We start from the raw sequence: 288358 nt of genomic DNA, 5'->3' as shown, positions 1-288358 counted from the left end.
GCAGGCATCTTACTTTCTGCACAACTTGGGCACTTGCGCCACAAGGAACCCAGGTAGTGCTCCTTCCACCTGGGAAATAAAAACTGCATGATCTGGCCTGGCTCCTCAATCTGTTATCCTGGCTTGACCCCAACATTTTTCATGTAAAAATTCCATCCTGCTCTTCTCACTGGGGAACAGCTACAATTCAGTGATAGGGCAAATTGCATGCAGAAGGTTCCAGGTTAAATTCCTAGTGTCACCAGGTATGGCTGAAAAAGACAGATTCTTAAAACTTTGAAGATCCACCATACCAGTTACTGTAGGTGCTACTGAGCTAGGTGGCCCAATGGCCTTGCTCACAGCCCAATCCTAGGCATGTCTACACCAAAGTAAGACCCATTATAGTAAATAGGGCTTACTCCCAGGTAAGTGTACATAGGATTGCAGCCTTAGTGTAAGGCAGCTCCATACCTTTTATATAACATTATGATAATGTTATGCGAAGCCTCACCCCTGGAGGCTTTTGGGTGAAAACACATGACTTCCGGTTTCCCATATGGGAAAACCATATCTGAAGGGCGATGACAGTTAATTCTGAAGATGTATGTGGGTGTTCTGGGTACCTATTGGCTGATATCTGTGACCTCACTGGAGATCACAATTGCTCTCACCTCCAAATTTGTTAAGGTTAATTTTAAATATGTTAATCATGAATACATAATCACAAACTCATATGCAACCCTTCCTTACAAAGAAAGGGTTTGCTTATGTAAATCCTTTCTTTATAAAGAAAAGAAGAAACAATAGAGCAAGACCACTCACTCCCACACAGCAATACTTCACTATTTTTAGTTAGTCTGTGCTGAGTAAGAATCACCTCAGGCAACCAGCCAGAGAAATTTTTGTAAACTGGAGCTGGATTTCCCCCCCCCCCCCCAAGCCATCAAAGTATTGCAAGTGGCTGACATAGATAAACACAGGGGCATTACTTTACTAAAAAAGAAACTTATGGGCTAGTAATAGTTATATGTCTATTTGGAAAGCTATATTTACAGCTGGGATGCCAGGACAGGAGTCTGAAACTGAAGAGATATGTGCGTATAAGAAGACCACATGCAGAGAGAGAGAGAGAGAGAGAGAGAGAGAGAGAGAGATCTCAGTGAAAACCTGCTGCTAAGTCCTTGAGGCTTTCTTGCACCTCAGTGGACAGGCAGAAAATTTTCCAATATAATATCCTAAAAATATCCCAGAAGTTCACAGCCTTCCTGCTTGTGAAAAGGTGCATTCAGCAAGCACAGTCTTCATACCATCTAAAGTTACAAGGCTGCGCTGAGTGAGGAAGGGAAAAGTCCCTATCCAAACACTCCCAGGCTCTGATCTGGGAATTCGAGCTAGAAAAGATTTCTTTACATCATTCAGGAGGGTGTCTCTAAGAGACACATTACCTGAATGAGAAACCGGGCCTTCCAGGCACATCTGTCGAAATGAATTAGCAGGGCAGACACAAGAGTGTGGGGAACACTTTACACAGTTCAAGCCAATCTGCAAAGGTTGCACTGTAGGGAAATGGGGCTTGTCATGCAGAATTCAGTCTAGGGCAAGCTGCTGAAGTGTCCAGACAGTTAAGACCAGGCAGGCACAACTGGCATCAGAAGTCAAACATTCAAGCTGCACCAGGAAGGGTCAGAAGCCAGACTCAAAAAAACAGGCCAGGGCTGATAATGAGGAGGGGCTGGCCTTGTGAAGACCAGGGCAGAGGCAGAAGGGTCTCCTTTTCAGGAGGCACCCCCGTGTGGAAAAATCATCTTCCAAGAAGCCTAGTTTGGGTTATGGCTGATGCCTGGCCATATTTCTTTGACAAATTTTGATTCAGTTAAGTGGCTGATCTACAGCTAAGTCTTTGTGACAATGTGGTAGTGTCTACTTTGCATTAGGCACTAGACTTGGTTTCAGGTTCCATTGACCAAGACTGGCTCAAGGGCTCCTGGCACCCTTCGAGGTCAAATTTCCCCTTTCCAGGCAGCACAACCTGGTCTCTGTTGCTGCTCCTTCTCCCACTCCCTGGATTCAAAAATGGAAACAGGGAATGTGGAGGAGAGAAGATGAGAGCCGTGGGCAGCAGCATCTTTCTCTTCTGCTCCATTCTCCTCTTCCTTTTTGAATCCAGGAAGTGGTGGATATGGATGGATGGAGACAAGGCACCCCTCCCAGTCTGTCACCTGAGGCAACCACCTCAGTCAGCCTCATGGATGGGACAGCCCTGCCTTGCAGGCTGCAAATATGCATTAGGCACAGGACACATTCAAGTAACTTAAAAAAAAAAATTGTCTACTGCTAGAGGGCCTGACTTGGAAAGAGGTTTCTGTCTAGCAGAAGCAGTTTGTTCAGCTGTTGGGATGCAGGGCAGATGCTCCTTTGGCAACTTGCCCTCACTACCTGCTCAATTTCTCTATTTATAAATAAACCAATATCACTCTGTTATATCTGTTCTGGCCTTGAGGCAGCTACTGAAGACCACACTGTTTCACTGTGCTGTGGGGAGCTCTTTCTTGTTTTAACAGTGTTTTGTTTCTACTCCTTTTAGATGTTATTGTCACCTTATGGCAATGATTCTAATTACGGTGTTAGCCCCTTCAAGGCCTGATAACAAAAAGAGACATACAAATCTGTATTAAATAATTATTACAAGATATAACATGGAACTTCAATTCTTGCACACTTTTCACACACACACACACACACACACACACACACACACACACACACACACACACACACACACACACAACACTGTAAAAATGGCCCTGGTTAAGGGGTCACTCAGAAAAGTGGGAAGTTCAAAGCAGTGTTTAGCATGTACCTAAAGGTTCTTCCTGACTGTGTCCATGTGAAAGGGTACAGAGGAAAGCAGGTACATGTAGTAGAGTAGCTACAGAGGGTACAAAACACTAAGTTTTGCACAGGGCTTCACCACGCTGTGCAAGCGGTGCCTTCCCTTCCCCTTTGGACATTCCAAGCACTAGAGCTCAGTCTCCGTTTTGCTCTAGCACCTAGAATGGCTCCAAAGGGTAGGGGGAGGCACTGCTTGCACGGCACGGTGAGGCCCTGTGCAAAACTTAGTGTTTTGCACCCCCTCTAGCTATGCTCCTGGGCACATGGATTGCTGCTCCCCTGAGTTCTTGAAAGGAGGTCTGAAGCCCAAAGGGGTCACTGGTATGTTTGCAGCACAGAATCCCAAAGAAAGGCTTTCGCTCATATGGGCAACAAGTCTCCTTGGTTGGGAACCAGAGGATGAGGCAGGGCCCTTGACTGCAATCCTATGCTCACTTTCATGGAAGTAAGCCCCACTAACTACAATGGAACCTACTTCTGAGCAAACATGCATAAGATTGGGCTGCTTGGCCGCAATCAGCCCTGCCTGTCCTGATGCCCAGTTTAGTTGCCAGAGAAGCCAGCAGCAGCAGCAGCAGCAGCCCCGCACCCCCCCCTTCAGAGCAGAGGCTGGACTTCCCCTTCTGAGGGAGTCCTTTCCATCCTCGGCTGCTACACAGATCGGTCCTGGGATGGAGCCTGCGCTGAGTGGCTGACACAGACCTGGGCATCAATCAGAAGTAATTGGAACAGAAGAGGCTCCGCAATCAACCAATTAGGGGCTGGAGCCAGAGAAACAGCGCGCATCACTTGCAGGGATGCCGAGAACTGGGCGCAAGGACACTGCTTTGAAGGGGGGGAAGCAGCAGCAGCTGTAGCTGGTGCACTCTCCGTCTGCTTCTGGGGCTCCAGAAGGCGGTGGAAAGAGCCTGCCTGCCTCCCTCCCTCCCACCAGCAAGCCTGTGTTTTGAATGGATGTCTGCAGCCAAGGCCTTTTGTTCTCTCTCCACCCTGGAGGGCTTTGGGCTACCTCAGCCCCCTGTGCAAATTGGCTGGTACCCAAGCCAGGCCTGCAAGCCAAACCGCAGCCCATCCGGCAAGGTGGGCTCCCCTCCTCCCAAGGCGCCTCCCGCACAACCTTGTGGCTGTGACTTCAAGGGGATTTGCGCAGGAGGCCTTTAAATATTTCATCTGAATCATTAGACCAGGAAAGCAGAATTAAAGTTGATCTTCTACAAAGGGGCAGGAAAGCTTTGCCCACTGTGCATAAACTGTACGCATTTCTGATAAGGCGCGCGCACCCACCGGGAGGAAAGGGGGGGCAGCCTCTGCATTTTAATTTGGGCAGCGCTTTGGTGCACGCCAGTAGGCAGCATTTTATCAGCTTCCTCTGGTGAGCTGTAAAGTCTCGCCTTCTCACCACTGCTCTCTCCCTCAGGGCCTGACCACATGGCTTTTGTGCCTGGTGTCAAATGCAGAGGGTCTGCAGGCCCAGGCCTGCCGCTGGCCATGTCGTTTTGGTGCCCGAGGCAAAGATCTCAGTGACATGCCTGTGGGTACACAGTGTGAAGGCATGCACATCGCTCTCTGCCTCTCAGTCAGCCATCAAAAGGATGCTTCCCCGGTGCTGTTTGTTTTAATGAGACACAGCTTCAGGTTTGCTTCCTGCATTTAGAGCCCATCTGCGCTCAGGTTAGGTGGTCCTCCCATTTTATGCTGAAAACACCCCAGTGAAGTTGGCTGAGAGAAGGCAATTGACCTGAACTGACCCAGTGAGCTCGTGATTGGGCAAGGATTTGAAACCAAATATCTCCAGTCAAAAATGTCCAGGCTGGCTGGAGGCAAAACTTGGTGCCTTTACATAAGAGGAGCCCTGCTCGATCATGCCAAAAGCTCATCTAGTCCTGCTTCCTGTATCTCACAGTGGCCCACCAGATGCTTCAGGGAGCACACAAATCAACAAGGTACCTGAATCCTGTTGCCACTACCTTGCATCTGGCATTCTGTGGTTTGTTCAGTTGTTAAGGCATGTCCAACTCTTCATGACCCCATGGACCATAGCACACCAGGCCCCCCACCCCCGTCTACTACTAACTTCCGGAGTTTGCCCAAATTCATGTTCATTGCCTCAGTGACACTATCTAACCATCTCATCCTCTAAGGCAATGATTTTCAACCTTTTTCATCTCGCGGCACACTGGCAAGGCACTACAATGGTCAAGCCACACCATCAGCTTTTTGACAATTGACAAGACACACTGTGCTGTCAATGGGGGCTCACATCCCCTAATGGTCCTATTGATAAATGACCCTCTCCCAAATTCCCGTGGCACAGCTGGGGACCATTCGCGGTACACCAGTGTGCCACGGCACAGTGGTTGAAAATGGCTGCTCTAAGGTCCCTTCCTTCTTTTGCCTTCAATTTTTCCCAGCATCAGGGTCTTTTCTAATGAGTCCTCTCTTCTCATGAGATCATCAAAGTATTTAAGCTTCAAGTTTGGCATCTGCCAATGAACAGTCAGGGTTGATTTTCTGTAGGATCGACTGATATGATCTCCTTGCAGTTCAGGGGACTCTCAAAAGTCTTCTCCAACACCATAATTCGAAAGCATCTAATCTTCGGCGCTCAGCCCTCCTTATGGTCCAGCTCTCACAGCCATACATTACTACTGGGAAAACCATAGCTTTGACTATATGGACCTTTGTTGACAGGTGATGTCTCGGCTTTTCATTCAGTTGTCTAGGCTTACCATAGCTTCCCTTCCAAGAAGCAAGCGTCTTTTAATTTCATGGTTGCAATCTCCATCTGCAGTGATCTCAGAGCCCAAGAATATAAACTCTGTCATGGCTTAAAAAGCATGTCAGGTGCTTTTTAACCTCTTCATAAATGACCTGGAGACAGGGTTGAGCAGTGAAGTGGCTAAGTTTGCAGATGACACCAAACTTTTCCGAGTGGTAAAGACCAGAAGTGATTATGAGGAGCTCCAGAAGGATCTCTCCAGACTGGCAGAATGGGCAGCAAAATGGCAGATGCGCTTCAATGTCAGTAAGTGTAAAGTCATGCACATTGGGGCAAAAAATCAAAACTTTAGATATAGGTTGATGGGTTCTGAGCTGTCTGTGACAGATCAGGAAAGAGATCTTGGGGTGGTGGTGGACAGGTCGATGAAAGTGTCGACCCAATGTGCGGCGGCAGTGAAGAAGGCCAAATTCTATGCTTGGGATCATTAGGAAGGGTATTGAGAACAAAACGGCTAGTATTATAATGCCATTGTACAAATCGATGGTAAGGCCACACCTGGAGTATTGTGTCCAGTTCTGGTCGCCGCATCTCAAAAAAGACATAGTGGAAATGGAAAAGGTGCAAAAGAGAGCGACTAAGATGATTACGGGGCTGGGGCACCTTCCTTATGAGGAAAGGCTACGGCGTTTGGGCCTCGTCAGCCTTGAAAAGAGACGCTTGAGGGGGGACATGATTGAGACATACAAAATTATGCAGGGAATGGACAGAGTGGATAGGGAGATGCTCTTTACACTCTCACATAATACCAGAACCAGGGGACATCCACTAAAATTGAGTGTTGGGCGGGTTAGGACAGACAAAAGAAAATATTTTTTTACTCAGCGTGTGGTCGGTCTGTGGAACTCCTTGCCACAGGATGTGGTGCTGGCGTCTAGCCTAGACGCCTTTAAAAGGGGATTGGACAAGTTTCTGGAGGAAAAATCCATTATGGGGTACAAGCCATGATGTGTATGCGCAACCTCCTGATTTTAGAAATGGGTTATGTCAGAATGCCAGATGCAGGGGAGGGCACCAGGATGAGGTCTCTTGTTATCTGGTGTGCTCCCTGGGGCATTTGGTGGGCCGCTGTGAGATACAGGAAGCTGGACTAGATGGGCCTATGGCCTGATCCAGTGGGGCTGTTCTTATGTTCTTATGTTCCATTTCTTCCCCTTCTATTTGCCATGAGGTGATGGGATCAGATGCCATGATCTTTGCTTTTTCAATGTTAAGTTTCAAGTCACATTTTGCACTTTCCTCTTTCACCTTCATCAAGAGGTTCTTTCCTCCTTGCTTGCTGCCATTACAGTGGTATCATCTGCATATCTGAGGTTATTGATATTTCTCCTGGCGAACTGAACTCTGGCTTGTGATTCATCCAGCCCAGCCTTTTGCATGATGTACTCTGCATATATGTTAAATAAGCAGGTTAACAATATATATCATAAGCAGGGTGACAATCTAAGGTGACAAATCTACTTCTAAAAACCAGCAGGTTGCACCTAACCATCATGGCTTGTAACCCGTGATGGACTTTTCCTCCAGAAATCTGTCCAATCCCCTTTTAAGGCATCTACAGCTAATGCAATCACCATGCCCTGTGGCAAGGAGTTCCACAGACTAATTACATGCTAGATAAAGAAATACTTTCTTTTGTCTGTTCTAATTCTCCCAGCACTCAATTTTGATGTCCCCTGGTTCTGGTGTTGTACAAGAGGAAGAAGAACATCTCTCTATCCTCTCTATCCATCCCCTGCATAATTTTGTGCATCTCAATCATGCTCCCCTCAGGTGCCTTTTTTCCAGACAAGAGCCCTAAATGCTATATCCTTTCCTCATAAGGAAGGTACCTCAGCCCAGTAATCATTTTGGTCGCTCTCTTCAGCACCTTTCTGCATGCCTTTCTATAATCTGCTGCCTAAAGCAGTGCCTGGGGATCATGGCTAGCTTCACATTTTTGTGGGGCCTTTGCAGGATGCCTGCAGTAAAGGCCCCACAGGCAAAAGACCTGTCTTGCCCCCAGCCAGAGTAGACCACTTGCTTGCAGTGGCCTTCTTTAATCCACCTGCCCTGCTGGTCTTCTAAACAGAAGGGAAAAAAGTGTAAGTCCAGTTGGTTGGTAGATTCACCAACCATCCTTGAGCGAGACCAGGCATGAGAAACATGTATGAAAATACACCCATTTTAGCTCTTTTTTCCCTTGCCACAGCTTCATACACCAAACTGAAAGAGCAAGAAAATCCTGAGCGAACACGCCCCTAGGTGTAGCCACTGGACAGCTCTCATCACATAGACTTGAAGCATCTGATACTGGATATTTTTGGCTGCTCATAATCTTTATAAAAAAGGATTAACATTCAAATAAATAAGTAATGCTCTGGCTGCTTGGGATGCACTCCCAAGTACATACATTTAGGAAGGAGGGGCAAGAAGAAACAGCTCTGCATCTCTCTCTCTCTCTCTCTCTCTCTCTCTCTCTCTCTCTCTCTCTCTCTCTCTCTCTCTCTATGCTTTGGGAATTACATTCCTTGGAAACAAACTTCCTGGGTTCTGTTTTCGTTTGCCAAAGTGCAGTCGGATGAAGGTACCTTTCTGATTGTTCCCTACATATATCAAATAAGAAGGATGAGGTCTTGTGAGTTCAGGTTCAAAGACTCCTCCCTGACTTGGACACTGTCCCACTCTGGAAACATGCCAAAATCCAAGCCTGTGCATTTTCTGAAAGTGATGTCATTATGTTTTTTTTCCAGATTTAAAGGGCCTTTAAAAAAAAAAGAAGAAGAAGACTTAAGCTGGTTGAGAACCCTGTACTTGCATTCTTGTACATTGTTTTATATTTTAAAAATAATAATTTAATAATTATTGCCTACAGGCAATGGTGGGCTAAAAATATAATAAATACATTATGTATCCTATAAGATAGGATATACTGATTTGATTTTTCTCTGTAAACCGCTTTGTGAACTTTTAGTTGAAAAGCGGTATATAAATACTGTTGTTAATAATAATAATAATAATAATAATAATATACAACTTCCAAGCCCAAAATATAAGCAATGCCCTTCTCTTTCTCAGTTCTGTCTACATGGAACAAAGAAGGACAACACTTTCCTCACACGTATGTTTGCTTGTTTTGAAAGCTAATTAGCTGGAGCAACCAAAAGCCTGGCCACTTACAATGGAGCTATGAAAGTAAAGCACCCAAGACAATTCGCAGTATGATAGCTATCCAAAGCCTGGAGGGGGCAGACACGGATTCCCCTACAGATGCTCCTGGGGGCAGTAGCTGCCCAACTGGAGTTATAGAAGACTTCCGTAGCCTCCAGCTGGCTTTCATGAATAAAGGAATGTATTTCTGAAACTCACAGTGGGAGTATTTATTGTTTTGTTTTTATTTTAAAATATCCATCCCATTTTGTAGCCCAAACATAGGCTCCTCAGGCAACTTGCATAACATTAGACTAGACTTTTGGGGCATTTTAAACAAACTACAAGCAAGCAGAGGAACACAAGAATCTGTGGCTGCCATGAACTGTGTTACACTGCCAAGACCTTTCTGACTAAAGCAAAAGTCTGAGCTAACCTTCAGAAGACTGCAGGAGAGTTAGCCTAGTGGACCTCCATAAGCAGGGATGGTTACAAAAGGGATACACTAAGGAGGAGGCCCTTTTTGCTATAGCCATCAACCTAACATCAAGCAGTTTGAGAGCTCAAAGTCAGGTTTCCCTGTTGTGGGAGGAGACAGTCTTTCAGGTTCCTTGAAAATTCAGGTCAGAACCAGGACTTGAAATTGTACCCCGAAACTAAATTGAAGTCTGCGACATTCCTTGATTAGCTTGCAATAGTCCAACCTAAACTAAACGTAGACTTGGACTAAACATGCCTTAAATCAAGGTGTGGATTATGTATTATTAGCTGGTCACTCATCATGAGGGCCAGTTAGGAATTTTTTTCTGTCATTCGAATTGGCTGTGGATGGCAAGGGAAGGAAGGTGCATTCAATAGGTTTCATGTGTTAAAAATTGGTCACTTGTGTTTAATAAAGTGGCCCAAGTTAAACCCAAGTGCAGTCTGGTGTCTTTGTTGGGGGGTGCCAGGGTAAATAGAACACCAGATACAGGGGAGTGGCAGCAAGATGCAGGTATCTTGTGGTCTTGCGTGCTCCCTGAGGCAGCTGGTGGGCCTCTGTGAAATACAGGAAGCTGGACTAGATGAGCCCTGGGCCTGATCCAACAAAGCTCTTCTTACGTTCTCATGTAATTGAGAGATTTTTGTTTGCCTGAATGGTACACTCTAGTATTCAAGGGAAGCACATGCCCCCACGTTGCTTGACTCCCCCTCAAATGCCACCTCTGTGCATGTGCACAGCCCCCATGGATTAAGTGGAAAACCTCCCCCTTTACTTTCAATGAGGCATACCACTTCCTGGCTCTGCACCACTTCTCTTTGAAAAGAATAGGAGCTGTTTGCTCATTGCAAACAGAAGCAGCAGGGAGCAGGGAGGTGCTTAGTTTGTAAGTAAAGGGCAGTGCTGGAAGTAAAGAGCAGTGCTGGAAGGAGAAGGCTGCTGCAATCCTCTTCCACCTTAATCCCAGCAAGTTGAATTGGAGCACCCAGTGGAGTGGTTCCTAGGAAAGGGTGGCAGAGAGATTAGGCTGGGAGCTCATCCCATTTGCCACCACTGCACGTAGCCACTTCAGGTTACTTCATGGCAAGGCTGACCCTTGCCAGTCTTCCTCAGAGATGCAGCAGTTGAAGCAGGAGGGGCAATGGCTAGAGCAATGATGGGAAAAAGTCTCCCAAGAAGCTCAACTGCACATGAGCTAGAGTTCATTTTAGCGCTTACTCTGTGGTAGCAAAAAAAATCATACTTTCACCCAGTGTTGCAGTTGCTCAGTGTTGTCCAATGGATCTACTTCAAGTGAGTTTCAATTGAGCCTATGAAAGGTATAATAGACCCCTTGATAGCTAAACACTTTGCATATAACATAACTGGTATCCAACATGATGCAGGCTCTGTTTGTTCAGTAATTACTATGTAGAGGCTTCTTGAACTCCAAGCTTTCCTTGGAGCTCTTGGAGTTATGTAAATTATCACCCAGTGTCTAATATATTATTCTTTGGCAAGGAGCACAAGCTCGTGGTGGCATCCCAGTTCCAGTTTTTCCTGGATGAGACTGATTAGTTAGCTCTTTCCCAGTCTGGCTTTGGACTGGTTTGAGGATGGAAATGGCCTAGGAAACAATGGTGCTAGGAGATGGACAGGAGAGGTGTGACTCCGTTGATTCTCTTGGATCTCAGTGGCTGTTCCTGGAGAAGTTGAACTTGGATCATAATGACTGATGGCCTGATTTCCTCTCAATTAGATTACTGTAATGCAAGGTATGTGAGTCTGCCCTTGAAGACAACTCAGAAGCTTCAGTTGCTGCAAAATGCGGCTGCCCAACTGTTAGCTCACCTGGCTGCATAGGTTGCAGTGGCTTCCTCTATGCTCCTTGGTTCAATTAAAGGTGCTAGTTCTTACCTGTGCAGTGCAATCCTATCTTGCACTAGAACAGGCAGGCAAGGAGGCTTACACTGTATCCAGCACAAGATAGGGCGCCAAAGTGGCTTAGCTAGAGGTAAGGAGAAACTCTTCCCCTTACCCCTAGGTAAGCCACTGCAGCCCCTATGGGTCTCCTCAGACTCGTGTCACCTCAGGAGGCGGTGCAGGTCTGAGGAGAGTGGAGCGGCTTGCAGTCACTCCATGCTGCTCAGGAACGGGGGTTGGAATCCAGCATAACAGCTGGATCCCAGTCCTACTTCCCACTCCTCGCCTGCCCGCCCCTGAGGCTGCCCTCCACTCACCCTCCCCCTGCCCCAGAACACCTCCTTCCTGCCTCCTCCCTACCTTCTCCCCACCCTCCCCAGACCCCTGCGTTGGCCAAGCTCAGCCAACGCAACTTACCTGGGGGAAGCTGTCACGGAGACTGGATACAGCCTCCGTGCTCCAGCGCACCTCCATGCATCGGTGCGGCTTCCTCCTGAGGAGGCACAAACGTGCTTTATGGACTTGCACCAGGCTAACATGAAGTTAGGATTGTGCCTTAAAGTCCTAAATGACCTGGGAACTTGAAGGACCACCTTCTCCCAAACATGCCCCCCTTTACAATGAACTAATAATTTGAGACTCTACTTCAGGTGCTGGGTTGTTAAAAACTTGATGAGTATTCACAAGAAGCAGAGGTTTCTCAGTAGTAGCACTAGGACTTTGGAATGTTGCCTTTCTACAGACACAACAGGCACCTGCATTACACACCTGTAGGCATCTGCCCAAGGTGTGGCTCTGAGAAGGCTTCTAGCACTGGCTAATACTGTCATACTGGGACTGTATTTATGGTACTCTGCCCCATTTATTTTTTTTTTTTTTTGCTTATTGTTGTTTAGGAATTTGTGAATTATAATAGTTATACATATATTGATATAACAATAATGATAATTGTTACAATTGTTAATTCAATTATAATTATAATTGGTTGTGTGACTAATTGGTATTTTTTGTTGTACACTGCCCTGAGTTCTATAGTGAAAAAAATCAAGAACTAGAAAGGAATGCCAGTTGAGAAAATTTGCACTGTTACTCTGGACCTACTAAGCTCAAAGGATGAAAAGTGTACTGTCTTTTTACACTTTTATAATACTATCCCAGACTGTATCTGGGATACAGAACTTTTTCAGTAGCTGCCAACACTAACACTGTTCCTGATTTCTTCCAGAAACAGTTTTTTGATAGATAACATTTGAGCGAGGAGCATCATTTTTTTCCAATGGTGTAGAAATATATTTTCTTGTGTATTTGGAATATGTGTTTTAAACCATGTTTCTTGACAGCTGCCACTTCCAATGATTATCATTTAAAGCTGCATATGCTAAGGACGGTTCAATGAACTCATTCTAACTAAAACCAAGGAAAACGTTTGACACAGTTTACTATGAAGGCTAATTTGTCATGTATGTTTTATATATCATTGCCACAGTCATATTTGTCAGGCTTGTCAAATCTGAATAAGGGTACAAAAAAAATGTAACCAATATTGACCCAAGGAGCTTTGGCTGCTTTTGTCTTGGGTCCTTCCATATAATGTATTCAGATGTAGCTATATTTGTGGGCTACTTTCATATACAGATGCGTGAACTTCCTGTTCCAGGAAGAAATCAGCCTGCCTCAATATATTGAGTCATTCAGGGACACACCTGAAGGAAGCACAAAACCTTCAAGGATTAGCAATGAGTGGCGCAGCACTTCTTCATGTCCCTACACAAAGACAAAGACTTCTGCCTGGAATGTGTTACGTTAGCAAAAGATGGGTCTAGAGCAGTATCTCGGTTCCTAATGAAATTCATGTGAGCCAAATGTGTAGGCAAGCCCACTGAAGCGCTTGTGAGAATCTACAAATGAATCCTTCTTTTTAAAAAAAATGGAGTTCAATGTCTAGTCCTTGCGCTTGCAGTGACAAATCTGAATGTGATAGCAAACATTTCCACTCCAGAACTTTATATATAATACAGCTAAAAAAGGCAAGAGAGAGGATCTTTTGGGAAGCTTCTTTTAATAGCAGTGTAACTCCTCTTTCTTTTGCCACTGTTAAATATTGTGTTAACTCCCTCATAATCTTTCAGCAGAAGTCTTGCATCATTCTATTTGTGATCTTCTGCTTTTTTCCCCTCAAAAGCCTTTCTTCCTTTTTGAACTCCACTGCCTGCTGGATCTATCATGCTCATCACTTTGTTCACCTTTATTCTCTCTTTTTGTTCTCATCACTAGCACTCTTTCTTCCTGCATCCTTCTTTTATCTGCCTTCATTGTCTTCAGTCCCTTGCTCCTTGTTATGGGTCTTCTTTCTTTCCATTATCCCTCCTTATTCTCTTCATTGTTTTCTTTCCTTTCTTGTTGATTCTAGAATCACATCTTCTGTATCTTGATTATGCCCTTTTTCAAAGTGTTCCCTTCCTCAGCAAGCCTGGCCTTGAGCAATGGAGAGAGAGAATATTCCCCCCCCCTCACATATACGCATACCACCCCTCTGCAGCCCTCTCCTCATACTGAAGCAAGTTCCTGAGCTTATCACCATTGCTACTAGTCTTGGCCTGAAGTTAAGAGACTGAAGGAAGGCAGTGTGCCTCAGATGCCTTCTTCCCTCCTCCGCCTCCTGGGCAATATTTCATGCCACACCAGTGCATGCCAATGCTACAGCATAAAAAAAGAATGGCACAGGCCCAGTTTCATTTGTTTTTTAATGCTTTTCTGGAAAAAAATAAACATCCAAAATAGTTAATAAAAATATATCAGACATGCAGTAAATGACAGCCAAATGTAATTGAAATAACCATAAAAATATAAGCAGAGAGAAAAGAAGACCAATTGAAACAAAACGGGGGGCATAGTATCAGAAACTAAACTTAGAACAACTTATGACCCCCCCCAGCCCGTATCTGCAGTGGAGTATCTAGGGTGTGCCAAGTGGGGACATCTGCCCTGGGTGCCACTTGAAGGAGGGTACAGGGCACAGACTTACCTATATTCTACCAATGGTGCATTTTTGCACCAGTTTTGGGGAACATCCCAGAAGAGGTAAACAAACACTATTTTTCATTTCTTTTTCAGGGGGGCTTAGCATCCACTGATTTTTGCATAAATTCTCTTGGTGGAACAGGGCTGGCTTCTTCCCCATCTCCCCTTCTCTGTGTAGCCTGCTGAAACACTTGGTGGGATGAACAGGGCTGGCTTCCCACCCCATGATCTTCCCTTCTCTGTTTGGACAGGGGTGCAATTTCAGTGCTTGCAATGTGTGCCATTTTTCCTAGATATCCTGCCTATTTGAAACAAGAGCTTTAACATAGTGCTGGAAGACCACACTTCCAGGAGCAAGGGGCCCAAACAGACATCCCTTGAGAGTTTAACAGTGACTGAAAATATGGTGTCCTACATACTCACCAGCCTAAAATTCAAAGGCAGAATAGGAGGGACATGGAGCAGAGCCTCAACCAAGACAGCAGGTATGCTCAAATGAGAGAAAGTTACTCTGCTCCCAGGCCTTCTAGGGCTTTGAAGATCAACACTATCTACTTGAACTGGGCTCAGAAGCAACTAAGGTTGACATAATATTGGTGTTGCATGCTCCCTGTGGAGGCTGCTTGCTGGAATTCTCACTACTGCACTTTGTACTACCCACTAAACATTCCACAGACATGTTACAAAATGCTGCATTCACCACTGCCTCTTGGGATGATGGGAAGGAGAGCATCAAATTAGTTCATTCTAGCCTGATCAGTGGGCTTCAGCAATCCTCAGGAAAAGTAATCTAAATAGACTCACATAAAGGCCTACAGTGAAGGCCAATGAAACCCTTTCTCAGGTCTCAGCTACACAGGAGTCTTCCTTTCAAGAGCTTTTGTTTTTAATGAGAACCAGCTGCAGGAGCTGAAATCAGAAGATAAAGTTGCAAACCCAGGACACTTTGGGAATCTCCCAGAATTAGCATAACTGTCTTGGGACCAATAACAGCAATCTGAGAGACTTTCAAGCCCCCCTCCCTACCCACTTGTGTTGCAACTGAGGAGTGCTTGGTTGTGCTCTCCAAGGAGTGCTGATGTACCACTGCTTGTGCATTCACACCTCTTCCTCAGTATCTGGAATGCGGAGCAGGCAAGCAGCAGTAGGCTAGGGAGACATAGCAACAAATGAGAATGAGGTATTCAGAGGCTGGATCACTGGCAGTGGGAGTGGTTTAAAGGGGCTCACGGGCACTGACAAAGATGAGAGATGAAGGATTTCAGTTCTTGGTAAGCTAAGTCAACTGAAAAATGCATGAGCTGCTGCTGCCCCAGATGAACTCAAAAATGCATTGAAGTTGCACTCCCACCCCCAGCCCTTGGGCTTCATCAGGATGCCTCTAAAATCCTCTTTTTCAGTTTAGCACAGATTTTAAATAATGGAACTATCCCACATGAACTAAAAATCAACCTGCATAAAGTAGCCACCTCCACCCTGGCCTTTAAAATAAATAATAATAATAATGGAGGTATATAAGTAAAAAATTTTGCTGTGTAGAAAGGTTGAGTGGGTATTTTAAAGAGAGGTGTCCACTCTGCAAGCAGCCCAGCTCTAAGGGGGGAAAAATTGACCATGGAGTCCTAAGCATGTTTACTCAGAGTCAGGCTACATTCAATGGTATGTTCTCTGTTGTTACTGAAGGATTGCAGCCTTATAGTACAATCCTATGCATAGCTACTTAAAAGTAAGCCCTGTTGAGTTTAATTTAATTTACTTTTCAGGTAATTTGACTTACCTTCCCCTGGGGGCTGGGGATAAGAATAGGCCCTCAGTTTGGCTGTACTTGTCGTAAGAGGCGACTAAACAGCCACCGCGTAGGTGGGACTCCTTAGCCTGGGAAGGCAGCTCATCTGAGAGAAGGAAAACTCTGATCACAAACCTCCACTGCCTTGTTGCTACATCCAGTTATGGAAAAGGCTTCAGGAGTCAACCTCGAGGCAAAATCCGGAGTCGGAGTCCCTGAGGCAGTTCATGGCTGAACACAGTCATATTCTGGCAACTCCTGCGATGCCACTGAAACCAACTGTATTGGCTTCTGCCTTTCCATTGGACCATTTCAGTGACCTGGAGAGGGGGGATTTGCTGCATGGGTTATACAGCCTATCCTCCATATCTACTTTACCCAGGCTTCGCGCACTGGAGAGGACACTCTGTTCCAGAACCACCATTCAGAGTGCGATACCATAGTCTTCTGAGACTGAAGGATGCCAACACACTTTCAGGTAAAAGTATAAGATGTGTATAATTAATTTAGAGAGAGAATCTCGAGGAATGGTTTCAGTGAGACTAGTCTATACTAGGACTAGTAAAGATGCTCCTTATCTATGTCCCTTTCTGCTGTTATAGCAAAATATTATACAGAGAGAGAGAGCTTTCCCAACCACAGGGAGAACAGTATGGAGACCATGAATCTTTTTCTCCTGTGTGGAGAAAAGTACCTGGGTGTGTTTTGGCGTTGACACATGGCAGGCAGGAAAGGGTTAAGCATTCCCTTCCTTGGTCACTCTTGCTCTCTGTTTTAGACTCTCATGGCTGCTTTTCATTAAACAAAACTAAGTACCTCTCCCACAGTGGCGGACCTCCCCAGCCCTACGTTCCAGGGCACAGGTGCACACTCCCCCCCCCCCCACTAACCTGGAGCTCACAGAGCCTTGCGCAACTCAAGGAAACCTCCTGAGCAGTGTTTCTCAAATTGTGGGTCAGGACACACTAGGTGGGTACAAGCCAATTTCAGGTGGGTCCCCATTCATTTCAATATTTATTTTTAATAGACTTGATGCTACCATGGTATGTGACTACATTTGTGAAAATGTTACAAACCTGTACTTTTAACAAACTACTATGAATATTCTTTTAACAATGATAGTAAATGGAACTTCTGGGAAAGTGTGGGTAGGAATGCAGCCTAGGATTGTTAAAAATTTTCCTGCTTGATGATGTCACTTCCAGTCATGACATCACTTCTAGTGGGTCCTGACAGATTCTCATTCTTAAAAGTGTGTCCCAGTGCTAAATGTGTGAGAACCACCGCTCCAGAGGGTTCCTCGGTGCTTTAAACTGTGCTTCAAGAGAACTGGAAACACAGTTTCCGACTCCGCCAGGAGCCTCAGAGAGGCTTCCGCAGGATCCTAAAGAAGTACAAGGCTCCGCACCCGGGGCATTTGCCCCATCGACTAAATGGGAGGTCTGCCACTGCTCTCCCACTGTCACGAGAGACCAGTGCCTGCCCATACAGGCCTCCACATCGGTATTGCCTATCACTAGGCCATCGCGGATGCTTTCTGGCACTTTTATGACTGCAGTTGCCAAGGCAGACCACAGGAGACTAGCACTGCAGCCCTCGAGAATTGGCCGTAATTTACTGAAAAATAGAAGGGACTAGGGAGATAATAATCAGGCAGCAGTATACATAAGAACATAAGAACAGCCCCACTGGATCAGGCCATAGGCCCATCTAGTCCAGCTTCCTGTATCTCACAGCGGCCCACCAAATGCCCCAGGGAGCACACCAGATAACAAGAGACCTCATCCTGGTGCCCTCCCCTGCATCTGGCATTCTGACATAACCCATTTCTAAAATCAGGAGGTTGCACATACACATCATGGCTTGTACCCCATAATGGATTTTTCCTCCAGAAACTTATCCAATCCCCTTTTAAAGGCGTCTAGGCTAGACGCCAGCACCACATCCTGTGGCAAGGAGTTCCACAGACCGACCACACGCTGAGTAAAGAAATATTTTCTTTTGTCTGTCCTAACCCGCCCAACACTCAATTTTAGTGGATGTCCCCTGGTTCTGGTATTATGTGAGAGTGTAAAGAGCATCTCTCTATCCACTCTGTCCATCCCCTGCATAATTTTGTATGTCTCAATCATGTCCCCCCTCAAGCGTCTCTTTTCTAGGCTGAAGAGGCCCAAACGCCATAGCCTTTCCTCATAAGGAAGGTGCCCCAGCCCCGTAATCATCTTAGTCGCTCTCTTTTGCACCTTTTCCATTTCCACTATGTCTTTTTTGAGATGCGGCGACCAGAACTGGACACAATACTCCAGGTGTGGCCTTACCATCGATTTGTACAACGGCATTATAATATTAGCTGTTTTGTTCTCAATACCCTTCCTAATGATCCCAAGCATAGAATTGGCCTTCTTCACTGCCGCCGCACATTGGGTCGACACTTTCATCGACCTGTCCACCACCACCCCAAGATCTGATCTGTCACAGACAGCTCAGAACCCATCAGTCTATATCTAAAGTTTTGATTTTTTGCCCCAATGTGCATGACTTTACACTTACTGACATTGAAGTGCATCTGCCATTTTGCTGCCCATTCTGCCAGTCTGGAGAGATCCTTCTGGAGCTCCTCACAATCACTTCTGGTCTTCACCACTCGGAAAAGTTTGGTGTCGTCTGCAAACTTTGCAACCTCACTGCTCAACCCTGTCTCCAGGTCATTTATGAAGAGGTTGAAAAGCACCGGTCCCAGGACAGATCCTTGGGGCACACCGCTTTTCACCTCTCTCCATTGTGAAAATTGCCCATTGACACCCACTCTCTGCTTCCTGGCCTTCAACCAGTTCTCAATCCAGGAGAGGACCTGTCCTCTAATTCCCTGACTGTGGAGTTTTTTCAGTAGCCTTTGGTGAGGCTTACATGAAGAGGGGAAGGAACACACACTGTGGGGGGGACCATAACGCAAGGAAGAACCTCACCATGTGTATGCAGAATGCAAAGAATGGAAGAGCATTCAAGTGAATTAAAGAATGAGACAAAAGACAAAAAGGAAAGTGAAATGACTACTGCGTACATAACTGATCACAAAGGGCTATAGAATTCAAGAAAATCTAGATGAAGGATTGACAGAAGAAGTTAAATATTAACAGATAAGGAAAAGCAAGGAAAGTCATATTGAGCCAAACAGAAAGTTTCAGCAAAGACTATTTATGCTTTCAAAATATAAATGCATTTGTGAGAAAAGATGGTTTATAAAGCACTATCAACACAGTGGCACATTACAGAGTAACATAAGCAACCCATGCACACACCCAAGCTTCCGCCCAAAAGAACTTACAGTCTACATTCTGCCAGTCAGGATGACAAGAATAGGAAGAGGTGGAAGGGTAGTGAACAAAGGAAGGAGACCCTTAACAAGGGAGAAATGGATACTGGCTGATGTCTTGATATAGTAAAGAAGCCCAGTGTTTACTTGCAAGTGTGCTATGTTCAACATACTGCTTGGACGCACTCGCTATGGTCTAACAATATCATGGACTTAAAGGTACTACGTTCCGTTGAGTAAATTAGGATTACAGCCCAAGTCTTACTGAACACAATGGGGTTACTTCTGGAAAAAGTTAAAAGCACTGTTTTTAAACACTAGCATAGTCTTATTCCTCCAAGATCACTTTCCAGCAGCACTAAGCAGGTTGCTGAGCAGGACTCGGGGTCATGAGTTCAAAACAAGATGAGTTTTTCTTTATGTGTGGCAGGCCACTTGATCTGAGCCACAGACATGACATTCAGCTGCAGTAATGCTGATGGTGGGAGAGGGCAGTCTGTCTTATGCATTACCATTCCCAGTAAATTATCCCAGGAGCAAGACTGCTCAGGCTGCAGGCAAGAGCTGTGTCTCAGCTAACTGTGGCTGATGTAGAACCGTGACAGATGACCGGTGGGACAAATCATCAGTGTGGGGAAAGCAATAAAGAATTTGCTTTCTTTGGAAAATTGGAATGGGGAACCGTATGTTGGTTTTACAGTTCCACAAGTTTCCTTGGATCCAGAGGATATGAGAATATTCTCTTTTCCTATCCTTTTCAAGCAAGGAGAAGGCCTGTGTAGTCTCTTGTTGCCATGCCTTTTTTTTATTAGCATCATACATTATCTCTGCCTTTCTCTTCCTTTAACAATAAATTGCTTTTCTCCAATCCATTCTGCAACAAGGCTAAAGAGGGAGAGAGAGAGACTGCGCATCGCAAGGGCTAGTCTGATGGAAATGACTCCCATTCACATTGATGACACTATCGTGTTATTTTTTTATACCTCCTCTGACCTTAAGAGATCAGAAGGGCCTGACCACGCTGCTCAGGCAGGGAAAAAGCAGTGGTCCTGCTGGACTTGCAGACTGGGAGCGAGAGACAGCCACAGACACTGGGAAAGGAGCTGTCAGCCTTCATTATTAATATCCCACTGTTAATATTTAATGTCATAAAACTGCAGCTCCCTCTGCAGCAGAATCATCAGACACGCAGGGGTCATACCAACCAGAATTCTTTCAACAGAAAATTCAGCATGCCAGGACTGCTAAAGATGTTCTAGATGGAGATGATATGGTGGGAAGCTTAATAAAAACCACCTTTTTTAATAAAAAAAAGAAAAAAGAAAAAAATAGTTTCTTTTCAAATTGTTACTTTTTCTGCAAATGAACCCAGCACTTTGAACTTGCCATTTCCCCTGTGAATCATTATTATCTATCATTTCAAGCACACTTCTAAATATACAAAGTGCTTTACAATTCTTATCTCATTATTTCACAGCAACCCTCTGAGGTAGATGAGAACTGTAACCCTACACACTTTTACCAGGGGCTGAAATTGCATGTGCATTTTTATGCATGGCTGGTGATGGCCTAAAGATCCCTTTCTAGATCACTTTCCTACCCAACTACCATTTCCTTCACTGCCCTTCTCAATGGTAAAGGCATCCAAGAAAAGCACTCATTTTGGTGACTGAGAGCCCAACCCTGTGCATGTCTACTCCAGAAGCAAATCCCATGATAGTCTCATTAATGGGGCTTACTCCCAGGTAAGCAATGGATCGAATTGCAACTTGAAGCACTTGTTCATTCTGACATTGACTGGGTGAATTCAATATGTTTGTTTAGTCACAAATGCCTCTGCTTTTGTTTCCATGCTTGCTTTTATATGAGGGGTAAGATGTCTTGCCTTGTAGTGGAACAGAACAGTAAGCTTTTTCTTCACTCTTCTTTAAACTGTTTTGAAAGTGTAAAAAGTGCATAGGAGCCCTCCTGGAGGCCATGGTGTCAGTCCATCCCCCCCCCCCCATGAAATTGACGAGGTGAAGGAGAGCCTTGTCAATTCCACCTATGCCCATTTCATAGAATTAGACACAGGAATTCAGAAATGCAACTGCAGGCAAGAGATCCAAACACACTTTATGCAGTGTGTTCAAATCAGTGGGACTTTCTTCTGTGAAAGCCATTAGGCAGTTTTTTTTTTCCTGAGAGTGTTTTTCCCAAGGACACATGTAAACCATGTTTATTTGAATGCAGGCACCCCACATCTGTGCTGTTTCCTCCACCTATATTATACCAGAGACTACATGTTGTATGGAATGAGGACACTGCTGATACAGCGAAGCAGCCACTGCTGCAACTGCCTAGCAAATCAGAATCCCAGGATGTGTACAGTGTGGGTGGGAATGTTTTCGACAGAGCCAAGCTCAATAAAGATGGAAAGATAACAATGGCCTGGAGTGTTATGATGCAGCAAGAATGGTGGGAATGGGTTGTGGGTTCCCCCCTCCACCTTATTAATGTATTCCATTTTGGCATCAGGCAGAATGCTGTGAGGCTGCTCTGTGCTTATGCTTTACTATACAACGGATCCTTTTGTTTTGCAAGCAGGGAGGGGGAGTGAAATGCATTTGTTTCTACCTGGGTGGGTGCTGTCAGAGTGCACATTTGAAGAGCTTCTGCTGTTTCCGCTTCACAGAAAGGTCACACACAAGTGCTGTTAGCACAGGGCAGGTCGCTTTCCTCTAACCAGGAGGCTGAGCAAGCTCATCACCTTACTTGGCTCCATGCCCAGGATCCTGAGTCCACTTCACAGCATCGGGTCTTTCCTATTTGCAGCCTGCTTTGCTTTGCCAGTGTGCTGCTAAGCTGCCTCGCAGCATTCATTCTTCAAAAGCCTGCTCTCCTCTGGGCACAGATACAGCTTCAGAGCTCACATGGTAACAGTGTGCATGTTAAAAAGCAAGCCAGGTGAATGATATTTTAATATCAATTGAATATTAAAATATGTTCATAGTATAGTGGCATGCCATTATGGTGATAAACTTGCTATCTTACATTACAGCAGCTACTACCTTAGGCTTGTTTGGACACCCCCACATATATCAACATTGTTGTTCATGCCTTGCTTGTAAGTAGCCCAGAGGAGCTGAATGGGCCCCAGTTGGAAACTGAATACTAGATTAGATGGACATTTGAATTAATGCACCAAGATAGTTCATTTATTCTTTTGTGTGACCACTTTGAAATTTTCAAAGTGCTTTGCAATCCCTATTGTTTTCACATCTTTGTTTATTCATTGTTCCCATTTTTCAGATTGAGGAACTGAGGTTAAGAGACTTGTCTAAGGCTACCTAACAAGTCAGTGGTCAAAATGAGTCTTCTGCCTTCAATAGGAGCTGGACTGTGAGGATTTGATTTCAAACAAAAAGTCATAAATTCAACATGATGTTTACCATACATTATGCCTGTCCTATCACTATGAGCATGATAAAATGTGTCTGTTGGCCAACTAAAAAGGTTTTATTTTCACTTTTTTGTTGTTTTGTCTGTTAAAATGTGGAAAATCTTAGTATCCTTTTGTGTGATCTTTAAGACAAACAAATTCTTCCTACCAAACTACCACCTAACCCTGATGTAGAAAATGTGTTAATTTAAATGATTACAGCTTAAGGTAAATAACAAGTTCTGAGCAGGGCTGCAAACTAGGCCAACAGGAGTTCTTCACCAGTTAATTATAGTAAATATTTACATAATGGCAGGGCCCCTCAAATTTAGAAGGAAGAGTTAATGCAAGGATGTGCCCTTTAACTATCCCATTTTATTGCCTGAACCACTAGGGAGCCTGACATACTAAGATTTGCAAATGAAGTGTTTGATATTGGCTGAGACATTAAATTACTTATCCAGTGCTATAAAATGCATAGGTATAGTATATCATCCTTGCACAGAAATTTCATTTTCGCACTTCACAGTTAACTCTTCCTCAGCATTTCACACTGTAAGTCAAGGGGCTCTCCCACACTTGGAAAATTAACTACTAAAATTTGCCTTTCCGCATTAGTCTGCTTTGTTACTTGGGGAGGGAGGGGGAGTGCCCTCTCAGTCCTTCTAGCTTTGTGATGTTTCCTGGAAAGTTCTCTATCATCCTTCAGGGGATACCAAAGTAAGTAAAGTGATACCTTGCATTGGATTGAATGTAAGGGAATGGAAGCTTTCAAGTTTGGGTCAGGTTTTGTGTGACTCAACAGTTTTCAAAGTCTTGAACATTTGCAAGCTAGGGGATCATTTTTATGTTATGCCAGTGTTGTGGCTGCTGCTGATAGCCAACCAGGTGGAGCTCCTAAGCACTGAGTAGCTCCACATGTGGTTTGGGCCATTTTAAACACACTGACCAAATGCTTCTTGGAGGGGTGATTTTCCTGGCATAGCTTAAAAAAAGCCATGAGGAGATGCTTCACACATCTTTAGGAGACCATGTGGTTAGTATTCTTTGGTAACCAAATCTGAATAATCTAAGAATGGGTGTAAACAGATGTCACCTTTGGTGTATTACGTAGGTCTCTGGGGCTACCTCAACCATTATGCTTTAGTTTGTAAGAATTGACCGTTTTCTACAAAAATAAGAGGCCTTACATGGGCAGATACGGATCAAAATTCCATTGAGCTTTCTACCCTCCTTTCCAAGAGCCATCAGTTGTGTCAGAATTTCCCTAAGTTATTGCTATGATGAAAATTATAAGATGGGAACAGGATGGGAATAATCTCAGGGGCCCAGTGAAAATATTTTCTCAGCTCTCTCCAGGGCTTGGATCTTCAGCATTTGAAATATTTCCACGCCCTACATAGGAAATGTATACCCATAACTTCTCACACATCAGAAACCGTTCTGCCAGACCACTTCTGTGTTCTCAGCTTACTGACTAGATTTGCTTCAGAAATAGATACAGGGTATCTTCATTTGTTCCTTATTCATAAATCCCCATTATTGTCATCACTCTATACTACTGTAATGTAGGAAACAGCCAGAGAAAGTGTGTGTAGTTTATATAAGTTGTTGCTTTATACTGAGTTAGACCAATTGTCTTTTGACTATGACTGACAAAAGCTCTGCAGGGTCTCAGGCATTGGGTTTTTTCAGTTCTGCTCTCTGAAATTCTTTAACTGGAGATGGCAGAGATCAAACTTGGGCAGTACTAGCCTAACCATGTGGTCTGAGGACTACCACTGGTTTGTGGTACGGGTAGGGGTGGCAAGTTCTGAATCCATTGTATCCAAAACATGCTGAATTTGGTCCTGAACATCACCAGTTCCACTCCTTGGTGGAAGCAGGAAAAGGCGTCTCTGCATTGTGGTTATATATTTCATACAAATTTCCAGCATCAGTTACTCTAGGTGAGGCACCCCAGGATTATTCCAGGGTGGGCCTCGTAGGCCTCATACAGGCTTGGATATATGCCTTCCTGCTGTCCTAGAGCCCAGGCCTCTGTGTATCTACTCAGAAGTAAGTCCCATTATAGTCAATGGGGTTTACTCCCAGGTAAGTTTGGGTAGGACTGCAGCCCTAGAAAGAAGAAGCCGAGTAAGTGCATGGAGCTGAGGAAAAGAGAGCTAACTAGTCATGGTCATCCACTCAGTCTTTTCCGCTTGGCAAGGGAAAACCAAAGGACAGCCCTCAGCCCAGTGCAAAGTCTGCCTTCTGCCTGTCCTTAGAAGTACCCAGGCATTGTTTTGGTATTGTGTGACACAACTAGAATAAAATGCAAGTGCCTTCTTTCCAGGGGCACCTCATACAATGTGTGCAGGAAACTAATGCTCTGGTTTTGTTCTTGTCCATACTTGTATATTGTGCATACTTGTGGGGACTGGCACAAACCAAAAAAAGCTGGCAGAGGTCAGGAGCACTGAAGTGGAAATTGTGCAGTGCTTGACAAGCAACACCCTGAGTGCTGAAAAGGCTGGGATATATCAGCACACAGGACGACATCAATTTAACCAAAGACTGAAAGACAGCTTTAAAAAACCACCACCACCACCACCAAAAATGGTGTCCCTCCCATTACAGCTGCCTTGACAGGTATGCCTAGGGTAATAATTCCATGCTTTTCTTGTAATAACTCTCTGGATTTAATTAAAATTTTCATTGGTATCTTCTCCACTGGGGGAAATATTTTTTAAGATGCTACTGGTTGTATTTCTTCTCCTATATGAATCTTGCTCATCCAGATGCAGTGCCCATGCTGAGAGCTTGGCACCCTGATCCTGAGCACAGCCTGCAGAAGGAAGTGCTGTTGCAATGACTTATTCCTGTGTCGCTGGGTTTAGATTGGGGTGGTGTATGGCTCTTCTTTCCTCCAATTCTGCATGATTTGTTTCTTTTTCCTTTTTTGGGGTAGTAAACTGTGCTTGGCACCTGAGACTGGATCCTTATATTATAGTACCAAGCTAGCCACCTATTATTTCTCAACATAAATTTGTTTTATAGAGGAATAAAGTCTGCCATTCTGAAAGGGGAGAGCCCTTTCACGCACCTGCTTCTCATCTAAAAGAGCCATGATTTGGCATCTCGGGTTAGAGTAGGAAATTATGACACCAGAATTGACTTTAGGTGTTTCTGATGCTTCCTTGGATGATTGCTTCTATAACTTATGGCGACAGTAGAGCTTTTGTATACAAGTGAGCCCATAAATTAATATCCAGATATGAGAATGATGTGCTGTAAGCCAGGCTGGTTTGAAGAATAACTCTTTTTGGCACAATGATCCCATGCACTTGCCAGGCCCTGCTTGCGCTGTACACCAAAAGCAAGCGGAAAGGAGCATTTCAGTCTTGAACTGCCTTGAGCTGTTTAGGTTGTATGTAGACATTGCATTACTGTATGGAAGGGACTGAACTGGTTAAAATAATGGCAGTTGTCCTGATGGGAAGGGGTTGATTCACAATCATGGTCTTCCTACCCTGTAAGGTAGCACTGGCTAAATCCTAGTCAAGATTTAATTGGGAGCATGACCATCCTACTCCCTGCACTTGAAGAACTTTAGCATTTCTGGACCACAGCTTAGATTGAACATAGTCACAGTACTGGCTTCTCATGAAAAGGAAATAGTGCAATGTCCATGTTCTCAGTTTCAGGGAAATTTAGCACCTTGGAAAACTTCCAAGCATCATAGCTTGAGGAGCTGGATGGCCCGTAACCTTACTGGTGATTAATGTGTTCTATGAAATACTTCTTTGATGTGCTAAATGTATTGTGATTCAGCTGCTTCATACAAGTGACAACCTAAATATATTTGCAAGTAGCTTTCTGACGTCTACAGCTGAAAATCAGCTTCTTTTCTATTCTATTTGATGAAGAGATTTGTGTAAATCAAAAGCTTGCATGTTCTGTTCCAAGCAGCAATTTATCCAATAAAAACATGTCACCTTAACTGTAATTTATGCCTTAAGTTGTCTAAAGTGAAGAGCAATTCCAGTTTCCACTATGGCTGGCAACTGCACACACAGGCCAATGGAGAGACCACCTTCTGCTGCTGCTGCTGGTGAGTTGGAAGAGGGGATAGGTGGTGGGTGAGATGAGGAGGGGAAGGAACTAGGTCATTTCTGGATTGGAAGGGTGAGAGGAACCAGGGGTAGAGTGGAGGGATATCTCTGGTGCCATTTATTCCCTCTTTGGAAAACCTCCCCACCACTTTTCCCTCTTCAGATATATGCCATTGAGGAAACCCAGAAGTGGCACCAGGACTTGCACAGAGGCAAATAAAATGTGCTCCCTGGGGCATTTGGTGGGCCACTGTGAGATACAGGAAGCTGGACTAGATGGGCCTATGGCCTGATGAAGCGGGGCTGTTCTTATGTTTTTAAAAATTATTTTTACATACCTCCCATTTGCCTTCGGTCAGCCCTGCCACCAGAGAATGCAGTACACACTTTTCTGTCATGACTGCATCAGTGCTGGTGGTGGGAGATAGGATATGGGTCAGTAGTTCCCAAACTGTGCTACAGCACCTGAAAATACCACGGAGAATTCACAGGGGCACTGCAGGATGTCCCCGGTGGCCTCTTCTTCCCAGCTCTCCCAGTCGCCACCATCTTGGATCGCGCAAGATTTCATGCAATTCATTTGGGAGAGCCAGGAAGACGAGGCCACTGCAAAAGAAAGGCACAGTGACCACTGAGAACCACTGGATTAGACTCTTAGTGTGATTTCCCTCACAACATTAAAGGTGCTTTTTGCGCATCTTGTAATTTGAATGTTATAAAGCCTATATTGACTAAAATATACACTTGATGTTAAAATGGCTCCTCTGTGCCTTTTATCTTATGCTAACATTGGTGCTCAAAAAAGACTCAGATGTACAATAGTTTTGAGTGTCTGAAACTGTGTTTTACTGAATCAGACTCCTGGTTCATCTCACTCAGTATTATCTACTCTGAGTGGCAGAGGTTCTCAGGGTTCCAAGCAGGGGTCTTTCCCAAAAATTGAACCAGGGGCCCTCCTCAAGCATAGCAGAAGCTGCATCACACTATGATCCTTCCCCTTTTTGATGATGTATGAAAAGACCCTTATTGATTGTTATTATGGTCACCACCCATTTACTACTCTTAAGTCCCTATTGAGTTTCTTTGCATTTTCGTGATAGAAAAGAATTTGCAGATTGTTTGATAGATGTCTGTCAACAGCAGCTATGGGGTTTGGGTGTTCCTGTTGCCAAACTCAAGCACAAAATGAGTTTTGGGTCTTCTCTAAGAATGTAATTAAATTTATTAACCTTACCACCTCAATTCTTGCAGGTTTTCTCTGTTAATTGTAGCAGAGAAGAACGTTATCAATGCCTTCATATAATCGCATCTTTCCCTCTTAAAGAGTCTTATGAAACAACGGTGAAAAGATTACAGATAGAGAGAAGGAGAATTTCTAAACCTTAAATGAAAACCCTCTGCTATTTTTATGTGACTGTTAAAATACAAAAGACAATTGTAAGCATATGGTGTTTATTATTATTATTATTTTAATTAATTAATTAATTAATTAATTAATTAATTAGTTGTACTTTATTTTTATTCACAGGGCTGGCATTACCAAGAATTAACATGAAGCAGATGCTTCAGGCAGCAGTTTCAGGAAGGGAGCCATTTTCCCCCCTTCAGTTCCTGTGTGTCATAAAAATTGAGCTCCCATCCAGAGGAGGAAGGAGTAATTTTTTCTGCTTCAGGTGCAAAAATGTCTAAAACTACCTCTATTCATTCATAGTGTCAAGATTGATGAGCAGCTGACAGCATGTTTAAAATAGTTAAATGTAAAATGAAACACAAAATATTGAGCTACAGCAAACCAATATGTCCACCAAACCAAGTGTGGTTCTCACTGACATGAGAGACCTGCATCTACCACTTCAGAGTACAGTCCATTTAAAAAAAAAAAACACCTACACATTAAAAATATTTTAACTATCATGAGAAGGGTAGACTAGAACTCCTTTCTGTGGCATCTCTACCAAAAGAGATACCATCTGTGACATCTCTTTTACTAAATAGACGGGCAGTTAAGAATTCACTCATGTGTATCTCCTGGTGGTTCAATCATGGGGGAACAGGGGTCCACTTCCTTTTTATAATGATCCCCTTAGCTCCTGTTTTACAAGAGTATAAGGGGACCATGGTTTCCCTCAAACTGAACTGGAGGGAATCAGATAGAAGGGCTTGTGATTTCATTAAGGGACTTGCTTTACCCTCATAAATTCAAGCACTGGAGTCTCCAGCTGCAACCTGAGGGCCAAACTACATTTTATTTACAGTTGTGTGTTCCTTCCAGTGTAGGGCTGTTTTGTTTTGATTTGGTTGCTGCTAAGAAAGTAGCAACGTTGAAACTGCAACTGGTCCTCTTGTCTGTCACAAGATTTGGCCTATGTCACTTATTATCCTCCTTCCAAAATTACTGTTTAACCAATGATTTAATAATTAATTCTGAGAAAACCAAAATTTTGGTTTTTGCTAAATCTTGGGCCCCGCTCCCCTGGAAGATAGGTAATCTCTCCTTTCAACAAGTTCAAACTTTCAAATATCTGGGGATTACCTTTCACTTTCACCATAGCTGGCTCCCTCACAGAAAATCTGCTATTTCTTCATCCTTACTTCACCTAAATGTGATTGCCTGTTTTCATTACTCTAGTGGCAATCAGTATGTCCCTGCTGCCCTCCATATATTTAAAACTAAAATTTTCTCCCAACTGCTGTATGGTGCCCCCATTTGGATAGAGGCTGCGAACCAAGAGCTGGATCAAGTGGCAGCCTCTTTCCTCAGACGAATTCTGGGGGTCCCCAATTTAATTAGACTATCTACTATTATGCTCGAACTAGGGATCCACCTCCCTTCTACCACTGCGTGGTCCCTCACTTTCAGGTTCTGGCTCCGCTTACACTTAAGTATTCATTCTGAGTCCCTCTTAAAAGATCTATTAAAGAACTCTTACCTTTCCAAGTGGTTCAGATTTATTGATTCTAAGCTTCTTTCATTAGACCTCTCTCCTGAATCCCTTGCAGATATTGACCTCCACAGGGCCCACTCAATTATCAAATCTAAACTTTGGGAATCCGAATTCAACCAGCTCTCCTCAAATCTCAACCCCACCTGCTCTCCTCAGTTTTTTGGCCTTCTCCCTTCACTTGGTCACCCTTGTAATTATTTCAGTGAGCTAATTAACCCTACCAAGAGGAGAGCATTCATGCTCGCGAGATTCAACATCTTCCCCTCAGCTGTTCATTTTGGCAGATTTTCCAATATCCCGCGCGATCGCAGATTATGTCCTTTTTGTTCCCTAGAACCAGACACAGTGGATCACTTACTACTCTGATGCCCGGCTCACCAATCTCTTCGAGTCTTACATTTGAAACCCTTGCTGTCTTCTCTCTCGGGTATTTCTATTGATCCTTTACTTGTCCTCCTGAGTGACAATTCTGTGACCATTACCAAAGCAGTAGCAGAATTTCCTTCTGCAGTTGCCAAGCTAAAACCCCCACCCTGATCCTACTCCCTCCCTTGTTTCCCCCCCTTCTTCCCTTACCAGTTCCCTGTTGCGATTCTCTCTCTCGGCAACATAGCCACTGTGCTGGCTACTGTTATTGCTATTTACTGTTTTAATGCCAATAAAGGTTATGTAAATGGAATGGACTGCAACTGGAAATGGAAGGATAAAGAGCTGCTTAACTCTCATTGGCTGTGAAAAAAGGTTGAGAATGGCTGCACTAAGTCACAAATGCCACCATCGTTAACAAAAAATGTGACTTCTGGAAGATTAGCACGGTCCATTTGGAGGTTCTAATATAGAGCAAACATGGCACATGATGCAAACATTTATTGTTTGTATTCCACTATGGCAGCCATTTTCAACCACTGTGCCATGGCACACTGGTGTACCGCAAATGGTCCCCAGGTGTGCCATGGGAATTTGGGAGAGGGTCATTTATCAATAGGACCATTGGGGGATGTAAGCCCGCATTGATAGTTCAGTGTGCCTTGTCAATTGTCAAAAAGCTGATGGTGTGCCTTGACCATTTTAGTGCCTGGCCAGTGTGTCGCAAGATGAAAAGGGTTGAAAATCACTGCATTATGGTTTCTAGACCTTCCATGTTTGCAGGTTTCCATAGTGCCCTGGAAAAGCCAAAACAAGACTTCAGACACGCAGCCCAGACTCCTGCAGTACATGTGTGCACTGGTGTGATTTATTGTGGAGCCAAATTGATAGTGTCCATGATGCACTCCCCAGCTCCTCTGAAGTAACTCTGAAACTTTTAGAAGATTTTCTGTTTAGTACCTGAGTGCCTACATATGCATTCCTGTAGTTACCTCTGTCTTATAGAAATCTGACACTGTTGTCTCTAACAACCCAAGCTATGGCAGCAGAAGCCATGGCCATTATTCTTACACACACAACCCTTGGTAAGGTCAGAGGGCTATGATCCATGCACCTGATCAGATTGAGAGTTCAACATCCTGAATAGCCTGATTTCCCACAATGGATGGGGGGGGTGTGTGGAAATACGCCCTTATACTGTGGGGAACAGGGGAGAGGCCTCTGCTGTTTTAGTTATTATTTTTAAACAGTGTATTTGCTTGAGCCCCAGAGATAAACCACATAGCTAGTGTTCCACTGGCCTGTTAAGATCTTCAAGAAGCCCTTGCTCTGCATACCACTACCTTTGGAGGCTTGTTTGAGCAACATGCGGAATTGGGTCTTCTTAGGATTCACACCTAGGCTTGGGCTTTCAGGCACATGTTAAAACATCAGCCTATGGCCGAACTTTCAGGGATGTGGTTAGTTGACGGTAATTCTGTAAAATTTGAAACTGATGTGTTTGAGGACCCAATCCTAAAGAGTGTGCATGCTCTAGTGCCAGTGGAGCACTGGCAGAGCACTGGAGCTTCATCACTTGAGCTGCATCACAGGTCAAGCAGATCACAGGGAGGGGGGAGGGGAAGGAGGCATTCCAGGGTGGGGGGAGAAAGAGGAAGGGCAGGGAAAGGGTGGGGAGGAGGCATGCTGGGAGAGGGAGCAGGTCCAGAGGGCGGTGGGACTGGTGGAGGTCTGCTCCACTGTTTCTTGAGCCTCCGTGTCAGGCCGTCCACCCGACATGGAGGCTCTAAATTCTTCACCAACCCTCAGGACAGTATAGAATCAAGTAGGCCCATTGCAGAGCTACTCCCTTTACCCTGTGGAAGGGGACAAAAGTCTCTTTCTCTCGAGGAGGCAGCAGCGGTAGCCCAGCTACCTGGGGTGTGCTGGATACAGAGGCAGTCTATTTTTGGCACCAATGCAGCCCCGGGCACCTGGCTGCTCAGGATTGCATTTTCTGACTGCTTTTAGGTTTAGGTTCTAGGCTTACTGGGGTTTTACTGAATTTCATTTCATGTACACGTGATTTTTAACTCTGCTGTAAGTCATCTTGATGCCTTAGTAAGAAGGTGGCATAGAAATGTAATAAAATGAAATAATGCCTGCAACTAGTTTTGCTAAGTTGAAAAGAATGTTTACAAAATGGCAGAGTCAAAATGGTAGGAGGTAGCCCCACTGAGATTCACAGGGTTGGGGGGGGGGGTTATTACTGTTAATATTCCACAAACAGATGAAGGCTACGTGAGCATTCCTGCTAGAAGTGAGACAGTGGGAAGTTGACAACCACTCAGGTAAAAAATATACATTGAAAACATCAAAACCCCTTTATAATCTTCTTTCAAAATGGAATGTGTGTGGGTGGTGGTGGAGTATGTCACTCATCACAAGTAGCATCATGGAGCTTGTGACACTCATGCAGTTGGTTGACACACAGCACTCCAACCAGAAATGGGATTGGCAGCTAGGAGTAGGGGAAGCATCACATTTCCGCAGGAACAACAAAATGCAGTCTGGATGCTGAGAAAATGCTATCATGGTAAGGTAGGAAACCTACTGGTGTAAAAACTGCACAATGACTTGTGCCAAGAAGATACAATAGTGCGTTGACCAGTCACCAGTCAGATCAGAGTCATCTCGGAGCATTTTTCCTATATAAGCAGGGAAAACCAGCCAGTAACCTTCCTTTCCTTGGGATCATGAAAGCCTATTCTTCTTTACTCAGGCAATAAAACGAAGCCCAGGTACTTCCCATGCTTCATATCTTCACCTTCCCTGTGATTTCCTCCTTGACTGCTGGTCCTACTCTCAGATTATCTCAGCTGCCAAGGCCAGCGTATATTATATTGAATAGCATTTTCCCAATTACTGAAGTGATTTCATGATGTCACCAAATTACACAGTGAATCATTTAAAATTCCTTATGACAGACAGACGACCTTTATTAGGCATAAAAAATTCCTTATGTATTTTAATTATTTAGAGTTTTAGTCCATCAGATTCGAAGAGCTCAGAGCAGGTAGTGATACTTAAAAAGAGAGTTTGAAATATACAGGTATAAACAAGACAAACAAAACCACACACCCCAATCTTCATTGCCTGCTTGCCCCCAGAGAGCCCAAATAAAATCTTGCAGTGCTTCCCATACGGTGTGCAAAGAACAGCAGTAAGAAATCATTACTTTTGCTCTGCATTGGTGGCTGTGGGTTCTCTTCATGGGGTACAGAGGAGGCAGTGGAGAATGGCCACTACACAAACAGCTGTCCCAAAGGATATAACTCCTCATAACCCTCCCTGCAAAGTGCTCAGGGAGGCAGATTCTCCTCTTCCCCATTTTATTCAAACAACCCTGTGAAATAGTTTAGCCTGAAAGATAGAAATTGATGCAAGGTCACTATTGTGTTATGTGGCTGAACACAAATTTGAACCCAGGTCTCCCTCATCCTCATCCAGCACTCTTACCACTACATCAAATGGAACCTTTAATTTGCTCTAGCTTTGCTTAAGGATAGAAAACACTGGTAGCAGACTGAAAAGTGAGTTTGGCATATGCATGTGCTTTGTAAGTGTACGTGGGATCATAGCATTGGAAGGATGCACTGCATTGTTCGGATTGCCAACACTGAGACTAGATATTCAATACCTACAGCATCCCTGAACTCTACCCTATTCCTATTTCACCTTGGTGAGCAGATATGCTTTTGAATATTGATACACAAGAACTGAGACTCTTAGTAACTCTCTGAGAAAGAAAATAGATGGTGATTCCTAAAGGCAGTGTGCAAAAAGTGTTCAGCCATAGAAAAAACAAAAGGCAAAATCATGTTTTGTACAAAACTGCATTTTCCTAAGGGCATACTTTGTGGGGGGGGGGGGGAAATCCTACATAGGACCATTTGCTCTTTCAACTCTGGGTGAAATAATCTCACCTGGCATTTCCTCACTGAGCTGCAGAGAAAGCTGCTAGTGGCACGTGCTGTCAGCTGTCAGCCTCAAGAATCCTGGTGCCCTTTCTAATGGGCATAACGGAATCCTTTTAAGATGAGTGAAAGGGATGGAGTGTGATCAAGTAATTCCTCTTTGAACACAAGATGGCAGCCTTAAATACATGCAGCCCCACACAGCTTTTAATCTTACACATCATTAAATTCCTAATTTACACATTATGTTTTCGTGGGCCTGCCCATAACTCATTAGTGTTGAACTCACGAATTGTAAAGATCAGCACACATGACAGGTGCTGGTTTCTCTACCTGTTTTTACCTTTGATGCTGAGTCACTTTGTGAAAGGAGTGCTGTTTTTAATTTAGGTAGAGGTCGCTTTTCATATTCCACACACACACAAAAAAATCAGGTTTTATTCTCTTGTACTTTGCACAGCACTTGCATAAATGTAAACATTTCTGGTTGCTGTAAATCACCCATGAATTTTTCTGACAACACTGGAAGAGGGAGCATAGTCTCTAGCAAACTTCTTACTGTGTCCAGAATTTCTGGAGGAGGAGCATTCTTGTGGACCATTTCAAACGTGGAATGAAGTTTCAGTTCCTAAATGGACAACTCATGCATCATGTAAGTGTTGAATCTCTACTTTCGACCTCCCTTGAGGACCTGAAACATTTGAGTCCTTCATTTTATTGTACTAGTTGAAACTATAAACACTTCTGTATTCCAAGATATCTCTCACTCTCATCACATTTGTATCCCAACTTTGCTCCAAGGAGCTCAGGGTGGAATACAGGGAGTTATTCTGCATTAGCGATACAACAACCATGGGAGGCAGATTAAACGACGAGACTGTGAATTGCCCAAGGCCATCCCAAGACCAGACAGTGTGCAGCAACTGAAAGGGTGGCTCTGCAGCACAAATTGTGCCACAGGCACATCGCATCACATATTGCTGCTGAACATTTGAGAATTTATTCTGACCGTTGTTAGTAATCATTCAATGCATTTATTTTTTGAGAGCCTAGACAGGCAGTATATAAAGCTCACCGATACTGGTACCATACCAAAGTCACATGGCAGAGAATATACACTGTGAACCCAGAGGTATTAACAGGAAGTTGTGCATATTCTGTGTAACTTATATTAATACTCACCTACAAGTCATTGAACTTAATGGAAGTTTCCCTTGATTTAAGGAATTATTTGGGGCAGCAAGGAAAAGTCTGAAGCTGGGCAGATTGTCCTTGAGCAGGCTAATCAAGAAGTACTGAGGTACATGTCAAGAGGAGGTCTGGCTCAGTTGGTAGAGCTGCCGCCTTGTTTGCCTGAAGATCTGAGGCTGCCAGTTCAAAACAACCGGAAGTACCCGAGAACTGACGACACACTGATATACTGATGAGCTGACCCTCGGTGGCAGAGAGGAGTTGCCGTCAAGTGGAGCGTAGGAGGCGAAGGGCCAGAGAGAGACCAGAAAGGGAAGGAATCCAGCTGGAACGGGGAGTTTGATGAAAGACTAGAACTATTCAATTGTAAAAATCCCTACGGGGGTTTAGAACAGCCTGGATTGGATTAAAGTCTGAAGAGAAATCTGATGAAATCTGACGAACAAAGAAAGGCAGTATATACCTGTATAAATAAATATAAATAAGAGGGAAAGCAGCAGTGTAAGGAAAAAAAAGTAACAGAAGCAGCCAAAACCAAAAGAGAGAGTATGGTTCCACAGGGGAGAAGGACAAACCTCCTCTCACTGGCCTTGCACATTCTTTGTCCTGCCTAGCCGGTGGACACCCCTGGCAGAGACCAAATCCCAACCATGCCATTTGTCTTGGCTACTGGCGATATTTAGGATTCATGCAGAATATATTAAACAGTTTCTGAACAAGTGGCTTAGCCCCTTTGTTGGCAAATGACCCGGAACATTCTGCCTTGCTTCCTCCAGGCACCGCATGGATTCAGGCAGAAGTTACTAAGTGGTCTATCAGCAAAGGAGCCGAGCGGATTCCTCCAAACTACTTGGTACGATATGCCTTATGAAAGGGAGGACAATGACAAATGGATGAGTGTGAGGCAACAGCAGAAATAGCCCCATATATTGTGGCACCTGAACTGAGGTGCCAAATCCCAGCACCTCACTCCTTTGATCCCTAGTCCCTTACAGCCAGCAGGTAGCCAAACAGCCACTCCCCCTCCCTCACTGTATTTCAAAAAGAGACAGAAAAGGGCAAGGAAGAGGTAGTGGAGGAGCATGCTGGGCTAGAGAACCTCCTCTTCTCAGCAGCACTGGCTGAGCAACAGCAAGCAGTGGTGAGCTGCCCTGACATTTACTACTCTACACATCCCACTACAGGTAACTACATGGATAGGACAGCTCTGGGCATCTCAGCTCCTGTCCAGGTTATAACTGAGATCTAGGGAAATGTTTGCCCTTTTCCAGATACAACTAAGCAGGTGAAATAGAATCTACTTTAGTGCCATTCCAAACATTGTCACTTGAATGTAAAATGTATTGAATCCAATGTAACCTACTTCTGAGTAAATTTGTTTCGGGCATTAATATCAAATAGAAATACTTCCATTTGGAAGATTTGGTAGGTGAAACAGAGCTAGGCCCCTCGGGATCTACTTTACCCTCCCCACCTCCCACAAATATTTTTTTCTGCTGCTGTCACTGGGGAAGTTCTCCTGTTATGAGTCTGTCCCAAGCACCAAGCACCAGAAGTAGCAAGGACTATGAGCAGTAGAAGATGGCAGTTCTATACAATAACAGTAGAATTTATCAGAATAAGAGTAGGCAGTGGGCCTTTAGAGAAGGAACAGGGAGGAACAGGAAGCCTTTACCAAGTCAGTTTTCCAGCAAACAAGGTAATGCTTGACTGCCCTGATACAGGAGATTCCATGTCCACATTTTTCTGGTAATGGTTGCTGGGAAGCGTTGAGTTTAAACCATCCACAAGGCAGGAAAAAAATGCCCTTATGCACACCAAGAGCGTGTTCGTAAGTGTCCCTGCTCAAATATCGGATGTCCCAGCCCAATCATCAAGTGATTGGTTGCATATGCAAATGGCTCATCATCACAGATATAACACAACAGCCATAACTTACATCTCACACCCAATGCTTTTCAGTGGAGCAGCTTCATGCATCAAGTGTTCACAAATCAAGTGCAGAGGAATTGCACAAGGGGCCTGTTGGAATACAGATTTACATTCCCATTTAACCCTGATGTGCTGCTTCTACAGTCTTGGATTGACGCATTAACCCCCATTGCCAAAAATGGAGCATCTGGCTCTAAATTTAGGGGTGTGTCTTCTCCCCATCTAAAAAGAAAAGAGGAAGGAGGGGACTAGAAGCAAGGAATTACTTGTTAAAGATGTCATTCTTTATCAGGGAGACACATTACATTTTGAAAGCAGCTTCTGTGTCACCTATGAAAGCTATCTCAGTTCCTTGAAAATGAAAAGCATTCTCATCTTTCAGGTTAAAATAATATCCCCTGCTTTAAGCAAAGTCAGACAAGAGAATCACAAGGTACTTGGGTTGCTGTCATTTAGACAAGACCCACCTCCCTAGGCATTTCTGACCCAGAACAGTAACACCACCAGAAATCAGACAGGCACGATGAGCTGAACTTAACAGCATCTCAGTGACAGGAAAAGGGAAGGCTGCTTGGAGCTGTCAGCAGAAGGGCATCATGGGTAGGGAACGGTGAGCTTGGAGAGAAAGGAGTACTGAAGGCAGAGGACAGTGTCAAGAACAGAAAGAAGCAATTGGCAGGAAGTGAAAAATGTGTCATGCTGTGACAGCAGAGATACCTGGCAGCCAGTTACCGGGATCAAAACCCTAATGCTGCCCAACATCCTGGGGCATCGAGGCCCACTTCTCAGCAGAAACCAGTGTCTAGGAACAGGAGAAACTGCTTATGCAATTGGATTTGGAGGAGTCACCTTTCTAATTAACAAGCCATTTGACTCAAGACTGGAAATGATAGTTGAAAGGTTGGCCTCAGCACAGAGGTGCTTGGGTGGATATTCCATGAAGAAGGGGCTTCCATGTTCAAAATGTTATATGGCCTTTGAGGAATGTCATTTGCCTGGAGACTGACCGGGTGATCAGAATGGCATCTAACCTTTGAGATTTTGAGGAATTAGTTGCTTAGCTAGGCTGCTATGTTGCAAAACGGAAGCATTGGGAAGCGGTGATATTTTCTTCCTGTGTGGTGAAACAGCTCAACCTACTCTGACAGGACTCTCCTCTTAGAAATAGATATGCATAAATTGTTTCTAATGAGACCATCTGCCTTTTATAGCCCCCTTGGAACTAAGCGGTACCCAAAGACCACTCTGTCTTGTACAGATCGATGGTCCAAATGCCTGCTCTTGCCTGTAAAAAAAATGTCAATTGGATTTGCAGAGAAGGAACGTGTTTTGATTACTGTCATTCAGGATGACTGGACGGCCGGGCAAGGAACAATGCAGGGGAGAATAGCTAAAAATCACTGGCCCGCCACAGCTCTTAAAGAACAGCATCTGGTTAGTCTTCTTCAGAATTAGATGGCATCATTCATTTAGAGCAGGTGGAAGAGAGCTTGGTAAATCCTCCTGTTATTGTTCAATGTTTCACCCATAAAACTGAAGACCTTGATTTCAAAAGATGTCCTTGGTTTCTTATGAAGCCGCTCAGATTTGTAACATGGTTGCCTGTGGTTTTCCTGATACACCATTATGTACCATACGACATGGCGGGTTAAGGGAGAGAAGTCCCATTCCATTGTTTTAGGGCCCCTGTCACCTTTGACATAGTTTCCAAACAGGTTCAAGCCCCACCACCAACTCTAATTTTTTGACATTGGAAATATAAATACATATCTCTTTAGTTAGTTCTGCCCATGAGGGCAGAACTGAGAGTTGCCTGTAACACTACCACAGGGCTTGGGGTGGTAGTCAGGGAAGGAAGAAGCAAGGGAGGAATACAGTGTACAATTCCATCCACCTGGAAAGCCTTTTCACAGGCTGCAGGGTAGGTGAGGACCACAGCTCTGTGCTGTACTCCTTCCCTCTCTCACAGTCCACTGTGCTGGTTGAAAGCCTCCCCAGAGGAACTGAACTGCACACACACTCCCCACCGCACTCATGCTACACTGGCAAAGGCAGATCTTACACAAGCACTAAAAATGTATAAATGATTAATGATAAAATAAAAGCACCCTGCGCCATATTGAAGATTTTAGGAGTTTTTAGCTAATGAGATAAATCTTATAGAGCACATGGATTGTACACACCAGTATCTCCCAATATGGGATGGTTTATCACAACCTACAGCATGTTAGCACAACAAGGTGAGCCCAAATGTTGCGCCTCAAAGATCAGGTGCGGTGATAATGCTGCTTCATATTTCATTCATTCCTATACAGTTTTCAAGGACACTTTTTTCCCCAACAAAGAATATATATAACACAGAACGTAAACAGATGCTTTGAAGAAATATTAATACCAGAACACTTTGCATGTGGCAGGCATTCTTTTTTAACAATTGTGAATTTTTTTTGGGGGGGGGGGTGGAGGGGGGAATGGAAATTATGAAAAATCTAAGTATTCTAATTATTCAATTAAGCTTAGCACCAAATAATGGAATGCAAAATGAACAGAGATAATTGGCATCTCTTAGTGGCAATATTAATGTTGTATGTTGATTCTCCACCGCATCACACATGAAGATACTTATCTAAGAATGAGTTATTTGGAAGAACATATCTTCTACATTTGAAACTACAGAATAATATTTGGCTTTTGCCCTGAGATCCCCTGAAGGGGGTGTAGGGTAGTGAATATTGCGAATACAGAGACCTGTGTTCAAATCCTTTCTTGCTCTGAGGCTTAATAATAATACTTTGCATTTGTATGCTTTCTGAGTGTGCAAAGTGCCTCAGGTGTATTATCTTGATGCTGACTCTAAACAAGCCTGTAGCTAAATAAACATTATCTGCATATTGCACCTGAGACTGAAAGGCAGTGGTTTGCCTAAGGCAGTCTATTGAGTTCACGGCAAAGAAAAGATTCAAACTGGGGAAGTGCTTGTGTGTAGCTCACAGCCCAATCCTAACCTGTGCTGGTGCAGCGGGGCTGCATGGCCTATGGCTATGCCATATCCAGCTCAGGCTAGGAGAAGTCTGGAGGTGACTTCAGAAGTCTGGAGGTGACTACACAGGGGACTTCCCCTTATCCCGTGTAATGCTCCAGTGTACCCAATGAGGCTACAATGAGGCTCAATCGCTGATGCAAATCTGAGAAACTCTGCCAGGCCTGGGAAGGGGGTTGGGATACAGCAGAGGCCTCCTCCACGGATCCTGCCCCTCCTGGGCCTGTACAGCCCCCATTCCATCGTCTCCACCACACCCCGTCCCTGCCTCCATTCCCCCTCCTTGCGCCACTCAGCAGAGTACACTGGCGGCCTTTGGATATGGTGCCAGCAGGCCTGCGCAGGTCTTCCTGCCAGCACCCCTTGCTCTAGAGTTGTCATGCTTTATGGCATGTTTGCAGTATTCTAGGTGAGTGTAGCGGCTGCTGTGCTGGCAGAGTGCTCTGTTAGGATTGTGCTGTCAGTCTCTTAGCTACTACATTACACCAGCTTACTAGCTGACACTGGGCCCAGCCCTATGTTAAGACAGACATGTGTTCTGAATTATGGCACAAGTGGTTTGATTTGAACACATGTGACACTCTCTGGGCCTTTGCTTTCAAGACAGAGAATGCCTGTTCAAGGCATGGCCACCACACTTAGAATGCATGTCATTTTTCACCCTCTCTCACCCAAACCTAATTTACAGGGCTGTGGTGAGGTATTGATAACATGAGGTAACACCTTCTGAGCTCTTTGGAGAGTCAAATATAAATGTCAGAATTCCTTGTCTGCAAATTATTAAGCAAAATAAGAAGTTCTGTGGTGTGGCAGTATGACCACAGACCTCTGGGAAAATTGTTGCAAGACTCCTCAGGCCACTGAGACACAAAGTTTACTCGGTCCTGTACAAATCCAACTGCTGGAAGCAACAGTCCAATCCACTGGGCTTCTGTGAGCTTATTCATTCTGCAAGATCTTTTAGGAAGGTTCTGCTGCAGATTCTTCCTCCATCAGAAGTGCAGTTGGCAGTAACCCATAAGAGGACTTTCTTGGTGGTTGCTCCTGCCCTGTGGAACTCCCTGCCTGGGAAGTGTGGGTGGCTTCCTCATTGTCAATCTTTCTCTGTCAACTGAAGACTTGCCATTTTCAGCAAGATCTGGCAGCACTACCAGTGTGTATGGCTTAGACTGCACACTTACCTGGGAGCTGTGTTTCCTCCAAGGAGTCCATGCCAGTGCTCAGACCATTTCCACAGCTGTGTGGTGTTGCGATACATTGTGATACCACCTCTGGATGTTCAGCAATGATGTCATCACTTTATTGCCGAATGACTGGGTCGCTGAGCGCCACGCTGCATAAAGCTTGGCTGGGAGGTGCATGGAAGCGCTGCCATGCACCTTAGCGGGAACACAACCTGGAAGCAACTCCCATTCAAATCAATAGGGTTTACGTCTGAGTAGATATGCATAGGAGTGCACTGTCAATCTTGCTCTGATTCATTTTGAGTTTTAATTGCTGGTTATGTTGTTGGTTTTTTAATGGTTTTGTTTTTAATTTTTTGTATTGTAAGCACCCTAGGTTTCAGAAGAAAGGTGGGATATAATTGATTGATTGATTGATTGATTGATTGATTGATTGATTGATTGATTGATTGATTGATTGACATTCTCCACCAGCTCCAATGTCCCTTGGCTAGTGACAAACTGGACTACATGCCATGTTGTAGATTTGTGAGAAGGTCTCACAATGTTTCTTGTTTTTTAACCTCGTAAGAGCAGCCACTGGTGCAGGAGGGGGCAGAGTTTAACATCCCTGCTCCACACCAGCTTCCAACTGAAATTCTCCCTCCTCAAAAAATCCCTGGTAGCACAGTCAGTTCTGTTATTCAGTAGGGTTAGGTTCCTGGAAAACAAAATGGATACCTAGTTAGCAGATAATGAATCATTGAACCTATGATGAAAAAAGGGTTAGGTTACAGGGAACCTTCTTTCCCATACACTCTATGAACTTTACGAACATGAATCTTAACTTGAAGTATATGGGGATTGGTGACAGCGAGGGCTCATCAATATCTCCAACATCTGATGCTTCTTTTTCCATGCTGGGTATCCCTTGATGCGCTGAAGGTTGTGTTGGTGGTGATTTCTCCATCCTGGCTATCTGTGACTCATTGAAGGTTGCTGGCCCAACAATGAGGCCTCAGAGTTCATCAGTGATGAGGGGTAGCTTCACCCATCCTCCTCCCCCACTTGTCTTTTGGCCCCTTGGCTTGCCCCAGCCCCAGAGCGGCCTTCCAGAGACCTCTCATCATCAGCCTCTGATCATCACCAGGGTTGTGTAGGTTCCGATGAAGATGGTGATGAGATGGTGTCCAAGATAGTTGGGCAAGTCTGGAAGCGAACATAAATAATAATAATAATAATAATAATAATAATAATAATAATAATAATAATAATAATAATAATAATAATAATAATAAACAACTTTATTTATATCCCTCCCTTCTCCCCAAAGGGATCCAGGGCGGCTCACAACATATGTCCAATGCGGACATAAATACGTCCAATGATTCTCCACCAACACCAATGGGCAACACCATTGGTTGGACAACACCAGTGCACATTTGATGTGACACTTGCACAGTATTCACAGATAATGAAAACAGATGATAAGAGGTCAGTTTTAATTCTGCCCCTTGCAGATAAGTGCAAATTCGCATATGAAGAGAACAGATTGTAATTTCTTTGGGGAGGGAGGCACAGTCACCATGCAGGTACTTCTCTTTATCCCCAGCAAGTCTAAGGGTCACTCATCAAGGGGGCCCATTTCAATGGGTTAAATGGTGTGGGGGAGTTTTGAAAAATGCTGTCCTTCCTACTGCACTGCTTCCCCCCCCCCACCACCACGCCTGTGTGTTTTAATGGTTTTAAAAGATCCACCCCCAGACTCCTGCCTGCAGCCTGGCCCTGTCCAGCGCTTCGTCCTTCAGGAGAGAAGCCTCGCAGCTAACTCAGAGCAACAGCACCCGGTTTTCCGGCAACGCCTCCCGAGAGCGAGCGCTCCAGGGAGGTGCTGCAGGGAAAAAACAAGGCAGCCCAGGCAGCCTCTCCCTTCCAGGCTAAAGATGGGGACTGATGGGGACACGAAGCAGGAGGCGTTGTTTTCCATGGGGTGGGGGTGTGTACGTGCACACAGGTCTACTTCAAAGAGCAGAATGCAAACCTGGGTGGCAAGAATCTAGTCGAAGGAGCTGGGTGGGCTGGGGCAGCAGCTGTGCACAACTGACCCAAGTGGGCAGTGGCATAGCTAGAGGGGTGCAAAGCACTCCGTTTGGCAGGGAGCCAGCTGCCTGAAATGGCTCCGAAGGGAACAGAAGAATGGCCCCGCTGGATCAGGCCAAAGCTCATCTGGTCCAGCTTCCTGTATCTCACAGCAGCCCACCAGATGCCTTGGGAGCAACACAAGACAACAAGAGATGTGCATCCCAGCGCTACTCCCTTGCATCTGGCTTTCTGAGGTTGCCTACTTCTAAAACCAGCAGGTTGCACATACCCATCAGGGCTTGTAACCTGCGATGGGCTTTTCCTCTAGAAATCTGTCCAAACACCTTTTCAAGGCATCCCGGTCAGATGCCATCACCACATCCTGTGGCAAGGAGTTCCACAGTCCAACTCCACGCTACGTCAAGAAATATTTTCTTTTGCCTGCCCTCATAACGGGGAAGGGCCTGCTGCACGCTGCGGTGAGGCTCCCTGCAAAACTTAGTGCTTCGCACCTCCTCTAGCTACGCCACCTCCCACGTGTCTGCTGTCCCCTTCGCGTATGAAACTGGGGGAGGGGCTCTTTCTTTTCCGTGTAAAGGAGCAGGCGGGGAAGCGTGTGAAAGGCACTCTTTGCACCGCCCCCCCCCCCCGCGCTCTGTTGCTCGAAGCAATCAAAGCAGATGATTTTCTGGAGCCGGGTGGAGAGCACAATTGCTCCAAGCAACAGCGTGCAGCGAGGGAGGGGGGAAGCGGCTGGCCGGCTTCCTCCTTCGCTCCCTCCCCCGCACTTTGCATGCAAATAGCGCAGACACGTGGACGGATGCCCAGCTCGGTCTTGTTTGGTGTGTCGTCGTCCCCCCCCGCAACCAGGCCACTCCGCTCTCGGTAGGCGCCAAAAAAAAACCCCACTCTCGTCTGCCTGCAGGCCGATCCCGGGTGGGTTGCAGTCAAGTCAGTCAGTCGGCTATTTTTAGCTGGGCATGAATAATCCCAAAGTCATCCCAAAAAAGCTACTTTCAGAAGCTGGGAGAGAAAAGCGAAAGCTACTTGTAGCCGAGCCAGGAATGGAAGGGAGACCCTGGCGAAGAAGCGCTGTCTTGGCACCGGGAGCGTCGTCGGCACTCCAAGAGGCCCCGCGTGTAATCCCAAACGCGGATGGCGTGCAATGGGAGCGCGCAGCAGAGATCGAAGAGAGCCAGAGCCCCTGCGGAAGCGACTGGCTGAGCGAAGCGGGGACGAGCATCAGGAGGCCAAGAGCAGCGCTGCGGGAAGCGGATGTGCATGTCGCCTGGTCCGAGGTCCCCAGCTCCGCACTTGCTCCCGCGACTCCCCGCTCGGTAGTAAGGAAACAAAGTGCGCGCGAGAGGATGCTGGCCGCTTTTGTGCAAGCCTCAAGACCAGGCTGGAGCCAGTGAGCAAACTCGGGGTCCCCACAAGCCTCCAGGAGCATTAAGCCAGCTCGTCCCCTGCTGAAAAGGGTGAGCGTGATCTAGGGAAGGAGCCTTTCCCTGCGGGTTAAAACTGCCTCGCTAGTCTGCAACCCTATGTACACTATGCACATTGAGGATCATGGGACTTACTTCTGAGAAGGCATGCACAGGATTGTGCTCTGCGTGTTTTCTCCAAATGACTGGGGGATGTCAGGGGAAGGCGTTTCCCCTGTAGACCCCCTCTCCAAAGACAGGCAAATTTGCATGGTTCCTTAATGTGCATGTTCTGAAAGGTGCAGCAAAGGGGAAAGATGGTGGGCATGGCCTAGGAGTCAAGGAAAGGAGCATAGGGCAGCTCTTCCTCTCTCTAGGCTGGTCACTAACACTCCTGGACTGAGAGTGTGTGGCAGAGATGTGACATTAACCCTCTCCTAACCATGATAAAGAAGGTCTTACTACCTTACTACTAGGCCTAGCATAATCACTAACCTAGAGAAGGGGGAATGCCTTTGCCTTCTAAAACCAGAATCATCATAATTTTATTTTAATTTTAGATCAAACTTAATTTATGTATATGCATGTTGTACAAAGGTATCGCAGCTGCATTATTTTCTGTTCTTGATTTCTAATTTTTTTGTTTTGTCTGAATTTTCCTTTCCATCCTTCATCCACTTCCAGCTGTTTCATCTTTTCTAATGTTAATTTTTCTGTTTCATATTTCTGTCCCTGATTCCTTTTCTCTCTCCCCCTGGTCAATATGCCCTTTCCCCATGGATGCCACCACATTTTCCTCAAGAGGCCTCTGCAAGTAGGTGATGTGAGAGTTTTTCAGAAGAGGTGACAATGAATTTGGCAGACCCATTGTCCAGCACATTACTGGTAGTTTGCAAGAACTGGAAAGACTTACCTCTTATTTTCACAGCCCAATCCTATTTAGGGCCAGTGACAGTGGTTGGAGGCTTCATATATACGCCAGTGTCTCCCAGAAGCTCTGCTGAAGCTGGTAAGGTGGTAGCAAGGGCAGGAGGGAAAGGACAGGGACCAGGCTGAAATGGGGTGGGGGTGGTTTGGGGAGGAATTTGGCAGCAGTCGTGCACACCAAGAACCTAAACCACTTTTAGGGTGCCCAGCATGCTCCCTGAGGCTCCTCGGACTTACACCAACTAAATAGCAGGGGGAGATCCAATAAAACCAATTGACCTACTTACAGGGAGGTAAGTAAAAATAATTTTTATTTACTTCTCCCAGGCTGTCTGGTCACTTCTCCCTACACACCCACCATTGCATGCAGCACACTCTCTATCAGAGCTGCTACATCACACAGGCTGGTGGGGGAATATGGGGAATATAAGTCACATATATGTGACTTTCTAATTGCTTTGATACCAGTAATGTACTTCAGCTGCCAACACTGCCAGTCTTTGCCACTCCCCCTTCCAACAAAAAACCACCAAGGAATGAGGTTCCTCCTTTCTGGTGTTCCTGGGTGACCTTCAGCTTCTTTTAATTTTCAGTAGGGAGCGGGTCCGTGGGTTCTCAGTGTCCTCAACAGGCTGAGCCAGGCTGCTCCTCCTGTGATGTGCAGAAACATGTCACCAAGTCCTAAGCCCTACTCCTGCCACATCTTCCCTACACTGAAAAAAGGGTGGATGCATCATACGAGTGAGACCTGCTCTGGGAAGCAGTTGTGACCAAGACTTGAAGCACTGTGGGGGGAACATGAAGGAGCCTGAGATTTCAGTCCTGCACCAGATCACATGTTCAGCCTACATGTGGGGCCCTGTACGGGAACCAGCCCTCACTTCCAAGCAAATATGTTGGCGCTTTAAGTGTAAGCTCAGTATCCCCCTAGCACTTAGCAAACAGTAATGAATATTTAAACAATATGGTTTACAGCTACTCACACGTTTCGCTTCAGCCCCTCTGCCCACAACATTTACTAGCAATCCCAGAACTGTTTTTGTCTTTCATTTGTTTGGACAGCTTGCCCACAATGCACCTGTGCATCTCAAGCATTGCACTCAGGAGAACACATGAAGACTTCTATGCCTGTCATAGGGGGCATTTTCATCAAGTGCCTCTCCTAATATAATGCCATAGTGCTGTGACTTAACTGCTTCCGTAGACTAATTTGTCCGTCCCCCCCTGACTTGATGATGTGCATTTTGGAGTTGTGCTTTGTTTTTAATGTTTTAGTGTTTTGATGCTTTGTTTTGATGTTTTTACATATTGATGTGATACATGGTACTTTTGTTATGAGCTTTGTAAACCCCCTTGGGCATTTGCTTCAGCATGGGAAAGGTGAGATATAAATTTTTCAAAAAAATAAATTAAAAAAATCATTCTTCTGCAAGGGTGAGAAAAGCTGCACTTACTGAAATTCCCCCTTTTGCACTATTCTGTGCAAATGTATCCAGAAAGGCTGCTTCATGGGGGGGGGTCTGATCTCTTTTGAGGAGGTTCTCTCTCGCACACATGCATATGCTCTCTTGCTCACTGGCTGCTCTCTCCTCCAAGCTGTCTTTCTTCAATTTTCACTCAGCAGGGTCCTGCTGTCCTCCTCACCCCCTCCCTTCTGTGGGTTGGCTTTCTTTCCTCTCCCTTCAATGATAAGAGTTGTTTTTCTTCCCCTCAGACATTCCAGGAGCAACAGCTGAGCTGGTGTTCCTCACCCACCCCCAGCTTTGATAACCTGCACTGACTTTCTCATTTTTTCACTCATTTCACATCATCATTCATTTTTCACCTGGAGCAAGTCAGAAAAACTCAGCCTTATTAACCCAAACAAACAACACATTTCAAGATTTTAAAATGAACTCAAGTTGAATTTAACTTTTTGCAGGTAGCAACAAGGAATTAACACAAGCCAGAAGTATTAATCTAAGATTTACTTGCACCTTGATGTGCATAAGTTGGTTCCTTCCTTGCAAAAGTCAAGGGAATCCTATACCTAGGAGGGCCATTAGGGCCAAGTCCATTCACAAACTGTATTCTGTTCAGATGCAAAGCCCAGTGTGTGAATGGTGGGAGAGGAGAGTGGGGGTGTGTGTGTCTTTCTTCTCAAGAGTAATTGAATTGAAAGGAATGTGAGGGGAATCCTAACAAAAAGGTGAGGAGCAGCCTGCCTACCCAGCCACCCCCATGGTGTGAATGAAGCTGTCCCATAGCCCTTCTTAGGTACAAGAAGAGTTCTGATCGTTTTCTGTTGAATGTGCTCCCCTTCCCCTGATCAAATATTTAAAAAATATAATGATGAAGGAGGCAAAAGAAAAATGGCATGTGGGATATGATTCAGCATAGATTCAGCATGATAAAGATAGATTGTGCCTCACTCATCGGATATCTTTGGGGGGGGCGGATGCAGGGTGGAGGTGAGGTGGTGCAAAATAAAAAAAGACTTTTTGGCTAGAGAGATCAGCCAGGGTCACATGCCAAGGATCTTGCAACTGGCTGCTCTCTTTCTTGAGAAGAACTGTTCCAACAGATTGCTGAGCATTGTGGCTAGTGACCTTGGGTGTTTCTCTGCTTCCTTCCTCTTTCGCATGTGGCATAACACATTTGCTTGAGCCATCTGGATTGATTTTACCATTTATATTCGTGGTCCTGCAGGCATTTCATTTCCTTTTGCTCTCTTTGCAACACTCTGTATTCTGGATGAGCAGAAGGACTGTGTTCTATTACATGTGCTTGATCTGTTAGTAGTGTTGTGTGTATCAACAGGTGCTGTGAGCTGTGTCAGTCTCACTCTCTAACTAATACCCTGAGTCAGTGGAGCCACCAGTGCAGGCACCCCCTGCACCACGCAATACCTCCATACTCACCAGAAGCAACACGCATAGTTCAGCGGTGACGTGATGTCATTACGTCATTGTGCACGCTGCTAAATTGCTTCTGCGGCAGCCATTTCCAGCTGTTTGGATGCTTCACGAGCCTCCACTTGGTGGGGGCTTGGTTGGCATGTCTGTCACATCCCCCAGGGCATGTCACCCAAGGCACGCTGCACTCCCCGCATTCCACTTGCTATGCTACTACCCTGACTCTTGGTATCTTGCCCCCTGTTGCCATTGTCCTGCCCCCACAGCTTTTGTTTCCGTTTGGTGGTTTCCAGCATCCCTGTCCTTATCACCTCATATCCCTATCCTGTTGTACTCATGCAAACATGTACCCATACAGACAGATGCCCATTTACAGTGTCAAAGCAAATGTGCTGGCTAGGATTGGGATTCCAATAGGTGTGCAGGGAAAGTGATATCTCTTGGACCAGCAGGTAAATAAATGAAATTGGGATAGACCCCACAATCAAGTAATGTAAAGGTATACTCAGTTGAATTGGACGGTCTTCAGGTACACTCCATCCCTGCTGTTCTGTCATTTGGGTGTTGTTCAAATATGATATGAAGCCATGGTTTCCTCCACAAGCTTCTGCAAGCCACGGGCTTTTGTGTTGCCCTCTCTTTCATTTTGATGCATGAGAGGAGGTAAGAGAAATGCTTTATTTCCACTTTGATGTAAACCACAGTTTTGTTAGACTGAATTCAGGACCAATAGTTTATTGCAAACCACAGTTAGGGACCAAATCAGAATCTGGAACAACAGGTTGATCTTTTTTCCTTTCCCCCCAACTGTCATTTGTAGTAAACCACAGTTCCCAAGCTTAGATGTAACTGATGGCCCAATCCTATCCAATTTTCCAGTGTCAGCTGTGCCAGTGGGGCATGCACTGCATCCTGTGGTGGGGAGGCAGTCACAGAGGCCTCCTCAAGTTAAGGGAATGTTTGTTCCCTTACTTTGGGTCTGTACTGTAACTGCACCAGTGCTGGAAAGTTGAATAGGATTGGGCCCACATAACATGTACCTCCAAGTGGAAGTAAAAATGTTCCCTCTCCTTTTGTGCACAAAAAATGAACAGAGGGAGTACACAAATCCATGGCTTGCATGACTTGCAGAGGCATGTAGGGGAGAGCTATGCTTTCTCATTATGTCTGAATTGTGCCTTTGGCTTTAAGTACCAAAGTGGAAAGATTAAACCACCAGTCATTGAATCACTCTTTGCCCCATCCTCAAACATGGCAACACAGCTTGCCCCAGAACACACTCCAGATGCTGAAGGACTTGTCATTTGAATGATTCAGTTAGATTTTGTGCAGCCACTACCCAGCACTAAAACAAAGACCTGCTAAACCTCTTCTCCATCACAGCACCATCTGAAACAAATACATTTTTAACGCTCCAGAGTCACGTATTTTATGGCTTGTGAATTCCATGCAAGAGGGCCATTGCCGTACACATGTGGCCTGCAACTGGTATGGAAAATCACCCTGGATGTCTCCTGACACAGACTCATATTTTTATGTGGAGGAAGGTATCCCAAATAATTTTTTTCAGTGTTCAGATTTATGCAAACTCCTACACCAAAATAAACTGAGAGGGCTGTGTTGAATTTTTGTTTTGCTTAACTCTGTCAGCTTTTAGCATGGCTCTGAAGCACCCGGAAGGTTTCAGAAAATGTTTAATCCAACTCAGACAGTTTCCTGTGCTCAATGGACCACCCTCTTTTCTCTTTTTCTGAATTGCTGCCAGATGCATTTGGAGTCTCTGAATGTCTCTGGCTTGCTGGCTACCCTGGCGCAACTTCTTGCCATCCTTTAACCTTCACTCTCCAGCTGCTCAGCGTTCACTCATAGAGACCCGAAAAGGGGGTTGCCTCAATTCTTTGCATAGGCTTCACGAAGACATTGCCACAAACTGAGACATATTCATTAAGATTGTGTTTCTAGTGCTAATTTGATCTTGCTCACAATCACTTCTGTAGTTGCTATGCTTTGAATTGGTTGCATATGTAGTCTGTTCACGGGTGAGACTGGGGAGGGGGCAGACAAGCACCCTTTCCAGACATTCTTGCCTGGACAGGGTGCTTGCCTGCCTCTCCAGTGTCAACTATGAACAGATTTCTGGACTCCTATGGTTACTGGAAAAGAAGATACTTTTCATGTACTTAAGAGTGTTTTTTTGCTTCCCCTTACCCTGTTACATCCCCTACCCACCCCTGCACTGCTTGGAGGAGATCTTACCTGTTCCAGCGTGAATTCTTCCTTACACTGGCACTTGTGGGCTAGCGCATGCCTTTCTGCCAGTGCCATTAACTCCTATGCTGTCGCAATATGCTTTATGGCACATTTGCAATAGCCTAGGCTGGCACAGCACTAGTGAAAATTAGAACTGTGTTGTGAGTGTCCTTGGGCTAATTCCTCTCACTCTAATCTCAGTTGCTTATAAATGTGAGTAATCATAATTAATGGTCCATCCTTGAAACACCACTGCCCCTTTTAGATTGTCAACCAGGAAGCATCTAATGTGAATATCTCCAATCTGTAGGGTGGGAAGAGGCTGAAAGTGGTTTGTTCAGGTTAGGAGTGGAAAGGTGTGCATGTGTAAAGGTGTGCATATGCATGGGCAGGAGGTCTGGTCTAGAGGGTAGAGCCTCCGTTTGCCTGAAGATAACATCCACAAGGTCACCAGTTCGAGGCCACAGGCACCGTGCAACCTTGAAGCAGCTGACAAGCTGAGCCGAGCTATTTCCATCTGCTCTGAGCGTGGAAGGATGGAGGCCAGATCAGAACGAAACACCTGAATTTGTTGTGGCTCTTGAAAGATAGAGCCTTCTTTCAATTGTAAAAATCCCTCCGGGGATTTAAATTAGCCTGCCTATGTAAACTGCCTTGAATAAAGTCTTGAATAAAGACCAAGAAAGGCGGTATATAAATACCTGTATTATTATTATTATTATGTGACCGCACATAAAAGAGGTCTAGATAGCAGCTGCTTTGGATTGGGTTGTGGTGCTGTTTAGGAATTTGGGGACTTGGACTGATGTTATGAATCTGATTCTACCTGTGTGTCTCCACCTACTTGGTCATTTAACAATAAACAGGTGATTAAAAAGACAGGACACCATGGCCACAATCCACCACATAGTTAAAAGTGCATAAACCCATTCATTTCAATTCATTTAAGTACACCTAATTCTACACTCAATTGTGGCCTACATGTCATCTGAGAGCAGACTTAATTTTCCCTGGAAATGTGGGTTGCACTTTCCTTACACACCCATACACATCAGTAAATAGACTACTGGAGAATTTCCCATTGTTCTCAAGATATTTTTGAAATACAATATATTTGCAAGTCTGCAATCAACCTAGGATGAAAAATACATATCAAAAATATTTTAATGTTCTTATAGAATGTTTAAAATGTCTTTTAATGTTCTTAATGTTCTTATAGAAAAAGCTAGTCAACTAGTAAATGAGGCCAGTGTGTTGCAAGGCCAAGATGACATTTGTATATGGGAGATGGAATTCAAGTCCCCTTTCATTCAGGAAGCTAGCAAGTTGACCTTGGTTTGTCACTCAGTCTCAGTCTCACCTTCCTTGAAGGTTCTTAAGAAGATAAATGAGATTAGAATGATAAAACATTTTGGATTCAGATAAAGTGCCACCAAAATGATTGATAACAATAAAGGAATTCACCTCTCTTTTAGTGGATTACATTATTGTATGTTTGAGTTCACCACACTGCTGCTACTGTTATCGTATGCCAAGTCATTAAGTGCCCATCCCTAGTTTGTAAATATATCTTGTTTTAATAACAGTGATTTATGATTTAAATATTAATTTGCATTTGATGAGCCAGCAATACTGCAAACCTTTACGGCATTTGAAATAAGAAATGTTATTTATCTTAGGAGTCTACACTGCTTCTCCCCACTGGACCTATTGCCATATTGTAAACAGTTTTGTAACCCTATACTCTCCAGAGCACTCTAAAATAATAGGGAAATTATGTGGGTTTATTTATTTATTTTTAAATCTTATATGCATCTTCTAAAGAGATATGTAATGGCTAGCAGTGGCAAAACATCACACGATTTAGATAATAACGTCTAAAAGCAGAAGTGCACACACGCGCGCACACGAACGCACGGACATGCACATAAAACCACAGAAACACAATCCAAAAAGCATCATTCTGTACATAGTCTTCCTTTTATCATGAATTGCATATTGATCTGTATGCAGTGCCATGCATGAGATGACTGGTTCAACAAATAATAAATCTTATTTCTGTAGCTTGAGGGACCACCCAAAAGGCTCTGGATTTCATCCAATTACATTGATCACAGTTCATAAAATGTAATGTTAAGGACACAGTCCTAACTTGCGCTGGAACAGGAAGGCTGAGTTGCCTGCACTGCATCCAGCTCAAATTAGATGCAGGCTGCAGCACGATTCAGAGTAAGGAGATTTTTGCCCCCTTCCCCCATGTTGTACACTAGTCAGCCCTATGAGGCTACTTGGATCTGCACCCATGATTTCATGGGTGCAAATCTGAGTGGCCCGTGTACCACTGGTTGGGCCAAGGAGAGGGGTTAGAATCCAGTCTGCACCACCGCAGCCAGTGGTCCCACTCCCTTCCCAGGCCCGATTTACCTCCCTGTCCACTCTCCTCCACCCAGATATGCCCCCTCCCCATCTCTGTTCTGCCCTCCCACCACCATCTACCACCCCCTGCATTGGCCTGCCCAGCCCAGCCCAAACTCACCTTCTCTGGGGTTGGATTCAGCTCTGGCAAGCCTGTGCATGTCCATGAGCTGGCTCAGCCTGCTCCCAAGTAGCCGCAAACGTGCTTGACACCACATTAGTGACACTCGAGATCCAGTGCAAGGGACTTGTGCTAGCTCAGGGATGAGCTAGGATTTCTCTTACCTGTGTATTCCACAGATAATGTATATTCAGTTATTCCTTTTTATTCTTACAACAATCTTTGAAGCTGGTTAGAATGAAGGAAAGAAATGCCTAAGGGCACTTATTAAGCTTCCATGAATGAATGGAAATTTTGAATCCTGATCACTCACTCCAAGTTTGGCTTCCTACACACTACATCACACTTTCTTGGGTTGCCTGGACTGTGTAGCTCTTTCCTTAAAGTTCATCCAGTTATACTGTATCATTACTGTAAGTCTAAAACTGTGAGGTTTAACCATTGCTGGACTTCGCCAGGTATGAGAATCTACGTTTAAGGTCTGCATCAGGATGTCAGCTCTCATAATGTCATGGGGTTAAACAAATACCTGATAAAGAAATAAACCTGTCAATAAATTTTATTTTACAGATGTCCTGGGCATTGGAGTGTTCTATAGTATGTACTGAAGAGAAAGTCTTTTGGGTTAGTTCACAATAAAAATTCTGAGAAACTATATCTCTTTTGGATTCTTGTGACGCTGACAAGAAGCTGTTCAGTGCAGAATTAGAATGTGGGCCCTCAATGTAACTTCATTCTTCCAAGTGGCTCAGAAGACTTGACATTCAAAGTAGTCAACAATATTTTTTTTAAAAAAATTTTAAATTACATGAACCAAAAAAAAAAAGCATTGCTATAGATACATTGCATGGATAATTGTGAGTTACATACTTAAAAAATGAAGAAATATATACATGACCAAAGTTAATCTGTGTATTAACATGCAGCTAATGTTGTTATATCAAGGAATGGCCTCCAGATATCCTCAGATGTGTCCATGCACAACTGATATCAATATTCCATTTGCTCGAATACTGAAAAGTACAAAATATCATCCATCCATTGGGCATATGTAGGTAGGCATCCTTCCTTCCAATGAAGTACTAGAAGTCTTTTTGCTACCGTGAGGGCACAGAGAGTCCATTTCAATTGTTCAGGTGTAAGTCTCCAAATGGCAAGTAAATAGTTAAGAATTACATACATATCCGTAAAAATCAAAGGTTGCTGTAGCACAATCTTTATAATATTATTTCATCCCAAAAATTTACAATAACAGGACATGATGACAACATGTGTGTGATATGTGTGAGTGTTGCATTCAAACTCGAACATCACCAGCGTCTAGATTCATTGCTAAATCCTTTTAACCTCTGCGGTGTGCAGTATATTCTGAAAAGTATTTTTTGCTGTATTAGGTGTAATCTAAGATCCACAGATATTGCGGGTATATTCTTAAGTACAACATCCCATTGTTCACCAAGGATAGAACATTCCAGTTCAGAATTCCATTTAATTTGGAATAAATGTGTATCAAACTTAGGGCGCAATCCTAACCAACTTTCCAGCACTGGCATTGCTGTGCCAGTAGGGTATGTGCTGCATCCTGCTGTTGGGGGCGCAGTCATGGAGGCCTCCTCAAGGTAAGGCAATGTTTGTTCCCTTACCTCGGAGTTGCATTGCCCTTACCTCAGTGCTGGAAAGTTGGTTCGGATTGTGCCCTTAGTACATGCCGTTATATATTTATAAACAGGAAGTCTATTGTTGGAGCAGTATTAATAACTAAGAGTAGAATCTACGTGGATTTCTTGTGAAATAAGGTAACGTGGGAGACAACAGGTTTGCAACATCCGGCCTTTGAGTGATTCTTTCAAATATATTACACTTTTCAGGTAAACCACAGACTGATTTAGGGCGCAATCCAGCCCATAAGGCACGTTTGCACCTCCTCAGGAGTCGGCTAAGCTCACATGCAGAGGCGCACCAGCCTGTGGAGGCTGGAACAAGCCTCTGTGCTGACGGAGGCACTAAGGCCTGTGTTGGCCTGGTTGGGCTGATGCATGGCTCTGAGGTGGGTGGGGAGGAGGCAGGAAGGAGGCATCCCTGGGCGGGGGAGGGTGGGCAGTGGGCAGCCCTGGGGGTGGGCGGGTGGGCAGGGAGCAGGAGTTGGGGCTGGGTTCTGGCAGTTACACCGGATCCCAAACCCCATTCTTGGGGAGACTGGAGCAGCTTGAAGCTGCTCTGCTCTCCTAGGACTTGCGCCATCTCAAGAGATGGTGCAAGGCCTAGGAGACCCATCAGGGAGAAGGCAACTTACCCAGAGGTAAGGGGAAAAGTTTCCTCTTGCCGCTGGCTGAGCTGCTTTTGGCCCCTATCCTGCACTGGATACAGCGCAAGCCTCCTGGCTTGCCTGTTCCAGCACTGGGTAGGATTGCGCTCTTAATGGAACACAAAAAGCAAATTTGGTAAATCTCATTTATTTGCTCAAGTCTTGATTAGGTGAATGTGACCAGAACCAAGATGAGATCGTCACTGAGATTTGCCTAACATTTCTGTTTTTTAAAAAAACTATTTGAGCAGAAGAAGTTAGAAGTGAACTGTGTTCTCTATTGAAGATTACAGCAGTGCATGCAATGAGAAGAAAACTCTGTAGTTGCTGCAAGAGCAGCTCTGCATTGTTAAATGCAGGTTGCTCATGTGGCCAGTTCAGAACTCTGTCCGAGGAAAGGATGACCTTTAAGGACCTCTACATGACTGTTTCTTCTGGAAATGGAATTTCTCGCCTCCTCCTAATCTTAGCCTTGGTCATCAACCCATGAAATTTCTGCATGGACTGTCAATTAATAGAGTGCTAATATTGTAACAGCCTGAGCCCCAGATGGATATATTTTGATTTTCTTCTACATCATACTTTTTTTCAGGAGAGTTATGGAAGCAGAAAAAAAAATTTTGTGTAGCTCAGAGTCACAAGCTGAACTGAGTGATCATTGTTTCCAGATTAAAACTAAGGCCATTGCTAAACTGTTAGTTTAAACAAAAGTGGGTTTTATTATTTTTCCAGCTGTGATTTTGTCCATGTAAATCTTTTTTGGGGGGTGTCCAGTTTCCATTAAATATCTCCCACACTGAGAGGAGAAACAGGACATTTAAGCCCCCAAGAAAAGTGACAGTGGCTGCAATCCTATATACACTTTTCTAAGTCCAATTGAATACAATGGGACAAACTTCTGAGTAGACATGCATGGGATTGCACTGTAAACATGCTTACTAGATATATATAGGGTACCAGAAAACTGTCAATGCATTAGCGATTGTAGATGTTTCATTTTCCATTTGCAGTCTCAGTGCTTGAATTATAAGGAGGGCTGGATGGAGTCCAAACTCTTCAGCCTTTGTGCCACTTAGCTACTTTTACTAGAAGACTACCGGGGGGAGGGGAGGAATGCTTCGATTAAAATTTGGGGAGGGGGTTTGTGAAAAGGGTTGCATATTTCATTTAGGGTCCTCAACTTTTTCTCTCTTAATTTGAACCCTGAGCCTAATACAGGTGTAGCTGAGAAATGAGGGAGGTATCTATCTAATCATTGGCTAACTGCCCCATTCTATGTATGTTTACTCAGAGGAAGTCCCATTGCATTCAATTGGGAGTAGGTCTTGCTGTCAATGAAGTGCGCACAGGATTGCAGCATTTCTCAAGGACTGTCTTAACTCTTTGTTTGGCATCACTGCTGCTTCCTGTTGCCCTGTCTCAAGAAAAGAGGGGAAAGACTGTCAGGCTATTGTTTAAAAAAAAATAAATCTCAGTATACATTTGAAACTTAATTAAACTAGTGGATTGAGCAAGTGTAAAATAAAAAGTGGTTGAATTTTGAACTCTGTTCTTTAAACTAATATGTAGTCTATTACCAGTGTTGGGAACACTGAGTCAGGTGACTCAGATTCAAGTTGCGAAAATGCTTGTTTTTCAGTGACTTGGCGAGTCATGAGTCACTCGCATGGAAGACTCTGAAAAAGACTCGAGTCAGGACCCCCCTGACTCAGCACTTGTCCCCACACATGCTGACTCATGTCTGCCTGTGTCTGGGGGTGCTTGCTTACTGTTTTCACCACATGGAAAACCTCATGGGGTATGCATTCCCCATGAACAGGGAATTCCCCATGAGCAGCAAGGAGTTCCAGCCGAGAGGCAGGGAAGGGTAATGAATTAGGCGGGAGGGGGAAGGCGGGAGTGAGCTCTTTTCCCCGTCTCTGATAGGAAGGAAGGAACCAATGATCATTGAACAAACTATGGGCATTTGTATATTTTCATTGGCAGACGGAAAGCAGGAGGCAGAGCCAAGGGGATTCTTGTCTTACAATTGGCTGCAAAAGCCCAGGGATGTGGGAGAAAACTCTTGCCGATTCTGCTTTCCAAATCTCATGGCTTCTTGCCTCCATTGTTACTTGTTGTTTAGGGATGGACCTCAACAAGTGGGAAACCCTGGCCTCTGAGCGGCCCGCTTGGAGGCAGGCTGTGCAGCATGGCCTTTCCCAGTTTGAAGAGACACTTTGCCAACAGTCTGAGGCTAAGAGGCAAAGAAGGAAGGCCCATAGCCAGGGAGACAGACCAGGGACAGACTGCACTTGCTCCCGGTGTGGAAGGGATTGTCACTCCCGGATTGGCCTTTTCAGCCACACTAGACGCTGTGCCAGAACCACCTTTCAGAGCGCGATACCATAGTCTTTCGAGACTGAAGGTTGCCAATACAGATGTTACTTGGGGTAGCAAGCCCCACTGAATGTCCGGCTACAGTGGGACTACTTCTGAGTAGAGCTGCAAAGATTGAGTCGTCCTGGTAGGACTTGTGATCCTCCTTCCCCCTCTCACCAATCATGTCCTGGCTCTCACTCAGTCTCTCCCACCTCTCCTTGCCTGTTTACAGATGGGTGGGGACATCAGGAGGGTATTCAAAGAGAGCTCCAACACACACACAGCCATGGCAGACTTTTTAAAGGGGGGGAGGTGACTTGACCTGAGTCCATTAGAGTCACTAAAGGTCAACTCAGAGACTCAGAAAGTGCTCCTGTTAGGACTCTTTTTCAAATTGAGTCGTGGGGGGGGGCGGTGACTCAGTGACCTGAGTCAAGTTGAGTTGAGTCAAGCCCAGCTGGGTTTTCCCAACACTATCTATTACTATGAATGTAGTGTACAAGCACAACACATCAGAATACATCAGCATTATAGTGCTTCACTGTATTGGCTACTTTCTTATGCATTAGCATGCTGGCCATGATCCAAATCAGAGTCGGGCATGCTTAAACCCACTAAAATCAAAGGGCTTAAGGGTACCTAACTTGCTCTTGATTTGTGGTCCTTGTGATTAAAAAAAATGTAAAATGCCTGGAGAGAAACAACAGTTTGCACAAATGCCACATGAAATGAATGTCATTTGCATAATATGCAAATCTGGAGCCCAGTAGTTTTGGAACTCTGTTTTTAACAGCTGTAACAAAGAGGCACATTGGATGCTGTCATCTTTGCAATCTCTCCTCCCTTGCATCAACTCCTAAAGCCTACAAATCCTAAAGACAGTCCTGAGTGTCTCTGCCTCTGCAAACCACAGCCATAACCCTGGGAAAAGAGAGCAATTCCTGGTATACTGTAATGCAGTGGCTCAGAGTCTGAGTCATGAACCAGGATGTTTCTTGCTCAAATCATATTTCAGCTGTGAACTCACTTGGTGGCTTTCAGCAAACCACTGTCACTCACCCCCACCTGCAATATAGAGGTAATATTGACCTACCTTACAGGGGTATTGTAAGGAATACTACAGTTGCAGTATTCCAGTTGTAAAGAATAGTATGTTGTTGAGGGATACATAGCTCAGAAAAACTATGTGCATGCTAAATATTATTATTTCCTGTGACTGTTTTTGTCTGCAAAAGCATGGGGTTTACTTCCTGTAGTCATTTCTTATCCTGTCTCTGACTCTCATCCTTGCACCGCTGCCAGATGTTGCAAACTCTTTCTGTGACTCTTTATCACTGCACTGCCCTATTACCGATGGCTGTCCTTGTGCAGCTGCCGCGTGTACTGTACAGCCTTGGAGTGCTGATCCACACGTGGCCATTTCAAAGGCGACAGGCTCTGACAACCTAAAATAGATAAAGTGTGCACATGTCTCAGGGAGAGTCTAAAAATACCCTCTGAAAAAAATGAAAAGACTGTATGATCATATGGAAACCAAGGTCATATGGAGACTCTTTGAGAGTAGGAGATCTTATGTATGTAATTCTACTGCCTTGGGAGAAAGACAGGTAGGACCCCTACCTATCTTTCAATGGCCCTTAGGTAGACTCAAGGTAGGTAGGATCCCTAGCCCTTAGGTAGACTCAAAGGCAGTGGTGGACCTCCCCAGCCCTGTGCCCTGGGGCAAAGGTCAGCAATGCCCCCCCCCCCGCTGGATGCTGCCCCCGAATGCCCCCCCACTCACTGCAACGTTCTGGAGCCTCATTCAGCTCCAGGGTGCCGCCTGAGGTTTCCCCGCACTCTTAAAATATGCTTCTGGCAAACCCAAAACACAGTTTCCAACCATGTCAGGAGCCTCACTGAGGCTTCTGCACGGTCCTAGAGGCACATGAGGCTCCACAGTCAGGGCATTTGCCCCTTTCACTTAATAGCAGGTCTGCCACTGCTCAGAGGGACAAATGGAGTTGCTAGTATAACTGCTGCCACTAAACCCTGGGTTTAAAACCAACATTTATCTAGAACAGAGTGGGCCAACACATGGCCCACAGGCTGCATGCAACCCTTGAGGCCTCTTTTGATGGACTTCAAATAACCCAACTGCACCCACTGCTTCCTCCTGCTTCAGCAGCATGCTTATCTTCCTGCCTTGCCACTGCCTTCCCGTCCACCTGCTTCTCCTGCCACTACCTACTTTGAGTGACTTTGGCAGCTGTGAACCCAGAAGTAATTGGGGAAGTTCCCTTCCCGGAATCCATTTAATGATACTGCTGAAACCAGGGTGTCAAACTCATTTCATACAAAGGGCCGAATAGCATTCATGATGCCTGCAGAGGGCCAGAGGTGATGTCATTACACAGGAAGTGGTGTCATTAAACAGGTCAAAACCAGAAATAAGCACTATTCTAGTTTAAGAACTCATTAGCTGCTAATGACAGGAGAGAAAATACACAAATCTTGATCATATTTCAAGATATGGGAGAACCCAATTATCATGCGGGCCACCCTTTCAGCAGTGTCACTTCAGCATTGCTCACCAGCTGAGGGCCAGATAAAAAACTTCTGTGGGCTGCATCCAGGCCCCAGGCCTTATGTTTGACACCCCTGGCTTAACCTTACCTTCTTTGGTGTCCTTCTTTCTCTCCCTCCAAGAGCCTTGTCAGAAGCAGCATTGCTGAAAGAATGGCTCTGGAAGAGCCCAATTATTACATGGCCACCTGATGGCCTTATATTTTACACCCCTGGCTTAGCCTTCCGGGGTTTGCTTTCCAAGCCTCTTTCTGTCTCTCTCCCACCTTTGAACCAGGGGATTGCTGTGTCTGGGCACTCTAACTCCACCATCTCTGCAGTCATTCCAGCAGCCACAGATAAGTGATCTTGCCTCTGGCAACCCTGACAATTGGCCCAAACCATCTCTAATGTCTGTATCTCGCTTGCAGTCAAATTGATGATACACTTCATGTTTCTGTCTTGTCCTCCTTTGGTAGGAGTGCTGTGAGCATGTGGAAGTCTTTTACATAGCACTGCATTTTCCCTTTGACTCCCCTTTCCAGTTATCGCACTCTTATTCCCTCAATTAAAAAAAAAAACTATCTGCTGTTGTACCTCAAAATTTTGCCCGCTCCTCATTTTGTGCCATCCCATTGGGTTGGGCCATGAGCCACTACACTTGGTTGCTGCTCATGCAAGTTTGGATTCATCTTACTGTACAAAACTCACTGAACCTTTGATTTAATACTTGCATCATACCAATGCACCTAGTGATCAACATCTAGCAATACTGGAAGTACCATGACTCCCTCCCTTGGCAGCCTTCTGCATGGGATCTTCATTTTTCAAGCAGGTGAGGAAATTACTTATATTTGGTGGGATACTCCTAACATCTTCATGTGTACGTGTGTCTTTGTTGAGCAGTGACCCTACATATTACTTGGATTCCTCTACTACACGTCCCCTTCACCACTTTCTGATACCATACTTCTTTCTCCTTCTGTATGCCAGTGGCATAGTATTCAGGAAAGTGGGGGCAACCCGCCCCAGGAGCCAAGCTGAAGGGGGTGCCACATGAGGCACACCCAAGATGGCAGCAGTGGCAGGAGAAACAGCAGCAGCAACAGCATGGTTGCAGGGATGTCCTCTGCAACCTCCTGTTTCATGGCATTGAGATATCAGTGCTTCCTTCTCCTCTGGAGGCTCAGCCAAAGGAACAGGACAGCACTGCAACACCACCATCACCTTCTCTTCCAGGAGAACCCAGAACAGACATCACAACATCACATGACATCACTGTCCAGGACCACCTAATGCAGTTCTTCTCTCATCTCCCATACTACATCTAGCTTCTTGTTCTGATAGCACATTGCCTGCCCTTTTACTTATTTTTTTTCTTCCTTTGTCCTCTATTGCCTAGGAAGAAGTTAGTTTGATGATCACTATTCTTGTCTATTTTTTCAATCACTGAAAAAATCTTAAGAAAGCAAATCTGTGTTCATCGTAAAGACACAGACAGACACACATGCGCACTAAGGGTTCGTCTCACATGCAACACTTTTCCTACTTGGATAGCTTACGATTTTTCTATAAGCATATCAATTCTGTATAGGAAAATAATGTACAACATCTGTATCCTATGCATGAAGAACACACATATATAACTAAACTATTCACTATGTGTCTGTGTTTGGGAAGCCACAGCCAGCCAATCATGCCCAGTAGATTATTGTTTAAATGTTTCTGAATGTTTAAATTGCAGGTTATTTACTTTATTCTTCAAATCAACTGCATTTATTAACATAATAAAGAGAGACTAAAACACTCGGGGCTGGTATAATGTACTGTATACTATTACTTTGGGTGCTTCCTAAGCTAGGGAGATCTTATTTGTTTAATAAGTTACTCATGAATATGCAAATTTGCATCAGTGCAGTACCTCAATTCTGTCACAATTAATGAGTTGCAGATTAATGTGACAACAAAAAGCAATATCTATTTAGTGGCAGAACAGTGGTTCATACCTGATGCAGGAATGTGGGCAGTTGTAGCCATTGGAAACACCTGGGCATTTCATCGTCTCTTTCTCCAAACTGCTATTTGAAACTTAGAACTTCATATCCAACATACCTCAGTTATTGTGTAAAAACACCTGTAGGTTATGCTACTAGTTATAACAGTGCAGCAACTTAGGGCCCAATCCCATCCAATTTTTCCAGCACTGGTGCAATTGTACCAATGGGGTGTGCACTGCATCCTGTGGTGGAGGGGCAGTCACTAAGGCCTCCTCAAGGTATGGGAACATGTGTTCCTTTACCTGGGGGCTGCATTGCGGCTGCACCGGTGCTGGAAAGTTGGATAGGATTGGGCCCTCAATCTGCTGTAACTTGAAGTACACACTGAAATTGCTGGGAATCTTCTAGTCAGTTGCTTCTCAATTGATACTTACCCAATCTTAAGCAGGAATACCCAGTCATTCATGTTTATTTTTCTGCTAGACCAGTCTGGGGAAATCCCTGGTTTTATCCTCTACTTTTTATCTTCTTATCCACCCTCTGTCATCCACTACGGCCAGTATAAAAGCATTAGCTCTGTAGTTAACTTTGTCCTGAATGTGTCCATTGTACAATAGAGTAGCACAAGTGCAGCTACTAGATACCTTACACCATCTAAGAACACTGCATTAAATGGACATCAGTCAGACCACCATCCACTTCCACCTGGATTGGCATGATAGGCCTCTGCATGGATGTAACAGCAGTTCTGAAAAGTGATGGAACGAGGTCAAGTGTATGGTTGCAATACAAAGCACAAGGAAATTTAACCACTGACTTGAGGGACTAACAGCACAATACTATGCATGTCTATTCAGAGTCCCATTGAGTGTACTCCCAAAAAAGTGTACATAGAATTGCAGCTTTACCTTTTTACATTCACTGAACAAAGTCCACATCCCATTACACTAATTGTTCAAGTTAAGAAAGTGCAAGCTATAATATGCATAAGCTGTTATTCCCAGCTAGCGGTCTGTGCTTTGCGTCTCCTATTTGTCATGTGTTTATGCATCTCAAGAACAGCATCTGGGGGCAGGAGGTCTGGTCTAGAGGGTAGAGCCTCTGTTAGCCCAAAGATAACATCAGAAGGTCACCAGTTTGAGGACACCGGCAGCTTCCTGAATGGCTGAGAATGGTGAGACCTTGAAGCAGCTGACAAGCCGAGCTGAGTGATTCCACCTGCTCTTGGTGTGAGCAAGAAGCGTCTTGGCTGCTCTCCATGTGAGAGATGGAGCTGCTTGTCAGCCTGCGTGGGAGAACTAGAGGCCAGAAGTGAGACCAAACCAGGAAGATCCATTCTGAAATGTTGTTGGCTCTTGAAAAGAGAGAACTTCTATGATTGTAAAAATCCCCTTGAGGGATTTAGAAACGCCTGCCTATGTAAACCGCCTTGAATAAAGTCAGAGGAGTAATCCGATAACCAGAAAGGCGGTACCTAGTTATTAAAAAAAAAGAACAGCATCCGGCTCAGTCAGCCCAATCCTACCTAAATCCCCCTACCTATTCCAATCCTACCTAAATTCCCCCCCTCACCGATGCAGCCATGCCCCCAGCCATACACTGCATCCTAAGGAGGGTACATTCTGGAAGTCTCCTCCAAGTAAAAGAACATTTATTCCCTGGCCTGGTGGTAAGCCATCACTGCCTTGTTGATTTGACCTGCACCAGCAATTTGGTTGGCACAAATTCAAGTGGAAAGTGGATCAAGTGCAGAAAGGCAGAAAGCAGTGCTGCTGCTAATGATACTGCCCCGATTCTTCTACCCCCTCACCCCAGTCTCTACCCGGTTCCTCTCTCTCCATGCCCTGTTCCACCTCCCTCCCCCCACTGCAATGGTCCAACTGTGCAAAATGGTTTGTCACCTTTTGCAACAGCTATAAAGGATCTTGTACTGCCAGAATGCTAGTACCAGCAGTCCAAGGCCCCAATAGAATTGGGGCTCAAGTTGTCAGAATGAGGACCTATGTAGAAGTTAGCATCCTTGCAATTCACATTGGAAGGGCTAGTTTAAATTGCTTCTGTAGAGCCTTAGAAAAAGGTCAGATGTACAGTGGAGGTTCAGTCTACTTTGTAAAAATGTAGTCCCTGGGTAGCAGGGGACCATAGACCTGGTTCTGAGTTCTGCCTAACCTGAAGGGAGAGCCAGATCTGTAGGTGAATTCTTAAAAAAATGTAATTTGGGATATGTCTCTTCTGAGATGTTTTTGGGGAACTCAGCCCAGAAATACATACCATTTTCCAGAAATCTGAGTTGAAGCCTTTTTGCCAACCAGACACATAAGGAAAAGATTTTTTAAAGAACATTCAGTCAGTACCATGGTTTGAGCTGTGCTGGATTTAGTTCAAAACAAAGTTCTGCTATGCCTGTGCTTTATCATTTTTAATGCTTCTGTAGCACAGCTGCCCAGTCTATTCTAAAAGGGAGTTTGGCGACAAGATATTTTTAGAAGACTGAAATTGTCTACGTTAGTAGTAAATGACTTTGGCAGACTAATGATCCACTCTAAAAACGTCTGCATGACACAGTCCAGGGGTATACTAGTGTCTAAGAATCCATGAAAAAGTAATGTCAAGGCATGAACACATGGACTTATCTAGCCCAATGTTCTTCAACCTTTTTTGATGCCACAACCCCAATAAAATCAATAAATTAGATAAGTGACTGGGGACCCACCACTGATCCTACCACCTCTTCCCAAGCTGCCCACCCCGTCCACACCATTTCCCTCTATCTCTCATGTCTTCACAACAACCCTGTGAGGTAGCATTCTAAGCAGGGCCAGCCTTAGGAGCTGGAGGGCAAGACAGTGAGAAAGGGCTGTGCAGGATTGTATCAGTTTTGTTAAGGCAGTATCATTATTGGATTGGATCCAAGCCCTCCATTTCACAGGATTTGAAAGGTAGCTGCAACCCCCCACCCCAAAATGAGGCTTCATGACCCCACTGGAGTTACAACTCACAGGTCAAAAAACACTTATCTAGTCCCTTCAATGCAAGAGGCTGTGAATGCACATAGCTAAGCACATAGCATGGGTACATTAACAGCTCTGTGTGTGAGGGGTCATTAGTATGGGAATCCACTTGAATGCATGCAGTTAGCACATGTGAAGGGGTAGAATACCAAGAGAGGTTGGATTGGGTCCTTATTTTGCCTAAAGACTGTGTCAGGTTCTGGGGGAACTGGAGCAAGGTCTAGTATTGGGCCTCCAATAGCACCCCCCACCACCCTCTGCTAGTCCATTGTGCACTGTCACCAGAACTGAGAGTTTAATGGACAGCCCGACCAATGCTGGCCCCCACCAACACCCAATGCCACACCTGCTTTAGGGGTCACACACAAAACTGAGTCATTTCAATATTTTCCTCCCAACAGTTTTATTGCCTTTAAGAAATTTTTTTGGAAAATATAAATACAAAGGCAGGAGAATTTACTTACAAAGTTAAAACACAGATCTCAAACATAAACACACAAGTCAGAAAAAATTAGCTTCTATACAGTTTAAGCAACTTCAACTTAGGTTAGTTTTTCAATAATTTACAAGGTACAGAAAAAATAGTTCAAAGTCTTCTTTTAAATAAAGAGCATCAAATGTTTAAACATATTATATATATATAAACAATCCAGTTTTGCCTTGTGAAAACTAAAATTTCACATCTTTTAAATTAAGATACAAAAGTTCACACAATTAGTCTGATGCGCATGGATATGGTTTTAATTTATATTACAGTCTATTGAATTATATTCAATAGTGTTTACCTGGCCAAAGCAGGCAATTTTGTAAACAAAAACAAAAATATCATGAAGTGCCTTACCCAATACAGTCGTCCAAGCCAACCGCATGACTTCAATCACATCACTTAACAGGTTATATCCTGTGTAATCAGTGCTTTGTATGTTGCAAAGCCATTGTCTTTATTTAAAAAAAAAGTTCCAAGTAAAAACAAATTTATACCAAAGTTTGTGTGCATTTAAAGGAACATTATATAACAATTTGTAAAAACTGAGTGAAGTCTCTAAAAAAAAATCTTCCAAAAGTCCTCCCATCTGGAATTTTTATATATATAATATAATATACGTATATAGAGGAAAGATTTTTATTTAACAGTGTCCTTTCTTTACAGAAACATTTGCATTAACACATATACATAAAGAAATAACATTACAGAGAGCTGTACATTAAGGGGCTAGAAGGTTCACCAATGCATATCAGAGTCCTCGTCTGGATGCAGCCACTCAAGTGAGGAACCAAGCAAAGTCTGTAGCTCACTTGTAAATTCGACCAACTCCACCAGTTCCTTGCTTTCTGGGTTGAAAGCTTCTAGATCCTTCTGACAGGCGAACAACTGACTCAGAGATACCTGTTTGAAAAATTCTGCCTCCATTATGTTGACAACTTCCACACTTGGGAAATTGCAGCGAAATATCCGGGGTGACATTTTCAGCCTCTTTGCGACATCGGAGAGGAGTAACCAGTTTCGTGGTCTACACAACAAAAAGAAAGAAAATGGCTCAAACAACAGACAAGGAGAAACAAAATTTTGATCATCATGATGTCAGTAATAACTGCAAAACTTTGCAACACATTCCATTGGTCATAATCAGAGTAACAGTTCCACATCCAGCAGAGCAAAAGGATTAGAAACAGCCTGTACACATTCATACACATCCTCTCGTAGACAGCCCAGTCCTCCACTTCTGGGGTGTGAGGCAGCTAATACGATTGAACCTTTCATGCGCATGGACATAACAGTAGCCCACAGATGAGAATTTAATAATGGTTTTGAAAAAACTGATCTTGCTTTACATGTGGAACTAAATCAGCAAACACTCACTCTCTCTCTCTCTCTCTCTCTCTCTCTCTCTCACACACACACACACACACACACACAATCACAGGAGATTTACAATTAATTTAAGTGACATGTGAATATATATAAGAACATGAAAAGAGCCCCGATGGATTGGGCCCAAGATGCATGTAATCCAGCATCTTATTTCTCACAGTAGCCAACCAGATGCCTCTGGGAAGTTCACAAACAAGAAATGAGGGCATTACCCTCTCTGCCATTGCTCTCCTTAGCTAGGATAGCTGGAAGTAGTATAAAACCACCAGTATACAGACTTGCTCTTCATGAATTTGTCTAATACTCATCTTGTGGTAAGTAGGGAATTCCATAGATCAGTATTTCTCAACATTAGTCCCCCAATGTACCACTTTGCATTGTCCACCTATCGGAAGTACCACTGGAAGGAACTGGTAATAATGTCATCACCAGTTATTTCCAGACTGGGAGGTCAGACGTGATGCAACAAACACTGGTAAGAGGCTCAGGGTGGATGCAGGGGCTTTACTGAGTGTGCAAAAAGCGCATGGTGGAGCTCTGCCTGCTGAGACAAGCCTCTTACCGCTGCTTGTCACATTGCATTACTGGTCTCGCTGCCTGATGGCAGTGGTCTGGGGGTCCTACATCTACAACTGGACACTACCTCAAGTACCACTGGTGGTATGAGTACCACTGGTTGCAAAACACTGCCATTCATCAATTATGCACTGTTGACTATATCTATACTCTGCTTATCAGCCCAATCCTATGGGCTCTGGCCAGCAGCAGAACACGTGTTCTACTTCAGGCCACTGCTGAAAAAGTGCCAGAATGCACCTAACAGCAGCATGCTCAGCAGCATGTTACCCAGACATCAGTGGGAAGGCCAGAGCCATTTCTGCCCAGCTCACAGGTGTACACATTTTATCCCTGTTGCATATATGCCACACTGGGCAGAAATGGCTTAATAGCAAAAGAGTCATAATAATGTCTTAACCCAATTAATATAACTTTCCTATACACCTATACAAACTTTAGTTAGTAGCCTAAGGACTGATTATGCCAACAGGCTGGGGACACAGTCTTACAGTTGAAATCAGAGCAAAAACACAAACAATCAAAATTAGGTTTAACACAATTAAGTACCAATCAAGGGTGGGTCAGGTTTAGTAGTGCTACATAATCCACCAGTCCAAACAGATTTTGAAACCATTGCCTTCCTTTACAAACAATGATAGTCCTTACCCCTGAGAGAGAGAGACTTGGATGTTATAATATGGCAAGAGAGGCATATCTGAGAATTCAAACTCAAAGATATCACTAAAACCATCTTCATCTTCATCACTCAGGCCAGGTGGATTAGAGAGGATGTCAAACCCTGACTCGCCTTTTGGCTCTGTTTTAAAAAAAAAGGTAAAATAAAGACCACAGTGAAAACATTGAACACCTTGTTTTGCATTATTTCCCCAGCACCCCCACACATTTGGAAACACACATGATACAAAAGGGAAATGTTTGCTTACCACACACAGAGCTGCCATAGAAGTCCCAGTACACACCAGGGTCATCACCTTCTCGACCTTGTAGGTCAGTTAAATACTCTACAGAGAGCAACCAACAAACAAATACTGAGTCAAAACAACAGTTGACAGGTTTTGCAGAGAGGGTTTCATAGAGAGGCATAATATTCATAAGCCAAGACATTTTGTGACCAAATTTCTCAGAGAATATGCCCTCAACATTACCCATCAGCCCACTGCAGCTCCCCACAAACAATCCAGCATCGTCTTCTGCTTCAACGTACAGGGTGACCCAAAAAAAAACAGAACCCACAAATCTTTGAATAAAACTGTTGATTTTAATTTTTCTTTGGAAAGAACATGACTTTTATGCAAAGTGACCAAGATAACTGAAACTTTGAGGAATAATCGTACACAGATTGAAGTTTGAGTCCAGTAAATTTCAAGAAATTTGTAGGATTTAATAAACCTTTGTAGGATTTAATAAACCTTTGTAGGATTTAATAAAATTTTTATGGGTTCTGTTTTTTTGGGTCACCCTGTACTTTAAAAAACAGACACTGAGGACTCTGGTTGGAATTCCAACTTTCACAAGAGGAGCAGTAAGCCGGGATCCAAGCCCCAGATTAATGGTACTTCTTTAGACTAAGGCTGCAACCCTATATACATTTTCCTGAGAGTAAGCCTCACTGAACACAATGGGGTTTACTTCAGATCAGACAGGTGTAGGATTTTGCTATAAATCAAATAAATTGGGTTCTTCTAGAGAAAATGGTTTGGGAACTTGAGTACAATACTGAGGTGATATTTTCTGGTTTGGGAGAGGGTAAAAACAGTATGACAATTAAGAGCCCAGTCCTATTCAACTTTCCAGCACTGATGCAACTGCAATGCAACCCCAAGGTAAGGGAACAAATGTGCTCTTACCTTGAGGAGGCCTCAGTGACAGCCTCCCCACTGCAGGATGCAGTGCACACCCCATTGGCATGGCTGCATCGGGGCTGGAGAGTTGGATAGGATTGGGCCCTAAGCTGGCAATATAACTGCTGCTGTTACCAACATGTCAGCCTTCTCTTCATCCTCTACTTGGTACCAGATGCTAAATTTCTACACAAGCCCCTTCTGCTAACACAAGCCATTGTCAGCACAATTTACACTTACAGCGCAATTCCCAGAAAGGGACAGAGGAAGGGGCATGACAGAAAGCCTATTTCAAACATGACACTGGAAATATTTTTTCCCCCCAAACCAATGGTGACATCCCAACTAGCACTTCTGTCATTGGAAGCTCTACCCATAAACGGAAGGACTCCCTGTGTGAGCAGAATGTTATTTATTTAAACAATTTTTATACTACTTTTCTAAACATCCAAAGTGGTGTTCTTTTGTTCACAGAGGAAGCTTCTGAAAATTGAAGCGCTAGATGGAAAGCTACCAAAGATTGCAGTTCTTCCTATATGCTGAATTTTTCCTAACTATGACATTTTAGATTTATACACAATGATTTGTAGTGGGCAGACTGATCCTCAAGCAGCAGCTGCACCAGCACAAGAAAAGGATGCATCCATTTACTTTATTCATTTAAAATATTTATATTCCGCATTTCATCCTATAACACGGGGCACTGAAGGTCACTCACAAGAACTAAGGAGAATTACAATTAAATAATTTAATACACAAATATACATTTGAGGAAAAGAATGTCAAAAAACTAAAAGCAACAGAATAAATAATAATAAAAGCAGTGGGGGGGAGCACAAACAATTAACAGAGAGAGCCTTCTTGGTCATGGCAAACCAGATATCAAATGTCCTCCCAGAGAAGTTCACAGAGCACCAGATCACATGCCTTTTTTTGGTACCAAACAAATACATTTTTTTAATCTGCCAACCATTTCTCTGATTTTTATTGCTTTGTAGCTTTACTGTATCTATTTTAAACTGTACAGTCTCCTGTTGGTCTTATTTCTGAAAAGAGGCTCATATATTGTATTTTGAAAATAAGTAAATATAGTTGGACCGTGGTATCTACAGGGGTCTGTTCCCAGATGTGGATAATGGAATCCGGATAATGGAATCTGTATCAGAGGACCACTGGATGTGACCAGAAACATTCTGGTCATGTCCAGAGGAGTTCCAAGGCCTGGAGATGCCATGCACGGCCTACCCGGACCTCAGAGATCCTCCTGGAAGTGACCAGAAGGCACTTCCAGTAGTGTCCAGGAAGTCAGGTGAGACCCTCCAGCATGGGTTCCAACCCTGCTCCAAGTCAAATCCATGGGTTCCAAACCTGTGATAAAGACAGCCTACCTACACATCTACCATATTCCTTTAACCTCTGGCGCTAGTGAAGGCAAAGAAGAGTCTTCAGTAAGTCTCTACTTCCAACACCTTTGCACTTCACCTTGCCAAAAAACAGTGGATGACATATAACAACTCCTGTCTCACCACTTAAGCCAGGTGAGTAGCAATACCCCAGAGCAAACTAGTCTGGAAAACTGGAAAGTAACATTGCTTCAGCTTATGATCCTGAGAAAATTAACTCAAAAGTAAGTTCTACTGTGTTCAACGGGACTAACTCCTTACTAAAAGTGCTTAGGATTGCACCCTAAAACCCAATGACAGATCATTACATAACATACAGACTAAACGTTCATAACTTTGCTTTGACATCTAATAGCCGAGGTCTGTACTTCTGTTATAATCTAACCAATCAATGAACTAAACATTACAGCCCTAGTTTTTATTGTTATTGGCAGTGACTAATCACACTTCAGTGGAAAAATAACACCAAAAATACATAAGCATTTTTCTAAGTAAAGAAACAATGCATAGAAGTTACATACCCGCTAGAAATGTTTCCATTAGTTCACTGTGTGTCATTTTCACAATTGTTCTACCTGAGTACGTAGCAAGGGTTGGGTCGGCACCATAAGAAAGTAGCAGCCGGACAATTTCTAGATGATCATTTTCCACGGCATCATGCACAGGCCTAGGAAAAGAACATTTTGTTTTAATTTTGTACATTGCCATGAGCTACATTTTCTTTTGATTATACAAGTGTTACATTATTTTTATTGTATATTACTACGGGTGACAAGTTGCATTAACTTATTTTCTCAGCATTAAAAAAAATTAACCAAGAACTCATGTTGCACTTCCATGAAATTATGTACATACATTCTATATCCAACAGAATACTCCTTTAAGCACTGTAATTGCTTTAATCAGATCTCCCCTCTCTCTTCCCTTCCCTCCATCTGTTTAAGCAAATATGCAACTGGTCAGACTATTTTTGAAACAGTCCTGCACATTTCAGCTCCTCCTGCAATAAGTACTGAAGAACACCAAAGCATGATCCAGTTTATCTCTGCTGTAGACTTCTTTTACAACAACCTATAATCATATTTCAGATAATGAAGAGCACACTCCCGTGTGCCAGACTCGCAAAGCAACCGCAAGCATGCTGTAAGGCACGTTATGATATCTGGTGAGTAAGCTGCTTTGGCGGAGTAGCCTGTGCTGCCCCACCACTGCTGCATTCTGAGCCCCTACCTGTCAGCACAGGTAAGGCTCAGAGTGGTACAGATACGTAGGGAGGGGGCGTTTCTGGGTGAAGGAGGGTGGAACAGGGACAGATTGGGCCTAGGAAAAAACAATATCAGCAGAGGCTTCCTCCATTGAATCCTAACCCTCTTCCCAGCCACATATCCATACACAGGGTCGCTCGGACTTCCACCTGTTACATAGCAGACAGAGATCCAAGTAGCCCTATATGGCAGGCTGGGGCATCACTTAAGGGTAAGGGGGAAAATATCCCCTTACCCCAAGGAGACCTCCAGCTGACTCTGAACTAGTGCTGGACACAATGTAGGCCATGCGGCCTAGCTGTGCCAGCAGTAGTTAGGATTGGGCTGTGGGTTTGAAAGGGCACACTAATTTCACTGCCTTCCAGTTGGTATTCAAATTCTGCACAGTTCCCATGTCTGGTACCTTCAAATCACTGTGCAGGTTGCATATGGGCTGCAGAGAACCTATTTTGGTAAGCAACAGTTGTGTATTTACCTCTAAACTTGACTTGAAAAACATATCTCAAGACAGCAAAATAAACTGGAACCTTTGTATTTCATAATCTGATACAGAGTTGTAGCTTTTCCTGAGTCATCATTAAAGAAAGTGAAAAAAAAACTATTACAGATTTCTGCTTTGTGGCTCAAGGGAGAAAGAAGCTCATCCATGTAATAATAATAATAATAATAATAATAATAATAATAATAATAATAATAATAATAATAATAACTTTATTTGTATACCGCCCTTCTCCCTGAAAGGGACCCAGGGCGGCTTACAACATGTAAAAACAATGTACATAACACTTGTTTAGTTCAAACGCTTATAACCTTTCTGACACTAGAACTGTGATACTACGTGAAGCTATCTGTTTGCAAATGGGCAACATCCAAATTTGGAATCAGAGACACTTTCCGATTCAAAGGTAAATTCAACTAGGGTAAACCTAGTTGCAACAGTGTCAGTTCACTTCTCTGAATGATAGTGCAAACTGAAATCATGACATGGAAATCAAATGATAAATGTTTTCAAGTCTTTATATTTATAAGGGCAGGAGGTCTGGTCTAGAGGGTAGAGCCTCCGTCTGCCTGAAGATAACATCCACAAGGTCGCCAGTTCGAGGCCACCGGCACCGTGCGACCTTGAAGCAGCTGACAAGCTGAAGCCGAGCAATTCCATCTGCTCTGAGCGTGGGAGGATGGAGGCCAGAATGTGAAGCCAGATTGGAATGAAACACCTTGAATGTAGTGGTTCTTGAAAGAAAGAACCTTCTTTCAAATTGTAAAAATCCCTCTTTAATAAGGGATTTAAATAAAAAGCCTGCCTATGTAAACCGCCTTGAATAAAGTCTTGAACAAAGACCAAGAAAGGCGGTATATAAATACCTGTTGTTATTGTTATTGTTATTATTATATTTAGGTGTCAAAAATTCTTTCAACAAATGGATTGTACGTTCACACACACACACACACACACACACACACACACACACAATACACTATCTTCTATACGTCTGATGGACTGTGGTTACAAGCAGTAAAGGAATGAAGCAAACACTCAATGGCCTCTGAAAGTATTTTCCCCAGTGTACCACTTTCACAAACAGCCAAAGGTGTGTGCGTGGGCATTGTGCCACTTAAAGAAAGCAAGGGCAAGCTGCTAATGCAAATTAGGCTGCAACTCTATGCATCCTTACTTGGGAGTAAGAACCACTGAACCTAATGAAGCTTTCGTCCCAATAAATATATATAGAATGGGGCTGTTAGATTGACGCCCTGCACAACAGGGCTGAGAACAGCAAAAAACTGTGAGTAAACATGACTTCCCTTTAAGCAGTTCCAGTTTATCCCACTTGCAGAAAGGGCAAAATTTATCTAGCAAAACCATATGACAAACTTAATGTATTCTTGCCAGACTACAAGGCACACATACCTGCTAAGGCTAAGCAAAGGGAAGATTCTAAAAGATGTGCTGCGCTCATGCGGATTTCTCTAGGGTAGGGCTTGGCCAGGGTTATCATTGGGGCTGTGGCTCAGAATCTGTTTCACCCCTGTCTCTCCTCATTTCCCTGCCTATAAAGATCACATCACTCTCAAGAGCAGCTGCCATTCATCCTTCCACCAACCTCACAACCTGCAAGAACTGCTTCCCTTCTCAGCTGTTGCAAGGCAGCCACCACAGGAAGCAGCTGCTCTTCAGACCTCATCACTCAATCTCTTATTGTATTCTTTTACACATGTACACACACTCTCTCTCTCTCTCTCTCTGGCAGCCAAGTTGTCTGGTGTTCCTGAACCCACTGATAAACTCCACCTTGGTGGAAAAAAACAAGAGGATAGGAAATATACTACAAAAATAAAAAGGGAAGTGAACTTCAAATACTAAACTTAATAGGAAAAGGTTACACTAGCAGGTCAGGGGTGGGGAAGATATACTAGTAAACATCATGAACACAAAAAAGTTTAAAAAAAACACAAAGTGAACATACAACTGGCCAGTCAGACCAATGGCCCACACAGCTCATATACACAGCCCATATAAAATGTATATTCATTTTAATTTATGAATGGTTATACAGCCGTTATCCCTGTTTTGGTCCAATTCATCTGCAATAGCTTCCAAAATCCAAAAGGACTGCAAGGACTTTTTGAAGCATCAAACAAGGCAGAGGCAGCATCAACAGAGTTGCAGTGAACTGAAACAGCATAAAATATCCAAACATGGAGATAAGATGCTACTTTCATAACCACTGTTTTTCTAAAATTAGCCAGGCTGCAAGCGTGCTAGGAAATTAGATTTGCGAATCTAGCAGCCCTGTATTTTAATACCAAATGTACAGAAAGCAATAGTGTCACTCAGTGGTGAGGGAAAGGTACTCTGTATGTGCTCAGATACTCTCTCATTGATTACTACTCCATATGTCCTTGGCATTCAAAACAGGTTCCCAGTGCTGAACCCTTCACATGAAGTCTAGTATGTGACATTTCACACTAGTTCAGTTACTCTGGGCTATTTACCAGACAAGGTAGTTTGGATAATATGAGTCACCACTCAAGTCGGTTGCCCATTTTTAATATCTTAGTGTAAGGCTTTTTCATGCAGAATATTAGAGGCAAAAAGCCACCCTGCTGACACTCTCCAAATAAAAATTAGCTGTTACAGGATCTCTTCTTGCCAAGACCAAGTCTCAAACTGCATGTGACGACAGCAGGCTGAACACTGAGAAAAGAGGAGGGAGACATTTTGGCATTCTCCTCTCTTAGAAAGTGAGGCAGGCTAAACCTATGCATCAAAACATGAAGGTATACAGAGAACCTAGCCGCTGCGTGGGATGCAAAGCAGCCTTGACCAGCCCCTTCCCTGGCTGCTCCCTTGCTTGTGCTGCCTGCCACGGGAGGCTCAAAGCAGCCGCTTCTCCCGCACGCTGGCACGCAGTTGCTGCCTGCCTCCTCTGATCCTGCGGCACACCTGAGGCAGCCTCAGGGCACACCAGTGTGCCGCATCACAGCGGTTGAAACCCACTGCACTATAGCCTCTGCTGCCCCCAATTTCCATATTAAAATGGACCAGAGCTTTTCCATCTCAGGGAAAACTGTGACCACTCCACATTTCACAACGCACCTTGAGGAGGTGATGCAGCAAGTCTCACTTCCATTAACTGTAAATCTGGACCCAAAGAATTAAAGAGTACATGGGGGGGAGGGGGGATAGAAATAGATATAATGAACCCTTGATTTAACAGACTAATAGGGGAAAGGGGTGTCTGTAAACGCCAAATGTCCATTAAATCCAAATGCATTTATGGTAATGCACACATTAAAGGTTAGCTCATGAGCCAAACATATAACTAGTTTTTATAGTTATAAATAAACAAACAGGGATCCGTTATTTCTAAAGTCTGTTAAATTGACGGCCATTGAATTAAAGGTTGATTGTACAGAAAAATTAATTCTTAATAAATTATGTTATATTTTTGCTTTATAATTTGTGGAACATTAAGTGAATGAAAGGTCTATATAAATGTTATTCACTAAAATAAATTACATATTTGGGTTTTTAAAAAACCAAGACATTTTTATGGTACCCTCCCAAAAGGAAACACAGAACACAGTCTGCTTGAAAATTGTCTATAAAAGATGTTCCATTCATTCTCTAAAGTCTAAACTCTAATATACACAGTTACCAGTCACATGAACACAATCTTGTCCTCTACATCAGTATCATCATTTGCCACAGGTCCCTTCTTTGAGTAAACAAGATGGGCAGTGGGCTTAACCAACAGTGAAAGGCATGGCTCATTCAAGAGGACATCTTGAAATTTAAAACAGATTTTTGAAAATGATGCAGCATGTATAGACACCGTGTGGCATGCAGATGTGGTGGTTACAGCATGTACATTGTTATATTGCATGGTAAGTCAAGAATATAAAGACAAAGGCAGTAAGTTTTAAAACAGCATGAAGAAAAACATTAGTGGGGGTTAGGAATAAGATGCCAGAAACTTTAGGTCCTTCTAATGTGCATGTTCTGATCAGTGGATCACATACTCAAGATGATAAGAGAGAGATCCTGTGAGAACTACATATGTGATAGAACAGAAGAAAAAGGTTAGGTTTTATCCCAGTTTCTTTATACAGATGACTTTGGAATATTATACACAAAAATATCCCTTTGGGGTTTATCCAAACAAGAAGAGTCCAAACAGGAGAATGGAAGGCTGTTGCTGCTTCAGCATGTGCTTGGGGCAGTGATGAATAGTTGCTAGGATCTAAGAATAATATCCTCAGCTCTCTAATTCACAGTAACTAACCCTGAAATAGATTCTGATTTTATTTTGTATGCATAATCTCTGTGGTGTAAATAAAATTTGCACCATCTAAGAACAGTCCAAACATAATAAAAGCACTGAGTAACTGATAAAATAGCTGAACAAACTATCATGTTTGCAAGACCAGTCTCTCAATAAAATAGGTCTTTATAAGGTCGAAAGGAAGGGATTTAGATGGGCTCCTGTAGACAATATGTTTTGCATTGTCAAAACCATAATGGGGAAGGATTGGTTTGTTGCTTCACAGATCTTACCACAGTACCTTTCCATCAGACCTTAAGGGGAGGGTCTCCTATGTGCTCTCAGAATGCTTGCCTCATGACAAATAGGGCTTCAGAAGTCACATTATAGCACTTTTGTCATAGCTTCTCAAGACACAAGCTTTCGGTACTTGGCTTGTGTAGCTTAACAGTAACTAATAGTAAAGTTCTAGCAGCTCTTTGAAGGCCAGCACAGATCCCTTTCTGAGGCAGAGGCTGCTACACACATAGCACACAAGAGAAGAGGGTGCTGCTGGCTTGGGGCGTATTTAGGGACCATCCTTGCCCACTATACCCATGTAGAGCTGTCCTCTTGGGATGAATTGCTAGGGCAAAAGTGACCCCAGGAACCTGAATTCTGCTACTGTTGCAAAAGTTCTGCCACTGTTACTGTCAACAGTCAGGAGGAAATGCACACAAGGTCATACAACTTGTGCAGGGAGAAAACATGGGTCCCTATGGGTCCCTATTCCATCACACAAGGGAGCCAGGTACATCTACCAAGTTTCACTTCACGATGAAAGGGAGAAGTGGTGAAATAACTGTGGTTTGCCAGGGCACATTATAGGAGGGCAGGACAGACAAGACCCAAACCCACGATGGAAAGATGGGCATGTTAATCTACAACCATGGAAGATGTCCCCCAGAAGTTGTTAAAAGAGTCTACAAGAAACTGGTTTTTTTAGGACAGCACCACACATTCTAGAAAAGGGTTGCCTGTAGCATTTCCATTATGTCAAGGAGAGATGTGTGATTTTGAATCCATGATTACCATCTGTTTACAGTACAAGCTGCAAACACCTTTGCCTTATTATGTAAGTGGTCTATTTAAAAGAAGGTCCTGAGTAAATCAGTTCAGTTAGAAAAATCCCAAATAGGTAGGTGCCTCTCCTTCTATGTGCATACACATTTAATGTAAAGGTAGATGAGGGAGGAAACAAACACTTACAATGCTTCTATAGAATGGATGAGGTGATAATGACACGCCATTTCTACCACTACTGAAACTTTTTTTTTGTCTTGAAATCTGACTGCTGCAAGCTGATATGCAAAGGCCAATAACAAAAAGTCTACAGGATTACAGTCATGCTAATTTTATGCCCTTGGGCACCAGGTTTGATAAGTGATAACATATTCAAATGGAGAATTCCAAGGCCCATTCCCCATCTTAGTATGGTAATGAAAAACACATACATACCCAAGAATATAACAATTAACCAGACTTTGTAAAAAAAGGGTTTGCATAACAGCAAATTAAACCAAAAAAGTTTTAACAATAATTAAAGGGGAAGGATCCAACAACTGGGAAAAGATGTTGCTTGAAAAGGGCATGGTAGAAGGGTTAAGGGTTAAAGGCAGTTATAGTCCGCAGATGAACATTCTCCTTGCCTGCTCATCACTAAAAAAAATCCTAGATAAAAGGAAATACTGTGGAACATTCACTTAAATTACTTTAAGTGAAAACTTTTTTTCTGGCATTATCTATATATTTTTACATTTACACACACACACACACACACACACACTTACTTTTTGATAAAATTGCATAGGAACCTACAAGAGTGTACACAAACATTTTCCTTAAGGAAAAAAATTCTTAAGATACATAATAGGAAGGCTTGATATGTACACAGTGGCGGTAGGAACACATATCACAAAGCTGTAACAAAAGAAATTAGTACCCCTCAGTATAAAAGTAGTTGGCATGGGGAGTGCAACCTGGCCCTATGCATGTTTCCAAAAAAGTCCTACTGAGTTTAATAGGATTTAGTCCCAAGTAATTGTGGATAGACTTGCAGCCTTGATGTGCTGAAACCAAGGAATCAAATTTTACAGAGTATTTACCAAGAAGCAAGCTGTAAAGTTAACAAGGCCAAAGTTTAAAAGAATCTTTTGGCAAAGTGTCATTTCTTTAAACAATTTCAAACTCATGGACCCAGTTGTGTGTTAACAGGGTACAAAAGCAGAGGTGACGGATATCTTAGTGACTAGAGTGCTGCTAACCTAGTTCCATCCTGAGCGCTGCAGTTAACATCGGCTCCATATTCGAGGAGATGTCGCACAATGCTCAGCCAGCCTCTGGCACAGGCCTCATGCAGGGCACAATAACCAGCATTGTCACGATGATTTACATCACAGACTTTGTTTTCCAAACAATATAGAACCACTTCCTGGAAAAGAGAAGCAGGAGAAAAACAGACCAAGTTGTTGGTTGCTGTGGAGACATGCATACTTTTACTTTAACATGCTGGGAATACCCTCTGATGGGGCTATTAACAAGCTACAAAGAAAGGAGAGAAGAAACCAAATAGTTTGTCTTCCCTGAATAACTCAAAACTTTGCAAAACAAAAACCAGCTATTAGCCCAGAAGATTGGAACATGTCACAAAGCACTTGCTCTTCAACACATGTGCTTAGAAATAAATCTCAGAGTACAACCAAACTTTATATTAAAATAAATTTGCTTAGATTGTGGAGAAAGAACACCTACATGCAATTATCATTTTTCTACACTAACAGAAGGGAAACAACATCTACAAATACATTTCAGAGGTGACTTATGTAACTAATAATTTTCTGAATTTTCTCTTTGCAAATCTCATAGAGATCTTTCAAAATCTTAAGAAATCGTTTTGATTTTCTCTATGGTTTAACTGGGCTGCTTTGTGGTATCTTGTGTATTAACAACTGAAATCTTAATTTCTCCTAAATAATGACGTCCCAGTCAATTTGCTCTGAAAGGTTGAAAATGTGTAGTGAAAAGGACATAACACACATGCTATCAATTTAGGAGAGTTTTCACAACATCAGATGGTCTTTCTCAAGGGAAAACAGGACAAGAAGAAAGACAAGCTCTGTGGCACTACAAGTTTTAGTAAAGGAAGAGCATAAGGTGCTGCCTTAACTGAGCAGAACGCCTTGGTTCAACAACCTCAGAGTGTTTTGATAGTGCCTGGCAGGGACACTCCCAAGGTTTCAGAAAGGATTTTTTTCTCTTCCATAGCTGGAGATGCCAACCTGGGATGTTCTGAATGCAAAAGTATGTACTCTACCTCTGAGCTAAGGTCCCTTCTCCTAATTATGGCATCTGCTTTTGTGAACTACAGCCCACTTTGTCCGATGTATGAAGTACATATCCCCAGTGCAGCGGACATATCCCTGCAATTCCAAATGTAGTGGAAAGCCCACAATAACCTCCACATCTCTGACCTGAGAGTTGGTAGCTAGGAAACAGCATGAAGCTGTTCGTTTAGCAGGCCTTCACTAACCAGGTTAAAATGGAAAGCAGCAAACTAAGATCTGGCTGCCCAAGTTAGGGCAGAAAGCTCAATCACGTTACTTTGGGATCAAGTGCATCAGCCACCTTATGAACTAGGTTGTGTCTTTTCAAACAGGGAAGACTCAAAGGCTCTTCCATGTGGAGTGTCAGACACTCTAAATCAGTGAGCTTAACACCTTTGCTGATCTCTGCTAGTTATTCCAAACATTGGGGGAGTGGGATTTCCAATGTGAATGGCACAGTCCCAAGTGACTGATGCAGAACCCCACATCCATCATGTACTTGGCACTACTTTTCCCAATTCCAGTTTAGAGCTAAAGTGCCAAGTCAGCTGTGGGATCTGTCCACTAGCAACAGCAAAAATCGTTAAAAGTGACCTCTTGGCTAATTTTAAACGGGGTTTCAAATACATGAAGCTTCTTTACACCAAATCAGAACATTGGTTCACTGAACTAGGATGACCTATTCCTCAGACTGGCAGGGACTCCCAAAGGTTTCAAAGGTATTTTGCAGCTCTATTACTGGAGCTCCATTACGTGGAGATGCCAAATATTTAACCCAGGTCTTTATGCACACAAAGCTTGAATTTGGCCACTGAACTATGGACCTTGCCATGATTTTACCTTTTGGACTGAAAACAACTTTTACCCTCAGTACTGATCAGTATTGATCAATGGGCAGTGCCTACAGTAATGAAAAATGGCCAGGGAGGGTTTTCCCTTTTGGCACATGCTCTTGCTTAGCTCCCATTCATTTAATTTGTACAGAAGTTCCTGATGGACTGCACCTATTCCGCATCTAGCTTCTTCCCACAAAACTGGAGAAGTTCCCAGTGGATTTTATCCAATGTCATTAACCACAAAATGTAACAATGTAGAGTTTTATGGTTAATTAATTAAATGCCTCATTAACTCTTTCAACATGATTTATTCAATTCATAGAAATTTCAGTTCTCTTTGTTGAATTCTACAACATGTGGCTAATAGTACATGACTAGTTTGGTCCTAAAAGTGGGTATCCGAATAAAAACATTGCCAAGCTTGCATCAAACAATCTGGATGTATCAGTGTATTTTTCCCCCAGGTAAACCAACAGAACACAAGACAGTATTTAATATGAAGGCTACCAGCCAGATCTGGTCCACAGCCGGTTTTCACACACCTCTACATAGTTTACATCACTGCTGTAAAGTAATCTGAATTTCTACCAACCAACACTGCACAGAATTATTTTCAATGCTTCTTGAAATTCTTTATTTTTAATCCATTTTAGAATTTCACTCTCAGTAAGAGACAGAAATGAGCCTACTCTTCTCTAATAAGAATTGAAGTATAATCTTGTTCCAATCCAATCTAGATGGGGGGGGGGGGGCAGAAGAGGTGGTCTCATTTGCTGCTTTAGTATGTGTGACAAGCTGCATCTGTAGATCCATATTCCATGAGTATGGATCCGCAGAGCATTCTGTGCATCTTCCTCTATCCAAGCCAGTGAAGAAAATCACTGAAAGAATAATGTGCCTAAAGTCTCTTTACAACACAACAGCCAGCCCTGTCACAGTGATTTACATCACAGACCTTGTTTTCCAAACAATACAGAACCACTTCCTAGAGAAAGAGGGGAAGGGTGGGGAGAAGAAATTGTTTGTTGCTATGGAGATACCTTTAACATCAGAGACTGTCACTTAAGGAAAACAGGGAGGGAGGGACACATTTCATCCTGGAAGTATTTCCCTTTAAAATTGGGGGAGGGGTGGGGGAAGTGATGAATGTTCCAGAGGAAGCCCTTCTAAAGCAGCCTTCAGAAAGATAAGGAGAGCATTTGGAAATGCAGAGCCTTTGAGCAGCTCACCCTTGCAGCCAAAGTCTCATGGGGGTCCACAGACTCTGCTAGGCCAAGACCTGTAATGCATTCTACAAGGCAAACCCCATTCCTCCAGGGAAATTGTGGCAGAAACCTCAGATTTCCTGTCTACAACCCTATCCACAACCTCCCTCACACTCACAAATTCATCACCTTTCTCATATGCTCCTGGATAGATCAGAATGCTGAGAATCCACTCAAGTAGAAGCATTTTGTTTTAACTGGAAATCTCAAACTAAAGTAATCACAAAAGGCAAAATTATTTTTAAGTTCCTTGTGATGCAATATTCCCTGTCAAATTATACTCTCAGCAGTTGAAAAAAAAAAATGAAAAGCTGACATCAGCAACTCTCAAAACTTTGTTGTATTATGGTCTGAAGTGCTGGTTCTGGTTAGTTTGGTATTAGTGGTCACTAACATTTTCTTTTGCTATGACTGCTATACGGGAGAATACTAGAAAGGCTTCCAAATGCAAACATATGTGGGCCAGACAGGACAGGATAGCAGCATGTGATTGAACAGGAAAGTGCTCCATTGCATAGAAAAGCAGGGAGCTGCAAAGGACTGAGCAGGCAAGGAGTGCAGAACTTTCCTACTACCCATAGCTTATCTCTCACAGATCCTCTCTCCCAGCACTTTTTCTCCACAGCTGACCACCAGTGACAGAAGTGACCCAAGCTGGGCAAACAGTGTGGGGGAGGGACTGAAGGGTAGTAAGTAATTAATGCATAGAGAGTATAGCACTCATCCTGGTATTCCTCTTTTCCAAGATAAATTTTCTACCCACACTTTCTAAAGGATTTGTGAATTAGGAACATACAAAGTTGCTTCATATCAAGTCAGTCTATCTTGCTTAGTACTGTCAACCCTGACTAGCAGTGGTTCTCCACAATATCAGACATGTCTCTCCCCAGTCCTACTTGGAGATGGCAGGGATTGAATATGGGGCTTTCTGCATGAAAAACGTGAGCCCTGCCTTTGAACTATGGTCCTCCCCTGGTTCTGGGCATCCAGAATTACCACTGTCATATCCAATTCGAGTCTGAGCATTTATAGAGGCAAGAAAAAGAGCAACATTCCTAGGTCTGTCCATATTTACAACTAAAGACAACAACCTAGTATTACTTAGGCAATGTCTCGCCCCCTTCCCTTCATTTGTGCACTCAATACAGCTGCTTCAGGAAGAGTTTTAAAATTTGACATTCATTACTGTTTGCTCTGGAAAGGGTCTTCAGTATTTTCCTCTAATATTTAAATTGATGCCCCAAAGGATGACAGTTTGAACTAACTTTACTTTGCAACACCCCATGGAAATCAGAGACAAGATTTATGCCACCATGTAATAGCTGTGCACAAGATCTAAAGCACAAAAGTTCAAACAGTGTTTCATTTAAAATACCACATATATTACTAACTATTCTAAGTTTTAAGCTCCCATTGTTTGATCGTGCTGAACATTCGCCTTCTGAAATCCAGTGTGACCAGAATTGCTTTCACTGGCTATGCTTCACAGATAACACCACATTTCACTTCCTTAAACGTTACTCCAATTCCTGGGTATATTTGGGGTGCCGATTCCAAAAATGGCATCCGTTTTGTCCTATCACGTCTAGTTTTGGAGATATAATATAGACTCATTAGTGAATGGTTCAAGCAGCTTCCTCATGAGATTAGCTAACCTCATGTTAGCCAACATGTGCTAACATCATGCACAAAGAAAGGAAGGAAGGGGAAAGGAAGGAAACCTTTCCAACCATGGTGTTCTCCTGATCTTACAGTGGCCTCCATCACCACTGCATCAAAGACAGCTGGGGTGAAGGGTGGAAGAGCAAGATGATGGGCATAGCTGCCCTACCCATCTACCTACCCAATATGCCTTCTTCTCTAGAAAGTGGCTACAGCAGAAGTGAACTGGCCCTGTACCTTGAGAGTGTAGCAACAGCAAAATTGGAAGGAGCAAGGAAGACAACCAGTGACTTTCCTTTAATTACCAGGCAGTCCTATAAAGGGCTGCTGTCCCATTTGCCATTCTTAACAAGGAGTAGCCTAGAAATTTTGTAATTAAGAAATTCTAAATGGATGCCTCACTAAAGCTGTTGCTACTACTGCATTGTGAGGCTATATGTATTTTCAGGTAACCTGTGTAGGCTTTTCCTCACCTTTTTTAACATTCTGTTTTTTATACTATACTCCTGGTAAAATGCAGCCCATGGAAAAAAAAAATCCAATTATATAGCTAAGGAAAAGGAGGACAATTCCATCCAAAGCCAATTAAATCAACAGCCTGGGGCACATACTTCACCAAGGTTTTGCACCTAAAAAAGGTGTCACATTGTCCTACCAAACAACAGGTTAGATGCACCACAACCACTTAGATCTCAGTTTGCTAACTTGCATGGGCTTCAACACACTGAACTGATTGTGAGTCCAAATGTCTTCCCTTTCCATCAAGGAAAAAAGAGTACTGTAACAGCCCAATCCTATGTATGTCTACTCAGAAGCAAGACCCATTAGAGTCAATGGGGCTTACTCCCAGGAAAGTGTGAATAGGCTGTAATTTGGCTGCCTCTTGATAAAATCTTAGACCAAATAAGCCAAGAGAAAAACACACACACGTGTGCACACACAGAGTTTATCTTGTGTGTGTTTTTAAACTAAGTTCTGTATTACTTAATATTGTCTGCTACAGAAAGAAAAGAAACAAGACAGTATACCTTTACAGGACTGAAAAAGATACCTTTAACTTCCATATGGATTACACATGATGGTATTTGCACAAATAACTTCCAGTGTCTAAAAATCTAATACACAAATAATCAAACATATCAGGATCACCAAGCCAACATCTATTAACTGTAAGGGTACATTGTTACTAGATCATCTCTTTCAGCTGGTTGTCTGTATGATCATTTTCACTTTATAGATGCTATCTAAGCCATTGAAGTCTATGGCCTATAGTGCCTCATGAGCACTACAGTCTATACTTTTCAAATATACTCATCTCTTTAAAACGTAAGATTGAAAAGCAACTGTAAAATGAGGCATGACCATACTCTCACTCTTCCAGGGCTATCCAGCTCATTAGCCTTCCTTGGATACAGCAGAAATGTTCGTGGCTATGTAGTCATGTACACAGCTCTCTACTTTTTACTCAGGATTCCAATCCTGTAAAATACATCATGCACTGATTTTCTTATTGGCAATGACAGGCATCTATTCAGGTTCAAGTTTATTAAATTACAGGAGTTTATATGGTTTCTCTCCTAACCCCACCCGCAAAATACACTAATTGCATGCTTGAATGAAGAAAGAGAACACAGAGCCTCAAGATATTTCAGCATGTTGAGAAGGAACACAAAGAGAGATTCTACCCATGTGCACAGTTCGAATTATATGTGACATGAAGCATCTCCCCTATTCTAATTCAGAGTAGTGAACTTCAGAAATAATGCTTGCCTCGTATCCCAGTCGAGCTGCCCTTTGCAGAAGAGTTTCTCCAGCATTCTTATTGACAATAAGCCTTCGGGCTTCTGGCGGCATGGGACGACTTGGGGTAGTCTCCTGAGGGGTGCTTGCAATCTGCAGCTGTGAGGGCTAAAGAGACAGGCAATAATGAGGGAGTCTGCTGCTGCAGGCGATCGTACAATGCCTGCTCATGTGATTTGACTGGTGAAGAGTCACTGTCTAAAGGAGCCTCTGGTCGCTTCCCGAGTCTCCTCATTAACTATGACCTGTCAAAATCATTAGTGGATTCCACACCCCCACCCTCTACCCTTAATAATTCACTGAAAATCTTTTTTCCTCTCATTAAAAAAAAAGTATAGTAATGACACCTTCTAGATTTATATCATCCAAAAGTTGAAAGCCAAAATCCTTAAAGAATGGACTGTACATGAGCTCCCATGAAATCAAGGAATTTATCATGGAGTAAAGTGGAGAAAGCCTTGCAGAACAGGAGATTACATTTTAAGGCAGACAGGGAGAGTTTGTAATTATCACAGCGCAGACAATAAGCTAAGAATTCAAGCCAGCTGACTTTACCAAACATACAGTAATGTTAATGGACAATTAAATCAAGTAAGAGATACCTTCTCCTCAGTGCTTTCAATATCTGTAATGTCATCCCCAGTCAGGGATGACCTCCTCCTCCTCTCCTGCAGTGCCAAATGTTTTGTTTTACACTGCCGTTTCCCTGGTGGCTTTTCACACTCGCCGTGTTTCTGCAGCAGGGATGCAGCCTGAAAATCCTCTTCTTCGTCCGTGCACAGTACATCTGTCTTCCAGTTTTCTTTAATTTTCTGCTGCTTGGCAGCCAACCTTGAAGCTGGAGTACAGCTTGGCTGGGTCTGCCTTTTGCTGTTTATATTGGTGGATGAAAGGTTCTTCATATGCGGAGATGGGGGGAATAGAGGAATACCTAAATGGGAGGCAAGGCATTTCACATTGCATGGCATGTTGAAAGGGAAGAGGAAACAAATGCATATACGATGCTAACACTTAACACAAGGCTCTTCTGTTGCTTTAAACACGGAACTTTTACATTTGTATTACACTGCTACTTTAAGCAATTCCACATTTGACCCACAAAATATAAAGTAATTGTAATGGGCTAATAAATCCTCCAAAGTTATCTGCTAGATCTATGGACAGTATGCTGCTACCCAACTTAGGCACTGCATCATCTGTAGACACAGAGTCAATGTAGTTAATTACAATATTATATATTGTTTTTTAAATTATATACACTATGATATTTTTATACATATTTTAATTTTTAACACTATTCTTTAAGCCGCTTTGAGTTGCCCATTAGGAATTTAAAACGGAATATAAATACTGCAAATAAAATAATCACTCTATTTACTCCTTTTTAATGGCTGCAAGTGAGAGGAGTGGCTTCCTTACCTGTAACTTTGTGCTACCAAAATGGGAATTCGTTACTCTTTCACGTATAAAACTGAGTCTTTCCATCTTTGGAAGTTTTGTGAGGTTTTGCGTTTTGTTTGTGAAGCAGTAGTAAGCGAAAACTTGAGGGACACAGAAATTATTTCCAAAAGCAGAAATGGCACTTAAGAGCCCAAATCCCATTTCAGCCTTTGAAAAGTCTTCCTTCGTACACCAAAAAGGAAGAAAACCTTTGGGCCAACTTCTTGAGGGCATCCTGAATGTGGGTTCACAGAGCTAAATATGAATTTTCTCCTACTGTAGACCTCTCTACAAATGAAATAGCTGTCTTTCCTATAAAATGAGCAAGCACCTTTCAAGAGAAAGAAACTGCCCAAATCTATCCTCAGCCAGCCTGCAGTGTACAGTGGCTCATGGGCCACCTGGGGACCAGGCTGGTGGGGAGAGGTAAATAAAGAAAACTTACTTACCTCCTACACTGCTTCCTGGTCCCGAATGGGCTTACTCAGATCTACACCAGCTATTTTGCTGGCATAAATCTGTTAGGTCAAAGGGGGCATGTTAGACCTGGGACAGGAGCATTGGATCTAGTAGGCATCACAGCTGCCAAGATCCAGCCCAACCTGCTGCCAACTTACCTTGCATGGCAGCTTATCTGTAGGCCACTACAGCACACACATGTGGCCTTCTGGGCCTTGCACTGGCAGCAGCTCTCCACTAAATGGCAGAGTGCCTGCTGCAATAGCAGCCTACAGGACGTGCAGGGGGATAGCAAGATCTGCCAGTTAATCCCATGGATAGGACTGGGCCCTTAGACACTCTTTCAGTGGCAGTTTCTAGAATGGTGACAGTTTCTACATGCTAAAAGAACCAGAATATATTGAGCCTAAGTGATGTTTTCTCCAAAATAGTTTCACATAACTTCCAGGTCCTGGCTGTGCCTGAAGCGGAATAGACCCACCTAATGACTTTTTCTCCCGGCCTTAAATTGATATAGATTTAACCTCTCAGGAATGAAATTTGGTGACAGAAGGAAAGACTAAAAAAAGTATTAAAATTAGGACAGCTTATAATACCTTTGACGTGGTATCATATGCATTCAAGTATCTGAAGTTCTACAAGATCAAGGGATAGATCAGGGGTCTCCAAACCCTGGCCCAGGGGCCAGATGTGGCCCATGGAGAGCCTCTATCCGGCCCGTGGACAGCCTCTGATCCCCTGAGAGCCTCTGGCCCAGTTGACCAAATACAATCAGAGTTCTGCTTGTGGGGTGGGGGAATGGGGGTCCATATAAGTGTGTGTGCTTTATTTCTTGGGCTGTATTGGTGCTTAGAGAAATTCTTGACATTTGAGCCCATTCATTCATTCATTCATTCATTTCAGTCATTCATCTAAGTCCCATCTCTAATGTATTTATTTAAATTTTATATTTAATTTTCTTTTTACGGCCCTCGACACCGTGCCAAATATTTGATGCAGCCCTTTGGCCGAAAAGTTTAGAGACCCCTGGGATAGATGAACAGAAGGTGGGAACAATGAGGAATTGGACATGTGGAATTATGGAAACAACTTCTACTCCCTATATGAAAAAGAACTCCTTGTCTTCTCTCGCAAACATTCTGAAGCTTCTTTTAGAAGCCCTAAAAGCCACTACTCCCTGCACATAGAAAATTAACAAGTCACAGAAAATATAAGGCTAGAGCCCCTCTCTGTGACATATTACTTATCTATGTGCAGGGTAATTTTTCTTCATACGGAGGAGCCTCAGTCACGGAAGAAAACACACAGACATACACAGAGGCCACAGTGGGGGATGCAGGCCACGCACAGATTTACATCCAGTAATGTACATATCAGGTCTAATCTCTGCTACACTAACTATAGCCTATAACTAGAAGGGACATGAAGTGCATCAATGCTTATAGATGCACTATATTTCTATATTCTCTCTAAGACATCCACACTGGTGTGCAGATGCCTTCTCCAGCTGCGTGGATGCTTGGTGACATCACCAAATTGCCAAGCTCCTCAATGTGTGGAGCTCAGATTTACCAAGTGTAAATCCATCAAAATTTGATTGTACTACCTCACATTTCACATCTGAGAATATGAAAGCATCTCCTTAGCAGGAGCTGTGCTACTGTAAGATGCTGGTGTCCCAAACCAGAGATTCTAGCAATGGGGCCAGGCACCCCTTTGCAAGCAGAAGGAACAACTGGCCTAAATTCAGCTGAACTGCAGTGCCACTATTGTATATGTCTGGGAATAGTACTAAAACTTCCAGCCCAGTAGGAACCAAGAGGGTCCCAATCTGGCCCTCCAGATCAACTCAGGCCTAGTTCTTCAAGGTGAACAACTCCATATTGTTAATAATAATAATACTTAAGTGCAGACCAAGGTGCTCATCTGCCTGCAGAACCTGCCACTGACAAACTACAACATCAGAACAATTTCCAGAAGCTATTTCCTAAAGAACTGCTCCCAGCTGGAGATGAAATAAGAGAGAGAAGGAAAAACAGCTGAAGCCATGAGTCCAGGTATTCTGCATTTGACCATACAGGCAAAAAGAAACCACCCCAATCCTACCTTGCCATTAAAAAAAAGGAATTCAAGTCAATTTTCCAATGATTTCTGGAACTGATTCAAGGTGCTGATTTTTAGTTTCAAAGCCCTAAACAGTTTGGAACCTGGATATCTGAAGGGCACCTTCTACATGAACATATATTGTGAGAAGTCCTTACATATGTATACATGCATGCACACATCCTACCACCACTACATGATGATAGAGACACATGATTGGGTGCTGCTGATGAGAACCAGATTATGGAACACTCTTGCCTCTGGAAGTTTGGCTCTCCTCCTGTCTTAGGAGTTTCTAATGGAAGGTGAAGACAGTTTTGTTTGAGCATGCTCTTTACAGCATTGGGTGAGGATTTTATGTTCTCTGCCGTTTTTCTGGTTTTGTTTATTTTTCTGTGCTATTGCCAAGTAAGTTTTGCTTAAGGTTTGTATTTAAGGTTGTTAGGATACCTTATCTGGTTGAAAGACGTGGGACAGATATTATAAAATAAATAAATAAAGCAGACATTTTTCTTCCTTCCCAACTCCCCAGAAGAGGAAAAGTTAGCTCAGAAGTTCAAAGCCTAATGGGCTACCTAATCCCATGACCAATAAAAGACTCAGAACTCTTCACACATTTTTTAAAATGTACACTCAGTCTTAATAACCCATTTTACATAGACAAGTACTAAAAATGGTTATGAAGTCAAAACCAAATTCTAAAAATGTCAAAATGCATCCTGCAGACAAACATATTTTAGATTAAAAAAAAAACATATACACACACATCTACGATGGGGTTTAAAATTGAAATTAATGCCACACCACACTACACACACAAACATACACATACACTGCAAATCTGGCAAAACAAGCATGAATGAAGTTAAATAGTGGCACTTTCAGTCCTTTATATATAATAAAAATTTTATATTATATATAATATAATATAAAACTTCTACAAAAAGTACTGACAACTTCTGAGCACTGGTGGCAGCATGCGTCACTAAGTAGTGCTAGATTTCCCTAGTAATCTCTGCATACCTTGTTCATTGTCACTTGTTTTGAGGGACTCTTCAGACCAACTTCTATTGCTTTTGACCTCTGACCTTTTCTTGGTGTGCCTTTCTTCTGTGCAGTCTTTGACCTTTGCAGTGGCCTCTGGCTGAACAGCCTCAGCTAAATCTTTCCTGCTTTGCCGGCCCAACTTGCCGGGTGGGGATCTCTCTGGTGACACCTGCTGCTCCCATAGTTCCCTAAGATGCTGCAGGTGACGCTGCTTTTTGGGATGGAGCCCTGTTAATTCAATGCACACCTTCAGGTTGGTCACCTCATTACAATTGGGCTCTTCTAAGTGGTTAGAGGAATTGTTTGTCATTTCCCTCTCAGGCCAGTCATCTAATGGAAAAATAACTAAAAATTAATCAAAAAGGCCCTCAACTTGAAACAAAAGCTATAGTTCACTTGTGGGGCAGATCGTTTCAGCTTTACCACCACACTATGCATTTTTAAAGAATAGCTCAGGAAGGGGTTTGCATGCACTACAGCCATTTGTATTGTCCAATGATTACATTGTCCAATGACTATTTTTAGATACCCTTTAGATACCCAAATATCATCCAGGTGAGTACTTGGGATAGGCACAATCAAAGTAATACATGGACATATGTTAATTAAAAGTGTGTTCATTTCACAAGACATGCCTGAACAACGACCAAAGCTGAGTCTGGTTACCTTTAGAGTTCTTCCTCTTTTTTGCTTTTGATGCAAATTCATCCTCTAGTTCCTCTACAAAGTTTTCTTTAAGACTTCCATCATTCTGCATTTTCTCACCAGAACGTTTGCGCTTTCTGTCCAGATGTGGACATAGGGCCTGGTTGGCATCTTCTTTTGCCTGGTCACTTGTCTTGTCATATTCAGTAAGTCTCTCCAAACAATCATCTGCTGGAGGACCTTTTTCCTCGGGAATTTCAAACTTGTGATCTTGTATGCTCTCTGCATTATGAAACTCACCTTTAAAAAAAAGTCACCATATCATTTACTCAAGGAGACTGTTGTGCAAGAAAAATCTCTGATTCCTTCAAATACAACATCAATTCCTGAAGCATATGCAATGCATTTAGAATTGATACTAAAGCAGATTTAACAAAAACCAGTAGACACCATTACTGCTAGCATTTCACTACACTGCACCCTCATAGGTGCTCTCAAGATACACATTTTTACTTATTCATACTGCACATATTAAGACAATCACTCTTTATCCATAACAAGATTTTGGATATAAGGTCAGAGATTTCAGATATATGGGATTGGTGGGAGGACGGGATTACATCCCTCAGAGGCAATGCCTACATTCCATTTTACCCAATAGGTACACCTCCACTTTGAGCTCCAGAGACAGAAAAGGGAACGAAATACCTCAGGCACCCAAGTTCTTAGAGACAGGATCAAATTTTGAACTTCTTCTGGTAGGAGAAAAATCCAGAAGGGCCCCCTTTCTCATGTGAGCTTTGGAAGGCTTTAGAAGTGCTTTACAGAACCCTCAGAGGACTGAGTAGGACTGTGGGTGCCCTCCTACATATGAGATAAGGGAACATTTGTTCCCTTACTTCAAGGCTACACTGAGGCTGCATCAGCAATAGAAAATTGGATAGGACTGGGTTCTTATTCTAATTTATCATGCCACACAACTTTTTCCTTATGGTACTAGGCATTTGGGGTGATTTGGGGGTTAACTTCAAATGGCTTTGGAAAGAGTTAGAATTTTTACCATTGAAACTAATGTAATAATTGAACTCATTCAGCTTTTCACTATAAGGACTGCTTTCAGGACAGATTAGGTATATATAAAGAGGGAAAGGCATACTTTACAAGGAATGGGTGAGATCATCTGGGTCATTGCCTTTCCCAGGATACACAAAACTGAGGGTGATAATGGGGGGGGGGGGAATCAGTAGCACACTACCATATTGCCCTTCCATGAAAATTCTACGGTTATCTAATTGCATATTGCTAGAACTCACATGCTTTGAAAACTTGCTTGACATTTTGTATCTTCAAGGTTATACTTAACCTTAAGCTCAGCCAAAAACATGTACAATATAACAACATCTGAGAACTAGGAATCTCATGGTTTCAACAGACATACATTTCTGAACAGGGCTGAAAAAATACCAAGTTGCAAATGAGCAACGCATTAGGACACTGCACTTAAACCAGCCATTGCACACACTTTAGACAAAAAATTTTCCCTACATGTTTCTGTCAACCTTCTTCCTATGCTCTCCAGTTTTCTTTTCCTGCATTGTTACTAAGAATGCAGCTGCTCTTCCTCTCCATGTATCTGCCTTTGTCCTGTCTCCCCCATACATTCCTCTTCTAATTTATCCCATCAATCTTATCACCCATTTAACTTTCTCTTCCATTTTGTCACATGCCTTATCTTCTCAGCTTAAACCTGTGCCTGACTGAGAAAACCAGACTTGAGAAGTATGGATACTCAGCATATCAGACCAATCTACAGGAAAAGTTCATTTAAAGGTACCATATATATATATTTAAAAAACTATAAAAAGGTACATTTAAAGGTGCCATATATATATGGTGCCATATAAAGGTGCCATATATATATATATATAGGTGCCACATATATGGGTGTTCTTATGTTCTTAGATCTGATACACAAAAGGGGGTGTGTCAAACCTGGGATGGGGGTATAGGATTCAGCAGCCACCTGTGCCACCAAGATAATCCCCGCTTCACCCTGAATCAGCTCTGACCACCAACAAAACCATTGTGGCAGCCAACCTGCAGGGTGCTGTCAATGGAGCATGACCTTCCAGGCCTTATACCAGCAGCAGCACACTGCAGACTGGCGGAGAGACTACCATGATGGCATACTGCATAGTATACTGGCAGACCTCAGGGATAGGATTGCGGACTGTGCAGACAGGATTGGGTCATTAGTTTGTGGTCAAACAGCACTACAGCACACTTCAATAATTAGCTCTGTTGAACTCAAGATGACCTACAATCCGAACATGTATTAAGCTCTCCTTTTATCTCAGTTCTGGGTAGTTCTTATTGAGAGACATTTCAAATGAGAGATGGATTCAATACATTTTGAGCATTGTAGCATAAGTTGTTTTGCTGAAAGATGTTGGCTATAAAGGCTAATAAAGACAATGTAGAATAAAAATATTTTCTACAGAAATGATGAAAAAACATACAGATCTGAATAAAATCTACAAAGCTTCAGTTATCACAGACTTGAAAAGGGGGCAAAAATACTACAGCTTATTTTCCCCTGAAACAAAAGTCTAGTTGCTAATTTTTTGTGCCAGGCTCCATTTTCACTTATATGCTCTTCTCTAGTTGCTGGAAGAAAGTGTTCAGTTACATTAATTAACAGTCATGATCTTACTGCAAATATTTGGAGGACTGGATGTTACTGGCCCAGAAAGAAACTTGTGATCCAATAACTCCATTTGCAGAATGTTAGTTAAGAGTATTAATCCATGCTACATTAAAGTTTTAACCTGTTGGGCACATACCAGTAGATCCAACCTTTTAAGAAAAGCATGAATTACACATCCACCAAGAATGACTCCCACATAACCTTCATTTGCCTCAAAAAAAACAAGGGCTCAAGTGGACCTCAGGTGGATTAAATTTATTTACATTTTTTAAACATGATCCATAATAATGCCTTAATAAGTTGTCTGCTATCTCTCCATAACATCTCTCTTCGCCATGCAAATATACATGAAGCTTTAATCCAAATCTTCAAAATGGTTACTAGAACAGATTCTGAATGTTGGGCCACCCTCCCCAGCCACTACTCTCCCCACCAACTGCATTTAATACAGTGCCTTTTTAAAAGCACAGTGCATGTTGATGCAGTGACTACTTGGACTGCTCTGAAAGTTCAAGCATAGCATTGGCAAGAATCAGGAGTGAGTACATATACACAAGTGTTGGGTTCAACAAACCCTGTCCTGAACCAGACCTCAGGTCTATACTTGGCAAATATCCAAGAAGCGTTCATACATCACACATACAAAGCCATATATCAGATGGTGGTTGTACACAACCATACAGACAGGGCCTCGGTATCCACAAGGTATCCATTCTTGGGGCTCCCATGGTTAACAGAAACCACAGATAATGAAATCTACGGCTTCACCCCCTTTAAACCCTCCAAAGGTGATCGGAGCACAGCTCTGGTCACCTCAGCAGGGCTTTCTGAAGCCTGCAGAGGCCATGTGTGTGTGCCCATGGCCTCTGTATGCTCAGAATGGCCAAAAAGGCTGAAGAAGAAAAAAACTGTTTCTGGTTTCTGGCAGGAAACAGAATTTTTATGCCTTTTAAGGTATCCTGAGGCCCAGGGAGAGTTTCTCTGGCCTTCAGAATGCTTTATAACAGTGGTTCCCGAATTTTCCCAGCTTGTGCCTCCCCTGATCCTTGTAGCCATTGGCCATGGCTCCCCATTACAACACCTCACCTCAGTTACCCCCAAAATGGGGATGAAGGTGTTATAATTATACACTAGAAAAAAGACTGAGGCTCTGAACTCTGAGGCTGCAATCGTAACCACACTTACCTGAGACTAAGCCCCATTGAACAAAATAGGACTTACTTCTGAGTAGACCTGGTTAGGATTGTGCCCTGAGTTTGTTAGCAGCACACCTGGAGGGTTTTAGAAAGGGAGGGGGGAAGTGATGAATTTGCTGGGGGAGGGGAAGATTTTATTTTGTGTGTATCTGCTAATTGCAGACTGATGCAAACTGAGACCCAGAGACTGTTTGGATGGAATCCTAACCCCACTTTCCTGGGAGTAAGTCCCATTGAACACAATAGGACTCGCTTCTGAGTAGACCTAGCTAGGATTGTGCCTTTTGTCTTACAATAGCAGTCAACAGAGTACCCCCCCACCCAAAAGGAGGCAGGAGGAAAAAGGGGAATGGCTAAAAAGGAATAGGGATTTTTATTTTTAATCAATTTTTGGAGACAAAGCCATCAAGAGTGGCTTTTTTTCTTTTTTGAAGGGGGAGAAAAAAAGAGAAAGGTGAGGATCCTTGGTTAAGCGGACACAGACCCCAAGCCTATGTAGGTCTACTCAGAAGTAAGCCCCATTTGAGTGAATGGGGCTTACTCCCAGGAAAGTGTGGAAAGGATTGCAGCCACACCCAGCAAGATTACAACTCACCTCAAAAGTAGATGGGGGCTGCTCACACAGACACCCAACATGCAGATGCCACCCCTATTCCCCCCAGGCAAGACGGAGGGATGCAGGCTGGGGCATTTGGACACCCCCCCACTAGGAGCAAGCTGGCTCTTTCCTTCCCCAGCAGAGGAAAGTGCTGCACTGCCTGTACTTACTTTGAAGCCTGCCAGGAGCACACCCTGTGCTGATGAGATGCAGCACCTCCGCACCCTTCTCTCCTCCAGTCTTGACCAATCCCAGGATGCCCAGGGCAAGGGGCACACTGGGAAATGTAGTCCTTGGGGTGAGGTTGCACATGGAGAGAGCTCCATGATGAGATGCAGCACCTCTGCCTGCCCAGCCAGCCTTCTCTCCCACCTCCCCCCACCATGTTTCACACGCCCTCCCAGCTTCACGCTGCCCCACCTCATTCACAGCTGCAGAAAAGCAGCAAGTCAGCAGGTAGCGAGTAGAGTAGAGTAGCCCAGCCCAGCCTCTCTCCCTGAGATGCCTGGAGACACCCCTGGAGGCTAACCACCCCTCACTAGGGAGGTGGGACCCACAGATTGAATACCTCAGCTTTATAAAAATGTCACTTCCATTTTTTCAGCCTTTTCAGCCATTCTGAAGCCCGAAGAGGCCACGGGTGGACGCACACAGCTCTGCAGAATTCAGAAAGTCTTCCAGACACATTTGGAGGGTTCAGGTTGTGCCACATCTGGCTCTAACATGGGTCTGGGGGAGCTATGTTGAGCCAGATCCATGGATATAAGCAGCCTCCACCTTTACAATATTGCCTTCAAACAAGTCAGACTATCTCAATATTATCTATGTGGCCAAGGCTCTCCAGGGCTTCAAACTGGAATCTTTTCCAGTCTTAAAAGGCGATACCAGGAACTGAATCTGAGAGTCCAATCTTAACTAACTTCCCTGTGCCAATGCAACCATGCCAATGGGGTGCACACTTTATCCTGTGGTGGGAGGCAGTCATAAGGTAAGGGAATGTTACTTCCCTTATCTTGGGCCTGTATTGCAGCTGCATAGCCATGGGAAAATTGATTAGGATTGGTTAGGATTAGGCTGTGAGACCTCCTGCATGCAAAGCACCACCAATTACAGACCGCGTGAGTCAGGCTTGCATCATACATTAGTACATTATAATTCCAATAAGCTAACTACATCAAATATGGGAAAAGAGGGATTCTGTTCCACCACAAACATTCGGCAGAAAACTAATCCACTGAATTCACTTATTAATTATCATCAGTTATCATTCTGTTGCCTATGAACATTTCAGCCCAATCCTAACTAAATTTCCAGTGCCAATGCAGTAGTTTGGCTAGGATTTTGTTGAAATTCTTCCAAAATGGGTAAAAATAAAAGTAACGACTGGAGGCAAGGGATATAGTGAAGGAGCCCTAAATTTGCTTGGTCTTCTCAAGTCATAAGAGCTCTGTGTGAGGCCCTATCCAAAAATGTAATAGGCAGCAGAAAGATAGAAATGGAAAATTTGCTCATGGATATTGTAGAACAGAACAGATAGTAGCAATTTCAAGAGGTAGGGTGGCAACAGATATCTCTCTCTCTCTCTCTCTCTCTTTCACAGCACAATCCTATGCAAGTCCCATTGTGTTCAATGGGCCTTACTCCCAAGAAAGTATGAATAGGATTGCCGCCTCACTCACTCACTCACTCACTCACTCACTCACTCACTCACTCACTCACTCACTCACTCACTCACAGGTTGAAGAAAACAAAAAGTTTAGTTCTGGAACCTAAAAATTGGCAAAGATGTGGCAGATTCATTCTCAGTACAATTCCCAATACATAGTCTTGCAAAGATAAGCACTTTTCTTTTGTTGGCAGTACATCATCCAGCTCTCATAAATCCATCTTAAACAAGACAGCTGGGGTGGTGTCAGGGTTGGTCAGGTGAGGCACTGGTCAAGCATCTATGCTCAAGAGTGTCCACCACATCAAGCCAACCCTTGGTATAAATGGCAGCACCCACAGTGCCAGCATGGGGCAGGTGGGAATTCCATGGGGGCTCAGCGCAAGGCTTTCCCCCAGAACTGACATCGACTGAAGACATAAAAAGTAGCCACTTTGCTGAAGTTAAGCAGATCTGGGTCAGCAAGGGCCAGGACAAGAGACCATCTGAGCACCACACACACACACACACACACACACACACACACACACTCTTAAGTGATAAATATGTAGAAACTCATTGCCATTTATCTGGACGTACATCTCAATTGAAAGCAAGCAAATTTAGAGCAGCAACTCACACAGATATACAATGGGCAAACTCCTTTCGAGCACAGATAATTCTGTTGCATCTTTGCACTGGGAACATATTGTACAACCCAGTGACATTTGAAACAGTGATTCAGGAAACTTATGCCTTTTTCCAGCAGAGGTTGATTGGAAAAAGACAAGGTTACATGAAAGAACCATACAGAGACTTATGAGGCAACCTCCTCTGCAGGTCAGTACTAGATGCTCCCAGGAGCCATACTGAATTAATTCATTTTTTGCTGCACACTAGCAGTTGCTCATAGTACACTGGTGTGCCCTGGCACACAGTCTGGGAATTATCAATCTAATCTTATGCTCCAGCACTCCGCTCCCTGAAGCAAAGAAGATCAGGCTTAAGGATCTCTCTACTGACATTGCATCTCAGTGTGAACAACTGCAGTGGTAGGAAGACCTCAAATTCAAACTCGAAAGCAAACCTACATTAGTTTTCATACATAATAAGGAACCACATGTGGCTACATCCTTGTGGCTACATCCAGTTATGGAAAAGGCTTCAGGAGTCAACCTCGAGGCAAAATCAGGAGCCGGAGTCCCTAAGGCAGTTCATGGCTGAACACAGTCACGTTCTGGCAACTCCTGCAATGCCACTGGAACCAACCGTACTGGCTTCTGCCTTTCCATTGGACCATTTCAGCGACGTGGAGAGAGGGGATTTGCTGCATGGGTAACAGTCTATCCTCCATATCTACCTTACCCAGACTTCGTGCACTGGAGAGGACACTGTTCCGGAACCACTGTTCAGAGCGCATGTCATAGTCTTCCGAGACTGAAGGATGCCAGCTAAGGAAGGAGCCACATTCACTTTTCTGGTGCAAAACAGTGGTCATGCTGCAACAGCCAAAGCCACTGAGAAGGACTGGGTTGCCAAAACTATCCGACCAATGCCTTCACTACTGTGGCATTTAAGAAGCCAATTGACACTTAAACATTTCTTAAAACACTTTAAATATTTCTCTAACAACCAAGTGCAATTCCATTTACCAACCATAAGTCATCAAATACCACCTGAAATGGATCTGTGTACCAGTTGCTGAAATCATTTCACCACTAAACAGACTCATAACAAATACATCCCATAATTTATCACACTTGTGGTATCGAAGTTCTCAATAGCAACATTTTCAGTCACCTTGACAACAAATAGCTTTGCAACGCCTCTCACAGTTTCTAGTGATTTTTAAACTTTCTGGAAGAGAGTCTAGACACCTGCCTCCTATTCCCCATTGCCGATTCTCAGTCAGTCTGCCTAGCACTTTGTGCCCTTTTACAAGAAAGATACAAAACCTTGCTGTGACTCTTCAAAGCAATTTCCCTACCAATGAATTGCACTTTGAAATGCCGAAAGAACAGCCTGGAAGTCAAACATCACAGGCCTTAGGAAAGTTTCTTTCCTAATGCCCTTCTTCCACTTCTAAAGATTTGTACTGATGTCTCTACAAGTGACTGTTGCAGTAACTTGTCCTGTGTCACTGCACTAAAAGTTGGAATACTCCATTATAGGCACTTATTTTCTGGCACAGTAATTAACAGATTGTTAAGAAAGAAGACAAACCAGGAAAAGAAACAGTCTGGCCATTCACAGATCAGTCTTATTCAGTCCATTTCACCTTCACACGAGATGCAGACTAAAGCTATATAAAAACGTGGCTTAAGCTGCCAGTAGGTAGTACTGTCTCACTTTCATAATATTAGGCACGTTTTAGCCAGCACTCAATCAGGCAGACTGCTGTATCTGCACAGCATTTTTTGTGCTTGAATGAGACTCTGCCCAAGTGCAACAGCTCCATCTGCACACCACAGGATCAAGAGCAAAATTTATTTTTCCACTCCTATAAATTCACAGTAATGCTTAGTGTGAGAAAGAGAAGTGCAGGAACTTGGCGACAGGTGAGTAACTTCTTCTTTGGTACCACCACCCCATTCATTCTCTTAGACTTTCCTTACTTTTGCAGTGAACTACGGGAATGGCCTCCAACATAAATACATGAGTACTACTCCAGGTTGCAAGCTGCTTGGTAAGTGAGTCTCTGCGGGTTCTCCAAATGCTTTGTGCTTCTGCAAGACCCCTTCACTGGAGGACTTAAGGTATAACACAGCCCTTTATAGCCCCAGTTCATCCCTCTTCCATTGACCCATCCCTCCCTAGGTCAGGGAAAACAATAGCATTCTGTCTTCTACTATCCCAGCTCTATTTGTGTTAACTTGTTGATAGTGGGGAAAGGGGTGGAGACTGCAGCATCCTCACCATAGGATACTGCATCAATGGGGGGGGGGGGAATAAGATTAGGCTGTGAGTGTTGAAATAAGAAACAAAGATTATGTTAGATACAATGAACAGACATGGTTGAAATCTGAATGTGTTTACATTTTTACTTTTCTATTTGTGTACTTTCCCAAAGTACAAGGGATGGAGGAAAAGGGATTTCATAACAGTTTGCATGAAAAGTTTATAAAACCACTATTAACCAACTGCAATCTCCATAGAAAAATTTGACAAAATAAAACCCTTTGCTCTTCTGATGACACCAGACACTTTTGCTGTCCTGTTCAGCGTCTGAGTCCAAAATTTCAAGACAGCCCAAATTCCCAAAAGGTTGTGCTAAAAGGATTCTGCTCACCTCTATTTCAAGGAGCAAACAGTGACTAGAAATGGCCAACTATTGTAATGAAGCCTTGAAAGACCTCTGCATCTTGCAGATATGTAGATACCACCACATGAAAGAAAAGTGCCCTTTCTAAGGTCACGCCTACTATCGTGGCTTTAAAACATTTATTAGCCAAGAAGCTACGTACACAAGCAAACTTCCTTCACAGCCTTCAGAAAGCTTAGCCCAAAGGAGTCTCACTGCCTTCAATGTGACTATTCACTGACTAGAATAAATGTATTTCAGCCTCTATGTTTAAACTTTTTTGGCTGAGGTTAAGCCCTGTGACATGCATAAACCAAATGCATTGTAAACATGTTGTGGTCAATTCACACACAGAGGAACTTCACACAGCAGCAGCCACCGCAGCAGCAAAGTAACCTGACACTTGATTCTAATCACTTTACATGGAAGCTAAGAGCCAAGTTATACGTTATGGTTACTATGGAAATAAAACATCTTTGGCACCCTGCAACTATAACACTCAGCAGTACTTGTCACATGAACAAGCATGTAGCGAGCTGTCCCTCCTCCTTCAGTGGGTGCTAATTACATGGCAAAACTCATTACATGGTAGTCCAGATTCAGGCAACAAATACTATTAACTTGTTAAAGCTGCAGTAAATGGAAAGTGTGCAATGGGGATGCTAATTCCCAGACAAATGTAATATATAACCTGATTAACATAAGAACGTATGAAGAGCCCCACTGGATCAGGTCAAAGGCCCAACTAGTCCAGCTTCCTGTATCTCACAGTGGCCCACCAAACACTTCAGGGAGCAAAAAAGACAGCACAACACAACCTGCGTCCTAGTGCCTTCCCCTGCATCTGGCATTCTAAGGTAGTCTACTTCTAAAATCAAGAACTTGTACATGCCTATCATGATTTGTAACCCATGATGGACTTTTCCTCCAGAAATCTGTCCAGAAATCTGGTTCTAAAACACAGCTGTACATCCTTCTTACCACATCTTTGTTTCTTGCATGAATAAGTCCCTTAACATGATATATTTTAAAGGGCTGCAACTAATCAAACTGACAGAACTTCCTGTTAAGTTTGCAGCAAACTAAGGATGCAATCCACATGCCATTAAATGTTGATGGCAAAACCCCACTGAGAGTGAAAAGGTCGGTGTGATGCTCAGAAAAAGCATATAAGCAGAATAGTGAAATCAGACTATTCCTTCCTACTTGAAACAATTCTTCATACATTGTTATGTTCAGAATACTCAAATGCTTTTTTGCTTCAAGAACTAGGTGCAATGACAAGAAGTAAGTGGTGGCTTTTAAAAACTGTTATTTTATTTTTAGGGTAGAAAAGTGGCAATGACGACTAAAAGTAGCATTTTTATTTCATGTATTCCAATCTTGACACACACCTTGGCACTCACACAAACTGACCTGGTGAAGTAAACCCATAAATGCAAGTAATATAGCAGTGGAGTAAATTTATCCAAATCTAGTGTCTACAGTTATCCCAGGAACCTGTTCCAACAAAACTTCACTTTACATATGCACCCAAAGAATCTCTTCGGAATGTTACTCCTAAAGCAAATTCACTGTCACGTCACACTCAACCTTCATATACTATGTGCACCAAAAGAGAGGGAGATCTTTGCCTCCATCTTCTTTTACTTAAAATTCTGGCTAGTCACTTACTTATCCCACAATTAATACCTTTGATTCCAGCTCCCTTTAACAAAACTCAGTTCTTCCCATCCCCCTACTGGTCTCAGAGGATTTGTGTAACCTGCTCCTCCACCACCTGCATCAGCAAGGAGAACAGACACAACTAACTATTTCATTTCAACTAAATAGCACTTTTGACTTCTCAGGATCATGAGGAATGTGCAACACACTCTGAAGTGCAAACAGTGACTGAAAGTGAAGTATATTACAAAAGCAGCAGAGACACTGCTTAGGATCTCTTGGTTCAGAAGAAATCACAGCATCTGCAGTTCCACTCCCTGAACTCTACTTAACACTGCAAGAAAAGTCCACTCTTTCTCCAAGTAAAAAGCTATGACCATTTTTTAGCCATGCACCTCCCCTTTCTTTTATGATCACAACTGTTATCAAAGAAATGTGAATTTGGGAGGTGAGTATATGTATTTATGACCAATACAACAGGTTTAAAAAAATAAAAAAGTAACTTGTAATTCAATTCCCTGGAAAAAAAAAAATGCACCTTTTGCTTCAATTCATTAGCCAGTACAAAAGTTGCACAGATTTTGTAAAGAACCCATTAGTCTTTAAGCAACGTTTTAGAGGGGGTGGGAAGATAAGTGGGACCATCTGAATAGACTTTGGAACATTTAGGTTGTAACCTTCAAATTCTATAATCCACAGCAGACTCACTGAAGCCCTGTTGAAATCACTGGCAATAACTAGGAATTAACCCCATGTAAATGGTTAGAAGACTCCAGCCTAACACAAGAATAAAAGTTAATCCTTAACCTTAAAAAATTTATAGCATAGTTTATTCCCTGCTGGTTCCATGGAAGTCCACAGGACTATGAATAGAAATTCAGCATTTATGCAGTATTTGTACAACTGGAGCTCTATTTCCAGTTACTGAAGATCTTATTGGGATCTTTTAGTGCACTTGGGGCCCAATCCTATCATAAGAAGAATCTCACTGGATGAGGCCAAAGGACCATTATCCAGCTTCCTGTATCTCACAGTGACCGACCAGGTCACTGTGGGAACAGTCAGGGAGCACACAAGACAACAAGATAACTGAATCCTTTTGCCATTTCCTTGCATCTGGCATTCTAAGGCAGCCTACTTTTAAAAACCAGGAAGGTTGAACCTACCCATCATGACTTGTAACCTTTGATTGACGTTTCCTCCATATATCTGTCCAAACATGCCAACAGAGCACATGCTGCAAACTACGGTGAGGGGGCAGTCACGAGGCCTCCTCGAGTTAAGGGAACAAATGTTCCCTTACCTCTGGGCTGCATTGGCCCTAGAAAATTGGATGGGATTGGGCCCTTGGTTGTATTTCACAATCCAAATAATAATAGCATTTGTATAGCATTTTCTGAATGTACACGTGCTTCACACATATTATACTGATGTAATGCTTACAATAATCCTCTCAGCTAAATAAGTATTACCCTCAAATTGCAGTTGGGGAGCTAAGGCTGAAAGGGAGTGGTTTAGTTATGGCTACCTAGTAAATTCATGACAGATGTAAGATTCAAAAGGCGTACTTTCTGATCTGCAGCTCAATTTCTTAGCCACTAAGTGATACCACCTCCCTCACAGTACAGTGACGGCTTGCAGAAAATGAATTATAACATAGACACATTGGATAATTGAGTGGTGTACTTGTATGATTATATGGTTAGTCATTTGACCCTCCATCAACCATCTTCCTTTTTTGCCTTTCACAATAGCCTACAATCAAGTGGCCAATCCCTGAGACCAGAAACAGCTACTTACAACAGCTGGCTGGGGGAGACAACAAACTGGTAGGGGGTCTCCTGCACTCCATGCCTGCACACCACTTCCCTTGGCCCGCCACCTGCCTAGCCACCACCGCTGCCAGCACCACTCCCAGCCACTGTCCCATCCTCTTCTAATGTGCTTTCTTTCGACAGTGGGTGAAGAGACTGAGGGTTCAGTTTACCTCTTTCAGTAGAACTGCCAAAGATCACAGTGGCAGAGCTGGGGGAGGAGTTAGCCACTGCTGCAATCAAATTCCCCACTGCTTCTGTTCCTTCTCCGTTCATTTTCCTCTCCTGCCACATCTTCTAAGTTGGCTGTGTGGGATGCTGGGAACTGAGGCATTCTGTTCCCAGGATGCTCCCTGCCCAACCAGGTTAAAAGAAGCGGTGGCAGCAGAAGAGGTGAGGTGGCAGTGGTGATGGGGAGGGATATGCACTAGCACATACACAAAAAAATGTGGAAAGCATGGATGGCAGAATTTAATGCCACTTTGGACACCTGCTCAGCTTGGACTGGATCTGCCTAATGTTTTCTCAGAGAAGCCACACGACGGATACAAAAACAATGAACTACAAGTTTTTTTAAAAAATTGCCAAAATGTGTTCTTCACTTGGTATCCTGTAAACTTATATCTATCGCATTCACTAAGCAATAGCCTTTTTTAATTCAAATGCTTTAAACATGTTTTAATTCTGTGTTATGGCGTGGCCACTGCTCCAAATTACTATAGGAGGCACACAGACACTTCAAAAAGGCATCTAAAAATTTGCTTACATCTGTCATTGTCATTTTGCCCAGCCATGGCATCTTCCAAAGTGACAGACTTGGGCTTCTTTTCATTATTTCCTTTCAAGATTTCCCAGTCTGCTTGGTTGAATCGGCAGACCTCCGGGTCTTTGGTTGCTACGTGGCCTTCTCTCTCTTTCATCTCCAACTCTGAGAAGCGCATCATTGCACGCTAGAAAGAGAATTGATATGAAAAAAAATCTCACAATAAGAGCTATTTCATTTACCTTACCTTATATGAAAGTATAGTATTTCCAAAAGAAAAGATCTGCTCAAAACCAAGGTTTGATACACAATTATATATAAAGTTTAAATAGCTCACCAATTCAGTAAGCAAGGCATATAGTATCTATACACAAATATATACACAGTTTTTCAAATATAATATATTACACACACATACACAATTTTTAAAGCATTGTCTTTTGAGGGGTATAACAAACAAAACAACAAAAACTTCACAATGAATAAAGACGACCATGGCCCACAACTTCCCTTTGTGTATTTGGAAATGAAATTTTAACTCAAAGGTTTATGCAAGATTCTAGTAATAAAAATTTGAAGAACTGACCTCACAGAAAGCAGCAGGTAGACATAAAATACTGTCCTCTTGTAATCCTTCCATCTATGTAATTAAAATGGGCACTCAATGGATCATTTAGATAATTTCATCCATTTTTATAAGCATCAACTAATTCTTTCTTAACAACGCAAAACAATTTGGCTTAACTCATCTTTACATAAAACGTAAAAGTTACTTACATTACTTGCCTACAACATCAAATTCACGACAGCTTTATTCCTTTATGCTACATTTTCTGCTTAGTAAAGAAGTTGCATAAAACCCACTAACACATGGCTGCTCTATCAAATGTCCTGTATGACATACTAACCAGAATCTCTGCTGATACTTTGCTATCTTACAGTGCTAACCAAATGCAGGCCAGCTGTAGCAACCATCTTTTTAACATGTCATGCATTCTTCCGCTCCCCTTCATTACTACAACTTATGCTTATGCTCATGAGATTAAATAATTTAGAATGCTAATTACTACATATAATTCCCATCTATTATTGCTCAAATATTCCTGGCTTCATAGCTGAACCTAATATACGCAGTTCACCATTCCTAGTTGTGACATGATAGATTTAAAGTTGTAGTATATATACATACATTCCCCAACCTGTGTAACATATCAAATTTCATTCTCAACTTGATCTTATAACAAAAAAAAATGTAGTTAAAACTTCAGAGACTCACCTGCAGAGCCCGCTGTTCTCGGCTGAGTTGGCTAGAATCTGCATACAGTTCAGTTGTGACACACTTGAATCGATCACCTACGTAACCAGCAGAGTTTGCAATTCTCTTTGCCAGTTTAGATGGCTTAGGTTTCAGGACTTTGCCATCACCGGATTCCAAGCCTTCAGTCCCATCTTTGGCATATGTCTGATTGACTTCAATACTTGACTGTGCACTTCCAATACAAAGCTGTTTAGTATCATCTGGCATTTTGCCAAAAGACATAGCCAGGCCATCATTTCCATGCAGAGTCTCCAAAAACACAGAAGAGGGGGGGACTGTGAGCCGCTCTCTGTTTTGGCTTACTGAAAGATCCTCCTTTCTTAAGTTGAACATTAATGGGTGTGAGCTCTGGGCTTGTTTAAAGTTGTAAATGTCATGGAAATTATTATTTCTCCCACAGTCTTCCCGCATGACAAACTCTCTCTGCTGAAAGGCTTGTTCCACTTTGTGCTTTGTGAGGTCATTAGTTTGATTACCACTTTCAACTGGAAAACTGGGTTTTGTCAGGTTTGTTTCACCTTTCACATCCTGCTCATCTCTCAGTTCTGCAAACATGTGTTTGTCACTTTTGGCAGTGTTTTTACTATGACTTGAACTTTGGTGCGATTTCACGTTTCTGTCTGTAGGTACTTCAAAATGAAGCTTTGTGCTAGTTTCTAGCACTTCTGGCAATCTGGTTCTTAAAGCAGCATCTTCATAACGGAGCCTTTCATGTGATCTAGATCTCCTTTCCGATTTCTCATCCTTTAGTTCCAAAGTCGTATGCGGTAACAACATTGGATGGACCATTCCCATACCTAACGCATCCTGATAGGTCATAAACTCACCTCTGCTAGTTGGCAGGCTATATGGAATAGTAGGTTTAGGTGCCAGATGCCCAGGGAAAAGACTGCCATTGGGTAACAAAACTGGGTGAGGATACACAGGGCCTTTTCCATGCAGAGGCAAAGGGCCTATAGCTAAACCTTCTGGAACTGGGTATGGGAGATAGCTTCTTGGATAGGGCAATGGTGGAGATCGGAACGCATCATTTGGAGGGAAAAATATAGAAGTTGGTGCAAGAGTGCTCTCATTTGCTTTGAAGATAGGTTCTTGATTATTGCATTTAGCTGCCTTATTACTGTGTTTTGAAGAAGGTGTTGCTAAAGGTTGTCCTATATGCTGTATGACAGATGCTGTTGTCTCCACCGTACTGTTAGTCTTGGGGCAGTCTACGTTAGCATTTGGAGCAGGAGAAGCAGATGCTGGCCGACCGCCACTTGACACAGACCCTGAAATATTACTGATAACTGCTTCTGTACCTCCCATTCTGGGACAAGATGAACTTCTTTGTTGTGGTGTCACCCAGTCCAATGCCTTGTTTTTCAACTGCATGTTTTTACCACTATTATCTTCATTGGGCCCTGGACCAGGAACAACCCAGGAGGAAGGTGCAGTGCTAATTATATCAGGTCTATAGACAGGACAACCATTTCCAGGAGAAATAGTTTCCTTTGGAAGATCACCTCCAGGTAAAACCAACCCACTTCCAGCCCTGCTATGAACTAACACAGTTGGTGCCATTTTCTTAACATGATCAGATTTGGTTGTTTCCGCATCAACAACTTTTGATGACAAATCCAGTGGTTTGTCTATACTATCTTTGGTAATAGTTTGTTGTTTTTCTAACAATGGAGGTGATTTGCTATCCTTCCTGTCATTACTTGTCTTCCTTGCATGCACTGTAGGTTGTTGAGAAATTTCACCTGTGTCATGGGTTTTGGGAGCTTTTCCAAGAGAAACCCTTGAAGAAGGAAATTCATTGCTTACATTCATGTATGGCTTTGGGAGCGTAACTGAAGAAGGAGATGTTGAAATTCTGGGGAAATGCTTGTGGAACTCTGAATAGGCATCTCCAATCTGTGCTGGGAGATGAACTCTAGGTGAAGGTCTTGGTGAATGAGGGAGGAGAACAGCAGGATCTGTTGGAAGATTACTAGCAGGTGGCTTAGCAGATGGGACTCTGGGTGGTTTGGTGTTTTGGATATGAGGATAGGCATGAGAGTCGACAGGATTTCCAGGACTGACTCCCATCTTCCAAGACAAGCTTTTCTCAGGACATGGGCCCAAAGGCGGAATCGCTGGTGTTGCCGATGCAGCCGAGATCCTCATTGGGGAAGCTAATGATGATGGAATGTGGGGAGCAACGTAATGGGAAGGTGGCAAATATAGAAAGCGTTCACCATTTGCACATACAGGTGAATAAGTTAGATGCTGTGGCAAGCTGTAATTGGACTGCTGAGGTAGCAAGGCCTTGTACATATTCAATGAATACTTATTTGGTGATTCAAGAAAAGGATAAATAGCACCCTCCATGTAAGGATTTACCCAGGGTAGCCTTAGGTAACTAGCACCATTGACATTGAGAGGACTTTGTTTGTCGCCTGAGCTTCTGTCCAAGCCTAAGGTCTCCCCAGTTGGAACAGAAGGCTTTTGTATTCCAGGTGGTGTTTTGTACATAGCACTGAAGCCATTTGGGGGCTTTCCAGCTGCGTTTTCTATTGCTTCAGTGGGATTAGACTTGAATTGTATCTCTGGATTTCTTTCAGGAGCAAATCCAAGGCTGGCAATACCACTTGTAGCATCCCGAGGCTTGTCTGAGCCAAGTCCACACAAACTGGAGTAGACAATACTACTGGGGACTCCAAGGCCTTCCCGTATAAGTCCAGACCGGTCCATGCTCAGAGCTGCAAGGCTGTCAATCCGATGCACTGCTGTGGCATCCACCTTGGTAGAATAAGAAAGGCATTACTTGAGCATTTTAATCAAAGTGTGACTCAAAGCTATAGATACATTTTAAAAACTGATTGGAAAAATAGGAAGCAAATACATTTTTTCATTGTTGAAAACAAATGTGGGCTGATAAGACTGATAAATGCAGAGGAATAAAGTAAATCAAACATTTTAAAATTATAGGCTTCTTCAGACTTGGCTTTAAGGAGGCTGTCTGTCAACTGACAAGTGTGGTTAAAAAAAATTAAGATTAACTTGATAGGCATCTCAATCCTTTCATACTTAGCAAACATCCATACAGATTCTGTCTTTAAATAATAATCTCCTAAAATCTTTCCTACACAACTGACATTTGCATTACAAGAAATAGATTTCAACAACCATGTCCTCCCCAACTACAGTTCTTTAAAAGGGACGTGATCTTAGGAAAAGTCTCAAATGCACAGTTGTACATACAACACTCAAGTTACAAAAATAATTCAAGAGTACTTCAGTGGCCAAACGGGTGATACTTAGGGCCCAGTCCTGAGCTGGGCCAGTGCTGACCTCCAGCACCGGTCCTGGGTGTTGCAAATGTGCGTAAGGCACGTCTATGGCAGCCTGCGCCAAGTCAGCACCAGCACCAGTTCAGTACCATTCGGCGTTGAGCCCAGCACTGGCCAGACACCGCCTGGAGCTCCAGGGAGGCATTCAGGGTGGGGAGAGGGACCAATGGAGCTCTGCTCCATAGGATCCCAGTGGCGCCACTAGGGTTTGCATCACCCAGTGTGGGAGGCCAGTGCATCACCCCCATGATGGCCCTCCTCCCAGGCAGTGGGTGGGGCAATGCCCCGGGTGGTGGGTGTGGTGATGTACCATTGCTCCACCCCCACTGGTTTTTTCGCTATACCTTTTGATAGAACACATATTTCAAGGTGGTTTTTTTTATTGCATTCTGCTGTAAATTACGCATCAAATGGTATAATACATGATTGTATTATTTCAACAAACCGCAATTTTATCAATTTTGGTCACACGTGGTATCCACCCCCATGCACGTCATCTGGTGCAGTCCGCACCCCTTGCACCCCCCTAGTGACACCACTGCTGGATCCTGAACTCCCATGTCAGGTCAAGCCTCTCAAGTCTGTGCCACCAAAATAGCTGGCGCAGACTTGAGAAGCCCCATTGGGGCTTGGGGCTTTTCCCAGGGGAAGGTGACAGAAGTCCCCTTCCCCTGAGGAGACCTCCAGCAGCTACAACGGTGCTGCAGGATGCAGCGGTGCTGCTTTGGTGCCACTGCACCTGGCGGTGGCGCTGCCTTTAGGACTGGGCTAGTTCAAAAGATTTAAAAGACCAGCACCTTCATGGAGGGGCTAAAGTGCTCCAGAGCATCTTCATGACAAAGAGTTTTTAGGAAAGAAATGTCCTCTCAAGCAGTAGTATTACTGTTTCAGTCTCTCCTTCTCCGTTGACCTAAATATTGCCCTGGCAATGGTACAAGCACACCAAGAAGCCAGAGGGAAGGGCATCAGCAGATCTTTAGCATCCACATTTTTTTTAAAAAACACTCATAGAGTGCCCACTGCTTCTCTTGCTTCTCCCTCATCTCCCCAGTGTGGGCGAAAGTATTGGAGAGAAAGGAAAAGTCCCACTGGATGTCATTTCCCCTGCACAGGTTGAGAGAAGGAAGACAAAGCAACTCCTAGAAAGAACAAAACCACAATATGGAACCAACAGCCCACACCAAGGAACACATCAGTTATGGGACTATTCCTCCTCAATGCCATTCCCTTGTGCTCAGCCAGCCCCAAAGTAAAGTCCCTACTAGTTTTCCTTTCTCCCATTGAATTCTGCCTGTCATACAACTAGATAGGAAAAAGAAAAAAAAAGGACCCTACAGTTCTGTTGCCTGCTGTAGCAAATTATCAAGGAATGGAAGGCCAAACCAGTTTCAGGCACACAGTTGAGTACCCTGGAGGTTTTATGTCTGGGAGCTTCTCTACCTCACAAGCAATTCCCATAAGAGCCAGGACAAAGAGATATATTCCACTTTATTACATTTACCTTCCACTCTTCTTCCAAGAAGCTCAGTGTGGCATACATAGGGTTCCTCAGTGATCCCTCACCAGGCACCCTAACTACAGCAGGGTCTTTTACACCATTCTTTCAGCCCAAGACTATAACTATCAGCCACTACAATTACTAGTTTAGAAGGATATTTTAAGTACTGTATACCACTATTTAAGGCAATAATGAGTAAAGGCCAAAACTAGAAAAGACAACAGAGATCTGTGATTGAATCTCTCTTTCAGTTTGGGCAAATGGTAGCAATGGAGGAGGACCTATACAAATAATTGAGGTGCAGGTGATGGTTAGCCCTTTCCTCCTCTTTACTATAGTTCCAATAAAAATGTGCCCCCTACTGCTGCTTGCCCATAGAAGAAAAATTTAAGAACCCAGGGAAAGCTTTCACCTATACAGACTATGTAGATAAGTTTTCCCAATCAGGCAAATTTGTTCACCAGGGGGAATTTTCATTAGGAAAATGGCAGGGAGGCAAGGAGTTATCCCACCACCTTCAGAGGCACAGTTCCAATCAATCAATCAATCAATCTCTCTCTCTCTCTCACACACACACACACACACTTTTATTTGCCAAAATTGAAAAAGAGTGGTCCAATCAAAGCTTTCTCAATGTCTCTTCCAGTTTAATCCTGACAGTGTTGATGATGACACATTAAACATGTCACACAGCAGAAGTACTTAAGGCACATATAAAAGACAAACAAAGTTGAAGAATCTGAGGACAAGTTCATACCACAGAAATAATGCAATCATAGCCTATTGCTTGAAGAAAGCCTCTGAGTAGCAGTCACTAAAGATTTCATTAGTCTCAGTTGCACTTACAGGTTCTTTCATAATTATTTGACATTGAGGGCATAATGCAAAAGCCTAGTGAAAAACAGGTTATGAAACTGATCACTTTCTTACCACACTGTGGTTCAGGTGATTTTCTTCTCTCAATTCCAGCCTGCTTTTTGAGGTGTCTCCATCATTAACTGGGATTTTCCTATTTTTAAGAGATATTTAAATTACCAAAAACAAAACAAAACAAAACTTGGTTACAAAATATCATTTTTACTGCTCTTACATCTTGCTTTAAATTTGATTTGCTGTTTCCATTAAGTTGTTTCCATTGATATAACATTAATAAACATTTAATTGATAATCTCTGTAGGAAAAGGCACTATTGGCAAGCCGAACTGATAGTTAAAAGATGTTGTATCATTACACTTTCGTTCCTCTTCACAAGTTTTTCTAAACTGAGATGAGCCAATACTAAGTACGGAGTTTCTGCAGGATGAATCAGGCCTATTAGTGCACCATACTGATATATAAAAATGCAAGGAGGAGAAAATTAACACACACTTCTACTGTCATACAAATGTCAGCTGTTCAGTGCTGAAGACAGAGCTGCACATCTGTGCCTCAGCAGTGTTGCAGCTCAGGGACTTGTTATCACAGAAAACACCAATAAAGAATGCACCTTAGTGCCAACTTTCAAATCCCAGGGACATAATTGCTGACATACAGCAGAAGGAAAGTTTCATCATTATCCAGAAGGACCAGCAATAATCCTATGATATTTAAAGTGGCACTCTCAGTGCTTAACGTAAAAGTATCACCCACATTTTGGCCTGTTTAACCTATTATTGGAACAACTTACACCTACAGACACAGCAGCCAGATGCAGTTGGACAAAGAAAGGCTGCATATTGCTCATGTGTATTTCATTTATTTTGCATTTGACCACAATATGCAATGTCATGGCACTCTCCCTGGGCATCTCAACAGTGAAAAGTGGCTTAAGTTATTCACAACCAACCGGTTCCATTGATTGCAATGGAACGTAAGCATGACTAACTTTCTCTGGTTGGGGACCAAAACCTTAATGACAGTAGAAAGTTTATGATAGTAAAAAGTTGTACAAGCAATTCAATTACTGGGCAAATGATTGATCTCAATTTGCAGACCATGTCACAGGGACAGTTACTAATATAAAAGAAATGACATCAATTTTATTATTTTTAAGTGATATAAAATAATAAGCTAAGCTAGCAAACTTAAGCACTCTTATTTGAAAACAAATTGCTTTACTATTAAAGAGACTTGGTTCCCTGGAAAACAGGTTTAGGACTGGGAGAAAACTGTCTGCACATTAATATGAGAAAAGGGTAATTTGGGGAAACTAGTCTTTTACAAGGCACTCTCTGCTTTCCTGAACATCACTGCTTGTTAAAATAGTAAATCAAGGGCTAGCCTGCAACCATCACATAAGTCTTTCCTCACCACCCTCACTGCCTCATAACTCCCTTTGCAAGGACTGATCTCTATGCAGGCGGTTATCCACTGAGGCACTGGGAAGGCAAATGAACTCTGAAACTCCATACTGCAGAAATACAGCCTGATTAAACTTTCCTGAAGCTTAAATATTTACCTGTCTTCATTAATCCCACACATGCGGACCCTCTCATTGCTCATCCAGCTATGAACGTTGCCATACAGGGGAGTTGCAGAAAGCATGACGTCACTTTAGAACTGAAACCTTTCTTCACATAGGTTTATGATTATCTAAAAACAAGAAAAGAAAGAAAAGTTTGACCTAGGAGGAAGTGTAAACATCACACCAGCTTCCTTCTGGATAATAAATAATGAACACAGGATTGGTTCAGGGAATGCTACCTAGTTAAATCACTAAAGGTGATACCATGCAATAAAAAGAACAAACTGAATGCACTTATAGGTCAGATGAGGTCTTTTCCCTAGTGCACATCCTGAAAATTAAGGCTCATCCCATGCTTCTGACAAACCTAACTTTTTTTCCTGTTATGTTTCATTAAAAATAGCAATAATTCTGTACCCATTAAGAAAACTTGCCAAACTTGTACTCAAGCAAGTATCTCTGGCTTGAGAATCAAGCAAGGTACATTTGACGAATTTATCCAGTTCCTTACGTAGTAGGTGTTGTACCTCAACAACATGGTACACATTGGTGACTATATTCATTGCTGGTAATGTACAGCACATTAGTTGGAATAAATTTGTAAGCAAAAAGAAATCCAACTAAAGGTGCAATCCTAACCAACTTTCCAGCACTGGCATAGCTGTGCCTGTGGGGCGTGTGCTGCATCTTGTAGTTGGGGGGTAGTCGCGAAGGCCTCCTCAAGGTAAGGTAATGTTTGTTCCCTTATCTCAGAGTTGCACTGTCCCTATGTCAGTGCTGAAAAGTTGGTTAGGATTGCGGCTTAATTGTAATAAGTTCATTTTTATTTATAGTATTTATCTAGTACCTTTCCAATTAAAATTGCTCAAGGTGGCATACAAAAAATAATTGAAGTAATACCATAACACACAAGAGAATAAAACACATTAGGAAAACAGCAGCAGTCAAAATTAAGCACCTTTGAATCCCATTGATTTCAAAGGAAATGTTAAGCACCTGTATAACTTTTATAGGATGTACAGTATTTAACTTTGACTAGATAATGCCCCTTTGATGTGTGTTTTTAAGCCTTGATAAACTGAATATCATTTGAACTGTTATGGATATTAGCAATTTTTCTTGCCCCCTCTCGCAACAGGACCACCCACGATCCTAAATATACTGGGTGCAGTCCAGTGGGACTATTCTGTCCCACTCAAGCTAATGGAACCAAGCTGTGCTCAACTAGCTTTTTGTTGGGCTGCACCCATTATTGAAATACTTTGCACTGAAATATGAACTGCACATGAAGGGAAAGATCCAGGGAAAGATCCAACCAAAGCTAAGCACCATGAAGACCCACTCGTTTCCGTAGAAGGTAGTTAAGAAGAGCTCCCATTGATATCAGTGAGTCTTAAAAGTGCTTGACATTGGCTGCATGAGATCTTTCATGTGTCTTAGGCTCATGTGAATTAGGCTTAGGCTTTCATGTGTCTTAGGCTCATGTGAATTAGGCTGTTACATTTGAAAGAGATGATCTAGAAGGGAGAAAGTCAAATACAAAATCACAGGTGGGGAGCAATCACAGGAGGGAAGTGGATGAAGCCCACAGAAAATCTAAGCATCATTGACAAACACACACACAGCCAGGAAAGTACCACTTCCCTCTTTACAGAAAGTTTCTAACCTTCCTAGCTAGGACAACATTCTATGAGAAAAGGCATTGGGGTCTGAAGTTTTGGAATCCCAGAGCCAGCCAAGGAGGTTCTACTCTGAGGATAATCCCATTTTCCAAGAGAAGGGAACCAGCCAAGAAAAGGGTTAAAAATAGTAAGTAGGTTGGTGAGCTCCCCACCCCTTGATTTGATTAAGTAACCAAACCCTGGTGGCTTTTACCATTGGAGCTGTTGTTGCTGCTTGGAGTGCTTTCAGTAATTCAATGACGCCTGCTCACTCCAGGGAAAGAAATCATTAGCGGGCTCACTGGAGAAGCATTAGCAGTCCGAAAGGATCGGTGCTGTGTGCAGCAGGGAAGGCAGGTGAAAGGCAACCGGATTTTCGCGTCCAGCAACAGAAGGGGGGGAATGTCTCGCCTGCCATTCTTCCCTCCCCAACGCACCATCTCCACCCGCATTAAATTCTAGTTTGCTGCATGAGTGAAGCGTCAGGACAAGCTGCGTTTTATTAACACGATTATCGTGGCGCATGATTTATTCCAGCGCCGGATTTTAATTGCTCTTTGGAGGTTCAGGCGTTTCTTTTGACTGAGCTTCAACCTGCTTCCCGCTGTTAAATGCTGGGTTAATAAGTAGGGGGAGACTTTAATGCACAGGATACCCCTTCAAGCTCTTCCTCTTCCCAAAGAAAAAAAGACCTGCACAGACAGAATCCCTCACTAGTGGTACAGCCCAGGGTGGTGTTATCAGGCTCACCAGGCCTGGCATCCTAAGCATGTTTATCAGGGAGAGCCAAAGTCACAGTGGACAACCCTGGACCCACTTCTGAGTATTGCACTGGAACGGCTATAACAGTCATCCTGCACACGCACAGTTTTTAGTGATTGTGTGTAAGGCTGCCAGAGTGCAAGGCTCAATGAAATCCTTTGGCGTTCGAAGACTGAATACATTTGGCTTGGAGTGGACTGTGGGGCAGAAGTCCTTGAGCCTCTCCCTCACTCAGTGCCATCAAACTCACTGGAGGCCACCAAGAGTAACTGTTAAGAGCATCGCAACTACATTAGGTGGTTGGCCCTATTAAGACAGAAGGCAGTGGTGGAGCAAGGCTGAACAGAAAATACATCCCTCTTGGCTCAAAGCCTCCACTTGGTGCAGACTCCAAAATATGCTAATCATTAACCCTTTTCATTAACCCTTTTCAGAAAGGAGGGGGAGACCCCATACTGTGTTGGACACAAAGCTTCACACACGGTCAGAGAGGCCTCAGATCCATGCCAAGGAAGTCCTGTGTTCTCTCAAGCAGCTCTCTGTCATTGTTGCACACACCACCACCCCCAGCTCCTTGAAGAAGCCTTTTGGGTCCAACCCCATGCATGGAACAGACATATTGGAGCAAAATGGCAGATTCCCTGACCTCCCTGTGCAGAAGCTCCTCATCATGAAGCCAGCCCAAATGGCTGCAAGGAAAGGAACCCTCTTCCCCTGACCTTTGTCCTCTGCCCCCAAACTCTCCCCCCTCCCAGAAAGGCCAAGAGCAAACTATGCAATATCACTCAAAAGGCAGGACGGCTTTTGCGGAACACATTAACTGTTTTCCAGATGTGAGGCTGGTCATGTTTTCAACTGGGGGCCCAATTCTATCCAACTTTCCAGCACAGTGCAGCTGCAATGCAGCCCCCCAAGATAAGGGAACAAGCATTCCCTTACACTGAGGGAGCCTCAGTGGCTGCCTCCCCACCACAAGATGCAGTGCACGCCCCATTGGCAGGGCACTGGAGAATTGGATAGGACTGGGCCCTGGAGCAGCCGCAGCCTGGAGAGAGTGACTGAGACTTCAGTGGCTGCCCAGCGCGCTGCCTCATCTGCAAGGAAAGGAGTGGACACGAAGGGCCCAATCCTATCCAACTTTCCAGCCCTGAGGCAGCTGCCCTGCAACCCCGAGGCAAGGGAACAAACCTTCCCTTAGCTTGAGGAGGCCTTCATGCCTGCCTCCCCACCACAGGATGCAGCGCACGCCCCATTGGCACTGGGAAGTTGGACAGGATTGGGCCCCAAGTGCAGAGAGCTCGGGCCGCCTGGAGGGAGCGGGCGCCGCTCCCGCCCGCTCTCCCCTCCCCCCAGGGCGCCCCACGTTCCCGTTCGAGGAGCTGCGCCAGTGCACAGCTCGCGCACCTCCGTCGCGCTTTGCAACCGACGAAACGCGCGTTCCTGCCAGCGCCGCGGGCGTCCACGAGGCTCCGCTTCCCCGCACAGGCCCGCGGCAGGCGGCCCCGGGAAGGCTTGCGAGCTGCGGAGCGAAAGGTCAAAGGCAGGTTGCGCAACAGCCCGCCGGGCGGGAGAGACCTTCCCGAAGCGCCACAACACAAACACTCGCAGGCAGGCAGGCGGAGAGCGAGCGAGCAAAAGGAAAACTATGTTGCCTTCTGCTGCCAGACAAGCATCTCCATTTGCTACTCCGCCCGCCAGGTTCGCCTCCGGCAAAGGTGTTTGCGCAGAGGGGCCCTGCACGAGGCCGGAGACCCTGCGGAGCACACACACACCCCCAAAGTGCCTTGGAGCATCGCGGCTGCGCTCAGGTGACAGGAGGAGCGCGGGGGGCACACGCAGCAGACTGGAAGTCCGGAGACAGCAGCTGGGCGTGATCAGCGGCTCAGCCGGTTCTCGGAGGTTGTGCAAAGGCAGCCCGGCGCTGGGCTCGGAGCGCGCCTCTGGGGAGGTCCCTGGCTGGCTGGCTGAGTGGGTGGGGCCAGAGGGCTGCTCGCTTCCAGGGTCGAGCGGGACGCATGCAGACGTGATTTAGAAACGCCCTGATGAACTTTTTGTGAACTGTGTAAAACTGGAGGTCTGCTGCGCAAACAGCGGCGCCACTGCCAGCCGTAATTTCATTGCAACAAGCTCCAGGCTTTAACTCTTGAGGCTCCTTCCGCCCAGAGTTTCTTCCGGAGGGGGGGAAATGCTGCTTGCCACGCACCTCTGCTCTATGGGGCACCACCTGAAACTGTACAGGTGACCTTCCCACTCCCCCCTCGAAGCAATGGAGACTCAGTCCAACAGCACCATTGGGCGTAGAGACACTTGGACTTCTCGACCAGCGCCTGTGTTGACTGGGAAGCCCCATTAAAATCTATCGGTTGGAATCAAAGCCTTCGTGTTCCTTTCGCCCTGTCCGAGGCACAGTTACTTGCAAAGGTCAGGCCCACTAAAGCCGCACTAGACACGCAACACGATCCCTTGCATACGTATACGTCAGGCGTTCCGTGGGCCTACTCCCAAATCAGTTGGCACGGGATTGGGGCTTAACCTGTTTCGAACCAGGCGTTCGTCCCAGGGATGAATCAGTCGCCTTGAGAACAATAATGGAAGGAAGGGTGAATCCTTAAGGTTTTTTAAAGCGTACTCCTCTGTTATTTGCCTACGATCCACCCTAAAAGGATCGACTCGTTGTCAAGCTGATTTATTCTCCAAATCGGTGTATTGAAGACCGCAGTATGACTGGCTCTGGCCTGGAATTGAAAGCACCCTTCTAGCCTATTGGTGCCAAAAGGGTGCGGTTGTCACACACGGACCTCGCTCCCCACAATACACACAAAGTGTTCCGAAGGGTGGAAGGCTCCCTCTCTCCCTCCCTCCGCCCCGAAGTTTTCTCTTGCCACCTTCCTGAATCGTTCGGCCTCTTATGTAACACCCACCCTTTACCGTATATCCAAGTGGTACAGAGAATTTGGAAGGAGAGTGGGAGTAGAGAGGGAGAGTTCTACAAATGAGTAGAGTGTGTCTGTGTGTGGGGGGGTGTACTTTGCTAGCATTCCGTGAGCATCCAAAACTTTTTAGGGCTTCTTTTCTCCCCTCCGTGTCTCCTAGCTGCAAAGAGGGCCCCCCCTTCTGTGCAGCTCTTGCATGCTAAGCAGCGTGGCTAGAGTTGCTACGAGCTGCTGCTGCTGCTGCTGTTTCCGTCTGTACCAGACGGAGCTGGGAAGCCCAGAGGGGGAGGGGGAGAAACCACGCAGCGCCTCCCGAGGTGCTCGCTCGCTCTCCGCGCTAGAATGTGACCCAAGGCAGCCAGAGTCAGGCTCGCAGCGCCAAATAGGCCACGGCATTTCCTTCCCGGCATTTCCTTCCCGGAGGTGTCGGGTTGACAGAGTCGTCAGACTGCTGCTGCTGGAGAGGGAAATGCACGCCGAGGTTTGGCTGCAAAGGGGGGGGATGGGAGGCCAAAGCGCGTGCAAGCGGGAACCTGCTCCGGGTCTGCTGCTGCAGGTCTGGGGCCTCCCCTCCCAGTCTCGGTCCAGGGCAGGCTGAGAAAGCTGCTCCTCGCTCGCCCGGCGTGTCTGGCTGAACACCCGTTCTGCTCGGCGGCACTGGGAGGCAGGCAAAGGCTTGCAAGCAGCGCCCTGTTGGCCCTGGGTCCTCCGCCGCCCCCGCTTTGCTCCCTCTCTTCCTCTGGGCAGCCCTCAGACCAGGAGCAAAGTTGTGCTGCAACGCTGCGGCCTTGACGAAGCAGAAGAGCCTGGTGCCCGCGGCCGGGGCCTCCCGGAGGAGGGGTCAAGGCAAGCCATGCACAGTGGCCGCCTCTCCCTGCCCGCCATTCCGGTGCTTGAAAGGTGCAAGCGGAAGCCTCCGCTGGGCCCGGGCAGCGCCAGCCCAGGCGGGGAGAGAATGCAGCGAGCGAGCGCACCAGCTCCCTTTTGGCGCCTGGGCTCTTTCCACCTCCAGCTCCTGGCGGCGCGCCAGTTTCCACTGCAGAAACCACAGGCCCGTCGTCAGCCCAACTGCGGGTGGCTCGCTGGAGCAAGCGACCTGCGTGGTGAATGCATGTCGCTCGGGGAGCGGAGCAAATGGCGCGGCCCGGCCTGAAGTTGCCCGTCTCCCCATTCAGAATTGCACGCCCGGAGCATATCACTGCACGCAACCGCCTGCTCGTGAGCAGTCCCTTGTGCAGGAGGCTGCACCTCCTGGGGGGGAGGCCTTTCTAAAGGAACCATGTCAGTGCACCCCATAGACGCCTAAGGGAGAGGAGCGGCCCAATCCCCTCCAGCTTTACCGGAAAGTAGGGCCCACTGTGTTGAATGGTGAACTGGTGCATAATGCTGCAAAATTTGTGATTGCGTATATGAACTGCTGCTCACACAGGGCATCGACCACTGGAGGCTTGTTTGGGAGGCGAGGTAGGAAGCAGCAAGCTCAGCATCAGCTGCGCGGATTAGGGGGAAGAAAAGGGTTGACCTTTAGCCCAGACGTGTGGCATTTAGTTTGCCCAGAAAGCGGAGTACGACACGCCCGCCAGGTCTTTGAACCAGTTTCAGAGTGCGTGTCTACTCAGGAGTAAATCCGATTGTAGTCAATGGAGTTTACTCCCAGGTAAGTGTGGATAGGATTGCAGCCTGTGATACATCTCCAGTGCTGGGGCACTGAAGCTGGGGAAAGCAGCGCACCCCAGAGAAGCACTGGCTGGTTGGGGGTCTATTTGGGATTATTATTTTTTGAAAAAAGTCCTTTTACCGGACTAAGACTTTTCTCCGGAGGCGCCCCACACACGGTCACGTGCCGCGAAGCGATCCGGACTTTCCTCTATGTAAATAAGGCGCCGCGTAGGCAATTCAGGGCTGCGGGAGCGGCTACCCTGTATCCACCGGGCGGGAGGCAGTATTAAAAGCCATTTCTGCCCAGCGTTGCGTATACGCAACAGGGATCAAATGCGTACACCTGTGGGCAGGGCGGAAACGGGTTACGAGGAGATTCCTGTCCCGAGATAAGATGGGAGGCGGTGGAGAAACACAGACTGCCCCACTCTCCGCCCTTCCTCCGAGAAGGGGGGCTTCCAGGGGCGATACAAGAAAGTCTTGCGGTGAGAGAGAGAGAGTGCGACCTGCGGGAGGCGAGGGGAAGCGGAGCTCCCCGGCCCCAGCCCAGCCCAGCCGCGTGCAGCAGCCGCAGGGAACGAAGCGGCTTTCCTGCCCCTCCCGGTGCCTTCGGGAAGTCCCTGCCGCGGCCCTGCCTTGGAGAACGTCGCGGCAGCCTTTGCCTTGTCCCCGGAGGAGGGGACGGACCTGCGGCGCGCCGAGCCTCTCCTCTACTCCCCCCCCCCCACGCATGCTGCTTCTTGCTTTCGACTTGCACGTAAAGAACTCCGCCACCGCTACTCCCCCTCCCCACTTTCCTCCACCCGCGAAGCGTTGCAAATTCGCCTCTTCGCCACCACTGGCGAGCCCAACTTGTAAATAAATGATGGCGCGGGGGAGGGAGGGGAGGGAAGAGCGACGGAAGGCCATCAAGAAGGGGAAGGTAAAATGGCTGGCGAGCCTTCAAATCACCTGCTGGCCGCCTCTCTCTCTCGCCTCCTCGCTGCCAGGGCTGCCTTCCGCCGTGCAGGGAAAAAGCGCCCCCTCCAAGTGTCGCTTAGAAACTGGCAGTCAGCACCTGGGTTGAACCCACGGACAGCCCAATCCTATGCATGTCTACTCAGAAGTAAGTCCCCTTAGAGTCAAAGGAGCTCACTAAGTGTGGATAGGATTGTAGCCCAATCCTACGCATGCCTACTTAGAAGGAAGTCCCATTATAATCAATGGGACTTACTCCGGAGTAAGTGTGGATAGGGTTGCAATCCTGTGCGTGTCTTCTCAGAAGTAAGGCCCATTGTGTTCAATGAGGCTTCCTCCCAGGAAAGTGTGGCTAGAGAGGATTGCAGTCTCAATGCCCTTGCGAGGTGAGCGAGAGTCTACCAAGGAGGACCGCGCAACCCGTTCAGGTCTCGTTCCCACGATGCCAAGAGCAATTTCGCAGAGCCCCGTGCTGGGGTTGGGGTCGGCGTGGGGGCAGCACGCCCTTCCTTCCCCTCGGCTCGGCCTCACTGCCCCCAGCACTGCTCCCCTCTGGGAGACCGAGGTCTGCCAGCCCCTTGGCGTCCCCGAGCAGCTGCGCCATTTTAGGCAGCCACGGGCTCGGCGGCGCTTACAGGGACTCGCAGGCGGGCAGGCCGGCGGCGGGGAAGCAGCAGCAGCAGCCGTGCCAGGGAGCGCGAGCCCGGCTGCTTGGCTGGCACAAGTGTGCCTTTAGGTAATTAAGCAAACATCTCCTCCTCCTGTGGCAGCCCAGGGAGAGCCGGGGGAAAACGCAGGCGAGGCCACGCCGGCCTCCACCGACGCCTGGGCCATCCGCCCATTAACTCCTTGGGAGCCACGCAGCTCCTCCCGCCCAGCTGCCTCCATCGCCCCTGCCTTGCAGAGAGGCTGCGCTGGGGGGGGGGGGAAGAAAGGAGGTCTTTCCAGAAAACCTCTTTCGGTCTGCCCGCGACGTCCGAGGCCTTCTGCACCTGAGGCTTTTCATGGAAAGTGGGGGAATCGCAGCCAGCCTCTCCGGCCCAGCGCTGCTTGGCGAGGAGTTTCTTTTCTTTCTGCCTTTTAACATCCCCTCCTTGACTCACTGCCCAATCCTATGCATGTCTACTCAGAAGTAAGTCCCATTAGTGTCAATGGTGCTTACTTCCAGGAAAGTGTGGACAGAATTGGGCTGTCACTCGCTAATAGGGAAGTTGGGCTATGGAAGAGGAAGCACCAGCACGCGCGCGCACACACAGAGTAGACCTAAAAATAGAACCCAAGTCCTCTTCCAGGAGAGCTGGACCAAAGGGTAGGCTCGCTGAGCCCACACCCTCTGCTTTTATAAGCCCCGGCCTCAACCCTTCCCCGCCCTGGTTTCCACCACACACACACGGACACCCTTTCTTTCTTTCCCACACCCTGCTCCTCTCCGGACGCACCCAGCCCGGCCGCCTCTCTGTGACTCCAGGGAGGGCAGTGGCGCCCCCCCCCCCCCATGCACGGGGGAAGCGAGCAGATATCGATATGGGGCGAGCTGCTTTGGCTTAATTGCGGCTGACAGGGCCTGTGGTTTCCTCATTTGCGGAGCCACAGCGTCGAGGGTCTGATTGATGGGGAGCACAGCGCCTCCCACTCCCTTCTCCCCGGCAGGCACACACTCGCACACGGAGCCGCCACCTCGGAGAGGAGCCTTTGAAGGCGAGTCCCCCGGGAGGGCAGAGAAGCAGCTTCTCATTATTCAGCAAATGGCCGGCGCGCCGACAGCAGAGCTTCAGCCGGGCTGCTTCGCTGCCGAGCTTAACTAGCCTTAAATCCTCCCGCTCCCCCCGCAGCACCGTCTGCCCGCTCCTGCCTGCGTCGTCGGCCCCCCTCCCTCCTCCGCCACCAGATTGGTCCGGGAGTTAAGCGCTCTCCGAAGGAGGCCAGTGGAGCTGAACGGGGAGGGGGAGAAACCGGTCCTCGCTGCTTGGAAGTGCTGCTAAAGTTGAACCCCCCCCAGCCCCCATCTGCCGGGGCCAGCCTGCAAGACAACCCGCGCAGGAGCAGCCTCGCAAGTTCCAAGGCAGCGGCGACCGGGCCAGCACTCCGAAACGTGACGCAGGGGGCCAGCCCCACGGACACGAGTGACCGCTCCGCTTCGTCTGCACGGCCTTCCGGAGCACTTCTGGCCTGGCCTCGGATCACCTCCCCGCGAAGAAGACGCGAAGGGCAAAGCCGCCGACCCCCCCCCCACCTGTAAAGCCTGCCCGTGTTTTCCGGCAAACGCACATTAAACGTGGGTAGTGGAGTCACAGGCACAGCCCCTTCAGGTGGAGGCCACCCTGGGGCCATTAGGGCCCAATCCTATCCAATTTTCCAGTGCCGTTGCAGCCGTGCCGTGGGGGCCTGCGCTGCATCCTGCAGTTGGGGGCAGTCACAGAGGCCTCCTCTCCTCAAGGTGTGGGAACATGTGTTCCCTTACCTTGGGGGTTGCGCTGGTGCTGGAGAGTTGGATAGGATCGGGCCCTTAGGCTGCAATCCCTTGCACTCTTTCCTGGGAGTAGGCTCCTTTGAGCACCATGGAATTCCTTCTGAGCAGACATGCATAGGGTTGGGCTGTTAATTCCGGTCGTTTCACATGTGAAGGGTCACATTGAAGGGTCTACAGGGCCTCGATCCCTAGTCAACCTTGGGAGGTTAATTCTAGGAAGGCTTTCCCTGGATTAGGGTTTCCTTGGGGTCGGAAGGGCTCCGCACTCCCCCTTCCCCCTTTTACCTTCGCATGAGCCTCTGCCTCCTTGGGTTCAGGGCGCCTCGTGGCCAGCTCTCCGGCCCAAGCGCAGTTACTGCCCCACCAGGACGCAAGTCACTGGGGCTACAATTCTATCCGTGCTTTCCTGGGAGTAAGCGCCATTGACGATAATGGGACTTACTGCTGAGTAGACATGCATAGGACTGTGCTCTGGGGCAGCAGCACCACTTGCAGCTATGCAGCGCCGAGCACGGTGAGACCGCCTGGCAGCCCGCGACCCAGAGCAACCTCGGAGAGGGGATCTGCCTGGCCCTCTCGTTCCCACGCTTAGGGCGAGACCCGGCCCAGAGTAGAACGCCGGCCTCTGGGGCGAAGTTGGGCGGGGGGGGGTGGTTCCTGGGACTGGCAAGCCAGCCTCCCGCGGCAGCGCTCCGAAGCCCCGCTGCAGACAGAGCCTGCTTTGCCATCTTGCAGCCGGCCCCAGACAGGCCTGGTGGGGGAGGCAAGCTGCAGATGGGCGGCGATGAATGTGCGCTGCTGCTGCCGCTGCCGCTGCTGGGAGCCTTAATTACTGGCTCTTGATCCGTGGGACGACGACACGACACCGCCAAGGTTAAAATGCCCGGAACAGCTCGGAGCAGATGTGCGGGGCGAGTTGGAAGGCGCGCCAGTGAGGTCTGCTGCCTCCCAGCACCAGAACGAGTGACTCATGCGGCGCGGGAGCAAAGCCTGCTCCTCTCCCCCCTCCGCCCCCAGCGCCAGCGCTCCTCCCCAGAGGCAGCAGCCTCCTCCGGCACAAAGAAGGCGGCCGGGGGACTGAAGCAGGAAAAGCCCAGCCCGTGTCTGGGCGAGGCGACGGCCCTGTCGATGTGCCCGCCTTGGCTCCAGGCAGAAGGAGTTTCGCAAGCAGCCTGCCGACAGAAAATGGCAGGCGTCGCCTTCCAGCCCCATTTCCAACGCGGGAGCTGAATGAATGAATGAATGACTGGCTGGCTGCGGTGGGGGAGGGGCGAGGAAGGAGATCTTCCACACCAAGCAGAGGGGCACAGGCCGCGCCGGAGTGGCCAGAAGTGCAAGTGGTGGATGTGCACCACTTGCCCTCAAAGAGCATCGCCCAGAAAGAGAAGCCCTCCGCAGGCCACGTGCATGCACCAGTAATGGCTCCAGGAGCCTAAGGAGATCATTATTAATTATGACTCCTGAAGACTGGCATTACTTACATCACTTCAGTCTTTGCAGGGTTACTCAGAAGGAGTTGAGCCTCCTACCTCATACCCGCAATTAGGATCACAGACCTAAATTGTGTTTCCTTGAAATCAAGGGGACACATCTCCAGTGTGTTAAAGGAAATTAACACTGCAAAGATCTCCATCCTATCCAGTTGCGGGTCCACCACAATGCCAAAAGAGAACAAACATTCCCTTAACAGGAGAAGGCCTCTGTGACTGCCCCCCAGGACAGGATGCAACACGTGCCCCATTGGCACAGCTGCACCAGCGCTGGAAAGTTGGATAGGATTTGGCCCTAAGACAGCTTGGCTTCCCCCCCCCCCAACACACACACATGCACACACTTCAACAAGACTCCTAAGCCTTCTCACTAAGTAGCACCCATTGAAATCGAGGTATTCTTGGGGATGCTGGTGACACAAAAAGAGCCCAAATGTAAATCCACTATCCTGGAGAACTCTTCCCTGATTTTTTTTTTTAACTGTTTGCTATGAATTCAAAACTGCATCAGGGAGTTTTCGGAGCAGATGTGCGGGGCGAGCTGGCACAGTACTCAGCATATACTAAACATGTACACAGGGGCACAGTACTAAGCATGCTTTTTTGACCTTTCCCACCTCTGCAATTCAAGTATGCATTCTAAATAAGCGAGAATGCACATTCAGTTTAAACAAGGTTCCTGCTTTCTGTCAATATTATCATACCTATACATCAATAGTGCAAGAGAGACTTCAAGTTGCATTAAAGTGCCTGTGCCCTTCCGTGGACCCACAACTCATAAGACAGCCTCAAAGGCTTCAGATAGAGAAGTAAGGACCGTAGACGCATGAATCACACTTCTTGTGCTTCCGGAGTAACGTCTGAAACAGGAAATTGCCCATGAAGCACCAGATGTGGAGACAATTTATACATCTCAGTGCAGGAGGAGATGCGTGACTTCCTCTTCAAATGTTAAAAGCATGAAGAGTTCTGCTTCCACGTAATGCCTAAACCAACCCTGAAGCCCTGTTTTCTCTCTTGAAGGCAGCAATGCAGTGTCAGTGACACTCAGGCTATAAAGCTATAATTGTTGACAATACTAAAAAATTTTTCAATGTATGTTATCTATACTCATGGAACATATTTGCCTAGCAAATCCAAATGAATTTCCATTTCTAAATGGAATCCCATGAGTGGAGTTGCAGGACCTTTGACTGGGCTGCAAACAGAACAAGTGACTCTGGCCTCTTTGCATGTCACTGACACTATGACAGTTTCTTGGACACATGAAATCAATTGATTCTTGAGACCAGGTTCCTCTCCTGTTGAGCAGGAGCAAAGACTGTAGCATTTAAGGCACTCTTGTGAGACTTATGGCCCAATCCTATTGTTGGCCTACTGCTGCACCATCGTGAGGTGTTGCAAACATACTATAAAGTGCATTTGTGGCACAGCACAAGTAAGCAGCATTGGCAGGAAGGCCTGCAATGTCTTTCAGGCACTGAATCCAGACTTACACCTGCTCTTTGTGGTGCAGGGGTGGGCAGAATGAGGTGAGGAGGGGGGGAAGGTGGGGGAGAGAGCAGTTTGGACCCAGGAGTGGGAAAGGACAATGGAGTAGGCCTCCATGGAATCCTATTTTCCTCTTGGACCTGAAAACCCTGCAGAGTCACTTGGACTTGCACCAGTGATTCTGCTGGTGCAGATCCCAGAAGCCCCATTGGAAAGGCTGGGACTCAACATGGGGCAAGGAAGACCTCCAGCATGCTCAATTTCTGCACTGGATATATTGTGGGCCATGCAGCCCCACTGTGCCAGCACTGAATAGGACTGGCTTGTTAGGCTGCAATTCTATGCACACTTAGGAGTATGCACACACTGGGAGTAAGCCCCATTGACCAGAATGGAATTTACTTTTTAGTAGACATGCAAGGGCTTGGGCTGTTGAACAGTAGTCCAGACCAAACGTTTTGTGAGCTAAAAATATTAATTATATTTTTCTTGTGCGCATAATTGCACACATAGCAGTCCTATAGGAAAATAAAGTATTTACATATATGTAGAATTGCCATTCAACTGCATAATGGAGGGGGGGCAGATTTTCCTAACAGCTTTTTGGGGCACAGTCGGATTGTGTTACTTTCAGGAACATTTCCAGACTTATTCTATAATTGTCTCTCCTGACCCCTAATGATTATCAAGTGCTGATTAGGCCCAAGCCAAAGGGATAAAAGTCATTCTACACAACTAGAGCACAGATCCCAAGGCTCAGAATTTAGAAATGTTCAAAAAAGATTTATCAAAATAAGTGTGATTAGTGTGCAATAAGTGTGCAATAAGTGTGCAAGTCCTTTGAATGGGTGCATGTATGAACACAGTTGTATGTGCATTCAAAGGGAACAGAATGCAAGCTGCGAGTCCATTTGCTTTTGCTACTCCAATCCTGCTCTGAAAGCAATAACCTTCAGCTCATCCAGGGAGAAGTCCCAACTCTTATGTTCCAGCTTGGATGTTTTAGATCTCATGCAATATATTAAACATGTTTACTCAGAACTAAACCTCACTGAGTTCAATGGGACTTGCTGTCTTGTATTTAGAATTGCAGCTTTAATCAGAGGACTAACAGTAGGGTCACATAGACAAGATCTTGTTTGCCTCTTTAAAAAAAAACTAGGAATCTGTGATTCAAGTGAACATCTGCGCTAAGAGTTGGAAGAAAAGTTGCAAATTAAGCCACAGGAGAAGATTCATTCTGTTGTGAAACTGGTTCTGTTACTAGCACCTGAAATTGTGCGAACAGCAGCTCACTTGTCTCCTGGACTGAATTCAGTGAATTGCAGAACAATTTTGTCTCACAATATTTAAAAACAATGCAAGATGAACAGATTGAATTTGATAAATGCTGTTCAGATGTCCTTGTGTTATAAACAAAATCTAACAGCACTATCCTATGCAGATCTATTCAGAAGTAAATCCTATTGTGTTTATACTCAGGAAAGTATTGGATTGCAACCTTATTGTATTTTCAGTTCATGCAAGTCACAACACACAAGCACATTGTACATAGCCTGTCTCCCCCCTCCCCCCCATGCCCAGGCAGTTTTGATTCAATCTTTAGAAGATTTATCCCATTACGTGAAAAAGGCATGCCTATTTTAATCCCAGATAACCTTTTGCTACTGGACTACATGATTTCAGAGTGCACACAGTCCGGTAAATTTAGTGGAAGCGTGTTTAGCATCAGTCTCAGACTTCCAAGCATAGGGTCTGCTGAGTCTTGCCTTGTGAAAGTTATTAATATTCTGGTTTCAAGCAAAGTTATTCCCTTTTTAAGCAAGGATGTGATTGCAAATTGGAGCAGACCTACAAAAGGCTCTTGTACTAGGGTGAAGCTTTCTTAAATCCTGAAAGAATGTGACCATTTACCCCTGCTTGCCTCCCACAATTTAATTCTCCCCCTTAATAAACCCATTTAGTAGGGTCAAATGTGAAGCCATTGTGTGCCTAAAATGGTTTATACTGGTTTCACTTGTGTGTGATGAGCAAGGTTTAATTTGTGCTGGGAACTTATTATGAGCACTGCTGCTCAGCAATACACATGAACTATGGCAATTCCTTGAGTTTCATTCACTTGACTTTCATCACTTTGCTCTTTCAACCATTTTCAATTATAACCACATTTCAAATTTTGTCCACACGCTTTCCCTTTTCATCTGATTTCATCCAACCTTCCATGGCATTCATCAACTTTCTTATGTTTATTTTTATTTTATTTCTATTTAGATTTTGTACATATTTGCATGTGTTATATAGTTAGTTATTTACACTTTTTGACAGCCAAAATAGATTTACAAGCTAAATAAGTATGCTTTGACATTCATCTATTTTTTTTTTCTTTCTTCCATGCTCTGGATCCCAACCAGATGAAGGTACAAGGCGTTACTGTACATTAACACAAATAATTTTACCCCAATATCTGCAGCTAAAGAAGGACAATGTCCCAGACCTGCCAGCAATTATTCCAGAAGGAGATGTTGGACTATTCTGTAGGCCGATTGTCACCAATAGAAAAACTAGCTACAAACAGCTTCAATGCTTAATTTATGAAAGGGCTTGCCAGTATTAGAAACTGGCATCAGCTGCAAAAGTCGATCCTGGATCGTGGAACCAGAATGTGGCTTGAATGAATTTTTTTTTTGCTCCTGCAAGCTGACTGGAGAGCACAATGAGCTCAATGCACTTCCATAGAATTCTGGAATGAGAGAACAGGGCTTTCAGGTTGGAGAGTTTAGTAACAGATAGGCCTGAGTATTGCCAGTCCCCGGTTTACAAAGTACGCACTGAGAGCATCTGGATATTAATATCTATGCCATTATCTGTGGCTCTTGAGCCATTTATCCCAGATTAATCTTGTCTCTGAACTCTAAAATTCATGGCTTCAGAATTTCAGCCTTCTGGGAACCATGATTGCATCTAAAGGAACCCGCTGAAACACCTTTGAATCTAATGCATCATCAGTCCATCTGGATCAGTATTGACTGGCCGCAGTTCTCCAAGGTTTTACAAAGAGGCCTTTTCCAGCCTTAAAGGGAAACTGGCAGAAACTAAACCTAGAATTTTCTGCTAATGACATCTGCCACTAAGTCATAGCCCCCACCTTTTCCAGCTAAATTTAAGAGATTCACAGTTGGCTAAGGGCTCAATCCTATCCAACTTTTCACCTCTGGTGAAGCTACAATGCAGCTGCATGGTAAGGGAACACATGTTCCCATACCTTAAGAAGGCCCCAGTTACTGCCCTTCCACCACACAGGATATAGTGCAAACCCCACTGGCACTACTGCACCGGCACTGAAAAGTTGGATAGGATTGGGAGGGCACAATCCTAAGCAGGTCTGAGAAGTAAGAAGTAAGTCCTATGTGTTCAATGCAACTTACTCCCAGGAAAGTGAGGATAGGATTGCAGCCTAATTCTCTTAAACCCCCCCCCCTCCATTTTTCCTCCTCTTCAAGTTTTTGACACAGATTGTTACTTTATCCTGTACTTTGTTGCATTGTTTTATGTGAAGCACCCCAACTTGCAGTGTGGATGAGCATTCACATTATGTTATTCTGCGAATAGGAGAAAGTACTTCCAACCAATTTTAAGTTCATCCAGAAGAGACTCTTTGGTAGAACAAGCACAAATTTTGAGAGACTTGTAATTTCTGGTGAATGATTTCACATCAGTTTTAACCCTGTCAAAGCAAGATAAGACAGGATGAAGTGACAGACTCCAATCCTCAGTGCTAATTTCTGACTAGGTTGGGAATAACCAGATAAACTTCAGTGAGACTACTCTGGGTAAGCAGTGTGTGAACTGTAATTACAGGGTGCTCATTTCATTACATTTAATTTCATTTTATTACAATTTTGAAAAGGTTTCAAATCTTTGCACTTTGTTCCTAGTTGCAAAGGGGTGATTCACATTCTATAAAGAAGTTTCCTCCCTAAACTCAGTGGAGTGGGACCACTTCCACTCCATGCAGCTTATTAGGAGCTCCAAGGCTCATAGAGTGAATTCACACATGCATGTAAGTGCTTGTGTGAAATAGTTGCCACAATTTGAACAAAAGAGTCAGCGCTTTTATACTGCTCCATAATACTTGTCAATGGAAACAGGGCAACACTGGATGAATCACTGATGCCTTGACCCTCAGTGATGAGGTACACAGGTAACTGCTTCAGACCAAATGGAAGGCCCCAGTTCTTAAAAAAAAGCCTATCATGCACACATTTTATTTTTATATTAAATAAATTTGCTTTGTAATCCCTTTTATTGTGAACCTTTTATTGAAAAGCATCATGTAAAATTCTTTTGGCAGGGAATTTTCTGTCTGACCAGCCAGGAAAGACCCCTCTTCAGGTGTTGTGTTAGTCAAGGTTTGGGTTCCACTGAAGGATGGTGACATGCCCCAAGCTACTGTTTCGGACCACAATCTCAAGTATGCTTCTCTTTGAACTGAGCAGGACTTGCTTCTGAGAAGCCTGCCAAGAAACCCTCCACGGAGGGCTTTGGAGAGGGAGGCGGAGGGTGCTTCAGTCCCGGGTGTGCCTGCCGGTCCAGAGCGAGCCACTGTCCCTTGCTCTGCCCCTCCCTCCAGTGTTCCCTCCATAGTGAGAGCTTTGTGTAAAAGCCAAAGAGGCGCTGGCTGCTCGCGCTCCAACAGCTGTCACATTATTTGCGCTGGCTGTAAACAGCCTTCAGTCTCCCCCCCCCCCATTATTCCCCCGCCTCCCCACACCACATAGTTAAATCCAGACTAACAATCCACAGTTAGAGATCAAACCAACAACAGCAGCATTGTGTGTCTGCCTGCCTTGCTTGAGCATCATTCCTGCAGCTGGTTGGGTTGAACAAGGAGCCCCTTCCCACCCACCCCCCAGGGCCAGGGAACTAACTATTTGCATCAGCTGAACCTTCACTCTGGCAAACTCCCCTCTCCAGGAAAGGGTGCACTCCCCTTGCTCTCTGGCAAGACTCGATCCCCCCCCCTCAAATTGCCTCTCCCTCAGGGGCCAGGTCAGACACCGAGTCCTGTTCTGCTCCCCTCGTCCAGCTGCAGTAGCTTAGCCTCTCCCAGGCCGAGCCCCCGCCCGTGCCACTGTCGGAGTCTCGCTCATTGTGGCTCTTAGAAGCCTTAATGCTTCTCGTTCCGCAGGAGAAATTCCTCAGCTGGCTGGGGGGGGGGGGCGGGGAGGACTCTCGCTTTCATGTATGACTTTTAACAGTTATTTCCACCGTGGTCCCTGTTAGTGGACTCCACAACGACCCTCCCCCCCCCCGCTTGTCTGCCTGGGCGATTCAAGGATACTGCGGTCTCTTTAGCACTTTTAATAAGCTCCCCAGACAGCCAAGGCCCCCAGCAGGGAATGACGCGCCCGTCACCTTCTCACTGAGTGACATGAAGAGACAGGAGGGAATCTCTCTCTCTCTCTCTCTCTCCCTCTCCCCGCCCCCACCCGCTCCCGCAACCTCGAGGCAAGCATTTTCAGACCACTCTGCGAGTCGGTGAGCTTTGATCTGAACCGGTTGGGAAACCGGCTTATGCCCAGATACTCTCTAGTCCTGGTTCGAGGAGGAGCTGATAAAAATCTGCTTGTTTTTCCCTTCTGATGGCTTCGAGGTGGTTTTTTTCATCCTTCGAATGGACTGGAGGGCGATTGTGAGTATGACCCGAGGGGTGGGAGGGGGGGGGAGAGTAGCTTACTATTTAATGGGAAACACCATGCCTACGACCTTGCGTGCCTAAGGGTTCCAGCTGCAATCAGAAGTCTTTCCTCCCCCAACTAATCTGCCAAGACTGGGGCGCGGGCCCACTCACTGCGACCAAAGTTCCTACCCCAGAAGAAGCTCCATCAGATCCACCACCTTGATGCTGAAGAGGGAGACTGGGCTCCCCAGTAGCAGCCAGTGGACACGCAGGGGTGTGGGCTGCATCCTCGAGCCAGTCGCTTTCAGACTGCCGCGCTACAGCCCAATCCGATCCACACTTTCCTGAGAGTAAGCCCCATTGACTCTAATGGGACTTACTTCTGAGTAGACATGCATAGGATTGGGCTGCTAATCCATTGGTGGCACCGGCCTATTTTCCTGCCCTGGTGAATTCCGTTCTGCTGGAAAAGGATTATGTTTCCCAAAGGCTTCCCAAAGGCTTGATCGGAGGCGTTCTGGACCATCTAACTGGCAGGCCTGGTTCTCCCCCTTCTGTGCTGAGAGGAGCCGGGAGGGGGTTCACACAGACCGGCGGCTCCCTCCACTGACCGGCTGAGAAAGGGGGCTCCAGATTCCCCCCCCCCCGCTTCTTGCTCTAGACTGGAGTAAGCGCAGGCGAGCTCACCGCCATCCATCTCGATTAGGGGGAGCCCAGGTGGCTAGAACTGCGCAGCCCGAGTCCCAGCTGCGGCTTCCAGGAGTACAGCTCTGGGAGGTACCAACAGCCGTGGAAATTAACTCCTGACCCTCAGCACATTTACATGGCAGCCAGCCCCGCGGAAGTCAAGGAGACGACGTCAGTGTGCACATTCAGCCAGGAGGAAATCGCCCTGGTTCCATGCCCCTGCAACTCCCCCATGGCCTCCACGGACCTCTGCAGCCTCTCTGGCATTCACCACTCCGATATTTCCCTCCTCCATGCGCCTCTTTTGTTTGCTGACAGGGTTTTTTTTGTTTTGTTTTTAAACAGAAACATATAATTAAAGACTGCAATGCTCAGCAGGCCTACTTGGAAGCCAAAACAGACGGCCCAGCGTCCTGTAGCACCTTCGAGCCTAGCAGCCCCGTCCTGTGCTTTGTAACTTACACTGAAGTCCCTTCAGTGGGGCTCGATCCTCCTCTGGCTGAGCACCCTGCCCAACGTTGCATTTACGCAACAGGGATCAAATGTGTTCACCTGGGGGCTCGGCAGAAATGGCTGCCAGGCTTGGGAGGAAACGCCACGGCCCTGAGCAAGAGCCTTCAGGGGTAACAGCCTCCTCTGTTGCAGGCCCTTCCCTGCCCTCCCGCCCAGCAGCAGGCAAACCAGTAAGTTCACTGGGACTTGCCTCGCAGCCCAGGAGGCCAGGCCTGGTCTGTCTCTGCGCTCGCTCGGGAGGGAGAGCAGCCCCAGCCCCACACCTTCCTGCTCCCAGCTCTGGTTAAAGGTTAAAAGGTTCCCCGCACTCAACTCCGGTGTCTCCCGCAAGCGCTTCCCAGGCTGGCTTCGCGCCTTGGCAGCCGAGTGTGGCAGGCAGGCCGGCGCTGGAGCCCTCGCCTCGACGGAGCTGGCAATCTGCTCGGCGGGAGGGGGGGGGGTAGAGAGAGAGAGCGCGCACCACGGAGAAGAAAATAATGTCAGCAGCAGCAAAGGCAGCCACCCATTCTTGCAGCGCTTCGTGCCTACCGAGGCTCTTTCAGCACAAAGGCTTTTAGAGGAAGAAGGGGGAGGGAGGGAAGGAGCGAGAGCGCTCTCGTATTTCAGGGCTGTTGTCCCCCTGGGAACCAAGAACCAAGTGTAGCTTCAATCAAATGCTGACTTCTCCTTCGGGAGCTCAGCAGGAAACCTGATCTCACAAGTTTATGCCTGCCTCTGTCTACACGGGCTGAGCTCTCCTGGCTTCTACACCGGCGATTTGCAGAGAAAGGCGAGATCCAATGGATCGGGCTGGAAAAGACGAGGACCGACTGCCTCGTTGCAAAGAAAGCCACCTTGACACGCGTGCCCAGGACAAACCGCACCCCCCGCCTCCAACTCCATTCAGACGCTTGCGTCTGTCCTGCTTGGGAAAAGCCGTCGCCCAAAGCGTGCACGCGGGTTCCGCATCTCTCCTCTGATTTCATTGACAAAGAAACTCGACCTTTAAAAACAGCAGTCTCACTATGCCTTGGAATAAGCCCCAGTGAACCCAGAGCGCTTCCCTCCGAGTCAACACGCACAGGATCAGACCTCTGAATGATCCCAAACCACAGCTGCTCCGAAGAGAGTCTGAGTTCAACCGGACTTCCTGGTCTTGAGGCTTCGCATTGCCTCACCGCCACCCGATGCAGAATTCAGAAGACTGGGGCTGCTATCCTACCCACACTGACCTGGGAGTAAGCCCCATTGATTCTAATGGGACTTACTTCTGAGTAGGTATACTTAGGCTTGGACTCTTGAGAGCCCAATCCTAGGCATTTCTACTCAGAAGTAAGTCCCATTAGAGTCAATGGGGCTTACTCCCAGGAAAGTGTGGGTAGGATTGCAGCCTGAGGCACATTTGGCTCAGAGATACATACGTACACGCACGCACTGTGTCTCTGTCGCAGTAGACAGAGTGTGTCTGGCCTCGGATAAATAAAGGCACAGAAGCAGCAAGGGGTTTTTTGGCGTGGGGGGGGGAGAAGCACGCGTTGTCCCACCTATTAAATAACTGAAAGAGAAAGAACAGCGTGGTTCACCTTCCGGCCCCATCCTAAACAGAACTGCTCTTTGTACTGGATGGATTAGCAAGGCAACTCGTGCAAAGCGTTTTTTCTTCAAGTAAGCAGAGGGGTCCAGCAATGGGGGCCGGGGGAATTACTTCTGGGGGGGTGCTTGCACCCCTTGCACCCCCCGCCGCCTTTGTAATTCAAGCCACTTCGTTTTAATCTTGCGCCACCTCGGGCACGTGTACAGGGAAGCCAGTCCCACGGCGTTCAGTGGGGCTTCCTTCCAAGTACGTGGGCACAGAACTGCAGTCTCAGAGCCCAAGACTAGGCAGGTCTACTCAGAAGTAAATCCCACTCTAGTCAATGGGGCTTACTCCCAGGTAAGTGTGGATAGGGTTAGATCTTTAATTCCCAGTGAGGACCAGGCGAGCCTCCTGGCCGTCAGCCTAAAGAAGCTTCGCTGCGGCAGGAAGCCACGTCCTGGGCTGACATTTCGTTCCCCAGAACCACCTCGCTCCCCTCCCCGGCCAGGCTCCGGTCCGCACGACGCGCCCCCCGCCAGCACTGGAGGCTCTTGCGCTGTTGCCACCACCTGCCTGCAGCCTGGAGCAGCCCGAGCCAGCCATGACGACAGAACAGAGGCTGGCTGGGGAGGGAGAAAGGAGGATCAGTCACTTCCTGCTGCTCCGAGTGAGGGTTCTTCACTCGCAGCTACAGTCATCTCGACGCGGCGCACCGAAAACAAGACAGCCCTGCTGCTGCTCAGTCCTGAGTGTGTCGCTGGGGAGGAAGAGCCACCCAGTTCAACTTCCCAGTAGCCGGGCAGGGCGAGGGGCTCCGCCTGCAAGAGGCCCCAAGTCTTGCTTGTTCTTGCTACAGCAGCCTTCCTCTGTCTACTACTGAGTTGGGCCACAGTCCTGTCCACACTTAACTTCGAGTATGCCCCATTGACTATCCACACTTATCTGCGAGTATGCACCACTGACTCTAATGGAACTTACTTCTGATTAGGCAGACATAGGATTGGGCTCTCAGTCCAATGGTTCTAAGGCTGCAATCCTAGCCTTCCTTTCCTAGGAGTAAGCTCCATTGACTATGATGGAACTTACTTCTGATAGGCTTGGGCTTTAACTCCAAAGTAGGTCTGCACAGAACTGCAGCCTAATGCTTGCACTCTTCTGAAAACTGACTTCAGTTGGGCCTCCTTTAAAGGACACAGGCTTCTGACCAAGAATTCTCTGCACTCTGTGCTGCGAAAGCATGCTGCCCCCCATTCGCATCTTCACATCCCTTTATATTTACTTGAACAGTGTTGAGTTTTTGGTTTGATTTAAAAGAGTAGCCCTCTCTGGTGAACCATATATGGTTACAGCACCCTTCATCCCTCCCTCCTTTCTACTGCAACTTTACTTGTTTTAGGGTGTGTTTTTTTTAATGAAGCAAACCCTAGATTCAGTTGCTTCCACTGCTCTTTTTTTTTTCCATGCCTCACTCTGTTTGAAAATGTTGAGAAGACTGAGGAAGAAAGCATACACTACAGTCCAACACTTAGTCCAGAAAGGCCCTGCTGGTGTGCAGTAGAATTACTGAGTAAAAAGTCATTTATGGGTTGCAACCACAGCAACGTATTCCCTGGTCTGCTTTCTTTTAAAGTGAGCCACGCATTGACTTGATAATAGATGTCCAAAACCAATTACAACCCCCAACTGAACAACCCAATCCTCTGCACATTTACAGAGAAGTTATGCTGAGTTCACTGGGACTTATTCCAAAGTATGCACATATGGAACTGTGGTGAGGATTGTGCTGAACCTGGGTGGGGAGTAATTCAGGAATAAGAGAGTGCAAGCCTTGGTGGCTCAGGAAGTACACACACTACAGACCATAGATCACAATTGCCCATTCCACAATTTAGAGTGTGCAGCACTGTATGAGGATGCCAGCATGGGAAAACAACAGTGTCAAGGAAACCATAAAAGTTAAGATGGTCTCCTTAGAAAAAATACATATGAAAAACTTGCTCAACTGAAGAAAAAAAAATATAGCTCAAACTTTGGCAAAACCAGTATATTGCTCAGAGAAACAAAGAAATGATTTGATCAGCAAACTGCCCTGGCCAGCAGAATAACCAGTAAACACTTAATCAAATACAAGAGCAGGAAACCCAGAGAAATAGTTGATCCTTAGTTTACACCACAGTTGTAAACATTTTCACTCAGAAGTTAGTCCCATTAAATTTAGTAGGGCTTATTCCCAGGTAAGTGTACACAAGATTGCAGCCTTAAATGACAAAAATATGAAAGGTGGACAGAGAAATAGCAGAGAGTTTACATTAATTTGTATTTGCCCTATCTGCAGAAGATGTTAAAGAGATACCCAAATCTGAGCTATTGTTTTGTGAGAAGATATCTGAGGGGACTTTAGAGTGATTGGAGCTCACAAGTGGATAGCAATCACTCAAGAGTTCATAAAGAACTCAACTGCAAAATTGATTATCTGAACAAAAATTTGCTACGTATTTAAAATTAGACTCCTTATTAGAGGATTAGGAAGTAACCAATGTATTTTTAAAGGGGGAGGGAATCCATGAGATTATAGAACTCTCAGACTAACCTTTTGTTCCAGGTTTGTTACGTGAAAATCCCCTTTTTCCTTTTAAGTTGTGATTTTATATCTGGTTATGTTATTATGGAGGCCAAACTTCCCATACAGGCCACAAAAGGAGTCAAGTCAAGCTCATGGTGACAACATCCCCCTCCTGAGGGTAAACAAGTCTGGAAGAGCAAATAATTTGTTTAACCCAATCACTGTGTCTCCTAATCCAAGCACTGGTTATGCAAACACATTAAACTTCTCACAGGCCAAACTTCCAAAAATCCCTGGTCAAGCTACAACACAACTTCTACCTCTCTAGGCTGGAATAGTAAATTGTTGCTTAAGTGTCTCCTATTGTTGTATTGTTAACTCAATCACTGCTTATTGTGTAAGTTCCCCTAGCTAGGAAACCAGCCATTGGACACATTGAATCTTGCTGATAAGGGACATCTTGACCCCAAACACCCTGGTGGGCGGCAGTTTTCCCCCAGCTCAGCGCCCAGCCCATTTCGGTCACAGCAAAAACACTTTTAAGAGAGGGCTCCGGCCATGTGCGCGCTCTCTCTCTCTGACTCTTCCCCCAAGGTTCCTCCTCCCAGGACTCTTCCCCCCCCCATCCATCTGCTCCTCAGGACAGGTAACTATCTTGCGTTCTGGAACTCTTTCCCTTCTTTCTTTCCCACCTATTTCTCCCCTTCTCTCCCCACCTTTAGTTAGCAATTGGGTTTGGCAGAACAGGGACCCCTAAAATCCTCCCCTACAAATTTCCCTTTTCCTGATTTCCTCGGATGCACCAAATACTGCTCACATGCAACCACCATAAGTTAGGTACACTAGATACAAGTACTAGAAACATATACTTATTTTTCCATGTGCATTATGTTTTCCTGTGTGCTTTTGTAATAAAAATATAATCTTTTATTAAAAGTTATCTCTCTCCCAGTCTCCTCCTTAAGCTAAAAGGGTATTTCTCTGCATTACGCTGTTTTGTTATCCAGCCTATGGTCCTGAAGTTTCCAATAAGGGCAGTGTAATAATTTCCCCCTAAACAAAGCAGCTCTTTTTGGTAACAGGTTAGTTGGCTGAAAGCATTATTAAACCTAGAATTGTTAAAGACAGAACAGAAGAACAAGCTTTGCTGATGACAATTCAGCATGGCCTTGGCAGAGAGAAAGCCTGCCTCACCAAACTTTGAATGAGTTCTTTGAGACAGGGATAATTGGATAGACATTTTTGGACTTTTCTAAAAATTTTGGCAAAGTCCCCTAAAGGCTCCTCAGTAAACCAAAGATTCATAGAATAAGAGTATGAACCTATTCATGGTTCAGCAACTAATTAAAAAAAGGATATAGAGGGCACAATTAAAATATTTTTTTTTTTTTCAAGAGAGAGTGAAGCAAGCAGTAGGACATATCCCCAAGGATCTCTATCAGGGCAGTGCTACTTATTCATAAGTGATCTAGAGTCAGCACGGAGACAGCCAAGTTTGCTGGTGACACCAAATTACTTCAGGGGATGAAATTTTAAGCAGACTGAAAAACACCAGAAGAACATCTCCAAGCTAGATGAAAGGGCAACAAAATGGCATCTGAAAATCACTGAAAATAAGTGCAAAGTGATAAACATTAGGGCTAAAAATTCTAACAATATACAGCCCAATGGGTCTGAACTGGTGGTGACTAATCAAGATGGAGATCTTGGGATCATGGTGGACAGTTCAATAAAAATGTCAACTTGATGTGCCCAAGCAGTTTAAAAGCAAAATCAGTGTTGATTTATTATTCACAATAAAATAGTATCTTGATGCCTTAGTATAAAATAATGGTGTGGCCACAACAGTGTAGAATACTCTGTACAGTTTTGGGTCCCTTATTTCAAAAGGACATCACAGCACTGGGGGAAAAAAAGCACAGAAAATAACTAAAATGATCAGAGAATTGGAGCTTCTCTGAACTTCCTTAAGAGAAAAGGCTAAGGGCCCAATCCTATGTTCCAATCCTATCCAATGTTCCAGCACCAGTGTAGCCACAATGCAGCCCAAAGGTAAGGGAACAAATGTTTCCATAACTTGAGGAGGCCTCTTTGACTGCCTGCCCACCACAGGATACAACGCACACTGCATTGGCACAGCTGTACCAGCAAATTGGATAGGACTGGTGCCGAAAGCATTTGGGATATTTTAGTTTGGGGGGATGGCCCATTTATGAGGCCATCTGAATCTGTCACCTCAGGGATTGGTGGGGGAGAATTTTTTTTACATCCATTTGCTTCCATGCTCCTTCCTGTATTGAAAAGAGAAGAGGGTATGAGAGAGGAATAGGAAATATAGAGAGAAGAGTGCTGAGCTAGAACACTGGAGAGTGGGAAGAGCAGAGGCTGGCACATTATTGGGTAAAGGGAGCAGCATTTGGCAAGCTGCCTCAGCAGGTCGTGGGCCAGCCCTGGCAGGGATGAGACATTGGAGAGACATTGGAGATTTAACACACTATGACTGAGAGATTTTCCTCCCTCTCATAATACTAGAACTCAAGATAAGTACATTGATCTCCAGTAGATAGCTACAGGAATAGCTACAGGAGTTGTACTAAAGAGGCTCCAGGTACTTGCAGAGAGCGTCTATCCAGAATCGCAGTGTGGATTCCGAGCCAACAGGTCCACCACTGATATGGTATTCTCCCTTAGACAACTGCAGGAGAAATGCAGGGAACAACGACAGCCACTCTTTATAGCCTTCATAGATCTCACAAAGGCTTTCGACCTGGTCAGCAGAGACGGCCTCTTCAAGATTCTCCCCAAGATTGGATGTCCACCCAGGCTCCTCAGCATCATCAGATCTTTCCACAAGGACATGAAGGGCACTGTTGTCTTCGATGGCTCCACATCAGACCCTTTTGACATCCGAAGCGGAGTGAAGCAGGGCTGTGTTCTTGCACCAACCTTGTTTGGGATTTTCTTCGCTGTCCTGCTGAAGCAGGCCTTTGGAACTGCAACAGAAGGCATCTATCTCCGGACCGGATCAGACGGAAAGCTCTTCAACCTCTCCAGACTGAGAGCAAAATCCAAAGTCCAGCTGAAATGTCTGCGTGACTTCCTCTTTGCCGACGATGCAGCTGTCACTACCCACTCTGCCAAAGATCTCCAGCAGCTCATGGATCGTTTTAGCAAGGCCTGGCAAGATTTTGGACTGACAATCAGCCTAAAGAAAACACAGGTCATGGTTCAGGATGTGGACTCACCTCCCTGCATTACAATCTCTGAACATGAACTGGAGGTTGTCCATGACTTTGTGTACCTTGGCTCAACGATCTCCGACACTTTCTCTCGATACCGAGCTAAACAAGCGCATCGGTAAAGCAGCTACCATGTTTTCCAGACTCACAAAGAGAGTCTGGTCCAACAAGAAGCTGACGGAACATACCAAGATCCAGGTCTACAGAGCTTGCGTCCTGAGTACACTTCTGTACTGCAGCGAGTCATGGACTCTTCGCTCACAACAGGAGAGGAAACTGAACACTTTCCACATGCGCTGCCTCCGACGCATCCTCGGCATCACCTGGCAGGACAAAGTTCCAAACAACACAGTCCTGGAACGTGCTGGAATTCCTAGCATGTATTCACTGCTGAAACAGAGACGCCTGCGTTGGCTTGGTCATGTCGTGAGAATGGATGATGGCCGGATCCCAAAGGATCTCCTCTATGGAGAACTCGTGCAAGGAAAGCGCCCTACAGGTAGACCACAGCTGCGATACAAGGACATCTGCAAGAGGGATCTGAAGGCCTTAGGGATGGACCTCAACAAGTGGGAAACCCTGGCCTCTGAGCGGCCCGCTTGGAGGCAGGCTGTGCAGCATGGCCTTTCCCAGTTTGAAGAGACACTTTGCCAACAGTCTGAGGCTAAGAGGCAAAGAAGGAAGGCCCATAGCCAGGGAGACAGACCAGGGACAGACTGCACTTGCTCCGGGTGTGGAAGGGATTGTCACTCCCGGATTGGCCTTTTCAGCCACACTAGACGCTGTGCCAGAACCACCTTTCAGAGCGCGATACCATAGTCTTTCGAGACTGAAGGTTGCCAATATATAGCTACAGGAAGTACTATTTTAACACCACACACAGTTAACTTATGGAATTCACTGACAAAGGATGTGGTGATATCAACTGGCCTCCATTTCTTTTTAAAAGGGATAAACAAGTTATAGAGGAGAGGTCTAGCAATGGCCATTTGCCATGAAAGCTAAATGGAAACATGTGGCTGACCACTGTTTCGAAAAGAATTATACACTAAATGGACACTCAGTCTGAACTAGGAAGGCTCTTCTTACAGAGTTGTTACAAACTGTGGAAGCTCTAATTTATATACACGCATTAGAAAGGATACCAGACCAACCAGAACTGTAATAATGCATCAAACAAGTCCACTGCAGGCCCCCCTAAATTTCTATCTTATAATCTGGGTAAAGAAGTCAATTTCTATGTCTATGGGTCACATGGTGCCAGCCTGCATAGCTAAGGATCCCTGATGGTTGGGCAGTTCACCGCTATCCCTACCCTAAGCACATCCGCTTGAAAGCAAACCCCTAGGACTGGGGTCGGCAACCCGCGGCTCCGGAGCCACATGTGGCTCTTTCAGCCATCTGCTGCAGCTCCATGCGGGGCCAACCCATCCCGGGGGGAAAGGGGGTCACTCCTCATGGGTGCTGAGGCTGAAGGGGCGAGCCAGATGCGGCCATCGGGAGTCTCCCGCAATGCAGCCGCCGCTCACCAGCCTGAGCGAGCGCACGCGCAGCTCCGAAACCTCCTACGGCTGCGTCGACGAATGTATGCGAGGGCACTAACGGCCGGCATGCCCGCACATGCAGCCGCGCTGATGGGGGCAGGAGAAACAGCCCAGCTGCCCACCCTGCGCGCTCCCCTCCCAGGCCGAGCTGGCCGGCGGGCGGGCGGGCAGGCGGGATTGATATAGACTGCTCCTGCACCTGGAGGCTCCTCCTCTCTTGGGCTCAGCTCTCCCGGTGGGTCGCAAAGTGCTGAGCTTCCAGCCTCAACACAGGTGAGGCCAGATCAGAGAGGGACAGCACTGGCGGGATGAAGAGGAGGGCGCCAGAGCAGCTCCTGCCCAAAGAGCCCCCACCACCCCCGATGGTGAGCCCCCCCGCCACTGCGCGTCCCCTCCCGCCCAAGCCGCAGCGCCAGCCACCTGCCCGTGTGGGGAGGGCGTGTAAACAAACGGGGTTTTAACACCCTGACCACCCTTCCTGTGTGTAGCCCTGACCCCTATGCAGCCCTGACGCCCCTTTCCACAAGCAGCCCTGACCCCCTCTCCCATGCAACCCTGACTCCCCTTCCCACAAGCAGCCCTGACCCCCATGCAACCCTGACCCCCCTTCCCACAAGCAGCCCTGACCCCCATGCAACCCTGACCCCCCTTCCCACAAGCAGGCCTGACCTCCATGCAGCCCTGAACCCCATGCAGCCCTGACCTACCTTCCCACAAGCAGCCCTGACCCCCTCTTCCATGCAACCCTGACCCAAGCAGCCCTGACCCCATCACACATGCACCCATGGGTGTCTGGATAATTGACGGGAATACTGGGGTGGGAGGCTACTGGACATGCAAGTGCAAGTGAGGATGCCAATCAAACAGCAATATGGAAATTTCTTCATTAACAGTTTGTCAGGTATTTAATATTTTTTCATTAATATTTTAAAACTCTTAAAAAGTTTTTTTATACATAGCATTAAGGTAAAAAAAACTGTATATGCAGTATAATCTTCATTTTAGATGTCAAAATGGTTTTGTGGCTCCGGAGGTTTTCTTTTCTCCAGAAAACAGGTCCAAATGGCTCTTCGAGTGTTTAAGGTTGCCGACCCCTGCCCTAGGACTTTAATAATGGAACTTACTTTGAAAGCAAGATGCTTAGGATGTGAAGATAATCTACTTCTAGGGGAATAGGTTTGTTTCCTCACCCTGCCACTCTCCTGCATTTAATAATATCACCAAAGTCTTTTTGTAAAAGCAAAACAAGATTGTCTCCATCTAAAACTGCAGTTTCTTTCCTTGATGGAAACAGGGTTGTGTGGTGTGGGGATAGCAGGTGAGGCAAAACTGCCCCAATGGAATCATTCGAAAAGTGCCACCATCACAGCTGTGAGTGCACAAGGACTCTGAGCATATGGATTGTGAGTGCTTGCAGCAGCAGTGGCAGCAGCAGCAGCAGTGGTGCATTTCAAAGGACTCTGGTGAGGTTGTTCTGCCTCACCTGCCACCCCTACACTGCATGCCCTTGGATGGAAAGCACAACCTTGCAGTACAAAAAGAGACAACACTGGCTTATTTCTAACCCCAAACCAAAATAGGCACAAAGTGAAGGTAGGCCAAATGCTACCAGTTTGCTTTTCTTGGCCTTTAAGAGGAACCAGTCTTAATGACAGTCACTCATGAATGAGTACCATTGAGTTCAACAGTAATTTTATTTCAAAGTGGACAAGTGATTTTGTTTCCACATGCCAGACCTGCTACATAGAACATTACAGAGACAATTCTTTCCCTCCTGAAATAAAAGTACTTAAGTGGGCCTTTTGCAGAATTCTGACCATCTACCTGTCTATGCATTTTATTCAACTAAACTGCAACACATATTTGGGAGCAGGCCCAATTGAACACTGGGGACTTTTTTCTGGTAAACTGCTGAGTACAGTATTGTTAATTTGAAAAACAACAAGGGACAAAAATGGAGCTTGGGAAGAAGTGCTTTGTGGGTCTCGTTTCCAAGTTGCATATTTATGATCAGGGTGTTAGAAGTTGCCAGCATTTTACTTGTAAGGTTTTGACAAACAGAAGCATACATGCAGCTCAATCCTTTGTATGTTGACACAGAAGCCTGTCCTGCTGTGTTCAATACAGCTTGCGCCTAGACTAGTGTGTGCAGAATTGCATCTTTAAACTCACAGTAACACGTAAGGACTGCAGTCCTTTGCACACTTTGGAGATAAAACCCATGCAATAAACACGAATAGAATAATCTGCTGTGAGGGAAACATTTGTGAAACAGGAAAGTTCCCCCGGGACAAAGATCAACCCTCTTGCAGGGTCTTCCTTTGCATGCGAGTCGTAGAGATTGACAGAGCACAATTTGGAAGGAAGTGGGTTTCTTGCCCCAACTCTCCTGCTGCTACTAAATTAAGGCAATACAAAGTGCATGGAATGCTTTCCTCTAAGGAGATGTGCTACAGAGCGGAACAGTAACCCACCCCCTTTCCTAACGGTCCACTGACTACACTCAACTCTCTGTACAGCCAGTTTCCAGGGAAGCGGCGGCGGCGGCGGCTGCTAGATTCTGTATTTTCTTCTTTAATTGCCTTATCAAATTAAAACCTTGTCCTTGCCATCAGGAAAACAGAGTGCTTTCCATCCAATATTTTTCTTTGACCTTATATATATATATATATATGCAAGTGGAGATGACTGCAATTCCCTAAGGGATAGCAACTCTTTAAAAGACTTGCACGGCCATCGTGCAATCATTCAGGATTTCAAGTCCCACTTTCTGGAGCTTATAGGCCAATGTTCAAAGCGGCAGAAGCCATCTACCTCCTTCTCCATGTTTCACAGCTCTAAAAATAGACGTCTAGCAGCCCAGAGTTTAGTGGGTCTTTTCTGCTTGTACCTAGATATTAAATTTAGTTTAATGTAGCTTCCGGTGTTTAATTTTAGAAGGTCTCCCTTTTCTTCTTCTTCTACTTTTTTTTGCATGCAAATCAATATGGCAATTACGATCTAAAAGCTCGCCCAGCCCCAGGTCAATGTAAATTGATCATTGTCCGCCTCCCACAAAATAACACCGGGAGCCTGTGGTGCGTAATGAGATTATACTGGAAAGTGTCTTGCAGATCACGAAATTATATTTCATGCTGTCAAAGATCTTCTCCCATGCAGGCTTCCTTATACTTTTCCCCACACAGGACTGCATAGGATATAATGGACGGAGTCTATATTTAAATAACTCTCTAAGTGGAAGAATCAAGGAACAAGTTGCCCTGTGTGGCTATCACCGTATTACCGTGGCTTTCCAAAATATGGCTTTCCAAAATATTACACACATATGTAAGTAAAGAACTTTCTGCAGACTTGTCTCAGTGAAGAGAGGTGTTTTTGGGGGGGGGGTTGTTTTTTTTGATGCTAAGAAAGCATAGGCTGAAAGTGGTTTGGTTCAACAGCATATAAGAAAATGAAGGTCCTCCAAAAGAAGTAGGTAATTTTCTACAGGGAGGTGGGGGGGGGAGTGTGAGTTGGTGGCCTCCTCGCTTTCTGCCTGTAAGTCTGCTCATCCATTAAGAGAAGCACAGTACATGCCAGAGGAACTCTTGTGAAACATTCATTAACTTCTGCCTGGAAAGATCGCCCCAGCGGCTTGCTAAAGGTTCAGGGCTCGACAGCTGAACAGGGCTGAGGAAAAGAGAGGTCGATTCGGCGTAATTCTCGCTTATCAGCCTTGCTTGGGGAGAGGACACCAGGATTAAACGCAGCCAGCGCTGCTCGCGATCTGGGAACTCCCCCTGTCTGCAAATGAGGCCTCCGCTCCTCACTCAGAGCCAGGGAGGGAATCTCGTTCTTTTTGTTTTGCGCTCTCTCTCTCTCTCTCTCTCTCTCTCTCTCTCTCTCTCTCTCTCGCCCACACCTTTCTGCTGAAGTAAAATGAGGTTAGCCTGGCTCTCCGGAAAGAATCTGCTTGATCTATGTAAGTGGCTAGATTGCTGCGAAAAGAGGAGGAAGAGAGCCCCCTCCTCCTTTCCGAGGCCACCTCCTCCACTAGCGCTTATTTTTAACAATCAAGCCCAGCCTGCCAACGCGCCAGAGGCTCCGGTGCTGATCGTGAGCACTGCAGTTTGTGGGGCCAGCCTGGAAATGGACGGCTAACAGGAGCATGGCCCGGGGTAGAAAAGGAGCGAGCAGCGGCCACAGGAGAACAGTTGCTTCCACAGAATCCCCTCTACCAGTGCAGCCCAGAAATGGGCCTGATCCCTGGTGGCCAAGCACATGCTTCACACTTAGTTAAGGTTAAATAGTTTGGTCCCAGGCTTTTGAGGCTCCCAGCATTAAAATAGTTACTGACTACTAACTTCCAGTCAATGGTATAGCTGGAGGGAGTACTAAGTTTTGCAGGGAGACTCACCACAGCATGCAAGGGGCCCACCCCTTCGGAGCCATTCCAGGTGTAGGCATTTGCTCCCCAGCCTGGAATGGCTCTGAAGAGGAGGGGAAGGGGCCCCTTGCACGCTGTGGTGAGGCTCCCTGCAAAACTTAGTGCTTTGCACCCACTCTGGCTATGCCACTGCTTCCAGTGGAGAGCTGTTGTAGTGGAGTCACTAGTGGGATTGTGGGATCCCACAAAGACTGTGGGATGTAAAATCTCCAGTTTAAGTCTCAGCTCACCTTGGAATTCACTAGATGACCTTGGGCAAACCACTCTAGCCTCCATAGGTATTGTGAGGACAATACCACAGGGTTGCTTTAAAGATTATTGTGGGTGTAAAAGTAAAAAGATGACTGATACTCTCTCTAAAAGTCCCTAAGCGTTATACAGATGTTAAATATCATACAGTGTACCCTGCAGTTTCGTTTACCCTGTTTACTGTAAAGGGTAGTTCACCACCTTTGTACTTCACCCTTCCTCTAAAGAGCTAACAATGGAAAATGGGTTTCTCTTGCTTTATTCTCATCACAGTCCTTGAGTCAGGTTAGACTGAGACTTGCTCAGGGCCACCTTAAGAGTTCATCACTGAGTGGGAAGTTGAATGTGAACTTCCCATGACCACATCAGAATCCAGCCCAGACACCACCCTGACTCTGGAATTAGTAAACTAGCACAGGCCTTGTTTTGCTTGTACTGGCAGTTGATGTCTTTGGAATCACTGATGAAACAATCCTATGCATGTTTATTCAGAAGTATGTCCACTGTGTTTAGTGGTGGAAGTAAGCAGGGATAGGAATGCAGTCACAAACAGATAACAGGTGTTTGCTGATTTACTTAAAAAACCTATTGTGTCTGCCCACCCACAGCTTCTTGATGTTAAGCAAACCCTCCAAAATCATCTGGAGGAGGTGGCATGCATGATAATGTCCAGGCAGAGCTTCCTTTTTAACTCTGCAGTTTATAAAATAGAGAGTAAATTGCCCTACGGCAATTGCAACAAGGACAGTTCATCAAAGATCCCCAAAATAAGGGAGAGAAATGCAGAAGGATTCAAAACAGTCCATATCCCATAAAACCAAGATGACTGCTCTGCAAATTACTACCATGCCAATTCGGATTCATTTAGAATTAGTGCATGTCAGGCACTGTTCAAGTCCAGAAATGAACAGAGGGAGAGGGTATGGAGTGAGAGAGAAGGGGTGCTCCTTGCCAAGCAGAGCTGCCTCCCGATGCCTGCAGCACCTGGATGCGACATGTAAGAGCCATTGTTCAGCTCCTCTGAAATTTCTCCTGAAATCAATAGGCTCCATTTTCTTCTTTTAAAATGATCCATAGGATCCTGGTGCTGTAGGAGGCCCAAAATAGGCACTACTCAGAAGTGTTTACTTCCACATGTCTCCCTTCCCTGTTGCCCTCTCTTATGGATCTCTTCCTTATTGTTGGTTTAGGATTCAGACCTCTATGGAAATTGAGGCATCTGAGATATACAAAATTATGCAGGGGATGGACAGAGTGGATAGAGAGATGCTCTTTACACTCTCACATAACTCCAGAACCAGGGGACATCCACTAAAATTGAGTGTTGGGAGAGTTAGGACAGACAAAAGGAAATATTTCTTTACTCAGCGTGTGGTTGGTCTGTGGAACTCCTTGCCACAGGATGTGGTGACGCATCTGGCCTGGATGCCTTTAAAAGGGGATTGGACAAGTTTCTGGAGGAAAAATCCATTATGGGTTACAAGCCACTGTGAGATACAGGAAGCTGGACTAGATGGGCTATGGCCTGATCCAGTGGGGCTGTTCTTATGTACCACTGTTTACAAAACTCAGGTCCCAAATCTATCCAGCTTTCCAGTGGTGATACTGCCATGCCAATGGGGTGGGTGCTGCATCCTGTGTTGGGGGAAAGTCATGGCAGCCTCCTCAAGATAGGGGGACATTCATACCCTTACCTCAAGGCTGTGTTATGGCTGCATGGGCACTGGAAAATTGGATAGGATTGGGGGCCCCCAAGGAGCAAGAAAAAGTGTGTAGTCGGAAGTAAATCCCACCGCTTTCAATAACCCTTGCTCCCCAATAAGTGTGCTTAGGGGGTTGCATCCTCAGCAAGGGCTTCCAAGGCTATCATGCACTACAGGCTGCAAGTGTAAGCACACTTACTAGTGAGTACACCCCATTTGACAGTGGGGCTTACTTCCAAGTAAGGCATAGGATTGCACTGTACCTTCGGGCACCCGTTGGAGTAGGTAAAGGCGCTTAACCCGCTTAAGTGCAAGTTTGCCAAATATAACAGCAGGTACTGAGGCTTGATTAGATGATCAAATTCTCTCCCCTCCCCCCCATCTCCTGGGTGTATATATTTAGCCAGCAGACACCCAGAGGGTTTTGAAAAGACCGAGTTCCCTCCTCCCACAATCATGCAGCAAACACGTTCAAGAACTGCTTGCAGCAGGGGAGCAACCGAGACTCTCATCTGCGTGGTTGATTACAGCCCTAAAACGGACGACATGTAATTTCAGTTCTCACTCCAGATCTTTGGGCTTGATTTCCAGGGGCCCACTTATCCAAGGGGAGGGAGGGGAGGGGAGCCGAGAAGAGACGCTGGAGGCTTTATTTGTCCTCGTCCCTATTAGCTATGCAGCCAATCTATCATTTCCGGCGGGGCTTCCATCTAATTACCGATGTATTTAGATGTGACGTGCAAAGAACTGCCGAGCTGCCTGCCTGGCTCTGCGTGGACTCCTCGTCGGGAACCTTTCCAGCGGGGGCTGGAGCGCCAGGAGCTCCAGACAAAGAGGCGAGAGCTGAGCGGAGCTGCGCTGCGGGCAAAGCCGCGCAAATCAGCTTTCCTCGAGGGTGAGGAGGGTCGTCTGACCCCAGGCCCCAGAGGCTCCCCGGGCAGGAGGATGGCTTGGCTCTTCCCTTCCCTTCCCTCCACCACCAAGCCAGCCTCTTATCAAAGAAAGGGGAAAGAGGCCCGCCCGCACACCAGAGCCTGGGCTCGCCCTCGAGGGCTTCTGTCACGTCTAAGGTGCCATCCAGACGCCAGTGGGGCGAATCAGCCTGGCTGTTCCCCAGGGTGCAGCACGAGAGCAGTTCAGCCGAGGCTCGCCCACTCCCGCCCCCCGTCAGCCTCTGTTTCTCCCTGGCCCAGGCCAAGCACCCCTCCCACTCTTTCGGAAGAGCTGGGCTGGGGCTGGGCTCCGAAGGCCGTTCGTCCCGAGGTCTTTGGCCTGGGTGACTCCGAAATCTCCGCGCTGGCTTTGTCCTTGCGCGCAGTCCCTCCCTCCCCTCCCCGGCTCGCCTTGTGCTTCTCTGCGCTGGCTGGCTGTGCACCAACAGGACACGGGGTTAAGCGCGCTCAGCGGAGTTCCCAAAGAAGAGGAAACTTCTGGGAACGGAGAATCTGGCATTCGCTCGCGGGGGTGGGAAGGGAATGCTCTCCGCGGTCCGGAGCGGCGAGGAACCTCCTCCGGGAGGCCTGGGTGCCAGCGGTCAGCAGGGTCCCCTGCCTCCGCGCCTGCCCCTCGAAGGGTTAACAGCAGGCAGTCGCAGGCACCGAAACTGGCGGTGACCTTTTCCTCGGCGTCTCCCCGCACTCTCTCTTTCAGGCTCCGGTTCTCTCGCTCGCAGGGAGCCTGAACGGCTGTCTAGACCGATCTATCATAGGCGGGCGAACAATACTCGGGGAAAGAAAGCCCCTTCCCTTCTCCCTCGGTCGCCCTACCTTACCTTCGAGATGACACGGGGAATAAAGAGGCACTGTCCGCCCTGCCAGCCGCCATGGGGTTTTGAGAGCCCGCCCCCCCCAAACAGCCCACCTTCATGCCTGACAAATGGGATTTTGTCTGCCCCTTTTTAACGCACGCCAAAGACGCACCACACGTTTCATGTTCCTCAGCTGCACTGAACGAAGAAGGCCTCGGCCCCTCGCAGAAAGGGGGGAAGGGAGGCCAGGCTCCAGCCTCTCCAGACACCCAAGAACTTAATTAGGTCCTGAGAGGGGCTCCCCCGTCGAGCCACTCCGTCCCCCTGGCCAGAAGCCCACTGACTGCAACTGACCCCGCCTGGGCAGAAGGAGGCGTCGCTGCGAGAAGAGACGGAGGGCCCACTGGGGAACGGCCAGTGGGTTGCGTCGCTCATCGAACCCGAGGACGCTTCCTAATTAACTCCCGGTCACCTATTTGTGACAGCCATTCAAAGGGCTCTTCGGAGGATCAACTGGAATCTCAACCACGAGGAAGAGGGAGGGAGGGAGGGAGGGAGGGAGAGGAAAATATTAAAGTCCGGCTTGATAATCCCCTACAAAGCAATTAGGATGGCCTTGTGCACAGAAAGACGAGACCCACCAGCTTCTACTTGAACGCACAGACCCCACAACGCTTGTGGGGGGGGGGGGAGAGAGAGACCCTAATTGAGTACAGCCCTCCTGGCCTGCTTTACTCCAGAACAGTCCCACTGGCCTCAATTAAGTTACTACCAAGTAAGCGAGTCATGTTTTTAACCAAGGAGCCCGATTGTGATGGCACCGCATCCCAGGGCAAGTCTGCCGGCGCCAAGATTTCGGAGACGGAACGGAGACACACGCGGGGGGGGGGGGGGGAAGGCAAGCTAAACTGGAAACAGCAGTCAGCCGCGGGACTCCGAGATTAAGGGAATGCAAATGCGGGGGGGGGGGAGGCGATCCACTGAGCTGTGCTGGCTGCAGCCCCCCCTTCTCTTTCCAGAGCCCCAGTAAGCCTCCTCCAGGGCGCTGCACTTCACCCCACCTCATGGGGGAGGGGAGAAGTCTCGTTCCTTATCTTTGTTGGCAGATTGTCTTGGTGGGGCCCATGGAAGGCAGGCACCCTTTGCTCCAGGCCTGCTTCACGGCGGGAGGGAGAGAGCCGCGATCATGGAAAAGTTTAGCAAAGCCTGACAGACCCAGCCTGCACCACCAGACCGGGCGCAGACCGCCCTTCTCGCCTGGTGTCCTTTCCGGATCAACACAAATGCGGAGCCGCGGGCTTCCTCGAAGTAGACGGAGAAACGAGGTCTGGATCGCTCGGCCACATTAATGCGGAAGCGAGTTCCCAGGCGAGGGCCATTCAAACACACGCACGCATGTTGGTCACAGTTTTGGGGGGTATACGGGGGGAGATCTTCTCTGCTCGTCTCTGCTCTCCCCACCCCCGCCCGTCGGCGACTCTGAGATGCTACCGGCAAGGTAGGAATGGAAAGGCTAATCCAAGGAGAGATCGCCCCCAGACTCGCTTCTCCAGCCGTGTGTATCGGATGCTGCGCGTCAACAGCCCCGGAGTTGGCGAGGGTTTTGAGCAACAGCCCCGCCGCTGCCTGTCCGTCCCGTCCCCCGTCCCCCCGCCATCCGGCCTCGGGAAGCGAGTTCGCCACCTCCCTAGGAGTTCAGCGCACGTCGGATCCCACAACTCGCCGCCCAAAGTCTTTCGGGTGGAGCCCCCAGCCCCAGAGCGACGCCTCTCCCCCTTCTTGCCATCCCCCCCCACTCCAACCCCACTATTCCCCACCACCGCCAGCGGCCTCGAAAACAACAGGCGAGAAAAAAACACCCTCCGCAGTCTCTCGCCAAGAGCGCTTTGGAAGAAAGACATGCACCCAACGCCGCCCCGACCTCGGTCGTGTGCTGTGGCTCGCCCCGATCTTCACTCCGCTGCTCGGTGGGCCAAGAGGGCGAGCCAAGCGGCACTTGCCTGCTGTCCTCTCCCTTCCCCAGGCAGCAGTGCGCTGCTCCCCTCCACCCACTCTCCCCCTTCCCCTTGGGAGCCCAGAGGTGGCGGCTGCCAGAGGTGGGGCTTTTATAGCCCTTCCAAATCGGAAAGATAAAAGCGAGCGAGACGCCGGGAACTCTTCTTCCCTCCTCCCTTCCTGCTGGAGCAGACGGAGCGCGAACCGCAGCTTCACCTTTCCTCGGCTCGCCCCCCCTCGCCCGCCCGCTCCCCTCCACCTCCGGCTTCACAAACCCTCCGAACTTCCAACCAGCCCGAGTCACCCACCCGCGCTGGGAGCCCCCCCCCCCGCACAGCCAAACAGGCGGTGACCGTCGTGCTCACGAACCTCTCCCTCGCCTCCCCCAGTCCGCCCTCCTGGTTGCAAGTTGAAATCCACCCTAGCAGCAATCCCGAGCGGGGAGAGGCGAGCCAGGACCAGGGCACCAGCGCCCACACTCACGCACTCGCCCTCCCCCCAGCCGGATCTGGGGCAGCAGAGGTGTGTCTCCCGGTGAGAGTCCCGCAACAAGCAGTCCGGCAGCCTTCCAAGACCTTCGACGACGCGCACGCCTCCCCCTCCCTGCCCACCCCTGCCCAGCGTAGCCCTTCCACGGGAGAAGGGAGGGGACTGACCTTCCTTCCTCTGCGCTCCGGCGCGGCTGTCCCGAGTCCCCTCCAGGCAAGCCCCGACGATCTTCGAGGAGGGCGAGAAAAGTTTGCGCTCTCGGCGTCCGGACCAGAAGCCCGAGCTGCCCCGGCGGCGGCGATGCGGTCTGGGCTGGTGGGGCCGCGTGGGCGGAGAGGGAGCCCAGGCAGCTCCTGCCCCCGTGTCCCTGGTTGGGCTTCAGCAGCACCCCGCCGGGCTCCCTCCGGCTGCACCCCAGCTCCGCTTGGACAGCGCCATGTTGCTTGCTGTCGTCGCTCCGGGCTGGGCTCGACGGCTCCGGGCAGCGGCCCCTACATGCTCCGGTTCCCCTCAATCCGTGCGGCGGCGGCGGCGACAGTGCGCGAGCGCCCGTGTGGGTGGCTGCCTGCCTGCCTGGCTGGCTCGGGGGATTTAATCCTCCGGGAAAGCCGCTCTTCCTCACCTTGCCGCTGGGAGACCGGGCTCCGTCTGCCGCACGCGGCCCCCCCTCGCCTCGCCTCGCCTCCGCCCCCGCCTCTTCCCCGCCCTCTTCTCTCTCCCCTCCCCCCGGCAGGCTCAGCACTCAGGGAGCCGCCGCCAGCAGAGGCAGCGGCAGCAAAGCCGCCGCCACTGCGCTCTCCTCCGAGCCAGCCTCCGCTGATCCGCTCTCGCTGCTGCTGCTCGTCGTCCTTCCCTTTCGATCCTTCCAAGGCGCTGCGCCTTCTTTTCTGAACCGATCCCGCTCCCGCGTTTGCTGGCCTCCCTCTCCCTCTCCCTGCTGGTTGGGCTCCTCCAGGCCCTCTCTGCTCCTCTCCACTGGGCTCTGCCCTGCCCGAGGGCGTCCCGAGGAGACTCCTCCGCTCTCCTTTTGACCAGGCGAGGTGGGAAAGGAAACTCTCCCTCCCGCCCCCTTCCAGGCTCCCTTCTCGGCTCGCTCGCTACCCAGAAGGCCAGTGGAGAGCTGCAATTACCATAAAGCTCCTCTCCCTTCTCTTCGCCAGGCTGTCAAAGCCCCAGCAGCAGGCGCAGCCAGACTCTGGTGCCCTCGCCCGCCGCACGGGCTTCCTTCCCTCCTCGTTCTCAGCAGGCTGGCTTGCCCTCCCCCGCTCGCCCCACCAGGCGCGGACTCTTCCTCACCTCTGGGCTTGTTTACCCGCCCCCCCCCCCGTTCTTTCTCTGCTCGCAAGAGCACCTTTCTGTGTCACTCATCGCAGCTCCTTTGCCTTTCCTCAGCCCTCCTCACTGCGAGTCTTTTCAAGGGGGAAGAATCCCCCCCCACACACACACAGCATAAACGGAGCTGCAACTAGCCTCCTCCAAAGCGGGAGGGTGGTGACGGTGTTTCTCTTATCACTCCCCCCCCCAATCTTCCTCGGGGGGGGACATTCAAGACTCTTCTTTTTCTTCCCCCCATCCGTCGTTCCCTGTTTACGTCTCCCTGAGAACCCCAAAAGGACTGCTTCTTTGTTCCCCTCCCCCTCTCTCCGTCTCTCCCTCCTTCCCACACACACAGACGCGCTCCATTGTCACGCACCGCCTGCCCAAAGTGGAACGTCTTCTCCACTGGCCCCCTCTGCACTTCCCCATCTTAGCCGGCCCGCGCTCTTCCCCGGGGGAAATGCCCCTCAAGTCCCCCCCCTGCTTTGAAGATGACTGCGTGGTGTCCTGCCACCACCCAACCTGCGTGTGAGCCTCCTTCCAAACGATCCGTGCCCCTTTATCTCTTCCCTCCAGAAACTCCCACCAGATCGTCCTCCCCCCTTCTATCACCCGGGCACCCACCGGGCTCCAGTCACATCCCCCCCTTTTGCTCGCCCTCGCTATTTTTAGCCCGTGGTGGGGTTTTCCCGCTTCCCCCTCGCTCCGCGTCGACAGCAGTGTCATAGTGGAAAACATTTCACTTGGCCGCGGAGTGGTAAAAGTGCTTCCCTTCCCCGCGTGTCTGAAGGGGGTGAGCTCGTGGCAACCGGCTCCGAAACTCTCAGGCACGGTTTTCTTGCAGGGCGAGTGAATCGCGAGGGGGGGGGGTCGAGTGTGTGCAAGCAGCGCTGGCCCGAGTCTCCGCTCCGCAATTCTCCCCGTGCCGGCTGGAGATCTCTCTGCCTGCCTTTTGATCTTTCAATTGCGGGGATGGTCCTTATCTGGCGTAGCTACTCACTTGGGTAGCGCTACTTTTGACTGGCCAGGCCGGCTGGTAAATGTCGCCTTCACGACGCCCATCTTGACGGATCTTCGGCGTCCCAGCCACCGCTGGCATTAAGGTGCAGGCTCCGGGATTAACCCGCTCTGCTTGGAGCAAGCCTCCGTGTTGTGTGTGAGAGAAAGAGCTCGCGCATCCAGAGGCCTCCTCCAAGAACTGTGGCACTCTCACCGACCGTGCTAGCAATCCTAGCCACACTTACCTGGGAGTAAGCCCCATTGGCTATAATGGTACTTAATTCTGAGTAGACATACATAGGATTGGTCTCTACGCTCGGCAATCGTATGCCTGGGGGCTTACTTTTGAGCACTCACGCGTAGGTTACGTTGTCAGGCTGCAATCCTATCCTCACTTACCTGCGAGTAAGTTCCATTGAGTATAATGGGACTTACTTCTGAGTAGACATGCCTCGAATTGGACTCTCAGGGCCAAATCCTATCCAATTTTCCAGTGCGGGTGCAGCCATGCCAATGAGGCGTGTGCTGCTTCCTGTGGTGGGGAAGCAGTCACAGAGGCCTCCTCAAGGTATGGGAACATTTGTTCCCTTACGCTGTGGCTGCACTGCAGCTGCACTGGTGCTGGAAAGTTGGATAGGATTGGGCCCTTAGTCTCCGACTCCTGCCAGTTTATTCACGTCACCGAGAAAACCGCCCCAGTTATGAAGTAGAGCTACCATCCTAAACAGACTTCGGGGTGTTTGATTTAACTGGGCAGAACCTATTTCGCTTAAAGTGTCCAAGATCGGTTTATGAAGGAAGCAGGTTAAGGAAGACAGCATCAACCGGTGGAACTGAATGGAATGTCATTGTCCCTACTGCGGGGCGGGGGGAGGGCGGTGAATATCAGCATTCCCTCCTCGCTTCTGATTTTTGCCCCAGTCTCTGAACACTCCTAGGTGGGTGTCAGCTGTTTGCACCTAGGAGGAAAAATGGAGATCCCAGTGGGTAAGCTATTTCAAAGGAGAGGAACTTCAGCAAACTTAGCCTCACTCTCTTTCACCCTGTAACTGAGAGATCTGTGGGAGACAAGCTAGAACATTTTAGCCTAGTCCCTAGCAAGATTTTCCTCGATTAAAAATTGTGTACTCAACACGTGCCAAAAACCCCTAAGTGTCCTTCTCGGATTATATGAATGCCTTGCATTGAAAAATGGAAAGCAGGAGCGCCCTAAAAGCTGCCCCAGGAAACAGGAACAGGAAAAGAAAAAAAAAAAAAAAAGCCAAGTTATGTGAGAGGAACCATCTCTTCGAGGGTTCGGAAGCGGATCTCCGGCGGGAGAGGGCTGTGTGGCTGGACTGTTCTCTCCTCTTGCATCTATCGGGAAAAATGAGAGGGGAGAGCAAAGGCTTTTCTCTTCCAGAGCAGGGGGCAAAACATCTACCGTCTGTAACTCGACACTCTGGACACGCAAGGTTTGCGGCCTCTTCCAAACAGCTGATACAAGTGACAGAAAGCCATCGATTTCCCAGGCAGCCGAGTAAATACTCTTCAGGGAGGAGGAGCGCGTTGCAAAGGAGCGATGTGCCAGCCTGCAAAGGGCTTCGGGCAGAGGTTTGCCTCCGAGGTGACTGGAAGGGGAACCCGGACCCTATACTGGAGATCGTTCCCACTTTATGAGGTATGCCTTCGAAAACGATCCCCACACGTTTTTTCAATTTTCCCTAACGAGCACAAGGGCACCTGGCCTGTTGCGCTGTAAAGCTATTTTTTATAAAGACATTTGAGGGTTAAGCATTAAAAGTTATTAGGCTAAGCACACGCGAGGCACAGACACGCAGCTGGGAAAAGGGCCTCTTGTAGATACCCCCCCAACTCCCCAAGGGGGGGGAGCAAGTGCGTTTAAATGTCTTGCTTTCGCTTGGCTTCCTTCTCGAAGTTCGCTTCCTCCTACTCGAGGGCACTGAATCTGTATTTCAGTTCATTGTTATTATTGTCAGCTAATAAAAGGTTGGTTTTTCCTGAAGTCACGTATCTGCAGTGGGAGGCCCTAATCTCAAAAGCACCAGAGTCACTGCACGAGCAGGATCGGGCCTTCCACGCAGACGAGCTGCAAATCCTCGAAACCCCAGCGAATCTAGAGCGGCGCGGGTGAGTCCAGCTAATCGGATTGGAGGCTGCTGAGCCCATTCGAGCCTTCTCCAGAGGGGCAGGCCTGGTGAGTCTGTTGAGGGGAAAACCATGAAGTGGCTCTTGAGGCACGGGCTTTCCTGGGCTAAAACCAGCTTCTTCAGAGGCTCAGGGCATTCAGGCTGCAATCCTAAACACACTTACCTGGGAGTAAGCCCCAGTGACTATAATGGGGCTTACTTCTGAGTAGACATGCCTAGGCTTGCCTAGGGAGTAAGTTCCACTATAGTCAATGGGGCTTACTCCCAGGTAAGTGTGGATAGAATTGCAGGCTCAGGGCCCAGTCCTATCCAATTTTCCAGTACTGGTGCAGTTGTGCCAATGGGGCATGCACTACATTGCAGCAGTAGGGCAGCAGTCACAGAGGCCTCCTTAAGGTATGGGAACATTTGTTCCCTTATCTTGGGGCTGCATTGTGGCTGCACTGGTGCTGGAAAATTGGATAGGATTGGGCCCTCTATCTCTTATTTAACCGGTTTCGGTATGGAGCCTCGCAACTCAGGGACCCCAAAGTGAGCGATTTATTTCTTCATTTGGTTGCTCTGTGAACGTCCTTTCTTTTTTTATTTTTGCTTTCTCCTCGCCAGGCTTCCCCGAGATCACACACTCACGTCTTCTGGCCCACGTCTCCGGACGAGGCCTTCTTGCCACCCTGGCCCAGCTGTGCTTTGCTAAGCAGAACCACCGATGGAGAGTCTACCGAAGGCACTGCGGCCGCTGAAGCCCTCCACTCCACCACCAGGCCAAGCCTCCTCGTCCTCCCTCGCCTCCTCGGGGAGCTGACCCAGAGGTCAGGCCGTTGTGCGCTGCGCTGGGGAAGAGAGAGCTGGAGAGCAGGCTGAGCCAGCAAGCCGTGGACGGGCGCTTGGGACGGTGCTTAGCAGGGAAGGCCCAGGCGGAGATTCTCGCCGCCAACAAGCGCTGCAGGGAGGCTGAGAGCTCCAGCCTATGCCTGTCTACTCAGAAGTAAGCCCATTATAGTCAATGGGGTTTACTCTCTTGTAAGTGTGGATAGGGTTGCAGCCTGAGCCTCCTGGAGACACCGCAGCAGAAGGCCCGGCATCGGCATGGTTGCCTGTGCTCTGCTGCCTGGCTCCTGCTGGCGACGCGTTCACACGGCCTCGCGTTCTGCCGAACTCCACGTGGTTCCGCGCTGGCTGCTGGCCCCTTTTCCAGACAGCCTCGCCTCCTGCCCAGAGCAGCAGCAGCAGGCCGGGCCGGCAGCGAGGCACGTAATCCATCAAGGCCGCCTGGCCGCGCCGGAGGCCCCGGGCCTGAACAGCCTCCGCCCGCCCGTGACTCAGTCCTTTTGCTCTCCTTCCTCCGAAGGGTGTCGCCTGGGTGAAATTCATGAGCTCTGCTCGCAGTGGAGGGCGCAGCGGGGGGGGGGGGAGAGCCTATAAATAACCACGCCGGCGCTATCCTGAGCTCTGAATGGCCGGCTGGAGTGGGCTTTAAATCAAGCCGTGGCCGCCGCTTCCTGGGAGCCGCTTTCATGGGAGTGTCGACATCTGAATCACAAAACGAGGCCACCTTGGCTTGGCCTTCCGCAGAGGCTCCGGCCCCGGGCACGCCTCGTTTCCCCGCCGGGAGACAAAAGGCATGGAAGTCGGGCGACTTCAAGACTCGCAGGCGCACCGTGCACCGGGGGCAGGAGCTCCAAGCAGGCCCTGCTGGAGCGCCACGAATTTTCCGCGCCCGTATGGCGAGCGCTCTCTGGGGTGGGAGAGCAGTGCCTGGCTTTGGCTGCAATCCTTACCTCACTTTCCTGGGAGTAAGTTCCATTGAACATAATAGGACTTACTTCTGAGTAGGCCTGGTTAGGATCGTGCCCCTTGCCTGCATGCGTACTGAATACGCGCTTCCAGCCAGAAGCCTCCTTTCTAGCCCTGCAAGGCCAGCACCTGAACACAGTGCGCCCAGCTAGAGCAGCCAAGTTTCAACTGGGATCCTTTCCCAGTTGCGGAAAGTCACATACTTGGGCTGCCCATCCTAAACAAACCGACACAGAAGTAAAGTGCCATTGAAATCAGTGGAACTTGCTTCTGAGTAAACAGAATGAAGACGGGTGGCTGTGTTGAAAACCACACTGGTTGCAGTTCTAGTGGAAACATCAGCTGGCTGGCGGCTACTCTAGTACAGTCAATGCTCCTGTGCAGTCATTAGACTGGAAAGAACATGTTTCAGATTTTGTGCAGCATGTGACACACAGCACACCACCAACTGAGAGAAAACCCACAAGGCCTCCCTTTCCATCCTCAACACAATAGTGCTTTAAACAACAACAAAAAAGCTGCCATGGAATGGGGGTGTGAAGACAAAGGTTCTGTTTCCTTCAGTTTCTGGCCTGTTGTTTATTTTTCAAAAGACTCACAGTAGAATATCCCAATCCTAAACAAGATCCAGATTCATTATTTTAAAGTAGCAGCCCCTCCACTGGTTCTATACACGTTCTTTATTTCAAACCAACAACCCTTCTATGGTTCCCCACTGGCAATTATTTACAGGACAATCCTAGGCACATCCTAGGATTGTGGAAGTGTATTTTGAGTTGCACCACTTCAACCATGAGTCTGTACAAAAGCAAAGGGCCCCTCCCCCTCAGGCTTAGGGCCCAATCCTAACCAACTTTCCAGTACCAATGCAGTTGCAATGCATCCCTGAGGTGATGAACCTGACCTTGAGGAGGCCTCCATGACTGCTCCCCCACCACAGGATGCAGCACATGTCCCATTGGTCCCACTGGCATGGCTGCATCAGTACTGGAAAACAGTAGTATAGCTAGAGGGGAGGCCAAAACTGTAAGTACTGCCAGTACCACAGTGTACTGTGCAGGTGGCCCCTCCCACTCACCATCAGAGCCATTCTGGGCAGGGACAGCAATGTGCAGGCACTCACGGAACCAAAGGGCATCTCCTGCATATTGCTGCCACTGCCTGGAATACCAGACTGGAACCCTATCCCTAACATCTATCTTTTGTGTGCCAGAATTTTATTTTTCTGTAAAGCTGACCATAAGTCTGTGTTGGTAAAAGAGAGCCAAATAATTCCTTAATTGCTCCTCATCACTACTTGGAATGGAGAGACCTCAATCTTCAATTGAGAGGCCACAATCCTATGAGCAGGACTCCTGTAGATTTGCATATGTTAAGAACAGGTAATCAAAGTGGCTGCCCAGCTGGAGCCTGGGCATTTTTATGCTGAAGTAAACCCCAAGGAGTTCAATTGGCATTACAATACTCCTAAATGCATGTTCATAGGTCATCTTGAATATGGATGCTCCTCCAGGAGTAATACTGGTGGCCACGTGGTGACCCCATCAGGTGGCTTACCTAAAACAGAACCCTTTTGCGTCCAAACTAATCTCCAGTTACACACAGAACTGGTGTATATTCCTTCAGGTGTATCTACCTGAGGAATATTTATTTGCATTGCAGAATCTGGTCACCTTCTGGTTGATCCCACAAGGTGTTTCTGAGCCACCAGAGATCTTCTCTGCCACGCTTTGGAAAAGGGGCGAAGTGCTGCAGCCGCTTGACAGCCCAATCCTACCCACACTTTCTTGGGAGTAAGCCCCACTGACTCTAAGGACTTCCTTCTGAGTAGACATGCATCGAATTGGGCTGTTAGTCAGCTGAGAAGGCCAGTTCCCCTTCCTCCTGACATTCAGCCCCGCTCTCTCCAAAGGCGCACGGGTCGCGACTGAGCTGCTGCCACTTGTGACTGTTTACTGCTTCGGCCATTTTGATTGTTTGCACGCTGGGGCTGGAGCTCCTGGGAGTGTTTCCAAGGGGACTCGCCCAGAGCAGCCCTTGCCAGCAGAGCACACACCTCGCTCTCCGCCTGCCTGTCACTTCTGGGGTGCAGCGAGGAAAGGGAAGCCAGTAACATGACGGGAGGGGGGAGGGGGGAACGAGCTTCACGCTGCTCTGACAACCAATCACGGAACGCTGGTGACAAGCTCTGAAAGGGTTCCTGTCTGCAACCCCGTCCAGCCCCGCTTGCAGAGAGATGCAGCTGCGACGCAGCAGGGCCCTGCAGGGGAGGCGGGGGGGGGGGAGCCGAGACAGCCGCCCTGCAGACCGAGCGCAATCTTTTCACATTCTCGCTGGTGTCGATCTCAGCCTCCCTCGTCTTCAGTCCTTCACTTCTCCACCAACACCCCCAGCTCAAGGCTCGCTGCTGAGGCTGCAATCCTATCCACACTTACCAAAGAGTAAACCCCCTTGACTAAAATGGGGCTTACTTCTGAGTAGACATGCATGAGATTGGGCTCTGAGGCTACAATCCTAACCACACTTTCCTGGGAGTAGTGTGACTCAATTGACTACAACGGGACTTACTTGTGAGTAGACAGGCATAGGATTGGGCTCTGAAAGCAGAAAGAGTCAGCAAAGATTCCACCCCCTTGTCTTTAAAAAAAACAGTATTCAATGCAGCAGCAGGACCTTTCATACCGGCTGCTGGTCCACAGAGACCGTCAATTGAAATCCCTTTGTGTCTCAGTTTGGAGGCTGCAGGCCGATTCTAATAGCCTTGCGTGGGAAGTCCTCCCTGTTCCCCTGGCGAGACCACCATACCCTCAATCATTAAGTTCAGTCATTCCTATACAATGTGAGCTGGATGGCATCCCATCTGGGTTTCCTGTGTGTTCATCTTTTCTGTTGGCCACCCACCAGCTTTTCTCTCTGATTTTCAACCAGTTTCCTTCCAAATGCCTTGCAGTGTATTCCTTAGGAAAGGACCTGCGTTATCAAAGGCAATGGGAAGTGTGCCACTTCCATTGGAATCCCTCTGATTGAGGATTCCAACTTGTGCTGGATCCTTCCTTTGTCTTAAGGAACACTGTGGTAGTTGAAGCAGGTTTGATTCCCAGCACCTTGTGCCACCAGTTGTGTGGCCCACTGGTTTGAGTCCCAGCACAACTGCCCTGGTTTTTTCCTTTTGAAATTTGCACTTCTTTCACTGCCCTTCCCCTGGTTGGAGGAGAGAAGAGCTGTCTGTGGCAGTTGGGCACAATGGCTTCCTGAAACCTTCATGCCTGCAGGCTGCTTGCCTCTGTGTGAGAGTTGCTGGGAGGGCAGGAACAGCACAGGAAAGGACTGTTACCTTCCTGGGCTTCCCATTTGGTGTTTGCTTGGCTGCTGTTGGAAACAGGAAGCCTGACTGGAGAGGCCCATTCTGGGAACACTCCACAGGACTGTTCTTGTGACTGCACTTGGCCTCTGAGAGCAAAACGGTGCCTCTGTGTGCAGAGCGGCATGCCCCTGAGTGCAGGTGCTTGAAGAGCCTGGGCACCTAGAGGCCTCTGGTTGGCTACTGGGGGAAATGGGATCCTGGCAATCTTACCAAGTTGTCAAGGAATCCAAGGAGTCCAATCTTACCAAGGAGTTCGTCGCTGCCCAGTGGTCACTCAACCTTCTAAATGCCCTGCCACAGGGCAAGATGGAGAGGCAGCCCCCAAAACACCTGATGCACATTTTCAGAGCTTAATGTGCCTGTAGTTTTCTCATCAGAGTTTGAGGCAATCTCATGACTGCTGCCTTCAAACTTTTTAAAGTCCTGTGATTGCTAAGCTTTAAAAAGTATTTTTGATATCTTTGTTACCCCTCTATATATCTTTATTGCACAGCAAAAAATTGCTTGTCAAAAGAGGTGTGGTCGGTGGTTGAGCAGTCATATTGCCTAAGGAGCTAAGCAGGAGCAGCTCTGATTGTGCCCTTGGAGGGGAAAGACAAAACCAAGCTGATAAAGTGCAAGAACCAGTTGTGAGAAGATGGACTCCCTGATGAGCCACTTGCTCTGAGTGGGGGGGGGGGGGGGAGAGCAGGGAACTGCAGAGAGGTCAGCTGGCAAGACCTTGACAGCCTGCTTGGGCTTGAGTTACAGTTGCCTGTGGAAGCTCAATGGCATGCAAGGAGACTTAGAGATGGCAGAGAAATTAAATGAGTTCTTTGCATCTGTCTTCACGGCAGAAGACCTCGGGCAGATACCGCTACCCGAACGGCCCCTCCTGACTGAGGAGTTAAGTCAGATAGAGGTTAAAAGAGAAGATGTTTCAGACCTCATTGATAAATTAAAGATCAATAAGTCACCGGGCCCTGATGGCATCCACCCAAGGGTTATTAAGGAATTGAAGAATGAAGTTGCAGATCTCTTGACTAAGGTATGCAACTTGTCCCTCAAAACGGCCACGGTGCCAGAAGATTGGAGGATAGAAATGTCACGCCTATTCTTAAAAAGGGAAAGAGGGGGGACCCGGGAAACTATAGGCCGGTCAGCCTAACATCCATACCGGGTAAGATGGTGGAATGCCTCATCAAAGATAGGATCTCAAAACACATAGACGAACAGGCCTTGCTGAGGAAGAATCAGCATGGCTTCTGTAAGGGTAAGTCTTGCCTCACCAACCTTATAGAATTCTTTGAAAAGGTCAACAGGCATGTGGATGCGGGAGAACCCGTGGACGTTATATATCTGGACTTTCAGAAGGCGTTTGACACGGTCCCTCACCAAAGGCTACTGAAAAAACTCCACAGTCAGGGAATTAGAGGACAGGTCCTCTCGTGGATTGAGAACTGGTTGGAGGCCAGGAAGCAGAGAGTGGGTGTCAATGGGCAATTTTCACAATGGAGAGGGGTGAAAAGCGGTGTGCCCCAAGGATCTGTCCTGGGACCGGTGCTTTTCAACCTCTTCATAAATGACCTGGAGACAGGGTTGAGCAGTGAAGTGGCTAAGTTTGCAGACGACACCAAACTTTTCCAAGTGGTAAAGACCAGAAGTGATTGTGAGGAGCTCCAGAAGGATCTCTCCAGACTGGCAGAATGGGCAGCAAAATGGCAGATGCGCTTCAATGTCAGTAAGTGTAAAGTCATGCACATTGGGGCAAAAAATCAAAACTTTAGATATAGGCTGATGGGTTTTGAGCTGTCTGTGACAGATCAGGAGAGAGATCTTGGGGTGGTGGTGGACAGGTCGATGAAAGTGTCGACCCAATGTGTGGCGGCAGTGAAGAAGGCCAATTCTATGCTTGGATCATTAGGAAGGGTATTGAGAACAAAACGGCTAGTATTATAATGCCGTTGTACAAATCTATGGTAAGGCCACACCTGGAGTATTGTGTCCAGTTCTGGTCGCCGCATCTCAAAAAAGACATAGTGGAAATGGAAAAGGTGCAAAAGAGAGCAACTAAGATGATTACGGGGCTGGGGCACCTTCCTTATGAGGAAAGGCTACGGCGTTTGGGCCTCTTCAGCCTAGAAAAGAGACGCTTGAGGGGGGACATGATTGAGACATACAAAATTATGCAGGGGATGGACAGAGTGGATAGGGAGATGCTCTTTACACTCTCACATAATACCAGAACCAGGGGACATCCACTAAAATTGAGTGTTGGGCGGGTTAGGACAGACAAAAGAAAATATTTCTTTACTCAGCTTGTGGTCGGTCTGTGGAACTCCTTGCCACAGGATGTGGTGCTGGCGTCTAGCCTAGAGGCCTTTAAAAGGGGATTGGACTAGTTTCTGGAGGAAAAATCCATTATGGGGTACAAGCCATGCTGTGTATGTGCAACCTCCTGATTTTAGAAATGGGTTATGTCAGAATGCCAGATGCAGGGGAGGGCACCAGGATGAGGTCTCTTGTTTTCTGGTGTGCTCCCTGAGGCATTTGGTGGGCCGCTGTGAGATACAGGAAGCTGGACTAGATGGGCCTATGGCCTGATCCAGTGGGGCTGTTCTTATGTTCTTATGCATCCATAACCATGTGTGCATGTGCATGTGTGAAGGGTCTCCAAGAAAATGGGAGCTCTGACTGGACCAGAATTCATTTGGAACCTTGTTTCAGCATCAGGTGGAGCCCTATTTCATGCCAGCTAATAGAATGGAGGAGGAGATGTGTTGAGCATCTTGGTTTTCATACCATAGCAGAAACAACAACCAGCCCCTATTTTCCCAGATTAATTGCACAGCTTCCTAATCAGAGGATTTTGTCTCTAAGGGTGCTTGAGGAATAGCACTTTCATCTATAAATCCCCTTAGAAACAGAGGAAAAGGTAATTGGGAACCACAAAGATAGGCGAGCCAGCAGGTATGGAAGAGTACACAGTTACAGTCTCTGTCCACAGGCTGGGGCCTAATTCTCAGTGTTAGGGAAACTGTATCTAGGCTCTACCATATCATCCTGCCCGAATGCCCATCCATTCAATAAATACGTAAATCCCTGGACCTAGAAAACTAAGGAGAAGGCTAGGCTAGAAATCCCCAGAATCTAAACATACATTTTACTACCTCTGTGAAAACTAAGTCTGTTATTCAGACTTGTTATTTGGGGTCATTTATCTCATGTCTGATGTCCACCAAGTTGCACAGAAATGCCTGGGAAGGGAAAATGGTCATTAGCTTGAAAACGACTTCTTTCTCCAACACCAGCTTTTATTTTAATTATTGAATACAGGCAATAATTTTCTGCCACCTTCTGCTTGAGAAGGAGGAGAGAGGACATCATCTCTTTCCTGCTCTAGTTTGTTATCTGGAGCCACCATGGCAGCCCTCTTGAGGCCACTTTAGGCTCCTTGTTGAAACTAAAGGCAGTGGAAGTGACCAGGCCAGCAGGAGAGTGCGTAGTATTGCTGAATAGTCCTTGCGGCCAAGCTGGTATTAACTGACTGGATTTTCCGTTCAGGCTGAGGAGCCCATACAGCAACAGCAAATTTTCTGGCCTGCCTGAGCATGAAGGAAATGACAATGCACATTGATATAACCAGGCTGGAGAATTGTGTTAGGATGGAAAAGCCTGCCTCTTTCTTTCTTTCTTTCTTTCTTTCTTTCTTTCTTTCTTTCTTTCTTTCTTTCTTTCTTTCTTTCTTTCTTTCTTTCAAGCATTTTTAAGCAGCCTGATCTTTTCAAATAAAAAAGAAGCACGACTTTTGAAGATCAGTTTTTGTGATCCCAACACACTCCCAAGTCTCTTTTGCATTTTTGAAGTTACATTGTCTAGTCTACACCAATGTAAAAGACTATTCACTAATGTTGCTGAGAATAGAGAGACAGAAATGCATCATTTACTGCAGCACATGAAGCAGAAGAGATGCAGATATAATAACTTTATTAGTTTTCAGCATTAAACATTTCCAAAAACCATTAACATATATTTCTAATTTGTTATCCTTCTCCAAAAGGATCATAGGATTCTTGTCCTATTTATTTAGCAAAGTGGTAGCCCTGTTACCAAAAAGGGCTGTTATGTTTTAAGGGGAATTATTACAGTGCCCTCATTGGAAACTGCAAGATCGCAGGCTAGATAACAAGACAGCGTAATGCAAAGAAATTCCTCTTTAGCTTGAAAAGAGACTGAGAGAAAGATAACTTTCAGTAAAAGATTATATCTTTATTACAAAGCACACAGGTAAACATAATGCACATTAAAAAAAGGTAAGTATATGTCTACTTGAATCCTAGTACTTGGATCCAGTGTACCTAACTTTCATGGTGGTTGTGTGTGGAGTGTATTTGGTGCATCCGAGGAAATCAGAAAAGGATAGGTTATAGGGAAGAATTTTAGGGCTCCCTGATCTGCCAACCCAGTTGCTAACTAAAGATGGGGAGAGAAGGGGAGAAAAGAGGGGGGGGGAGAAGGGAAAAGGTTCCAGACGCAGATATAGTTACCTTTCCTGAGGAGCAGATGGATGGGGGGGGGGAAGAGTCCTATGGAAGAGGACCTCTGCCTTAGAGGGGCAGCCAGAGAGAGAGCTAGCATGTGCCACCCAGCCCTCTCTTAAAAGAAGGGGGTTTTCCTGCCAGAGCTGAGCTGGGTGGTACTTGAGAATAAGTTCATAGGGAAGTGGATTTGTCAGTCAACTGAGCTGGATGGTACTTGGGAATAAGTTCATAGGGAAGTGGATTTGTCAGTTATCAGCAAAATCCATGGGGTCTGTGGCTGGCTTAAACAATACCATGAATCATCAACACAAGAAGGCAGATCCCTTTTGCATAGGGTACTTAAGAGTGATTGAGTTACAACAATAAAATGAATAGGAGGTACTATGTCAGACTTCTTCCTACAATCCACTAGTCAGACTCCTTCCTATGATCCAGGAGGTGGATTTAAGATGCATATAACCACAGGGAAGTGGAGGTGACTTGACCTGATTGTGAGAAGTTTAAATGTGTTTGCATAAACAGCGATTGGATTAGGAGACACAGTGATTGGGTTAAACAAATGATTTGCTCTTCCAGACTCTTGGGAGGGGGATATTGTCACCATGAGCTTGACTTGACTCCTTTGTGGTCTGTATGGGAAGTTTGGCCTGTATGATACTTTAGTCCATAATAACATGACCAGATATAATATCACAACTTAAAAGGAAAAAGGGGATTTTCACGTAACAGCCCATCCTCACATCCTCTGCCAAATTGGGAAAACAGAGATAGAAAAGGAAGCAGAAAATAAAAGGGAAGGGGGGAAGGATTCTATCCAAAGAATTTGATCTGAAAGAGAGCATTACATAGTCCAAACATCTCTAGGAAGTTCTCCCTCCCCCCCCCTCCCCGTATCTCCTGAAAGAAGCTCAGGACGTTCAGTGGAAGGTACATTGTAGTCAAAATGCTACAGGTCTGGGAAATGACAGTAAAAGACATTTATTTAAAAAAAAAATTGGGGGGTAGAATGTGTGTAGCAGTCCACTCCTAGTATTCCACCAGCATAAGGCCCTCTCCATTAGCACTGCAGATGCAGTAATGATCCATGGGACCACCTGGGCCTCATTTGTACCACTGGAGTGCCCAGCCAATGCTGGCGAAGGTATGTTGGCACCAAGGTAAGCAGTGGGTAGGGAGTAATGAGGCATTTCAGGAAAGGAACTAAGGGTATGTTAGAGGAGGGAAGGGTGGATCCTGCAACATTCATGTAAGCTGGATCTTATCCCCCACCTTTTGGCCCTCCCCACCCCTGGATCTTCTTAGATATATGCGAACAATACAGCTGGTGAAGGTCCAAGGAGACCCAAAGGCCATCATGGGGCCTATGCAGGTAAGGGGAAAGTATTTTGGTTTACCTCTTGCAGGCCTCCTGATCTCCCTGTATACCATAGCATGCAGCAAACAGCTCCATGGTGTGGTTGTATTCTTCAGTGTGGTATGCGATAGGATTGGGCAGTTAGGCTTCTATGCATTTTTCCTGGACTAATTGCCATTAAACATGTGATTTACATCAAAATAAACATGCACAGCCATGTTATGCAGGTATGACATAAACAAAAACAAATGACAATTGGTCATGAGAAGACTGTTTTCACTCCCTAGCAGTCTGAACACATGCAACCCAACATGAAAGTGAACTAGAAGTTCCATTGAAGTTCAGTGGGTCCTCATCAGTGCCAAATCAATTGCACCCGACTGAATTAATATGATCTATTGATATAGATATATTTGATATAGATATGACTATAAACAACCATATTGATGAGTTTGGGGGTAACCAGGTTCACAAAACCATATTTATCAGAAAGCCCATCCAAAGTATCAAACTGCTTTTGAAAGGATTAATCTAGCCAAGCCAAACAATACCAATTTCCTCTCTGCCTGGTTAATTGCAAGCCCTAATTTGCCCATGATAGAAAGTAATGAAATTACAAAGGTTTGTTAATCCAGACTCCGGATCTCTGAAATACAGAGACACATTAGCCAAGCTTCTAGAACAGCTGTGAAGAAAGCAAGGGAGGGGCTAGTGGGTTTGATCACTTTATTGAAGCTACACAGGTAATTCTGTCAGAGAGGGTCACACACTAGTGTCAACATGTGGGGACTGTTAAAGCAGAGTCATGGCCTCAGCTACTTTTATAAACTCCTCAGCAAGTAAACAGGAGCTGAGACATCTAGATCTTTTCTGTTGGTGAAGGAATCCAGGAGGGATCTTTTCACTTTCCCCTCCCCTTCAGAACTGGAGGAGGTGATAGGCTGCTTTTTCCCTAAACATTACTACTTATGACCCTCATCATCAAAGGCTGAAACAGCAGATAACACTCTTCTCTGAGGCTGGCTCCATAAACCCTGGACAGAGGGCAAAGAAAAGGTAAAACTGCACAATCACAGCAAGGGCTTCAGTCCAGGTTACTTCATTTATATTTTACTAACTTACATAGCCCACCTAAATATAATAGTTTGAAGCAAGGGCTTTTGGTTTCAAATTCCAAATTCCAGATTTTGGGGTGCTTAGTGCAGCCATTTTCAATCACTGTGCCATGGCACAGTGGTTTGCCTCCAGAGTTTTGGGGAAGGGTCATTTGTTAATGGGGCCAATGGGGATGTGAGCTCCCACCAACAGCATGATGTGCCTTGCCAATTGACAAAAAACTGATGGTGTGCCTTAACAATTTTAATATCTTGTCAGTGTGCCATGAGACAAAAAAGACTGAAAATCACTGGCTTAGTGAATGAGCAAACAACCCCCTCCAACCCCAGGAACCATCATCTGACCATGGTAAATGTTCCCCTTCTCTTATTCTGAATGGTATAGCGTGTCTTACATTGCAATTCTTTATGTACATATTTAGAAGTTTCACTGCCTTTAGCAGGCAGTATTCCCAAGTAAGAGTTACAGCTCAAGCCTATGGTTGTCTACCCAAAAGTAAGTCCCATTACAGTCAGTGAGGCTTACTCCCAGCAAAGTGTGGATAGGATTGAGCTGAGGCTACAATCCTATGCACATTTATTTGGGAATAAGCCCTACTTACTATAATGGGACTTACTTCTGAGTAGACATGCATAGGATTGGGCTGTCAGCCTTCTAGTAAGATGAGATGCATGCAGTGCTGAGTTTGGATTGCACAATCTTGTTGAGCTTACATGTGCAAGTACGTCACTGGTTGACTGCAACATCAAGTGATGGCTTGCCTGAGTAAAATAGCCATCCTGGATCAAACCATGCAGACAGAACTTTCCTGTCACGCGTACCTCCTGAACACAGAGTTTTTCAAATGAAGCAGTTCATACTTTCAGTTACTTCCAGTTCATACTTGCAGTGCTATAAATCAGTCTTTAGAGCCCATGTAACAGATACCTGGTGGCCTCCACCAACTCTCAGTGACAAGGTGATAAACACTGTAGCATTCCATACTTTAAACACTGAAAAGTGTTAAATAGAGCAAATATTTTGAAGGTGAAGTTCCATAAAAGAATACTACATTTTCAAATTAAAAATAAATAAATAAAACCAATTTCCACAATGGCTTTTAATGTTGAAGGTGAAATAGAACAAGTCAAGTCCAAGTGGCTTATTCCAGTACCTACACTTGCAAGCCACATACTCTGACATGATTTAGGTCGATGGAATATTTACCACTCACATCACAGAGGAATAAAGGGACCATGGTGTGTCAAACCTAAAACCTCAGTGATTCCATTAATTTCAATTGAGCTGACTTCCAAGCAAATGTGATCAGGGATTGCAGCTCCTCCGTGCACATAGAACCAGATGTACACTTGAAGACAACCAGATCAGGGTTCTAGCTGTTTAGCAGTGGAAGCTTTACAGCCCTAGTTTCAGATGCTGGTACAAGGCGAGTCCCATTAAAAGACATGTGCACCAAGAAAGCAGCAATTCCTGCATCTAAGGTTACAACCCTTCAGCGTTCAAATGAATGTACACAGGAGACCACGTTCGAAGGCCAAGATGTCTGTCCATCTCAACTGGGTAGCTGGTCTCCCTAAGGACCCAACCCTATCCGTCTTTCCAGCACTGGGGCAGCTGCAGTGCAGCCTGGAGGTAAGAGAACAAATGTTCCCATACCTTGAAGAGGCCTCTGTGCAGTGCATGCCCCGTTGGCACGGTTGCACCGGATAGGCTGGGGCTCTGAGTCCCATGACAGTGACTCGCGAGTGTGTGCGCGTGGGATGGCAGCCCTGGGGCTTGCTAAACGCTTCGCAGGAAGAAAGCCTCTTCTTCTCCTCGCCCCATCCCCTGCTCTCGTTTCCTGGGTCCCAGCTCCTCCCGCAGCTGATGGCAGGGGACTTTCCCCGAGACCAGACCGGGGCTCCTGCTCGGCCTTCTCAGAAGCCGCCCGCGTCGCAGCGCCTTTCTTGGAGCGAGCGGAGCGGGGTCACCAACTGCTGGTGACGAGAAAAGAAAGCCCTTGTAAACCCCAGCCTGGCTCGCGATTAGTCATCCCCAGAGTTCCCCTAAAACAAGTCAAAGAGAACTTGGCAATCCCCCAAAGCCGGAGCCCGGGGGGGGGGGGGATCGCACCTTCTGCTTCCCCATCCACACCCTACCCCCTCGGGTGCTGGGGAGGGCGCAATCGGGTCTCTCTGGCGGTCTGGGTCGGAGGGAGGGGGCCACGTGTGTCAGGCAGCCGGCCCCTCTCTCTAGCGAACGCGAAAGGTTCTCATCTTGGCAGCCAGATTAGCAGCAGCTCACCCAGTTCGCCGGCTGCAGCCCACACGACTGGGTCGCCTGCGCCCATCCCTCGCTCACAGCCGATTCCTTTATTATTAGAAACAGGAGACGTGTCTACTCCGACCGCCCCTCTCCCATCCCACCCGACGCCTCCCCCAGCACACAGCTCCCCTCTGGCGAGCCAGGACCAAACATTCCCAGCGGAGGCGGCTGCCCCTCTTCCACCGGGGCTGGCCGTCCAGAGCCCAACCCTAGGCCTCTCTACTCAGAAGTGAGTCATGATAGTCAATGGGGCTTACTCCCGGGTAAGTGTGGATAGGTTTGCAGCCTATGAGCCCAGTCCTTTGTCTGTCTAGTCAGAAGCAACTCTCCTTATAGTCAATGGGGTCAATAGTCAAATACTCCCTGGCAAGTGTGAACAGGATTGCAGCCTATGAGCCCAATCCTATGCCTGTCTGCTCAGGAGCAAGTCTCCCTATAGTCAACGGGGCTTACTCCCAGGGAAGTGCTGATAGGATTGGGCTCCCAAGAGGCACCAAGCCAACCTTTCCCTCCCTTCCTCCCCGCGTGGGGTGCAGGGAGCGAAAGCGCTTGGCGCAGCCTTTCTAGCGAGGGCAGCCCCGCTTCATGTAGCTTGAAATCCCCTCTTGCGAGGGGCAGCAGCAGGCAGGGCGAATCTGCAAACTATTAATCCCTTTCCCGCTAGGAGCGGCCAACAATCAGCAGCAAAGCCCACCTTCCCCGGGCAACTGCTTCAAATCCCACCAGCAGCGCCCGCACCTCCCCTGAAACCGCATTAAAATCCTCTTCCCTCCCTCCCTCCTTAGGTGGAGCGCACGCAGCGCTCCTTAGCAAGGCACCCAACACCTCCACCGCCCTCACCCCCAGCGCCTTCCTCGGAGTAAAGCGGCCTCCTTCCTCGGCAGCAGAGGCCCGCCTCCTGCTTCTGGGGATGAGCCCCTCCATTCCCCCCAATTAAAAAAAGCCCTCGGGCGCAGCCACCCCCGCCTCAGATTTCCCACCGCTAATGGCAGGCCGCCCTCCCCCCTCGAATCCCTCATTACCAGGCGCAGCCCTCCCCTCCCCTCCCGAGCGCAGCCAACCACCCAACAAATCCCTCGCCAGGCTGCTCCGCTCCCTCCCCTCCCCCCCCCGCATCAGCGGGTCTGGAGGCTGCCTCCGCTGGTGCCTTCGCCAGAGCTGCCAGACTGAGCCGAGCGCGAGCCGGGAGAGGTTTCCCCGGGCGCCGCCGCCGGGAGTGGCGGCGCTCCGGGTGCCAGCGGGCTCCCTGCCTAGGCTCGCGGGGCGGCCCCGGGGAGGGAGCTTCCTCCTGGGTGCCAAAGACGCGCAGAGCCCGAGCTTGTGAAGCGCCACTCGGCCGCCCGCGCACGCAGCGAGGCGGGCAGGCAGGTGACTGCCAAACACAATGAGAACTTCCCCCTCAAGCGAAGCAGGCCCCGGTCGTCGTCCTCGTGCCCCCCTCCGCGGCGCGCCAGGGAAGCCGCAGCCCTTCTCCCTCCCTGGCGCAGGCCCCAGAGCTCGCGGTGCAGCGAACCCTGCCCCGAGGGCGGGAAGAGGCGAGGGAAACAAAGCCAGGCGGCGGCGGCCTCAGCCGCCCGCTGCGGGAGGGGGCGTGAGGGGAGGGAAGCCATTCAGCGCGCTAGGAGGGCGCCGCTGGCCCGGCCGCGCTTCAATGGTGCTACCCGGGCGGCGAGGAGGACGACGCCCTCGCCCCTGCCCCGTTCGGCGTCGCCGCAAAGGGCGCGAAGACGGGGTCTCTCCGAGGCGGGAAGCGCCGCTTGGCTGCCGTTCTTTGGCGCCTCCTCTCAGCGAGCCAGCCAGAGGCCTCCACCTCCTGTGGGTGAGAAGCGAAGCGGCGATGGGGGGTGAGCGGGCGGGGCAGGATGGGAGCGGAGCGCCCGCCACCGTCCTTCCCTTCCGCCGCTGCGCGGGGTTGAGTGAGCGCCAGCCCGAGGCCTGGCCTGGCCTGGCCTCTCTCGCTCTCGGGCAGGGAAGGTTTGCTCAACCAGGAGGTGAGGAGCGAGGCTCCCCCGCCGCGTCTTCGAGGAGCGGCTCGGCTCGAGCCCCGCGCCTGAGGCGCCTGCAGCGCAGCCAGGGCTGGTGCGGGAGGCTGGTGGAGCGGGGGGGGGGCTGTGTACGTTGCCGGGCCTGGAGTCTCCGCTTGCCAGCCTGCCTCACTCACGGGCGAGAGCGAGCCGCCGAGTCAGGCAGGCTCCGAGTGGGACTGTGACACGAGAAGATGGCGCTGCCCCGCCTCCCCTCCCCCTCCAGCAGCCTCGCGACTTCCTCCCGACCAGCTTCACCGGGCCGTTTCAGGCTCTCCACCATGATCAGCGCGCGGGGGGAGGAGAGGGGGGAGCCTGCGCCTCTCCCCTCCCCCCGCTCGTTCCTTTCTGGCTCGCGGGCTGACTAACTTTCGCTGTTTTGTTTTGAACGCTCGAGGTGGGGGAGGGGAGAGCGGGAGAGCTCGGAGCGGGTGCAGGAGCAGGCGGCAAAGTTGTCTCGCACCTCCTCCTCGCGCCCCCCACTGTCCTCCCTCCCCCCCGCTGGGGCGGGAAGGCCACAGAGCTGCGAGGGGGAGGGGCTGCGCGCGACTCCCCGCGAGCAGGAAGGAGCCTTCGCCCGCCGGAGACTGGCTGAGTTTCAGTCACAGGCCGGTCCGCGGAAGGGAGCGAGCTGGAGCACGCGGGGCTCGCGAGCCGCCTTTGCCCTGCGATAGTCTCAGGTTGCAATGCTGTGCGCACTTTCCTGGGAGTAAGTCCCATTGACTCTAACGGGACTTACTTCTGAGTAGACGTGTCGTTCATAAAGTGGCTTCCAACTCAAGCCTATGCATGTCTACTCAAGAAGTAAGTCCCGTTAGAGTCAGTGGGGCTTACTCCCAGGAAAGTGTGCATAGGATTGGGCTGTTCTTCAAGGGGGGCTACTGGTGCCCCCTCCCTCTAACACAGCCATTTTCAACCACTGTGCCCTGGCACATCAGGTGTGCTGTGGGAGTTTGGGGGAAGGTCATTTATTAGTAGTGCCAATGGGTAATGTGAGCCCCCCCAAGCCACAACAGCATCATGTGCCTTGTTAGTTGTCAAACAGATGGTGTGCCTTGTCAATTTTAGTACCTAGTCACTGTGCCATGAGATGAAAAAGGTTGAAAATTTAACACAAACCGACTCACAAAAGCAAGCAATAACAAAAAGTGAGCCTGGAATCAAAGCCTTGCTATCATTCCAATCTTGATTGGGGCTTGAATCCAGTTTAAGGCTGCAATCCTATACATGCTTTCCTGGGAGTCAGCACCATTGAATTCAATGGGACTTACTTCTGAGGAGGCGTGCATAGGGTTAGGCTGTAACAGGGTTGTGGATCAGAGGCTTGGTTGCCATCTGGTTCCAGTTCGCTGCCTATGGGTTATTCCTCTACTTTTTGTTTTCCTATCCTGCTTCGCTTTCCCTTCTTTCCAGTCCCCTGCTTTTGGGTTGTTGGACATTATTGTTTGTAGGGGGTTGGCATGGAAGGAAAGGAAAAGAGTTGCTGAGTGAATGGCACCCTACAGATGTCACAGCCTCTGGAGAAGTTTTAAGTGCTTGGAAACTTGGTCACAAAAGGGAAAACCAGCAGCCCTTTGATTCAACTCCAGACTATCTTTCCTCTTCTGTGCAGCCCCAGAAGTCACCCACCCAGTGTACAACGCAGTCACATTTGCCCTAAGCGCTAATTTTTTTTAATTTTTGTTTTTGTGAAGTCTGCAAATGAAATTCAGTGTGGCGGTTGCCTATTTTAGAGACTGTTAATTGCACATCATGGTACAGGGTGCTGCTAAGGCAGGCGAGAAGGCCTCACAGGCTCTCTTTACCAACCCATAAAAAGCGGACAAACACCAATGAGGTCCATCTTCTTCCTGCCTGTCACTCCTATCCAGTAGGCTCATAAACAGAATACACTAAATTGTCAATCTGCTAGACTACAGAGATGTGTGTATGTACAAATTATAATGTTACTGGTACCAGAGCTTAGGTCTTGCCTATGAAGCCTATGTAGTAATTTGCTTTAAGGAACAGATACTTCTGTTTGGGAATTAGTGTGGTGTTTTTACAAAGAGACTTTCACTGATATGTACATCCTGGTTAATCAGAAATTGGTAAATTATACTGAATTGTACATCCACCTTTACCAGGGCTGGGCATTTGAATGCACTGATTTTGATGGGGTTTACTTCCAAGAAGTAAATCCATGTGTTTTGGATCCAGTCCTGTGAAGTTACCTTATCTATAAAGGCAAACTGATTTTCTCATTGTTGTCATCAGACTGTTAGTTAAGTGAATGAACTGTAGTTATGATCTTTGTGATTACCAAAGTTAAGGGTCCCATTTGGCTGTTCCTGACTGGTGAGGTCACAAAATTCTGACCTTTGATCTGATGTACTCAAGGGGGCTTAAGTGACGTCATTCATTTGCCTGTTAGCAAGGGGCAAGTCTTCCATTTGTGCTTAAGAAACAGAGGCTTTTAAAGGTCCCCACTTGTTCATTTCAGGACCATTGATTTCTGCTGCCAAGGTGCACACATACACCCTGTCGCACATGCAGTTGCTTATTCACCTACACACACACACACACACACACACACACACACACACACACACACAGAGTACAAGCTAGCAAGGGAGCGCTGTGTTAGTCAATTTGCTATCTTAGGGCACCAATACAGTTTTAGCCTGGTTTCCAGATATAAATCATCTCACAACTTGCAGTCATCAAACGTTGTATGGTAAAAGGAGAGAAGAGCGTGAGAGATCATATTTTGTATTGTTATTTCAAGGTAGTTAACTGATTCCTAATAGATTTCAATATGGAGGTGGAGTGTGTGTTGTCCATCTTGTCCTGTTTAGTTTCCTTTGCAGATTTTTTTAAATTGCCAGGACTCTGAGGTGCAAATTAAACTTTTTAAATGGTGGTTTTGATAGTGGGAATGGGGAAAGAATCTTTCTTGTAACTGTTATCCAGCTCTGGATTGAATATTAACAAACATCAGCCTCCTGCTGTCGGCAGAGGCCTTGCCTTTTAGACCTTTGTCTGCTTTTCTAAAGGCAAGCAGGCAGCAGGCACTTTTCTCTTTAAATGCAGTGGGGCTAATCGGATTACAGTGGGACTGATGGTAGAGTTGTGGGGAAGCCAATTTTGGGTTGGAGTTCCCCCCCTTTTCTTTTTGAAAGTGTGTGTGTGTGCGTGCGCGTGCGCGTGAGCAGGCGCCCCCAGGGACCCAGTGGTCTATGTGAACCAGTGGTTTGGTTGAAGGTGTTGAATGTGTTTCTTCAGTGGAGTTTAGCTTCTGAACCTGGAACGGTTAAAAAAGGTGCCACTGCCTACTGACTGAACGGAAGTACTTGCTGCCGTCCTTGTAATCAAAAAGCATTTATTTGAAAGCAGAACTGAGGCATGTGCCTGAGCATCTAGTTCACAGCAAAGAGGAAGCATGAACTATCTTCTGTCCACAAGTCTGTTAAATAGAACAGACGATTTTGGAATTACAGATGATAGAAAACCTGGATGGTAAACTCTTATTTGGAAGTACCTGTAACTTCTATTCATTTCAATACAATTTTCAAGATTATGGGGAAGTACCTCTTATTGAGATGAATGAAACTCACTTCTGAAAAACAGTCATATATAAGTTCTGTGCACCAGCAGGGATCAAAACACTTAACAGGATTGCAGATCACACTGTAACAGTATGATAAACAGATGGGCATTGTCAAATAATTTTCAGGTGTGGCTGCAGACTAGAAGTTTGGAAGCATCCACCAAAGTCCAACTAATGTCACTGATGGGACATATACTGGAGATCCTTTCAGGGTTGGATTTAAGGCAGCATTTGAAAATGCGGCATGTGTTTTCAATATCAGGGCTCAGATCTGGTGTGTGTGACCTAGAGATATATGATAGGTATGGGTTTAGTTTTGTTTTTTTCCAGAGAGCTGGAGTGGTAACATAGAACCATCTTTCTTTGTTCACCAAGAAACAAGATGGTTCTGTCATGCCACTTTAAGCTCTCTTAAATAAAACTGTCTCCAACCTAAACACATCTCTGAGCGGGTACAAAGAGATTTTTTTCATAATGCAGAAATCAGAAGGGTCCTGGCTCAGTCCTAGAACATGTGCCTTGCATGCAGGCCATCCCAGGTTCAGGCCCCAGTATCTCCAGGTATAGGCTAGGAAACACTCCAGCCTAAAACCCTGGATAGCAGATGCCAGTCAGTGTTGGTAAAATTGAACTAGATAGATTTGATTCCAGTATAAAACAGATTTCTGTGAAGCTCCTTACCAACTGATTTAGGGTATATGTCATCTGAGCCTCCCTATCTTCTCTGTATAAATTATGAATGAAAATTCGGGCAGACTACTTACCCTAAAGTAGGTAAGTACTCTCTTGTCCTTACAAACAGGACTGTAGAGGCAAGGGTTTCCTAACCATTCTTTCTTTCAAGGTATATTCCTGAGTGATTTGAAGCCAGGAAGGGGGAATGAATATTATTCTGAATTAATTAATCCAAAACAAATGGGGTGTGGTCTCATACATGATTCCACTGACTTGGGATCCTTGCCAACCCTGGGGCAAGCCCGATCCGCCCCTCCCCCAAATTCTTCTGGCCAGGCTGGTGAAAATGAGAGCCTCCGGGCCAGCTCTGTCTAGTAAACAGGGAGCGCATTTGTGCAGGCGCGCCGAGTAAACACTGCCTGGCAAACAGACCACCGGCTTGGCTGGGGCTGGAAGCAGAAACCTTCCACTTCTCAGCACTTAGCAACCGAGCCAAGCGTTGCTCGTCTGCTCTTTCCTGGAGCCAGGCAGGCACGATTTGATTTACTTTCTGGTTGTGATGCAGAGATTTTGCCTAGCAGTTCAAGGGCAGGACAGGAACCGTGCAAGTGGAGTCTTGTGAACGGAAATCTCTCATTTAAAAGGTTCTGCTCCGCCACCGAAAGCCACCCTCTGGCACATTTGTTCCGCACGCAGCTCCCTTTTATCTTTTCCACTCGCTCCTTCTTCCCACATCTCGCAAGGCTGGGGGAGGAAGCCGATGGGGAACCACAGTGCAAATCCTACAGAAGCGAGTGAGCTCTCTGCTAGGCCTGGGGTGGGTGGAATGTAAATAAAAAAGCGAGATCTGGCTCCTCAAGTAGATTACAGTGTCCAAGGCCAGACAAACACATTAATGCACGTGATCAGGCTGCCCTGCAAGCCTGTAAAGGCAGCAAACGGGGAGAAAGAATTTCCCCCTCCACTTTATGGGCTTAGAGTAAGGCAGGGGATGAACAGCATAACATGTTTCTGACATGTCCAAGTGCCAGATTGACTGCAGTTTGTGCAGCCTTGAAAACCTTCGCAGTAAAATAAACGCACTTCCACCTCCCCGATGTAGTTGCTGACCTGCCCTCACCTGCATGCAGATGTTCAGAATGGAAGGGTGAAGTGGAGGGGATGCTATTTTGTAGCAGTTGTTCCTCCAAGAAATGTAGAATTGGCTTGGCATATTCTGTAATTAGACCCTTCTTGCCCTTTGCTCAAAATGAAGGTTAAGGTCCTGAATCCTAAACTCACCAGTTGAAAGATACTCACTCTGAAATAAAAGGGTAACATTTTCCCATCCCGTTTTAAAGATTAGAGGCTTGATGCAGGCACATTTGTTTGTTTGTTTATATCCTGCCTTTCCCATGATAGCAACTGTTACCCTGCACATGCCCGATCTCATCTGATCTCGGAAGCTAAGCAGGGTCAGGCCTGGTTAGTACTTGGATGGGAGACTGCTGGGGAATACCGGGTGCTGTAGGCTTATACCATAGTCTGTTGAGACTGAAGGTTGCCAACCAATCATGCCTAAGCAAATGCCCAAGGTGACTTACTAAGCTCCATAATAAATGTACAATGCATCACAACAATAAGAAAAAAAAATCAAAGCAAAGCATTTAAACATTAATTTTAACATTAAACACTAAAATATAAGACATGAAAACAAAGCAAAACCCAACACATATTATCAAGCTGTGGGGGGAGGAACAAATTAGTCCAGGGAAGCAGTCAAGCCACAACACCATTGCAGAGTTGTAGATGGCAAATATCCACCCATCAACCAAATGCCAGCCAAAACTGGTATGTTCTGAGCCCTCACCAAAAAGCCATGAGGGAGGAAGTAGTTCTTAATTACCCTGGAAGGGAATTCCACAATTGTGGTGCCACTGCAGAGAAGGCTGACCTCCGAGCCGCCACCCTCTCACTTGGGATAGAGGTGGCACTTGGAAGAGCCCCTTCAGATGACCTAAGAGGACATGCTGGAATATGGGAGATGGTGGTCCCACAGACTGGACCCAAATTGTGAAGGACCTTAAAGGTCAATTCCAGTATCTTGAATTGGGACCAGCATTGAATGGGCAGCCAGTGTAGCTACTGAAGCAGTGGTCCAATAGATTGAAACCATCTTGCTCCTGTAACCACCTGGGCCTCTACGTTCTGCACTAATTGCAGCTTCCTGAACCATCCTCGAAGGCAGCCCCACATACAATGCATTACAGTGGTCCATCTTGAAGTCACTAAGGCATGACCACCGTGGCCATGTCTGATTGGCTCAAGTAAAGTCGCAGTTGGTGCACCAGTTGAAGCTTTGCAAACACACTCCTCACCATCTCTGACAGCAACTGAACATACTTAGAACTTGACTATAACAAAAACAAAACTCCAGTATAAAACAGTAGACATCATGGTTGTTACACTCACTGAAAAAGAAGTGAAACTGGAAAATTTCAACCAGAGATTAAGATGAAGACTATATCTCATGTTTGCTTTGATGTTGACCTTGAAATGCATATTTGGAGGACTGAGAACATCTGGGTTTCCCCCTCCCCCCCAAAATTCAAGTTTCTAGTCCCCCTAGAAGTGTTGTACCCCTTGCTTATTAGGCAATAATTGCAAGTATTTCTTGATTACTTGAATGCCAATTACAGTCATAGGTCATTTTCTCATCACCCCACCAGTTATTTAACAATAGTTTGTGGCATTACTTTTGGAAAGAGGGAGGATAAAGCTTCTAAAAGCTGCCTGATTGCCAATCCCTCTTGTCTGAAGTCCAGGAATTTCTTTCCACTCATATCTTCCATTGTCTATTTCTCAGCTACACAGCTTTTAGGGAAAATAAAGTCCATTCTATCACTTCAAACAGCAGGTTAGGAATCAAAAATATAAATGGAGCAAATGTATGCATCCTCCCAATAATTGATTAGCATAATGTTTTCAGAGCACAGAATTGTCACCTCTCATTTTACTTTGGCTCTTCTTCGCAAACCAGTTTCCTTGTGAATTTCACCAACTGGTTGAAAAGTATTTGTGTGAAGAAGGAGAAACAGATTTTCTGAAATCGCGCTAAGTTTGTGTTTGTTTCCCAAATATTATACAGGTAACTGGATTTACTAAAGAAAAGTCACTTTTTAAATTAAGAGAACTTGCCTTGGGATTTAACAATCTGCACACAGGAATGCCAATCTACATATAGTCACAGCACAAGATAGGATACAAGATTTGAGCCCCTTGGGGATAAGCAATTATTTATTTTGCTGTCAACTGCTTTGTGAATACCTTTTTATTGAAAAGCAGTTTTTATATTGTCTTAATAATAACAATAACAGGATGCCCTATCCTATGCCCCAGGGCCACCATGAGGAGCAGTGGTGCCAAAATGGCTGCCACTGCATCCTATGGGTTCGAGGCAGCCTCCGAAATCTCAGGGTAAAGGAACATTTTGTTCCCTTACTGTGGATAAAGCCCTTGCAGCCACAGTGGGTCTCCTTGGAGCTGCACCAGCTATTTTTGTGTGTATATTTTACACACGCGCACAGTGTGTTTGAAGAAGTTATAGCACTGGTACACATTTAAATTTAAAGGATTTAAATTTCCACAGATTTAAAGGATTTGTGCAGAGATTCTCTGGTGTTCTCTGTACTAAGGTGTGACTATGTACATTAGAGGAGGTTTCAAGTGAGTTCAGTAGCTTGGGAAGAAGCTGTGCAAGTAATTAATGTGTTACAGAGTGTGTAGTGTGTGCCATGTAATACAAGCACAGGATAATCTACAGTTGCAACAAATGGATAAGGGCCCAATCCTATCCAACTTTCTAGTACCAGTGCAGCCGCAATAAAGCCCTGAGGTAAGGAAGCAAATGTTCTCATAACTTGAGGAGACCTCTGTGACTTCCTCCCCACCACAAGATGCAGTTCATGCCCCACTGTCACAGTTGTACCAGCCCTGGAAAATTGGATAGGATTGGGCTCTAATATGGCTACAAAAGGGAGAACAAGCCTGCTCCACTGGTCTATCTGCACATCCAGCATTTTTCTATAAGTCATCCATATTGCTCATATTACTTTCAAACACATACCTCACAGAGTTATTATGAGTACAAAATGAGGGGGTGGGACCATGTATGCCAGCCTTGTGCTCTTCTGGAGAAAGACTGAAATAAGATTTAAATAGATAAATAGTTTGTGGTTGAATCACAAATGCCATTTTTCTAAGTAAGTTGGGGGGGGGAGAGAAGGCAGACACAGGGCTATGGCATTGCTTGGAGTGTATGGTGCATATGGTTTATCCACTGTTGAAAAAATGACTAAAGGTAAGTGGCAGATTCACTGACAATAAATTACTCTGCTCTAACCACAATTTTACGCAGAGAGGGCATATTGCCTCCCCTCTCTCCAGAATGTATGTAAGTCTGTAATCAAAAGCACACATACTAGGGAGGGGCAGCTCAATCATGAGCTTCTTAGCACCTGCTGGATCAGTGGCACCAAAGTGGCTACCACTGTATCCAGTGGGCACCAGGAAGCAGGGGGGATGGGAATTTCATCCCTTCCCCTAGGGAAGGCCCGGAGCCCTGCAATGGGGCTTCTCAAGTCTGCACTGGCTATTTTGCTGGCGCAGTCTTACAAGACTCCATGTCAGGCTTTCTGGGCCTTCCTGACTATCGCAGGCTCAGCTACAGTACTCCTTACTCCCCAAGTGCCATAAACATACTTTTCAGCATGTTTACAGCACCCAGTGCCAATACTAGGACTCAGTGCCGGCTCTGGCTGAGGTTAGGATTGGGCCCAAGCCCTTCAGACTCAGGGGGTCTTACTTCTGAGTAAATAGGAGACAAAAGAGACATTTTTGCCATGGGACCTCATTTTTCAGACAATTTACTTTGAATTATTGCACTGAAATGATGGGCTCTTGCAGGCCAGGTGAACTGCAACATAGACTCTCAGCAGAATATGTAGGGATGCTGTTCTTCATTGTAACCTGTTTGGTATGAGGCAGCTGTTTTAGAGGACAATCCCCTGCCAATTTTATTACCTCAGAAATCAAACTGTGCTGATTGCTACCTTTGTCCTTAAGCAACTTACTTTGGAATTGTCTTATTGAAATGGAGTCAGCAGCTTGCTGGTTTTGCCCCTACTACACCTTCTGCTATCAGAAAAATATGTGCATTTGACCTGGAGCCTTTTTCTTTTCCTGTTTAAAAAGCCCTGTTATAGTTTAGGCTTCCAGTTCATTAACAATAAAAGGAGTTGCTTTTTCAGGAAGGGCAACAGCCCTAAAAAGACACCAAAGACCTTCCCTTTTTGCATATACTCCACTTGCAGGCAAGGCCATTCACTGCCTAATGACAAAGTTCTTGCCATCAGGCCTTGAGTGCTCCTGAGTTGGAAACAGCCAGCTAAGCAAATCTATTTTTAATTCTTTTTGTCACAGGAGGCCTGGATTATTTTTGTAGCTACCACAATACCCCTCTGTGGCCTCCAAGGAGGTCTTGGAGCAAACCAGAAAATATACACCCTTGCCCCCACATGTTGATGGGCAGAAGACTGGTTTTTATGCCCAGTTTCTTAAGCAGGATTAGTTTATATGTTTAAAAATCCCGCATCATGCAAATGTTGGAGATGCTATTTCCTTTGATCTGACTTTCTCAAAATGATCTCTTCTCATTATGGAGTAGAAATGTATTTTATTTTGTTTATTTGAAGAATTTATACCCTACCTTTCTCCCACATTCAAAGGCGTTCAAGGGAACTTACACAATAAAAACCAATACAAATTAAATTTAGAACAATACTAAAAACATTAAACATAAAAACGATTTAAACATTAAAACAGGACCTCAGAGCACATAAAAATGCCTTTTGGACATACAAAGTGAGGTTCAAGAACACTTTCAGCCCTGTTTTGCTACCAACATAACACTGGTTTGTTTAAGCCTTGTATTTCCAAGTTCTCTGAAATTTAATACTAAAAGGGATTTATGCAAAAGATGTTTTTGTCAGGCCAGATCTTGTAGCAATTACCTACACAGGAAATCACGATGAATTCCATGTATAGTGAGATGTTTCAGGGCCAAGATCTGGATCGGACTTTTACCTTTCAAATGTTCTCTGGTACGCAAATGATGACCCTGTTATTTTCTGCCTCTGAGTGCATTGCTGATACAGTATATGTACTCCAATTCCCCAAAACTATGTGTAATATACTTCTGTTCTCTATCCAGGTATAATTTACTGACAGTTGCAATCTGACCTATGCACACTCACCTGGAGGTAAGCACCACTGAACACAGTGGAACTTACTTTTGAGAAAATATGTGTAGGATTGCATTGTTGGCTGCAATTCTACATGTACTTACTTTCTGGTACATCTCACTGAACTCAGTAGAGAGCAGACATGCTTAATATTGTGCTAGTGAACACTGGACGTGTAGAACTTTATGTGTGTCTGCATGAAAACATGTATGCTGTGTTTTTATTACAATGCTTAACACACATAATAAAAATATTTGAAACCACTATTTACTAAAAAAAAGTTCCAAAAGTTTCCTCTCTATATGCAATTGACCAGAAATTGATATTAATTAATATTCAAACATTGTTTTGTAATTTGCAATGGCAGTGATTTGCTGATCTGATTCCATGTCCCAGAGAGTTGGAGTAGCAGAAGAATGTTGGGTCCTTTGTTGCCATTAGCTGATCTGCTCTGGCGTTAGAACACCCTGAGCTTCCTGAAGCATATGGGAGAACTGGAAAGAGGTTAGTCTAAGCTGGTTGGAAATTAGAAATGGAAACAGAGCTACTAGAAAAAGGTGACCAGAGTAATCAGGGCTGGACCCTCTTCTCTTTCACTTCATCATTCCTTGGAACCCTGCTGTTTTCCTGGATCTGCTGCTTGTCATCTCCTTTCAAGAAAGGGTCTGTTGAGATGATGGGTCCAGGAAAACTGCAAAAGTTCAAGGAAAAGAGAAGTGTAAGGAAGAATGATCCAAAGTGAAAGGAAGGGAAAGTGAAGAGAGCCTACATAATACATTTTTGGAGTCTGATTGGTTGTGATATTGGTCTTAGGTCTCCAGTTATTGGTGTAATACAACCCTATAAGGCATTTTGCAGCAGGGAAAGCATAAAAGTACACTGGGGGAAATTGTTCATAAAGGTGAAACTATTGAAACACTTAGTACAGTTGTCCAGTATTTAAAATGCTATTTGTTAAATACTGGTAAGAAAATAAAATTCAGTAATAAGTGCTAAGTGCTTGTAAATCATCCCAAGGTCTTTGCAATCATTGGTCAGGACACTGCAAACTGAGAGCATGTTTATGTCTTACTGAGCAAATGGGTAGAATCCTCCTTCATGATTTCCTTTATTTCCTGTAAATAAAGTCAAAGACTAATTTTTTTCAGATGAAAGCTGAAAAGCAGAAAAGCAGTCTAGGAAATTCCATTCCAGGCCTCTGCAGGCAGTTCCACCCCTGTGCTTTCAACCCTGAAGCAATATAGACATATTGCTTGATCTACTGAGGAATTTGCATGTCATTATAACCTTTTCTCCCCATTAATGTTTTCACATGAAATACTACTTTTAATAATAAATCCATGCACCGGAAACAATTTAAATCTCTCTTTTATTTCATGTTTATATTGCACTATGGCAACCAGGTATGCAAAAGTCTTGGTTCTTGGTGAATGAACAGACTGCTCCTATGTTTGTTACATGTTTATCCCACCCTTCCTCAAAGAAAGGGGAACTTTTTCCCCACTTATCTTCACAACAACCCCATGAAGAATATTAGGCTGAGAGATAGTAATTGACCCAATATAATCCAGTAAGCTTCATGACTGAAGGGAGATTTGAAACAGGTCTCCCTGCTCCTAGTCTAGTGGCCCAATCATGTGGGCCATTTATGACAGCCGATCTTGCAATCTGCTGTTGTAAGTGACCCAGTGATCACACAAATGCATCTGATGGCTTTCAATCTGATGGTGCAACTGGCAGAAACAGCCAGAAGCTCCATGGGTGCACCAGAACCACCCGCATGCTGCACTGGTCCAGGTAAGATGGTGGAGCGGGTGGTTTGTGAGCGGTTCAGCTTGGGGGGTAAGCTAAATAAAGGGTTGGTTTGAGGGCAGGAGGGGGAAGGGTCTCAGTAGCAGGCACACATGCCAGATTCTTGTCCTCCTTTCCTTGCCAGACCTGTCTCCATTGTCTCTTCAGAAGTACACCAGAAAAATAGCTGGCATAGGTCCAATATTGTACTTACCTGTCAGCAGCCATCTGATCCTCCCAGATGGAGCACAGAGTCTGTTGGCAAAGCTGCATACTATGGACTAGTAGGGGTTAGGATTGATAGGGGAATAGGATGGCTGCATACTATGGACTGGCGGAGGGAGGGATGGATCAAGCCTGGAATCAAGCCTGGGAGGGGGGCAGGGACAGTGGAAGCCTCTGCTGCCAAATCCTATGTCCCCTCCAGAGCCACAGAGCCCAATGCAGGCCTCTTCAGTTCTGCACCCATTAAATAGAGGACTCAGATCTGAGGAGAACCACTGGGGCAAGCAGCATTCTACCTGGGGCAAGGGAACTGATGTTCCCCTTACGCCAAAGAGACTTCAGTGGCTGCTTTGGACCTACATGTTACAGCCATTTCAGTGCTGCTGTACCTCACAGCACCAGTAGCCTATAGGATTGGGCTGCCCAAGTCATTGCCCATGGCAAGTGTCTGATAGAATATAGGCTGGTGAATATAAAAACTTACACCACAATCAATGTAATTAACGTACTGTAGGACTCTTCCTTTTTCCTACAATAAACTAACACAGTTACTCTTTTGCTTAACAATATTACATCTGCATGACACTTGAACCACAGAAACACCTAAATTAGCCTTCTGGCAAATTAAGTTTTGATGCTTTCAGGCTTCTTCATGTAGCAAAGTAATATGTTAGGTTTCAGTTGACAATTGCAGACAAAATTAGATGGTCATTCATAAGAACATAAGAACAGCCCCACTGGATCAGGCTATAGGCCATCTAGTCCAGCTTCCTACATCTCACAGCGGCCCCACCAAATGCCTCAGGGAGCACACCAGAAAACAAGAGACCTCATCCTGGTGCCCTCCCTTGCATCTGGCATTCTGACATAGCCCATTTCTAAAATCAGGAGGTTGCACATACACATGGCTTGTAACCCGTAATGGACTTCTCCTCCAGAAACCTGTCCAATCCCCTTTTAAAGGCGTCGAGGCCAGACGCCATCACCACATCCTGTGGCAAGGAGTTCCACAGACTAACCACATGCTGAGTAAAGAAATATTTTCTTTTGTCTGTTCTAACTCTCCCAACACTCAATTTTAGTTGATGTCCCCTGGTTCTGATGTTATGTGAGAGTGTAAAGAGCATCTCTCTATCCACTCTGTCCTTCCTGTGCATAATTTTGTATGTCTCAGTCATGTCCCCCCTCAGGCGCCTCTTTTCTAGGCTGAAGAGGCCCAAACGCCATAGCCTTTCCTCATAAGGAAGGTGCCCCAGCCCAGTAATCATCTTAGTCGCTCTCTTTTGCACCTTTTCCATTTCCACTATGTCTTTTTTGAGATGCGGCGACCAGAACTGAGCACAATACTCCAGGTGTGGCTTACCATAGATTTGTACAACGGCATTATAATATTAGCCGTTTTGTTCTCAATATCTTTTCTAATGATCCCAAGCATAGAATTGGCCTTCTTCACTGCCGCCGCACATTGGGTCGACACTTTCATCGACCTGTCCACCACCACCCCAAGATCTCTCTCCTGATCTGTCACAGACAGCTCAAAACCCATCAGCCTATATCTAAAGTTTTGATTTTTTGCCCCAATGTGCATGACCTTACACTTACTGACATTGAAGCGCATCTGCCATTTTGCTGCCCATTCTGCCAGTCTGGAGAGATCCTTCTGGAGCTCCTCACAATCACTTCTGGTCTTCACCACTCGGAAAAGTTTGGTGTCATCTGCAAACTTTGCCACCTCACTGCTCACCCCTGTCTCCAGGTCATTTATGAAGAGGTTGAAGAGCACCGGTCCCAGGACATATCCTTGGGGCACACCGTTTTTCACCTCTCCATTGTGAAAATTGCCCATTGACACCCACTCTCTGTTTCCTGGTCTTCAATCAGTTCTCAATCCATGAGAGGACCTACCCTCTAATTCCCTGACTGTGGAGTTTTTTCAGTAGCCTTTGGTGAGGGACCATGTCAAACGCCTTCTGAAAGTCCAGATACATAATGTCTATGGGTTCTCCCGCACCCACATGCCTGCTGACCTTTTCAAAGAATTTTATAAGGTTTGTGAGGCAAGACTTACCCTTACAGAAGCCATGCTGATTCTCCCTCAGCAAGGCCTGTTCGTCTATGTGTTTTGAGATTCTATCTTTGATGAGGCATTCCACCATCTTACCCAGTATAGATGTTAGGCTGACTGGCCTATAGTTTCCTTATAGTTTGAAGGAAATTCAAGTTTCCTTCATTGGACTATGACTGAGTAGGGTGACTCAGTATGAGAGGAGCTATGGATCAGGACTCCCCAATTCAAGTCATGCCTCTCCTATACATTTACTAGATAGCCTGAGGCAAACCAGTCCCTTTCAACCCCAAATGTAGTATGGAGATAATACTTAGTGAGTTGTTAGAAGAATTGCAATAAGATAATATATGTGAAATGCTTTGCACACTTAAGTGCTATACAAATGCTAATTATTATTTTAACTTGCTGCATTTGTTTTTAAATAAGTTGCTTCCTTCCCCTAGCCTTCTAGGTAAGATACAAATTTAAATACTTATTTCACATTGGATAGAGTAATGCTTTTCAACTAAGGCTGCAATCCTATCCACTCTTTCCTGGGAGTAAACTCCATTGACTCTAATGCAATTTACTTCTGAGTAGGTAGGCATAGGATTGGGCTCTAATAGCAGTAGTACTACTAGTGGAATTTCACAGTACTACTGTAGTGTCTCTGTTTCAGCGTCTCTGTTTCAGCAGTGCATACATGCTAGGGATTCCAGCACGTTCCAGGACTGTTGTTTGGAACTTTGTCCTGCCAGGTGATGCCGAGAATGCGTTGGAGGCAGCACATGTGGAAAGCGTTCAGTTTCCTCTCCTGTTGTGAGCGAAGAGTCCATGACTCGCTGCAGTACAGAAGTGTACTCAGGACGCAAGCTCTGTAGACCTGGATCTTGGTATGTTCCATCAGCTTCTTGTTGGACCAGACTTTCTTTGTGAGTCTGGAAAACGTGGTAGCTGCTTTACCAATGCGTTTGTTTAGCTCGGTATCAAGAGAAAGAGTGTCGGAAATCGTTGAGCCAAGGTACACAAAGTCATGGACAAAGTCATGGACAAAGTTCATGCCATGCGAAGAGATTGTAATGCAGGGAGGTGAGTCCACATCCTGAACCATGACCTGTGTTTTCTTAAGGCTGATCGTCAGTCCAGAATCTTGGCAGGCCTTGCTAAAACGATCCATGAGCTGCTGGAGATCTTTGGCAGAGTGGGTAGTGACAGCTGCATCGTCGGCAAAGAGGAAATCACGTAGACATTTCAGCTGGACTTTGGACTTTGCTCTCAGTCTGGAGAGGTTGAAGAGCTTTCCGTCTGATCTGGTCCGGAGATAGATGCCTTCTGTTGCAGTTCCAAAGGCATGCTTCAGCAGGACAGCGAAGAAAATCCCAAACAAGGTTGGTGCAAGAACACAGCCCTGCTTCACTCCGCTTTGGATGTGGAGCCATCGAAGACAACACTGCCCTTCATGTCCTTGTGGAAGGATCTGATGATGCTGAGGAGCCCGCCTTAAGCTGCCCGCCTTAAGCTGGGCACTCCCCAGCCAGTAAGGTGTTGCCTCGCCACGGTCCGTTAACCTCACGGGGTGTGTGGGGTTTAGGGTGAAAACCGACAAGCAGATCGACAACTCTGCACCATGCAACAGAAAACAGAAAACTCCTGCCCTAAAGCTGGGCACCTGGAATGTAAGGACAATGACACCTGGCTTCTCTGATGACCTGCAAGAAATAGACGACGCACGCAAAACAGCTGTCATTGACATGGAGCTGAGCAGACTGCAGATGGACATCGTCGCCCTTCAAGAGACGAGGCTGCCAGATTCTGGATCTGTCAAGGAGAGAAATTTCTCATTTTTCTGGCAGGGAAAACCACCAAACGAAACCAGGGAACATGGTGTTGGCTTTGCGGTCAGAAATACCCTGCTGAAATCCATCATGCCACCTACTGTGGGTAGTGAAAGAATTTTGTCCCTGCAGCTCCAGTCATCAGCAGGACCTGTCACTCTCATCAGTGCTTATGCACCAACTCTGTCGTCTCCAGCAGAAGCCAAAGACAAATTCTATGATGACCTAGCCACCACTATCAAGAAGATCCCTGTAAAAGAGCCATTGTTCATCCTTGGCGATTTCAATGCTAGAGTTGGTGCTGACCACAGTTCATGGCCCACTTGCTTAGGTCAGTTCGGCACTGGGAAGATGAACGAAAATGGCCAACGCCTGCTAGAGTTTTGCTGTTATCACGGTCTCTGTGTCAGCAACACGTTCTTCAACAGGAAGCCCCAATTTCACAGTATGGCAGTTGATTTTTGGCCGCAGTTACCCCACGGCACTGCCTACTTGACCTGACCCTCTTGGAAGTGAAAATAGCTAGGGCAGTGGTGCACCAGTGGGCAGGAACTGGCTGTGCAACTGTTTAGCCTTTCAAGAAAACCATGGTACAGAGAAGGAGGGTACAAAGCAAAGAACTGTGGGGCAAGCAGCCTACTCCTCTGCACAGCTGAAACCTCTAGTGGCAGTGGTGGTACATACAAAAAGGTACCCCCAAAAGGACACACACACATGTTGAAAAGTTCTGGGATAGTGAGTGCATTGAAAGCACTGTATGCACTGTTACTTTCTAGGGAAAGCAAAGGAATGCAATCCAAGAGTTACTGCAACAGTTTTCAAACTCTCTTGGAGAGTTTGCACTGCTGTAAGTCCTTGCAGGAGTGGGGGGGGGCAGCAGGATTGGTGGGGGGAAAAGAAGCGACGGGATTCCCAGGATTGCACAGCTTAGGAAGGCTGCAGGAACTGGGATGCACTCACCTGTCCCTGCAGCAACCTGCCTGGGATTCGAGGAGCCCTTCATGAGCAACTGCAGGGCTCCCTAGCCTGCAGAAAGTGAAAGTGGAGCAGTCGTGCTCCGCCTCTGCAAAACTGGAAGTGGAGCGTGATTGCTCCACTTCCACTTCTAATGAGCTGGGGAGCCCTGCAGAAGCTGCACCCCTACAGGCTGTTGCAGGGACTGGTGAGTGCATCCCAGTCCCTGCAGCCCTCCTGAGCTGCAGGATCCTGGGGATTGTGTTGCTGCCCCCTCCCTGCCTCCCCCCTGTCCCTGCCCCTTAAGGGGAAAGAAGCCAGGGCCTTCAGGCTGGGGCATTGCAACACCCCAGTCTGAAAACCACTGAGTTACTGGGTGGGAGAAGAGTTGAAATCCTTCCAAGGATGACACTACTTCTGGGAGTAACCAAGAAAAGATAAAGAAACAGCTGATGGAAGTTGCCTGCCAGTATCTATTGTTGAGAAAGCATCCACACTGAGACACTGTGTATGGAAGAGTCTTGTGACAGTGTAAAAATTAATAGGTTTATTGTGGCAAAAGCTGTTAATCTTTAGGGTGGCACAAGTTCTGTAGTGGTTTTTGCTGTCAAAAACTAATAGTGCAATTTGTCCTGTCAACTCAGAAGTAAGCCCCATTGAGTTTAATGGGACTTACTCCCAGGTAAATATATAGGATTGCAGTTGGGTAGTCCAATCCTATACTTCTAGATGCCTGGAGGAACAATGACACAAAGATGGCTCCTGCTGTACCCTGAGGAAGCCAGGGAGCTGCCAGAGGTCTCCTTGGGGGGAGGAGACTTTCAGCCCCTTTCCCAGAGGAAAGCCCCAGCCTCTGCAGTGTGCTTCCTCAAGTCTGCGCCAGCTAATTTGCTGGTGCAGACCTGAAGAGCTCTGTGTTGGGCTTGCAAGCCTGGCACAAAACTTTGGATCTGTGGAGGGGGCCTCCTCTGGCCCCACCCCCTTCCCAGACCGGTCCCTTCCCCCATTCTGCCCTTGCCCCACCCAGTTCCACCTTCAGCCATCCTCCCCTGCCCCAAAAAGGCACTCCACCAGTCAGCAGTGAGACCACTGGCAGTGCTGTGGATTTATCTTCCTGGCATTGAGGCCCAGTGCCAGCGCTCCCTCCTCACCATAAATGTGCTTTATGGCATGTTTAGGACACCTAGTGCTGGCACTGAGCTCCAGTGCCAGCTCTAAAGGCCCATGGGATTGGGCCCTAAAACAGATTTGCCCATGACCCTTTACATACATGATCCTAGAAAGTGCAGTGGAGCTCATCTATTGGTCCCTGCCTCACATTTGCATTCAGAGCTGATTCCAAACAAACCTAATGTAAGCCTGCATATGAAAATTCATTCTAGGCAGTAGTAGTGAAGAAATAGCAGTAGAGAAAGGCATCCAGTACTTCTGTTTCTCCTCCTGATGAACTCTCTCTTTTCAGAAAGATAGTGAGAGGTAAGTCGGGAAACAGTTAGAAGTATTTACCAGAAGCAGTAGGAATGTTTTACAAGATTCTGAGTCCTTGAAAGTTTTTCCATTGAAGTGACTAGAAACATCTGCAGTGCATTGAAAATGTGCCCCTTTCACCCAACCAGGACAACAGTAGTAAGCTTTTGTGATGACAATGTTGCTAAAGATGTTTGGTAAACAGCTTAAGTAATATCATGAGTACCTGAGCATAAATATCCTAACCTTTTCTTGTCTCCAAAAGCTGCAAATTCCCTAAACAATTGTAAGATGAGTTATCACCTTTGAAGTGACCTACATAGAACTTCACATTTGCACCTTTTATATTAGTTTGTTGTTTTTGCTTTTCTATGTTACATATAGGCATTTTAAAACAAAAGATGGTAGAGAACAAAGTAAGTATGTTGGTGCCTGTATGTTTTCACTTTTACAATCCAGAATTCATCTACCCTGAAAGACCACAGCATAATGTTTTCATAATGTCTCAAGATTCAACACAGAGCAGTTGTGAGAAGAGTTAACTGTTCCTTGAGACTGATTATAGATTGTCCCAACAGTGTGATTCAGGAGGCCTGTTTCATGATCTGTGAATTCAGTGGCCATCACATGGTAGATGGGCATCTAAATTATCTCTTAAAAGTCTGAGGTGAACTGGGGATATGACTCACAAACACTTAAGGTGGAAGATTAAAATGGCTTGCATCCAAATACTTATTCCTTTGTGAATCAGGCTATTAGCCACCAGTCAATTGCCATCTGGCAGCTTGTCTTCTGAATTTACACAATCAGAAATTGGCCTTGGGAAAACCCTATGTTGGGTTGATGTGGTGCCAGTTTTCAGAAACCGGAAAAGTATTTGCGGGGGGGGGGGGGTTCTGCACCAGCATGAATCCCAAAGGTTGTATATTGGCTGTCTCCTGATGCAAAACAACTTTCAGAATCCAAATGGCAGACCAGAGTAATTACTGGTCCCATTGCTTGGCTGCAGCCTATTTGCTTTTTGGAGTGGTGTGGCATAGTCCACTGGTAACACTTCACATATTTTCTGCTTAATGAGGTGCTGTACTAGAGGAAGGGGGGGAGACATGGCCTTAGTCTAGTGTTCTTGTAAAGCTCCAGTGCCTAATGAGATCCTTGGGACACTAGTTTTCCCTAAGTTTGAAGCATTAATATATGAAAGTTCACAACATGCTCATCTTCTGAGATAGGTAGAAAAAAAAATCAGAACAGTGAGATCTATTATGAAAAAGAATTGTTAGGCAAAAATACTATTTTGTTTTGATGGAAAAATGTTTAGGCTTTCTTTCCCCATAGTGAAGAAGCAGTTAAGCATGTAAATCCATGTAAATGCATGTTCTTTGCCCTCTCACACATCACTAGAACCAGCAGACATCTGCTAAAGTTGTGTGTTGAGAGAGTTAGAACAGACAAAAGAAAATCTTTCTTTAACCAGCATGTAAATAGTTTGTGGGGATTGAACAGTTTTCTAGAAGAAAAGTCCATCACAGGTTACAAGCCATGATGGATATGCTTTAATCATTCTTGTAAGCTGCCTTGGGTCCCTTCGGGGAGAAAGGCAGGGTATAAATAAAGTAAATAAATAAAAGTAAATATGTGCAACCTCCTGGTTTTAGAAGTAGCCTACCTCAGAATGCCAGGTGCAAGGGTAAAAGGATGCAGGTATCTTGTTGTCTGCTCCCTGAGGGCCAAATCCTATCCAGCTTTCCTGCCCTGGTGTAGTCCTGCCAATAGGGTGTGTGCTGCATCTTGTGGTGGGAGGGTAGTTAAGGAGGCCTCCACAAGGTAAGGAAACCTTTGTTCCCTTGCCTTGGGCTGCACTGTAGATGCACCGGCGCTGGAAAGTTGGATAGGATTGGGCCCTGAGGCATCTTCTGGGTCACTGTGAGATGAAGGAAGCTGAACTAGATGGACCTTTGGCCTGACCCAGTGGGCTCTTCTTATGTTTCTATGTATTTGAAATACTTCACAGAATTCTCCTTCAGAGGTGTTCAGTGTAATATACGAGTAGATACTAATTTTAAAGTCATTGTGAGCCTACATTCAGGATATTGTAGCCAATTGCATCTCAAATCACAGGCACTGGGTGTTTTTTGATCCATGGTCTTCGTTGATTGATTAGTTAATCGACTGATCACCCCTGGTAATTACCACAGATTCTCAGAGCATAACTGAAGTTTGGTTTCTGGAGTTCTGGCAGGGATAGCCCATCCATAAGACTGAATCAGGCAGTCAAGGCCAGCCTTAGGAGCTGTGGAGCGCAAATGGAAACATTTCTGATTATATTTATAGCTCTATAGCTGCAGTTTTCAAACTCCCAGAGAGTTTGAAAGCCGTAGTAAGTTCTTGCAGGGGGAGGCAGCGGGAGAGGGGGGAAGGCAGTGTCGCGATCCACAGGATCGTGCAGCTCAGGGGGGCTGCAGGGGCTTGGGTACACTTACCAGAGCCTCCTGTGTCCTCTCGGGAGTGCGGGAACCCTGCGTGGCTGTCTGCAGGGCTCCCCGATGCTTCAAAAGTGAAAGTGGAGCGATCGTGCTCCATTTCCAGTTTAGCAGAAGCAAAGTGCGATTGCTCCACTTTCACTTGTGAAACTTCGGGGAGCCACCCCCAGGAGACTGCAGGAGGCTCTGGTAAGTGTACCCAGGATCACGCTGCTGCCTCCTCCCTGCCTCCTGGCTGCTCCCACCCCTTAAGGGGAAACAGGCCAGGTCCCACAGGCTGGGGCGTCATGATGCCCCAGTCTGAAAAACCCTGCTCTATGGTAAAGCAATCAAAATGTGTGCTTAAAAAGTGCATGTTCGTTAATGGACCAAATGTCTAAGCACACTTTAATATAAAATTGCATACATATAAGTCTACAAGTAAACAAACAAAATGTATTGACTACCTTTGAAAAGTAAATAGTTACAAAACCACTTGTTTTAGTGACTATGAAACGACGTAGGAAAAATATTAATTTTTTTTTTACTTTAGCATGGGGGCCCCTTAAACGCAGGGCCCAGTTGGGAGCAATTGGTCCAGTTGGCTTAAAGCTAGCCCTGCAGGCAATTGCCTCAGACAGCAGATTGGCAGGGACCACTCCTCCCACCCCAGATTCAAAAAGAAAGAAGAAAACACAGCAGAGTGCAGAGGAGAGGAAAGTAGTGGGCTAAAGCATCTAGCTCTCATTCCTCACATTTCCTCTTTTGCTCTATTCTCCCTTTTCTGAATCCAGGGGGTAAACAGGGTATACTGATGACTGGTTTGCCTTTGGGTATGGGGCACAGATTTTGGTGTCTTGGATGTTTTGGAGCCCAGGGAAATCAATGCTGATTCCTCTTCTTCTTTCTGATCTCATTATCTTGCTAGCCTTTCTAGATATGAATACTGAGGTTTTTACATAATCTGTGAATCCACATAGTTGGGATTAAAAAATAAAACCCAACAACAGTAATTCTAAGTGTTCACACATCTAACCATCTCCAAATGTCAGTTTGTTCTAGCCCATCTCCTTTGTTTCACAACACAAAAACATGCACCTCTATCACAAGGTAAACAGATACACATAAGAGTGTTCACTTGCATCTATACTCATGTAAGCAAAAACCTTCTCCATGCAGATCTCCCTTGTTGGATCGCAGAGCATCTACAAGTAATGTAACTGGATTTCAAAGAATTGATTATCTTATGTTAAATGAAATACAGTAGTATTTATTTACTCATTATTACATTTTAATCCCCTCCTCTCTCCAAGGAGCTCAAAGTGGTGTATATCACCTCCCCACTGCCCATTTTAACCTCACAACAACTCTATCAGATAAATTAGGTAGTGAGGTGACTGGTCCAAGATAACCAAATGAGCTTCATGACTGAACAAGGGTTTGAATATGGATCCCCCTGGTCCAAGATTATAGAATTTCACATAGACCCAGTGTTGGTTGAGAAACATTACACTATTACTGCCCAATCGTATCCCCCACCATTGACACTGATTTTTGTGTCAATGGAGTGCACAGTACATCACTCCACACAGTACATTGCTGATGGAGTGCATAGTACATCAAATGGTGAGAGGCAATTGGACAGCCACCAGGAAGTAAGTAAAAATAATTTTTACTTACCCTCCTATAGGCTGCTTGATCACCTCTGGTTCTCCTCAGACCTCTGTCAGCCATTTTGCTGGTGTATGTCTGAGGAGAGAAAAGTGGAGGGGCATCCTAGGAAAGCAGGAATGGGATGTGGCATACACCAGTGCCCAAAGATCTACCCCTCCCTCCCAGTCCCCCACTCTACACAATCTGTTCCAAAATTTCTGCACTGAAGCATTATACAAAGTTTTACCATACAGTTATCCTCAGTTTCCTTAACAGAAAACTCTAATATCAACATTTTTTTAAACTTATGTTTCAAAATTCACTGATGATCATATCCTAATAATAACCTAACCACATTTTTGATCATTATTATACTTTTTTGGAAGACGTATGCATTCCAGAAATATGGAAAAATTTATCAATTCAATACTGTCCTGTGACTTGTTTATAGGGCACTAATTTGCACTTTCAAGCTAGATTAGTCATAAATGCATACATAATGATTCCAAGATCATGGAACAAACCAGACACCTTGCCTGGATTGTCTGATTTGATGGGGTTGCAACCTACATCTCCAGTAGCTGCTAAGCTGGTTTATCTTGCCCTGCTGGTTTGGGCATAATGTGTGGTAGATCCTGCAGTTGTGAAGAATTGGTTTTGTACAAGGCACTTTCCTTGTTCCAGTATCTGCAGAAGAGAAGGAGAGGTTCTTTGGACTTCAGTAGGACAGCATGGGAAGCATTCAACCACAAAGGCCAGTCCTTGTGTTTTTTAAATTTAAAAAAAAAAGCAGTCACTAGTTGCTTATTTCTGTGTCTCATAACTACTATAAAATCTCCAATACAATGCAAAGATGCAGCTTCTGAACTTACAGCCCAATCCTGAAGGCAATTGGGTGCAGCAGTGCCAAAGCAGCTATCACTGTGGCTGCCACTGCATCCTGTGGCCATGCGGCAACTGCCAGAGGTCTCCTTAGAGGAAGGATACTTTTGTCTCCTTCCCCCAGAGAAAGCCCCTAACCTTACAATTAGGCTTCTCAAGTCTGCGCCAGCTATTTTGTTGGTGCAGAACTGAGAGACTCTGTGTTGGGCTAAAAGGCCCGACATGGAGTTCTGGATCCAGTGGAGTTCTGCCCTGCTTCCTCACTCCATGCCACCCCCACCCCCACCCCAATGAATCTTACCACTGCTGGAGCTTTCCTCTTGCCTGGGTGGCATGTGGCTGGACCGGACTGGCACCAGTGCAGACTCATTTGCGACACCCAATGCCAGTGGTACACCAGCACAACAAGCTCAGGATTGGGCTCTCAAGCAAGTTGTCTTATTAGTATGTAGACCAGGGATGCTCAATAGGTGGATCGCGATCTACCGGTAGATCGCAAGGCAAAATGAGTAGATCGAGGAGCCCTGTCTCTCCAAACTGTTAATATGTCAGTTTCATCTAGTGACTAGACGAAACTGACATATTTAGCTAAACTGACACTGAAACTGACACTTTAGCTGCTCTTCAGGCATGCAGCAACAAAACTGACGAAACTGACTAGACTCCAGCAGGGGCTCCATACATTAAAGGGGGTGTCTGTCAGACGCTTCCTTCCCCCCTGGTAGATCTCTGGGCCTTGCTGGGTTTCAAAGTAGCGCTCGAGCCAAAAACGTGTGAGCACCCCGATGTAGACTCACTACCAAAATAAATTCAAGCTAATTTTAAAAGAAATTCACAGTTCAAAAACACAATTTAGCCAACAGGCTTTGTATTTAAAGGCAGAAGAATGATGGTAGTAGCAGTGCAGTCCTGTAACATGCCACATGCATAATTCTTTAGCTGAGAAAAAAAAAATCACCTAACATTTATTCTTCCAGCAGCCTGCTTGAACGACACTCAGAGCTGTGGTCACCTTCTAAACTAATTCACAGTCATTTTCTGAACCTCTTGTTCACAAAGTGATAAAGATTTCTTTTTGGTATGTTCTACTTATTGTGCACTTTATCTGAGGAAAGACTTAGCTATGAGCACTGCAAGAGGAAGTAGAATTGGATCAGATTCTGCAGCCAGCCTAACCATTATTGCACTGACTGAATGATGTGAACATTATTTCAAGGGATGAGCTGCAGCTGTAAGTAATAGTGCAGGAGAGGAAAACCCATTGTTGTCTGCAATAGGAAGATTAAAATAATGCTGTTGTATTCAGGTTCATAAGAGGAAGAGAAATCTCATCTCTACACCTGGACTAGGGAACAAGAGGAGACAAGACACAGAACTGGCTTGAACAAGGGCCACAACTTTATTAACTATTGCAAAAAAGATGTGCAACATCAGCAGCCCCCACCCCCACCCCATGTAGGTATGATGCCCTGAGCTAAACTCTGGAAATTAATCCTCCATTTGCCTCACACCCCAATTGCAGGCAAACTCCACCCTTGTTCTGAGCCTGAGCAGTTGCCATAACCGCTGCCAGCCCATCACTGCCATAAATCCACAGATCTCCCTCATCTGTGTTAACTATAGGGTATCCAATGCTGGGGCCCTGGTTGCTGGGGCTCTGGGACAAAACCCTAGAGTGAACCCTCTGATGAATTTTGGGCACAACTACTGTCACTAGCATTGACGATTCAGGGGACAGCCTAGCTAAGTGGGCCCTCTGATGGTCTTGGGTCCCAACCAGGCCAATCCCTTACACCAGCCCTGAACATATTTTTTTTTTAAACCATTTAGAAGACCCACAATGTCTCTTCTTAGTAGTAGCAGCAGCTAACTATTATTCTTTCTGCATGCCCAAAACTGATTATGCAGTGTCTAGACTTGACCTTTCTGTAGTAGCAAAATCATTCCTGAAAAAGGAAGGCGGTGTTCATGGACGTTTGTGGACAGTCTGATATTCGTCAATTTCTCCATTCACAGATGGGTAGAATGGTAACATTCCTGTCCTGTCTAGTCACACTGCTCAGATGGCCCATATGTTCTTCCTTACAACTTTTCTATTTTCCTCTATAGAAATGGAATATGAGGAAATCATTGGTACAATACCACAATAGATTATACAGATTATGCATTACTGTTCCTGCTCCATTTATAACAAAAAATCAAATATTCTTGTTGCTCATACAAAAAGTATTTCAGCTTGGCAACTCTATGTCCAAGATATTTTCAGTGCCTTGGAATTTACCTGTCATTTGTAAATAGTCAATTTGCTTAATATCACATAGTCTTTCAACAATGACCAAAATTAATATGGTCTTGGTTGCCATGGGCTTGGTCAAATTTGTCTCTCTAGCAATTGTTCTAAAATGAATGAATCCTAGTTTCATTGAAACTGAAAAGAAGAAAGTCATGCTGGTGTGCAAAGGAAATGCTAAAAAGCTTATTTGATGGTGATATATGAAATTAAAACACTTTCTCCAGTTAAACAATTTTGCTTTTTTACCTATCCTTGGAAATGTATTGAAAAATGCAACATATGTAAACAAATCATTCCAACAGCTGTAACAGATGGACAGGGTGCCCTGATAATACCACAGTTGTGTATATGACTGAATGCATCTTAACAGAAAAATCTTCTCTGTTCCCTTTTCTCTTTCAAAACAAAAAATGCTTCTTCTGCCTTCTATTTTGATAGAACTACTGGGCTATTTTGAAAGTTTCCTCTTGTTTATACAACAGAAGAAGAGGAAACAAAATGTGTACAATGGGGCAGAATTCTGTAATTCAATAGGAAAATTTAAAGGATACTACATGATTATACTATAGACTGGGATTCCTAGACAGGGTTGCAAGTTTCAGTTCTGGACAAGAATCTGAAATTCATGTGACCCTGACTGACTGGCACAGTGCTGAGATAAAAGTTAATAGATCAAGTCAAGAACTGGCTGTTACAGAAAGCTTCCACTACCATTTTGTTTTGGGTTTGTAAATAAAGTGTATCGCGGCATAAGCTTAGTAAACGTTTTTGATGTTAGGTAGCACTGCTCTCCTTTATGCTCGACTGTTTGACTACTGTTGTACAGTTGCTATGTCCTGACCTCTCCCACTGTAGCTTTGCTTTTTAAGAGTTTGATACATCTTAGAAAATTTATTTCCTTTTTGTTTGTTTTACCCTACTCTCCTACAACTACTGGGGTTCCTAGTACTGCTGCAACTATTACTACTAAGCACTTAGGGCCACTGGCGTTCCTGGGGGTCCCGCGCCTGGGGCAACCCCCCGTTTCCCCCCCACACCCCGTTTTCACCCTCCCACCCTCTTCTTTGCCCCTCACACCTGACCGGGAAGTAATTGCAGTGACATCATTGTCACCACAATTACTTCTGCACAGCTACCTCCTCTGTCCCCCTTTGAAAACAAGGGACGGAGGAGGCAGCCGAGGTGCCAGTGGAGTCTTCTGTGCTGAGAACGCTTCTCTAGGGCACCCTCCCCCCTGCTCCGGAGGATACGAGATGGGCACCCTAGAGCATCAGCATGACGGGAGTCGCATCTCCCAACGTGCTGCCTCTCTAGAGCACCTGTCTCCTATCCTCCTATAAAGGAAGAGAGGAGGGGACGGCTCAGTTGGCACTGACAGAGAGGCAGCGAGAAGCTGCCTCTCTACAGCGCTCCTGGGTGCTCTTCTTTCGGTGGGGGGGAGGTGCCTCTGGAGGGTTGGCGCCTGGGGCTTTTGCCCCGTTTGCCCCCCTCTAGGTACACCTGTGCTTAGGGCTCAATCCCAACTTTCCAGCACCATTGCGACCCCAAGGTAAGGGAACAAATGTTCCCTTATACTGAGAAGGCATCTGCGGCTGCCCCACCCCCAGGATGCAGCACATGCTTTCATTGTTGCATCAGTGTAGGAAAGGTGGATAGGATTGAGCTCTTATTTAGTAAGAACAGTATGCTGGGTATTCTAGAAGAAAAATATTCTGTGTATGGGTCTGAAATGTGGAACTCCTGCCCTTCCTGTACTATCTTTGCAGTTTCTAAATGTACCAAATCACCCCAGAAATAACTAAGCAAGATCTAGAGATGAAAGACTTTGGAGGGAGAAGTAGTTAGTAACAGAAAGCCTGTGTCTTGTTACCTGTGAGGAAATGGTTTCAGGAATCATCTTGATGGTGACATCACATCTTGGAGGGTCTCCTTTTACCTTCATAGCTCCACTCTTTATCCTTTGTGGTACTTTTGACTCGAATCACCACCTAAAAGAAACATTCCTTTTCAAAATCCGCTTTTTGCATGAAGCCTTTGGCACAACCCATTTGTATCTGAACATGAACATGCATTATTATCCTGTTTAGCCCTTTCCTCTGGCTTTCACTGTTCCTTGTGTCAGATTTCATATTGTATGTTTCTTGTTGCAGGGACTTGTCTGTTGCAAAGTGAAGTGCCTGTACATCATGCGCTGTGTGTGCATGTGATATAGGGAAAACACATCTTCTGATCTACAAGTTGCTCACCAGAGTCACCACACAATGATTTCTAGAGCAAGAGAGAGATGTATTCCATGACAGACACTTCTGATCTCTCCTGTGTCCTCCTTCCCCCAACCTGCACCTCTTTTGAAGGACAAGGTTTGGTCTGCTGCACAGCTGCACTTTAGTGCTCTTCCAGCCATTCCCAGGCAGTGGGGCTGAGCCAGACAGAACAGTGCTGCATTGTCCCCATGATAGCAGCAGTGTAGAATAATCTACAAAGCCAAGTTTTACCTACCATACTGTGAAGTGTCACTGTGGTGCTCCTACCACTGAGCTCAAGTGTTTCACAAATGGATTTTAGATATGGGAAATCTATTAAAAAGAAATAACCTTAATATGAAGCAGTCCCAAAACAGGGCCCTAAAGAACTGGGTTGTTGTTTTCTTTGGGGAAACCTTTTTTCATCACACTCTTGTTTCCCTCCATTACATTTCAAAGAAGTTGTTTCAGGGAGGATGATTTAAAAAAAAAAATCTCACCACCATCTCTGCTATAGATGACCAGTGGCAAGTTTTATCTTGGTAAAAGAGCACCTGAAAATACCCATTGTTCATTTCTATTCTGAAAGGTAGGCAACTATTTTTAGAATGATACCACATCTGCAGTTTATTTTTCTTTGTGAGGATCAAGTCTCTCATCATTTTCTCACGGGCATCTATACAGAGTTTAAAATACTTTGTGATTTAGTTTAAACTTTATGCTGTTTAGCAAAATCTGTCAACATATTGGTCACAAAATGGCTCAGATGTTGAATAGCTGCATTGTTAAGGGGACAGGCTTCATGAAAGTTTCTCCATTCTTTCAATAAACATAGCCACAAACCTATGCTACCCTTGTAGTAATTTGGTTCTTGACAGTCATTTGTACTTGAAGTACTGTCGCAACTTGCAAAGTGTTAGCAACTTGAAGAACTTGTGCAGGTCATTCAGTACAGTATTCTTTCTTAGATTTAGAGTGAGCTTTGTAATTCCCATCATGACTGGTATCCAAAGTGGTACTTCAGCTTTGTGCAAGGCCTTGTACATACTTAGTGAGACTTAGGGCCCAATCCTATCCAACTTTCCAGTACCAGTGCAGCTGCAATGCAGCCCCAAGGTAAGGGAACAAATGTTCCCATACCTTGAGGAGGCCTCTGTGACTACTGTCCCACCACAAGATGCAGTGCATGCCCCACTGGCATAGTTGCACTGGCATTGGAAAATTTGATAGGATTAGGCCCGAAGTCTTTTTTCTTCCTAATACCAGACTCCTATGCATATTAGAGATTTCAAAAGTGGCTTTCCGTGTGTCAGGATGGCTGGGTGCATTGGTGTTTTATGCTAACTTCATGATGGACTTCTCATCAATTTTTTATTACTGTATTAGCTGTAATCTATGTTTTTGCATCTCCTACTGCTATGCTTTATCTGGTCTTAGAAGAGTATGGACAAAATAAAATACACATGTCATATTTTCTTATGTAAATGTTATCACTCGCTATACTGCCAGTTCGTATAGTCAGTTGCTATTACCTGAGAGTGAAAAGTATAATAAAGATAAGGTGATAATTTAGTAGCCTGTTGGTAGAATACTACACATTGTCAAGTGAAATTTGGCTGTTCTCATACTAATCTGTAACTCATATAATACACTGTATTTCCTATGAAAAAGGTGTTTTTTTTCTTATTAAAAGATCCTTAGCAGGTTTGCTTTAAAACAACAATAATTTATTTCAAATTTATTTCCAATCAGCCTTTCAACCAGGATCCCATAATTAACAGCTCAGTCCTAACCAGGCTGCCAGCAGCATAATACAGTGGTACTGAAATGACCGCAGTTGTATCTTGTATGGGCAGAGAGCCAGCCAGAGGTATCCTTGAGGTCAGGGAACATTTGTTCCTTTACCCTGTGTTGAGTCTGAGCAGCCTTAATGGGTTTATTCGGAACTGCACCATATCAATGGCTGGCAAAGAACGGAGTAGCCCCCACGTAGGGCTTTCAGGCCTGGGAGGGGGGTTAGGATGTGGCAAAGGACTCCACTGCCACCCCCTCTTAGGCCTAAACCAGCCCTTCCTTTACCCTGAAACACCCCTGCCCCCATTTTGCCCTCTCCCCACCTTCTCACTGCCTGGAGTTGGCCTTACCCCAATCTGTGGGCACTGCTCGGATGAAGGCAGAGTCCTGCTAGAGCAGGCGTCTGCCAGTGAAACTGGTCTCTGTGTGGTTGCAATGTGCTTTCCAGCACATTTGTGACAGTGCATGTGCCCATCCTGTTGGCAGGAGCCAGCTTAGGATTGGGCTGCCCATATTTTTATTGGGAAACATCCTTGTTTTGTATACAGCTGAGAATCTGCTGCAATTCCAAAAATCTTTCTGACACAGAGCTTTGCAGAACTCAAAACCTTTCATCAGCAGAGGCTGACCCAGTTAAAGGTATCACTTTTCCTATGTTCTCTCATAGCAGATAGCAGGATAGTATTATAACATTGCATGTCATGAAAATATTCCCCTTCCTATATTATCACCTCTTAGTTTATTACTGAAGAAAGAAAATAGTAATAATCAGGAGAACTTTCACTTCTGACAAGCCTGATCAAGGCTTTCTAGTCCATCCCACTGTCTGAGCTCAGGATAAACATAATAAGCATAGGCATTATGTGACACATCATCTGAAATCCAACAACAGAGGTTTTTCCAGTCCATTTCTTTGATCAGTTAAAAGGCCAGAACTTGCTATGGACTGCTAAGAAATCTTTTCAGCCATTCCATTTAAACAGAAGTATTCCAAAGGATGAAAATGAGAGCCTTCAAGATTGGGGTTAATTTAAGCAATTTGATTATTGGGCCCTGAATAGGCATTATGGGTGGCTTCTCACTACCAAAAGTAGATTGTCTTGTGTGCATTTGCATGCAGTGGTCCCATAATCAAATAGTATTTCTTTTATCTTTAGTTCTCACCCCTCTAACTAAAGGAAAATTCACATGTGTGCTCATCACTTGATGAGTAAAATACCAAGGGACAACTTGAAACAGAGTAACAGCAGCTATTTATCACCACATGACCAATACTTTCAATTAAGGCAGTTCATGCCTTCAATTAAGGTAGTTCACACATGTGCATCAGCTCTTTGAGAAAGTACTGAACATGCATTGATCACATCAGAAGAATCTGTGGTCATAGTGCTTAAGCACTTTTTGACATTGTGTATAGTTTTAGCATATTGCCAGAATGACCAAAGGTCATGTGATGAGCAGCCCAATCCTAAGAAGCACTGGTGCAGCAGGGTTGCACGGCCTCCACTGTATGCAGCACTCATCAGGAGCAGGCTGGAGGTCTCCTTGGGGTATGAAGATATTTTTTGTTGGAGGAATCTTAAAAAGTGGTTTCCTCTTTAGGGGGGAAGCAGAGTAGCTTCAGCAGCAGAGCCCCCCTCTTCCTGGGTAGCAACCCAGGGAAGCTCCCACACCCAGCTGACTGCTAATCAAGAAAGACAAACGACAATGGCTGGTTGAAGTTGCAAAAGAGAGTCATTTACTCACGGTTCCATAGAAGCATGTTTACAGCATCTGATTATGATCAGAGGTTCACTAAACTTAAGATAGCAAGGCCCTGAAGCTGCCTCACCCTGCGTGTGCCATATGGTCAAAATGGTGGCACCAGGAGAGCCCTGCTGGATGCCATCTCAACAGGTCAGTGAGGAAGAGAGCAAGAGAGGTCATGCTCGGAGCAGAAGGGAAGGTTATAGGGTCTGGGCCACACCCCCACATAGGTCACCAAAAGGGGACAGGTAAAGTATAGGGTCACTGGGCCATGGCTTAACCCTTTCAGGACAGTATCCTGTCACCTCTGGACAGCAGACGGAGTTGCTCCAAACTCCAACATTTTTCCCCTTACCCCAGAGAATCCCAAACTGGGAGAGGGGTCTATGGAGCCTACAGACCCTTCTTCAGGGCTCCCCAAGCCTCCAAACTGCCAAAAATAGTTTAAAAAATGGCCACTTCTGGTTTCGCAACAAAAACCAGAAGTATCTGGGTTTTTTTTACTATTTTTGGCAGTTGGGGGGACTTGGAAAGCCCTGCAGAGGGGTCTGCAGGCTCCCTGGACCCCCAGGAGGTCTGTGCTGTCTCAGGTACTCAGGTAAAAAAAAAAAAACCTTTCCCCCTGACTGTAGCACTACCATAACACTTGCGTCACTGCTTTTGTTCCTCTGCCTCTGGAATTTACAGCAGTTCCTAAACTCCCAGAGGGCTTGGAAACTGCTACCTTACTCTGAGTAATGCCCCAGTGTGCCCTATGGGGCTACTTGGATCTATTTCAAGTCTGAATAGCCCAGTGTAACACTAGCAGGCCCTTGACAGTGGTTAGGATATAGTAGAAGCCTGCTCTGCTGATCTCTCACCTATGCCTAATCTGCCCTCTGTTCCATCCTCCCGTCACCCAGAAAAGCGCTACTTACCTCTGAACTACCCTCTGGCTGCCACTGGACAGCTCAGCCTTCACCTAGCTCTGCCAGCAGCCGAGAGTTTGGATGCAGCATTAGCAAGGTGGCACAGACCCCCCACCCCCCAGTGCTGCTTACTCTCTGGGTATTGCAGCGTGCCTAACAGCACATTTATAACACCTTCCAACAGCACGGGGACTGCTGCACCAGCAGAATATCCATAGGATTGCTCTCAGAGTTTTGTGAATGTCATAAGGAAGTGAGCTCTGCCTCCCCCATGAATGCACACCTATGATGTTCATACCACGTGGAACACTGCCTTCTCATTCCACTTCTAGATAGCTAGACAAATAGGGTGGAGCGAAGTCTCTGTCCACAAACCATTTAGCCTCTAAGCTGCCACTGCATGCATTGGCTTTTTGCTCCCAACAGAAAATAAATAGATTCTGCATCTCTAAGAGGCCTGTGTAGTCCTTGAAAGGTTTCAAAGACATAGTAGGCACTTCCCTAGGCAACCTTCTTCGTAGTGTCCCATGGTTGCTATCACATTGAAACATGTTTTCCTATTATTCAAACACAACCATGGTGTTAGCAGCTTTAAAAGATTGTCCTTTATGGCATAGTTTTGGCAGCAATTACATAACAAACAAACCAGGTTAGTTTTTATGGCAAAATCCTATGCATGTTTACCAAAAAAGAATTCCACTGAATCTAATAGGCTTACTCTGAAGTAATGATGCACAAGGTATTGTTGTCACAGTCTGATCCTATTCATGTTTACTCAAAGTAAATTCATCAGGTATGGAAGAAGTTACTCCCAGATAGATATGCACAGAATGGCAGGCTAACAGCATAACCCTGATTAAGCTCAATGGTTGGATTTCTTTAGTTAGGTGATCTTAGGATTTCACCCTTACAGTGCAATCATGTGCATGTCTACTCAGAAGTATGTCCCTTTATGTTCATTGGAGTTGATTGCTAGGAAGGTATGCGTAGGATTGCACAATGGTGGTCCTGGCCACTGTGCCACCCTGGGGCGAGACTGGCAGTGCCCCCCTCCCATAACTGATGGAGGCTTTCTGGGGGCCTTAAAACAGCTGGTTTTCAGAGGAAAACCAGACATGATATTTTGGGGCTCTCCGGAGGCCTTAGTGGACCTTCTGAGGATCAGGGAGGCTGCTTGCTTCTGGTCAGAGAGGAATGCTTTGGACAGGGAGGCAGCAAATGCAGGCAACCCTCTGGGTGGCTTATGCCACCCACACACACCCTCAGTATGGCAGTGGGACTGCAGCCTGAGAGCTGTGTTTTTTGTCTGGGCCAGATTCTCAGACAGTAGTCCAACCCCTCAACTACTCTGTGAGGTAGTTTCAGGTGAGAGATGACCCCAAGCAACTTCATAGCTGAGTGAAGATTTGGGCCTCGATTTCCCACAAAGCTTAAGGGCCCGATCCTATCCCACCTCCCAGTGCAGGTGCTGCCATGCCAGCAGGGAATGGTTGTGGTCGGTCACAGAGGCCTTCTCAAAGTAAGGGAACGTTTGCTCCCTCACCTGGGGCTGCGTTGCCGCTTCCTTGGCGCTGGAAAGTGGCTAAGCTGGACCCTGAATCCATGAACCAGCTCCAGACTGGTTTACGCTGGGAAAGCAAGGGCCAGGTTTCCACTTGGCGTGGCTGCTTCGCCTTCGACGCCTTGCAAGCCGCCCTTTCTCCTGCTTGGGTTCCGGAGGGCGACTGCCCCGTTCGACTCCGGCGCTGCTCGGCGGCCGGGCGCGTTTTGTGCTCGCTTGGGCTCCTCTGGCAGAGGCTGCTCGGCTGGCTCTCGGTCCCCGCTCTCCCGTTAATTGGCGGCAGCGTCTGACGAGGGATCAAGCGCGGCTCGCAAGCTGTTCGCTGACATCGCACACCTGGTCTCCGCAGCCTCTCCCTTCTCCCGCTCCGGCAGCAGAAGGGCGCGGGGCTCGCCAGAGCTCGGGCTTGGGCGCAGCGAGGGCACCACCAGTCATTCTTCTCGGAGCCAGCGCGGCTTGTCCGGCCCGGGCTCCTGCTTGCGTCCTTCCCGTCCCCCTCGCCTTTGCAAAGGCTGCTGCCGCCGCCGCCGCCTCCTGAGCCCACCGCCACGGGGTCTCTTTCTCTCCCCCCGGGCAGCCTTGGGGGGAGCAAGAGGCGCTCCTCTCCTCGCGTTGGCGCTGCGCGGACTGACTGACGAGGGGCAGCGGGCACGGGCAGAGCGAGGCCCGTTCACCGCTAATGATCGCCTCCAGCACTTGGGCTGCAAAATCCGTCAGGGCTGCCAAGCAGCAGCTCAGCGCCCCCCTCCCCACCCCTTCAGTAGTCTGCCCAGCTCAAGCTGTACGTGCCGGTCCAAACCCTAAATCGGACCTGGGGAGGACTGACAGCACCAGCCTATGCATGTCTACTCAGAAGTAAGCACCGTTGTGTTAAGCGGGGCTTACTCCCAGGAAAGTGTGGATAGGATGGCAGCCGGAGAGCCCAATCCTCTGCCTGTCTTCTCAGAAGTAAGCCCCATTCTAGTCAATGGGGATCACTCTGGTAAGTGTGGATCGGTTGCAGCCTGACTCCTCATCCCCGTTTGCCTTGGGCTTGGGCTGCGATCCTCCACACGCTGCCTCGCGACGAAGTCACGTCCATGTCTCAGAGTAAACGTTCACAAGCACGGGATGGGACTGCGGTCCCAAGTCCGCTTCAGCTAAACAAACAGGCGCTGCTGGGCTGCAGTGGCTCAAATGGGATCGCTGAACCGGAAAGTCCCAGCTTCACATCTCATTTGGGCGGTGAACTCCCCAACAAGCCCCAGCCCGCCACGGGAGATCTGCGGGGAACAATACTGACAATCCGCTGCAAGGGCTTTGAACGCCCTCGAAGGGGGGCCTGCACAGGCTGGGCGGTGGTCATAAATCGGTGGGACTTGTGCTTATTTCCAAGTCCCAGAGGTTCAAATGCGGGTACCAAAGCTTGGAAGCCGACCCTGGGCACATGGAGCACCCGCAGCAAGCCCCGCTGCGGTCAGCGTGTTCAAGAGCCCTTACTTCTGAGTAGACGTGGCACAGCATTATGCCGTGAGTGTGCAGGGACTCGCAGCCCTACAGCCCTACTCGCAGCCCCTGCCTAGGAGTCCCACCATGGAACATCCTCGTTGGAAGTCATGTCAGCCTGATTTTCAAGTCCATGCTGTGCTCAAAGGGGACATCAGGGGATGTTCCTACGCGCTGTGAAAAAGCGAGAAGGGAATCTGGAACAAGGGGGCGGAAGAGGGAGGGAGGGAGGACTCTGTAAACCAGCCAAACGCGCTCGGCAGTCAAGGGAAGCCACTTTTGCAAGCGAGATATAATTAGCACGAGCTGCGCTTTCTTCCTCTTTCCCTTTTCATGAGCTTCCACGGACAGATTTGAAGGGAAAGAGGGAGGGACCATCGAAGCAGCGCTTCTCGAGATAGGATGGGATCGGGGAGGAAGGCGGCAGGGTGAGCTGGAAACAGGCCCAGAGAAATTCCTGAAGGATATTGAAGCCCAGGGCGGCAGGAAGTAAACAGCTCTACAAAATTAGCCCCGATTTATTGATTGATGACGTATTTTTTTCCTCTCATGTCTCCATTTGCTTGGGTTGGACTGGAAACTAATGACCAAGGATGTAGGGCTCTGATCCTCACACACTTTTCTTTCAAATTAACGTGCCTTGCTCAGACTCAGGAGTAAACAATCTGAAGATTCTTTTTTAAAAACAGGATTTTCACCTTGCTACTCCTGCAAAAGGTCCTACCGAACTATCCCACCACCTATGCGTCCTCAGAAGTCACTCCCTCGGCGATGAACCTGTACATTTACAGTACAGAGGTGTATGCTAGGATGGTGGCCTTAGGCTAATCCTGATTTACAGCCCAATTCTAGCCATGTCCACTCAGAAGTAAGTCTCATTACAGTCAATGGGCTTTACTCCCATTGTAAGTGTGAATAGGACTGCAGACTTATAGCCCAATCCTATGCATGTCTACTCAGATAGTAAGTCCCATTACAGTCAATGGGGCTTACTCCCATTGCAGCCTTAGCTAGTACCCTTTCTTTACTTCACTTGCAAGCTAAGGTTGCAGTCCTATATTTAACGAGTTTAGATCCTAGATCGGGGTGCAAGATGCACACCGGTTTGGGAAGGCTGAAGTCCTCGATTGTGTAAGAAGATAAGGGAGTGCCTGAGAGGCTTGAGGCTCTGAACTGGACCAGTGCCGGATTAAAAGTAGGTCTCCAGCCGGGGAGAGAGAGAGAGCTCTCTCCTAGCCCTTTGCAACTGAAAGCTATGCAACATTTACTCAGAAGCCAATCCCACTGCATTCAGTTGACCTTGCGCCAAGATTAGCGTGTGCAGGAGAACCGAAGATGCCAAGGACCGGCTGCGGGGCTTTCTCCACAGCTTGCGTTTCCCCCCCCCCACACACACACACACACAAACTGGAGTGAGGGGCCTATGGCAATTCTGCTGCTTCTGCCATCGGAACATTTCAGTCCTTGCCCGCTGCTGCCAGCCTCCCAGGGAGTTCTATGTGACCGGGATCGTTCCTTCACTAAAGTCCCCAGGCGGGGAGGAGGAGAGGCCTCGCTTCGCAGGCTGGGCTGCCCAGCCAGAGGCACCTTCAAGCACTGCGCCGCGCGCCTTTGAAGTGCAAGCGACAAAGCAGCCCGGCTCTCCTTCCAAGGAAGGCGCTTGATGGTGCGGACGCCTCGCTTGGGCAGGGAGGGAGGGAGCAGGAGGGAACTCCACGCCGAGTGGCGGCCCGCCCGCGGCACGGCAACATCAAAGGTATTTATTTTGATTATCTCCTGGCTATTTTTGGCAAGAACCGGCCTCGGTCCTCGCTGCTGAAGTTCCGCCTGCAGAATTGACTGTAGTGAGTTGTCTTTGTTCTCCCCTGGATGTTTACGTTGCTCTCAGCGTCACGTGCCTGGTGCTGGGACCACCAGTCCGCGTTTGCACTGGCTTGATTTGGAGTTAATCCTACTGTGGGGGGGAGGGAGGGAGTAGCACTGATCTCGTTAACTGTTTAAGTACCAGCTCCAGGCAAGTTGTGCCACTGAGCCTCCTATACCGTGTTTCAGTGGTTCTCACACATTTAGCTTCGGGACCCACTTTTTAGAATGAGAATCAGTCAGGACTCACTGGAAGTGACAGCATCAAGCAGGAAAAATTTTTCCAATCCGAGGCTGCAATCCTATCCACACTTACCCAGGAGTGAGTAAGTCCCATTGACTATCATTGTTAAAAGAATATACCTAGTAGCTTGTTAAAAGTACAAGTCTGTAACACTTCCCCAAATGCAGTCACGTACCATGGTAGCATCAAGTCTAATATAATAAAAATAAAATATTGAAATGAATGGGACTCCACCTGAAATTGGCTCGTGATCCACCTAGTGGGTCCCAACCCACAGGCTGAGAAACACTGCCATATTTGATCACTTAGGAGTTCAGATACTTGATGGCCAGAATTTGCCATCCTGGCTAGCCAGTTTTCCCCCACTCACTCTCTAATTGTTTTGTTCATCCCTTTGACAACTCTTGCCAGGGTCCATCAGTCAGTCATTCCTGATTCCTGTTATTGACAGCTGGAACCACAGTCAAACACTTCAAACACTTGCAATTTGTAGGTGGCTGTACTGCTTGTCGATTTATCTGAGATAACTATTGTACTTCCCTACTGACAATCATTAATTGGAATTAGGGGGCCCCTGTTGGAGTTTGGAGCAACTACTGTCCAGAGGTGGCAGGATACTGTCCTGAAAGGGTTAAGTCATGGCCCGGTGACCCAAATCTTTACCTGTCCCCTTTTGGTGACCTATGTGGGGTGTGTGGCCCAGACCCTATAACCTTTCCCTTCTACTCTGAGCAGGCCCTCTCTTGCCTCTCTTCCTCACTGACCACTGATCTGTTGAGATGGCACCCAGCAGTGCTCTCCTGGCGCCACCATCTTGACCACATGGCACGCAGGGCGAGGCAGCTTTAGGGCCTTGCTGTCTTAAGTTTAGTGAACCTCTGATCATAATCAGATGCTGTAAACATGCTTCTATGGAACCGTGAGTAAATGACTCTCTTTTGCAACTTCAACCAGCCATTGTCGTTTGTCTTTCTTGATTAGCAGTCAGCCGGGTGTGGGAGCTTCCCTGGGATGCTACCCAGCAAGAGGGGGGGGGGGTCTGCTGCTGAAGCTACTCTGCTTCCCCCCAAAGAGGAAACCACTTTTTAAGATTCCTCCAACAGCCCCACCACGACTTAGAAGCATGCACTGAAAGACTTGGGGAAAATTACCTGCACCATCCTATACAAGTGTTTCCAGAAGCAAGCCTGCTATGTTCAATGGGACCTACTCCCAGGTGAAAGTGCATGGGATTGCAGCTTTAACGACAGTAGCTGTTAATAGGATCTGGTAACCACGGAGTATTCATGGGCAGCAATTCAGATTTCCCTGTCATCTTGACAAGTGGCCTTAAACAGTTTGTACTGCACTGTAATTCTAAGCAAACTTACTTGGAGGAAAATCACAGTGAAATCTGTAAGAATCACTTCCTAGTCAACCTGCTTAAGATTGACTTGTCACTAAGTACAATCCCATTGTGGGATAGCAATAGGACTATTTTGTCCGGTGAAGTCTGCTTTCCTAGGTACCCTTTTGGGGAGTAAATCCCATTGAATTCAAATGGGACCTACTGACTTGCAAGTATGGGCTATGTCAGAAGGCCAGATGCAAGGGAGGGCACCAGGATGAGGTCTCTTGTTATCTGGCGTGCTCCCTGGGGCATTTGGTGGGCCGCTGTGAGATACAGGAAGCTGGACTAGATGGGCCTATGGCCTGATCCAGTTCTTATGTTCTTATGTTCTAAGTAAACGTGCAGTCGGTCCGACGTGCCAAGAAGGAAGCCCTGATGAAACTAAGCGGGGGGGAAGGGGAATGTGGCCTTCCATATCCCAGGAAGGAGCAAGCCCACCCCCCCTTCCTGATGGTTTTGGCTCGTGTTCTCCAGGAGACTGGAAATACCTCTAAATTTGAAACAGCTGCTGGCCTTGCGAGGTCTGCCTGCTCAAATATGCCGATCTCCTTTTAATCTGTTTCATATTCACAAATTAAGCACTTAGCCTGGGTAATAAATCATTAGCAGTTTACGAGACTAGCCCGAGACGCACACCAGCGGAGGGATGTTGGGGGTGGGGAGCCAGGCCCCTCCAAGCGCAGGAACGGCGACTGGAAAGCTGCACTTGGCGAAACGTCCTCCCCAGTCAATCCCCCGGACACGCGGTGACGGGAGCAGGCCGTGCAGTGGCTGACTCGTCGCCAGGAACCGCCCGCCCGCCCGCCCGCCTCTCTGGGCAGGAGGCCTCGGCCTAAACCTTCCGCGGCAAGCCCGGGGTGGAGGCAGCTCGGGAGCCAGAGGCGGTCCGCCTGCAGGCAAAGCCTCTGAGCAGGTAGAGCCGGGCTTGGCTTGCACCTGCCTGCAAGCGCGGCGTCGCTGCACAGGGATGACTCACTGGCAGGGAACAAGGAGCTTGCCACGCCTTCCCCTTCAAGGGCAGCCTGACTACTGCTGGGCCTCAGTTTCCCCTTCGCAGCCCCACAGATGGAGAGGAGCAGGTAACAATTGCCTGCATTTCGACAAGGAGGACAGCACGGAGCACCCCGCAGAGGAAATGATCACACAAGAGACCCCCAGGATTATTGAGTTGCCTTGCAAACAGGACTGGGCTGGTCTATAAATCACGTCCTGTAGTTCAGCACAGAAGCCACCAAAGAAAACATGTTCCGTGGGGACGCAGGGGGAAGGCCCTGGGCAAAGGCCACGCCGAGGGAACCAAATGACAGCTTGTTTGTCTGGAGTCCACCTTTGCTCTGAAAGGGGACAGCTATTCACCATGCCAGAGTTCCTGAGTGCTCTCCGCGCCCAGCCAGGAGTCAGTCCTCCGGATTTGAAAGAGCGCCCTGGAGCAAGTGCAGAGTGCTTTTTCCTCAACAGTTAGCATCAGCCCCTGAAATGAGGTCCTGTTCTAGGCATATTTACCAGGAGATAGGTCCCATTATGTTCAAGAAGGGCTGCTCCCAAGTAGAACTGCCGCTTTAGCCAATTTCTCAGGGAAAAATAAATTCCACTGAATAAGGTAGGACTTACTAAGGAGGTGGGGTTATCGCTCCTGGGACTAAGAGCATGTTGGGGCAAAAAGTCCCAAGTTCAGTTTATCTCCATTTAAAAGGCTCCAAGGGGGCAAGAACTGAAAAGGCCCCTCAGCCTTGAAGACCTCTTGCCACGCGGAGCTGCCAGTACTAGGCTACTTGGCGTGAGTAAATGGGAGGCAGCTTCCAATGTCCACGTTTCTCCTTCGGAGTAAGCAGGCCTAGATTGGAAGAAGTTTCTCTTGAATCACCCGTCTTCTGCGTGAATATCGAGTCTAGGTCTGCAGGGACGATCCTGAAGGATGCCTTGAACCACTGCTCCCATCGTTGACTTTAGGAAATTCACAGCAGCAAGTGTAGAGGAGGATAGCTGTCTTCCCCTCCCGCAGTGGCGTAGCTAGAGGGGTGCAAAGCATCCTTCCCCAACCCTTCTCCTTCGGAGCCATTCCAGGCATGGGGAGCAACACGTAGGCGTACGCCAGGAATGACTCCGAAGGAGAGGGGGAGGGGCCCCTTGCGCGCTGCGGTGAGGTTCCCTGCAAGACTTAGTGCTTTGCACCCCCTCGCGTGCAGAGGACGCTGCGGCTGCAGGCTGGGCAGGGACGCCGGCTTCTTCCTCCTCAGCCGTCCAGCCAGCGTTCTTCTCAGCTGCTTCGTCTCCGACTGCTGCGCTCCTCCAAGTTCCCTCAACAGGAAGAGCCTGAGGCGAGGATTTTCTCCGGGAGCCTCCCGCTTGGCTAGTCTGTGGCCAGACTGAGGAGGCTGCCAGCGACCGCGCTGCAGCTGACGAGAGCGTCGGAGGGCGACCCGCAGACCGCGTCGGAGTTTCCCCCTCCTGGACTTCGAGCTACGCGTGCACGTGTCTCTGGAGCAAGACCAGGTCGAGTTCATCGGAACTCCCCCCTCCCAAAGGGAGTCTCGATCCGATGCTGTGTGTACCCGAAGTGAGTCCTGGCTGCTCCGCGGGGCATGTGCCAAGGACAGGATGCATCGCATTGCAGCCGGCCCCAGCCGGGTTGATCGACCTGAAAGCCCTTGCTTGGAAATGGGCTCCATGGTCCATGGAACTCCCAAGGCAGCGTCTGCGCGGGCTTGGAATGTTCACACAGTTGTGGCTGTTCGCCCCAGCGATCCTGTGGCCACCGGGGGCGGAAGCAGGCCAGTTCCCCAGTGGGAGAAGCACTTGCAAGAGGAGGGCAGTCTGGGTTAGTGCCCATTTCCGGCCACGCTGACATCCTGTTAAAGAGGTGGGCTTGAGTCCCTCTGAAGGCAGCGAGAACCACACGTGGCTCTGCGTGCGCTTTCAACCCGTTTAGTCCAGCCTAGGCCAAGCAGGAGGCTTTAGTCACCCAGGTTCTGGACCAGAAGCTGCTGTGTCTATTCAACTTATTTGGGTCAGGCACTGACCCAGGAGACTCCTTTCTCCTGGTGGCTGGCACCCAGGGTTGAACTGGAGTCTGGGCTCAACCCAATGCAGCCCTGAAGCCTGTTTTCAATGTGAGAAAAGATCTCTGGAAAAGAAAGGGCATCTGAGAGCATGTACAGAGTGCTTTGGCATGCTTACTAACAGCCCAATGCTACCCACACTTTCCTGGGAGTAAGCCCCATTGACTCTAATGGGACTTACTTCTGAGTAGACATGCATAGAATTGGACTGTGAGGCTACAATCCTATGCATGCTTTCTTGGCAGCAAGCCCCATTGAACAGAATGGGACTTACTTTGGAGTAGACCTGCTTGGAATTGGGCTGTCAGCTCCTTCTGAGACTCGAATGATTTCAGGCTCCCCAATATCCTAATTACGTTTGTAGCGAGCTCAGAAAGCCTTCCTTCCCAGGAATGGTGTGTAGGCTTGATTCCTTTTTAAGTGAGGGGGCTTCCCTGGCCCTCAGTTTCAAGGCTGCAGCTATACTGGGGCAAAGATCAAAAAGTCTGTCAAAGCACGAACTTGGTCTGCCTTCGGGAGACCTCTTTCCATTTCATATATACGGTCCTCCCGTCTCTCCCCTCACCATTAGGACCGCAATCGATTTTGGTTTGCAATCCAGAGAGATCTGCGATCTCAGACAGCGGTAATGCCAGCAGAGAGGGAGCCAAGGGTCGCGGTCTCTCCTGATCATTGTAACAGGGCCTTGCCTGGGTCATTTTGAAAGGGCATCAGAAAACTGAAGCCCAGGGAGCCCTGCAGCACCCAGGCTGCGATCCTTGTTCCGCTTTACTGGGAGTAATCCTCATTTAACACAGTGGGAGTTTTGAGTAAACAAGCCTCAGATCGCACGGAGTGTGGACGGAGCCTTTGCCTACTTCACCCCGAAGTCTACAGGCAAGCTGTTTTGAGAGAGAGGAAATTAACAGCCCCGATCCACAGCACTTTTAAGGCGAGGCAAGGGAGGGATTGGTCGCTCCGTGTTGTCAGTGAACACCCTGACAGATTTCGTCTTAAGGGGCTTGTAGAAACTGGGGGTTGGTTTCACTGGTTTGTGGATCGGGGCTCTTCCTGCTGCGCCCACGGGTTCCGTGGATTGGAGCCGCTGGGGGTTGCTGAGGCTCCGTGCCGAGGGAGGCTTTGAACACCGAGGTGGCCAAGATCAATCGCGGCTCTGAAAGCCTCGCTGTGCTGAAGGGAATGCAGCCGGGCGATCCCGGACTCGACACACTGAAGGGCGGGCGGGGTGGGGGAGGAGGAGGGGGAGGAGAGAGGCAGAGCGACCTAGCGGGGAGGGACGGGGCCAAGGGGACGAGCGAGCGACGCGGACTGCAGGAAAGAGCAACACCGACCTGGGAGCGTCCGCCGCGTGCAGTTGGAGGCTGTCCCCTGGCGAGGAGGCGCTGTCAGAGGCTATTTATCTCTTGCCAGAGCCGCGGCTCCGGTTCCCACCTCGGCCGCGTGCAACAATGGCAGCGATCAGCAGCCTTTCACGCGCTCCAGCGCCTGAATGGATTGCGGAAGGTGCCCGCGCTCCGCTCAGATGCCTGCCGCAGCCCCTCCGCTGCCTCTCGCCTGGCCCCCCTGCCTGAGGGAAGCGGGGGGGGGCGAGGCGGTCTGGCCCATTTGCCAACGGAGTGCCCACCCCCACCCCACCCCCACCCCCTGCTCTCCCCCTCCTCGCCTCCCTCAGCGCCACCTGATTTTCCATTTGCAGGGCTGTGGCGCTCAGCCAGAAATGTCAGCGAGGGCTGAAACTTGACACACAGATAGCAGCCCCGAGCAATTTCCTGCCTCCACCTCCTCGCCTTCTCCTCTTACTTCCTCCCCTCCCCCTTCTTCCTCGGCCCATCTTATATTCTCGGTTCACTTTGAAACAGTCCGCGATGCCTGCCTATGGAATAAAGGAGATGCTGAGGATCGGAAACCGAGCATTTTGTAACCCGAAATTCTCCTCCAGGGAAGGCGATGTTTAAACACAAAAAATGCCTCGGGTAGTCGGGTGAGCTGCAGGTGCTTCCCTTGTCGTCGGGTAGCAGTGGGGCTGCTTTCCCGAAGCCCCCACTTCTCTGTGACCTGGAAGCAGCTTGTGGTTGTTTACAGCCCAATCCTATGCATGACTACACAGAAGTAAGTCCCATTAGATTCAATGTAGCTTACTCCCAGGAAAGTGTGGATAGGATTGGGCTGTTAGTAAGCACGCCAAAGCACTCTGTACATGCTCTCAGATGCCCTTTCTTTTCCAGAGATCTTTTCTCACATTGAAAACAGGCTTCAGGGCTCATTGGGGTGAGCCCAGACTCCAGTTCAACCCTGGGTGCCAGCCACCAGGAGAAAGGACTCATTCTGATGTATTCTTTCGGTCTTGGTCAAACCATCCAATGAAAATTACTCTGGAAAGGCTCAATGGTTATCGAGATGTGTGCATTAACACGAGGCACGCACGAAAGCATTCTTGCACTGTGTAAATTACTGTGCCCTAGGAACTCCCCACCTCCTGGCTCCCCACAGTCACCAAGCAGATTAGAAGACCACCACTCCTCTTCCTGCACTGAAGGATAGATAAAAAGACACTCTTCTGCGTTGGGCAGGGCGAAGAAAGGTTGCACTCCTGGCCTCCCTGATCCCGCTGAACACGGTGGAAAGTGCTCCCAAGGAAACAGGCCAAAGGTCGTGCTGCACAAGGTATTCTGCATAAAGGGACCTGCATAAAGCTGCCCCCAACCCCGTTCTAGAGAGACTACTTGGAAGTAAGCCCTGCTGCAATGAGTGACGTCCACACAGTACACTGGATCGTACATGAGATGGAAAAAGAAAACCGAACAAACGTAGCCTGTGGGTTTCTGGCTTAATTGCCACGATAGCGCTATCCATGATCCATGATAGCGCTATTGTCCTGCTCGAGGCGCTATTCGGATCCCTTAAAATCCACGCGATGGGTCCCAGTGTCCTGTGGTTTGGACAGGGAAGAAACGCAGACAGGACAGGGTGGAAGGAAGGCCTGCTGGGGCGCCTATAGAAACAAGCGGTTCATTTCTCATTGATCTTTCCTGCTGCCCAAGGTGCATCACAGCAGGTAGCAGAGGCCCGAGGGGAGGGGAGGGGAGCGGCCTCAGGCACTCTCTGCTCCTCCCTTCATCTCTCTCCAGCCTTTCTTTCTTCAGGTCATCAGCCAATTCTTTTGGGGAGCCGTCGGGCCCGCGGGAGTCCCTCCACACAGCTCCCATCTCTCGCCCTCTATCTCGGTGTCGGGCAGGTTCACCACCCGGCTCAGGACTGAGGAGCCCAATCCTAGGCATGTCTACTCAGAAGTAAGTCCCATTATAGTCAATGGCGCTTACTCCCAGGTAAGTGAGGATAGACTTCCAGCCAGACAGCCCAATCCTATGTGTGCCTACTCGGAAGTAAGTCCCATTATAGTCAATGAGGCTTTCTCCCAGGAAAGTGTGGATAGCATTGTAGCCTCAATCCGTTCGGGGGACCGAGTCAGACTTAGCCTCATCTTTGCCGTCCGGCTTGTGCGTGTTGTGGACCTAACCCAAAGAGCTCGGGGCGTTCGGCGGCCCAGCTGCATTCCAGCCCCACAAGCACGAGTCCCGTCCGGTCTAGGTTGCCCTCCTCCCTTCCCTGCTTCCGAGAAGGGCGTCCGCGAGCGGGAAGGGCCCTGGACGCTCTGACTCCGAGAGCCCAGCTCGGGAATGCAGTCTGGTTTAATTAAACTGAGCGCTCCGCCGAAGCTTGTCTTGCAGCCTCGTTGGACGCTCCTGCGACCCAGCTGCCTGACTCACCCCCACGTGTGGGGGGAGGGGGCAGGAATGCGCCTGTGGGAGCGGGGAGAGGGCTGGGCGAGGGCACCGGAGCAGTCAGATCGTGGCGTGAACGGGGCTAAACGGGCTGCCCGCCCGCCCGCCCGCCCGCCTTCCCCGGGCGCGTCTGCAGCGCCAGGCAGGCTAATTCCTCCGCTGAGGGCCTCAATCAGGCATTTATTTGACACACATGATGCATGAGCGGCTAAACGCTCCTCTCCGCGGCGGGGAGCAGCCAGTCGTGGCGCGCGGCTGAAGGATGCGGCTCGCTCTCCAGGCTCACCGGCAGCGGAAGCAGGAGGGAGGCTCAACTTTTCTCAGCCTCGTCTCCAGCGCAGCCAAGGGCGAGGTGATAAACCTCCCGGCTCGGCTCGGCTCGGCTCGCAGCCAGCCCATCCCCCTCGCTCGGCGCTGCCAGCTCCCCCCCCCCCCCGCTTTCTTCTTCCTCCTCCCCCTCCGGCTGTTGTTTCCTCCCTCGCCGGCCCTCTCCCTCTCCTGCCTGGCTGGCTTGTCTCGCTCCCTTCCCTCCCTCTCTCCCTCCCTTCCTGGCTTTGTGTTTTCCTGCCGCACAGCCTGCGCTGGTGGCCGCCGAGTGAAACTGACTAACAGGCGAAGCCTGGCAGCGCCCTCGCACCACTCGCGCCTCGCCAACGTGCAGGGTGGCACCAGAGGCGCGGCACCGCCAGGGGGCAGGGACGGGGGGAGAGGAAGAAGCCCTGGAAGGGCAGGGAAGCAGAGAAGGGCACCCACTCAGAGTCTGCCCCTGAGCTGTGCTTTAGCCTTTGGTCGAGACAGGGAGGGGAGGCGTCTTCCCCGAGAGCCACAACCCTAGGCAAGCTCGAGGCTCCGCTCTGGTTTGCGCACTGGCAGGCTGCCCCAGAAGACCCAGGCTGGCACCCAGACCTTCTCAGACCCAACAGCTGCGCTTGCTTGGCGTGAAGTCCCATCGCAATCCAGGGAATGTGTTTGTACACGAAGGTGTGGGAAGCCGCTTTCAAAGTTGCGGGTCGAGGCCGAGAACTAAGCACGTGTTCGGGGGTGGCAGGCTGCTGGGAACACCCAGAAAGCAGGGTCCGGATGCCAAGCAGTGTATTTATTAGTTGTACTTCAATGTGTCATCCTTGGGATTGTTCAAAAGTCCCTAAGGCTTTGGACGGATCTGTCGTGAGCTGTGGTTTCAGGGAATAAATATAATATAGCAGTTCTGTACTTGCTTATTTGAAGGCAAGTTGTGTTGTATTCAGGGGTGTGCATCCATAGAATTGGAATGCACGTCTCAAATTCTTACACCGCAAGTCACACTGATGGGGGTTGAGACTTCTTGTAAGTCTCATTGGCTTTGGTGAGTTTCAGGACTGCATCTTATCCAGCACTGGGATGTAAGACAGAGTCCCAGACAACTCACTTTAATCTCTCTTGTTGAACTAAGGCTGCAAACCGATGCAAACTTACCTAGAAGAACATCAAGTGACTTCTGAATAAACACTAAGGAGATTGTGCTGCAAGTGAGTTAGTAAGTCTCCCACTTACTTTGATCTGAAACACATTTTCAGTACAGTCCTATGCATGTCTACTCAGAAGTAAATCCTAATGTGTTCAGTGGAGCTTAATCCCAGGAAAGTGTTATAGGAGTCTTACTGGACTATTTGTATGTGATTTGTGAAGTGCAGGAATGCTGCATCTAGTCTTGTAACTCCTATGGAATCCTCTCAAAACACTGTTCATTCAAAATGAATTTTGAAACATAAATTACAACATGTTTTATAAATGCATCCAAAACGCAAGGATTATCATTAATAATGCTGACATCTCATAAGGTCTCAGGGACCTTTGGTTGGTTGGGAACCTTCAGTCTTGAAAGACTATGGTATAAGCCTACAGCACCTGGTATTCCCAGGCGGTCTCTCATCTAAGTACTGACCAGGCCTGACCCTGCTTAATTTTGAGATCAGATGAGATTGGGCATGTGCAGGGCTGTTAGAAGAGAAGTAAAGATGGGTAGCAGTGTTGCAGGCTGTACTGACTATCTCAGTACAGCCTGTAACACTGCTACCCCTGTTCACTCACATGCAACCATCCCTAGGACTGGAGAACCAATGCAAAGGTAAGGCATTGATTCACCAACAACTGTTTGTAGGTCTCTTACCCTTTGTCACATAGGCAGTATGCACCCCAGCTGTCAAGAACTCTAGCAAGTATAAAAGAACAGAGTAAAATTGTATAGTTTATAATTTGGCAGCATCACAGCTAAGGAATAGTACTGAGAGTAGCCTCGGATCTTCAGCAGTAGCATGCCAGGGGGGCAGCACCCTGGTTGCAGCCTTAAGGGGGTGCCAGCATTTTGTGCCTGTTGTGTCACATGTCCATGGCTGGCATGAAAATCATAGTACCTCATTGGTGCTTTGAGGTGCTGGCAATAAAGGAGGGGGGTGCTCTACTTGCTGTATTTAGGGTATGACATGTGCCCTGGCAGTACTTAAAGGGGTGTGCCAATGAGCAGCAGCTTCCCAGCTAACTCTTAGCTTCTGCCAAGCTGCTGAAAACCTCCATGCACAGCACTGTGCTTGGGGACCTGCAGCAACTCCAAAGAAGATGAAATTTGGCTGGGAAGCTGCTGAAGAATGAACATTGGGTAGTAGCCGCATTGTGAAGCTGCCATTGCCCTCTTCTAATCCTGGAAGTGACATCATGGTGTCACATGAAGTCACAATGGCAGGTGATGCTATTTCATCACCTCTCCAGGTGGCACTGCCCCTGGATGTGCCTCTGGAAGTATCCATGTCACTTTTCTGTAAATTAATACTTCCAGCTGTAAATTAATATTTCTGTAAACTAATACTGCTGCCCCACCTGGCCCCCCTACCTTCTGGCCACAACATGCTCATGAGCAGAGAAGTTCTATCTGGGTATGAGTATTGAAATACTGGGTAGGCTTGGTCTCCACCAGGCAAACTCATAGAAGAGGCCAGGTCTACCCACCTCTTCAAATGCTGGGTAAGCCTGACCTTCCTAGTGAGAATCTTGAATGGAGACCCGGTCTACCTGCCTGAGCAAAACTGGGTGGGGAAGGGCGGCCCTGGGCATCTCAGGCCAGGGAGGGGAGTGGGGTTGGCAGAGGCTGCCACCAAATTCTATCCCCCACCCTGCCCCGCCCAGCCCCCACACCAGAATGACCTTACATGGGCTGCTCAAACCTGTGCTAATTATGAAGCTGGTGCAGATTTGAGTAGCTCCAAAGGGACTGCCTGGTTCAGACACAGGTTAAGGGAACCAATGTTTCCTTACCCTGAGGAGACCTCAGGGTTGTTGGTCCTGCAGGATACAGTGGCACCTCTGTACCTTGGCACAGCAGCCAGCATAGGTCTGCCCATGTTCAATGGGGCCAATTCAGCCCTATCAGATACTATCTGCATGGCCATCAGCTTCCAGAAAATCTCCCTTCTTAAACTTCAGGCCAATGTGTTTCAAACTGAGGCACAAATGTCCCTCCTCCAGTTGATGCTTTGATGGAAATTTCTTTTCATACAGAAAACTTAGCTTATTGACACTGTTTTAGAAAGTCAACCTATTGTAGTATTCTTTTGATTTTCACAGAACAAAGGCTGAGCAGGAATAAAGGAATATCATCTCCAAAGTTATTCCTTTAGTCCTGCTGACCATTTACTGTGTGACTACCAATGTTGAAAGGGTAAAACAGCAAGCTGGATAATGCTTCTCCAGGCAATACCAAATGAAGGAACATATTCCTTTTTCAAAGTTGTTCATTGATTTTTGCATATACAAAGTATTTCAACATAAAAGAAACAAGAGAATTTTCTCATTGTAAATGTACATATTCATACCATGTGGAAAGGAGTGGTCACTGAAATATAATAAACCATTGACAACCAAACAAGTGATACCGATTGCTCTTATACTGAAGAAATTTGATAGGTCATCAACTTAATTAAAGCATTTCCCAACCTTTTTAAGTGAGTCACATTTCTGTTGTCCTGTTCCCCTTTCCAAGGTTTAGTCAAAGTCAACCTGACACTAACCAATATATGTAGAAGGGATTTCTAGATGCTCGCTGGTGACACCATGTTCATATAATTACGAGGCTAGAGTAAAAGAATATGAAGGATCGTATTTCTGCCGGAAGTACAGCCATTGAGATGGCAAATTGTGTTTACAGTGTCCCACTTCAAACTGCACCTGGGAATTGACATGATTGAATGCTCCTCCATACAAACAAGTTCTCTCCACACAAAAATGTAGATATTAATAAGAAAGGTTCTAGCTTAACCTTCCCCCTGACATGCTAGTTTTCTTTGTGCAGGGATTTTTTTTTAAGTGTAAGAGCATGTGAACTGCACCTGCAATCTGAGATGGTAGGGCCCAGTCCCATAGTGTGGCACCCCAGTCAGGCCTTGAGTGGTTTCACTTGTGTGAATTGTGAGTCTAGCTGGGAGAGTCCAGAGCGTGGCAGTTGCTGTGGGCTTTTGCGTGTCCAGATGCTCGCCTCTCCACGCTGGAGGTCAGGAAAGTTTGCAGTGCTGGGGGAAGGCACAATCAGGGGCCTCTCTGCTCCTCTTTCCCGACAGGCATCAGCGCAGAGCACGGCAGCCCCTCCTCCCCCTTCCCATCAATTTCCTAATTAGCGACGCCTTTTTGTGTAGCAAGGCGTTTCATATTAATGTGGCATTACGCCTTGCTGGAGCGAGATGCCGGAGAGGCTGCTCGGGCGGCCGGCCGGGAAAGCTCACGGCACGCTTCCTGAGCAGGCGTCCCTCTGGAGCCACAGTGCGCACGCGCGTCGTCTTCCAGGCTGGCAAGGCAGAGCCGAGCAGGGAGCTCTGCGGCAGTGCCGCCTCTCCCCACCCGCTTGGGTCGGGCACAAGCCCTGGGACTCTGCCTTCTTCCCCGCATAGTCACTCTCCTGAGATCAGGGAGCTGCAGGCTGCAAGTGCCTCCCTGCCTCATCTCGCTTGCCTGCACAGCCTGGACTTGCGCTTCGATTGGCTTGGCCCTGGATGCGCTCACTTGCTCCCCGAGCTGTGCCTGTTGTTTTCCTGGCAGACTTGCCAGAGGCTGCCAAGCACATTAGACATTAACATGTGGGCAATTTGTTTACATTCCCAGCTTCACGTATATGCCTCTGTGTGTGCGTGTGCGTGTGCGTGTGCGTGTGTGAGACCGAGAAGGTAAAACACACACACACCCAACATCGAACATGCTGTCCGTGGGTGCATTTGTGAAAAAGCAGGGATCGATCTGTTGTTATTGCAGCAGAGAGGGTGAACGTCATGGACATAAACCTTTCCCCCTTCATCTATTGTTTCTTAAAGGTCTCTCTTATAGATGCCTCTGGATTTATAACATGGGTTGTTTGGTTTGGGGTTTGTTTTTTTTAAACTGGCTTGTAGCTGTTGTTGTTTCCTCAGCCCTGGCCTATGAAACGATTTCCTGCCACAGTACAGTTGCCTTCTTTCTTCTTTGACTGAGCTCCACAGGACTGCTTAAGTTTTGAAGCAAGTCAGGCCACGGGTCCTCAAGTTAGTAATTATGGTGTAAGATTTACTTTGCAGGTAACTGGATTTAGGGCCACTACCAAATTGAAAATCAAAGGCACAGATTAATTCCTTTTAAAACCTTGTACTTGGGCTATGCTACATGATAGGTCTAGGCTTTTCACCTTTCTGGGACTTCTACAGGTGGGAAGGGAAAGGTGCTTGGATCTGGGGATGCTGGTCAGAGGTGACTGTGCTTCTTTCTGGAAGGTAAGGGTAGTAGAAAGAGCTGGAAGGAGCTACAGAGAAGGGAGAGAATCACCTTGTGAAATATTTCCTGAGCAGCAGCCTCAGCTGAACAGCCATCCCAACCACAGCCTCCAAGATAAAATCCAACTGGTTAAGAAGAGGGAGGTAACTAGATAACCAATTCAGCACATGGCTTCTTCAATGGAAATTGGTTCTATTTAGGTGAAGTGCAAAACACTTCTGGAACAATTTCTGCCTAGCAAAAGGCTTTTCTTCAAACAAATCCATGGCTACCTTTCTAACTGGAAACCTTGCCTGAGCTCCATGCGCCTATACAATTTGGGACCAATGTTATGCACATTATACCACCTTACGCAAATTAGTTGCCCTTTACCTACCCTGCTGTACTCTCAGAGGAGGTGTTTGCCAAGTGGATAAAGAGTGGAGTCTTCCACCAGCTCTGTTATCTACATATTGCTGGTTACACACTCATGCACACAGGTTCCATAATAATAATAATAACTAAACCGAGATTATAACCTCTTATTTGTTCACAGACCTGCCATGAAAGGTGGGGAGCACCTCTTAAAACCTGCCATTTAAAAATAGGTAAGTAATAGCTAACCCACCTTCAGAGATCTGACTACGCATCCTCGAGGGCTTGTGAGCAGGTAACTAGTGTCAGTAGTTCCATATTAGTTGTTTGGCAGGTTGTCCTGAGTATGTGGGTGGGATGTGAATAAGCACATTTAGGTTGAAATTACTCACTTACCAGGGAGTAAGCCCCATTGGCTATAATTGGACTTACTTCTGAGTAGACAGGCATAGGCTTGGGCTGTTTTTCCTGTATATATTCAGTTTGCCTGCAGACAAAGACCACAATCCTATCCACACTTACCTGGGAGTAAGCCCCATTGACTACAATGAGATTTACTTCTGAGTAAATATGCATAGGATTGGGCTCTTAAACAATAGCCCAAATCAAATATATGTTTACTTCTTTAGCATGTTCACAGCAACTAGAGAGAGAAATTGCCTTCTATGCCAGGCTGGTGAAGTTTCCAGAAGTTTTTCCTACTAACTCCTGAGATCACTGTCCTGTTGTAATCCAGCAACACAAGTGTTAAGTCCTCAGATGCCTGCCTCAATAAAGTGAACCCAAGATCCTTTGAGCCCAAATGACCTTTGACCCATGGGCCTAGCAGTTCTCTCACCCTGAACCTTTGACACAACCAAAAGTGCTCAGAGTCAGCTGCGAGGTGCCCCAGTTGACCTCCCAAAGGTGGCTGGTGCCATCAGGGGCTTCCTTGGTGGAGAGACCTGAACTCTGAAACCAGCTGCCATGGAAAACACAAGATCCTAGAAAGCAGTTGGGTGCCAAAGAACTGAGATATACTCTGATTTAGAGCAGAAGAGTTAATGGAAAGTTTACTGAAAGCTCAGTTCAAAAAGAGATTTCCTTATTATCTGGGAACTTTAGAGTTCTATTTTTGTTTTTAAAACAGTGGGATTCTATGGTAGCTGCCACTACCAGGCACGTAGTACTAAATCTCATATTTTTAGTGAACTATTTTTCCTTGCATTTATTTTTTCATTCATTCACCTTTTTTTACTGCCTTCCTTGACTGAGCAGGGATTTTAACCTGGATCATTCAGGTCTAACACCAGAAACACTACACAATCCTGGCCCTCAGTTTATCTTATCTCAGTTCATCTTTTTTATTGTTAAAATCCCAAATGGCTGGAAATGGCCACCCCAGAAGCAATTTGGTGGTGTCATTGCATCATAGCCAAACCACTTTCAGGTGCTGCAGGTCACTGCTGGTGAGTAAGGGGGTGTCACGCGGCATGAGGGGGGTGTCACCTGCCTGGGCAGCACCCAGGAGGCACCCTCGCTGGCAATGCCGCTGATCAGATATGCTGGTTTGAATGATTTCAGGAAACTTCTTATTTCCCTGCAGCAGAACTCAGTGACTCCAGTACAAGACTATTCCTGAGACAGTGACTGAAGATCTCAATCTCTGATTCTGCAAAAGCTTTCACTCCAATGGGCTGTAATTTCCTTGTGGTATACTACAAAGAATGGTGCTTCTCTTGCCAGGGTTCCACAGAAGGGAGCTTTAGAGGCTGAATGTAAGCATTGTTGGTGATGAGAAACTTCACGCTTCTGTGTCGGAGAATACAACAACCCTTCTCTTTTAAATAGCCAAGAGGGGGAAACGGCTGGTGTAAAGGGGCTTCTTCTTAGGGAGTTCAGAAGGCTGGTTCTAGGGGTGAGAAGGGGGGAGCTAGGCCTCTAGGCTCCTTTGCCTAATCAGTAGTCAGACAATAATTCAATTCAATTCATTTCATCAATTCAGCTACACAAGCTCTTGCAGAAAATGCAGTCATTTGGATACTATATACATGAGGCAGTGGTCACATAAAGGTCCTGTATCCCAAGCCCAGTTTACTATCTATATAAACAGTGAGGGACCATTGCTTAGTGGTAGGACATAACTTATACCCTCCAGGGCTGATGTAAGGGTTATTAAGATTAAGTGAAGAAAGTAAAATACTTTGTAAATGTCAAATGTGTCTTCAATTTGTATCTGGTTCTAGATGGAGTCACTGGCAACTTTAATTTAAAAGGACTGGGATAGGAGAGCTGGAACATGTCATTAATTTTTGCAAATTATTGAACTGTTCATGGTTCCCATATTCGTGTTGTTCCACAGCAAACACAACACCTAGGTCTGGACTTAGGCACATGGGCACACACAATGTGAATTCATTTGTTTGGAATTTACTTCTAGGTAAAAAAAACTCAATAAGCATGCCAATCCAATTCAGTCTGCCTACTGGGTTCCTCAGTTCAGTCAGATGGAAGCGACACTAAGATTTAAAGGCCCTAATGGCTGCAATTTCAAGCACCCCTGCTAGTTCCATAGAAATCAAAGTGAATTCTTTCTAAGCAAATGGAACCAGAATCTGGGTGCAGAGTGGCTTAGCATTCAATATAACAGGGTTTGGGATAGAATAATACATATGTTTATGCTCCCAGCCTTACTCCTTGATGCTAACCATATGAACATGGCATTAAAACTGAGTTCAGACAAAGGAAGTGATAAAACTGTTCCTGGACTGTACCAGGCTACAGGGTGCAGGTGAGAGAACTCCTGGTGGAATGTTTTCTTAGGAAAAAGTCACTGCCTGCATAAAGCTGATCTCAGGGAGGCTAGTAGTTGGCAACCTTCAGTCTCGAAAGACGATGGTATCACGCTCTGAATGGTGGTTCTGGAACAGCATCTAGTGTGACTGAAAAGGCCGATTCGGGAGTGACAATCCCTTCCACACTGGGAGCAAGTGCAGTCTGTCCCTGGTCTGTCTCCCTGGCTATGGGCCTTCCTTCTTTGCCACTTTGCCTCAGTCTGTTGGCCAAGTGTCTCTTCAAACTGGGAAAGGCCATGCTGCACAGCCTGCCTCTGCCGCTCAGAGGCCAGGGTTTCCCATCTGTTGAGGTCCGCTCCTAAGGCCTTCAGATCCCTCTTCCAGATGTCCTTGCTGAGATCAGGGCTGGCCCAAGACCCCCTGACAACTGAGGTGGCCTGCCAAATGCTTCCTCCCCTTACCAGATGATGTGCCAGCCTCTGCTTCTCCCACTCTCCAGTGTTCTTGCTCAAAACTCCCTTCCCTTCCTCATTTCCTTTTCCTCTCTTTCCTCCTCTTTTCCAACCCTGGAAGTGGAAGGAGATGGAGGATGAGTGGAGGCAAGTAGAGGAACAGAGATGGGCATCCCTGACCAATCTGCTGCCTGAAGTGACTATGAGTAAACCAAATTCACAAAACAATCCAGTGGAAGTTGCTCTCCTGGCTGAGATACCTTGTAGACTGCCTCAGAAATTAGTCTTCCCACAGAAATAAATGGCCAAAGTGTGTTCCAAATACATTTCATTTTGCTTTGTCATTGAATCCAAGTCAGTGGTCCCAGAATCATAGAATGTTAGAGTTGGAAGTCATTCTAGAGGTCTTCTAGTCCAACCTCCTGCCCAGCACAGGAAACTGCTAGTATCCCTGTTTTACCCCATCCTGTGCCACCTTCAAGTCTAACCAATTTATTTTTGCATACGCTTTCATGAACCACAATCCACTTCATTAGATGGGTATACTTCAAGACAAAAAAAAATGTTTTGTCTTGAAGTTGCTTCAGGCTCTTGGCTGTTTCTGCTGCAAAAAAAAAACAAAAACAAAAAAAACAGCACGTCTACACGCTCTGTAAGCCTTTCTAGCTATCTAGGGATTGACGCAGTGACTTAAAACAACTGGGATTTATTTCAGTGGAACTTGCTGGGAGTCGCCCAAGCACTTCCATGTGAAAATAAACCCCATGGAAAACAACCGGGCTGCGGGGGGGGGGGGGGAGTGGGAAGTCTGTCGTGAAAATTTGCTGCCGGTCCTTTTGCAGCCTGTGGGAACATTTGGGGCCCTCTGGTGCCTCCACGCTTTCCATCTCCTCCCCCAGGAAACCTCTCCTTTGGCGGCCAGGGCCCTTGGCTCTTCCCTTGTATTCCAGGCGCGGACCTCCCCGCCCCAGTTCAGCTTCTCGCTTCCTCCCACCGGGGGGGGGGGGTGGTTTGCGACGCACAAAGGGCCTCTTGAAGGAGAGGTCGAGCCGCGATTAGCGCTCGGCCGCGCCAGGGCCCTCGGAAGACGCCCGGAATCTGCATGGAGAAGGCTGGCTGAACCCCGGAGAGCGTGCAGCTGCTCGGCCTTCGCGGGGCCTGCGTGTGCTCGGCGCTCCGGGGACTCGGGCTCGGCCTTGCCTGATCTGGAGCCTCCTCCCTCCCTCCCTCTGATCGCGGCGCAGCGAAAGGAAACGCGCCGCGACCTCTGTGCAAAATGCGGACCATGTGTGGGGACCGTTCGCTGGAAGGCCAAGTGCTGGGGGAGGGGGTGGAGCCCCGAGCCACGGCCCAGCCAAGCCAGGGCCCTCGCTCGGAGCCAGGCAGCCCAATCCTAGAAGTCAGTTCCATTAGAGTCAATAGGGCTTACTCCCAGGTAAGCATGGATAAGATTGCAGCCTCCAGAGGAAGTCCCACCTACAGTCCTGTTTCGCTTCCTCCTTTGTCTCGAGGCTGTGGGCGTAGGCCCAGCTGGCTTGGCTCCAGGAGGCCATCTGCATAAGGGAATGATGTGGGGTGGGTGGGGTACGTGTCCCCAAATTGAGGAGAGAGGCGCTGCCTTTCCTAGTCCTCCCCTCCCCAAGACTGCAAATTAGTTGGACTTCCAGAGCAGAGTTTCAGTCCTGTGCGGGATCGAGCTGGGCACCCCCCTCCAAGGCCTGCTCCACTCCTCCCAAACTGCAGAACACGGAGCAGGTTACTAGAAGGTGGATCAATCTCTAAACTAGTTTGAGTGCCATTTAGGGCCCCCTCCAACTTTCCAACCCGGATGCAGCCTTGCCAACGGGGCGCATGCGGTTGGGGGGAGAACAGTCATGGAGGCCTTCTCATGGAGGTAAGGGAGCATTTTTTCCGGGGCTGCACTGCGGCTGCATCGATGCTGGAAAGCTGCATAGGATTCGGACCTTAGTTTGTGTAGATCCACGAGCCGGTTGTGTTGATTTGCTCCCCACAGCCAGACATATTTCTGGGACCAGAAGCCCCACTATTTCTCACAGAACTGACTCACATATTGTGTGTTTCATACCGGGGTGTTAATGTACTTCCTCTAAAAGCATTCACTTACCGAGATGGAAGGTTCAGTTGAGATCAAAACCAACCGCTTTAGGATGAGGTGCCCCTGTACACCCAATTCACAGTGCCATCGAATGGCTCTCCTCTGAAATCAACGGGTTACCATCGCGCTGAGGATCACTACAGGCAAGGGGCTTATTTTGCTTAAATCCTTAATTTTAGTTTTATCTACATCGTGGGCCAGGAGGGAGGCGAACCGACTTACAGCCCAATCCTATGTGTGTCTACTCAGAAGTAAGTCCCATTAGAGTCAATGGGGCTTACTCCCAGGAAAGTGTGGATAGGATTGGACTGCCAGAACCCATATCTACTCTAAGTCCCATTGTAGTCAATGGGGTTTACTCTCAGGTAAGAGCAGATCGGATTGCAGTCAATCCACATTTACCTGGGAGTAAGCCCCACTGATTATTGTGGGACTTTCTTCTGAGTGGATGTGCTTAGGTTTGGGCACAGTACTACGACCTGGCAGGGAGGTGAACAGGGCTGCTTCGGCTCCCTCTTTGTGGCGGCCTGAGTTTTCACTGCATTGGGAGGAAATGCCTGTTCGCCAGAAAGCCTTCCCCCTCCCCTCCTTTCCTTGGAACCAGAGGGTGGGAAAAAGGAGTCGAAGGTCGGCAGCTGACAAATATTATCCCTTCTTGCCATCGATCGCAGCGCGTACAGAGCTGGGCTGGATGCGCACTGCGAAGCCCCTGCTCCAGCGCCTTCTCTCCCCTCCGAGGCTCCGGCTTGTCCTCTTCCCCTCCCTGCCTGCCTCCCTCCCTGCCTGCCTGGCTGCCTGACTCTCCCCTCCCCCTCCTGCCTGGCTGCCTCCCCCTCCTTCCTTCCTTCCATCCATCGCCGCTTTGTTCTCCTCCCCTTTCCCTCTCTTTAAATAGATTTCAAGGCGCTGCCCGCCCGAGAGCAGCTGTTGAGCTCTCCAGAGGGAAAGCGAGCGCTGCTTCCCTGTCAATAGCCTCCCCGCTTCTCCGATTTCCAAACAGAAAACAATCCTCCGCGAACTGAACCTGCGGGGAGGAGTTAACCCCAGAGCGCTGGGGAGGGACGCTGCCTGCCCGCCAGCCCGCCCAGGCGACCCTGGCCCCTCTGGGGCCAGGAGAGACCGCAGCAGAGTAGACCCTCCCTCTATCTCCACCCGCACACCCCGAGTTAGTCTCGCCCTCTCAAAAAGAGGGGGGGGGCCGGCAGCGACTGACTGAATGGTCTGGCATGCCTGGCAGCCCAAGGGTTAACCTTTTCCGTGACTCCGGCTGCCTCCCACCTTTTCACCCCCACCTCCCCGCAGCCCTGAAACTGCTCAGTGGCTAAGGGTCAATTGGCCAGGCATTGCTCTTGCCACTTTCATTCATTTCGAGGGGCGCTGCAGGGCTCACTCCTCGGGCAGCGAATGGCTCTCGCGCACAGTCCAGCTTGGCAGGCTGAGCCCAGTTGAAGTGCAGGGAACGCATCCCTGGCCCCGGGTCTCTGTCTGCAAGGAAACCCCACTGCTGCTTTGGCCAGCGCTCGCGCTCTCTCGCTCGCTCGCTCGCTCGCTCTCGCTCTCTCTCTCTCTCTCATCCCCAGGCCTTCGCCTGGAACCTGTTAGTGAGGAGACGTACCCCGGGACTCTCTTCTTGATGAGGCTTTGAGTTCTGAACAATCGTCCAGCACGAGATGGAGAAACCACAATGGTTGCTGTGATTACGATGCGTAGAAAGTCCATAGAGCCTTACAGTGACCACGACACTTGGCAGACTGCGATCCTTACAACAACCTGCCTGTTGGGGTAGGTCAGTACAGTGCCCCCCAGATTGCAGAGGAGGGGAAGACACTGGCAGAGTGGCTTGCCTAGGACCAGTAAAGCTGCGATCCTATGCACACGTACCTGGAAGTAAGCCCCACGGAACACAGTTTAATGCTTGAGTTGGCATGTCTGAATCAATATGCACAGGGCTGAGGTATCAGTGCACGTTTGGACATTCCAGTCACAAACTCCCGGATTCATAAGGATCGCTTTCTTAGGGCCCAATTCCATCCAACTTTTGAGTGCCAATATAGCTACAATGCAGCCCTGAAGTAAGAGAACAAACATTCCCTTATCTTGAGGAGGCCTCTGTGACTGCCCCACCATCACAGGATGCAGCACATGCCCTAGTGGCAGGGCTACATTAGTGCTCAAAAGTTGAATTGAACTGGGCCCTTAGGCTGCTATCCTATCCACACTTTCCTGGGAGTAAGCCCCATTGACTATAATGGGACTTACTTCTGAGTAGACATGCATAGGATTGGGCTCTTAGTCCAAGGTTGCAATCCTATCCACACTTTCCTGTGAGTAAGGCTGCAGTCCTATCCACACTTTCCAGAGAGAAAGCCCCATTGAACACAATAGGACTTACTTCTGAGTAGACATGCATAGGATCGTGCCCTCAGTCCTCATGAAGCAGCCCCATTAAGCCGCAGGAAGCAATGAGACTTACTTCCGAGTAGGCATGCATAGGATTGCACTGTAACTGCGTGAGGAACTGCGTTTAGAATGGGGCAAATGGCAGCGATCCTCAGTGCCTGGAAGTGAGTGATCGCGCCAGCCTCAGACAACGCGGGTCTCCTCCTCACGAGATGCCTGGCAGGGTGAAGAAGGGTGGTGAGCGCAAGGAAACTCGAGGGTCACAACAAACACTCCCTTGGGGCTTGTGACGTGGTTTTTCTCGGCTGCCACACGAGGCGGAGGCTGTTTGCAGTTCTGGTTTTGCTACTCAGGCCACATTTTTATAATTAGAAATGCGTCCTGCACAGCCTCGGATCTCCTCTCCAAGTGAACCTGCGCAGGCTGAGGCGCCTGGCGACCACCCACCATCTTTGCGCTCCAGACCGGCCCTGCTGAGGCCAGTGGCTGTGGTCAGAAACCATCGGGGTCCGCACGGCTGGTGGACCTCGTAACCTTAGCGCTGGTCAACCTACCGTCCAAGCGATGTGGGCAGGAGGACCTCCAATGAGGCTTCCACCCCCGGGATCCGCATGGCCGCGTGTGTGAGTAGGGCCTGGGGGGGGGGGTGAGCCCGTCAGGGAGGCCGGCGGCGACGCGGGAAAGCCAAGGTTAGCCAAGGTTTCCCTGCCTGCCCTCTCATTACGAAACCCAGTGCTGCAGGAGGCTGGCGAGCGAGCCAGCTTCGCGACAGGGCCAGGAGCGGAGCGTCGTGCCTGGGGAGCGCTTCCTTCCCACCACGATCTCCGGCTAGAGCTGAGTCGACCTGAAACGTGCTCCTGTTGGAGCTGCGCTTGGGGAGGGGAATCCGAGCCCAATCCTATGCATGGCTACTCAGAAGTAAGACCCATTGTAGTCAGTGGGGCTTACTCCCAGGAAAGTGTGGATAGGATTGCAACCTTGGTCTCCCCCCCCCCACCCCCGTTCAGCTTTTAAGGGATTGCTGGAGCAACGCTACTGCTGGGGGGGGGGCGTGGGACTGGGATGGTGGAGGGCGGAAGGCAAGTGTCACCCGTGGAGATGTTCTGACAGATGCTCAGCCCTACGCGTGCTCGTTCGCTGGCGAGGGGAGGAAGACAGGCAGGAAGGAAGGGGCTGAAAGCAGATGAGCAGCCAGCCAGCAGCCAGCCAGCGAGCGGCTCCCTCCCTCCCTGGGTGTGCACGGGCAGGCGCCGCTGGTGGAAGCCGTCCATCAGCAACCAGTCCAACCTGCCAGTGATAATGTGCGATCAACACCAAATCACCCCCGCCAGGCACGATCCATCATCCCTGCATTGCGAGGGGGCTCGGAGCGGAGGCGGCTGCACCGACGGGGGGGAGGGGAGGGGAGGAGGAGCGGAAGGCTGCGGCGGCGGCGGCTGCACCGGCAGCAGGGCGGTTGCAGCGTGCCCATCGTGGCTCTCTTGGCTGAGATCCCGAGCTGCGATGTGATGCTAGGGCACCGCCAGGGCTGGCCTGATCGGCGGCGGCTCAGCTTCCCGCGGACCCCCGCCCGGGAGACTGCGGCGCTCCGCACCTCCCCAGAACCCGACTCAGGAGTCCGAACAAGGAGTGGGTGTCGTGGCTCGCGTCGAGTCAAGGGAGGCGGACAGGGCCAGGCACATTTGCTGGGGCGCGAGTCCCGGGGACTCTCCAGGCTTCTTCACCCGGGCAGCCCAGGATCGCCACCCCGGGCCGGCTGTCCTCTCCCATCTCGGGGCTGCAGCCTCAACACGCTCCGGAGAGGCACCAGGAGGGGATTCTTTGCTCCTCTCCCGGGGTCTGGCATTCTCGGCCCGCCTCTGCCCCACCTCCCCAGCGCCAGGGCTCCCACCAGGGGCGCCAAGGGCCGGGACACGAGGAGAACTGTGTGCCCAGTCCTATGCCTGCCTACGCTCAAGTAAGTCACATTCTAGTGAGTGGGGTTTACTCCCAGGAAAGTGTGGATAGGAATATAGCCGAAGAGCCCAATCCTATGCACGTCTACGTAGATGTAAGTCTCAGTATAGTCAATAGGACTGCAATCCTATGCACACTTTCCTGGGAGTAAGCCTTAGGGACTATAATGGGACTTACTTCTGAGTAGACAGCCATAGGATTGGGTTCTAAGCCGGCTGAGGAGCCCGCCCCGCGGGCGTGCGCGCTCTCAGTCCCTCCCTGGCATGTGCTGCGGTCAGGCTGGGCGGGGAGGCTCCAAGGCCGTCCGGGCGCCGCCAGCTCCGCGTCCAAGGGCGACGCTGGGCCTCGGCTGCCCTTCCTTCCCTTCCCTGCCACGGCGGGTCGGGTGGGTCTGCCTGGGAGAAGCGAAGGCCAGGGCGCTCGGGGGCTGCCCGCCCGGGGGTGGGAGCGGCTGGCTGGCTGGCTGCCGCCGGCGCGGGAGCGAAACCACCGCGCACCTGGCTCGGCTCCGCTCCGAAAGGAGGGAGGGAGGGAGAGGGAGGGCGGCAGCCAGATAGCGAAGCCGCCGCTGCCTCCTCCTCCCCTCTTCGGGGCGCGGAGCATCTCAGGCAGCCACAGCAGCGCAGAGCGAGCTCGCCTCGCCCGCCTCTCGCTGCCTCTCAGGCGCTCCGCGGCACCGTCACCCTCTTGACCCAGATGAGAGCGGGGCCCGCCAGCGGCTCCCTGTCGCTCCCCTCCGCCAGTCGCAGCCTGGGGGGCGAGTGTCTCCGGCTTCCTTCCTCCCAGAGCAGCGCACGGCAGCTGCCGGCACGCCTCCTCCCCTAGCTTCGCTGCGCGGGGGCTGAGGGCCTGGGCCGCCAGGGCCAAGGGCTCGGGCTCGCCTTCCCAGGCGGGGGGGGGGGCGGGACGGACAATAAGGATGCACATGAAAGGAGAAAGTGGAGAGAGACCCCGGAGAGCCTCCCCCAGCCCAGGGCTGTCCCTCTGGGAATCCATTGTTAGTTTGGGCATCTAGAGAAACCCACGTTTGGCAGATGCCCCTCCCCCCAGCACGTATGAAAGGAGAGGAGCCAGTTGCACTCTGCACATGCTCATATAACAATATTATTGATATGATCAATATTGTCTTTCCCACATGGTTGGGATTGTCTTGCACAGTTCCGTACCGTCTACCAGCCCGCCCTTTGGGAAAAAATGAGTTCGGACTAAGGCCTAGTGAGGCCCCGTCCACAGGAAGCGCTGCTCCCTCCCTTCCCCCGGGAGCCCCTGGCGACCCCAGGCGCTCTTCCCACTGAATAACCAGCTCCAGCGCGCCCTGCCTTTCTCCCTGGGCTTCTCTCACTCCTCTTCGCTCCGCATTCAGCACGTCTCCCCCTTCAAGGCTGTCAGTTCTCTGCTTAGAAACGGTTCCAGTCCGGGGCACCCTGAACAGCTCCTTCAGTGTAGGCATTTATCTCTAAAAACCCCCTTGATGCCCCCCCCCGCTGTTCTCTCCAGGAGGCCACAGAGCCCCGTTCTAGGCATATCTACTCAGAAGTAGGTCCCATTCTAGTCAATGGAGCTTACTCCCAGGAAAGTGTGGATAGGATTGCAGCCTTAGAGCACAATCCATGCATGTTGACTCAAAAGTAAGTCCCATTCTAATCAATGGGGCTTACTCCCTGGAAAGCATGGCTAGGGTTGTAGCCATAGTCTGTTGTCCCTCTTTTCCCCAGAGAGCCTTCCTGCCCCACTTTGCACACTCGCGGAGGGGGGGGGGCGAAGGAAGTAAACTGCGAACTGCCTTCTGCTGCTGCCTCCCGAGTTGCCTGGTTGTGTCTCCAGCCCGCACGACCTCAGATAACCCCACTTGGGGCCCATTTGGAGGAGCTTGTCTTGGGTAATCGCTGTACATATTTTACGATTCGAGATAAAAGGCACGTCGACAGGTCTCATGCTTCTTGCAGAGCCCAGCGCAGGCGAAGGTGCAAGGCAGGGGATGTTGCAAGCGACGCGGCGCCCCGCCAGGCCGCTAGGCTCGAGAGCAAATTAGCGCAGCCTGCTGGTTGTATTTCAACCCGATGCGAGGTGGAGGGGGCTAAATGCATAATCGGAGCATAATTCACACTGTCCCTCTCCTCGGTGGCAGCGCACAATTCACATCTTCCCTTACGGAGCCTCAGGAAGTGTATGCCTGCAATCCCAGTGGACCGTGCATCGGACTGCTGTAATCCCACATGCATGCCCAGCAGTCCCAGAGCTCTCTTCCGGACCATGGACCCAGAGGCCAGAGCAAGAGCCAAGAACCTTTCCAACTATCTCTATGGGGTATACCCAGGAAATAGATACTATTCGTTCTTTTCTATAGTACTATTCGTACTATTCGTAGATACTATTCAAGGGTCCCCACAGGCATGACCACACATTATTCCATGACTGGGTGCCTAACCCAGCTACCCAGGAACTGCCTCTACTGAAATGTGCAGTGTTGGAGAAGAAGTGGCATGAACGATCTTGGGTAAGGCAAAACCAGTGCTATATCTGGGGGGGAGGTGCAAAGCACTGAATTTTGCAGGGAGCCTCACCACAGCATGCAAGGGTCCCCTCCCAATCTCCCCCCAATGGCTCCAAAAGGGAGGGACCCCTTGCACACTGCAGTGACGCACCCTGCAAAATGTTGTACTCTGCACCCCCTCTAGCTATGCCACTGGGCAAAACATTTTATGCTGCCATCATCCAGCCATGAGCAGTACATGTAAATTTATACTTATTTACATGCTATATGATGAGAAACAAAGATCCAGCACTCCTAACTCACAATGTAACATTTTCCTCCCCCAAAAACCAATTTGGATAAGTGAATAGCCCAACAAAGGGATACTTTCAAATACCAATATTCACATTCACTACCCACACCAGCCTTGCACACTTCTGAGCAGACACCCAGAACAATCCTAAGCATGTGTACTGAGAAGTCAGTCCCACTGAGATTAATGAGGCTTACTTCTCAACAGGAAAGTGTGTATAGGATTGCAGTCATTAAGAACACTAAAGAAGAAATTTTTCAGGATGCAAGAGCATACTATCCACAGCCATTATTGTTTAAAAAAAAAAACATTTGAGTGGAAGTGAGTGGACTAGCAGCTCCTGCCCTTGATGTTCCTGAATATCCTGAGGAGCAAAGCTGTGTTAGGAAATTTGCTAAAGTTCACAAGGCGATGAAAAGCTTTCTCACAGGGAATTACCTGTTATTTTTAGGACAGATATTAGTTCCAATGTCTGCACACCACAGAGACAGGAGAAATACAGCACTCTGAGGAACCAAGCGCCCTGCCCTGGAGAGCCCCAGTAACATCGCATCATTTCAAAGGGTTGTGAGGAGGGCTAAGAGTAGCCTACTGATGTTAATCTGTGTTTTGTCAAATTTCCTTTCCAAACTTAGCCTAGAGAATTTATGCCCACTGTAAGCTAATTACTGCACACAGTCACCCATAAGCCAACCCCACAGATAAGTCGAGGGCAGGCTTTGAAAATCATGGAATTTTCTATGACCCTCTGATAAGTCGGAGGTTAAACTTAGGGGGGTGTCTGACTGTAGTTTTGTCTGATTTTACCCAAGGCCAGATCCTGAAAAATAACCTACCACTAATTGTTACCTAAGAACTGTAGTCTCTAATTTATTAAAAACACAGTAAAAGATCATAAGATACATTTTTATTTTTTTTAAATTCTGGTCTTCACCACCTTTTTGTAAACACTATCAGAGTAAGTGCACTGTAAACTACATACCAGTAAAACAGTGGTTTCCAACCTGTTATTCACATACTCCCAGGGACACTCAACAGGACCTTTAGGAGTAATTGAAAAAGAATGGCAGAAAAAGGCAGGCCATGCTCCAGAATGCCTTGCAAGGACCAGCAAGGCAGGAAGGGAGGTAGCTAGTTGGCTGTGAAAGCCCCACCAATAGCTAGTTTTTGGTCATCAATTCATCTGTGATTGAAAACCATCGAAGTAAAAAAACTGAAACATAACATGGAAAGTGATCAATCACCCAGAATTTCTCAGGACACTTCTGGTGCAAAACAGTGCAAAAGCAGAGTTTTCTGTTCTTCAAACAGATGAAAAGAGAAAGTATGTGATGAATACATGAAGTCTGGGCTTTCATATGGAGGAGATGAAGGCTTGTATTATTAATTACAAACATTTTTCTAATATGAAGTGTACACTTTCTGGAAATGAGCTGCCAAGGGATATGCAAGTGAAAAAGGTTGGGAACCACTGCAGGAGATCCATGAATCAAATCCATGAGGAGAACCATGAATCAAAGACACTTGTAAGGTGTCTGGTAGTTAAACCAGAAGCTCTACATACAACATACAACCCATAACACATAACTGAGCATGTGCAATTCAATCCACAGCAGAGAGATGAGATATTTACAACCCTTTTTACTCAGAAGTAAGCCCACTGCTTTCCATGGGTGTTATTCTGAAGTAATGGTGTACTGAATTGGGAAGGAGGGTCCCATCCTGGTGTTTCAAAAAACAGACATGCTTTGCAAGCATTTGCAAAGCAGAACCAGGCTGCAGCAGAAGGAAGGAGAATAGAAGGTTAACTTTGGCTGGAATGTCCCTGGAAAGTAACTATAGCAACTAAGGAGGTGCCTGCCTGAGCTGAGCAACAGCTCAGTTGAGAAACAAACTGTTCAGAGTTGAAAGGCTCTGCCCTCTGATTGACCTGGAGATAAGAGAAAGTGATAATTGAGCTTGATTACTTGGCAAAAATTTCAGGTACTAGACCTGAGTACCTACAGTAGTTCCCCTCTTCACTCAAAGTAGCCCTAACTCTGCAGAAAGTTCTGCTGGGTACTGCCCCATCACCAAGTTGGCTCACCTGTTCAACCTGCAGAGGTCCTCCATCCTCCTCTCTCCCACCAGCAGCTTCTCTGGCCACTGCAGCAACACCTTGGTTCTCAGCAGCTCTTCCCCAAGACAGCCACACACTAGTCTCCAGCAGTTATCCATCCTCCTACACCCACACCCTCCTCCAGGTCTGCTTTTATCCTTTGAAGACCTTGTTGCCTCTAGTGGCTGCAGCTGTGCAGCACACCCACTGCTAAAAACTTAGGTTTTAACCCCATGCTTACCAGACCTTTCAGAGCAAGGGGTCACTGTTGACACCACATAATACCCTAACTCCTTGAGGGATCTTGTATGTTTCCATTACAACCTGAGAATGTATACAGTCTGCTTTCTGTTGCAGTTCCACTCATAGGCAGAGGTAGTATATTAGTCAACTCTAAGAACTTTCCAGTTACAGTAGGGGATGGGCCTGAACAGGAGCTACAGGGTCAAATGCAAAAACATTTTTGAGGGTCCTCCACCCCCACTGAGGGACCTTACTCACTAGGAAAAGTGGTGAGTCACCTGGCAGTAGCATCACCCCTAACTACTTCAGGGGGGGATTTCAAGCCAATTGAACCCAGAGGTGGGAGGGAGGGCCATCCAGTGGCAATGCTCTGCTTGCCATGCTCTCCTCACAATGTCTCAGCATGGAAGATTCCATGCTGGAGCATCAGCTAGACAGCAAGATACCAGCTGCAGCTGCAGGCACTCTGCTTGCTGCCCCAGAGCAAGGCCCCTCCAGGCATGTGGTCCAATTTGGTGAAACTGATCAAATTACTCTAAGATCGACTGGTCCTGGGCCTGAAGCACATTTTAACATTTGCTTTAGTTATTTACAAGATACTGTTCATAAAATTGCCAAAGTAGTTTACATGAACAGCAGTAAAACAATATACAATAATTTAAAATTAAATAAAATTAAAACAGTATACAACTAATACAAGAGTGTACAAACAATTAAAACATCATATAACATAAGCAGCAGCTGTTGCATTATCGAGATAGGAGTAAATAACTGTTTCAAATAGGAAGATCTCAAGTCTGCTCCTGAAAGCTAACAGAGAAGAAGTCAATCTGATAACTCTTGGGAAGCCACTACAACCAGGAGAACACCACAGATGAGGCCCTCTGGTTGAATTTCTGTTAGCAGTAGGCTGTAGACAAGGGCTTTCCCTGATTATTTTAAAGAACAGGCAGGTTCATATGGGAGAAGGTGGTCCTTAATGTAACCTGGTTACCAGATGTTTAGGTGTTAAAGGTCAAAGCCAGCACTTTGAATTGGTATATCAGTGCAACAAAAGTGTATTGACAACTAGTGGAGCTGGCACAGAGTAGGTGACAGGATCCAAGCGGCTCCTTCTGAAAAGTGACCTGGTTGCCATATTCTGGATCAACTGAGGCTTCTGAACCCTCTTCAGAGGTTGTAAAGCACAGTACATTAAGCCAGTCTGGCTGTAACTAATGGTGTGGATAGCTGAAGTTAGAGAACCATCCTTTAAGTAGGGCCACAGCTGGCAGTCCAGATGAAGCTAATAATGCTGCTCTAGGCCATGATTGCCATCTGAACATCCAGAAAGAGCTCAGAGTCCAGAAACACTCCATAAGAAGAGCCCCATTGGATCAGGCCAAAGGCCCATCTAGTTCAACTTTCTGTATCTCACAGTGGCCCACCAAGTGCTTCAGGGAGCACACAAGACAACAAGACACAACCTGCATCCTAGTGCCCTCCCCTGCATCACTCCCAAGCAGCATACTGTATTCTTCAGGGAAAGCACTACTCCATTCTGAGCAGATCATTATCTAGAACAGACGTATCTCCCACTCCCAGTACTAGAATGGACATCTTGTCCAGATTAAGTTTTATCATGTTTGCTTTCATCCACCTCAGAACCTCTTCCATTTATGGGTTTCTACTCTCTCTCTCTCTCTAGTATTAGATGTTTGGCACATCAAGAAGAGTTGAATTTTTAAACACTTCCCTGTTTATCTGTTTTGCTAATGCACTAAGCTTGGTTCTCCTCCTCTTGCATTGTGACCCTGCCCAGTTTTACCTCTCTTTCTCTTTCACCATGAGGGCTCACATACAAGATGCTCCCCATCAGCAACTCATATAATGCTTCAAATTACTCTGTGGAAATAGAATTAAATTCACAAGGAAGCGTACAGGTGTATGGAATCAAAGACCTGAGAAGTCAGTTCCTAGGAGTTCTTCATCTTGTCTTTGGATGTCTACCACTAGATAACATTGGTCAAGAATGTCTCAAAGCAACAGTTTGTTCTTGTTGATGGTGATAAGTTTACTGCAGAATACATATGCTGAAAACTGTGGCCTTTAAACCTTTATGCTATAGAATAGATAATAACATTCTCACATTGAATATTTTGAAGCATAAGTCATACAGCTTCTGGGGTGGGGTGGTCCACCCTTTTCTTCACAGCCTTGGTAACCAGAAGTGCACTGCTGGTATCTGTCTAGCCACTGCTGGAGACAGTCTGAGTGAGATAAGTGAGAACCTATGTAGACTCTGATTTGATACTGGGAACTGTTGGAATTGGTGCAATTCCATACGCTCTCAAGGGGTGGCAGGAGACTGTCCTAAAAAGGGTTAAACCCAGGCAACCTCTACCTGTCCACTTCTAATGACCTATGTGGGAGGGGTGTGACCCAGACCCTATATAACTCCTGAGCACTCTCTCTTACCTCTTCCTTCCTTCACTGATCAGACAAGATGGCTTGCAGCAGGGCTCTGCTGGCGATGCCATTTTGAGAGCACATGGCATGCAGGACGAGGCAGCTATAGGGCCTTGTTGTCAAAGTTAGAGTACCTCTGATCTCAATCAGATGTTGTAACCATGCTCCAAAGGAACCGTGAGTAAATGAAACTACTTCGCAACTTCAACCAGCCAATGTTGTTTGTGTTTTCTTGACTAGCAGTCAGCCGGGTGTGGGAGGCTCCTCGGGTTGATTCCCAGCAAAGGGGGGTTCTGCTGCTGAAGCAACTCTGCTCCTCCCCCTAATGGAGGAAAATGGTTGTAAGAGATTCCTCCAACAGGAACTAGGAATGAGCTGTGTGCTATGGAGGATAAGAATGTGTTGGTTTTTTTAGGGGGGGGGGGAAGGAATCCCTCTAAGTACTGCCTGCTGAGTTCCTAAGTAGGCTTTTCTCACTCCAAAACATCATCAGAACAGGAATTTAATCCACCGCCACCCCACTCACACATACTTTCCCAGTTCTGAAAGACTGGGCTAAGATCATCATTCTGTCTTCTGTGTGACCCCCAAAGCATCCCTTGGTGTTGTCCCTACTCATTACTCCTTCCACATTTGTATACCCCCCCCCCATTTTGTCCCCCTGGCAACTGCTAGTCCAGTGTTGTGGGATTCTTTTCAGCTTGTGCAGCCTGAGGATGTGGACAGACTCCTTTGGAGTGTGAGGCCGTCTGCCTGCCTGTTTGACCCTTGCCCAGCTTGGCTGATAAGAGCTGCCGGGGGGGGGGGACTGGCTGAGTGGACGGGGAGGGTGGTCAACTCTTCTTTGGGGGAGGGGACACTGCCGCTTGCTTTGAAGCGGGTGGTGGTTCGCCCCCTCCTGAAGAAGCCCTCCCTGGATTCCAATGTGTTGAACAACTATCAGCCAGTCTCCAACATCCCGTTTCTGGGCAAGGTAATTGAGCGGGTGGTGGCGGCCCAACTCCAGAGGGTCTTGGATGAAGCGGATTATCTGGATCCTTTTCAATCTGGTTTCAGGCCGGGCTTTGGGACGGAAACTGCCTTGGTCGCCTTGGTGGATGACCTACGTGTTGGAGGAATCTCTTAAACCAGATTTCCTCCGTTGGGGGGGGGAGCAGAGTCGCTTCAGCAGCAGAACCCCCCCTTTACTGGGAATCAACCCCAGGGAGCCTCCCACACCCGGCTGACTGCTAGTCAAGAAACACACAAACAACATTGGCTGGTTGAAGTTGCAAGAACAGATTCATTTACTCACAGTTCCAATGGTAGTACGGTTACAGCATCTGATTTAGGAATCAGAGGTACTCTGACGTAAAGATAACAAGGCCCTATAGCTGCCTTGTCCTGCATGTGCCATGTGGTCAAGATGGCGGCGCCAGCAGATCCCTGCTGCATGCCATCTTGTCTCCTCAGTTGTGAGGAAGAGGTAAGAGAGAGGGAGGAGGGCGTGCTCAGGAGTTATATAGGGTCTGGATCACGCCCCTCCCACATAGGTCATCCAAGGTGGACAGGTAAACTGCAAAGGACACTGGGCTATGGCTTAACCCTTTTTAGGACAGTCTCCTGCCACCCCTTGAGAGCATTCGGAGTTGCACCAATTCCAACACTACGCTGGGGACTGGACAGGGGGAGTGCGTCCCTGTTGGTCCTGCTGGACCTCTCGGCGGCTTTCGATACCATCGACCATGGTATCCTTCTGGGCCAATTGGCCAAGTTGGGAGTTGGAGGCACTGTTTTGCGGTGGTTCCGCTCCTACTTGGAAGGTCGGTCCCAGATGGTGGTGCTGGGGGATGCCTGTTCGACACCCTGGCCATTGAGGTGCGGGGTGCCGCAGGGCTCAATTCTGTCCCCCATATTATTTAATATCTACATGAAACCGCTGGGAGAGGTCATCCGGGGGTTTGGAGTGGGGTGTCATCAATATGCTGATGACACCCAGCTTTATCTCTCCTTTCCTCCAGACTCCAGGGTGGCGGTTGAGGGCCTGGAGCGCTGTCTGGAAGCAGTGAGGATCTGGATGGGGGCTAACAAGCTGAAATTAAATCCGGATAAGACAGAGGCTCTCCTGGTTCGGAAATCCTCGATGCAGGTGCTGGATTATCAGCTTGCTCTGAATGGGGTTGCACTCCCTCTGAAGGAGCAGGTCCGCAGCTTGGGGGTCCACCTGGACTCGCAGCTGCTCCTGGATTCCCAGGTGGCGGCTGTGGCTAGGGGGGCCTTTGCTCAGCTTCGGCTGGTGCGCCAGCTGCGTCCGTACTTGGATCGTGCAGACCTGGCCACGGTGATCCATGCAACGGTGACATCGAGGTTAGATTATTGTAACGCGCTTTATGTGGGGCTGCCCCTGAAGACGTTTCAGAAACTGCAATTAGTGCAGAATGCGGCGGCCCGTGTAGTCACTGGAGGTAGGCGGTTTGACTCTGTCAGCCCGCTTCTCCGGGGGCTACATTGGCTGCCCATTCGTTTCCGGGCCCAATTCAAGGTGCTGGTTTTGACCTTTAAAGCCCTATACTGCTCTGGGCCAGGTTATCTTAGAGATCGCCTACTCCCGTACAATCCGGCTCGTCCTCTCAGGTCATCAGAGAAGGCCTTTTTACAAGTGCCGCCACCTAAGGAGGTACATGGGGCGGCGGCAAGAAATAGGGCCTTCTCAGTAGTGGCACCAACGTTGTGGAACTCCCTTCCCCTTGACTTGAGAATGGCTCCCTCTCTTGAGTCCTTTCGGTGAGGCCTGAAGACCTTGTTGTTTAACCAAGCCTTCTGACGTTCTGGCCTTTTTAACATCTTTTATATATCTTTTAGTTGCTTTTTTACAGGCCCGATTCCTCTAAGAACTGCTGTTTTATGCTCTTTTATTCTGACTCTTCTGACTACTGTTTTTATGGGTTCTGCTAATGTGTTTTTTAATATGTTTTTATCTGTGAAATTATGTTTTAATTTGTTTTATATGTTGTTAGCCACCCTGGGTCCCTTTTTGGGAGAAGGGCGGGATAAAAATAAAGTTTTTTTATATTATTATTATTATTATTATTATTATTATTATTATTATTATTATTATTTTGTTGTTTTTGGGTGTAACTCATTGTGTGCCTTTGCTCTTTGCATTTTACTTTGATGACATTCATTGCTTTTAATCCTTTGGAACTTGTCTTTTTTCTTCCATTCCCTGTTCAGTTCACTTTGGATCATTAGAAGTTCCTGGGCACATTCATGTTCGGTGTTCTTTGCATGTTTTTGTATATCAGTATGGCTTGCTATTGTGCTCCCTATATTATTCCTTCTCCACCTAGCCTTTTCATGTCATGTCCTATTAGAGTTGTCAGCTGGCAAAGAGTAAATTGACACTGTTCCACAAGGGAATGGTTTTATTGGGAAGTATTCCACTACTTCTTCCATCTTTGGAGATTTCCACATTGGCAAATTTCCATCCCTGTCAATTGATGCAGAAAATAATTAGTGCCCATGTAAAGCTGAGGAGCAATTCACATGTCCTCAAACACTTTGCAAAGTGCAATGAAGATCTTGATAAGATATTGATTTCTCAGTCCACTATTTCCAAAATTTCTCCTCCATTTTCAGCCAGTGACATTTCTGAGCTTCTAATAGTTTCGGCCATGGCTCAAAAAGGTTTCCTGGTTATAAGACAATTTGAGCCCCTGAAATTATTCAGCACTATAGCAGCCCTAGATGTGCTTTGAACTCTCAGCTATTACTGGGATGAAAAACATGCCCTGGAGTATTGGGTGCCATATTGACCTTTTAGCAGATTGGGCTATTGATGGTCCTCATATTGATATGCAAGCATTTGTAATGGCGACCCTGAAGACATGTTACATCATGATAGGATTCTCACAAAAGGACCAACTCTGTCAGTGATCAGAGAACTTTTTATTAGAGAATGTGATCACTGCAATGTCCCTCAATGCACCCTGGGGCCCCCATTTATTTCACAAAACATATTGGGCTCAATCTAGCCCAAGTTAAGCATTTTAAGTCTCATTTCTCTCAGTGGAAGAGTTTGTGTAACTGTGGCCCATATAAATTAAAGGGAGTTAAATGTGCATCACATTTGCTTATGCCCTAATTGTTCATGAGTTCTGCCCAGTTCTATAGTAGCTTGAATAATACAGTCTTTCTTATGTGATAAACTCCCCTTATTGTCCAGTTAAGCAAGATAGGCTGCATATGAAAAGCTATTGTCTAAACCCACACCCTGAATGGGCCCAGATGGCTAGCTGGCCTTGGCAGAAAGAGAGCTGGAATGAACTAGTTTGGGAAGGGGTCTGACAAGGGGATTTCTCATCAGATAATTGCAAGGGGGGGAAGGAAAGATCTACTTTGACAACTGTAGAGATGTTTTACTGACACACCTGTGATGGTGGTTTTTGGGGGGTGGGGAAATAGGCATTCTTATCTAACATCTATTCCAAAACACACACACACAGAGAGAGAGAGAGAGAGAGAGAGAGAGAGAGAGAGAGAGAGAGAGAACTAGATTTAGGGCACAATTCTATGCATGTCTACTCAGAAGTAACTCCCATTATAGTCAATAGGACTTACTCCCAGGTAAGTATGGATAGGATTGCAACCTAAGGATTCTAGCCCAGTGTTTCTCAAACTGTGGGTCAGGACCCACTAGGGGTTCACAAGCCAATTTCAGCAGCAAGGACTCATGAGCTGGCTGGACTGGTGCAAAGGCCTACTGGTGCAAAGACTGGGAAGGCAGCAGAATGAGGGGAGGATTGGGCCCAGGGGAGTTAGGATTGGTGGGAGTGGCACACACTGCATCCAAACCTGCTTCACTGGCCAGTAGTCCTACACAGGGCTTCCTGGATCTACACCAATGATATACCTGGCATGGATCCAGGAAGTACCATGAGGTGGCTGGGGATTTACCTGGGGTTTACTTGAGGAAACCTTCAGCTGAATTGCATGCAGCACAGACCATGTGACAGCACAGTTTAGGCTATCTGTCACATAGATTTAAATGGGAGTTAAACATACACTTAGTTCACCCAAGGAAATCAGTGACACTTTAAAGTTGCAATCTTATGCACACTGAGTTGGGATCAAGTCCCACTGAAAACAGCAGGACTGACTTCTAAATGAATATGTATTGATTCCACTGCATTCCTTTATCATTTTGGCTGCATTAATTAATCATTTTGGTAATGCTAGAATTTAAATGTGCCTTGCACTCTTCTTAAGGCTTCGTTCTAATTTCCAGTTAGGGGAAGGAAATTCTCAAATTCCAAGCCTTGAACTTGGTAGAGGAGTCAGCCTTTGAATGGGATTTAGAACGTAGCTGCAAGCAAAATGCAGCATAAACAACTGACAGGAAATAGCAATTTATGCTAAAATAAATAGGAGTTGTTGTTTCTGTGATCAGAATAGATTTTTAAAAAGTTAGGGGACAACCCAACTATCTCTATGGGATTTGATGGGACTCATTTAGAGCATTTCCAGTGTGGCTCTCCAGCCATTCTCAGCACTGGCGATGCAGTCCTTGTTGCTGACCTCTTCCAATGAATCCAGATGCTTCTTTGGGAAAGTGTCTTTTAGGCTTTACCCAGGACATGGTACATAGTCTACAGCTGGTCAAAAAAAATGAAAGGCAATGACATCCTGTAATGCTGACATTGTACTGTTTTGAAGGCTTTGGGCGTGTCACATGAGAGATGCACTTCAGTTCAATTGGTGACATTGATCATTGATTGCGTTCTAATTTTTCATACAAATGAAAAATGCTTTTCAAACCTTTTTGCTTGGAGGGGAGGTGCCGCACAATTGTGTTTTGGGTGATGACTTCTATTCGTCCAATAGTTTTTCTGTGGGTGTTTATTTTCAACATGTATATCCCCCCTTCCATCTTAGGGAGAGGGCCAAGGTCGCATACAGTCTCTAGCTGTTTGTTTAAATTTAGACTTCTCCTGCCTAACTGTGGGCAGGTGTCTGGATCTGCCTTGTCCAGACTTGCCCAGGGAGAAGCAGAGCGATGATGCTTCCAATGTTCTGACATGCTGAGGCTTCCAAGACCTGTGGCCTAGTTTTCACTTCCCCTTTAATGAGGGCCTGCCTTGCCAACGCAGAGGCGTGTGTGACCAGGAGGTCCTGCACCTGAAAACAAACCTCTGGCGATCCGACTGATTCCGTGACCTGACGGAGCAAGCCCCAGGGAGCCCTACCTTCCGTCCCCCGCCCGCCCCCCCGCACAGCGTCGCTCCAGGCTCCTGGTAGACTGCGATAGCCCCAGCAGAAGAGCAGGGCCGCGGAGGCGTCAGTCTGCCTGCCACGAGGCACCGAAGCAACCTCCCGTTTCGAAACCCGCAGAGAGACCGGCTCCCTTCCCCTCCCCCGTTCAGCAGCCGAAAGAAGCCCCAGCTCTCGCCAGCATTCTGCGGCCCGTGCAAGCAGGGGCAGCGCTTGGGGACCATCACCCTGGCGGGGTCTGCTGCCCGGCGCTCCCCTCCACCCTTTGGGAAGACTCCGAGGTAGACCCGCGAGCCCCCCTTCTCCAGCCGCGCCAGCCCTCCAGGAAGCCCCCCCGGGCCTCTCTCCCCTCCCCCGCAGAGGCAGCTCCGCTTCCGAGAAGAAAGCAAGCAGGGGAAGGGGAAGGGGGTGGGTGGTGGGGTGTTTTTCTCCCCCTTTGCCTCCTCGCTCGCTGTGCGTCTCTGGCCTCACAGGCAGCCCGTGTGCGCCAGAGAGAGAGAGAGAGAGAGACTGTAGCCCTTTTGCGTCGATAATAGGCTTATGCGGAGATCCCCCTCCGGCCCCCGCCTCCTATTTACATTTAAAACAGCGAGGGGGGGAGGCGCCCGCACACGTCCTCTGCCAGGATAAAAGGGGATACACACACAGCCCGGACTTCCAATGACCTTCAAAGAGGAATTGCTGTACGTGTGCTAATTGGCAATGCCTCTTTCTTTCCCCTTTTTAAGGGGGGGGGGGGAGCTGGAGAGAGACAGGTGCTGCTCCTGCCCTCCCCACAAGCCCACCTGGCCCAGGCGGAGGCGCTGAGAATGTCACGCGTCCACCCCCCCCCCCAACTCAAAGTCGCCTGGCTCTAACCCAGGCAAGCGTGCCCGCGCGCGCGCCCTCCCTCCCTTGCTGCCTCTCGGGTACGCGCACACCGCTCCCCTCCCCTCCGCACTGAGCTGGCCCGAGGAGGGAAGCGCTGGTCCCTCTCCGGCTAGTCTTTTGTCAAGCAGGAGAGCAGCAGCAGCGCAGCTCTCTGGATCACAATCCTTTGCGTGTCTACTCAGAAGTAAGTGTCACTGAGCACAATAGGACTTACTCCTAGGAAAGTGTGCACAGGATTGCTGCTGCTGCTGCTGGAGACGTGTTGACTCCCCCGCTCCGCACCAAGACTCACACAACACACACACTCTCTCTCTCTCTCTCTCTCTGTCACTCACACACACACACACACACACCCCCGCCTGCGGCTCCTCCGGAGGCGCCTCTCCTCGCCCGCCCGCCCGCCCCCGCGGAGGAGGAGGAGAAGGGGCCGGGGATATTTAGGTTAATAGGACGGGCTTTGATCCGCGATCCCCTCCCGCCCCCAGCCACAGCAAGCGGCGCGCCCGGAGCGGTCTTAGCCGGCCCTGCAGCCTCGCCTCCCAGAAGGGAAGGGCCGCGCAGACAGAGCCGGAGGCCGCCCCAGCGCCAAGCACACGCTCCGGCTCCCCCACCGCCTTCGCAGGCGGCCCCCTTCCTTCCCCAGCCGGGAGAGGAGCGCCGTCCCTGCCCGGAAAACGTGCCGTGTCAGAGCGATGGCTGCCCCCGCGCTCGCTGCCTGGTGGGGGGAAGGTGACCGCAGCCCGCGGGGCAGAGGGGGAGGGGGAGGGCGGCCCGGGGCGGAGGGAGGGCGGCCTCCAGACCCCCAAGGCTCAAAGGGAGAGCCTGGAGAGGGACCCCGGCCCCGCAGCCTGCTCCTTCCTCTCCTCCGGGGGGGCCTACTGGAGGAGCCATCTGGGGCTGGGCGGCTCCTCATCCCATTAGGGGGCATTAGGAGAGCCGGGCAAATATGCAGCCATTAAAATTAATCGCCTGGCGCTGTCAGCCGCGCGGAAGGGGAATTATGGAGAGCCGCCGCCCGCCTCGCCCCCGTCGGCAGGCAGGGAGGCTGGGGGTGGTCGCCGCGAGGGAGGTGGAGGCGCGCAGGGGATCCGCGCGGCTCTGGAGGGGCGGACAAGGGAGCCCAGTGAGGCCCGGCTGCAGCGGCGGGAGGGGAAGAGGCTGCCGCCAGGAGCAGAAGAGGCTCGCCCGCAGTTCAGAGTCTTAACGCTGCGGGTCGGCAATAAAGGCGGGGGGGGGGCTGTGACCGCCCATGGCGAGGCCAAGAGCCAGCGGAGGACGGCCTGTGACCAGCAAGCACAAGCACAACTTCCACGTCAAGTGTTTAGGATCCGAGACGCATGGCGGGTTTGTGAGTCCAATTTACAACACGGCCTTTAGGAAAATGGCTTTATAAGATCTAGGGCTCAGTCCTAACCCACTTTCCAGCACCAACATCAGGGCAATGCAGCTCCGAGGAATGGGAAGAAACATTCCCTGACTTTGAGGAGACCTACCTGAGTGCCCCCCAACTGCAGGATGCAGCACACGCCCCATTGGCACAGCTATGACAGTACTGGAAAGTAGGTTAGAATTTGGGCCTTAGGCTGCAATCCTATCCTCACTTACCTGGGAGTAAGCCCCATTGACTATAAAGGGGCTGAGTACACATGGATTAGGCTCTTAGAGCACAATCCTATCCAATTTTACAGCGCCGGTGTAGCTGTGCCAATGGGGCATGCACTACATCCTGTGATGGGGAGTCACAGAGGCCTCCTCCAGGTAAGGGGATGTTTGTTCCCTTTCCTGGAGAGTGCATTGCGGTTGCTCCAGTGCTGGAAACTTGGATAGAATTGGGCCCTTAGTGCACAAACCTTTGCATGTCTACTCAGAAGTAAGCCCCATAATAGTCAGAAGGGCTTATTCCCAGGAAAGTTTGGGGTAGGATTGCAGCCATAAAAACTGTATCCACGTTGCTGAACGCCTTTCTTGGGAAGATATAAAACGACACTGAATGAGCGGGTTTTACTTCCAGGTAAACGTGCACAGGATCGGGATCCTCTGGCAGCCTGTTATTTGGAACTGGGTCCTGCTCGAACTGCTCCAGGAAACGGGTTTAGTCGGGCGTCCAGGTGTTCCTGCCATTCACTTGGGGGCCGATTTTCGTTCTTGCTGGAAATAAATGAGATTTGAAAATGGGAGGGGGGTTGGGTTTTATTTTTTATTATTTATTTATTTATTTATTTATTTGCAGGGATCGAGTCACCGGCTGCAGGATTTGCTGTTCTGCCTTTCAGGCCCGAGTGTTTGCAGATCAGCTAACAGATTAGCTGTTAATTGCTTGAGGCAGAGGGCCCTTGATGTTTATCACCCTTTGGAGAATGTCTCCGCTCCAGCTTGGGAGACCAGAGGGGAAGTTAACTCTGCTCGCAGTAGACTGTTTTGAGAAGCCGGACTGAAGGGGGGGAAGAGAAAGTCCCCTTTCCGAGGGACTTTCGGGGCTTTCTGAGATCCCCCAGCGGATCCAAAGCCGCCTTAGGTTAAGCAGCATGTGTAGACTAGTGGGACCCGCCAGCGTCTTGGCGTCGCTCTACTCCCAGCTTCTGACTGCGTGTGTTTGGAAGGAGGCCACACTGACATCGGGGGAACTGAGGCTGCAATCCTATCCACGCTTTCCTGGGAGTAAGTGTCATTGGACACAATGGGACTTACTTCTGAGCAAACATGCCTAGGATTGGGCTCTGACTTCCCAGAAAGAGGAGGTGCGCGCTGGATCGTGCCTGGGCTTTGGGATGCTCGGAATGGTTTGTGGAGCTGGCACGTTGCTTTCAAAAAAATCACGGGCAGCACCGCGGCCAGCCCTCCTTCTACGCGAGCTGGCACTGGAAAGGAGTTGTCTTGCCAAGGAGCTGGAGCCCGGTTGCGAAAGGGTAAACGGCCTTTCTCTTCCAGCTGTTAAATGAATCAAGGTCCTGTGACATGACGGATGAACGCTCCTCCGCTGTGGTCTGCCATGGACCGCCTTGCGGCAACGTGTGGCTGGAGGAGGCAAAGTACAGCCATCTGGGTGGGGGAGAGGCCAGGCCGGCGCGATTTGCAGAAGGCTGCGGGGGAAGGTGTGTGTGTGTGTGTGTGTGTGTGTGAGGGGGAGAGGGAGGGGGGCCTCTGCTAGGCATGGGAGGTTAATAAGTACACAGTCCTCTTTCACGTCCGCCCGAGGGCTGGCTCGCAGCTCAGCGGGTAATTTACAGTCTCCAGCCCAAATTGAAACATGTGTTAACAACCACGCCACGCATCCTTGGAGCTACCTGGGAGATCGTCTCCTCGTAAGCCTGGTGCATTCTTCCCAGGAAGACGTCAGGAGGCTTTCGGAGCCGGTTGCTCTGCTTAGGGCGGGTTGCAGATCGGCTGGTTGCTGGTTGCCGAGACAAGAGGCGAGAGAACACGTCCCCTTTACAGTCTTTGCAGAGAGGACAAGCCAGCTTCGCGCCCCCTCCCCTCCCCTCCCCTCCCCTCCCCGCTCCTGTCCTTGCGTGGCTGCATTCTCGGGGACCCCGCGGCACAGCACGCGAGGCTGGCGATGCCTGCTCCGGGCCCACCTATTAATTAGACTCTCAGAGCCTGGCATCCACGCTAAACACTCCACCGCAGAGTATTGATCACGCTCCATATTCCTTCTCTCCAGGCAAGCACGAACGTTTTCCATGTAGCCTGTCGGCACGTCTGGATCTTCCTCTACACCCTTCTATGCTTTGCACGTTGATTTCCAATGCGTCCTTTCTTCGCCCGGTGGTGTGGCAAGGGGTGGGCGGGCGGTATCTTTTCAGGCCAGGTGGAGTCCCAGCCTGAGAAACCCCCCTACTTATTGAAATGGGCACGGAGGGATTCCCAATTCCAGTCTGGGTAACTCTTGGCACTGCACGCACAAAATCATACCATTGCATTCAGGGTTAATTAACCCAGGTTATCTCCCCACATTGGTTTCCTCCTCAGGATCACAAAGGGATAGCAGAATCTCCAGCCGCCCCTTAGCACCTCTTGAAAGCCTGAGGAAACCAGCCATTTAAAGACTCTTTAAGCATTCTGCTTGTGCGTGCAGCTGGGTGGTAAAAAGGTGTTAAAGGGTAAAGAATCTGCATTAAGCCATCTTCAGTGTGTGCCCTGAATGAGAAGACTCCTGACATACCGCTCTGTTTCGAATTCTCTGCCCCTCTGACAGGAAGAGTATTTATAGGAAGAACTTATCTTTGTTATGAGGGGGTATTGATTATTGCCCCAAGTCCAAACACGTGCCACTTCAGTTCATTAAGGTGGGTGAGGTATGCGGACATGCCCACACACCCTACATTTATGTTAAGTGCCTCGGGAGTTGGGCCTGGTCCACAAGCAATATGTTAAAGCAAAGTCTGGCTCAGTCAAACAAGGTGAATTTTTAACCATTTCCTGGACATCAACACTTGTGTTACAAGAATATTGTTTTCTTCCTATCTCTAGAGCAGGGATTTGCAACCTTTTCATCTCACAGTACACTGTGAGTACATCTCACAGTACACAGGTGCTAAAATTGTCAAGGCACATTATCCATTCGTTTTCTGACAATTGATCTCTCCCTTGCACACTTGTGGACCATTGGCAGCACACTGATGTGCCATTAGTTGAAAATCACTGCTCTAGACAGTGAGACTGAGAATCCACACTCCTACAATTTATTTATTTACTTATACAGGTATTTATATACCGCCTTTCTTTGGTCGTCAGCTTTCTCCTCAGACTTTAATCCAAGGCGGTTTAGTTCTAGTCTTTCATAGAACTCCTCCTTACAGCTGGATTCCTTCCGGGTCTGGTCTCCCTCTGGCCCTTCGCCTTCCACGCTTGGGTACTTCCGGTTGTTTTAAACTGGCAGCCTCAGATCTTCAGGCATACAAGGTGGCAGCTCTACCAACTGAGCCAGACCTCCTGCCTTTGTACCTTTAGAGTTGTACCTTTAGAGGTCCCTTTAGAGGTACACCTTTAGAGTACTTACCTTTAGAGTTGGGTCATTGATGGAATCTTCATTGTTGATTGTGCTAGGTTCAGAGTGTCTACCTTACCATTAATGGAAACAAATTGCTGAAGGCAAATTTTCTTTGAGGCCCTCTTTCTCTTGAGATCCTTTCCCACTCAAAACATAAGCCAGGCAACACAAACTCATAAACTTCAGAGAAGATGCAGGAGAACCCAGCATGAATTCAAAGAGGCTTACTTGGCAGTCCTCAAATCACTTACAGCACATTCCTAGGCACATCTACTCAAACGTAAGTTCTATTTAATTCAATGGGATCTTCTCGCCTGTGAGCTTTACTGTTAATACAGTTTCGTTAATTGGATCGTTTTTAGTATGTGGTTTAAGGACTACAGAACCATCAGTAAGTGAATGCCTCTGGACAGAGAGGGGAAAGGCAGCATGCAAATATTTATAAATAAATACAGTGTTGCTTTTTAGGAGACAGTCACCTTGACTCATTTTTACAGGGCAAAAGCACTCACCTTCTGACTTGGTTGATCCTTTAATTTCGGACTGTTTATTTCATTTATAATAATCCCAGTAATGGGAGTGCTGGGGGGGGGGGGGAAAGACGTCACTGACAGGACTCGCTGCATCATTTTTCCAGCTGGTGCGTGTGTGGATTAAAAGAAATCAAAGGCCCCGTCAAACCTCCACTAAACAGACACATGCAGAAAAGCGCTGTGACCCTCACTCACTACGTGCCTCTTTGCAGCTGCGCACAAAGAGTTACAGGGCTAAAAAAAAGTCCGTTTACTCCCTTACAGGTCATCCAGAACTGCAGCTGTCTTCCCTACCTTCTCCCCTGGGGGCCGAGCAAGCAGCGTGCCAAAAGGGGGAAGAGAAGAAGGTGCGAGGGCTGCAGCCTTTCTCTCTGCGGCAGCCAGCAGAGCCAGGAAGGTTCAAGTGGAGTAGTTACTGCTGTGTCAAGAGTGTGCCTGTCTCTGGCACGGCCTTTCTGGGAAAATGGTGGCTCACAATGGAAGTGGGCAGGTGCCAGCTCAGGGGTCTGATCCATCTGTGTTATGTTGCTCCGCAAGCTCTTCCAACCCTGACAGATTTCGCCAAGTGAAATTGCTCTGCTAAACACATACGTGCCAGGGGGTCTAGTGATCCATCAGCACATCAGGGGATTCTCTGCATTGATTGCAGGCAACTCTCTGTCTCTCATACACACACGCCCTTTCTCTCTCGCACACATATACACACTCATACACATTCTCTCTTACACACAACATACACACATTCTCACAAACTCTCTCTCTCTCTCTCTCTCTCTCTCTCTCACACACACACACACACACACACACACACACACACACACACACACACTTGCGACACACCAGCCATTGCCACTTTGATCTAAAGGACCTTTACCCGATCCGAAATTCAGGCCGCAAGCCTATACACATTTACTCAAGAGTAAGCCCTACTGAATTCAGTATGCCTTACTTTTGAGAAAACATGTACTGGCTGACTGCAGCGTCGCGTGAGATTATGTCTGAACGAGCCATCATAAATCGGACACCACGGACAGAACCTTCGTTTCATCCCGAAACGCAGGACGTCTTAGGCTGCAATCCTACCCACACTTCCTGCGAGGAAGCTCCATTGACTCTAAAGGGACACTTCTGATTATACAGGCATAGGCTTGGGCTCTTAACGCGGCCTGTTTACACGTTCAGTTGTGAAACCGTCAGGCTTACAGCAGGCCAGTGGCGATTGCTCTCAGTCTCAGTTGGCCTGTGGCTGGGCTCGTGTGGAGACCTCACGATGCAGACAACCCCTAAGTACTGTAGACGTTCCTCAAGGGACACGCGGGAGCTGCGAAGGCTGCCTGGAAGCCCTCAGTCCCCCATCCCAGCCACGCGAAGGCTGGTGGTGAGAACTGGGGTGGGGGTGGCTGGATCCCTGCAGGATCTCGGAGACCCCCTCCTGCACGCTTGGTGTGGAGCCTGCCTGGTCTGCACCACACAAGAGCCCTGAAAGCTTAGTTCGCTGGTCAGCCCGCAGCAAGCGGCTACGTGTGGCGAGCCAGCTCTCGCCTGGCACCGGCGCTCCGAAATGTGCTGCGGCTCTGCCAGGCTCAGCTCCCTGCCTGCTGCCAGCTCTTATTGAATATAATTTGTTTGATCGATCGACTTGCGGGCGAGTGGGGAGGGAGGGAGGGAGGGAGAGTGTCAGGCTTCAGAATCTGCATATCGCCCTTCGAGATCCCGCTGCTGACAGAACAAGGTCTGCCAGTGGCGTGGAGCTGCTACCAGCATGTCAATGTAATGATGGTGAGGTAATCAGATTCCCAGCCGGCCCTGAGGAGAAGGAGGGAGGGTGAAGCCTAGCCCGGGCCCGGGCCTGGGCAAGCCTCTCCGCCGTGACTCGGAGGTAAGTCCCGCTGAGGCTACAATCCTAGCCACACTTTCCTGGCAGTAAGCCCCGTTGACTATAATGGGACTTACTTCTGAGTAGACTTGCATAGGATTGGGCTCTAACTCCGCAGCAAGCGTGTTTAGGATTGCAGACTTACAGCCCAATTCTATGCATGTCTACTTGGAAGTAAGTCTTATTATAGTCAATGAAGCTTCCTCCCAGGTAAGTGTGGATAGGATTACATCCTAAGACCTATCCACATTTACCTGGGAGTAAGCCCCTTTGACTATAATGGGACTTACTTCTGAGTAAACATGCATAGGCTTGGGCTGTTAGTCGATCTCCAAGCAGACTTTGGGATCGGCAGCCTCTTTGTTCCCTTCGTGTCAATATGTACCCGCACCAACGGCACCATCACTCCAGGCGTCAGGAAGTGCACCTCCCCTCCCCTCCCCTCCCCCGTTCGCTGGCTGCGAAGTCGGGCGCATTTAGTCCATTGAAAGCCTCGGCTTGGCTTCGCATTCCCCAAGCCAAAGAGAGGCCAACATCGCCTCCGGCGAGTGAAGAGGAAGCAGCTCAGATCTCAGGGCGTACCTGAAACCGATCGCCCACTAGCACCGGGAGACGCTGCTGCGGACTGAGGGGCAGTGCCTAGGGCGGCTGGACAGGAATCCCAGCCCCAGCCTAGTACCTCAGAGGGGTGCGGGGCTGAAGCTGACCCTGTCTGAACTAGAGACACTTCATCACCCGAGAACACCAACCCCAGAGGCACCAGGCTCCTTGCAGTGAGGCAGTGGGGAGAGGGGAAGACTCAGAAGCCCCCTTTGTAAGCCCTCTGCGTATTTCAGGAGACTGTGGCGCTGCCAGTGGGTCCTGAGGCCAACGCCTGCTGATCCCTGGCTCAGATTCAATCCCGCAACTGACAGAAGCGCACCGAGACAAGACGGCGGTAATTAGCGTGACTGGAAGGGGGGGGAAGAGCAGGTCTTTCACGGCATGTGAGATTCTCAGATAGGCCTGGAGAAAACCGAGGCTCACGCGGAGACAGCAGCGCGCTGTCTGAAGGCAGCCTTGGAACCTGGTATAATGGGGAGGGCCACAGTTTCTTCACCTTTTATGCCTCCTTGGTTATTGTTATTACAAGGCATTTGGGTGCATAATTGGGCTGGGGAGGAGGCGGGGGAGGCAGCTGGTGGATTTCATTAAGACCTCCCACTGAGAGAACTGGGAGGCTTTCAGGACCCGGGTGCCAGTGCCTTTGAAGTCAACAGGACTAACAACCTTGTCCTGGATACATTGACTTGACAGCAAGTGCTGATTGTTTCTGTGGAACTTATTTCCCAACCCAGCTCCAATACGTTTAGAATCAAGGGTACAACCTTACCTGGGTGTAAGTCCCACTGGACACTTGCATGTACCTAACAACCGTTAGGATTCCACAGTACAATGTAGAAGCTGTTTTAAATGCTATGCAAACCTGTGGTAGCATCTCCGTTAAGTCCGGTCTGGGCCAAGATTACCAGCAGTTTCTTCGCTGTTGGAAAGAGAATGCTGGTCTACGCGGGTCTTTGGTTTGAGTGGAGCAAGATTTTGATTTGATTTTGTGTTCTTATAATCTTAAAGCCGCAATACTATGCAAACTTACATTTGAGTAAAGTCGGAGTAGATATGTTACAGAGGCACCAGTTTCTCCTTCATTGTTTTGCAAACTTTCAACAATACCCCTTCCATTCCTCCCTTTGGCATTTTCAAAAACCCCTTAGCTACACTTAGTTGTAGGCAGTTCTACAAATATACCTCTCCAGTTTTTCACCACCCTTGTCTCCCTTCTACCCGCGCCAGGGCTGCTATTTCTCTCTTCTGGGCCTGCAGGATTCAAGGACTGCCCAGTGTGTGCCCTCCTCATACTCCATGATACCCATGGGATGCTGATCTTTGGAGAGCCCTGAATAATGAATTTATAGGCCTATTATTTCAAGTAACGAAGGACCCATTGTTTGCACCCAACCCTCCACAACGGGCCCTGAAAAAGGCCAGCCTCCTACTCCTCCCAGCACAGCCTTTGAAGACATCTCCTCTCCAGCTGTTCAAGCTTTTAATTGTTTTGTATTCGGTCCGAAGGGCACTTTCAAGCGTCTTGCCGGACGCGTAAAGCATTTAGGGGACCATTTCAGCAAATTTCTCTTTTTTAAAAGTCCTTTTTAAGTGGGGGGGGGGGCAAGTGTGCTCTCCATTCTTGAACACGTTTCCTTGGAAGCCATTCCGCAGAGATCTATGGGACCTACTTGCAAATAAACGTGCTTACAAGTGTGTGGGGGATGGTGGTGGTGGCTGGTGCCAGTCTTGTAATTGTTGGGTTGTGCGCGAGAGGTGGAGGCAGAGGGGAAATGGCACACAAATGCATTTCTCTCAAAAATATTGACAAGAGTAATGGCCTCCTGGCGAAGACCCCGCGCCGTGAGATTTTGTGCTGGAGAGATATTTTATTGCCGGGTAATTATTCCTGGCCCCCCCTCCTGACGAAGGGCTGTGAGTGAAAACGCTGCCAGAATCTATTAGATGTCGCCAAGGCAGAATGGAAGTCAAACTGCTGCTGGGTTTACACGCCCCCTGTTGGAAAAGATCTTGTAATTAGGGAGAGCTCTCCCGTCGGAGGAGGCTGCAAATCAGGGCCCGCAGGCAGGGTGGGGGAGGAGGGAGAGCCGAGGAAAAACACCCTCCTTTCTTCCTCCATGCAAATCGGGTGGCACTCAGACGACAAGGCAAGGGCTGGTTACGCAACGCGCAGCAGATGTTACTTTCCTCCTCGCCTGGGTGCGGGGGGGGGGAGGCGAGAAGCCCTCCGTGTACGACAGAGCCCTCCCCCCCTTGGCAAGCGCTTCCCTCCCTTTCAACACCTTGATTCACGCTCTGCGCTGACGTTCACAGCTATTAAAAGACAGGCAAGGCCACCGCTATTAATGCTGCGCGACTGTGTTTGCTCTCCCAGATGAAAGCCCTTCCGTCTCCATGCCAGCCAGCGTCCTCATTGTCGAGCAGCCTCCCCGCTCCACAGACGGCGATGCAGGTCCGAATCTCCGATTGTTCTGGGTCAGGCAGCTGGCAGCTTCTGTTCCGCGGACGATAAGAAGGACGAACAGGCACTGCCAGATCCTCCACTGGACCAGGCTGTCCGCATCGAGGCTTGCAATCCTAACCACAATTTCCTGGGAGTAAATTTCATTGAACATAATGGGACTTCTGAACAGACGATGCAAAGGACTGGGTTGTAAGCCGGCATCGAACACTTTATCAGAAAGGAGAGGCTACCGATCTTTACCTGGAAGGAAGTCTGAGCAAGTGTGTTCAGGACTAGCAGGCCATAAATTCTGAATACCTAAATTACAGTTTCTGTGCACCCTGTTCCCACCTACATTCAAATTCAACACCTGCGTTTAAGATCCAGATGCCCACCCTTCACTCCTCTTATGAATATAAAACACTTCCCAAAAAAAAATCTAGTACTTCTTGTGAGCCCAATCCTATGCCTTTCTAATCAGAAGTAAGTCAATGGAGCTTACTCCCAGGAAAATGTGGATAGGATTGCAGTCTTTGTGTGCTGAAATCAGGGTTCTGCAAGGGGGCCGCTGGGTCCCTTGTATTTAATAGGATGACATCTGAATAAGGACATCTTAAGAATTATGCCCCCTCCTCAGATTTTCACTTAAGCAGGTAAATGCTATCAATGCGTTTTTCCCAGCTCCTTAACAGCTCTAGGGTCAAAAGGTTCCTTACTCCTCTCTTTGATACCAACCTTTTTCCAATATAGTATATTGGAAAGAAGAGGGCTAACAGAGTGGTACAGTAGACCAAGGCTTACAATCCTATCCACACTTTCCTGATAGTAAGCCCCATTGACTATAACGGAACTTCTGCACAGACATACATAGAATTGGGTTCTAAATCTAGTACCTTCATGGGAGTCATTGTAACTGCTGCGTGCTGGCCAGCTGTGGCCACCCACTTCCCCTACTGGACGACAGTAGAGTTTGGCAGCAGGAAAGTGAACAACACTACACTGTGGCTGGTTTTAAAAAGATGTTTCATACTTTTCTATGGCAGCCACTCGCATTAATGTATTTCCCCCCCCCTCCCAGACAGGCATGTGAGTTACAAGGAGCCTTTGAAAAACTGTGGACAGTTCAAAATTTACTCCAACTTGCAATTTGATCAGGTTATAACAGGAAAGAGCGCCAAGTTAAGTTGGAAAGCAAGGATAATTAACATTCTTACAAAAGTGTCATTCAAACAGGAAAATAAATGTTTATTCCTTTTCCTTCCAGCAGGCACCTGCAGAGCTGGGCTTGCATCACAGTCAACACAGTTCGTGTGTTGAAATCTTCTGCCCCACCTTATTTAGGGCAGGCAAAGTTTCGTTCAAAATTTAACAAGAGGTAGCTATTGTTGCATGGGGGGGGGGAGAGGAACTAAAACGGAAAGACAGCGACTGGGGAGCATCTAAATGGTGAGCAAGCATTTCCTGGTCTTTAGTCCTTGGCCCACCCAGAACCCTTTCTTGGACGTGGGCAAACCAACAGCGCCTGCTGTCATCGTCCCAGGCAAATGTCTTTCTGCTCTCCGTGTTTTTCTGCCACGCCTAAAGCTGATGCGTTTCACACTCGCCCTGGGAAAACCCTGCTCCCACCGGCAACACAGGGAGCACAGACGGTTCCAGTTTGGAAGATCACCAGAGCATGATTCCGATCAGTGACCTGCTGCCAGCAAATCACAGCCCTCCAGATCTTCCTGCTGTTCCGTGGGATCGGGAAGGCGAATTCCTTCCTGCATCTCGCCTGGCGCCCCCGCCTGTTCGCGCCGCTGCGGTGAAGACGACGCCCCTGGCGCAGGCACCTGTCACTCACACCGTGTCTGGTCGGAGCAGGAGCACGTGGGGTGTGTGCCTGCACATGGGGCGCAATCCCGGCTCCCGGGCGTGTTCTGGGCAGAGGAAACGATGCCCACGAAAAGAAAGAAAGCGCCTGGTTTGGCCTACCGGCTCCACGAGCCAGCAGGGAAGGCCGGGGAGGGAATCTCTGGCAAAGCCGCGTCCTGCAGTGTCTCGCAACTCTGGCCACCCACCGCTGCTGAGCTGGTGCAGCCACTCCTCGGCATGTCTACTCAGAAGGAAGTCGCATTGTGTTCAATGGAGCTTACTCCCAGGAAAACGTGGATATGATTGGGCTGCTAAGCTGCAACCCTATACACACTTACCGGAGAGTAAGCCACACTGACTCAAAAGGGTCAATGCTTACTTCTGAACAGACATGCATAGGATTGGGCTCTTTGATCCCCCGCCAAAGCGCTCCTGCGCCCAGAGGGCTTCTCCCCGACTGGCGTCACTGGGAGAGGAACTGACTCCACTCAATCCACGGGAAAGTCTGCCTCAGGCGGCAATCCTAGCCACATTCACCCGTAGTAAGCCCCATTGACTAGAATGAGACTTACTTCCAAGTAGACATGCATAGGATTGGGGACTACAGCAGACACCCACTTCTACAGGGCGCCTCTCAGCAGACACAGGCTGGAGCTTTCTGCCCCCCCCCCCGCGCAACGCACCTTACGTGCGGCTGACAGCCCAATCCTATGCAAGTCTACTCAGAGGTAAGCCCCATTAGAGTCATGGGGCTTACTCTCCGATAGGTGTGGATAGGATTGCAGCTTAACAGTGCAATCCTATTAACACTTTCCTGGGAGTAAGCCCCATTGACTCAAGTGGTATTTACTTCTGGGTAGACTTGCATAGGATTGGGCAGTGAGTCCTCTGCCCAGAGAGCTGCCCAGCGCCTTCCTGGCGACGACGGGAGCTGCCCTTCCAAGTGAGCGGCCAAGGCTCTCGCCCAATGTGCGGTCAGTCAGAATTCGTGCCAAGGGAGCAGTAGGTCTCCGCTGAAGGCGGCGACCGAGGACACCTGCGAGGGGGGCTCGGACGGCCTCCGCCAACTGGAGAAGGGAGCGCAGGAGGGAGAGTACCTGCCCTTTGCTACGCGGCTCTGGGGGCCGGGGAGGGGAGTGGGGGGTTGCAGGTCAGGCCCCTCAACGCGTGTTCTCCGCATTAAAACACGCGCTCCCCATAACGAGTGCACCCTTTCCAGGCTGGGCAGGCAGTTCCTGCGCCTGGGGGGGGGGGCTTCCCGCCATGTGGCCTCCCTCTGCGAGCTGGAAACTCCCGCATCTCCCACTTGGCCTGCAGCAAAGAAGTTCTGCACCCCACCCCAGCAGGCGCAGCTGCTGCGCCGCCCCTCCCCCGCCCGGGATGGCTGTGCCCCCTGGAGGTCACTCCGTCCCACTCGCTTTCCCGCCTCTCTTGGCGGTCGGGGCGAGCGCGGTGGATGCAAATGGCGCCTCTGCTTCCCCAGTCCCCGCCCTCTCCCCGCGCACGCAGGCTCGCCTGCAGACGGCTCTTGATCGGCTGCGAGAGGAAAGGGCCGGGCGGGAGCTCCCGCACTTGCCGCCCGCCCGCCCGCGGCCTCCACTGAGCCCGGTTTGTTCGCCCAGGCTGAGCCTGACCCGTGGAGGCTGCTCTGCCTGCCTGGGACCCGGCTGGCGCACCCTGAACAGCCAGCTGCTGTCCTAGCCACCCTTTCCTGGGAGTAAATCTCATTGAACACAGTAGGACTTACTTCTGAGGAGACGTGCCTGGGACTGGGCTGCCAGGCCACAGACCGAGCGCAGCGCCCGCCTCCCGAGGCCTGGGCCGTGCGCAGGAGGGGCTGGTGGGCCGGGAGACCCCCCTCCGCCGACGGTGGCGGCCGGGTCAGGAGCCAGCCGAGGAAAGCGCCTTTGTGCCTGCCGCGGCCGCAGCAGCAAGCACGGGCGCTTTCGCTGGCTCTGCCTGCCTCTGGCGGCGGCGCCTGGCTTTGCAGAGCGAAGCGGCCAGGCAAGCGCTGCTGCTGCTGCTGCTGCAGCTCTTGGCTCGCCTCCTCCTTCCTGCCACGCAAAGGCGTGTGTGTGCGCCAGGGAGATAATCCCCCGCCGCCGCCACCGTGCAGCTGTCACACATGCCGGCTGTCCTTGTCAAGGGACGACAGCCTCGCTCGCTTCGCAAGAGCCTTTCCTTGGGCGAGCAAATCGCACGACGGGTTTCCAGAGAGGAGGGATTAAGGACTCCCCCCACTCCGCCCCGTTCTCTCCTGCCTTGGCTTGACTCTCGCCCATGCAGCCTCGGACTACGATCCGCACTTTCCTGGGAGTAAGCCCAGGACTGTAATGGGACTTACTTCTGAGTTGACTTGCATAGGATTGGGTTCTTAGGCTGCAGTCCTATCCACACGTACCGGGAAGGAAGCCCCATTGCCTATAATGGGACTTACTTCAGAGTAGACAAGCATAGGATTGGGCTCTCAAAATGGGTCCCAGTCGTGACTTACAGCTAGCGAAGAAACTCTTGACCTGGACACCTCCATTTCAAAAAAAAATTGATTTTTTTTCCCCCCACTGTGCCCAGGTCGCCACTTTACACCCCGCTTGTACGCACACTGGAGCCGAATCCTAGGTAAGTCTACTCAGAAGTAAGCCCCATTATAGCTAGTGGGACTTCCTCCCAGGAAAGTGTGGATAGGCTTGTAGCCTGATCTCCTGGCTTGCTTCGTGCCTTTGTGAAGAGAGGTGCTGGAGCTCCCTCCACTCCGTTTGTCCCGAATCCCAGGCGCAGATGTTTGGCAGCTGGTTGTGATTACCCCCGGAGAAAGGCATTCTTGCGCGTGCATGTCGTTCCTTCATACGTTCATTGGAAACAGGTTGCGGAGCGGAGCCGTGTTTCGGATTCATCCTTAACGATGTAGAAACAGCACACAATCCCGATATCTACTCAAAAGTAAGTCATAGACAATTCAGTGAACTTGTTTCCGTTTAAGGCTGCAATCCTATCTACACTTTCCTGGGAGTAAGCCCCTATGAACACAATCGGACATACTTCTGAGTAAACATGCATAGGCTTGTGCTGTTAGTGTGTTTAGGATTGTGGTCTGAGACATTTCCTGCCACTGACTGCTTCATTTGTCGTTTATAAATCTAGAGGCAATTCACCTCAAAGACATCGGATCCGAAAAGCCTTTTGCTCGCAATTACAGACTTATTTGGCAAGAAAAGAGTACTCTGCACCTGCTCAGAGGCCCTGTCTTGTCAGCATACATTCCAGAGAGCCCAGACACAGAAATCACATGCCCGGATGGAGCTGATGCACAACTAAATCCAGCTTCCTTCCCCCTATTGTGTTCAGAGATTAGGACACGAAATTAATCTCATTTTGCGATTAATGTCATTATACAGACAGAGCTCCTGCACGTTTTACTCGGAAGTAAGTCCCACTGAGTCCAAGGGTATTGTCTTCCAAGATGCCATAGGATTGCAGCCTTCGTACGGGGCAGTGGGTACCTCGGGTCAAGTTGTGGCTTTCCTGGGGCAGGCATCGGTGGGGGCCAGAAAGGCGGAAGGTAACCCTCTTTGGTCAACAGAGTCTTTGAGAGCCCCGATTCCAAGCACGTCCATAGAATTCAACCCCATTTCCACACCCACCGATTACGTTTTGCTGCCCAGTACTAGGGTGGAACTTAAAATGTGGGCATTTTCCTTTTGCTCTGGACTCGTTCTTCACACCAGGACTGTCTGAAGATCCTGGGAACAGCTTTTAGGATTTGGGATCGACCCACTAGGGAACTACTCTCAAGAAACTCCTTCTTGTACCGACTGTGCTTAGAAGGGCAAGCAGTCCGCCATCCCCGGCGTTGCTGCTGGCCAGCGAGTTCTGATTAAAAAACAAACTGCTACACGTTCAGGGCTGGAAAGCAGGAGCGCATCGATTAGTTCTCCTCCCTTAACTGCACACATTAACCGCGTCGTGTTAATCAGCGGGGTCGCCCGCTGCGAGTAATAAAAGGGCAGCGGTTTTGCCAACCTTTCTAGGCATGGCCATGGGGGAGAAGCGGAACGGCGATTCTGAGAGCCCAAGCTTGCCTACTCAGAAGTAAGTCTCATTATAGCCAGTGGGGCTTACTCCCGGGTAAGTGTGGATAGGATTGCAGCCTATGAGTCCACTCCTATGCATGTCTTCATTGAAGTAAGCCCCATTATAGTCAAAGGGGCTTACTCGCGGGTAAGTGTGGATAGGATTGCAGCCTATGAGCCCACTCCTATGCCTGTCTACTTAGAAGGAAGCCCCATTATAGTCAAAGGGACTTACTCCCGGGTGAGTGTGGATAGGATTGCTGTCTGAGGGTACAATCCTGCGCATGCTTACCTGGAAGCAAGTCAATGAGACTTACTTCTGAGTAGACATGCCTAGACTTGGGCTGTGAGCGTACAACCAGAGTGGTGGGCACTCCATCCTCCGCCAGGGAAGGTGAACTACAGAAATACCAAGTGGTGGTGACGTCATAAAGGTGTTCCCCCCCCCCCCAGCAGACGTGGTCAGGATTGCTCATGAACTAATGGCGAGTGAACACGCCTGATGCCGCCTGCAAGAGGCCTGAGGCGGCCTAGTCTCGCTTTGCAGCCCTGCGAGTCGGGCTCGCCAGCCCAGCCGGAGGTGCCCCGGCCTGCGGTCGCCGAGCTGCTGAGTCTCAGGCACCCCCAGTCCGGGGCCGAGGGCTCCTGCAGGCTTGGTCGGCGGCTGCTCGCCACGGCTGCTCTCCGCATCACCCCGGAGTTGTTGCAGCTCAAGCGGCTTCCCGGCGCTGCTGAGCACAAACAAGCCGTCCCGAGGGCGGCCTCTACCGCCGCCTCTCGGTTCCAGGCGAACGCCAGCGGGGGGAGGAGGAGGCCCCCCCGGAGGAGGGGAGGAGGAGGCCCCCCAGCGGGGGGAGGAGGAGGAGGCAGGGGAAGGCGGGCAATGGAGGGGGAGGCCGTTGAGAGGGCGGCAGGTTTCTTCCTTCCCCCTTTTCCCTTCTCGGAGTCCGCGCTCCTCCGTTCGCCCGCATGGCCCGAGCTCAGGCTGCAACCCTAGTCTGGGACTAAGCTCCATTGACTATAATGGGCTTTGCTACTGAGTAGACCAGCATAGGACTGGGCACTGAGGCTGCCATCCTATCCACACTTGTCTGGGAGTAAGCCCCATTGACTATAATGGGCTTTACTTCTGAGTAGATGTGCATAGGATTGGGCTCTCAGGCCCACAACCTCGACCTGGGAAGAAAGACTTGGGCGCACCGCCAGCACAGCACCTCCCAGCCAGCCAGCCAGCCCCCACTGGTTGATCCTCTGGAAATGCAGGTGGCAGAGATGGTCACTCAGTTTGCCTCAGAGTGCCTGTCCAGTCATTTTGACCAGAGTACAAGAGAATCTCTCAGATAATCCCAGTACTGGAAGAGGAAGCAAAATGTCTCTGGCACACCTTGTATCATTGAACACTGGCATCCTAAACACACTTACTAAGTTGTTAAGTTTCATGTCAGGGACATGTGGTGGGTGTGGAGACAGGTGAGGCAGAGCCTCCCCACCAAAGTCCTTTCAAAAGCACCCCCACTGTGTGAGGCGCTCCAGCATCCACAACCCACATGCAGAGAATGGGTTGTGGGTGCTTGGGCACCTCACACAGCGTGGTGCTTTTTGAAGGACTTTGGTGGGGAGGCTCTGCCTCACCTGTCTACCCACCCCACTGCATGTCCCTGCTTCATGTAGCACAATAAGATTTAGGGCCCCATCTGTTCCAACATTCCAGCACTGATGCAGCCCTGTCAATGGGGTATGCACTGCATCCTGTGGTGGTGGGGAAGTCACAGAGGCCTCCTCAAGGTAAGGGAGCATTTGTTCCCTAAACCAATTTCTGCCCTGCCCACAGGTGTACTCATTTGATCCTTGTTGCGTATATGCACTGTTGGGCGGAAATTGCTTAATTTGGGGTTGCATTGCAGCTACATTGGTGCTGAAAAGTTGGTAGGACTGGGCCATTAGAAGCCAAACCTATTCATGTCTACTCAGAAGCAAGTCGCATTATAATCAATGGGGCTTACTCCCAGCCAGTGTCAATAGGATTGCAGCCTGAGTAAACATTCACAGGATTGTGGGCCCAGTCCTAGTGCTTTTGCTTTTATTTTGGACTGTTTATTATTATTGCTTTAAATTGTTCTGTTGCTGTTGATAGTGACCGTGAGGGTTCAGTTGATGAGCAGAAAGGTAGGATGTAAATATTTTAATAAATAATCAGGTAAATGTTAGGTACTTGCTATATAATCTTGGTAAAGGTCCAATGCACCAATTGACACTGAATACATCCCACACACCTGCAGAATAATCCTGCGGAAAAAGGTTTGTGAATTTGAGGATATTATAGTGATATGTTATAGTAGCAATAACATAGGCCTACAAAATTGAGGGTCAGAAAAGTTTTTCCCAAACTTTATGGTGGTTTGATACGAATTTGGGGTGCTGATTCCAAAAATGACATCTGTTTTGCCCTATCACGCCTAGTTTTGGGTATATGGCATAGCCTCATTAGCCCATGGCTTCCTCAAGAGGAAGCTGCTTGAACCATTCACTAATGAGGCTATGCCATGTCTCCAAAACTAGATGTGATAGGGCAAAACAGATGCCATTTTTGGAATCAGCACCCCAAATATAACCAGGAATTGATGTAACATTTAAGGAAGCAAAATGTGTGTTGGCCTGTGTAATTATTGTCCATTTTAAAGCTATCATACAGGTTCAGAATTGAATTACACTGTATGTGATATAAAGGCACAACCCAAAATTGTAACTAACCTGGTTTCTATCAGTCTTTTTCTGGCTTGGTTCCCACAAGCCTTGGCTGTTCAAACAAGGTGCAAGAATAATATGTGGTATTATATGACCTGGTCTCAGCTATACCAGCCCAAGTACACATAACAGGGTTCACTGACATGGCTACCAGTGATGTGGGTGAAATTCATCACTGGCTAAAAAACTAGAGGGAATGTTTTACTCCCATTTTGTTGCTAACCCAACTCCTTACAAGGCTTTCTTCTCTACTTGCATCAGGTATGAAGAGGTGGTGTAGCTGCAGGCCAACTGGCAGCTCAATCCTATGCATGTCTACTCAGAAGTAAGTCTCATTAAAGTCAATGGGGCTTATTCCCAGGGAAGTGTGGATAGGATTGGGCTGCCAGGGAGACATGAAAACTTTATCAAAACTTTATCACACTTTATCAAAAGTTATGAAAGTGAAGGTAAATTAGAAGTATTTAAATAATGAGGAACAGAACCAAAGCTTTGTATCGTTCTCCAAATATTCTTTGTATCTGAGTTTTTTTTCATAAATTAAATTACATTGATATTAAGCATGTACCTTTGTTTGTTCCTTGCGTTGTTTTACAGTCTTCTCCAGAACCAGCAAAGTGTATTAGTCCTGACTTTATTCATTTTACTAACTAAAAAACATGGCTTTGAACTTTTACATGAAAGATGCCATTAAAGGCTTTGTGTTTAATTTGGCTATTACAAAAAACAATGGACTTAGTGGAGTTCAAACTTCTGCTATTTTCACCCAATATATAATATTTAATATGTTACCTACCTTGGAAATAATTTATCCCTCACTATGCCCCTTGATCCTAAAGAAAGGTTTATAAATGGAGATCTGCACTGAAGAGATGATAGCAATGTAAGAGAATTTCCTTTGCTACTTTTGCTATATACAAATCATATCTGTTGTTTAAACAATGTTTTCACTCTCTCTGCTCAGCCATCTGCTCTTCCCATTCAGTCCTTCAGTGGCAAATGCTGCATATTATATCACATGCATTTCCAAGGCAACCGTGTGATGGCATAAATACCGCATGACAATTTCATGAGACTACATTGGAGAGAGGAAAAATCTCTCATGGAAGCAAACATTTGGAACAAAGTATCATCAGACAATGAAATTCACATAGTTTTTCTTTTTTCTTTTTCCAGATTTGCCCTAGGACCTCCCTTAAAGGGGGAATTTTTCTCTGTTAAATAATTTTTTTTTAAAGAAATTTTATTGGTAGTCCCATTCTAACCATAAGTATGACTCAGCCAAAGTTAAAGCAAGAATGCTTAAGACTATACAGCAGTCTAAAGTTAGTGGAGTTAGATTTATTAATCTTCATCCTAATCTACCAAAATCACTTTCTATATACATGTTTGCTTGTTAATTTATGTAGTATCATTAATGTACACAGTAGTATTAGCAAAAAAAAAAAAAAAAAAGATCCCTGCCCTGATGAGTTTACACATGCTCATCATCAACTCTAGTTTATACTCCATTTCTTTACAAGTATGCAGCTGTGAGTTCTGGCTTTGGGGCATGTCTTGAAAAGTATGCATGCATTTCATTCTTTTAAACTGTTGACTTTGTCAGTCTAAACAGAGGCTAACTGAGGTCATGTTCAAACATGACTTCTGATTTGATCACCTCTTAATTCTCCCATGGACCAGGCGTGCAGTTCACAAGGACAGAGCATGCAGAATACCATGAAACAATGCTCTCTTCTTGAACTCCCAGTTTTGTGCTAAAGCACCCTGTGCAGAGTTAATCTTATTCTTCATAGGTAGCAGAGAATGGTGGATGAGAGGCGTGTGTGCATGCCAATGTGTGCAGTATGTTACAGAAGAATTGTTTGTAATAGTTGTATTTATTATCTGGTGGGTTAACCTCATGCAGATCATGGTTGTGCTCAGGATCAATGAGTAGTAGAAACACCAGTAGGAAGCATGTGTGTGATTGATGGACTTTTGTAAATATGAGGCTGTATCTTAAAAGCAGCAAGAAATATAAGCAGCATCCCAGTCTCACACTAATCGTGACCAACCATGGAGCATTATGAAAACTTTTGCAAATTTAGCATCTTGAGCTATTGACTTTATAAACGTAAATTGTGCTGGATAAAAATATTATGGGTTTATTATTTCCCATTTTAGGGGAGGAGTGAACATCAGCTGCAGAAAAATTGCCCAGTACACAGCAGCCGTCTTGTCTCATAATCATCCTCCAAACTCAAAGACTGTCCACATGGATTTCATTTTGGGGAGGGAGGGAGAGGAGGATGGAATCTTCTCATTATCGTTTAAAAATTGAAGTGGCTGTGGAGAAAATGACATCTGCAAGTTACCTTAGCTCAAGTTTTTGCCCTGAAATGCATTTTGCACTGAATTGACTAGGTGGATTCTCTGAAGGGTTAAATGAGATAGTGTTGAGCTGCATTGGCAGTCATACCCTCAAGCATATTGAGATCCCCAGAATTTCTAGCCTAGCATTAGCAATAGTGGAAAATGGGTTTGGAGAGGTGGAGGGGAAGAAATCCCTTATGCAGGTATGCTCTCTTGTGCAAGAGCAAGCTTTTGAAAGCAACCCCTAAGCCACAATTAAGGAGAATAAGTAATGAAAGATTGGATCCCATTTATGCTCCATAACTGACAAACATAATTGTCAGCACAAATGTGGAGTTAAATAAGTTCCATTTTGTACATACTGAGAAAATGACACAGCTGAAGTGCCAAACGCAGTGGAAATGTATATATGTACAGTCACTACTAGGCAAACACAATCCATCAGGATACAATTTTATTTTGTCCTATTCTCCTAAATCCCTCAACTTGTGATCCTTCCAAATTAAAGTATCTGACATAGGGCGCAATCCTAACCCCTTATGCCAGTGCTTTCCAGCACTGGCATAGCTGTGCCAATGGGACATGTGCTGCATCCTGCAGTTGGGTGGCATTCATGGAGGCCTCCTCAAAGTAAGGGAATGTTTGTTCCCTTACCTCAGAGCTGCATTGCCCTTAAGTCAGTGCTGGAAAGCACTGACATAAGGGGTTAGGATTGCGCCCATAGTTTACAGGATAAGGCATCCAATATTTAAAAAAATAGCATTGCACTATAACTGAGTTATTTAAAAGTAGTGTTTGAGGACACGCAGTGGTTTGCCCTTTATTGTTGAAGCACAGGTTGGTGGCTTTGTTTTTAATTGTATTATTTTGCATATACCTATAGACCATGTTTGTTTCCCAACACTCTCCCATTTATATGACTTTTACTTACTATAGCGGGCAGCCCAATCCTGAGCTGCCCGGTGCGCCCAGACTTGGTGGCACAGAGAAGGGCTGCTGCCAGATCCTGTGCACCCCAGGCTACCACCGGAGGCGCCTCGGGAGAAGGGGACTTTCATCCCCTTCTCCCAGGTAAGGTAAGCAGCCCTGCAATGGGGCTACTCACTTTAAGTAAAGGCACTTGTGCAGGGCACAGAGCCTTCAATGAGCGCCTTGGATCCTGCGGAGTGGAGCACCGCGGACCCGCCTCCCTCCCTCTCACCAGCACGCCTCCCTCCCTCCCCACAGCCCGCCTTCCCCCTCCCTCTCTCCGCCCCCCCACTGGCCTCCCCCCTCTGCGGAACGCCTCCTCCCTGCCCCCACTCACCGTACCGCAGCTTGGCTGTCTGTGAGACTGCTGAGCCGCAGAAGCTGGGCGACCGCCCGCGCTAGCCCAACACTGGCCAACACTGGGCTAGCATGGGTGGGAGTCCAGTGGTGTGCCAGACGGAGCTGTGCTGCTGAGCACAGGATTGGGCTCTAAGTCTTTAGCAAAATTTTACTGTATCAGAATGGATTGTCCATGGTATGTGCAATGTCACTCGTACATACACAAACCAGGCATCTCCCTTCTTGATTTTCAGAGGTCTATCTCCATTGTTCATCACAGTCATATGTTAGTCATGTGTATTGGAATCGCAGAAGATCTGGAGAGGAGATAGGGTGTGGTGTCAGCAGTGACCCCTTTAAGGGTTAAAGCCTGGGCTTTCAGCAAAGGGTGTGCTGCACAGCTGCAACCACTAGAGGTAGTGAGGGCCCTCAGGCATAAAAGGATGCAGGAAGGGTCTGTGGGTTGTAGTGGAGAAGGGAAAGGTGACTTGCTTGCTGACCGAATAGGCTAACTGGACTACTGACTCACAGACTGATTTATGGCTCTGTGTTTTGGACTTACCTTCTGGCTGACTTACGGACTGACCCATGACTCTGCTAACGAACCAACAGGGTGGCTAACAATGTACTGAACTTTTGGACTGATTATCTGGCTCACTAACTAACAGAATACTCAAACAGACTGCTGAGCAGTGGAGAGCTGAGGTGTTGCTGCTGCTGTACCTGGAAGTACTGCTGCTTGGAGAGCTGGGACCCTGCAGACTTACAGGCAAGCCACCTACTGGTACTGGCAGATCTAGCTGTAGTCAAACTGGGGAAACTAATTAGCCTTAAAGTAGGAATAGGATCTCTAGGCAAAGCTCAGAACAGGGAGCTCCTCAGAATATCACGTCATTAATATATTTATCTTTATTGATAAGTTGCAGTAGAAGAAGTTCAAAAACTATTTTGGTTTTTATCCCAAGCATCCTTTTAGCAAAATTGATTTTTGCAGTTATCCTATACTTTATTTTTTTAGATTCTCATGGTAATACAATTTAGTTATGCCCTTTGAAATCTGCCAAGTGAGCAGCTTTGGAACACACATTTCCTGGAGTTGTGACTACAGTCAGAATGGCACATTCAAGTTAATCCATTTCTGCCTTGCCCGCAGATGTACACATTTGATCCCTGTTGCATATATGCAGTGTTGGGCAGAAAGGGTTTAACTTGAATAACTATCAATTTAAGAAAAGAATCCTTACAACTTATCTAGCTAGGTGAAATGCATAGTTTTTTCTAGAAGCCACTGTGAACTGGAAATGAAGGTTGACAGGAAAGTCTACTCTGCTTCATTGGTTTCTACAAAGGAAGCTTGAGGACTAGTTTGGCCTTGTGTGCTCAGTTGAATAAGGGAGGGATCAGTGTGGATCTGGCTTTCCCTGTGCTTGAAGCTATATGTTTCTCATTCTTTTTTTTTTTATATAGATGTAAAGAAACTTTAAAAAAAAACACCATCAAAAATATCCAGTGTTCATTTTCAAAAAAATTTATCTTGTACAGGCAACTCATAATTTCCCATCAACAAAGGGTATGTTTATATTACTATGGAAGAAGATCAAGTAGTGCAGAAAGGGGGCTGGGGAAAATCAGAGAGGTTGCAGGAAGTTGAAATACGGAAGAAAAAGAAACATACCAGTAAGATTAAGAGAGGATTATCCTAACCTATTCCACAGAACCATAATCAATCTAGGACTTAATAATTCAATACTCCTGACTATAGCCCCAATATAAAAAGTATCAAAGCTTGAAGTATCAGTATAAAAGCATTTATGGATATAATGACTTCTAACTGTAACTTCCTGTGGTTGTAACACTGAAGACAAAAGAGTTTATTCACGGTTTCATCCAACATCAAAGTCTAGAATGTTCAGAGAAAAAAAACTATAATCCTCAGAACCAGCTTCAATGACATCCGCAGTGGCCTGTTCAGAGAGACAGGGGGAGACTAGCTTCAGAAAGCTGAGGCTCAACTAAGAGCCTGCCAAAGCTTTCAAAAGTCCAGGAAAAGTACTGAAAGTAATTTTCTGTGGCTAGGGATACTCAAGAAATAGCCAGAAATTTTCAGAAGAGTCTCCATTAATTTGGTTGTTTATGGACCATGTCACTTACTTTGGCCAAAGCAGTTTTGCAAAACCCACAGGAAGAACTCTGCTTTGTTCATTTTGCTCAACCTAAAGCAGTACATTTCCATGGAAAACCAATGAGTTTGTTGTATATTTTGTATGTACATGTATATTTTGCTTGCATTTGACCTGTCATGGATTTTGCAGTCCTAAAGCTGTTGAAACACTTTGCTATATTTGTGCATTCATATTTCAGTCAAGGTTTCATCTCATATGGAGGTAAACATGCCCTAACCACAGTTACTCATGCTCTGGTGACATCATGGTTAGATTAATAACATATTCTGTGGGAGCTGCCTATGATGACTGTTAGGAAACTTCAGTTGGTTCAGAATACTTATGTGAGACTGCTAACTGGGACATCGAGAAATGAGCAAGTGTCATCAGTGCTTAATGAATTCTACTGACTACACATCTGTTTCTTGGCACAAGACAAAGACTGCGGATGACCATTAAGGCTCTAAACCAGGGGTGTCAAACATAAGGTGCGGGGGGGCCAGATGCGAAGCTTTTCACCAGGCCTTCAGGCTCTCAGCTGCTGAACAGTGCTGAGGTGTTACTGCTGAAATGGCAGCCCACATGAAAATTGGACTCTCCCATAACTTGTAATATAATCAAGATTTGTGTATTTTCTCTTCTGTCATTTGCAGCTAATGAGTTCCTAAGTGAGAAAAAGTATTTATTTTTGGTTGTGACCTGTTTAATGACATCAGTTCCTGCCTAATGACATCACTTCTGGCTCTTAGCAGACATCAAGAATGCTATTCGGCCTTCTATTTGAAATGAGTTTGACACCCCTGCTCTAAACAGTTCAACACTAAGTTATTTTAAGAACAGACTACTGCTGAGTAAATTTGCCTGCATGTTAATGACATCATTGGAGGCCTGGCTCTGGGGGTCTCCACCTTGTGAGATCAGATAGATGGTTATTGATAAGATCTCTGTTGTTGAAAATGCGTATATATGTACATGGTGCTGTGTGCCCATGCCAGGAGAGCATAACCCAGGCCAGTCTTCTGTGGCTTTTGCTTGAGCTGCTGGCAGGAGAGCATCAGGTACACAGGCCTTTGGGTAAAAAACAACTTTGGTTCATTGGAGCAACACCCCTCCTTGCTGGCTTGTGAGAAGCCTTGCCTTGAAAATTCTACAACAGGCCACACCTTATTTGATCATCCTATTCAGACCCGCAAACAATACCACACCCTGGGAGATTCCTGGCTCTGAGGTAAACAAGACCATTTTATGGTCAAAAAAGATGTGCCTTTAGCCCCTGGCTTCCCTCATCAGCTTTACTGGCAATTCAACCAAGAGCCTTGTGCTCTTCAGGATTCAGGCCTCCTGGGTACTTGAGAAGTCCCCAGCCACACCTATTCCAGGGCATGACATGAGGAAACCGCCATCTTTACCTCCAAAAGGTAATAGAAAACAAAAGAATGACCTGGGATGAGTTCAGGCCGTAATAGACTCTGTGTCTGTAGATTCAAAGGCAAAATAAGAGCATATGAAAATCTCTGCTGAATTGGGCCATAGGCCCATCCAGCATTCTGTTTTCCACAGTGATCTACCAGCTGTTTCTGGAAAGGTCACAAGCAGAAGAAAAAGGCATGCTTGACTCTTGCCATTGCTCCCATGCAATTGGTATTCAGAGGCATACTGCCACAGTCCCTATAAAAGGTCTGATCACAGACCCCAGTCACCTCTGGGCCTCAGTGCCAGGAGTACCCAGTGCTGGAGCAGCTAAGATAAATATTGTCACCAGGTGATGGTGAGGCTTTTCAAGAAGGGAATGGGGCAGAACTGGGGGGAGGGATGGGAGGATTGGGCCCAGGAGGGGGGTGGAGATGGCAGCATATCCTGTGCTCCCTCCCTGACCAGGAAGCTCTACTGCTCCCTTGGTTCTCTACGGCTTCCTTGGTTCTGCGCCTGCTCAGTAGCCTGCTCAATAGTTCCAAGGAGATCTATTGGGGCTGAAGCGCTGTTACCCAGGATAAGGGAGCAAATGCTCCCTTCCCCTAGGGCAGTGTTTCTCAAACTGTGGATCAGGACCCACCAGGTCCTGTGAGCCAATTTCAGGTGGGTCCCTGTTGATTTCAATATTTTATTTTTAATATATTAGACTTGATGCTACAATGGTATGTGAATGCATTTGGGAAAATGTTACAGACCTGTACTTTTAACAATCTACTATGTATAATCTTTTAACAACAATAGTCAATGGGACTTACTCCTGGGTAAGTGTGGGTAGGATTGCAGACTAGGATTGTTAAAAATTTTCCTGCGTAATGATGTAACTTCCAGTCATGGCATCACTTCCGAAGGGTCCTGACAGATTCTCATTATAAAAAGTGGGTCCTGGTGCTAAATGTGTGAGAACACTGCCCTAGGGAATCTCCAGTGCCTGCCCTGGCCCCACTGGATACAGTGGCGGTCAATTCGGCACTCTGGGTGCCATTTCGGCATTCCTCTGGGCGCCAGGACAGCATAGGATTGGGCTGTCATTGACAACTCTGAGAAAGAATAACTTCTTTGGATTCTTCTCAGACTTACTGTATAGGTTAAGCATGAGTGTACAGCAGAGAGACAAGCTGTCTTGTTGAAAGTGAGAGAAGTGCTTTACAGCTCACTGAGGGCTCACTCCTTGCCTGTAGCCACTGTTCCAGCTACCTAAGCCTTGGTTTTGTACCACAACAGGAATGCTTTATTACTCCTTTCCTTGCTCTCCCCCTCCTCTTCTTTATCCCTTGGCCCCTATGGGTAATCTCCTTCATTCCCTATATTAGCATCTCCCTGTAAATGTCGTCTTTCCCCTTCCTCCATTGTGGCATGCTTATGTGTTTCTCTTCCTTCCAAGAATTTCCTTTTACTGCCTTGCAACAGCTACCATTGAAGGCTCAGGTGTGCGTGGGTATTGTGTGGCATACTTTTTGGTATTTATCCCTCTGATAAATTGTATTATGTTGTGCCCATATCTATTGCCTTCTCATCTTTATTGCTTGTCAATCCATCAAGCTATGTCATGAGCCATTGAGCCCAAGTCCCTGCACATCCATTGAAATAATCCCTGTGCCCATGTTACCTATATGTCAGAACATACTCCACAATACCTTCTTGGCAGAGTTGTGGAACTCTCTTCCTCTTACCTGCTGCCCTGATGCCATATCTGATGGATTTTATGTTCTATGAAAATATTACATCTTTGTAATGGCTTTTAGCTGCCTCTGTTGGTTTTACTGCTGCTTTTAATTGTGGCTGCATACCAGTTGTACAGTTATCATATTTTATTGTGACTATACTGGTATTTTAATTGTTTTAAGGTATTTTGTCGGCTTCTCTGAAGACGTTATGTAGAAGGCCAGGCAGAAATTTTAAAAGGAAGAAAAGGAAGGTAAGTTTGAGAAAAAGTTAAATTATTGAAAAAAAAGCCAATGATATAGCAGGTAAGGATTAAAATTAGAACTGCCCAGGTTAAAAAAGTTCAGTTGATTTATCATCTACCTATTAACCAATTAATCAATTTAAATCAACCTACATATTGTGAAAATCTCAGTATTCTGAGGTATGAAGTACCTCAAAAATACCTATTTTAATACCTATTTTGAATACCTACATTGAGATATGAAAGAATTTACAATTTAATAAACAAAAGTTTATTAATATGCAGATGACAGCAATATGCAGATGACACCCAGCTCTCCCTACCATCCCGTTCTGAGGAAGCTGTGGAAGTCCTGGGGCGTTGTCTGAATGCCATTAGCGACTGGACCAAGGCCAATAAGCTAAAACTAAATCCTGAAAAGACAGAGGTCCTTCTGGTCAAGAAATCCTCAATGCAGGCACTGAGGGCCCAATCCTATCCAACTTTCCAGCACCAGTGCAGCCGCAATGCAACCCCGAGGTAAGGGAACAAATGTTCCCATACCATGTGGAGACCTCTGTGACTGCCTCCCCACCACAGGAAGCAGTGCACACCCTATTGGCACAGCTGCATCAGCACTAGAAAATTGGACAGGATTGGGCCATGAATCATCTACCCACTTTGAATGGGGTTGCGCTCCCCTTACAAAAACAGATGTGTAATTTGGGAGTTCTCCTGGACTCTCAGCTCTCTGTGGAAAATCAGGTGGCAGCAACAGTTGCTAGAAGTACATTCATCCAATGGCGTCACTAGGGTTCACGTAACCCAGTGCGGGATGCGAACGCACCCCCCATGCAGTGGGCGGGGCAACACCCCAGGTAGTAGGTGTGGTGATGTACCATTGCTCTGCCCCCACTGGTTTTTTAGCTGTACCTTTTGATAGAGCAAAGATAGAACACATTCTGCATGAGATGACACATTGATTGATACATAACATGCTGGTATTATTCCTCCAAACTGTTGTTTTAGTGATTTTGGTCACTAGTGGTGTCACACCCCCTCTCAGGGTGTCAACTTACTAACATCTTATTGCAGCAGTTCTCAAACTTTTAACACTGGGACCCACTTTTTAGAATGACAATCTTTTCAAGACCCACCAGAAGTGATGTCATAGTGGAAGTGATATCATCAGGCAAATTACAATAAATAAGAATAAATAATTAAAGTAAAACAAATAATTAAATAAGCAGAAGCCAGCCCTGTTCCACCAAGTGAAATTCCTGTGTAGCCTGCCTGCAATAACACCCCCTCCCAAAATCAGTAAGGTTTTCAGCCCTACCCAGTGCCCAGTTCAATTTAAGAACTTCTGTTTAAACCAGATCACTGTCAGGATCCACCTAGCTCTGCAAGTCTCCAAAAAGTTCACCTTATCAGCTGAAGCCTCCGTTTTGATCCTTTTTGGAGGGGGGGGGGTGGAGGCTGCCTTCTGGAGCATTTGTTGAGCTCCAATTCCATCAGATCAGGAGCATTCTGGTGGCTTCACATTCCCCTTTTCCTGGCCTGACTGCCAGCTATGGCATGTTTGCTTACTTGTGAGTAAATACTTGTGATGCTTAGTTTAGCTTTCCATAGGGCTCAATACATTCATTTGCTTGGAGGGAGGGACTTACTTCTCAGGTGTTTTTTGGGGCTGCATTCATTGGACTAGGACCATTCTGGTATCACTGGATTCCTCTCAGCCTGCCCTTTCTAAAGGACTAAGGCAAGTTTGCCTACTCACGAGTAAATGTGCAATACGGCTCAGTTTCACTTTCCATAGGGCTCCATGCATTTTTTGTTCTCTGGCCTTTTGGCCATAACTTTTGATAGAAAGGAGATATTTCACTCTAGTTTTTTGCATTGCATTCTGCTCGAAATTCCACATCCAACGGTATATAACATGATGGGGTTACTCCTAACCACCATGATTTTAGCGCATCACCCCCCTGTGTGTGTCGCCCAGTGCGGTCCGCACCCCCCACACCTCCCTAGTTCTAACCTTTCAGGCCCTCCATGACCTGGGTTCAGGTTACCTGAAAGATCAACTCCTTCCATACTTTCCAATCAGCTCTCTCAGGTTAGCTGAAGGGGCTCTTCTACAAGTGCCACCTTTGCCCCAAGTGAGAAGGGTGGCAGCTTGGGGGCAAGCCTTCTTGTGGTGGCACCACAGCTGTGGAATGCCCTCCTGGGGGAACTGAGAATTGCATCCTCATTCATGGGTTTTCCTCGAGGGCTCAAAACATACCGGTTTTGTCTGGCATTTGCCTGCTGAGCAGATACTTGCCATCTGCAACTTGGTCATACTGTTGTGACTTGACAACCTCCCTGGACTTATCTGTTCCCCACAGGCTCAATGAGCTCTTTTTTTCTTTTTCCCTTAAACTTTGCTCTGTTTTGATATTCATTTTTTACAATGTAATGTTAAAATAAATGTTTTACTGTCGTGTTTGATGTTTTTACTTGTTCCCCCACTGGCCTGTTTACTTGTTACTTGTTGTTGTGATACTCTGTACTTGACTATAAAGCTTTGTAAGCCACCTTGGGCATTTGCTTCGGCATGGGAAAGGCAGGGTATAAATTTCTTTAAATACATAAATAAAAGTTAATGACCCACTGTTGAAAGGAATTTTTTTTTTTAATTTTCCAGTCCCTATTACAATATACAGATATAATCTAATTCTGCATGGATTTTTCACCCAGGGTTTTATCTCAACGCAATAAGAAGGGCCCTTTAAATCAAAGGAAACAAGACACTTAACAATAGCCTTGTTAATGGGGGAGAGGGCAGCCAGTAGACAGCACTTAGAACAACCTCATGCCCAGGCAAGCGACCCCTCCCTTCCCCCTGAGCACCGGAAAGAATACAAGTCATTATCACCTCCTCCATTCTTTCCCTGTGCTGGGCTCCCAGGGAAGGGAGGGGTCGCTGCCTCAGAGTAAAACCTTTCTAAGTGCCTGGAGAGACTGATTGTCTCTGTGTACATTACAAAATGTCAGCAAGGCGGTTTTTAAATCGCTGAGCTAACAAGGACATTGTTTTTTAAGTGAATTTGCTTTAATTCAATTGGGAATGTGAATAACGAGACTCAACCTGTACTTCAATATACAAAAAGAGTAAACAAGTTTGCCATTAGCTCTCAGCCCCACTGAGTAAAATTAATCAAGACCAGTCAAATTTGACTGATTGAAATCTTGCACTCATAGTCAAAACATTGTGAGAATGCAGCTGCTGTAAGAGTGCATGATGTCTGTTGATATGACAAAAAGAAATTTAAATTAGCCTAGGTGAATTTCTGCTGGATTCATGAAACATTGTAGTTTCATGAAACTGCTTGACCACCAGAATGATTTTGGGAGCATGATACAGAATTCCAAGAGCCGCAACACTTGACCTGAAGACCCTTTTGTTTTTTTCCTAAGTTGAGGAAAATAGGCCAACATAACTGTACTATGAACATGTAAAAAAATAAATCCCAGATTCCCTTAGTTATTTGGGTAACAAGTGTTTTTAAAAACCTGAAACAGGTAATGTTTTTACCACATTCTATACGGTTCCAAAAGATGCTACATTACTTCATTTTCTGCTCCATTAATAGCCACCTGACAACAACGGAAGATGAAATGACACGCTTGTTTCTGTGTTGCTTGCAGTTTTGGCTTCCTCTCTCATTTCCACCCCAACCACTCCCTTTAAAGATAAAAGATTTGCTTACGTAGGATTCCCAAGACTTCATTGGCAACTACATGTTATTCTTCAGAAGAGTGTTAGAATAGACTCATTTGAAAGAAGGGAGAGCAGGAAGTGTGAAGATGGTAGGTTGGGAATTATTCCCATGTGAGAAGGGGGGGGGGCAGAAAGAAGCTATGCCTTTTGGTGCAATGAGGGTGTATTGAGAAGGCACAACGTGAGCTTGCTACAAGCCAAGGAGAAAAGACATTCCCACCAGGGATGCTTTAGCAGAATTCAGAGCAGGAGGAGAAATCTTTCAGAGGTCGGGAAATCCCCCTTAATCTCCCCCTTTCCTGCCTGTTGCTGCCTTAAGAGTGTTCACATCAGTTTGTTTTCTAGGGAAAGGAATAGAAACTCTCATTGTGTATGCTGTGCAGAGTTCTCAGGAGATGGGGGAGGGAATGCAGAGTCAAGACCAGGCAGCCAGATATCCTTTTGCTGCATTTAAGACTGGGGAAAGGAGGAGGCCAGCCGGTAAGTGCTTATCCAGATGACAGCTTTTTCCCCAGCTGTAGCCTAAACCGAAAGGGGTGCTGGGTTGCACTATAGTTGTCTTTATGGTCTTTGTGATACCCGGGCTGTTCTTTCTAGAACCAATTCAGACTTCGGCCCAGCAGTAGCCAGCATAGATCCTGTGTGACTTGTGGGTGTCAGGAGTCACATTTCCCCCCCCCCCCCAATTTCACTCAAAGTGCTCTAAATTTGAAATGGGGAGCCATGAGACCTAGAAAATAATTGAAATAATAAAATTTCTTTCTTTATTCCTGTTATATACCTTAATTCTATCTTTCATTTTCAACAGTATGTACTTTTCAGAAGAATACATTACGTAACTCATTGTAAGAGGCTTAAATCCAGCAAAGTTCTTAAAACTCTTGTGTAACTTTATGTAGGTGAGCAAAGTAGAACATTCGATCACTGATCACTCAAATGTTTGCAAACTGAAATAATACGGTTGCAGTTTGAAGGATTGTTCTTGAAACCCATTACCTGTTCTCCTTGCCCCAAACATCTCAGTCCTCTCTGATCCTTACATTTGCCCACGTAACACACTCTTTACCCCATACTCTTCCAAGAAAATTTAGAACCAATCTACCAATTGCAAAGGACATATGGAAGCCACATGAAACAACTTCCATGTGGTAGTTGCTCCATGCTGTGGGGGGGGGGGGCCTTGCTGAGGGATCATGCAGATCATCCTTATTGCAAGCAGAATTTAAACACATAATTACTCAATCTTAGCAACAGCTGATGGGGATATGAAAACTTTCTTTGCAAAGGTGGAAGCTGTCCACATGGCAATTTGTAGTTTACTGTTATTTAGTTACAGGGAGCAGTTGTCTTGCAGAAGCTGTTGTCGGAGGTATCCATGCAGCATTTGTAGCAGGCAGGGCAGCCTTCACATTTCTTTCTCTGTCTCTTTCTAGCCTAGCAACATGATCCTATGGGCTTATTTGCACTGCCAGTTTCGCATGGGTCAGTGCTGAGTTAAGTGCATTTAACCCACACATCTGGGAATAATCCTAAGAATGACAAACACCTGTTTTGGCAGGTTTGTACCACTTGTAGGATGTGAAAATTTCCCCACTAAAACGCACCGAAGTCCAAAAAAAAAAGAAAGAGTGCACACAGAACTCCTGGTTGTCACATTAGAACTGAAGGGGTCTGTCCTTGGCTTTTTCCTTGCCTTTCCCTTCCCCACTGTCTTTGCCTTGAAGTGCACCACAGTGAACCTATTTTCTAAATGATGTACATTTTTCCTGTTGGTTTTGTTTAAGTGTGTGCGCATCCATGCACACAACTATATAGATTCCACCCCACAGCACAAGTCATTCCTGAAATTAAGGCTGATGGAATATGTTCATAATGAAATTAAATGAAAAAGTAAGACAACTACCAGCACAGATATATGTATGTATGTCTGAGAATTTTAAATTGCAGAATCTCTTTTTATTTTAAATTGGGTTTATGTATTTGTGTATTCTTTGTGAGCCACACTGAGGGCCCAATCCTATCCAACTTTCTAGCACCAATGCAGCTACAGTGCAAGCCTGAGGTAAGGGAACATTTGTTCTCTTCACATTTGCCTCCCCATCACATGATGCAGCACATGCCTCATTGACACAACTGCATCTGCACTAGAAAATCAGACAGGATTGGGCCCTGAAAATGTTGAGACATAGAAAGGCAGGACAGTAATGAAATTAAACAAATATCACCACAGATTAAAATAAGGCCATCCAAAGGTGAACTGGAGTTGAACCGCAGATTTCCCATGACATGCTTACTCACTGGACTAGGGATGGTCAAACTCTGAATTCTTTGGCAACCACTTTATTTTCTGTTCCAGAACAATTTGACTTCATCACAGATGGTTAGATTCAAACTTCATAGATATGTAATTCATGTGTTCAGATAGTATGAAGCCATCCGCTGCTAGTGAGGGGAGACTGACTTTTCTGTGAAGCATCAGGCATTACCCTAACGGTCTACCTTACTGCAGCTAAGCCTAGGTACATGTACATCATCATCATCATCAGTATTTATATACTGCTTTTCAACAAAGTTCACAAATCAGTTTACAGAGAAAAATCAAATAACTAATGGTTCCCAAAAGGGCTCACAATCTAAAAACACAATGTACATAAGTGGTGCATATTCATCCCTGGCCCCATTTCCCTTCCCTCCATCTCCCTTGAGTCTGTGTTAGCTCCTTGGGGCAGAGACCCATCTTGTCTTCAAGTGTAAGTGCCATATGCATTGCTGGCACTAATAATAATGTGCTTCCTGAAAGATTTCCCCAAGTGGCAGATTGGCAGTGATCCTAACACTTTCCAGAATGTGCAGGTACACCCTATTTATCTGTGTTAGTTCCGTTCTGTCACTTGGCATGATTAACAAAAAACATGTTGTGCTAAATCCCATAGAGTTATGCAAATATAGCCTGCAGCCTGACACTTCTGGATGGAAGGAAACTAAGGCAGCTGTTATCAATCCCCTTCCCCTGAGCTTGCTTGGGAGTCCTCTGTGTCCCAGGCAGCCTCCCAACAGCACTGCAGGTTCTCCTCCTCCTACTCTTCACTGCTGCAGCTCCTGCAGCCCTCCCTGGCTGCAGCCATCATGGAAACACCTCTGCCCCAGAGCATTCTGGGACTTGTAGTCCGGCTGTCTGCTCACCCTCACCTGTCTCTCCAAGGCTCAGCAAACATGCCCAGGTTTTTTTTAAAGCAATCCCCTCTGTTGCTACTGCCCGTGAGTGATCCACCTTGCTGTACGTGTTCTGGCTACAGAGGTTTTTGGTCCCCCCTTCCCCCCTTCAGCCTCGGCTGGCTCAGGGGCTCCAGGAATGTTACTGTTCCTTTGCAAGGGGAGTCTCTTCCATGGCCATTATGACTGTACCTGTGGAGTCTCTTCCCCAAACACATTCATGCGGCCATGCTCACAGGAGAGGTAAGGATAACATGAAGGCATAAGAGGACATCAACCCCACCTTCTAACCAGCTTCCGCAAAAGCCAAAAAGTCTTGTCTTTCTCTTGTACCACCTTCACATCATCCTCTGTGCTACCATGAGTTTTGTGGTTCATTGCTCATATTATGAATTGTCAGACTGACAATTCATATGTGCACTGGAGCCATTTCTCTACTCTGAGAAAGGCAATGACATCAGCTGGGAAAGGCCCAATAGCTTGGCTTCATTCCATCAGGCTTGGGGAGTTAGCTATTCCTGCACTAGATCACACAAGGTTCATGCAACTTTTTTCTTTGACAAGGACTTTGCTTATGACCATCTGAGAATCCTTTGATTAGACCATAAGGTGAGTGTCTAGAGAATGTAAAGCAATAAGAGAGTGCAGTATTCATGCTCCTTAAAATAACCACCCTTTTCTTTCCTTCGTTCCTCGTTTTCAGAAGGAGAAAAAAAAGGCTGTGTGCATCAGGAATACCACTACAGACTGCACCACAGCAGACCCCCCACAGATGGCAATTTTGATCCAACAGCATTGGTTGAATTAGCACAGGAAGATTAATTCCTTCCTGTCATCTCCCCAGGGGTGTTAAATGATCTCCAGTGCAATTTTTCTTGGCTACAACGCTGTAATCTAGAAAGACATTCCTAACGGCTTCAGCTTATATGGGGTCTAATGAGACCAAACGATTGTCCAGCTTCCCAGGATGGATTATCAGCCCAAGGTGTGTTTTCTTAATGAAATGGTGATTCCTTGCAAAGCGATCCCCCTTGCTTTGAATATGAGAAGCATAGGGCAGCAAAGCAGTTAGGATGAATCTTACACAACGGAAGAAAATACACCAAGGAATTAGATTATTCTCACACATAATGCTCAAAAGCACACTTCTACATCCCTCAGGAGTGGCTCAAGAGATGTTTTGATGTCTAAGGCACAAAATCCAAATGACTCCCCACTTCCCAGTAAAAATATAAAATTTTTAGATCATTGCTATTC

General features: G+C 47.1%; 1 protein-coding gene, 3 long non-coding RNA genes and 1 pseudogene across 8 annotated transcripts; 3 read left to right on the top strand and 2 right to left on the bottom strand.

Moving 5' to 3' along the window:
- Positions 1 to 66108: 66108 nt before the first annotated feature.
- Positions 66109 to 154767, bottom strand: BCOR (BCL6 corepressor). Of its 4 annotated transcripts, none has more exons than XM_066620945.1 (15): positions 154319 to 154767; positions 114333 to 114466; positions 112826 to 112904; positions 107039 to 109846; positions 106349 to 106402; positions 105766 to 105949; positions 92095 to 92373; positions 91405 to 91758; positions 86982 to 87310; positions 86350 to 86487; positions 79758 to 79924; positions 71942 to 72087; positions 69100 to 69177; positions 68822 to 68972; positions 66109 to 67235 (listed from the first exon to the last, which is right to left on the bottom strand). In XM_066620945.1, the coding sequence occupies exons 2-15, from the start codon at positions 114416 to 114418 to the stop codon at positions 66947 to 66949; spliced, it is 5142 nt and encodes a 1713-aa protein (XP_066477042.1). In that variant the 5' UTR covers positions 114419 to 114466; positions 154319 to 154767; the 3' UTR covers positions 66109 to 66946. The 4 variants fall into 4 exon arrangements, with proteins under 4 accessions (XP_066477042.1, XP_066477045.1, XP_066477046.1 ...); XM_066620948.1 differs by having other exon boundaries at positions 91405 to 91656; XM_066620949.1 differs by lacking the exon at positions 91405 to 91758.
- Positions 154768 to 174618: 19851 nt separating this feature from the next.
- On the top strand, positions 174619 to 229692 carry LOC136644728 (uncharacterized). The gene is made up of 3 exons (XR_010794106.1): positions 174619 to 174888; positions 227618 to 227669; positions 229022 to 229692. It is a non-coding gene; the product is annotated as an uncharacterized lncRNA (long non-coding RNA).
- Positions 180754 to 180870, top strand: LOC136646154 (5S ribosomal RNA; annotated as a pseudogene).
- On the bottom strand, positions 185104 to 219088 carry LOC136644729 (uncharacterized). Of its 2 annotated transcripts, none has more exons than XR_010794107.1 (3): positions 218869 to 219088; positions 203115 to 203232; positions 185104 to 186329 (listed from the first exon to the last, which is right to left on the bottom strand). It is a non-coding gene; the product is annotated as an uncharacterized lncRNA (long non-coding RNA). The 2 variants fall into 2 exon arrangements; XR_010794108.1 differs by lacking the exon at positions 185104 to 186329 and adding an exon at positions 200407 to 201054.
- A 22630-nt stretch (positions 229693 to 252322) lies between the features above and the next one.
- LOC136646096 (uncharacterized) lies at positions 252323 to 254003 on the top strand. Its single transcript, XR_010794199.1, has 2 exons — positions 252323 to 252557; positions 253840 to 254003. It is a non-coding gene; the product is annotated as an uncharacterized lncRNA (long non-coding RNA).
- Positions 254004 to 288358: the final 34355 nt, after the last annotated feature.

The sequence above is a fragment of the Tiliqua scincoides genome, chromosome 3 (genome assembly GCF_035046505.1).
Source record: "Tiliqua scincoides isolate rTilSci1 chromosome 3, rTilSci1.hap2, whole genome shotgun sequence".
NCBI lineage: Eukaryota > Metazoa > Chordata > Lepidosauria > Squamata > Scincidae > Tiliqua > Tiliqua scincoides.
Note: the sequence above shows the minus strand (reverse complement) of the source record. Positions and strands in the feature narration are given on the sequence as shown.

Bases quoted from the DNA above. Each gene is read 5' to 3' on its own strand.
- BCOR (XM_066620945.1), bottom strand. From the start codon at position 114,418: ATGCTTTCTGCAACTCCCCTGTATGGCAACGTTCATAGCTGGATGAGC. The intron at 109,847-112,825 runs GTAAGAAAGTGA...TATTCTACCAAG, and splicing joins ATCACCTGAACCACAGTGTG to GTGGATGCCACAGCAGTGCA. The intron at 106,403-107,038 runs GTGAGTCTCTGA...TTAATTACATAG, and splicing joins GAGAACAGCGGGCTCTGCAG to ATGGAAGGATTACAAGAGGA.